This window comes from Takifugu rubripes, chromosome 7 (genome assembly GCF_901000725.2).
Source record: "Takifugu rubripes chromosome 7, fTakRub1.2, whole genome shotgun sequence".
Taxonomy (NCBI): domain Eukaryota; kingdom Metazoa; phylum Chordata; class Actinopteri; order Tetraodontiformes; family Tetraodontidae; genus Takifugu; species Takifugu rubripes.
Genome location: NC_042291.1, coordinates 7,669,714 through 7,954,536, shown reverse-complemented (window position 1 = coordinate 7,954,536; position 284,823 = coordinate 7,669,714). Strand labels below are relative to the sequence as shown.

Below are 284,823 nucleotides of genomic sequence, written 5' to 3'. Positions count from 1 at the left end.
CTTCAGTGCTAGCATGCATCTCATTAAGTTAACAGCTTGCCGTCAGCACGGAGACAGGAAGCCAGACTGTTGTGTCATGATGAATGCTCTCATAAGCACCGCGTGTCATGCACAGGGGTTAAACTGAGGTATTTACACAGGGGGAAAGGGGGTTACGCCGTGCTTTCGGAATACCCAAATTAGAGCCTCGTCATTCTCAAACACACCTTCAATTGAACCTGTTGCCTGCAAGTAAGTGAAAAATATTGGTTGTTTGATGCTACAAGTGCATTTTAAAATGTATTTGTCTATTTTCATGTGCCACAGAGTTTTGTCGCTGAACAACACATATTTTCTCATTAATTGGAAAATAATTCCCCAACAGTTTAATGTAAAATCCACTTTCTTGGATAATTTGACCACATGGTTTGCCAAGGTTAAAATATTTCTGCCCCAGTCTGGATTTTAATAAAGAAAATAAACTTCATAGAAACTGGGGTCTGTGCCAACGAGTACCCGGATGGTTAATTTAAAACATTGTGTGTTTCTTTTTGTACATGTTTCATAAAACTGCTAAGGTTACCTGCTAATACTCTCCATACGTGAGCACAGACGTGCAAACTGAACCGTGAATTCACCCTCTCGCTGCCACGTGAGTGATTACACTCATCCAACTCATGTTTGTCCGCATTAAAATTCATACATTTGCCTTCCATATGGTCAGTGTGTTGAAGGAAAATCCCACATATGTCTTCTGTGTGTGATCTGTGTGTGTTTCTGACTGGATGTCTACACAATCTGCACTGACTGGCGGTGCATTCGCCTGGCAAGCACAAAGGAAATGTAACCACCTGTGCATCGAACGTGGCGCGGTCGTGAAATTGCACCCTCATTAATGATTCACACTGTTTATCAACAGACTTTTCACTGAAAAACACATCAATTTTTAAATATCAATACATCTTCGTCATTATATGACTTCACACTTGACTATTTTTGGACATTTGGGGCGTCATGGTAATTCAATAGATTCTGGGCACTCCTGGATAGATGGTCCATCCCTCTCCAACAGCCTGAAGCAACCCCCAGTTTTTGTCCTCTGGCATGTGTCTCCACCCCTGCCAGTCCCTGGGAAACTCCCATCGTGCACTCCGTTCCACTAGGATCCGCAGGAAATGAGTCTCGGAGAGCGCTGAAGTTTAATAAAAAATAAATGAATGGGGTGTCCCAGGGACAGGGTGAATGAGGAGTGGGAACTAGAGGCAGAACTGGAGCTGGTGCCCCAGAGTGGAAGACAGGGAAGAGAGGAGCCAGGGAATGGGAAAACAAAGTTTTAAATTCGACCATTACTGTGTGTTTCTGTACAGCGATGAATCAGGGAAACCAGAACCATGTGCGACGAGGGGTTCTCTTGAAACCAGAATAGCGACAAAGATCAACTGGCGGATCATTTAAAAGCGAAGCCTCTTTCTCCTTTTTTTTTTTTTACAATGACCTGTGGCCACAGCGCCCACAAACACAGTCAAAACACACACTCAAATACAATTTGCTTATGCGCGTGTGTGTGTCTGTGTGCGTGCGCACACGTGTGTGCACAGATAGCCACATAGATCCCTTTCTTCTCCCTCCTGACACAATAACTCTCATGCCCTGAATGGAGGGACAAACATTCCAGACATGCCACATGTCGGGGCTGCTGGCGAATCATTAAACTGGGGAAGACAAACTGCAGGATGCCCTCTTTTTCTCCCATGTCTTTTCTAATTACCCTTATACTTTTACCTCTTTTCTAATTACCCTTATACCTTTGATGTTCAACATGAAACTTAAAATGAGGGGGGGGGGGGGGGGGGGGCACAGGAATCTGCACGCCGTTTGGAGAAGCAATGCTCGTTGAGCTCTTGCACCAATATGTGATCGTTCTGTGAATTACACAGGTTGTTTCTGACTGCTCGAAGGTTTATAACAGATCCACCTCTGAGCTGCTCGCAAAGAGTTTGAAACGCTAGCAGTTCCGAGCCGCATGCCCTCGGGGCCCTGGCCCCCCTTTGAAAGCGCGGCCATCATTGTGCCTGAAGTGTAACACCAAGCAGTCCATTGAGAGGCAGGTGATGTGCAGAACAAAGAGAGGATTCAGAGCCTCGGTGACACAGTGGGAAAGAGATGAGTGATCATTAGGCCCCACCGAGGGCCTTGACGGTCCATTTAAAAGCAGCTTCCTTTGATTGTGACAGTGTAATTGTTTCACAGATATAATCACGTTGAGCACTTACCTGAGGCAGGGGAAACTGGACTTTCATTAAAGTGCGGGATTGTTTCCCAGCTGCTTTGTAATTGCCCGTTGTCTTTTTGTTGTGGCTGCTCTGAGGAAACGCTGACCCTCAGATTCCACAAAGAGCCTCACAGGTGAGGTGAAAGTGTTAGGAATGCAATGGGATTGATACATATAAATGAATCAATCACATTGCTTCAGGGGTAGACCTTATTGTGGGACCCCAACAAGACGTGCGACTGCAGCGAGCGGGTGTAAACAAAGCTAAATAAACTGTGTAGGATGGCGGAAAGTCTTCCCACTTGATCCCGGTCCCCTCAAGAAAAGCGAACCAGCCCATGTGTTTGTTTTTTATTCAGCAGGCTGAGATGACACAGTCTGTTGGGTACTCTATTGGCCATGTGGTCTGGGTCCATTGAGCGTGGCTGCGTCCACGGGTCAGGCTGATTAGATAATAAACCACAGGATCGACAGAGAAAGGACAGGAGAGGCGGGATTTTTTTTTTTTTTTGTGAAATGCCGGAGAATCTGTCTGACACAAAACAGCACAAACATTTGAAAGGTGTTTACATTCACCACTCAGCAATATCTGAATATAATTCAACAATAACGCACTCGACTATTTTAAGGAATTCATCCGCTTTATAAACATGGGATGTTTAGCCGTTTGTTTAAGAAATTACACAATGTTAGAACCGATTTTGCAAGACAATAAGTAAAACATATAAATCACCGGTGCTTTAATATTTCTGTTTGCAATAACCAAGCTGTAACATCCTGCCAGTTTATGAATTGGCAGGAAGAGATATACAAACACACAGCTGAGAGCCCAGCAAAAGCCCTCTCTCTTGGCTGTTTATCCCCGTCTGTCACAATGCAGTGCGAAGTACTTTTCCATTAAAGAAAAATAGATTAGCAATATTATTGTTTGAATCACTCACACTTCCCCCCAGCGCATGTAACTTAATCCCGTTCCCCTGACTCTCGTTTTTTTGGTGGCTGCTCAATTTAAATGATGTATTTTTGTTGTCGAATGACAAATGGACACTAAATGGGAGCTTGTGTGTGCGTGCTGTGTGGCTATGGCTGACCCCGGTTCTCCACGTCCTGGCTCAAAGTACCCCCAGCTAATTTGAAACCTGTTGATAGGCATGGTGCAGATCAAGTGCAATCCGGGGGCAGTAAGAAAAGTCAACAGAGAGAATAGAGCAGAAATGGGCAGGGAGGGGGAGGGATTTCAAAAACATTTCGAGTTAGCTAAGATGGCTGGCACTACTTAGCTAGCATTAGCTACTGCGGTCAATTTTTAACTAGCCTAGCCTCGATTAACAAATATTAAAGCTGGTTCACACTAGTGTTATATCCAAAAAATCCTTACTGATTTACAGAGTATCCATAAAAAATTGCTCTGTAGTTGTTGTGCAAAAATTTGAACGATTATTTACAAGTTCGACAAAAGTTAAGTCAGGACAATCATCCACAGTAATAAAGCTGAAGGGACATGATCGCTATTTATTTATTTGCCTTGTCCTCATAATCAGAAGCTCCGTAGTAATGTTTTCCTGCCTTTTGAAACTTGACAAACAAACCTTAGTTTTACTGAACAAGCACATAGTACCGCAGATGGAATTTCAGGTATTTCTGACACTTGGAAAGTCTGCTGGCGAAGCACATTGAAGCCATATGTATTTATAATTTATAATATTTGAAACATCACATCTTTTTTCCTTGGCTCTCTTGAACTATGAAAGTAGAAATAACATTAATCTGATAGTTCTGGATCCCACTGCATGTTAATCTGACACTCAACAATATGTCATGGAAAAAAATAGCTTTCCCTGGTAAAATGAGATTTTTGATACCATTCTTGCTTTTTTCACCCTAAAATATAATCCAATATAATTAGAATAATCCATTTGATTTGAGCCGCTAACCGTGAAGGGACCTGCTGCTCAGATTGTGGCCACTACTCAGAGCCTTTGCTGCAGCTCTAGATGCAGATGCCATATATTACTAAAAATAAATAAAAGCACACTGTAGCTTCTTGGCTCGCATGTAAGTAAAGTGACAGCTGACATGAATATTGCATCCCTTGGTGGTTTGGCGTGTGTCCACCAGTCCCTGTGCTGCTCATTCTGCACAAGAGGCTCACTCATTGAGCCAAATCTCATTCCATGAGACTTGAGGGAGCGGAGTTAACAGGGCCCCGAGGAGCAGAAACTTAATGGGGATCCTGATGGGCCCCGATCTCTGTGGAAAGATCAGTTCCCCTGTTTAATGAGACTCTGGGCCCCTCTGCGCTGCCGTCCTGCCTCTCCTCGCTGGTTCTCACGTCGGCCGGATCAGATTCGCTTCCTTCTCACCGTAAATCTGGCGAGCAGTGGCCCTGATCGACGTTAATTACCTGCACTCCTCCTTGAGGAAGTCCGCTCACTCATCAGGATGACCGTTAATGCATGCCCAGCCTACGTTCATGTGTGTGCGCACGCATGTGTGTGTGAAAAGGGGAAATTGAGTTACGATAACAGGAGATGAGCAAATTGAATTCTCACACCATATAACCACGCTGTACAGGCTGTACCTTGACCACCCACCTCCCCCTCCCAACCTCGACTACTCTACTGCAGTAGAGTCCCTCACTCTCTGTTTATAATTGCCTGAGCCCCTAGAATTTAAAATAATAAGATCAGGTTTCCAGGCAGGTAAGTGCATCCAGACTTGTTATCTGTGATATCACTGGTGCTTTAGCTCTCTTCCTCTCGTTCCCGCTCTCTCCATCCTTCACTCTGTTTCTAGGGTATCTCCCGCTTTCCTAAAACTGTACAGTGAAACACAATACTTTGCATTATATACTTTGTGAAAAGCAGTTTCTGCAGCATCTTGTCGTCGTTCGAGAGCGCGGCCGCCGTTTGAAGTGCTCTCGGGTTCGGGGCCCGGCATATATAACAGCGACGGCTCAGCTGCACAACAGCGTATTATTTACCCAGATGGGGTTAATTGCCGAATAAAAGAATGGTTCTTTTCAGTTGACCATTGTAGAGCTTAGGCCACCCCTCCGCCGTGCTTTCCTTCACACGAGCACGCACGCACACGCGCAGAAAGCACAGTTAGAAAATATAATACATGGACAGGCAGAAATAATTAAATGGGAGCAGAAGTGTAATTCAAACAGCACGGTACATCTGGTTGGAATTGCATCTTGTTGTGGAAAAATCCAAGGTTTGGGGGCCGATGACTATGGGGGCAAATAAATCGGGATTCTCCATCAGATCTGAAGCTGAAAGAAGAAGGTTAGGACCAGATTGTATCCTTACTTACCTAAGATGATGTAAGTTCAGTTACTAGGAAGAAGTCATAGCGTGTGAGAGAGAAGAGAGTGAGAAAGAAAATGGGGAGGGGGTTATTTAAGAGAATGTGAGAAAGAAAGAGGAGGAGAGGGTAAACAGCTCCCACACTTCAGGGCAGGATGGCAGCTTGGACAGGGCTTGACAAGTCCCAGAACAGTAGCCTCTGCTGATCCCCATTAGCAGCAGCCTGACAGTGTTTCTCCTTTGAAGAACAGAAAGTCAACACTCCATTTGTGGAGATAAGGTGCAGGTGAAGTGAGTGAGCGTGCGATCCACAAAATGGAAAAAGATCAGAACTAAGACGTTGCTTGAATGAAACAGCCCGGATGTTTCTGCGCAGTCTTTCTCCTTAAACTACAGCTGCTGCTTTTCTGAGGTTTGGAACCAACACCACCTACCTCAGCTCAGTGTTCCAAAGTGGCAAAACTATTTCCAAAGAACCCATGTTGACCAGTTGGTTAGTCTCTAAGGAAGATCTTTATCCACCAAGATGCGGGCTGACTCTCGATGACATTGATACTTTTATATTTAGGATACAGTTCGTGGAAATTTTCCTAAATGATGCAAATAGGCCATATTTGTGGTGTTAATGCAGGCACTCATCCACATACAAACATGCTGGCCGCACTTCTTGTGGAACCATGTGTTGTGGGAACCGGTAGATTCATCAGACACCTCAACAAAGCGTTTGAGTGAAGGGCGACATTGTGACAGTGACCTCCGAAACCTCAGTGTCTCCATCTTGGCCCTGCACTTCATGCAGACCTACAGGGATCAATCCGGGTGGGGGCGGGACTTTCTCCACCATCCACCTATTAATTATACGGCCTTCATTAACACAGGCCCGATGAATGGCCCCTGCAAGAAAGGGGAGTTAAGAGGAGGTGTTAACACAGCACCTGCCTGCACTCATGTGGCCACTTATTAACCAACAATGACCTTCCACATCATAAACCCACCGACCGGCTATTTGCTGTCTAATAAACAGAGCCCCTCTACCTAGGCGCCCCCGCATCCTTGCTCAGTCCCCTTTTCTTGAGCCCCATGGAGTTTATTGTTTGGGAGGAAAAAAATAGACGCCTATAAACTTTGGACACCTGGAATCAACTAAAATACAGATCCATGAGACCAAAAAGGAGTTAAGCAGTGTAGGTGGTGAATGGACTGATAGAGCCTTTCCACAGACCCTCCGACGAGACTATAGCAGCAGTCTGTGTCAATGGTGCACCCTCTTGACATCGCAGCTAATGGTTGCAACACTCCAATGCTAATCTTTCACAAGAGGAGGTTAACATGCATTCAGCAACTTCTCAGATATATAATATGCCATTCAGGCTAGAGGTAACAGCTTTATTCATTGTAAAAGTTGACAAAAACATACTGATATATTTCCCTTTTAATAAAAGGTGAGAGTGGGAGATACATTCGGATTTAAACTGTAGATTTTAATTTTTATCCAAAAGCCACCTTGATTTTACAAGGTGAACAGAGTAAAAATTGTAAAGTAAAATTGTATTTTGCAATAAAAATGCTAAATGTCCATTGCAGAGGTTTGAGACTCAATATTAAAGCCCAAAAATCCAGATACGGCTCTACAGTGGCTGAGTGGAGATCTCTCAACGGAAGGTTACACTTTGGTAGATGTCAAATAGATATAATGGTCCGAGGCTGAGCCACGGTCTACCGCTCGCCACAGACCAAAGGGAGAAAGGGGAGAGAGAGTCCAGCTAATGGACCCTAATCTGAGGACGTATTTATTTCATCCACTGCCCCAAGTAATTGCCTGTCTTTCAGTGTGGCAGGGTTAAAACGCTAAGTGATGGATGGCAGTTTTGACAGAGGTTAGCCAGCTTCCGCTTTCACTGCTATTCTTCTATATGAGAGATGGATCCTGTCACTGGCTTCGGTGGAGCGTTGCTCTCGAAGCTCCTTCCTCCTGCATCGAAAACTCAGACCAATGTCAGCAAAGTTGCTCCCTGGACATTAAATCAACAAGAATTAAATGCAACCGTAGAGCTATTAACATAACTCACCCAGTTTGGGCGGCTGCACGCTGCACCGTATTCACAAGGGTAGGACAATAAAAAGATAAACAATGAATGAATGAAGAGGGAGGACAAACTGAAGCTTTTATGAAGGCCACTGCTGTGCAGACATGAGAGGATTTTCACGACTTTCAAAACGACTAAATCCCTGGTCAGTTAATCTGAGACAAAAGGGTGGTCTGCAGATGGTTGAGCTCAGAATTTGGTTGTTTAAAGTTGTCACTGTCGAGCCCTCCTGAGTTAAACTTGATCTCAAGCGTGTTGACTGTAGTATGGAAATTCTGGATTTGGCCTAGACACTCACTGAAAAACATCTGAAATAGGACATTTCATCTCTCGTGGGCTTTCGCCAAATATACAAAGTGCTCAATGTGTGGATGGGAAAAAAATCAAAAAGGCACAATTTAGGGTTGCTGACTGATTGCCCAATCATTCAGAGGACCCCGGCAAACATGTTAATGGAATTCCCAACCCAGAGACCGTCACGATGGCAGGTGAATCAACCCATTATGGTGAAAGAGTAAGTCCAGCGCATGAAACGGCAACAAGGGAGATGAGGATTTTACAGCTGCCAGACCCAACATAACCACCCAGTTTTAAATAAAAGTTTAATGCCTTGCATAAATCTGATAAAGCTAGCAACTCTGTCATTATTCCATCTGGATCAGGTGCTCCTCTCTTGTGTCACGCCATGCCATGGCATCTGGCCCAGGCACACCTCTGCACACAACGAAGAGGACCTCTTAAAAGCAGACGTAGACATTTACTGACTGTCTCATCCTTCAGTCGACCCCTTGTATCTTGTCACCGTTGTTGTGAAATTCTTGAGCGAGCTTGGGAAAGGGCTTCGAGCATGCAAAATCACACTGCTGTGTCGGACAGAATCAACCATGTGATGGCCTTTAAATTCCTTCGAGCCGCAAATGTTACTGAGGGAAACTCGTTGTTGAATCCAAGAGTAAATTAAATGCATATTTGTGTCCGTCTTCAGTCTTACACTAGGTTTTTTCTTGTCCTGGCTCCCCCTCTGTCCTTCTTTTAAGCAGGGCCTGTGCAGGACTTGGCTGCAGAGATATTAGTCCAGACAGGCAATAGTGTTGATTACTCATTGGCCATTAGATTGCTTTCACTGCAGTGGCTAAGCCTCCTGCATCATGAGATCGCTTGGCTGAGTGCAAGATTAGAGAGCATGCTTTGCTCAAATCCCCCGTTCACCCCCAACCACTGACCCAGCCACCCGTTTGCCCAGCCAAGCCAACCCTTCCCTTTCCTTACCCCCCCCTTCCCAAATAAAGAAAAGAAAAAAAATTCATCTGGCTCCCCTCAGGTCACTGAGGCAGAATTGCAGCAAGACAGGTTGAGTATCATGCAGCCCTTATTACCTCATTTCCTGTGACCACAGCTTTACCCCTTTTTCTTTTTCTAGCTCAGGAACATATTTTATGATTGTAATACATAGTTAATGGTCCCTATGACTTAATTGTTTTTAGGGTCAATTTGGAATGACAAATTCAACTGAACCCAATTGTTTTGTTGGCTCCGTGGAAACACATTTGGGGAGTTCTGTTGGTGATCCTGTGCACGCAGGGGAAACCCCCCGTGTGCATGAAACACATGGATAAACACACTGATACACATATTAGTACTTATGACACCCATGTGGACAGAATGAAGGATGGCAAAATAGCCAGCATTAAACAAAGGCCCTGTGACCACTTTCCAACCCAGTTTTATTCCTTTGCTTCTGATGTTGGCCCGATCCGAGGAGCCGATTGGAGATTTGAAGGGATACAAAAAGAATAACAAGAGATTTCCTTCATGAAACGGAACAGGGCCGAGGAAAATATCCACTCCTTCTCCCACAGAAGCTTGGCAAAGTGAACCCAGAACTTGTGCTGAGGGTTTTACGGCTTTGAGTCAACTCTTCAAAATAAGCTTGGACTTGAAAGGTGGTGAGGCTAAGGCAGGGAGTAGCATAGCGGGGCAGCTTAAAGCTCATTACTCTCTCTCCCCGGCACCTTGCTGAGTTGAAAAGGTGCCTCTCGTAGGCACATCCACCGGCTCCTAATCAGGTCAACAGCGGAATTAACCAATCTTTTAGATTTGGTCACTGATGCTTGTAGGTTGTAAAAATACTTGCTTTTGAGTGTCATGATGACTTACTGTGATACAGTTCTTGTCTGTCATTTTGAACAATACGTCCAGGGAGTTAAAAGACAAGGCTGAACTTTAGGGAGGACAAGGCCACATGAAAGTCCAAGTTATGAATCTCAAATTTTCACTCAAATACTGTTTGCATCCGGATTATTTTTGTCCACGTGCAAAAACCACCGGGAATTGGATTTTGGACCCAGAATGCTGATGCTGGAGGCAGACAATGTTCAGTTTATTTATTGGTGACAACACAAACTCACATGTAAGGCAGGCGCGGGTCATGAGCAGGAAACCAGTCCAAGTTAAACATACATTCCAGAGGAGGAAATAGTAAAATCCCAAATCCTAAAAACAGTCCAAGGTCCAAAAAACACACACACCGAAAAAACAATAATACAAGACACACTGGAGTGAAGGGGGCATATAAAACAAAAACATTTATCCAAAGCAATTTTAGGTACCTCTTTTGTCATACTATTGCTGCTTTTGTGTGTATTTTCCTGCTTCTTTGTATCCAAATAAGGGAAATTCAAGGCAATTCGAAAGGCAGACACAAAAAGTAAAATAAAGCATTAAACCTACTCTAGGTATCGGTACACCTGACAAGTCAGAGATCCAACTTGGAAAAACTGTTGCTTTTTATTGAAATTTGCTGAAAATTGATTACAGATATTATGTTATGCATGCCGTTTTGCATTTGTATGCTATATTTGTTGCACTGCGAGCCTCCCTGACACAGACAGTCCGACAGCACATTGTCCTAGCTGAGAGGTACATCAATCTCCACACAGTGCTTACAGTCAGGCCATAAAACTGCTACAACACTGTGAATGTGTGCGGAATTTATACTGAGCTTCCCTCCTAAAAGACCACATCCCTCACTTTATTCTTCTTTACTTGCCACCTCCTTAACGCAGACACACATCCTGCACCGCCGCACACACCTACAGTGATCTTTCACCCGTCAGAACAAGATGTGCCGGCTTCCACTTGAGGTTTTATCAAACCTTTTTACAGTGTGACAAAAATGGTGCTAAATACTATTGAGTTTGAAATATGAGGTCACAGAAATCCCAACAGATTCCACATAAAAGGTTATTGATCGCTCCTAAGGGACAGATGTAAATCTGAACATGGTGGACCTCTCTAGCCCCTCAGACGCTAACCATCAGCACAGTTTTGCAGCCATGTGGCCTCAGGGAGGAGAGATGGTACAAGGGGTTCAGAGGGTAAGAGGTGAGACAAGGGCTGACAGCTGCTGTGGGAAAAGTTCTCGTGCCATTTATTTGGCTCCATTCTGCATCACGGTCCAGAGCGAAACTGCATGGCCTGACCTGGTTCAAGACAGCCTGTTCAGGCCTGCAGGACCGGGAAGGAGGGGCACCGGAGATTAATGGGAAGTTTCTGGAAAATGGAGAACGTGGGACAAAATATGTAAGTACAGCCAAGAAAGATGAGGTGATAGAGATGGTACGGGAGCAGAGAGTGAAGGGGCTACAAAGGGCAACGAGAGGGGTCGCCTATGATAGAGGATAATATATTTAATTATAGAATCCTTTAAACAGATAAATTTGAACTATAGAACTATTGTAGATGCAGCATAGAATTGAACAGTGGGGAAAAAATCACCTACAAAATTACTTTTGAACGGTTTTTGCTTTTATTTTGAAAAACATCTAAAATAACAGAGGAGGGCAGTGATGGCCTGTTTTCATATGTTCCCATTATTTTGTTGGAAACAGTCATTTAACCTGATATCTGCTGGGACAGAGAATTATTAATGATCCAGGTCCATCCAACCACATTTGGTACCATGTGCCTGAATTTGCTCTTCTGATGCTGAATGTCGATGATTGTTGAAGGAGAAGACAGATGTATACATACCTCATCTGCAAGGAAACATTAGCCTAATGCTTTCAACTCAACAGAGGCATCAGTGTATGAGCACTGACTGGAAGAGGCAGTCCTAGGAGTACGATTTCTGCCAACAAAAATAACTTTAAAGCGTATCCTGGTCCAATTTTCAGCATACAAATATTATATTGAAACCTAATAGGTGCTCTAAAGGCCTGGAAGTTTGACCTGATGATGGAGATGGATGAAAAGAGAATGTAGCCAAAGTTATTGTGGTCGGAGAACATGAACGTCACAGCCCGAGAGCCATGATGCTAGCAGTGCTAATAACGTTGTGGAGATGAAAGACTGACATTTGAGGAGGAGTTGAGTTGAGGACGAGACACACACACACACACACACACACATCCTCTCAATGGACAAACAGGAAACCACAGGTGAAGGTAAAGCTCTTGTGTGTTTGGAGCACAGCGGTTACATGTTGTACGATTTACAATGCTCTAACTGCATTCCACCGGGCCTTAATAAGACAGTATGAGACCATGACTCACCCAGTCTTCGCCTGAGAGCATGAAAGTACAAGAGCGCAGAGATGGAGGCTAATCTCACAAGTAGCTTATGTGAAACTTTTATTTCTTACATCAACACAGATATCAAAGCTCAGAGATTAAAGGCTCTTGCGTTTGTCTCGGGGAATAGCCTTCACCCGATGAGATCATTCTTCAAATTCCAGTGAGAAGCCACAGCAAGTCTCACCAGTGGCTCATTTGGCATGATTGACATTATTTGCTACCATTAGCCACTAGTATGCGGTTGCCCTCTGACCCTCCAGCCACCATGTTGTTTGAAACAACTTTAAGCAGCGCGGTTTAATCTGCATGGGAAAAAAAAATCCTGTGGAACCTGCCCGTCTGGGCCTCTTAGATCAATCAACAATTAGACGTGAGATAATGGTGGTTATATCTCCAGGGTCAATGATCCTAGACTCTCCTCCCAACACTGCATGTCTCGGCCAAGTCCCTCCTGTTTCACTATCTGCAGCAATAACAACCTCTGCCAAGATTGCAGATGCAGGCGTAGTAAGTCGCGTGTTTCTTTAACCACAGCGGTTTGACATTAAGGAAAGCAGAAACGCGCTCTTTTCCTCTGAGCAAAACGCCGACGTTTCAGCCAAGGAGTCTCTGCCCTTGCCTCATCAGGCTGACGTAAGTGTGAATTAATCAGCGCAACGCAGAGGCAAGGCAGAGCGGGTTTGAAAATACGAGCTGTATGCAGGACCATTATGATTGACGGGTCACTCCCGAAGCTGAAAGTTTGTTTCTCACCCTCCATGCACAGACTGTGGCAGCTCTCTGCACAGAGGCATTTTTAAATGACTTTTTTCCCCCTATAGGGAATAAAATGCACAACAAATGTTGTGCAAAGGCTGAACTGTGACTCTGATGTGTAAAAAAAAAAGCTGTGAAACCAACCATTAGCCACCCAACAATGCTACAAATAAAACACAACATGTTGACAGCCGGTTGGATAAAAGCAAAGCATAGCGGCGTAAACTCTGAAAGGCTGATTTTATTTTTTCACAGTTTGACATCATGGAGAAACTATCCAGGTGGATGCTTCAAGGAAGACGTCCTCGCTGACATGTGATATCGATTTGCTCTCTCTCTCGTCTGTCAGTGAAGTGAGTCATTGTTTAACTTCCTCTCCAACACCCAAAAGCTGCCTCTCCACAGGACGAGGAATGTAAGGATGTTGAAGGATGAAAGTTCTACTGTTGGTTATTATCCTCCTCGCTGTGCTGGGCTGCACACACACCCCAGACGGGACGTTTATTGATGAGATGCCAGCTCAGGGCAACATCACAGCTAAAAACACGGTGCTATTCAGTGTATTTTTGTGCATGTTGAGTGTTATTTGGGATTTGTTCAGTTCTGAATTTATTGTAACTAAGAATCATGATGTATGCCTCTCTGGGAGAGAATACATTTTAGTCACAAACATTCATTTATTTTACTCATTCTTGAGCTGATATTTACTAAATGTAGAGTCAAATTTTAATATTTAGCATTTCTTAAGGAACCATCATAATTTAGGCTTTTGAGACCATTACTTCAGCTTCATTTATTGCTATAGCAACTACAAGTTGAATTTACAATGCTATCACTGTCATTCTACAGTGGCCAAACATTTTAAAAATTCTACAGCCATATCATCAGTGGCCTAACTTGGGCAAATCTGACTTGACAACATTGTAAATTTCAGTTGGGTTTTGGACAAAACTTCTCCAACATGTGGGTCGAACCATAGCGCTCATTCAGGATATCAGTGATCAAGACGACCAATGGATGAACGCGACGTTGAGGTAATTTCCTCTTCCCCTCCGCCATAATAAAAGCCACAGTTGGCTGTTTATGTCACGCTCGGCCGTGCTTCAGGAATTAAACATAGGCTTAGACTGTTTAGAATGTGTCTTAATGCACCACAGACTAACAGTAGCCTGATAATTGTTAAAATGTGTTTATCCTCCAGAGGGCCATTCACCTTCTGTGTCTGTGGTGAGTCAATAAAATAACATTTCCTTACTACAGGGAATGTTCCCCGTCTAAGGAAGTGATAATAGGCGCATTTAAAACCTGCAGAGCATTTTCCAAATATATTTAGCAGTCAGTCAGTGTGTGTTTGATGCTAAAATGTCTCCGACGCACCAAAAAATGATTTTGGGGAAGATGGATTGCGAAGTGCATAATGCATCTGAGCAAGTAAAGCATGACCTTGGCACCCAGTGGTTATAGATCTCAGAGCTGACACCAGGACTTCACTGCAGTAGTGGCTTGTTGCTGTGAACACACGTGTCCTGCTCTCAGACCTGTTTGTCTCATCTCTCCGCCGCTCCAGATGCTGTGCTGATGTGTTCTTCCATATGGAACCACTCGGCTAAGCAAACAGAAAGAAGGCTAGATCACCACAGTTGGAAGGGAACTGTCCCTCTGAGTAATAATAGTGGAAAGTAGGCGAACCGTACGTCAACTATCCCCCATTTAAAACAGCCCCCATCCCTCAAACTCCCATTCCCCTGTGACATCTTCCCTCCGCTCCTTACCTGCGGTAATCCATAACAGGTTCACAACAAGTGCACTCTCTAACATTGAGCAGGTGTGTCCTTCTGCTTTTCTTGTTTCAGGGACTTTCTTGTTCCTGTATTAAAGCCCATTTGGAGCAGTCGCTCGATTGCAATTCATGTTCGTGATCCGGGTTAAGGAGGCACCCTGACTTCAGATGGTGTTCGTCTAGAATTATGGAGAGAATTAAAATGTAGTATGAGTCACTTTGGAGACATTTCTTTCATGTCTCATGACTTATCTCTCTTTTTTGCCCATTTATGAACTTACATCAAAGTTCAATTCTTTTAAACACATACGTGAGTCTGAATGCTATTAAGTCTTAATCCTCCAACTGATGTTAAAACAGAAAAAGACCAAAATCTGTAATATTTCCCCGTTAGAGCAGGTTTTCACATGCTTCTGTGCACACCCACACCTACACTCAAGCTGTGTTATGAATCATCGCGTCCACTGTACAAACGATAAAGTGCTTTCAGAGTGACGGCACCTCTTTGATCAGAGGTTTGGCTGCTTTTTGGCTCCTGATGAGATATCCTGTACCTCTGTGGGTGCATGTCTGTGGCTTACAGCAATGAGGTGTTTTAGTACATCCCTAATCCTCTCCAGTCAACCTGCTAATGTAATGTATAAGGTACAAAAATACTCAAAAAAGAAGTTAGCAATGAACTGAATAAAGAGGAACTTGCCATATTTGCAGGAGTAGCATTTATCTCCAGGTCCAATAAAGCAGAGGAGAATAATTCACAGTGTCAGGGATTTCATCAAGAAACTCCTGTAAAAGCTCCTTGTGCAGCCCCTCCTTGCCAAACTAGGGTCCCTTTACTCTCAACCAATTACAAAGACGCCATGTGATACGATGCAGGCTACACTTGCAGTAATTGTGGCATTTGAGTGGAAGGGTGGGGTCCTTGGCATCCTTTGTGAGACTAAAAACACACATATGTGTTTGTGTTTATCCCGCTCTCGTGCTCGATACCTACAGGGAACAGGGCCAGGCTCTGGCTTCAGTCACAGTGCTGGACCAAGACCGAGGTGCTGATTTGAGCCAGTCACTCTCATGAACAGAAATAAGTTGAAAGAGAATGTACGGGATCTATTTAAGCTGCAGTGTGTTTGCAACAGCGTTGGCTGATTTGCTGAAAATTAGTCGGGTCGCTAGTTTCTTCTGTCAAAAAGTAATGTCGGGTCTGTTCAGTGCCAAACAGCAAACATGTAAATGCTTCAGCTAATGTCTGGGATTGTATAAACATTTTTTTTCCAACAGAGCAGAGGTCAGAGGTTAGCTGTCATGCATGACACATGGCATTTTTTTTGTAAAAGTATAATGTCGTTAAATTAGCCTCAAATTTTGCCGTTTTAACTACCAATCTTCATTGTAAAAGAACATCTCATATATGACGGCGAGGTGAAATGGTACATGCGGCTCAAAAAGCTGGCTTTTTAGAACATTTTGCTGCTTCACTGGGTTTTCTGCAAATGAGGTGGGACGATACAGAGACGGGACAGCAGATTAATAAAAATGCTTCCTGATTCAGCACTGAGTACACTATTAAAACCATGGTTGGCATTCCTTTTATCATGTATTTAAGGGTCCTTTGGAAACAACTCTTTCACTGCCTAATGAATGCAGCGGAGTTTATGCCACTGAAGCTTTTCATTCACTCCCAGTCACCCCAGCAGGTTAGTCTGTACCTTCTGCTGAGGACTTGAAAGAGCACCAATCATTAAAATTAGCTCGCACAGTCTTCTGCTGGGATAAAAACCTGCAGTCTGTTATCCCTACATGGTACCTGAGTTCCCATCACTCCTTTAAACCATGTGAACCTGCATGGCATCAACTTCAAAGGCCTTTTAAATATAAGTACACTTACTTGAGCTGTGACTGTGTGTATTAGTCATGTTGGGGGGGGGGGGGGGGGGGGATATAATCTGTTTATATCCATTCCCGAGATTTGCCTTCCTTACAAGGACAAAACATGCATTGCACATTTTCTGGGGTGACCTCAAGGTTGGGGTTGAGGTTAAGATGAGGCAGGTACTGGTTATAGTTAGGTTAACCCAGGGAGCAGAGGTCTGTCAGAGAGGTACAGAGCAGTATATTTTACCAATGTGTAGATTGCTGATACTCTTTTGAAATTCTCCTTTCCTTGTTTATTCCCAACTTTCTCCAAGTGCATTTTTTCCTGTTTTCAACAGCATTTGCCAAGTGGTTTCTACATTTGTAATTGGATGTACAACTTCAAAACTCGATCAAACCTGGAGAGTATAAAGAACGGCAACATACAACGAAGTGTGACGGGCCTGTGTTTAACACAGGCAGGGTCTCCGAACCACCTCTCCTGTTCTCAATCAGTCTCTCGTGTGATCTTACTGTCTTCTTCTCTCTTTTAAAAGTGTAGCCCATTTGGGAGAGACAGAAGAGAAGATGAGGTCCCGATTCAACAAATCCTGTCAGCGAGGCAGCACAATTCCCATCTGCTTCAGCCAAAGTTAGACAGAGGAGCAGAGCGAGATAGAGAAGCCGATGTCTGTGTCCTGCTTACATCCCCAGGTCCTGCATTGCCTCATCCTATATGAGCTCAAAATGGGCCGGGACCCATGTATTAGAGGTCGCACCAATGGGACTAGGCTTGGCCTGAAAGCCTGGGAATCATGTTGATTTTTGGCCATATATATTGTAGCTGCCAAAAGCAAATACTTCATGCATGTTAATAAGGAATCGACATTTAAAACATATGTCTACGTGTGAAAGAATGAAAAGGGGTGTGGGGACCTGCTGTAGGTGACCAGAACAGGTTTGAAGCATTGCGGCTAGACTAGAAAAGGGGGGATATGCCCCTGCAGGATCCCACCCCCCTGTTGTCTTTCTAGTGCACACACCTCACAAATCATTGCAGCTTCTCACCAAAAGTCCACATTCCTCAAGATTCAGCTTCATGAGAAACACATGGCTGATGCGAATCGCATTATTCCTGATTAAGAGAGTATCGGGGATAGAATTCAAAATAAACATTTTGGGTACTAGTAATAGATTTATGAATATGCGGCATTGTGGATTTAATGGCGCTTCAGAATGTGTGGATTAACCCAAAATGGATTCAAAAATAACCTAATGGGTGAATTGATTTGCTTTTATAAGCCACATCAGAATTACTGATTGGATGAAATTGCCAGAAAGAAAACTTTACAGTTGAAGCACTTGATCAACTCGCCTTATTATCAATTTATCCCAAATGGGACACGTAGTAACATCTATCATGCACCTGGCTTGAGCTCCAACAGACCAGTGAGTGATTTAACAACAGCAAGAGATAAATCATAACGTGTCCTCGTGCAAATCAAAGAGTTCATGCCAGTTATGTGCGCTTACTCCCAGTCCCAACTTTCACTCGACTCGTGGGTCCATGCTACATAAATACAAAATTTTCATACCACAATAGTGATGTAGCCAACATAGCCAACTGGCTGTGCTGATTGAGTTGCTTCACTTGGCTCTGACATATTATAGAACATGCGACATGAGTTATAGCTAGCAGCGTGGCAAAGGACAGCAGGAGCCAAGAAGCAGTAATGTGTTAGTGATACCGCAAATAGAGGTTCAGATTCAGATGAGTTTCAGCCCTTTAATTCGCAGTCCCTTTCAAATTAGGATGGCCTTTTCCATTTACTTATGCTGTGTAATATTTAGCCTCTATTTAGCCTTAAAGCAAGAAGGCTGTGGGTTCAATTTTGTGTGGAGCTGTCATGGTTTTCATTATTCCTCAAAGATACAGACTTACATGTGTGTGTGGTGAGTTTTACTATATCTTATTACCAGAAATATTCAAATATTCAATTGAGTTTGTCAAACCTGAAGAAAACCATGCAAAGAGCTTCATTGTCATCTTTACCTCAGACAAAAGATGAGCATGTGTGAATCAGAGTTTAAAAAAAGTTCTGATTGGTCGTTGAGCTGGGCTATTTCATCCGCAGGGACAGGGCTTGAATCCACGAAGAGTGATTACCATAATTTCCGGACTATAAGCCGCTACTTTTTTCCTACACTTTAAACACTGCGGCTTATTCTACGGTGCGGCTTATTTATGTTTTTTTTTCGTGGCGCACTATCACAACTATTGTGAATTGGTCATTTTTACTAAACCCTCATCAACATGGAAAATACTAGAAGAAAAGCATATGATGCGGCTTTTAAGTTAAAAGTGATCACTCTGGCGGTTGAAGAAGGAAATCGAGCTGCCGCGCGTAATCTTGGCATTACGGTAATCAATGGCGAGAAGGTGGAGACGCCCGCCTGAAGAACCGATCCAAAGCAAAAAGACGACAAAAGCTTTTAGACGTAAACATCGCAGGTGGCCCGAGCTTGAAAATGTTCTGGAAGACTGGGTGAACACACAGAGAGCAGGCAGCCGCGGTGTTTCCGCTGTACAAATCAGACTGAAGGCAAAAGCAATCGCCACCACGATGAAAATAGAAGATTTTAGAGGTGGGCCATCAGGGGTTTTAGCTTGTTCATTGTTTGAGTAAAAAAAGCATAAACAACGTAATTTGTGTGTAGCTGATACAAAGGTATATTTCACGGTAGCTGCGTTACAGACACCATTAGAAAAAAAAGCATTTACTGGTAGAATATATTTATGTTGCTAAGCGGATTCAATTAAAAGAAAAGTTAAAAAATCCTGATGTGATAATAACTGGATTTAAGGTCTCTGTATAAACATACAAGTGAAAAGAGTGGCTGTTGTTTCTTACCTGTCTGTTTGTCACTCGTCAGTGACTCGTCTCTTACGGTAATAAAAACATATACCGGTACTGAATGTTTTCGAATCTAATTTTTCATATTACTACGTGGGATACCTGCGGCTTAAAATCCGGTGCGGCTTGTATAAGTACAAAATTGATTTTCTTTCTAAAATTAGATTATGCGGCTTTTAATCAGGTGCGCTCTATAGTCCAGAAATTACGGTACATGAAGAAAAGAGTGGCGTGTCAATGATGGTATGACATTCTGTTCAATACTCTGCCCTCAAATTAACACCATCAGCTGACAACTCAGATGAAAGAGGGGGCAAGAGCCAGAACGGGAGAAAAAAAGCAACAAAAAGGTTGCATCGACAGTGGAAAATTGGACTCGGGATAATTAAAGGGCCAGAACTTCTCGTGGCACGCGATTTACTCAATTCTTGTGATATCCTTGAGGAGCTGCAGTCAATGTGCTCTGTAATCAAAAGGTCGGCCAAAAGACGCCGTACAGGAAGAAGAGCAAGGCACAGGAGACACAGACGCAACAAGAGAGGTCAACATGTCACTGCTAAATCATCACCGTAGGAGCTTTTCAACGGATGTTTTTCCTCTTTTGAACTTCCACTCCATATCTTCCAAATTTATGTTTACAGCTCAAATCACTGTGGAAAAATAATAGACTGAATAAAGTAAAGCCACGTACTTATTCAGAGACTGAAACCAAAATTATGTTCAGCGCATGAGTCATATTACCTAAGGGAGCTTTGAAGTATGAGAGCTCTTTTAAAGGCTCTATAACTCCGGAGAATCTAAATTACAACTCTGAATATTAATTACCGAGAAAGAATCTGTCTATTATTGTAAGCAGGCTATCCCGCTTTAGGTGGAACAGTCAGTCAGTGATTTAGAAAGGTACAAGTTCAGGAAATGGTAAAGTCTGGCAAGTAAACTAAATTTTAGATAAGCGTGAAGAATGTAAAGAGAAAACCTGCAGTGCAGGGCTGTAAAGCTGGCATAGATGTTAAAGAACCTTTCCAAAGTGCTAAAACTGGAACATATCCCACAATTTCCCAAAGCAGTCCAGCTTCCCTGATAGCAACCTTTCCAGAGAAAGCAGTAATGAATGTCAATCGATTCCATTTGCTCTTTTGTCACCGGGACAGACAACAGGTGGAAAGAAGAGGTCAGGTTTTCTGTACAGGAGACAGGCCCGGACACCAGGACAGCTGAAAGAAGGAGCAGCAGGTCAACAGCCCATCTTTTAGCCATCTTTTTATTCAGGCCCCTGGGCTTCTGTAATTTAATTTAAACCACACAGCACACCTGCCAGTTTACTAGTAGCAGCATTTGATTTAAAAAATAATAATAATAAAAATGATGGTTCCGTCCAAAAAACTTTCAATCTCAGTCACTTAATTGGCACTTTTCCTGAGTAGCTGCATCCGCTCTGTCTGCCTGCAGATTTATGTGTGCAGGAAGCAAAGACAGAGAGGGAAAGCAGCTCGCTCTCTCTCTCTTTCTCCCCAGTTTTTTTTCTTTCTGTCTTCCCTCTCTTGGCTTCCAGGCCCACTCCCATCTCATCTACCCTCAGACCCCTAACAGTGCTGATCTATGAAAACATACAAACATGACACTGAGCTGATGATAAACACCAGGTCTGTATTTGGGGAGGAGAGGAAATCAACTCCAGTTCAGGATGTGACCACTACCACTGCCCAGATCAATCATACTCCAACAGGCCAGCGTGTGGGGGGCAAGCATATCAGTGGGGAATGGGGACACACGCATACACAGGCGGGTGCACACAAACACACTAAAGCCTTGCTAGTCTCTGTGCCGTGCTCGAATTTTGGTCGCACCCTCCCATCAGGCAGGTGAAGAATGGACCCACTGCAACTGGAATCCAAGGCGGCTGTGCTTGGTTTACACTTTCAACTCCCCCTTTCTTATCTCCCAGATTAGCTTGATAAGAGAATTATGAAGTCAGACGAACATCTAAAGCTTCCTGGGGGGTCAATGGCGTGATGAGAGACAGCCGAGGAGGGGAGAACACTACCTCCGAAATGCTCCCGACACACGCACACAGACATGCATTCGTATCCACAGACCTCAACCCCTGGGCTCTCCTTATTGGTTCCTCCATCATCCCTTTCCCCTCCTTTATCAAAAAGAGAATGAGCAGGAAACAAAAGAGGAGGGAAGTCAAAGAAAAAGATCCCAGATAGTGCTACTACTCTGACTTCCTTCCTGGGAATTCCACAACTTTCAAGGACAGAGAACTGAAACACTTTTCCCTCATTCTCCTGAGAATTTAAAATATATACAACAAGCTCATTTTTATTGAATTATGTCTGATGGCCAGAATGAGAGCCCTGCGCATAACACCTCACAGAACTACCAAAGTCATGCTTTCATGCTTTGATGTCTAATTCCTGACACCTACTAAGCCTAAAGAACCTATCCTGTAGAGCATGCCACTGGCAGAAACTCACCTATCACACATCCTTCATTGAGAAAACACCTCCATGTTGCCAAAAACTGAGTTTTTAAGAGGTTTTAAAGGAAGTAAAGACTATCCCATCCCCAGCTCTACACATTTCCCCCCTCTCAACAGTCCTATTCATCCTTTCCATGGCATGTTTGACTGCGGATGCACCCTGCTGAGCGTAATTTTATGAACATTACTGAGGGTGTAGCTCCACATGCACCTCCACCATCAGATCCCCTGCTGAGCTGGAATCTCCACCTGTCCACCTGGCAAAAACCGCCTTCTGGTCTCCTAATGACAACCTTCATCCCCTCACCCTTGGCCCAGACCAGCCAACCTCTCATGCCATGCTAATTTAATCCAAAAACACTTCCTATGGCAGCCTGTTAATGTCAGAGTAGATTTCCTCTGCCTTCCTTGCAGCCCACAAAAGAGCACCACCCTGCCACTTTGCCAGGAACCTTCCTCGGTTTAGTGTTTCCCAACGAATGGCAAATATGCTTCAAAACCAATAAACCTAGCCCTGATATTTATTAGGCTGTTATTCAGGCATTCCTTCACTACTTGGCCAAATGTAGAAACACGTGCACGCACACACACACACACACACACAAACCTTTGTCAGTCGCAGACATATTAGTAATTCTAATGAGGACCACAAGATTAAAGAGCCGCGTTGTCTTGGGTGTTACTATACACGTCCTGCTTCACTTTGAGGACTAGAGGTCATGAAAAAAAATACAGAGGGAGGAAATTGAGAACATTTCTTGATTAAAGGTCTCTGGAAGATCTAACCTTTGACTGCACTCTGACTTGTCAGGTCTCAAGCATATGCTGCCTGGTCTGGGTTGTTTTGGCATGTTGGGGACCTCCAGAGACACCTGAAACTCAATGGGAGTATTAGAAGACTTTAACTCTGAATGAGACAAATGAATATTAGTGACCGGCTTAACTGTTCTTTAGGGAAATGTGTTGAAATAAACTGAACAAATGAAGGGAGTCTAGTAGAAGTTAAAGACCAGACACTGTTTATCGACACTGCACAACTGCTTCGTTGCTCTGTCCCTCAGAGATCTTCTTGATAGATGAACCATGGATCTCTTCCCACTGGCAATAATACAAATTTTAGGCTCGGCCAAAAGAAATGGCATACATATTGCATAATATATGGTTCAACATTACATCATGTAAAAGGGATATGTATATCACAGACCTAAAAAAATAAAAATAAAAAAAAACCCCACAGAAAATAATCTTAAGATTGTAAAGCAGTCAGACATTTGGCAGAGAAAATGTCTAATCTTATTACTCTCTGCTAGTACTTTTACTTGGACCTGTAATGTTACTGATATGTATGTGTTGGTGGGTACAACAAAATAAGTAGCAATGGCACATTCCCTAAAGTAAAACCAACTCAAAAACAAACTTTATGGGTCACATTTCCACCTTTTCCTTTCCCTAACAACCAGCCACCGTTTCCTCGTGTCCCTGACCTCACAACTCCTTCGCCCCTAATCAATCCTATCTGCATGCAGTCGTCAATCTCTCACTGAAATCGCCTCTTTTCTGCCAGTCGTTTCCTCGAATGCCAGAGTGTTTGCTGTGACCCTGGAAAAGTCCCCCCTCTTCCTGTCAGGTTTGTGAAAACCCTAATAAAATGCTCTTGGTCAGTCAAAAGACATTCTACAAAAGAGCGAGATTGTGTGTGTGTGTGTGTGTGTGTGTGCGTGTGTGTGTGTGTGTGTGTGTGTGTGTGTGTGTTGGGGGGGGGGGGGTGGGCATGCACAGCTCAGGCTCAATTGAACTTCAGTGTCTGAGCTGAGGGGAGGGTCAGACATCCAAACCTAGAGGATGATAAATTGCATTTAAAAGAGACAGTAAAACATGGCCATTGCATAAAGTCATCGGTTAAAGTTAATTACAAAATATATGAGAGTTTGATTGAATGAGTCTCTGGGGAGTGATCAGGGAGAGAAGCTGCAGGCGAGCTGCTGTCCGACGGGCGGCGGTGACTCACGCATTCCTCGAGCCAGGACCTGGTCTGTGTAACGGACGTCAGTGAACGGGCATGATTCATCTCGGGCCGCCATGAGCAAATGTTGGTGGCTACCATACCCAGCCCACAGAGGGACCTGGAAACATCCGGTAGAATCATTTAATCCTTGGCGTGTTTGTTGGTTGAAGTTGCGTGGCCAGAGTTTTATAGGAACCTGTTTAAGTAGGAAAAATCTACCCGTTTCATGAACGCCACCCAAATCAACAAAGAAATGGAGGTTTGATGACATTTAGCCACACTGATGATGGGAACATCTCTCTACGTGTGGGAAAGGTGTTATCTGCACAAATCCTTCATCAGGGTTTTATCAAGTCTAATGGCTTCACGCGTTTGTCTTCACTTTGCTGGCTATCAGATGGTTTTTATTGGAATATTCTTCAACAAGACCCTGACCTGTAAATGCATGGCAGCTTTGACAGATTACTTTAAAACTCAATTACAAATACAAAATACATCAAATAACAATTTGTCTTTCAAACTTTAAGAGATGGAAAGGCTTCATAGTTTATTTCTTTTTATTTAATGTGCTTATTTCAATACCAAAATGATGCACCTGTATGATTTTAAGATAAAATGCAAATTAAGTGAATTTGTTGCTGTTGTCTTTCACCAATATTCCTTCTCATTCCACTTCATGTCTACAAAACACAGCAAAATTGCAGATAACTAAAGGTTTGTGACTAACACTAGATTCGTGCATCTTTTTACACCCGCAGGTGTAAGATATTTACATTTTGGAGCATGTTATGGCTAAAAAGCATGTATCATTTTCTGAAAAGTAGCAGCATTAGGACATGTATGGACATGTTTACCAAATGAGCGTGGACCAAACCTCCTGCAGGATATTAGTCTGGGGAGGTGTGGACATAATTCACAGGAAAACCGGCCTTTTGGCTCATAAGGTGACAATTACCTAGAGAGGAAACTTCCCAATGTCACATCACTGAATAATATTTGTGTGAGTGCGTGTACCTGCTGCATCCCCGTCATTTGGGTTAATGACACACTGGACATGCTGTACAAGCAACTTCATGGGTGTAATAAAAAAACAAAAAATATTTTTTTATTACGCTTGATTCCACACAGGAAAATATTTTTTTAATATCCCACACAATAACATATATGTTAACATTAGCATGCAATGTTTTCTTGTGTGTGTCTCTGGCTGTGTGTCTGTGTGTGTGTTGTTACATTTCAGGCTCTATTAATGTGTTCAATCACTCAAAGTTTCCTGAGAATTTTTAGCAAGTCTTGTTACCAGCATATACTGTATATATGGCATTTTATATATGGCATTTTGTTCAGTTTAGAATGTATATCTATATACATTCTAAACTGAACAAAATTATTTAAACCAGCTCTTCGTATAAATGTTCACAGGTTTCAGAGGAACAAGATGCACATGTAGCAAGCATGCTAACGGGAAATTGGTCTTGTATGATTTTATTGAGATCTTGGGTACGGCCTTCACATTAATTAGGACAGGGAGCGCAGAGGTATTTTTTACAGGAAGCTAAGAATGGAACCCCCTGCTGTCAGCCTAAGGGCTTCAGCACCATGACTCAAAAAGTCTAGAGGAGTCGGTAACCACAGCCGGATAATGCAGGTCATATGCACACAGACACACAAGAAGGCCTTAGAGTGCACACGCATACACGCAAACACAACAAAACGCAGAATTTTTGTTTCAGCTTAACTTTAATACATTTTATTGTGCTGAGTTTGAGGTGAGTAACAATAATGGATTGATTATATGCAACATTTCAAAGATCATACTCTTCTATTGCAAGAAGTTGGGACAGAAAAATGACTTTTAAATCCTCACTTAATGCCTCACTTGATCCTTTGAGTAAAGTGTTACTCCTGCTTTTACTTTTCCTACTAGCACGTCCTTCTCGCTTTTCTGCAGATCTTAATAGTATGCTAAAATATCTGTGATTAAAAAGCTTTATCTTGAAAAATGCTGCACGTTTTATTTAAAATATCAGAAATTTGAACAACAGTGTTCCAAACACTAATTTGGGTTTTAAAAAAAATCTGATCCTGGTGAACTGAGCCTCGTAAAGCTAAAATATTTGTACCTTGGATGTGCACTCAAGTGTGTGTGTGTGTGTGTGTGTGTGTGCCCACCCAGGTTGGTTTGAAAGACACAGTGGTAATTTCATCCTATGTCTACTCATGGTAAACATGGTACTATTTAAATTTCTGTCTATCTATCTATCTATCTATCTATCTGTCTGTCTGTCTGTCTGTCTGTCTGTCTATCTATCTATCTATCATAACCCAGATTATTCATCTGAGTGCTCTTGTTTCCTCGAACAGAGAGGCAAAACCTTTGAAATTCAGACCAAAAAGAAATAATCGAGCAAATTTGCGTAAATGTGTACGTATGAGATCCATCAAGAGCCGATGTGAGCACTGTTGCTTGTCGTTGAAGTGGAAGCAGATGCTCTTCCACCAGAATGAAAAAGGGAAACAGAATGGTCAAACAGAGAAAAGGCTTTTCTTATGCAAATTAGATTTTTGCGAATTAGGATTTTTTCCCATTCTATCAAACATTTTTCAAACAGTTCTGTAAAATAGCCCAAAAAATGGGTCATTGGAATGCCAGATTTTTTTTTCTCAATGAGCATTTATATATGTTGTGAATTTGTCTGCAAATGCAGCGCAAATGGTTTCAATTGGACCAAAGCACCAAATGTTCACTTTTTGCTTCAAGGTTTTTAATAATCGCTTTCAATCCAGACAACTCCCGCACAGACAATTTGAGGAAGATCAGCTGTCCTGCGAGAAGCATTGGAGGGTTTAGCGCAGCGTCCGGACAAGCTGTCTCAGCGTGTGTTTACACAATCTAATGCACAAGTTCAAAGGTGAAGGGGAAAAGGCCTTTTAATGTTTCCGGGTTTATTTATTCTGCCTAGTGTCTGGCTAAGAACTCCCACCCACCCCTCACTCAGGACCTCCTTCAGCGGTTCCCACCTCGAGTGACACGGCAAAGCCAGTGATATGATTGGTAAGGAGCACAATGTGGTCTGTGTGAGAGGCCGAGACGGGGGGGAAAAGAAACTGTAACTTCAATCAACATGATTTCCAGGGCATGTTAAGTGCACACAGTAGTATATAAGGGTAATAAATCAGCAAAGAGCCCCGCTCATCTCTGCGCGGGGGTGGACGAGGGGGCTGTTTTATCGATTTCAAATAGCTCATGTAATTTTCTTTACAAGCACAGACTGAAGTTTAATGATGAGGAAAGTGAAGTGAAAACTGTGGAAAGTTGTGAATCCGTGTTGCGTATTTATGACAAAAAATGTCTCTTTCATTCCGAGCTCAATTTCTATACGCTCACACAAACACACGCTCTCTCTCTCTCACACACACACACACACACACACAATAAAATAGCTTTAGGTAGGCAGATGCAGTTATGCCAAACTTTAACTGTTGTTCCTGTGAGCAGTCAATCATAAACTGTTGAGCCATTTTATTTGGCCAACTCGCAGTTAGTGGAAAGTGTTGGCACTCTTACCAGAGGCTCGTAAAATTGACATGTCCGTAAATTCATGCATTTATTGACACGCATTAATAGATGCAATGCGCTGGTCTCTGGTCCCGACATTCTTAACCTGTTGGACAGCTTTTGGATGAGGTTCCCGGTCTGGGGGAAGTGCTTTTTTTCCATACTAAAAAAAAAACCTTTAGCAGAATGCTGTGGCCAGACTAAACAGAAAACAGAAAAGTTTACTGTGCACAGATGCACTGCAGTTCAGGACGGGTCCAAGAACTCCAGCCAAAGAGTCATGGCTGACTGTGGATTATGGCTATCAGGGGGGATCTCGTCTTCAGACAAGGACAAACCATTACATTATGCAGAGAAGAGCATATTTTTTGATGATACAGTTTGAAACTGTTGTTGCTGCAGCTGTTCTTGCTACTGGTGTGTCTGTCTCTCAGTCTGTCCGTCTGTCCATCTGTCTGTGCTAAGGTGGTTCAACCCTTCGGTCTGGAGCCGTATTCAGCAAATGCAGGTCTCAGACATGACTCCGTTGCTGCTCTTCCAGCTATTTCTTGGTAAAAAAAATTTCAGACTATGCAGGAAGTATGATAAAGGTGCCATTGTTTGAGTTAAGCTTGAGAAATAATGAAAACAAAGTACTCCAGCACAGGAATCATTGGTGAATGTTCCCAGAATCTTAATCAGGAAATGGATGGATGGATGGATGGATGGATGGATGGATGGATGGATGGATGGATGGATGGATGGATGGATGGATGGATGGATGGATGGATGGATGGATGGATGGATGGATGGATGGATGGATGGATGGATGGATGGATGGATGGATGGATGGTGTATTTTCTTAGCTTCTGTTTCTGATTTAGGGCAAAACATGCCATTAAACGCAGTCATTAGCAGAGAGGACAGTACATTTATGCTCCAAATTCTGCCAGACAAATGTGTTGCTTGCCTTGATTTTGGGTCAGTTTATTATAGATCTTTGCTTATTGTGCTGCATGAGATACATACAATTACACATTCCCGACCGGCTGGATGAAAAGCTACAGAAAGTCTGCTTTGCTAACCTCATTTGCTCGATTTCACCCCGGCTCGTCCCCCACTCTCCACGCTAACGAGATGTGCCATTCACAGGACACCCTGCTGGCTGCAGAGAGCACTGCCTCTGCAAAGCAGGTGAGAAGCAGGCCTTGCCGGAAATCAGGAATGCCCTCCTCCTCCCTCCCCTAATAGCTCATACCAAACTCACCAGGAGATCTGCGGCCATGAGAAGACCGCCACCAACTTCCCCAGGGGCAAGAGATTATGTGCAAATTCCTTGCGTCTGTCTTTTCTCTCCTAGTTTTACAAATTTCTACCAATGGTAGGCGACCAGTGTTTTTTACACGACCCTGATTTGGGTTTTCAGGCAAAAAAAAGATCCTCTCGTGGTTTGTGTTTCACCTCTTTTCATTCATGAGCTGCTGATTATAGGAAGGGCCCTGTCATAGACCAGTGAGCAGTGATCTGTCATGAAATTTCATCCATCGCGACAGATGCTTGTTAATACGTTTTATTTTTAAAATATGTTGAAAAGATGTTTCACTACTGTGCTGGCATTTTTATTATTTTATTTTTACGAGGGCTTAATTTTTCCCCCCACCTTTTTCCGCTTTCCTTGCGTTCGTTTACATTCTCTTTACTGCGTGTTCCTCTCGGAGTTCAGCTGGAAGCGCTCTGTTTTCTCCACGGGAATTTTATGACCTTCCAACAGGGCGCTGGGACAGAACACTCTGGATGGTGGGACGGGACTGACATGAAAACCTTGAGCTGTTGACAGTTCTGTTTGTTTCTTAAGTGCATTTCCGAATGTCCTAGCTTTACAGGGGAGACATGACATTCTGTGGTCCTGCTCTGTTCAGCTGTTTAGACGGACAAATTATATCTCTATGTGTCTTTTTAGGCAGCAATGGAAGCAAGTGGGAGGATTAGATAGAATAGTTCCTCTCAGATTAATCAGTTTCAGCACATCAACCCTGCAATCCACAAACTGAGCAGAAAGCCCAGGGTGAAGGAGACAAAGCGGTAATTTACAAAAGCACGTGGGTTCCAGCGGCAAAGTGGCGGAATGCGTTCCCAGCCACGCCCCCGTCCGACCACCTCCCTCATCTGTTAATCATATGCAACCAAACATTAAAGGATGAGTTCTCACATGAGCCTTTCTTCAGATGAAGAAAAAGTGACCTCGCTGGAACCGTTTATTTCACAGACAGACAAAGATTAATGTCACTTCAGCAGCAAACCTTCCTCCCATCTGTCCTCCTCACCTACTAAACCAAACACACCGTCTCGCTTTGTGTAGCATATAAGTGTTCAATGCTGCTTCACCTCATCCTCATTTTCTCTTTAAAACAACATGTCAGAATGAATCCAGCAGTCCTGTTTAAGGTTCTATAAAACCCCATTATCACCATATTGCTGTGTTGTATTTATCCTGCAGTGCATGGACAAACACAGCAGTTAGCACTGATGTGACGGGATGTTTTATAGGGGAGAGGAAGAGGCAGAAGCTTATTTGGTGGCCTCTGACTCAAATTTCACTGTGTCCAATCTGAATTGATCATTCGCCTGAGCAGATAATCAATCAATTCAAATCAAAAGGCAGCCTAGCAGTTTTCGGTTTAATTTTGATTTTTCCAATAAAAAAATGACTGCATGGAGATGTTTTTGCCAGTGGACATTAAAAAAGCACTCTGTATAGATCTGAGGCTGGTGTGGACTTTAAATTGTGATTTGTAGATTTGACCCGAAAGTAGATTCTGGCAAGGACTGGATGTAGATAGAAGAATGTATGATTTTATGTTAAAGGCTAATGGACGGCACAGAGGGTGATAGGATACGGTAGACGAGTGGGATGAAATAGCCCAATGCCCGTGAGTTTCTGTTGGATGATGGTTGGCGGCAGGTGGACAGACTAGACGGTTCAGTCATTAAACTAAAAGTTGGGTCGGATGATATCAGGAATAAATCATAAAATTATGCAAACACACATCGGAAAGGGCATAAAATTCTGCTGCAAGAAGATGATCTGGTGGTGAGTGAATGATAAGAAGTCAGCATAGCAATGGCACCGCCATATTCTCAGGGGCGCTGCTGCGGTCAAAGACATGGGCAACCGTTCTCGGGAAGAACCAGGTAATGGGATTTCGGACAACGGTTGGGTAATTTAATTCATGCAGCATCTGCTCTCGATAGAAAAGTTTGGTACTCATTTCAATGTTCGGGGCAGTGCTGATGGCCAAGCTAAGCTGAATTTATGGATTCATCTGCAGTGTTTGGAACGTGATCCCAAGACAAAATAAACTATTCTTCTGACTGTCTGAAGTTAAAAATGGGATTGAAAAAACAAGAAAGATTGTAATTATCCTTCAGCTATGGCTTTTTTTTGCTGAAGGAAGATATTTATGTGACTTATTCAGTGTGGAGAACTCTGTAAATGAAACAGGACTTGGGCTGGATGAAAGAGATGTTTTGGTTTTTTTTAACTCTCTCGACAGTAAAATATGCCAAGTGGAGTGAGATTTATTTAGTAACGCTAAAAAGAAATGAAGTTGTATTTCCAGGAAGGTGGATGTTCAGGCTGAGGAGAGTTCTTGGAGAAACATATAAACTGGATATAAACTGGAAGGTAAGTGTTTTTTTGCTAATGTAGACACACTTAAAGAACGTTGAGAAAGAGAGACAAAAATAGGTGGTAGACAGGGTGAGACAAAGAGAGCGGAATGCTGTTTACTTATTGCACTCAACCATGAGAGGGCTCCATCTCAACAGTCACTCCACCGGACGCTGCCTTGAGTTTAGCCCCGCATCCAGCCGACACTGCCCCCCCATCCCCCAAACCACCATGACCCTAAACCGCCGGCACTTTACCAACACAAAAAGATGCAGCACGGCACTTTCCTTTTCACCCTTGCATGCAGCACCCCCATCCCACCCCACCCAAAGTGCACACACACACACACACACACACACACATAAACTTGCCTCCCCCTTTCCTACCTTTGTATCAGTTGAAAGGCATATGGTTACCGCCATCCGATTCCCTCGGTTGAAAGTAGCCTTTCACTTTACCGCAGTTCACAAAGAGGTCAGACTACGGCAAACAGAAATATTGTCTGAGAGCTCACTTTTTTGTGCCTAAGCTGGGAGATGTGGGAGACACAAGAATAGCAGGAAAGAGAGACAGTCCCTGATAAAGTTACATCTGGTCAAACAAACCTCGCTCCATTCCTCGTGCCAGAGTGGGAGAATTTATGTCGTAGTGAATAAAGAGTGGTATTTGAGGGAATTGACAGAAACTAACCTCGAACACGGTCGGCCATATATCATTCATTCAGCTCCATGTCCGTGCACCCAGCTCGGATTTCCTGATGCAGCACAAACGGTTGCAGTTTTCAAAGCCACAACTTTGGGGACTTTTCAGTAAAAGTCAGCAGATGAAGAGTATAAGATCATTGGCATTCCTTTTCTATCACAATAGAGAAGGTCAGACATGGAGAGGCAGGTAGGAGGTATCAGGAGCGTCTCTGTGGCTGTAACATGATGAGCCAGTGTCCTGGTAGCAAATCAAGCTCCCTGGACTATCTTTGTCTTCCTTTGGTAAATGAGTAATAATGGCTGATCCTGAGGTGGCCATGTTTGCTTAGAGACTTGCACCTGACAACTTGGTGCATGAAAGGAAAACTATTTGTGACACATTTGGAGGCCGTGTTCTGTCACAGAACATCTCCCTGGACAGATTAAATGCATCAGTGTGAATTCAGTACTTTGAAGCTTTGCCATTTCTGCCTCAGTTTCCACAATGTTAGCCTTAATAATTGTAGTCGTGAGCTGTAGGGTGTGTTTTCCCTTTGAATTCCTGAAATTAGAACATCAATTTACGACCAATATTTTACTTGGCATTCAAGTCCCTGACCCAATGATTTATTATCCAAACGGGGAAGAACTCAACAAAAGAAACCGCATGACCAAAAGGGGCCTTTAGACACTTTGCCGCAAGCTAACATAGATTAGTTCTGAAAAGCTAGCTAGTGTTTGATCTGCAGTTCCTTGTAGGATAATATTTGGCGAGAAAGCGAGAGGAAAGCCTTCCTGAGAGCAGGAGAGGAGACCCTCCCCAAAGACCACCCTTTATCGGAGCAGGACTGTCCTGGAAGTCTTGTTCCATTAAAGATTTATTCATCCCTGCCGTGGGCTCGCTGTTATGACAGTCACAGGAAAGATAAAACAGTGAAATAACCTTTGTGTGTGTGAGAGTGTGTATGTGTGAACAAAAGCAACTGTGCAAACTGCTTCATTTGTGCGTTGGAGAATGTGGTAGCTAAGGTTTTCCTTTAGCCCTGAATGCAGGACTGCCCTGTGCCATAAATCTGTCCCTCATTGGGAAGACAAAATGAAAATGGCCCCGTCATAAAACATCTGTATAATGGTTCCTTCAACCACCGGCACATAATGGGGCAATTACCGAGAAGGGGGTTGGGACAGCATGAAGCCTTGAGCTTTCTGTTGCCCCTTTTCCGCTGCACTTCCTGCTTACCTTTTCACTTAATAGGTGATGTAAAGAGCTGCAGATTACCGATTGGGGGGAAAAAATCTCATTCTCACAAAGAACTCTGGCTACAGAAAACAGGGCTCTCTGCCATTGTTGTTCAAGATAATGGATGTTACATTTTCCACAGTGTTGATTGGACATGCTGCTACGGAGAAGTAACCTGATACCAAAATGAGGGTAAATGAGACTGAAGGTAATTTAAGGTAGAACACATGCAGTGGAGAGGCATTCGTGCACAGTTTTTGTTTTAAACTGGATTCGATGGCATATTAAAAGCCATGCATGTGTATCATAAAGGACTGTTACCACACAACCTCCCTTTTACCTGCTGGCCAACCCTGCTCCCCAAGGAATTTCTCTGCCTTTCTAGCATGGTGTCAGACAGGCACATCTGATCTAAAAAAAAACAAACAAACCCTGCATTATTGATGCCTAATCTTTTGCACGAGCCTTACATCTTTCACACCTCATAATCAAGCATAATTGAGGTTAACTGTACGGCGCAGCTGAAATGCTAGACAGGTAAGCCGCAGCCTCTCATGATTAATGTAGTGTGTTAGCGTTCTGGGCGCTGACCTTTTGAGATAGGCCAGGCACCATTTTTAAGTGAAAGCTCTGCCTCTGCTGCGCTGTGAAGTTGTCCATCAAGTCCTCCTTCACCCCTCCACCCCACCACTTCCAAAGTCGGATCCTCGTCTTGCTGCCTCATTGCCCCTGACCCATGTTTGTTTGTCGACATGTCTCGTTTTACAATGCAGAACCAAAACCTCCCTTTACGCTATATGTCCTTTTCAAAACGTATTGGTGAAAACCTGGGGAAATTGATTGTGCCTGGAGTTCAGCGGCCGTTTCTTAAGCTTGATCATTTAAGAGTGTCCTGCAGTTTTCTGCTGCTTTAATGTCCAATTCTTACTTTTATGTCAACACCTAAAACAAAAGCTTCTCATGTTCACACCATTGTCCGACTCCGGTTGGTCACCTACCCTCCCTGTCCTCTCCTCAAGCTTAGAGGGATGTGAATTGGTATAGAGAGGTCATGTCCTGGCCTTGCTCCCAAACATGAGCATTGTCAGAGTTAAGTGAGTAAATTTGCTTTTGGCTCGAGCTCATTCAGCCCTTCACACTAACACACACAGACACTTGACCAAAGAAAAAATAAAAAAGATAAACGGCAAGCATACCAAAAGGCAATCCTCCTTTCTGCAGAGATTTGTGGGAGAATCAGAAGGTGTACTTGTTGATCAGGGATAGTGAGGACCCGGGTCACCATCTGTAACATAGACCAGGGGCAGTAAATGGATGAGGAGGGGTGAAAGGGCACCCTCAGACATTCCTTTAGAAAATAAACAGAACAAAAGCAGGATTCTCTGGACAGGTATTCCAAGCAGATTCATCAAGTTTGCCAATTTTTTTCCTCTTTCCTGTGTGAAATTTATTGTTGAATTTCCCAGAGACAAAAAAAAACAACATTCACACCAAACCTTCTCGGCCAGTGAATTAGCTTTGTCCTCAGGTTTCAAAAGCCCAGTCGGGAGTGCCTTTAATGCAATTAGCAGGTTATCTGTGGTGAAGTGGAGGTGTCTGCTCTCTTCCTGTCACCGTATGGTCTGACAGGAGGGAGGGATGGCTTTCTGCGGGGCTGGAGAGGATGAGACGAGCAGATGCGCCATCAGAAGAAACACCCCAGGCTTTTGTTACACCGTGCCGGCTCTGTCCAGATTTATGATCTATCTCAGCTAAAACAGCAGCTGCCGAGTAGAACCAATCACCATTCTATCAAATAATGTCTTTTTATTACTCCATTCATCAGGGAAACAACTCAAATCTGAACTCGCAGAGTGGATCTACCCAGCCCTCCTCTGTCAGGAACACACCCCAGACAGCTTGTCGGACCATCGTAGCAAAAAACTGAAAAATTGGATTGAGGGGGGGGGGATCTACTGACCTCTGGCATTAAGGCACAAGAAAGTGTATTTAATGTTCGAGGCTGCCCCTGCCTTTGTGTTGATGCCAGAGGTTCAATGAATGGCAGCAGTAGGGGTCACTTCAGGCATCTGCTGCCCCCTCGCTCCACTCATCTGTCCATCTGCAGACACGGCTGCCCTTCTGTCCACGCACACACCGGCAGACACTCTTCTCAGATTTAGGTGGAAAAGGTTTCCCGGTCTGCCTTCCATTGCCCTTCACTCAGAGCTTTATTAAACAAGGAACTACAGTGTCAGCAAAACATAATAACTGGAAGAAACCAGAGAAAGGGGGGGGGGGGGGCTTCTCTAGAGGAAACAGAAATACGGTCGGTGTGGAGAAAAACAGACATTGAAAAATAAATAATTTTTTATTGGCTTCAAACTTGAAAGCCCGGCCTGATGGCTTCCATGCTCCATTCCTCAGTTCGTCTTTCTCTAGCTTTAATTTCGAGTAATCACACTGAATGTTCTAATGCCTGTTAAACAAATTCTGGCCTGTGCAGAGGTGTTTCAACATCTGTATGATTTATACCTTTCCCACCACTGATGAGGACATCAGTGATAACAGAGAGGTTAAGGATGAGGAACATTCATGTCTCCACATGAGGTAAGAGGACATTTTTTCCCTTGGTTTTCCACTCAGACTAACACCTAGCAGACCTTCACTCATGCACCCTTATGGCTCTCTGAAGGATCCTCCGCACGCAGATGTGAGGTGTCAAGAATATTTGTGTTTCTGATGAAAAGAACCCATCTCTTTGCCAACTGCGGTTTGCTTAGACTAATATATTAGGAGCGCCTTTCAAATAAACACAGCTTTCCCTTTTTTCCCCGCTCCCTCTGTCTTGGCGTGGAGCAGAGGGACAATAAGGAGGTTGTGATGAACTTTATAGGAACATTTAACTTGAGAGTGAGGGATTGAAGCGAGTAAACAAAGCATTCCTTTCCCTTTCATCACCATTTAACCGTTCCCTGAACATTCAGTCTCACCTCCAGGCCAGTGCCTACCAGGCTGGGGATCTTGTCAAATAAACGTAAATCAAAAAAGTCCAGGTTTATCCCATGAAGATGATTAGAAAATCAAGCTTGATTGCACAACAGTGAAGCAGAATTGTCTGCGGTAAGAGGGTGCCGTGTGATGTGTCTCCCACGGTGCAGCACGGCGTTGATGGGGTTCCAGACTTACAGCCCGGGGGGGCATTTGGTTATACTCTGGGGAATGACTGTTGTGTCATTCATTTGTGGTGACTGCTAAAGAGTGCACTTAGCATCCTCTGTTTCCCCCCAGCAAACATGTGGGGAGTGACATGATACTGTACATGAGCCTGGACAACATATAACATTTCAAAGCAATTTCCTAATTGTTTCCAGGCCAAGGTCGAGAGCTTGTATGCAAGCAATCCTTTCTTGTTCATGTTCTTTTTTTTGTTCATGCACAGATTGGGAAACATTAAAGTGTTAAGTAAACTTGACCCAAGCAGTCTAATTCAATGGGAAATGGCGGAGGATTGAATGCATTGAATGCAGGTATCTGTGACAGTAGGCAGCGTTCCACCACGCGTTTACATGCATCTCCGAGGACGTGCCCAAGTTAGCCGATGACCTCTGACATTAACTATTCGTGATGACAAAAAAAAATTATAGTAAGTTATGGGGAATATATGAGCAACACGTTCTGTACTGATCGTCTTAGAGGAGCATTTTGTGTTGTGTTTGATCTCCAATCATAAAAATTAGGTTAAATACACCTTTAAACTGTTCAAATGTTCACTTTTATTGAGTCTTAGAATGGTTAAAGCATAATTAGTCATCCAGAAAGTCTAAAATACTTTAATTTTCCTGCACACATATGGATTGGTGATTGAAACATTATTATTCGTTCATGTCAGTAATGTCTTCTTTCTTTACCATATGAATTTTAACACTCTATTAAATGGCAATTTATTAACCTCTTTTTGTCCCTATTAAAAAGCCCAAAGGTTGTATCGTCTTGGTAAAGGTAAGACACTTAAAACACAGTAAAGAAATGCAATTAATCATGGGATGTACCAGAATTACTTTTGAATTTTATTTGTACAGTAATGGTGTGGAATATTATCCAGTAATATATGCATATAAATGTTCTTAGATATCATTGTAAAAGCTCTTTACACTCTAACTGAATGCACCTCAAACTCAGACTCTATATGCACTTATTATGAGGTAGACATTAATAATGGTATTTTCCACCCTCTTCAAACAATATCGAATACACATTAAATTACTCTTAACAATGTACGAAACATATGATTATCATGGAACTCTGTACACCACAAATAATAAAATAATTATATAATAGAAATTATACCGATTTGAGTGCATTTTGTATATTTACAAAGAAATGCTGTTTTCTCATTTCTTCATTTGTTGCACTTTGTAAAGTATTCAAATGTACAAATATTTACAGCTCATCAAAAAAATAAATGAACAGCAGTGCATTCAAAGCTAATGTGCATTTAAATATCATCTCGTTTCCGAGTCTTTCTTCTTGTATTTTTGTCGTCGGAGGGGACAAAAATAAACAAACAAACTCGGTGACCGAGCGACAGCGGCGCAGTCAGTCGCAGAAGTGCATTTCATAAAGATGCAGACTTTTGAACAAAAAGTTCTCTTTATTTATGTGTGCTTATTATTTCTTTCTCTTTACAACGGCCCCAGTCAGGAACAAGGTCTGGTTCTGTGTCTCTTCTGTCCTCGGAGGCGTGTGACGCCTCTTCCAGCGCCGCTCAGCTGGACTCCAAATAGGAATGAAAAAATCTCTTCAAGGCATTACAGCGACCCTCTTATCTCTTCTCCTCTGGCCAGCATGTGTGTGTGTGTGTGTGTGTGTGTGTGAGACCATGCACTCGACTGTGCATGTTTCATAGATCAGACATTCACCCTCACCCCCTTTTTTGGAGAACCGGGCACTTGCTTGGGCCTGTAATGACTCCAGCTGGACAGCAACAATTACGGCCTGGATGCACATACCCAAAAGAGTCCGGTCCGGCTGCCAGGATCACACGGCAGATCTGCAACAAAACCCTGACAAGCAGAGCTCACTGTCCTCTGGCCTCGGCACGAACAGGTGCACAGTCGGACCCAATAGGCTCCCATCTCGCCTTGTGCCCATTCCCTTGTGCCATGTGGGCACACACTGTCTGGGAAACAAAAGGCTGTTTGATGAGTGATGACCTGTTGCACGGATGAGACTGAAGACGTAACACTTACAGGCAGAAGAGTGTGAATGATCGTGAATGTGCTGAGTCTGAATAAATAACAGAAACCGCCGTTGAGTGCATCCCTTTTGAATAAGGCGCGCGCGTCAAAGCTTTTGAGAGGACATTCTTCAACCGGGGGCCTATCAAGACTTTGATTTTTCTGTCCTTTGAAGCATTTAGTACAGGCTCAAGGGCCGCTACCTGCACCCACACTGCTCCACCACCATGTCCTCATACTGCTTATACACCACGTTATTGCCCGAGTCTATGTACAGGATGCTGATGGGGCTGAGTTTGGTGGGGACGCAGCAGCTGGGTGGGGTGCTGTTGGGGTCCATGGAGTTCATAAGCGTTTGTATGATGGCGTGGTTGGTCGGCTCGAGGTGCGACCTCAGGGGGAAATCGCACACCCCTTCGCAGTGGTACGCCTCGTAATCCAGGGGTGCGATGATCCAGTCGTCCCAGCCCAGCTCTTTGAAATTCACGTGCAGAGCCTTCTTGCTGCACCTGGATTTGGATTTTTTGCCATGCCGCTTGCCATGCCGGTTGCTCAGAGCAGTCCTCCGCCGCCGACGCGGCCCCTCTCCTTTAACGCCTCTCTTTGCTACCTTCTCCATCATCACACTTGCCTCCTCCTTCCTGGAACTGATGTTCTCCTTCATCTCGTTGAACAGGTTCTCCCTCTTCTTGGAGCGGGTATATGCCACCAAGATGGCCTTGTCTCGCTGAGGTCGACCCTTCCTGTCCAGCCCCAGATGCCTCAGGTCCACCTCGGTGTCTGACTTCCCGAGAGTGACGCGAAGCTGCAGGCAAAGTTGAGTCTCCTTACTGTGGGGCTGGTGGCGATGTTGCCGGTGTGCTTTAAACATTTCCCACACGTCTAAAACCTCCCAGCCGCCCTTCGTGGAGTCCAGTGGGTCCAGAGACCTTGAGTCCAGCAGCCTGTCCGAGCGGCACGGATAGACCTGAATGTCATACAGGCCCGCTGTCTGCAAAGAAGTCTGTGAATCCCCCGGCGCTCTCCTAAATATCCTTAATTCCGCACCGACCAGCTCCTCTTTGTCTGAAAGGGTTGAGACATCAAACAGATACTTTTGTCTTCGCAGAGGAGAGTGCAGAAGATCGTCTGCAAGGATAAAAGAAGGAAATAATTGCAGTCAGATTCACTTAAGCTTTACAGTGTTCAGAGGGATAAAAGGAGAGGGGGACACACATTCTTCCACAGGGGCCTTCTCTCTCTCTCTCTCTCTCTCTCTATCTCTCTCTCTCTCTCTCTCTCTCTCTCTCTCTCTTACTCTCTCTCTCTCTCTCTTTCTTGTTTTCCAAATGTCCACTATGAACCAGCCTGAAACAAAGTGTAGCTGACAAGTCTTCAGTTTGATGAAGAATCCTAAATAATAACTCGCTTCCCACTGGCAAACATGTATTGTTTATTTTACGATTCAGAAAGATTTGCGAGTAAAAGCTTTGCGGAGATGCGTTCATGAACTTCTCGTTCATTTCAGTTCGTGCATTATCGACGTAAACATTTCAAATCTAACTGTTGATCCATCTACTTTTAATTCATTTTGTTTGGTTTTTTATTTTAGAATCTATCCCAACACTTGCAGAAATTTCACTCAAAACGGCAAATTCTGGCAAAATATCACCTTGTCAAAGAGAGTGAAATTTAAGAAAAATATATTGTCAATTATTATTATTTGCATCCAGTTTCATGGAAAATGAGAAGTTTAGGTTTTAGATTTTTACCGTCCCCCTTGAATTTTGAGGTTAAAAAAAGGGGCAAAGACAAATGTAAAAACACGGGGCCTGTAGTGAGGTGAAGGCCCCTGCATGGTTGCTGCCAGACACAACGGACCAAAGGCGACACACACTCTTGAACAATACACAATTAACGCATTATTCTCCGCGGGGTGGGGGGCATGAAGGCTTGTGATATAACGCCAAGGCCACCGTTATGAAGGAAAAGACGAAAGGGCGTTTAAAAACGTTACAGTGATGTTAAAAGAGTGCGGTACAAGCCTTCCCGTAGCGTTTTTGTCAGGATGATTTATGCTGAACACGTGTCATCGTTCATATTTAGCTGCAGCTCTGCTTTTAAAAAAGCAAACTCTCTTTTTTTCCCAGAGTTCTATGAAATTTATTCTTCTTTCTTCGGACTGTCGATTTTTATCCCTTTTCTTTTTTGCAATAATGTCGTAATTTATCTAAAATGTAATTGAAATAAAGGCTGATACGAGGGATTGTATGAGGGTGAGTAACGGCAGACATGTTAATAATATATGTATTTTTGTATTGAGCTCTATTGCTTGTTTTGTGACTTAAAAATTGCACCGACTGTTTCCATTAATTTCGGAATGTGCTTTTATAAAACAAATCTGACGTGCCTGCACATAAACACTCCTGTGATATAAAGAACTTGTTGCGAGCAGATACATGAATCTGGTTGTCAGGTTCCCTCCGCGATCCCCGCCGAGTCGAACAGTAAAAGCAGATTAAAACCTTGTGCGCGTTTTTGGTGACGCGTATGGTCTGCATTAAGATTCTTCTGATTTTTTTACCTTTTTATAAGACCTCAAACAAATCGAATGCAAGTTCACCAAATAATTAACAGTTCTGATTCCCCAGCTTCCTCATTAAAGCACTTCCCCTCTTATATTTCATCCTATCCTGCCAACGACAACATTCCATTTAAAACACACCCGCACGGGCCGAAAAGACTGTTGGAATCATTCAAAAATATTAATGCTGACAGTTTTCAAAATGCACAATGATTTCTTCATTTCATCGCTGCGTTCTAAAAAGCCCTTTTCCCCGTGATGTCTGAGACGCTCGGTGGATAATTAGGAGTTTTTCCTGCTGGGATAAATCGACATCCTGCCCTTGTTTGTGTTTGAATAAATGCAAAACATGCTTGTTTTTTTTCCATCATCTACCTCTCTGCTTAGGAGGAGAGAGAGAGAGAAAGAGAGGGGGGAAGAGAGAGAGAGGGAGAGAGGGCTGCACCATCTGCGCTTTAATGAGTAAGCCCAAGTGCCAAAAGTAATTTTCAGATTCGGGTTACTCTTTTCTGATCTTGCCTTTTCTGACCTCTGGGAAACACCCGGTCTGCTTTTATAAGTACTCCGCATTTACCTACACAAAGTGTGAAGCCAAAACAAGCCACAATGCAGCCGTTCCAAAGGCACGTTTGCGTAATACTGCGTAAAAACGCAAAACCGAAAAGGTTAGATCTGAACTAACGCGTCACTTAAAGAAGGCCGAGGGGGAATCGCGAAAGAAACCAACGCCGTTTGAGCTGGGAGACTCGGAAGAAACTGTTGAAGCGGTGGTGGAAGGGGGAGTTTCTGCATTTGAGGAAAAAAAAATAACATCGCCAACTCCGCAGCGGAGGAAATGTTCTTTCATAATTTTTTTTTTTCCGCCGTGTCGTTTTTTGGTGATGTGCCCATCACGGCCGGGTTGGGTCATTATGGGAGAATAGACAGTGTTTGATATGTTATGACATGAACACTCAATTAGATCACCGAGTTCAAATACTCCAATCAGCCGTTCGATGCCAAGCAGCCCTCAGAGGGTCCAGCTCGGGGTCAGAGCCAGTGACACATCACATCAAAATCACAGGAGAAAGTGAGGCGTTTTTCCTATCAGATCACCTCCCGCTGCAGGAACACGTCGGAGTTACATTTATCCTCGAATTCAAGCTTTCAAACGAGGGGCTGTTGCGTGTGAGGGGTAATTATTTCCAGTTCATTCGGGTGAGTGTATTAAGAAGGCCTTGGTGAATCTTTAGAGAATAACCTAAAATAAAAATGTGTGCAACATAATCCCAGATGCACCGATCAACCTGGAACATAACGCAACAGAAGCACCCGGGTGGTGACCAAATATCTCTCAATGATGGTTTTTTTTTTCTTTTTCGGGGGGGGGGGCATTTTATGTCCGAGTGATTCGTGGAAGAGGGGGACGCAAACAAAGATACCTTGTATTTCTCTTGCAAAAGATTAACCCGGCCTGTGTCCCCTTGTGTGTGCTGGACGTGTTTGTGTTTATCAGATCGTGTTTGTCCTCGCAGGCTGGTCGAAATCACTTGGTTACACACGTTTAACTGACCCAAACACCTGCCTCTCACACCAACACACACCCGTGAGTGTGGGACCTTTGTCAGCACCTGTGGCCCGAACAGACACCACTGCAGGGGGAAGCAGGGGGATTCATCAAATGTATTTTATGGGATAGTTAAATAGTAGGTGAGATAAGATGGGATGAGATGAATACATGAGGGTTGTTTAAAAGTGGATTCATTAAGCGAATTGTGTGCAGGTTGGCAGCCGTTTGCCGCCTGCACTGACTTTGATTTACAGCCCTCATTTAGAGCACAACTTAATTAGTGTTTTATTGTCGTGTACTCCTGAGGTTAATTCAAGGGTAATAGAACTTAATATTAAAAAAGTCACACACTCGTGCATCTTATTTGCCAGCCCAGAAAAGCCCCTACGTGCTCATTAACAGGAATAAATGCATTTATTTGTTAATTGTACATTAAATAAAGTTATTTTAGTAAAACGCTATATTTCGGAAGCGTAAAAATCCGTTTACTCATTTACTCAAACTCATTTTGATACGCGCGTAAAAGTCACTTCGTGTCCTGTTGCGTCTAAATGGTCCTAAATATTTCATTCGAGACAAGCATGATGGACCAGTTGACTAAAAGAATAATAATAATAATAATAATAATAATAATAATAAAGAGTGCCACGGAATTACGCAAGGCTACTGATTGAGCTGAGTACAAGCGGACTGAAACCAACCTGTTCCTCTGTCCACAAAACTTGTTATGGTGTTGGCTGATTTGGAGGAGCGGAAAAAGCTCGCGTTTAGTCCCAGTTTCTCTGCAGCCGAGTATGTCCTGTATATAGAGAGCATGTAATCGTGCGGAACAATAGCCTCCTTTAGGTCTTCTTTATGATGGACCCCCGAAGGATGCGAAGACGCGAAAATGTCTTTTAGGAACACGGATGACCTCTGCCCGTCCTGATGAGAGCTCCTCGCTCCCTTGTGTCTCCTCGGCGCAGAGGGAGAGATAATAGCAGCAGACTGGAAACACGGTATATTCCAAAAGAAAGCAAGGAGCAGGCCCAGAGATAACGTTACGAATCGAGGTGCGTCCATGGCTAGAGGAGTCACTGTGAGACCGCAAGAGACTCTCTTCCACTGTTTTGAATCAGGTACTCGGTGCCGCCGTGGCCGGAGATGGTGTGCCTGTCAGTGTCGGGGAGCTGCTACTTTTGCGCCCTCGCGTCGCACCAGAAGTGCGTTTTTGCGCTCCGGACTCCACCAGAGCGGAGAGTGCTGGGCCGAGAGAAACACGCCCACATGGTCGCTGAGTGCAGGGCTTCCCAAATAATTTCGTGTCACCGACCCCCAAACAGAGGGCCAACGGACCGCCACAGGGTCCAGACGGCAGAGTGCATGTGAGAAAGTTTTTTGTTGGGGGTGAGAGCAGCCAAGTGATGCACAACAAGAAGATTTATGTCTGTTTTTGTCCGCATTTGATATTAATTTAGAAATCAAACAACTAATTCGCATTCATTTGAGTAAAACAACAAGAACGCACAATGTGTGCCACTTTTATATAGCAATCAGTGTTTTTAACCGCCTATCCAGAAAATAACAAAAACACAAGTTCTTATCCTCCATATCAAAGTCTCTGAGTTCTTCCAAGGACATGTCAAAATAGATAAGAATAGATTTTACAGAGAGATCATAATCGCACTGTGTGACGGCACTTCTTTTTCAAATTTTGTTTAAATATATATATATAATCTTAACCTAGTTTAACGTTGTATTAAATGGAAGACTTGTTATATAACTTGAAATGTTTTGAATTTAATTTGATCTGATGCATGAAGTCTCTCAACAACAATGAAGAATGTCAAACTGTACATTTTAATGTGGATCCCGTGTTTTTAAATGGCCCGAAGTTTATACATGTTGTGGGATGAACGTGTCAAAACAAAACGGTCAAACTTTGAGACGCATTACAATCACAACACTGACCTCTAGCGGTAATATTAATTTACTACAACTGTAAGTATCACCAGATGGTGAAGAGGCAAGATCGAGTTATTACATCCTCCTCCCTTAATCAGAGATTTATTTAAGTCAGTCTTGCCTTTGCAAAACACGATTTCAGCATTCTTTTGTACATTTATGAAAGACAAGTTCCAATAAAACAAAAGGCCTGTGTGCCAAAGTGTGTAAGAAGATAACAGTTTTGAAAAATGCATTAATGTAGCAATAAATGAGTAAATTGAGTTCTACGAGTGGCCCAGTGACCAGATTGAGTCCATTTCAGTGGCGTGGATGTTCCAGCAGAGGGCCTCGGTGATGAGAAAACAAAACAATGACTTAGTACCCTGAAGCTTGTTTCTGGACCAAACTGCGGCGCCCGAAGCCTTTTCACTGTCCACCCCGCAGCTTCAAAACAATGCAAGACTTCCGTAAATGTGTTCAAATGTGTTGAAATCAGCCGCTCGGCTCGAATAATGTGATTACCGAATCTGTACGTAAACGCGTCTTAATCAGAACCGAAGCGGCGAATGTCCCTAAATTTCAGCACCATGGAGAGCAAACGCGCCATTAGGGGGAGAAAGAGCCAATGTTCGGCCTCACGCTCACCACCGCGTCCCCTTACGTGCACGGAACATGTCACAGACCCGACGGTGTTCTTATCCTCGCTCAGTCAACGGTGGCACACACACAACAGCTGTTACGCACGAACTATTGCGTAAAATTAGCTAGATCCGATATAAAAAATGTTCCAAAACCCAGCTATATGATAGACTGCTCCGTTTGAATTATTCACAATCAATCTCAGCCATGTGGTAAAACGCCACATGAAATTTAAATGACTGTTCTTTATGGCGCAGAAGAGGCTGCGGTTAAGTAATCCCGTGTTATGTAACACACTTGGGCTGGCAGTCAGATTGCGCGTGCACGGTCACTGGTCTCGGTTCTTGTCCTCTTCTCAGCAGTCTGCGCACCCAGTTCCTGTCAGCACAGCACCCAGGCAGCATCCTCAGCAGCATCCTCAGCAGCAGCAGCGGAACGACCCTTTGTGCTTCACCGACCGACGCACATCATTCCGGGAGGGACCAGCACCCCACGACCAGGCTAGTCTTTTTATTTTTTATTTATTTAGAATTCTTAACAAGTCCGCCATCCACATTTGGTGAGGGGGAAGTGGGCACAGGTGGTGCTTGTTTACAAGTTCAAGATCGCGGGTTTGGGGAGATCAGAAGGAACACTCGCTTCAAAGTAACGTGTTTGCATTTTTGTACCTTTAAGGTGTGAAGTTCGAGTGAAGGTCCCGGGTGGCACCAGGTCATTCTTTATTACAGAGGCTGTGATTTAAACATACCCAACTAGCAAAACAGATCTAGTTCTGGAAAAAGATACACAAAGGCATGACGTTACCATGGCAATAAGAAGACTAAAATCTAGGATGGTGCGTTTGTTGTGTTGAATAACAAAAGATTGTGGTTGGATCAACGCCCGGGCTGCATTTGGCAGAATCTTAAAGCAGCCGCTGCTGTGAAAATGAAAAGAGGAACGATTTTAATCTCTGATGAGTGAAAGTAATTAGTCAGTGGTGACATCATGTAGTGATGAGGCAGTCTGGCGCGGGTCAGTGAGCATCACGTCCCTCACAGAAGGCATCTGAAAATGTTCTGGAGGAAGATGTTCCTGACGCGTCAATTTAGAAGAAAGTGGAGCGACTGTCAGCATCACTGAACCGCCTCACCATCGTCCCGCTATAGGGCTTCTCTGCGAGGGAACACGTAAACAGGGGCAGATTAAAGCGAAAGCATCTTTCACGCCCACGCCGTGCTGGTTCCCACCATCTGGGTGAGGGGAACAGCATCAGAGGAGGCTTAAAGACTTGTTCATCATGGGATCTGTAAATGATTGCGCGTTATCCAACCCGGGCTGTCTGGATTCAAGCAGCGAGAAGTTCAGGAGAGGAATTCAAGCCTATGTCACATAGTTGTTTAACATGTCTGTGTAGATTCTCAATCATCCAGGTCATTGTATCCAAGGTAGTTTTCTATGTCAACTGGACATGGGGGGGGGGGGTCTCGACCCTTTGTTAACCACTTTACTACCATACCTAACCTCTCACAGCTACCCCATTGTTTCCGCCATTGTGAGGGCACATCTTCGCCCTGACTGCTGTGTGACAGGTAGACTCGGATTGTTCTGGAATCTTCAGAACCAGAGGGAATGTGTTCCCCAGGGTGCTTGAGTCTATTTTTGTAAGTGGGTTTTGATTCCCGTGGCTCTCTGCCCTATATTTGCAATCCTACTGAGGGCCGCTGATCGAATCGTGGCTGCTTGCATGTGATCGGGGCTGGCATGAGGTCACGGCGTGATGACATCACCGCGTTGCCTACAGTCCATTGTCTTGTGCAGCCCGGGCTGGACATATGGACAGAGTGAGGGAAGACAGAGCAGTACAACACCCTCACAGATACAAGGGGGAAATACCCATAATGCACTTATGCAACTGCCCCCTTTGGGCACCGGCTATGAGAGGAAACAGCCGAGGAAGTGATGTAACTGCGTGGAGGTTATTCTGGCATGAACAAAATTCTGCATTATTTAGTGTATGACTGACCTCGTTTATATGTGAGAAACAAACAGTTCTCATCTCCTCAAATATATTATTAATAGTCTTGAAAGCATTATGTTTTAATAGCTGGTACGTTTATAAAATCGGTTTAAGCACTAAAGACGTGCCTTCAAATTAAAGTGACAGGCTCTGGACTTGCTGTGTTGTATCAACCAGGGTGTGTGGGGTGTGTGTGTGTGTGTGTGGGGTGTGTGTGTGTGTGTGTGGGTGTGTGTGGGTGGGATTTAGTGGCTTCTCACAGACGGTCCTTGTTTGCCAGGCGTATTTGGTGCCACGTCCAAATGCCGCCACATTTGCAGTTGACTGATTCTGCTCTTGTGTTTGATTATCAGTCAAAACCACCACGTGAAGCACAATGGGTCCATTCCAAGAATACGAGGTGAGTTCTTCTGTTTCCACATTGAATGTTTGGATGGGGAAAAAGAAACAGAGAAAGTGAAAGATGGGTTGTTTTTCTTTCGGGCAGGAAAAGAAGTCGCCTGAGAGCGGAAGTCCCCGCAGCCGCATCCCGCGCCTGGTGCTGCATCCCTTCAGAGCCAAAGACAAATCCTCTCCCCTGTCGGACTCACAGTTCTCCGAGGAGGAGGGGAAGGAGTGTGACCTCAGCTCAGACCACTCCAAACGGACCATCAGCACCAACAGCTTCTGCTCTGGTAAGATGTCCAGCAGCAGGATTCACCCTTGTTTTGGGACAGATGTGACACATCAGTTCCCCCCCGTAAACAGGTTTTATGCATGTGGAACAAAATCATTTTCATCGTCTAAGCACAGAGAAAATAAAGGGCTAGCTTAGGAAGTAAAAGTTTCTAACACAATTTTACCACAATAAAATGAAAAATTTGATTATTTAACAGCTTTTTTCTGGAGCATCAGGTTGGATTTTAAAAGGCAGTTTTAACTATATAATTGTCTCCAATAAATTTAAAATAACATTCAAATATTGTCCAAAACAATCAAATTAACTGACAAACAAGTATCTGAAACGTAAAATTAAATCTTTTCCATATTTATCAAGTGTAAACAAATGAAAAGCTTCTATTCAGTAATCAGCATTGCATGTACGTGTGCATGTGTGAACCCCCCCCCCCCCCGATGAGAGTCAAAGCCAAAGGTGACCCCCTCTGATCGCCTGCCTGCCCCACGCTGCCTGTCCTTGGCTATTGCTGTCTGTGTGCCCGTTCACAATAGATGACACCGGCTGCCCCACTAGTCAGTCTGTGTCCCCCTCCAAAACCCCGTCAGGCTCAGAGAGGAGCAGCCACGGCTCGCCGGTCCTCCCCGAGCGCAAGGCCAAAGTGAAGAGGGTGAGGGTGATGGCCGAGTGGAGCGGCGAACCACGCAGCACCCAGAGGCACAAGAGGGAGCTGAGGTCAGCAATGAAGGCCAGAGGTAAAGATACACACAGATCAGCTCGTGATGCATGTCAGCACTCGCTAGCCCCAACAGAGATTACAGCTCCACAGCAGATTGAAGCTAAGAGGTCTTCCTTCCTTTTAATCTGAAGGGCATTTAAAAATGCCTAATCACCAATCAAAATGAGTAAAGAAGCTGATTGGTTTGGGGAAAAGGGTTTGGGAGCTTAGCCAATTAGGGTGATTAGCAGCAGGAAGTTACTACCCAGGGGGAATGTGCGCACACCCTTAGTTCACTCACCAAGTGGTGAAAGATCACCAATTTCTGGGCAAATTAGTTTGACACAGTTGTCACTGGACACAGTACTATGGTGTTGTTTGATGGAACACGACTCTTCTCAGGTAGGGCTTTATTTTGAATTCCCGATTTCATTTGGTGACAGTTAAATTGACAAATGATTCATGGAGTGTTTGTACCATTTAGGCTTTGGTTTTTATTGAAAGGAATTAGACTCGTGCAACAGAAGTAGGTTATTTTAATGCCACACTCCTTCAAACTAAAGGATGGACATGGGTTTTGGACATTGGCATTTATTGGGTTTAACTCAGAAAACAGACTTTAAATTGTGTGTCATACTAATGCTTGTTAGCATAAATATCTGTCACCACAGTCAAAATGGCAGCATTTATCAATGAGCTGACAGGAACAGTGAGTTAATCATAAGTGGACTGTATCAATTTAGTAAGAAGGCCAAGGTTTTGAAGCAAAGTTTCAAAGAATTGGTTTTTGTTTGGTGGCATGCTAATACAATGAAGCTACTTCCCCTGCAGGCAGTGAGGCAGACTTCAGCTCCTCCAGCAGCAGTGTGAGCCTGAAGGCCAAAGGGAACCCCGCGTTCACTTTGGCCCCAAAGAAAGCTCCCTCGCGCAGGTGTGTTCATTTAGTGCCAAGACGGTTCTGTCTTGTTGACAGTCTGCATGTTCACCAAACAACTTAACAGTGATTGCTATTGTCTTTTAAGCCGTGGCAACCACATCAGATCCCTCCCAGTGTTCAAACCAGCCGGGAGCCCGATGGCCAACCGTGACGCGGAGCTCTACGCCCCATACAAGACTCCTAAAGCTGCATCTTCGTCAAACAGCAGTAGCTGCAACTCCAGCCCCACTTCAAGGTGTGAAACGTTTCATTCTTGATCATTTGTGTGACCTTATGTTCAGACTTTCTATATTTCTCGACATGGATTCATTACAAACCCATTCTTCCCCGATTAAACGCGAAGATCGGGGAGATTTGAGAGATTTGGTCTGGAGCGCAGATAATATCCGTAAGTGAGTGGGTGGCTGGTTTAAGCCCTGATGTTTGTTTCCTCCTCGTACGCCCCGTTAAACCGTCTGGGATTATATCGGTCATGGTTTGGCTGGAGGGCGGATTAATAAAAACTCGATAGCAACGGTGCTGGGATGGCGGCCTTACGTGGCCTGCAGCAAACCTGCAAACGGGCTGAAAAGATTCCAGCTTTGGCTGAGAGAAAAGAGCCATAAATATTTCAGAATGAAGGGAGCAAAGACGCTTTGATATTTTGCTCTGCGCCTCTGACGGCTGCCGCATCAGCCCCGGCATTATGTCGCAGCGTTTTTGGGTCCCTTTGCAGGAGGCCGATCCGTCGCCTTTATCTCGCATTCCCAGCCTCCATAAACGCCCCGTAGCCATCCGCCCTCGTCACTTTAAAGCCTTTTTCTCCGCTTGGTTGAATGTCACGTGACATCTTTTCCTCCCATTGCCACCTCCTGCAAGGCCGTTTCTATTTCTGGCTGGATGCGGCGCACTTGCATCAAAGCCTCAAGTATCCCAGGTTGCTAGGATATTGTGCTGGTGGCAGAGAGGGGCTTTCATGCTGCTTTGCATACGGTCCAAATCTGCTTGCCCCTCCTCTACAGAACACACAAATCCTTTTATCTGCCCTCTCTGAGCATAAAGCTGCGCCACTCGGAAAGCATATAAAGGGCATCTGAATGTTAATGCAATTAGTTTTTTGGTTAAGGGTCATTTTTCTCTGCTCTGCTCTATCGCTTGTTTATACCCACTAAAGCAGCATTTTGGCCACAGGCCAGTAATGCCGAGGCAGACGCTAGTTCCAGGAAAGCCAAACAAAACGCCGTCCACAGTGAGGAGTTTCCACTTCTACGTTCCAAAATGTTTCTGCGTGGAATGTGAAAAGAGAAACTCGGTCTTTACCAGATTCCATCCTGTGTTCAGCAGGAGAGCCGGCTTGGGATCTTACCACCTGTGTGGGGACAACCATGGCATCAGACCCCCAAACCCTGAGCAGTACCTCACCCCCCTTCAGCAGAAGGAGGTGGCCATCAGACATCTGAGGACCAAACTGCTGGAGTCTGAGAACAGAGTCCACGACAGGTGAGAATGAGGGTGGAGGAATCAGTCTGAATCCTGGATGAGTGGGTAATGGAAATTCCAAAGATCATTTACATCATTTGTGACTTTCTTGGCTGGTTTAGGGAGTCTGAGATTCAGGATCTGAAGGGCCAGCTCAGCCGGATGAGGGAAGACTGGATCGAAGAAGAGTGTCACCGTGTGGAGGCTCAGCTGTCCCTCAAAGAGGCTCGCAAGGAGATCAAGCAGCTGCGCCAGGTGGTGGAAACCATGAAGAGCAGCCTGATGGAGAAGGATAAGGGAATCCAGAAGTACTTCATCGACATCAACATACAGAACAGGAAACTGGAGTCTCTGCTGCGCAGCATGGAGCTCGCCCAGAGTGGCACCAACCTCCAAGGTGAAAACACTCTGGATTTCCTCTCCGAAGGCCCCAGTGGTGGCGGAAACAAGCTGGTGGGGGAGGAAGAGCACGGGATGGAGATGGGAGAACAAGGGGTGGAGGCCATGGCTGACAGTGGGCTTTTGATCAATGATGAAATTGCCAGCAGAGTGGACATTTTGGAGGAGGTTTTCATGTCCACTGCAGTAGATGTTGGTCAGGACCGTGGGCTGAGGGCTGAGCCTGGGGTATCTGTGCTGTTGGAGGATCCACTGATTGGAGAACCTATTAAACCCACACCAAACACAGTTTCTGGTACCATCTCTGTGAGCATGCTTTCACAGCAGAGCACAGAAGATAAAGGAATCCAGACGGATGCGATGTCCTGCTCTCCGGACCTGCCTGCCCTCGTGCTCCAGCTGCTGCAGTACCACAAGGCAACAGCAGGGGACACAGCTCCAGTCTCCACCAATCCTCTGGGCATGTGTACCCAGGCCTCTCACACTCTCGCCGGTCAGGCTCCGGGGCCACCTCCACCCAGCATTCCCTGTCCCGTTCCTCCAGAGAGCCCCGACACCTCCACCGACTCAGGCACGTGCTGCTCCGAACCAGCTGAGCATCGAGGGTTCATGAAGGAGCTGGACTTCAGCGTCGGCGAGGAGGAGCCTGGTCTGTCACAGGGACTGGATGCGGTCGGCAAGCGCTACTGGAGCAACAGCTTCCTGGTGGATCTGGTGGCCGTGGCGGCACCTCTACTGCCCTCTGTGGCCTGGCTGTGCTCCCGCCACGGCGTGGACGGAAGCCCTCCAGTGTACATCGCCGGTCTGATCAGAGGCTGCTGCATCATGGGATTGCACTCTCTTCGCAATGTCACTCAAGGACGGGAAGTGTAAATGCTTTCACCGCACATGCACAAAACTAACAAAAGCACTTGAGCATCTTTGCAGACTATTCTTCTTCTTTTTGTGAGACTTGTGTTTTTGTCAAACACTTAATGATATTCTAGCAGTTACTTCCCAACACTGTTACTTTGCACTGTGCCGTTACCATGAGCTGAAGGGAGAATGGTGACAAATGGGAAAGGAATTATTTTTTTAAAGGGTAATTTATATATTTAACATTTACATGTGGAAGCTGATCATCTGGGCAGATGGTTGTGTGTAATTGTCTGATGTCCCGAGTTTTCCTTTTTTTTCGGGGAGAGGTCGTATTTTTGGGAGACGCGTAAAATGGAATGTGGGTTTTTGTTCGAGGAGTTCTGGGAATTCGAGTGTTTTGAGTTCTTGTTCACAATTAAATGTTCAGCCAAAGCTTTAATGTAATTTCACCCCTTTGTTTCCTGACCTTTTTCCCTCCTCCCCGGGTGTAGAGCTTTAATCGGTGCAGCCCGTGTATTGTTCCTAGGAATAAGTTAGCGCTTCGAAGCAACTGACACTTGTTTTGTGCCTGAGCTATGTGCAATACTGGTGGTTTACATCAAATGTCCTTGTATCTTTATTATTAAAGCATGATATATTCTCGTCACATGTGAGACGTGTAATTCATTTCAAAACGGCCACGCAACCGTGGCGAAGTGTAGCTTGCATTAGAGACCAGGGTGACCCGAGTTCCTAAATAAATCAATGAAAAAGTAAAAACAACCAAGTGCAGCCGAGCGTTGTGTAAAAACTCCCCCTGCCTGTATTTTTAGTCATCCCTGAGGATGTGTGTCTTGACAGTATGAAGCCCATTAAACCCATTTTGCTGAGGTCCCTGAGCAGCTGGGGAACATTGTCCTCGCACCAGTAAAAACTGGGCCAGTACCAGAGTGCGCACGCACACACACACACAGAACTATTACACAACTGAATTTAGTGAAAGCTGATTAAATGAATCAAGACTTGGCATCTTCATGTCTATGTGGAGGCTTTGATGGGTTTTCTTCAGCAAAATGTCATCTGTGACAAGATCTTCCAGCTGCTGCACATCCAGCACAAGTCACCAGAGAGGAGTCAGATTTTTAGTGTGAGCTTTTGAAGCAGCTTCATTTGGTTATCAATTGTTTCGCTACCCTAAAAATAGAACGTTCCACTTTTCAAAGCTTTCTTTTAGGAAAATGGGTCACGATTGGTCTCGGAGGCCTGGCAGGTAGAATCCCCAGATAGATGAAGGTGACAGTAATAATGGAGCCCAGAGGAGTGATGGCAGTCATCAATCCAGGATGTAGAGAAGCTAATGGTGGATATTAAGGTTTTTGAGGCCGAAATAAGGTTTTCAGTCAACATTGTTTAGTTGTGTAGTGAAAGCTTAAGGGGTGGGCGGGCACTGCTTCCAAGTTTCATAGCATCTACACACAGCTACATATTGGCATGTAAACAGCAGCCATCTCAAATGGCACCTCCATCAGTGTTAGAATGTATCCACAATGCACATCCAGCAGCCCGATCAAACACATTACACTTTAAAGAAATGAAATATTTATTAGAAAAACTCCATGAGACCGAGGCAGCAGACTTACAAGCCACTAAAACCACCTCAGCTGAGCTTTTGGCCTTAAATGTCAAGATCAACCAAAGGGGGAACGGTACAAAGGCGTCGCTTCTGGACACAAATGTGCAACATGACAAAAGAGAAACATATTTTTCATTGATGGATGATGTATCTGATAAAGAAAACAAACCCAGACGCTACAGTTCTTTAAATGAAACACCTGCTTTGGTTCAAGCTCTTAAAACTATTCATGCAGCGACTCATTCTTTTGGGATGGATGAAGATGCCAAATGTCAACGTTTTGATGAACAATTTCTCGCAAGTGTGATAATACCTAATATTAGCTCAATTTAGGCATTCAGGATAGAAATTAACCCAACAACCTCTAGCCATTTCTGTTAAAACCCTACGTAATTGTAATCGTACTTCATCTGCCAGCCTTTCCACGACAACTACTGACAATCTCTTGCTGCCAAAGTTTTAAATCAGAATACATCTTTGGCCATTCATTTTCACGCGAGAAGCAAGATTTCACGTTGTCTCAGTTGCCGCCATCACCAGCAGCATGATCCATATGTTATGAAGTTCATGCACATGTGTGTTACTATTAAAGAGCAAAGCAACATTCCCTCCATTAAAAAACAAAACTCTACTATTAATGTCAAATTACCATCGATTCCTGTGCATGGTCAGTTTATTTTAAAGAGTTTTGATTCTGTTTTAACTTTTCCACTAAAGTTAAGGGTACATAACACATTGATATCATGTGAAATTTAAGTAAAATTAATTTAATTTGAATGAAAAATAATCACAATGGCATAATTAGAATAAAATTAAACCACTGGCATTTGGTGATCCCAATTATTACACACTTACACATGACAAAAGAAAAGGAATTTTTGTCCCTATTAGAGTTTCAAAAAGGTGTCTGTTTATTTACAAAGGTCTCTGGGAAAAGTGGCAGAGTAGAAAGATTTTCTTCTATACTGCCCACCAAATTAACCACAACCTAACCAAATGGTGCATTTACCCTTTGACCCAAGATAAACTGATGATAGTCCAGCTCAGCCTTAAAGCCCAACCTGATCTTATCCAACGAACGGTGTATCTCGCACGGCAGCAGCAGGAAAAGTGACAATAATGGCTGTTGGTGAAAACAGGGTGGGAATGGGGGGGACAGACGAGTACTGTGGGGTGATGATCCTCTTTATAAGGATGACAATGAGACCAAATATTGGATGATTAAGTGTCTTTGCCCCTGCCCCGTTCCACCAGCTCAAAACTGAGCAGGTCTCAATGTTATGAGAGCTTGACGGCAATTTTCTGCTCCTTCTTCATCATCCTCTGAGCCTCCTTCTCCATTTTCTTCCTCTGCTGCTCCATGGAGCGTTTTTCTCTCTCTACCATCTTCTGTTGTCTGCAGAGAGAAGGTAGAGTGGTGTGAGGTGTCACTAGAGCACATGTCAGTGGAAGCAGTGACATCTAAGACTCAAACAACCTATTACCAACACTGCCATCTACTGGTCAACAAGTGAATCTAAAGGGCTGTACACACATGAGGTGTTTAAACGCAAACAACCCAACTAACCAAATTATCCTGTTTTATTGAAATTATACAAGCCTTGTACAAAAACAGCACTTTATTTATATTACCTGAGCACCTCCTCTGCCTCCCAAGTGGCATCAGACTCATCTTCCCAAGCATTTGCGTCTCCCTGCCAGTTGTCCATTTCTCCCAGCTCAGCCTCAACAAAAAGCAGACATAATTACATTTTAAATGGAATCTTTCCCAAGAGACTATGAAGCACAGTTAAAATGTATGTTTTACTGTCAAACAGCAGTGACTCTAGACTGAGAAATAAAACCAGTTTGGAACATTTGGAAATGGCTTTCTCCTTATGTTAGGAAAAGAAAACCTGTCTAACACAATGGATGGTGTGAAGCAGCATCTTACCGAGGGTGGATTAAAGTTCATCATATCTTGAGAGGCTGCCAGTCGGCTGGAAAAGCCTGCTGAGCCATCTGGAACCAGGTAGTTCAAAGGCTCTCGCTTCTTCAGCACAATCTAAACCAGGGAAAAACAGCACCCAATAGATAAGATTGAATTTTAATAAAAGTGAAAGGCAAGAAAAAATAAACACAGAAACAATCCAGTATATGGTCGTGCTTTTTCCTGAGGATAGCATACAATGAATGCTTTTAGTATGTAAAGTCAGACTGCCATGTGTAGTGACTAAGTAAATTTTTAAAAAGTTAATTTGATTAAAATGATGCTTCGTGACACCGTGCAGCAAAGGTACCATGTCCACGTATCCCCTTTCATAAAATAACTTAGTCCCCTTTCTGGAATATTGTAGTACTGTTACAGTTTTATTACCATCATCTAAAACAAAATGGTTATTTCAGCCTTCAATTAAAAATTTTTAAAAAATCTATACATGAATGTGGACACCAATAGCAGAAGCACACTACAAATATGCGAAATAATAATGAACTCTAAGCTTACTGTTCAAATGTAGCTTAACATAGCAATTGGCTAGTAGGAACAGAGGCAGTGCTCATTTGGACATGGTCTAAGTCTTTCTCAGGAGAGCTAACTCTGGTTGCTATTGAATTTCCAGACAGAAACCCTGCACTGCTTGAAACTAATACACAACCACAACTCTAACAGAGAGAAACACATTAATTTAAGGTATTCTTTATTTGTAATACAACAACAGACATACCTTTTGGGTTTTTCTGATGGTAGGTGCCATGTCCTTAAAGTAGTCTGGCTCATCGTTTTCCTCACTGGGTGAAGGGGGGACATTTCCGTTGCCACCTTCTATCTTGATACTTGTGGGTGCGTCTTCATCCCAAGAGCTCCATTCTTCAATCTCTGGCTGCAAAGACAAGGATATAAAATTTAATTCCAAAAGAGATTATGAAAATACTGTGCTATTATTCTCGTGGTTATAGCAACGCTTTGTATTCTAAATCGGGATACACTTAGCTATAAACTCAACAATGGCTATTTGGACACCTCTGATTCAAGCCTGACCTGTTTTGGGACAGATGAGGAAAAATCCACTGTTGTCGGGAGAGTTATTTGATCGCCACTAAGCTTGCGGCCCCTTCCAGTCCTTCAGAGTAAGATAAAGAGGTACATAAAAATTAGAGAAATTCATGCATTATTTGATCATTATTATTATTTGAAGGCATTTGCAGAAAAGCCTTTTTGCAGGACGTTAAATAGTATTAAAATTACTGCAGTTGAATTATATTCACAATAACTTCAGAGGCAAAAGCAGAAGTCCTGGAATTTAAGAATTCTGGTCTGCTTACCTGCATATCAACCTTTTAAAGAAGGAAAGTAAACTGGCTAGACAGGTGCAGATCTTGAAGAGACGGAATTGAGTGATGGCCATGCTGGAAGTGACCTGAAATACAAAGGAAAACAGTAGAATTTGGCTTTTTGAGTGAGGCCCAAGGGAAGCTAAAAATTATTTGAGATGATAGAGGGAAATACAAGTCTTTAATTAGGTGATATGAAGATCATTCCCGTTGCATGTCATTTATCTGTCATATATAATTTGAATCATTCGTGATCAGAAGAACGTAGTGTTCCGATTAGATTTCACATTATCATGCATAATATGCAAAGTTTAGATAGATCTGCTAGCAGCTTCAACGTTATACCGTTTAACACCAGGCCTGTCACATAGAACTACTGAGCAAAGGATGGTGACAAATATAACACAATTCTGCAGTATGTATTCGTATCATACATAGCATATTTAAACATTACATTATTGCGAATGTTGACACCACGTAACTTACCTAAGGAGATGTCAATGTAGCGTATGAAAGAAGAAGGGCTTTTTTTGCCTTCTGGTGTGGACAAAAAAGACAAGTGCATTTATTTGCTAACGGTTGTTTGCTAGCCTAGCCCACAGAAAATAACATGACATTTCTAGACCCGTCAACTGTCTTCGTGAAGCAGAACCTCTGCAGTTACAAAACGCGTCAACATCATGTCAGAATTCTCCGTACAACAACTGTTTCCTCTGCAGCGATGTCATGACAAAACTCCTTAATTCGTGTCGTCTCTCATCTCTGTGTCAGGGCTGCCATCTTTGAACTGAGAACAGCGGAAACGAGGAAGTAAAGCGTGGTCCCGCTGCATTTAAAGACTGTCGGAAATTCTGACACTCAATACTGTAAGCGAAATGTTTTGTTTCGTCCTGTCTAATCCCCATTTATTCATTCAGACATATATTTTATCGAATCTAATCTTTGTCAACAAATTCCATATTTCAGAGCGGTTGATTGGAAATTGAAGCATTGGAATACAAATGAATAGTCTGAATAGCAGATTTAATAAGAACTGTTATTTATTTCCTGTCCAGTAGAAGGAAGCAAACTGCCTTAAAGACCAACAAAGAAGAGAGAACGCCTTGCCGTCAATAACTCATGTCGTCACTATCAACTATCCAATCAGCAACTACTTTGGACGGAAGTGGCATATTTGAAAACTAGCTGTTGAGTTTTCCTGCTCCCGCTGGCACGGTGCGAGGAGATTACTGACAACATAAACACAGTGAGTTTCTTCTTAGCATGACATTTTGTTTTTAAAGCTTATTAAATGTGCCTTTAAACAGGGATAGGGTATTTGCCTCTGCTCATTCCAGCGGGTCAAAACTGTCCATCATCGCTAGCATTGCTTTTAACTTGTCAGCTCATGTTAGCATATATGTTAGCGTATGTTAGCACTGACGCTACTATTGTAAACACGAAAGATTCCATTGTGTGTAATGCTTAATCCGTTACATCAACTTTCCCTGATCATGTTGCATTAAGTATCGCTTTGCACTAGATGTACATCTACACGCATATTTCAACTATTTATAGAAAAGTGTAATAGAAGGCAATCATTATCGAATAAAATATTAAAAACTCAACACAAATCCACCAGAAATATGCAAAGTACATACGCCCGATTAATTTTTGTCATGATACAACTTTTACGTTTCAGATGGAGGAAGAGGAGCATACTGATAGAAAACAGCAGCTTGCCATGCTTTATCAAAAGCTGAACAAAATTAAAAAGTCTTTGCATGAAGGTAATATAAGTACTTTTGAAGATGGGTATATCTCATCTGTCATATATCCACACCTCCAATGCACTCTAACTTGTGTTGCAGATGACACGGACAATATTAACCAGGTTATCAGCTCCAACTCACCCGAATCATGCCGCTCATATTTGATGGACCTGGAGAAGAAGGGGGACCCCTACACAGACGGTAGTCATCTCACCAGGCTGGTTGACTCTTACACCAGAGTATTCTCCAATATGCCACTGTGCAAACATTGTGAGAATGAGAGCTATGCCAGGATGTTGGTTCGATTTGCAGAGCTTAAAGTGTGAGTAGACACTTGTGTTATACTTCAGTTATTGCCTGCATATCAAAATACTCCTGTCTTCATTTGATTTGTACAAATTACTTTGGGAGAGTTTTGGGCCATTTTACTTTTATTCTTATTGGATTAGAATTCAAGACGTCAATGAAGCTGAAGCCAACTTCAAAGTTGCGAGATCCCATTGTCAGAACTTTGCATTTGTCCACATTGCACATGCACAGTTTGAACATTCACAAGGTAAAGATAAGCTTTTTTATTAATTTTTTTTTAATGCAAAAATACTGGCATGACACAGTATCTGTTGATCTTATTGTCTGCTGTTATATCTTGTGACCAGGCAACACAAAGAGAGCCATTTACATCTTGCAAAACGCTCTTGAACTGGGTGCAAAACCAAAGGAAATCCTTGAAACGGCTTTGCAGAGTATGCAAGGTGGAAAATCGCACATCTGTTCAGAGGATAAGGAAAATATACAAAGTGAGTGTTCTTTTATAATATTATTTTGCTTAAAGGATGGTAAGTTGGTCCATGTTCTGTTGTTAATTTCCCAATAGAGTTCAATAAAAAGTTAATGACATACGGTAGTAACTCTTGTCTTTGCTGTCCAGTGACTTCGAACAGTAACGTGCATGACTCCGTCAAGAAAGGCTCTGTATTCCAGAAAGTTAGCAGAACTTCTGATGGGACTGGTGACTTGCAGCTCTACAGTATTTTTAATTCTGGGTAAGCATGAAAACGCTTATTTTAAATTAATGAAGCCTGTAATGATTAAAATGTTTCATACTGATCTCTTTCCTGCAGGTCAGAGACCTACACCGGGTCATCAGATGACCAGCTTCCAGGCTGGAAATCTGGATCTCAACGAAAGAGAGTTGTTGGCATTGTGAGTGAGCTCTATCCTACCTGAGTTTTGCCCCATGTTGTTACCTCACTGCCTTTTCTTCATTAGTAATTTTACTCTACTCCTTTGTATTACAGCCAGGGAGAGTCCCAATCGTTCCATTTTCTATACCTGAAAATAATGATGATCAAGATGATGGCTATATCAGCGTGAAAAACTCTAAAAGAAGTGATGCATCAATCCACAACAGTTTATCAAGGTCAACTTCAAATCAATAGATCACTTTTGTCTTGAAGAAAGTTGAATGGAACAGATTATGGACAAATATAAAAATCAGAAAAGTAAAACAGAAAATCACTTCCTATGTATTCCAATACATTAAAACAATAGTTGCATAATGCTGCTACATTTAAGGTCCCTCATTCAACTGTCCCGACATCATTAAAATGTATTGTCTTTTGTTCTAGGCAAACGTCTGCTTCAAGCATCACTCAAGGGCTCGGGCTGTCATCCTCAAAGAGGGATCCTCCTGATACTGATCTCCACGTGAGTATGGACCAGTGCTAGAAAGAATCTAGTGGCATAGGATTCAGCAGTTAGTGTTTGTGGAGGAAGAAATACATTAAGATTTAATAATCCCTGTGCATTTTCAGCCGCAAGTCATCAACCCAGATTATTGCCCATGGGAGGACCAGGCACCTGCTGACTCAACCACTACACTCCTGCACACAAGAGACCCTTCCAAACTGGATGGTACTGCACACTACAGTAAAACAAACTGTCTGTATGAACCCAGATACAGCTTTGATAACACTGCATCTCGCCTGTGTCGCACAGATGTCACTGGCAACTTCGACCTGGTGGTCAAAACAAACTCCCCTGAGTCATGTTGGGCTTACCTGACGAATCTGGAGAGAAGAGGCAACCCACACACGGACATCAACCTCCTCAATAAACTCAAGGACTGTTATTCTAAAGTCTTTTCCAAGTTACAGATACAGCAATTCAGCAAAAATGTCAGTTATGCCAAGATATTGGTGCGTTATGCAGAGCTCAGAGGGTGAGTATGGATCCAAATACTGAAGCGTTAACATGAGTGTTATGTTGTTAAAGTCTTATTTTAGTAATTAACAGTTATACATTTTAATAAAATTTCGTGATTTATAGGAAAGTGATCTATATTTTATAGATGTGTATTTGTTTTTTTCAAGGATTGAAGATCCAGATGAAGCGCAGGACCACTTTATTGTTGCTCGATCCAACTGCAAAGGGTTTGCCTTTGTCCACATCGCTCACGCTCAGTTTGAGGTTTCTCAAGGTACCGTGGCCTCCAGCCTAGCCTGGCTATAGTGTAAACTGGTAATGTGGAATCCACAGATACCAACATTTCTTCCTTCATTTCTTTTTAAAGGTAATGTGATCAAAGCCACTTCAATCCTTCACAAAGCCCAGGCAATGAATGCCAAACCAGCACAGCTCCTAGAGATGGCCATATGTAATTTAAAGACTGGGGCAAAACAATTGGTACCTTCCAGGGATGAGGAAAAGGAACCATCCTCGGGTACAGATCTTCTGAGTCCTCCAAGGGAAACATTGTCTGTCAGTGATGTGATGTTTCATTTTCAATGTTTGCCTTCGGAATTTGAAAACAGGTTTACCGGTCACTTTTCCCACTGCTGGGGGAAACCAGGAAGTGCATGTTCCTGCTCGGATCCCTGTGAACTGGCCAGTGGAACAGCCTAAAGGCCCCAACCGGGAACCTCTTTCTGAGTGGAAGATTCCAACCTTTGTCAGTCGGCACGTTTCTCCAGAGGTTGGATATTCTTTCACATCCAGATAATATTGATGCCATTTCAACTGGTTTTGATCGGAGAGTTTTTATTCTTGGTCAAACTAAGAATGATTCCATTAGAAGTAAAAAAAAATGTGTTGTGCCATTCATTTAGCTTTACTGTCAAACATGACCCCTTTTTTCATATTATTTTTTTTCCTCCAGGAAAAGCGCATTACACCCCCTGAGCCCGGACCCATTTCTCGTGTCCCAGAGTTAATACCCATTCCATCCAGACAACTCTTACAAAGTGTTTGCCAGACCCCAAACACCTCTTCCATCCACAATGCAAACAGGTATCTTTACGGATTAAAGTTACACACCACACGATTACAGTTACAATGGCTCTGCTGTGCGTTAAAGTTCAATCAAAATGTAAAATTTCTCTCCCTCAGCTTTGTGACGCCTGTTGTTAAAAGAGCCCCTGAAGTACCATTTTCTGCAGTGGCACCACACAGAACTGGACCAGCTCAGCATCCCTTCACACCAATAAGTCAAACACCGTCTTTCCAAACACCACAGGTAGAGCTATTCTTCAGACAAAAGAAGCTTCACCATGTCAATAGACATAATGTACCATAAAAGAAATATGTGAATTCTATCCAAGTATAAACACATTGAGTCACATGCAGGTAGCTTTAATCCTTGAGAGAGGAAGCACAGAAATTTCCCCCTTACAAAGTTTTCTTCTTTCTGAACTGTCGTTCTGCTTGCCTCTTTTTTTTTAGTCTTCATTAACTTCAATTTCAAATGAATCCATCACCATTAAGGGCAAACAGTTCTTTGTTCTTAAGATGATTGGACGTGGTGGTTCCAGCAAGGTACATAACAATATTCCGTTCACATCCTGTGTTTGTGAAGTTTTCACCTTTACTTCATGATTGCTTTAATTGTGTTTTGGTTGTTAGGTCTACCAGGTTCTTGGCCACAAGAACCAGCTTTTTGCTGTGAAATATGTTGACCTGGAGGAAGCGGATGCTCAGACTATAGAGAGCTACAAGAATGAGATCGAGCATCTGAATCACCTGCAGCAATACAGCGATCAAATTATTAAGCTATACGACTAGTATGGAATCCTTTTGACAATACAATCAATTAAAGTTTTTCTATCCTTTTATAATATTATATAGTGTAGTTTTTCTACTAATGTGCCTGTTAATGTGTTTGCAGTGAGATAACCAACAGCTACATCTATATGCTGATGGAATGTGGGAACTTGGATCTGAACACTTGGCTGAGAAACCGCAAAACTGTGAATCCCCTGGAGAGAAAGTTTTACTGGAATAACATGCTGGAGGCTGTGCAAACTATCCACAATCATGGTCTGCCTTCTGTCTAATCTCCATAATTCTTTATTATATTTTGAAGGCTAAAATCTTTCATATGTTCTGTGTACAGGTATTGTCCACAGTGACTTGAAGCCAGCGAACTTTGTCATTGTGAATGCTTCACTGAAGTTGATTGACTTTGGCATTGCCAACAGAATCCAGCCTGATGTTACAAGTATTATGAAGGATTCACAGGTAAGATTGAGGTCATGTCCACTCTCTTCATTCTTGAGAATTTGCAATAATTGTTGAATGAGGTCTATAAAATTTAATGTAAACAGGATTATGTAGCATCAGTTGTACTGCCCAAAGAGAAAATCTATGCTTATTTAACAAAAACAGGTTGGAACCCTGAACTACATGCCTCCAGAAGCCATCAAAGACACTTCGTCCAAGCCAGGAAAAGCCCGTTCAAAGGTTTCCCTCTCAATCCACTTTCACATTTAAAGGAATTATACAATTTTACAACAGTATAACACTGAAATATTTGTTTCCTGTCCTCTAAAGATAAGTCCCAAAGGAGATGTGTGGTCCCTTGGATGCATCCTCTACTGCATGACGTATGGAAAAACACCATTCCAAAGCATCACAAATCAGATTGCCAAGCTGCAGGCCATAATTGATCCTTCCCACAAGATTGACTTTCCAGATATACCAGAGAAGGACCTGCTGGATGTTCTGAAGGTGAGACGATCGCCTCACTGAAGGCGTTATAAAAATGGTGTCTAACTGTTGTGTATGAGGAAAACTGTTGTATACAATGTATAAAATACATGAAAAAACATGGGTGGATAGAAATGTTTTGAGAACATCTGTGTTGATCAGCATCTGGGCAATTTATAAATGACTCTTGACTCCTGTATATAATTGGTTTGATAATATTGCACAGTGACTAACATATCTATAGGTTAAGTTGATGAGGTCCTGCTTTTAATAATGTATTGCAGCGGTGTCTGATACGAAACCCCAGAGAGAGAATTTGTATTGCTGAACTGCTGGAGCATCCATACCTTCAGCTAAAACCACAAATGTCACCGCAACGAGGTATACTAGTGAAAATACTTGCAATATTCCTTCTATAAGTGGAGCATTAACAATTCTTCTGCTTCAGTGCCTCCATGTAATGGTGATTTAAAGAAGATCCTGACAGACCTCGCAGTTCTCCATTCTCCAAACAGCATTGTCCGAGCCGCTAATGTATGTAACGTTTTTTTTATTACAAAACTTTCTCCAGTAATATGTTTATTTAAATAGTTTTTTTTTTCTTCTTCTTCTTCCTGTAGAGTCTGGCAAAAATGTGCAGCAGCGGCCATAGGTTGGATGTGGCAGAGTGTGCAAAACCGTCCTCTTAACTATCCTGGAAAATATGGATAGTCTATTTTTTATATATATTTTTGACACCTCTTAAACACTTTGGTACAGTTCCACTGTTTTCAGTAGGTGTGACAGATCTATACACTTTTCTTCAAACTATCTTTTCCTGTCCCTAAATGTAAGCGTACAGTAACGCAAACCTGTCAAATAAACAGTCTGTATCTTCAGGAGTCGATTTTTTTTTTACCTCTGCCAAGGAGGTTATGTGACTGCTCTCGTTTATCTGTCCGCGAACAAAACAACTTGAAGTGTTATGAATGGGTTTTAATGAAAATTTTCAGGAAATTATAATGGGCTAAGGAACCATGATTATCAGCATTCTGTCAATGTTCTGGATTCCAGCGGGATTTTGATCTTTCAGAGGTCATAGGCCGAGGGGCTTTGATCAGAATACAACCTACTATGTTATGTAACTTCAGATGATTACTGCCTTTTATATGTCAAAATATGTTGGTAAATGACCACCTTGATAGCTTCTGTTGAATTTCTGATCAATTGGGATAGAGGTGAAATTGCAGATTATTTAGACAACTATCCTATATTACTCTATACTTTACATTTTACCTATAGTATGTAACTGACTGAACACTTCCAATAGCTCAGGCATACGTTTTGTCCTTTAATATGTGAAAAATGATGTTAGACACAATATTATATATTGTCCGTGTGTTTACTGCAGGTAAATGAATTAGACATTTCATTTGTCCTGTTTTAAGGATTTTATTTAGCTGATAGATTTCAACGAAGTAATTGAAGGGTTATTATCTAGAAATATTAAAAGCAGATGGTTAAACTATCTGTAATATATCGTTAATATATCTGTTATGGGCTCAGGCACGCCGCCCTCTTCTTTGGCCAATCGGAACGTTTCATCTGCTCCATTGAGTTTCATGACGAGTAAAATCAGGAGCTCTCACTCCGACAAAATTTTTTACACGCTTTTAAATTATTTCGTTCTTTCAGCTGTCTCATGACGCCTTTCCCCTGAATTGAATAATCTTATTTGTGGCCATCATATCATATTTGGGGGAACAAACCTACAAGCTTGAAATATTCAAATTTACCTTTTGACAGTTCGTCACATGCTTATCTCAAACTCGACTTCGGTTTTTTCCATAGACGATCTTTGCGTTTCTTATTCTCTTGCCCTTCCTGTTCAGCCATAACAACAGTGATGGCGGCTGTTGCACGGTTTCTCATTCGTGGCGCTAACTCCAAACTTTCTGTCCCCGGCATTGGCGCCGGGGCTCAGAGTTCGTATGGAGCCACTTTGCTAAAATTGTCGGCGACCTGCAACGCTTGTACGAAACCACAACGACGACATGTCGCCCACTTTACCTTTCAACCTGACCCCGTCCCGTCACAGTACGGTGAGTGGCTGGCTAACCGGCTAACGTTACCGTGTTACCAGGAGAAATCTGGGATGAAATTATTATTAAAATTGATCATTTTTTCCTTGAACAAGCCTCGCACCAGTCGTACAACTGTATGGTTATTTCTAAAACTGCTCCACAGATCAGCTAATCAAGTACTTGTTTTTTATTTTTTTTATTTTAGTGCGACCAAAAGTTACATTGGCGTTATATATTTTAATTTGAGAAGATTCCAATTAAATACGCCCACACATAACAGAAACAAAGTTGATCAAAGCTACCATTTTCCATTATTTGCTATGCTGCATCCTCTGCCCTTGTCTGAATTTGGAAGCCATTGATTTTTGTGCATGATAAATAAGTATTTCCTACAATATTTAGGTCCCACCCAGAAGATGAACTTATTCCAGTCGGTTACCAGTGCCTTGGACAACACTCTGGCCAGTGATCCAACAGCAGGTAGAAACCAAAATGGATCATCCTCAATGTCAAATGTTTAGTATGTGAGGTCTTTTTCAGTGCTCATCACATGCATGAAAAACTGAAATATTTTTTATCAAGTTTGCCTATGACATTTATCTATTTGTCTCACGTTTTGCTCCTCATTTTACTCCAGCACATAATACCAGGTTGTTGTGCATTTAACCGCCGCCACTGCCTTTTAAATTCTGAGTGTGTGCAGAAAATCAGCCACAACACACCCTGAGCCTAAAAATATGTCCGCATACAATCAATCAGTCTTTGATTATATAGTGTATGTTACAATCAGAATTGTTTCTAGGCGCTTCCAACACAAACGCTCCAACGCGTTGAACGTTTAAGAGTTTGTCACGTCTCCCCCGATTCTCTGCAGTCATCTTTGGTGAAGACGTCGCCTTTGGTGGAGTTTTCCGGTGCACGGTTGGACTGAGAGACAAATATGGTAAGATTATTATTATTTTTTGTGTCTATTATGACATTCAGAAACTGGTCATCAACTAGCCTTTTCTTCTGGGTTACGCGGTTTTGTCGCTAGGTGGCAGCAGAGGGCCTTTAATAATAACGATAACTTAAACCCTCTTTTAGAGTCGTGTTCAGAGGACCAGAGGCAGCTTATTTTTCTCCATTAAAGCTACTTTAATGGCATCATAGTGCATAATAGATGGCATAGAGGCTGTATTCACGCTGTCTGGCGTCATGTTGCTCGTCTTATGTCATCAGTAATGTCATTATCAACACTTATACCCACCACTGTACGCACAAATGTCCTTTGTGTTGAAGGCTATCATCGTGTTCTTCCAAGAATTCATCTGGAATAATTAGAATGCAATTTCAGGAAATTAAAGTAGTTTTTCTTGTATTTTATGTGGCTGAAACATCTGTAATTGTGGGCTTAATGGACCAAGGAGAATATGTCTTTTGTGTAAAACGTGTGCTTTCAAGATGCCTTTTTTACATTAATGCTACTGTAGTACTGCTATTGAAGCTTCTAGTAGACAAACACAGGTGTTAATAGTAATATTAATGGCCACTGTTCTGTTCCAACGTTCTGCTATGGCCACAATGGTCTAACGGTCCAGTATTCACAGTCTGAGGAACTTTAAAAGTGACGCAGCTGAAATGAAATTCAGCCGTATCCATTTCATTTCTTGCATCTTCTCGTTTCTGATTGTCAAAATCTCCTTTTTTGTTTCACTGGAGCCCACTTTGAAGTTTCACCCACAGAGTGGCACATCTGCCGTTTTATTGCAGGAACTTAAAGCCATTTATTTTCCGACTCCACATTTGTCAGTGAGGATTTCTTCAAAGGCAGAGGAGCACTTAATTTTCATTGTGTAGTTCATGCTGTATGCATAAATCTGTTTTTGGAAGGGACATAATAGACATTTTTAACATGATTGCTGTGGTACCTAAGATCATTGCTAACAGAATCCAGGAACTAGATTGCCCTGTGACTCGGTACAATTCAGTTTTTTTCTCAATGTTAATTTGTATGTTGTCTGTTAATCTGTATTATTAGGTTCTTTTATGATGTCCACTCCATATGGCTTTGCCTTTTCGCTTTCATTGACGTCAGAGGTGTTGACCTTTTGACGATGGGATCATATTTTCCATCTCATCCTTGTGTACAGTGGCGAGCACAAAGCTTTTTTTATCCCTCCGTCTGCTGAATGAGATGATGCACACCTCCACCACGCACCATTATTACACAGAACAGAGTTCAATCCGACACTATACAAATGGCTTTTTACCAGATGCACATGTTTACCTTTAGTGCTCCAGCTCTCCCACTAATTACTGAGACTCCCGCACATATGGGTAACTTCTCAAGAAGCCTTTCCAAGAAGGTATTGAGAGCCATTCTTGTGTTTTTATAGTGAGAATCTTGCTCCATCTGCACCATCCCAATTTTTGACATCTGTTTATCAGGATATGGACCCAGCATTAGCAATAAATATCATGGATTAGCACATAAAATGATTGTACACAAACTACAAAGTTGCACACAAAGTGCAAGTGAAACTGCTCCAAAGAGGCCACATGTTAACACATGTGTGGGAGTAGCTGAGCCATAAACCCTCGCAGCATGACGTATCCGAGAATCAGAGCATTTCAGACGCAATTTGTTCACGTGAAGCTGCGAGTTCAGTCTAAACGTCCAGGCGGTATATTTTCATCACTGTTAAGCTATTCCCATTTGTGTCTATGAACACCGCAGGCAACCAAAAGTGCAGTGTTCCACTGTTGAAAAGAACACTTCACAGCAAAACGCCCGAGAAAAAAAAAGCAAAAATAACACCCTGAACCCAAATTTAGCAGGTTTCATTCCTGCAACCTTTTCCAGATTATAGGGTGGGAAGGTACAACAGTTGTCTTCTGTTTGCACTCCGTAGGGGTTGTGTGTAAATCAGGAGGCGTGCACGGGCGTGCATCTGCACACGTGTAAACAGTAAGTCGTTTTTTGAGTTTTTGGGAAGAGTTTGTCATTATTCGGCTGCAGGGCAGAGTTGTTTGACAGCGTTAGCGTCAGGCTATATTATTACGGTCACTCTTCAGCCTATTTTTGTACTAACACTGGTTAAAGCTTGCTCCCTCACCACGCAACCTCATTTCTATCCTCCCCAGGTAAAGACCGAGTCTTCAACACCCCCCTCTGTGAGCAGGGCATCGTGGGATTTGGTATCGGTGTAGCTGTCACAGGCGCCACAGCGATTGCTGAGATACAGTTTGCCGACTACATTTTCCCGGCTTTCGACCAAGTACGTCTTCAGGATATATGACCCGATTTGTTCCAGCACTTGTTTTCTTTTTACAACAAACTGTTGCTGAAACGCGGTTTAAGTCGAGGAGAAATTATTCTCACTTGACTTTTACTGCATTTTTCATAGTTATGTTAAAGCAGGATCCTTTCTTGCTTCTATACAGCAATGCTAACTAATGCTAACTAGCATTAGCCCTCTTCTTTTGTCCCATAATCGCCCTTTTATAATTTACAACTAAATACCCAGATGTTTTTATTTTCCTCTTGTTTACTCCCTGGCACCATTGCACATCCTCTTCTGCAGTTAATAATGCACGATGAGGACGACATTGTTCTCTTTATTCTCGACACATCATGGTCCAAGCCAGCGAGTTGACAGAATTAGCCTCAATGTCTTTTTTTTTTTTTTCTTGCCCCTCCATCAGACATTCCTGAAAGCAAAAACACTAAGCTCTATTTATTATAAATGCATTATCTGAAGAGCCTTTTGAGTCGAGTCTAATGAGATTCAGCTTTGACAAACACAAAGCAAAGGCTGGAAAACGGTTTCATTTACATGAGATATAACGCTGCCTGCAGGCGTGATAAACAAACATCCAGCTGTCTCTTTTTTATTATTTGAACATATAATCTAATTTAGAAATTGTGTTAAACAAAAACAGACCGTCTGCGTGTGTGAAGATTAATGCAACGCTGCCGTTGTCACCCTTCATACATATTAACACGAGTGTCTTTCTGCACATTCTCGCCCTAAATGATTCATGGGTGTCCCCGCGGGTCTAGTGTACATTAAACTGAATACAGAGCTGTGGTGGATTAAAGGTAGTGTTGGGCCTTGAATGGGGTCCATCCGTCTGTCTGCACCCTCGCTTAAAATGATGCCGAAAGTTGGAGTAACATCTCCCATGAGTATGAAGGGAGGGGAATTCTGGGACATCTTTATGGAGGGGTCCAGCAGCAACCACTGTAAGAAACCAGACATTGCTCATTAAACATTTAATATGGTTGTTAAAATGTTTGAGGAGAAGAGCAGAAGAAACTGGCGGACGAGGGGGAGAGTCCTCAGCTTCATTTATGATCCTAAAATATTATTTTCTGATCAAATAAAGTTCTGAACTGCATGTGTGCATGTTTTGATCTCTTCTCAGATCGTGAATGAAGCGGCAAAGTACCGCTACCGCTCAGGGAACCTGTTTGACTGTGGGAAACTCACCATCCGGGCTCCGTGGGGGTGCGTGGGCCACGGATCACTGTACCACTCTCAGAGCCCCGAGGCCTTCTTCGCTCATTGCCCTGGCATCAAGGTTGGTTCTGTTCCAGTTTGAAACGATACAGAACAACTGCAGCTGTTTCGGATGACAGTGGAGAGACATAATCCTGCTTGTTTTGACTCGTTCATAGGCTGTTTATTTGCTCCTCATGAGTGAGTAAACATACTTCAGCGTATCGTTTGTCACATGCAGCTGCTTCCTAATTCCAGTGGGATTAAAACGCAGCCAGCTCAGGGGCACTTCAAAAAGAAAAACAGATCACTTGGAGATTTAATTGATTTGGCAAATGTTTCAACCCTGAAAACCAGTACATTACAACTAATAATAGGTGACAGAACAGCTTCAGACCACTGCCGAGGTACCCTTGAGCAAAGTACCAAACCCACACATGTTTGCTGTCATCATAAATGGAACCGTGAAGGCCTTTGGCATTTACCAGTACCAATAGAGAGACGGTAATGTCTTAGTTAAACAACAGATTAAGTTGAGTTTATTTCTACCAGCCTCAGGAACAATTTTTACAGTTCATCTATAGCAAACACAGTTTATTAGCAGTTGTTGGAATATGTAAATATCTCATTCTGTACTGTAATTTGAGCACAACAATATCCCCAACATCACGATCTTCATTGTCCACGTTGCTGATGTGAGCTGTAATTTCACAGCTGCGACCGGCTGAAAGCAATTACACATGTTGTCTCCCAGGAAAGGTCGTGCTGCTGAAGGTTAATCTTTGTTTTAGCACTCGTCCTGGGTCCCTCCCAATCTTTGAGAGATGCGATTCAGCTCCGGCCCACTGTTGTCATGAGATCCCCGTTGTAACCTCCAGTGACCTCTATCCTGTGCTCTTCAGGTTGTAATCCCTCGTGGTCCGGTTCAAGCCAAAGGGCTGCTCCTCTCCTGCATCGCTGACATGAACCCCTGCATATTCTTTGAGCCTAAGATCCTGTACCGAGCAGCAGGTGAGCTGGAATAGGCTTTCCTCTAAAGGCAGAATTATAACGTGCTGAGTCGGAACAATAAAAACGCTTAAAATAACAGCACTTTCTTCGTTTAACGGTAAAAATGTGCTAAGTAAAAGAAAAACATGCTTGGCATCCCCAAAGTAAAACATTATAGTAATGTAAAACAGACATGGCTAACAATAATTCTCCAGCCTCCCGCTGGCCCAATATTTGGTTCTTTATTTGATAAACTCAGTAAAATAACTCCACATAGATGGCTTCATAAAATACTCTCGGGTTTGTCAATAATCAAGTCAAAACTATATCTTACACAGATGTCTTATATTCAGACCTCTCAAGTAACATTTATAAGGCCTTCCTCATTGTTGGTTCAGTTACTACGTCTGCACTACGTCTACTCAAATTAGCCCTGGAACTCCCTCTGTACCTGTGCCCATCGCTTTATACTTTGGGATGGATGGGAATTAACACAAAAGTAAGTTCCCTGTTCAGTTTCAGACTTTACAACTGAATGTCTGGAAAATGAATTTGTTGACGGCGAGGGAAAGAAAAGGGGATTCAGAACACCAAAATCTGAAAGACAATATTTTTTAGTGGGTACAGAGCAGTGTTGACATTGTGCGGGATGCCACAAATAAATGGCTACGGGGAAACCCTGGAGTAATTCTGATGGCACCATCCACATCTTTTGGTAATGGAAACACAAAAATAACCATTTGAATGCGTGATGTAATGAACAGAATGTAACCAGACTACTTGGTGGAAGCAAGGTTTAATGAGCTCTGCCTGGATCATGAAGTCATGGTTTATAGTTTATATTTAAATATAGAGATAAAAGCCACACTTTCCTGAATTCACACTTTTACACTGACTTAAAAATAGCCTGCTTTGTGTAATTCAATTTCAGCCTTTTGCTCATTCTATTCTATTCAAACGGCGTATTTTCTGTCTCATCTGAAGGCTGAAACAAGGAGCCGTGTGGATCGTCCACTTACTTTGCTTTAGAAATTGAACGTCAAGAAGGTCTCCATTAGTTAGCGTTACTCTCTCTAACTGTAGATTTTACTCCATTTATTTCCAATTCTCTCTATTCCAAAAGCTTAAGTCCACAGTGAGAATGAACTTCATAGATGGCATTAACAATACAGATTGCATGTTACTTCTTAGCTGATGAATTTTGCTACTAAGCAGGATGGTTAAGCGATGCAAGGTTAATAAATTGCTAATAATACTCTCCAAACCTTGCTCTAGCTTTCCAAGGCATTATTTGCTATTATTCAAACCATAGGCTTGCACATGCTCATGTTTAAAGAGGTCCTGGCTGCACCGGCTGCAGAATGGGAGGCCCCCTTTTGGACCAAATTTTAGTTTATGTTTTTGGTTGATATCCCAACAATGGTTTGTTGTCAAGGATAACAAGTTCAGGACTGAAAGCGTGCACAAAAAAACATTAGGTCATGGATTAGATCGTCTCTGGGGTTCTGGATAAAGCTTGAATAAGAATTTGAAGAGTCGGGATGTTTTGGAATAGTTTTCTGTCCTCTGGGAGTTAGAGATCCAGCAAGTTTATCAGTTTTTAATCCGATCGTGTTTAGATGCATTGTTTGTGTTTGTACTCCATCGATGCATGTGCATCAGTACTGTGGTGAGAGAAAGGTGTGGTTTCTCAGTGGAGCAGGTTCCTGTGGAGGCCTACACCATCCCTCTCTCCCAAGCAGATGTTCTCCAGGAAGGAAGTGATGTCACCCTGGTTGCCTGGGGGACACAGGTAGGTGATCTCGTGCATCATTGACAGATACTCAGTGGGTGAGCGCAGCCATTATCATCAGTGTTCCGGTCATTTTGTTGACCTTAGGAAGAAAAGGCACAGCGTGTTCTCTATATTAATGACTTTTAAAAACCAAAGCTGCACCCAGTGGATTAACTTTAAGGCTAATACAAGCCCCCGTCTTTCCCAGCAGGGTCTCTTGGTCTGTGTCCACATCTTTTTAAACTACATTCATGCTGCGCACTTCCCATTGTTGTTCCTCTTTTTAACTGGAAGATTTTATTTTCTTGAGCTTGTCATTGAAGTGCCAACAGCTAACTGCTGAACCACTCAGACAGGCTTATCCGGGTCAAAATGTACCTGGGAACATTGGAGGGTGGTCCGACAGTGCTGGGCTCCATCAAAGCCAGTATTAATGTTGAAGTGTGTGCAGAATAGAAAGATGATTCAATAAAGCAGTGGGAAGCAGCGCTTGTTTCCAAAATGCTATTCATCTTTCTTATTTGTCTTTCCAGCACATGTGCAGACAAAAGGGGAGAAATCACCTGGTCAACTTCCATTTTTAGCATTCCTAGTGGAAGTCCTGAAAAATTCTGCCATATACGTAGCCAACAATCCCCTCGTAAATTCATGCTTGCTTAAATTCCGGTCTACTGGGGTATTAAATCTACACAGGCAAATTCCAAATAGGCCCTGGCCCAGGAAATGAACCCAGGACCATTTGCAATGAATTTCTGTACCTCCAGTCAATTATTCTAGAACCTTAAACATGTTGAAGTATTGCCAAGAAACTACAGACCTGGTTGTGCAAATATCGGATGATTTACAGCCAAATGACATTGATCCTAAAATTCAAAGGTGTCCTTTTTACTTTTCAGGTCCACGTGATGAGAGAAGTGGCGAGCATGGCTCAGGAGAAGCTGGGAGTGTCGTGCGAGGTCATCGATCTTCAGACCATCCTGCCCTGGGATATTGACACAGTCTGTAAGGTAAAAGAGACCCAGATACACGGCGAGAGATGCATAAGTCAACCTACATGTGAAAAATTCTGTTTTACATTCACGGTTGTGTACAGACCATCGCTCTGCAGACTGAGTTTCAGACCTTACGGGCTAAATGATGTCGACCTCTAATGGATGTGGCTCTTTGGGATCATCCTCCCTCCATAGTTGTGTTGATTGTGGTGCCAAGAAAATGTTTCCTCAGACTGTGTGGTTGTCTTCAGTGCTTGATAAACAGAATTCCTTCCACAGCTGGTAAATCTTGACTAGTTTAGGATGTCTTTTTATGGGATAGAGCAAATAAAACAAAAAAAAACAATTCAAGGGCAAGGTCTTAAGGAAAGAGCAGCTTTACTCTATGTAGAGACAATATGGGACTTAAAGAATGATTCTTCCTAGATCAGTGCAGGTACTATCAACAGGACTGAGGCTTGGAGTTTGAGAAGGTCCTTGAAAGTAAAAACCGAGGATGTGTGCATGTGTAAGCAGACTTCAAGGATATTGCACATACTTTATGTCCTCGACACACTCGCATTGCTGCTGTTCATTTGTCCTTGGACACGTCAGATATTGTAATATCCCGTCAAACCTTTAACGATGAATTATTTAAAAGTCAATTTTTTTAGGCCTAAATGTTCACGTTTCTCTTGCATAACAGAGCTCATAACTACCAGTAACTACAAGACAAAAATATGAGTGTGTGTCTGTGTCTGTGTCTGTGTGTGTGTGTGTGTGTGTGTGTGTGTGTGTGTGTGTGTGTGTGTGTGTGTGTGTGTGTGTGTGCATTTGCTGCTGGGGAAAGTTTAAAAATAGTTATTTGATTTGGTGGTTATCAAACCACAGAAGCCATTCCTGATCATGTTCTTTATCTTTTAATGGGGGAAACATTATATGGATTTTGTCCTTTTAATAAATGTGAAGTCAGTGTTTTAATGTGAAGCCAACAAAGTTATGTTAAATGTGTGAGAAATGGTCATAATCTTGGATAAAGTGGAGACATGTTATTGATTCGTGTAAATCTACACAAAGCTTTTGGCAGGTTGGCCTTCATTTCTCTTGTAATTTAATCATCATTGTTTAAAGGTGTTGGCCAAAATCTGTATGTTAAACATGCTGAAGACATTGTGATGGATTATTGCTTTTTTATTTTTTTTAGGTTGGAAAATATGTAGCATTACATTGGTTTTACACCCTAGTCATACCTTATATATAGATGTGTGCGTCAAGAACCCTCATCTATTTTTACACCATTGCCTGTAGTGACATCGTGGTGTCTTCGTGGAATGGTAAAAATCTCGCACCACGCTTGCAGACAGTAGATAAGAGTTTATGGAGACGTTTTGTTTTTTTAAAGGCTGTTATCTTGTGATGAATAGATTCCTGCCGCCAGTGCTATTCTTAGCGTAACCACGGCGTTGTTAACAGTTCCTAATTTAAAAAGATTGCACACCTGGTGTCCGGCATGCATCTGGGTAAAGTTGGCCTTTCGCACCACTTATTAACTGGCCGTCTAATGCTGTGAGTCTGCAGACGTTGAGATAGGTCGCAGACACGCATCCGGCCGCTGGCAGCCAATTAAAATTTCCTGTGAGTCACATTTACCTCGCATATCTTTGAGCTGAGGATGTGTGGGGGAGCTGATGCTTTAGTTATCTTTGCGTTGTTCCTTTTTTAACATTTGCGTGTTCTTTGGAAATGAATGAAGGAAATTATTAATGACAACCATTAGCCATCTTACATTCACTTAACTATATTAAACTTGGCTTTACACTGACCCCAGTCAGCATTATTCGTCCGTTCTTCAGATTTCACTACTGGCACCAAACCATTTGAGACAAACTTGAAAGTTGCTGGTTGGCTTTAAAACGGTTCTGTTCAGCAGTTAATCGAATGGCTGGAGTATGCAATTGTCCCAGCGTCACCTCTGGTTTGGTGCAATGCCAGATTTGCTCATCAGAATGAGCTGGTGGTTTGTCTGTTTCACTTCTCAAACATGTCCTTGTGCACAGAGTGTACTCTGCACACTTTTCCCACACATAAGACTCAGACATGTGTCTAAAATAATTCAAAATATAATCTCAATTTTTCAGTAAATGTCAGTATTCCACAGCTTCCTGGTTTTGGATCAGATTAGGTTCCCACCTTCACTCAATGGGTCAAAGATCCTTTTTTGACCCACAAGATTAACATTTTTAGCATTGTTTCCCTCATCTTCCAAGATAAATTTGAAAGCTAGAATCAATTTGCTGCACTAACTTCATATGAAGGGCTAAAAAGGTGAGGGAATTCTGTATTATTGTCATAATACAGAATACTTCTTTCCTCCTTTTTTAAACACGCAACTGCAGAAGATTAATGCTTAAACTAAAAGCTTATTTCCAAACATGCTGCAGTCCAAGATACTGTCATTGTAAAAAGGGGAAATAAATTCTGGAAGAGAGAGGCTGTTGCAGAACCTATGTTTGTTGGTATCTCCTGGTAACTCAGCGACCACAAAATGGACAGCGACACTTTTAACAATCAAATCTCCTAATATCTGCTTCGTCGTGCATAACCTTATTTCCCCACAATACCCTTTTTGTTGGGATATTCCCAGGCATCCTTCATCGAGTTAGCATATACTGTACAGTCGTCATAAATCTGCTCATCAGATTTCAGGAAAATAGTTCTAATTGTAATGAATATTCCCTAAGACCACTAAATGATTTAGGCGTGCCCTTAGCCCCCTTTCTTCCCTTCTACTGTTTTCTTGTAAGTCACGCAGCTTAAGGTAGCATGGCTGAGAATATCCCAAAGAGGCAGTCCCTGCTGTGTCTTCTAACATTATACCGAGCTTATCGTCTCGGATGTAAACTTCCTTCGTGCTTAATGGATGTGTCTGTGGCCCACGCTGGCTGAATTCTCTCTGACCCAGGGCTGCCTGGATGACAGCCGCTGCAGTGATGCAACCGGTTGGGTTGAACCTGTTCAACTCTCTAAAGCAAACGCAGGAGGAGTTCCTTAAGGACTCGTAATGGCAGTATCTCAAGTATTACAACATAATATTCATATCACTCCAAGTCACTTACAACCCATTGTAATTGTGAAATGCGGTGATTTATAGACTCGTTTTGGCCTGGGTCCAGTCCGTTGTTGTGCAAAGGTAAAAGGTACACATTGAATTTATCTTTTTTTACAAATCTTTAAAAATGATTTATAGCAGTACATTATTTTAAAAGGTAATGATCTCGACATGGTGTCATTGTTATGCAATTATATACTAATAATAGAAAGAGTGTGATTCCCTTCTGCTTGTGCTTGGCCAAACACTATGTAATATAATCATAACCTTGTTTCTTGTCACCAACTCATGGTCATGGGAATCTAGTTATTCTGGTTTAGAATTGTCAAATCATTGTCCTGCTTAGAAAAACCTGAAAAATAGGTTTAGTGGCCATGAGGTCACTAAAATAATTCAAATGGGAAAAAAAAATATTGTGAAAATAAAAGTATTTCCACATGTTCCACAATTGTTTGCTGACATTAGGACTTAAAAGAGCCTCAGTTTGCCTGGGTGCATTATGAATGCATCCTGGAACAATGGATGGTCATGGGGTCAGATGAGTTCAGATTTATGGGATCCAGCTTCAGCAATGGTTTGTACTGGACAGGGGTCAGCCCAGTACTCGAATTCATTAAACATGTTTTCCCATCAGTCTGAATTTCAATTCTTTTTCTCCCAAATGGCGCAGGAAGATTCCACCATAACAGTGCAGGGATTCAGCAGGCTTATATGGTCGGTTGCTTCCCGTGTGGATGGCCACCACATAGTCTAGACTTTAACCCCACTGAGACTCTTTGGGAAAGAACTCTTTCCCGTCATCTATTCAGGATGTTGGCAATAATGCAGTGGAACTCTAGACAGAAGTGCATGTTTTGACATTGCATAAGATTGCTCAAACGCTGCCATTGCTCAACAAAAAATGTGTTTAAAGTCAATGGGAGAGGAGGCTGAGGTTAATGACTGCGAGAAAAGGAACGTGCAGCAGCTCCTCCGATTCTTGGAAGTGATGCAGGTGGTAAGGTCTGCCTGTTTGAGTGCCCTGGCGTCTGTTGACTCACTGTGCAGATAAGATGGCCTTATCAAGCCACTGGCTACCTCTCTCACTCTCACTTAATGGCTTCAAGCTGTAATATGTGCCCTGAACCAAAGATGGCAGGTAAACATCGTATATGGAAGCAGGCAGGTGTGGGGAGAGAACAGTATCCCCGGATTTGTTTGTTTGTCGGGCACCAAAGTGGAAAAAGTCATGAATGCTAATTAGTCATCATTTGCTGTTGAAGGCCATGCGAACTGGTTGTGGTCTGACATTCATGAAACTGACAGGGCTGTTTAGAAAAGTCCCCCATGCATTAAAGCAGAAAAAAGGAGAACCTGAAGCTGGGGATTTTCTGACCTCCTCTGTCATATAGCACCGTGTTGATTCTGAGTCTCTGGTGGGGAGCCAGGCGAGTGAATGGGGTAAACACCTGCTAACCATTAGCTCACAGACGAATTGGGCTCCTGCCTTTTGTTTCCTTTTATTTGAGGTGTCTCAGCCAGTATCTCTCGCCCGCTGCCTCTCCGTAACACACTTGATATCTTTGGCCAAACGTCTGACACACTCAAATGCTCAAAAAAGACGTTTACTTCTGAGGTCTAAATTGACAAAGGTTATTTGTGATACTTTGCTTTCTGCGCCCATCTTAGAACACCTAATTGACAGTCGGCTACTGCCTTTTCTTTTCCATTGCCTCTGCTGGCAGGAACCACGGCTCACATTCCACAGCTAGGCACTTGAGATTTCTCAAATTCTTCCCCGTGTCGCTCACCCAGAGAAATGTGACCAAATACAAGATTAGACTGCAAATTCATATAGGATTATAGTCTGTGAAATGAAACGGGAGGCTTTGGGAACTTAAACCACAGTTGCTCATATTTCAGGGAGGGACAGGGACCACGCACAGATTCTTTTTAAAATCTGATTTGGCCGCATGGTTATTCCACCCATCAAAGGCCCAGACTTCACCTACCTCTCATTGAAAGCTGAAAATAGCCCCAGTGGGTGTCTTTTAAACAATGTCATAGCAAGTGACACAGTGGTGCAGGGCAGAACGTGAGTGTGTCAGGGAGTAATTGAGATGAATTGGTTTTAATTGGTCTTATGAGATGTTTGGAGTTATTTGTGTTTGAGCTCTCTTCTGGCGAGCTGGCCCCGCTCTCTAATGGCCTGGCCCCCAGCCCAGCACAGCAGCGCCAATATACTTTCTTCTCTTTTTATTCTTGCGCCTCTGAACCTCTCCATCCCCATACGATTCTAACTTTCCCTGCCTCGGCCATAAGAGGATGGATATTTCTGTTTCCTCCCTCTCAGAGCTGTGAATTACGCGGTCCTTTGGGTCGCATGGTGCTCACACCCCTGCTAATAATGTCGTGCCACAGAGGCGCCACCAGTCAGTAGTCAAGACTCATCTCCACGAGCGCATGGTGACATGTGAATAAGTCCCCAGTCAAATGATGAGTAAATGCTGCAATTTTCACAATGCCATCTGCATTCTCAGTCCATGCAGGACATACGTCCTTTTTTTATATGAACTGGGATCAATTTTAATGGCATTAAGAAAAAGTGAGCCAACAAATTGGTGTTGGCAAGAAAGGCTGGAAAGACTTGCCCGCGTTATGAAAACTTTAAAAGTACATTATGTGATCCTGCACCAGTCCCACCGCAACCCAGTTTAGCTCCAAGCATAGACTGTTTTTATCCTCCACTCATCCTCTCAGTACACGCTGGTTCAATGCTGTGACAATGATTCCAAACCAGCATCGCACCAGCTTTTGTGTCAGTACGATTTGTTAAATTGATTAGCCTTTTATGCTTATCTGCCCACTGAAGCCACTGAATCCTCAAAGGTTCTGGGTTAATGTGCTGGATTCATGGGTGTTGAGCCATTCAAGTTTGGCTCCGCCTCCTGCCCAACAATACCGCTTGCTTTTTGCATACACTTCACACTACTCAGAATGTAGCATTTGCTATAGAAATGTTGATACATTAGCCAACATTTGAGCTAATCAGCAGCAGCTACCCGACCATCAGAAGTTCATACAAAAAAGGTAGACCCATAGAATGCTCCATGTTTGTGTTATCAACAACTATAAGTCTACATTCAATGCCCATGCATGTGGAGTGAATGCACAAGCCTTTTTGAGAGGCCTGTCGTGTCCTTGTGAGTACATATGCCCTGAGAATACTGACAGTTGTGACCATCCCTTATAGGGTCGTGAAAGGACATTGTTAGCCAGCTACTGTGTGGTGAGGCCACATAGAACCATGGGAGGGAGAACATACGCTCCTGGTTTAAGGGATGGCTTGATGAAGAAGGAGCAAAGAGAGTAATGGGTGATAATGATGAGAGAAACCACAGCACAGAAAAGCATGAGCAGTGAGGGCAGGAAGGTGAAATCCTTTCTGCTCATTAAGTTTGGGCGTGTATGGGAATCACAGTAAAAATGTCTTCTTTTCCTGTGGTAAGAAAAACTTGTATCTAATGACAGCCCTTCAGCACAAAGAGTAGTAAAAGTCCGCTTGAACGGTTGCCTACCACCAAACAGAAGCTCTCATTTTGACAGGGAGCTCAGGCCAGCTCAGGGAGGAGGGCGATTCGCACTAAGATCCTGGATTCAGTACAAAATACTAATTGACCTCAAATATTAGGAAGAGGTGCTGATGTAACGCTCAACAGGACTTGGCAGACTTAACATGGAGATGATCTCAGCTTGTCAGAGCTGTCAGTCGGCATAACTCCAAGTGTGTCCCTGTTTGCATCAAAGTTACAGTTTGTGCAGATATTAGCAGTTGCTTGGTGGATGATAACTGCCTCAAGATCATGAGCAGATATCAAAACAGATGATATATTCTTTTTTTTAACACCTGTTTGACATTGGTACTGTATGATTCAATGATAATTCTCTTTCATTTCCAGGTTTAGTGTGATTCTCAGTCCATAATTCAGTTTTTTGTCTGGTTAATTGAGTTTTTAGATCCAGCCTGTCCATCCTTTCAGCGGTCAGCATTGGGGTTGGAGCATACTCTACAATTTCCTGCGAACCGCCACATTTTACTTGTATGAAAAAGCAAGGAGCAGCCATTAGCTAAATTCTATAGGCTGGAGTTCAATATGAAAAATCTCAACAACCTCCCAACATGTTTCCCTGAGGTGATTGAAAGTTTCATGACATTTTTTAAGTGTTTTGTCCCCGTTTCGGACGTATAATTTCTTCCCTTGGATGCATCTAACCGATCATCTTCTTACAGTTACTGATGTTCACCCTGTGGCTTCCTTACTGTTTTAAAAGCATTGGCTTAACTTCAGCTCTCAATTTTCCCCATTTAAACAACATCAAAGGTGCCTGTGATGAGCAAATAAGACCACTGGATGACTCTGGAGAACAGGGTCAAACCGCACAATGAGCTTGGGGCTGTCCTCTGAAAACTCTTCCAACAACCGGAAGCAGCTGGTTTAAAGCCAGAGCCACAATTACTATGTAGACGTTAGCATGCTCTTACATCCTCCTGTCAGATATATGTTTGTTTTATTGCGCTTTGTTTTGTGCGTGTTTTTGTCTGATTGAATTTCAAGTAGCAAGGCGAGTTCAGCAGGTCACTTATGAGACCGGCCATGAAATAAAATGATTGTACTGACTTTACAAGGGAACTATGTCCACTCAAAAGGGGAAGAAACAATTCAAATGCAACAGCTGCTGCCATTACAGAACACCAACTCAGTACCTCATTCGTGTAAACACATTTGTTTAGCAGCTGTATGGGTCCACGCTGATTTGGTATTATTTCTGTCAGGACCAAAGAATGTCATGCCTAATTTACTCCATCACGTGGACACAAGACGCCCATTTGCTGCACAGCACTCGGAGATATAGTGCTGTTTAAATTCAAATTTTGTATGTTAGCATCGTGCTGCATTTCACTACCTGCGACATTATTATGTTTTGTTAAGATAAATGCGCAAACCTGAAAACATTTGCCATTTTTTCAAACCAAAACACACTTTTGTAACTGGACCAAGGTGCAGAAAGGCCTGCTGCAGTTGCAGACATAGCTTTGGTCTGAACCGTTGGCAAAGATTAGATTATAGTATAGTAATGGTTTTATGCTGTGGTAGATAACGGGTGGAGCAGAGGGATCCTCTTGCACTAATTTCAGGTTACAGAAAAGCCAAATGCAAATGCCTGAGAGTTTGAGACTTCTAATGTCCATGATTGTCCACTTGGCCCTGTGTGCCTCCTAAGTCAGCCGTCCGGACTCACACTGCTGTCATATCCATTTTTCTCTCTGGTGCGCACACACATCCTAGGACTTGTGTGGACTTTCATGGACATAATGCACTCTCCAGCCCCCTACCCTAACCTTAATCACCCCAACTAAACCTCTGACCCTTACTTTTAATGTCAACCTTAAAACTAAGTCGTAACTCTCAAACAGCCCTTATGTGTTCAATGTGTCCTCACTTCCCAAAAATTTCTCCAGGTTACCAGTTGAGATCGTATTTTAGTACAGTACTTGAAACGGAGCATGTACAAACACACACACTAATGCAGCCCCGGGGCAGCACCCAGATATAGGATACCACAGCAGGCGGTGTGTGCAGCATGCCTCCATTCTCAAACATACACACACAAATCTCTTTGGACTGTTTTGGTAAAAACAAATCTAAAACGGTCTCAAAGAGGTTATTTGGCTACATATTTTCCAAGGCTCCATCCTGAGCAGTGATTGACATGAGTTTAACTTGGGGTTTTGTTGTTTTTTTGTTGTCAGTCAGTGGCGAAAACTGGACGTCTGCTCATCAGCCATGAGGCACCAGTAACGGGAGGCTTTGCTTCTGAAATCAGCTCTACGGTACAGGTGAGTGTGTGATGAATCTGAACTGGGATCTGTTTACTCCAGACTCGGCTTGGCTCTTGCCAGGTAAAAAAGTAGTTATAGATTTTATTACTATAAAATATGTATGTAATCACAAACCAGTGACAGTTGTTTCCTTCTCAGCCCCCTATTAGTGTTAACATCAACATGTGAACCACTGGGCTGTAACCATCCACCTCTTTAGATCTACTTCCTTGGATGTCAGGGAGTTAATTGTATGCATGATTTATTGCGTTTCCTTTTCACTGTGCATGACTGCAGAGCCGAAGCCATAAACTCGCTCGATCGCTCCCCGTCTGCTGCCAGTCATATGCAGCTCTCCCTCTCCCCGTTCAGTCAGGGGTTTAATGGTCAGTGAGTCATCCCCCTTATTTCCATGTTTTCACATTGTGTACAGATGATGTAAGCTGTTGGTGCGTTCACTGATCAGATTGAGCTGCAGGTTTCTTGTGGCCTCAGGCACTTTTGGATGCAGTCACTGGAAACAAAATGTAGGGACTTGTTTACAGTCTCCTATTTATTGCATTCTGACCTCCAGGCCCTCCTACGTTATCATATTACACTGTGGATACTCCATCGCCCTTCGGTAAATTTCACTGTCCACAGTAGCCTTAAGCCATTTGTCTTTAGTGATATCTTTACGTTACCAATTATCTTGCTGGCCTCATACTGACGTCTTCTTGGCGCTCAGCCCACATGCAGTTGTTTGGAATATAACTCACTTCTGAGTAGAGACGTGAATTAGCCTGCATGAGAGGTTTAGTGGAATTTTGTGGCTTCTCTGATTGTTTTTCCATCACTGTGAATCCCTCGCAACCACCAGGATTCGTGGCCCACTGCAGCTGAATGTGAAGAACTTTGCTAAACCGAGTATTTTGTATCAGCAGGGGGTGACTGGTGGACCCTTAAACTTTTTCCATATTGTAGGAGGGGAGTGACAACCTCAGGGATTTTTGACTACAACAACAGACTCATCTGTTTCTCATCCAGGAGAACAAAGGGGGGAAGGTCTAAATGTGTCTCAACGGTTCAGGAGGCCAGATCAATTTGAACTTAATGAATTATCTTTTGTCATGCAGACCACAGCACCATCTGAGTACATAACAGGCTCCAAACAATCAATAACACTGTTAAACTATTTATTTCTTTTTTTTTTTATGACTTCGATCTTCTGATGTTTTTGATTGATGAGGCACAAAAAAGTCTTTCATGTTTGTTATTTTGTTGAATTATTTGTATTTGTTAGTGGTGAAATCTTGAAATCAAGAATATGAAACATTATGGAGGCACTCCCATGTTATTTATGACATTTTTGCTCAAAATGCAAAAACAATTATAAAGCCAAAGCATTTCTTAAACAGTACATTTCTTCTTTATTCATATGTGCTAATCCACTCTAGGTCTTTCAGTAAAGATACATTCATGGACTTGATCTTCTCTTTAGTTTAAAGAGCAGAGAGCACAGCGGTGGTTGGCAGTTTTCCTCTGTAAAGCTTTGGCTTCAGCACGCGTGATTTAATATGTGTCATTGTCTGGCCCCTTTCTGTGTGCTTCACTGATGACTGAGAGGACCGAGTCAGGAAGAATAGATGTGGCCATAGACGATGCTTCCATGGGCCTCAGGGATGCACAGAGTGAAATGGTGATCCACCCTTCCTCCCTTAAGTCCACAAACAAGAAAAGACTTGTCCACATATGAGTTCATTTTCCACAAAGTCGGCAGTTGGTTAGTGGATAGTCATTTTCACTGTTTGAAATATGGAGCAGTCGGCTTTAAATATGCTGGAGATATACATACACACTTGATAAGCTGTTAAAGTCTGTTTTGGGGTTTCACTTTTATACAGATGATTAAACTGGCAACAGGTAACACAGCGACTGTTTATTCCATCAGTTGCACAGTAGCTGCAGGAATGATCGTCTCACTCATCACATTACAACTGCATTCCTTTTTTCCCCAAACTATTACAGATATGAAGTCGCAGGGCTTTGTCAGCTGAATTCCATATCAGGGTAGTCCTTCTCTTTGACTGGTCTAGGAAGAGATTCACCTGCAGCCGCACCATTCGGCCATCACTCAGCATTTAAGCTAAACAATAACTCGAGAAAGTTTGTGTGTTTTGCATCATCGCCTGCAGCGCTGTGGAAATTTGTTAGCGCACCACATTTGCGAGCAAAAAGACTACAGGAAGGAAAAAGTCTAAAAATCCCTCCTTACTCTTTCCTATCACCGGCGCTTCAGGGTCGCTTGTCTGCCAGATTCGGTTAGTTTTGCTTTCATACTTTTCTTGCAGATTGATGATCACAGCTGTTAAAAAAACAACAGCAGTTGTCTCTTACTGTCAGCACAGTTTTACTCCAAGGGATCGCCGTTCTCCACAGCCTCTGCATTAAGTCTGAATTATGATTGGAAGATTTCACCTTATTTTAAAGGACTTGGTGTAATATTTCCTTCCCTGCATGACAGACCACTGAGAAGAAAAATGAAAGTCACGGCATGCCTCTGTTGCACCTCCAGCTCCCTCTGAGCCTGTCAGCCTAAACTACTCCGTTCAAATCACGCTATTTCCCGACCCATCCTGGAAGAAAGGCTACAGACCCCCCCCCCCCCCCCCCTCACTCCAGCATTAAGTAGGGAACTACTTGTACATCAACCCATCTGTTGAGTGAGTGAGCCCAGGGGACGTTTTCACTGAATGGTAAATGTGAGCTTATGTTGATGATGTGGGTAGTTTAAGTAGCAATATGCTGCATCTCCAAAATTTGTGTGGGAAATTCAACACAATTGATCCGAGAATTAGTAATGGTTATGATTTTACATTTGGATTCATATCATCTTAAATAATATTATCAAATTATTCAGTTTGGAATTGGATATTTTTGGCAACAGATTCTTTGCTCAGCTAATCTCAGACAATGTCTATTGCTGCAGACGATCAACATTTTCAGCGCCGCACACAAGCAAGATCTTTTTTTTTGTCTGTTTTGTTGCATCTTTAGAAGTTGTAAAAATACCAAAGGCTCCACATCAATCTTGACATTTCCCCGGCCTGAGCTTTTATGAGAACGGAAGAAAACAGCATCTGAAATATTCTGCTGCTGCTTTGCCAAACTTTCCTATAGCAGCCAACGTGAAGTGTGTGATTAAATGAATGAGACAGTGTCGGTGTCACAGGAAAATCCTCTTAGAGTCTGTTAGAAACACACTCTCCATGTAGGAGGGTGCGGTTCTGACCTTTCTGCTTTTAGTTTTGCGTGATGAACGTGTTTTTAACGTCTGGCGATCTAAAAGAGGGCACTTTAGGTCCGTTTGCACACTTCCAGGGGTTGTTACTTAAGACCACAGGTGGGGGGTTGACCCATTTGGAGTGTTTTGACCACCCTCCACTTGCCTTCCTTCCAGGAGAAGACCTCAAACTTAAATATACGGAGTCACAAGCTCAAATATTCTGAACGCAGACTCGGACTGAGAATTGGTGATACAGAAAGGTGAATGCAGCCAGGTGGTGTGTGTGCAGCAAACTGATAAGATGACTTTCAGTCAGGATTGTTTCTCATCTTGATCGTGTCAGAACCTGGGGACGTATCTAGAACTCAAGGTGTAGCTGGTTGCACGTCTGACTTCCAGACGTGTTGAACTGTTAAAGCCTGTTCAGAGTGTCAGAAGGTCAAACACTCATCGAAGGACAGGCAGGTGACTTTCAGCTCTTTGTTGCAGGAGGAGTGCTTCCTCAACCTGGAGGCTCCCATCAGGAGGGTCTGTGGTTACGACACCCCCTTCCCACATATCTTTGAACCCTTCTACATCCCAGACAAGTGGAAGTGCTTCGAAGCCATCAAGAGGATGATCAACTACTGAAGCAACGGCAGGTAGGGAAAATAAACTGTTTCCTTTGACTTTTCAAATTTAATCGTAAACCTTCTTTAAAGTATCTCAGCAACATGCATGAGTCCAACCCCTGATAGATGTTTCACACTCATTTTCACTCAGACAAGGTGGAGATCTGCTTTAGTTGCATATTTATCTGAATGCTTTTGGTCGTGTAACCGGGAGAATATCAGCAGCCAACACATTAAATCATTTGTTAGTTGAAACAAATGGGTCTCTGCGGCACCGAGGCAGTGCACACGTGCACATCGGCGTGCATTATTTAAATCATTCCTAAATAAGATGGATTACCAGTGACTAATGAGACACTAGCAGGTTGGCTTCAGTTATGTCCGCTGGGTGTGTAGCCGGAATTATCCATATTACAGCCCAGAATATTAAATTCCCAGGGATTAAATGAAGAAAAGATGATCTGTGAGTACTTGCCAGGCACGTCTCCTCTGCAGCTCCGAAGAGTTTATTCCTATTCTCTGCTGTGTTCCTGTGAGCGACAGGTGATAAGATCATTACAATCATGTAGTACACTTGTCATACAGGAACAGGTGGATGAGGTTCATCCCTTGATCCACGTACAACCCCCTGCTCTGCAAAAGCACTTTTAAATTGTGAAGGTCTTGTCTTCTGACATGATTGATTCTGCTCTCAGATCTCCGTCCATGATTGTACACAGATTTCTGGCTTTATTTCTGCTCTCTAAAGACAGATAGATGAGACGGACTGAAATCTTCTTTCTCATTCCTCCAGAAAACGATGGGAATTGTGTCATCGGGAGTTAAAGCCATTAAACGCTGGCCCTGATTATTGAGATGGTTTGAGTCATTAATAAAATCCCTAATTGAACCCAACGCACCCACGGTGCTCCGTCCAATGTGTTTCCATCTTATCTATCATCAACTTCTGGATCAGCATAATATTGCCATCAACTTATTGAACCTTTGTCCTTTTCCAGAGCCGAATTCACGAGTCCTTGAACTCTGCGCTCACTCCTTTTCCTCGTCAATTCTCCAATCGGTGGACAGCAGCCAGGAAAAGAAATATGTCGGCCATCCAATCGGGACGCATCATCCACAACCTGCAACCTGTTACATTACTTGTGGATCAGTGAACTCTTGCATCCACATTCAGTACTTTAATCAAGTGCATTATGTTGAGAATATTCATCATCCGTTACGTCATTCTTTAATCCAGCCTGGACCGTACTAACATCTTCACATGGTGGATTCTGGGTAGAGATTCTGTTTGGATTCAGAAGTAGAGGTCATCCAGATGCAGTAGAACTTCTCCTGGTAACACGAAGGGGATTCTCATCGTTAGAAATAAATACATATACTTTTTTGCATCAGCAGGTTGTGAAATGAGCTCTTCATATTCTTCATAATCTGCATCTTCCACAGACTTTTACAAAACAGATAAACTTCTATTTGTGGATGAAGGGTAGAGCGGCTGCGATCAATCATTAAAAAAATGAACAATTCAAGGGATTTTCTTTTTTAATAAAACATCTAATAAGCAGCGATCGGGATTTGAATCTGAGGGTCGATTAAAGCCGGGGTTGAACTCCATGGACAGAGTGGATCAGTGCACTAACAACTGGTAACCATTTTTGTGCTGTTATTTTGAATCTTTTAGTGTGTGGTATGAATTAGCTCACATTGTACAAATGTTTGTCCTTTTGGTTTTTAAAAGAAAAAAAAAAAATGTTGTTCAACATTGTTTGTTATTGCTTTGCTTTTGGAATGATTCTGGATGAGTTGGACATTGTAACTCGTGGACTTTAGGGCACATTAATGTGATGTGACACAACCACCTCAGCTGCTCTGCAACTTCAACTCTGCCATTAGTTTTGATGTTGTTGTTGTTGTTGTTGGGGAGGGGGGACATTCATCTCTGGTGGGATTTACTATTCCAAAACAACGCGATGTTTGGTCTTAAGACCAAATTAAAAGGATTTTTTTCTGGAATTGTGTTTTCCTCTGGAGACCATGAATTTCTTGAACCAATTTTTCAAACTGTAAGAAGTGTCTGCAAATCCCTGAGTTATGCTAGCTTGCAAGTTTAAAAGGATCATAAAAACTTGGCTTTGACAATTAGGGAAGTTCTGTTAATCACCAAAGTGAAGAGTGTTGGTCAACACTTAAGCAGCAGGAGGTGAGGTCACACGGACCCGTGGATGGATAAGAAATTGTAATTTAAAACAAACCAGAATTAGAAATGTGTGTCTTTGCTTGTGGTTCAGTCTACTCTGTTTACGTAAACCAATGGGAACCAGAGGTTTTACTAGCAGCCCAGTCCAGCTGTCAACCGCAGGACCCAGTTCTCAGCTATCGCTCTTTAGCTTTAAACAACCTAAACCACCAAACCAGTTAGGAAAAAATCCGATCTGTTTTATCTCAAAAACCTAGGCCAGTCCACACCTTGGACAGAAATGGTTTTCACTGGCAGCAACGATGCTGGAGATGTCACAAACACAACATTTAAGAGAATCCAGCCTCGACCTCATTATTTTATTCCCAGACACCCGTTTTTTATCCATTATAAATGCTGTGTAGCGGTGAGATGTCTGGATTAAATGCAGCATCCCACCCATAAGGAATAAGAGGTGGAAATGCTCTGTGGGAAATGCTGATATAACGTTTACCTGCAGGATTTTATTATTAGTCTTTCATGTTGACTCAACCCTGCAGCTACCTTTTAATGAGGCCTGACAGGTTTTCCACCAGAAAGCATAAAAAGACGGAAAGCTCCTACTTTTAACCCTCGACCTATAACGCCGTTGTTCCTTTTCCTATAAATTCAGACTCGCAATGTGCAGCCTGGTAGTCGTCGTTGCCACGGCGCTGACAGCTCCCGTGGCTCAGCTTCGCCGCGTGCAGCGTCCTTGCCCTGTGGACTTTTCACTCCTCGTGCACTTATAAGCCTGTAGGGAAACAATAATCACGCTGCTAATGAAACATTTACAGCGGAGACATAAGACACCCTAGCTAGACCAGATGGCCTCCCGCCTGAAGGGCTTTGCTTTGAATCTGCTGCTAAACTTCACCCATAAGAAGTGTTGCGGAGGACGATGAACTTCAAAGAGTGAGTAATAAAGTAACAGAAATCTGTGGCACGAACCGGGAAATGGGCTCTCGGACGACTTGATATGGTGCCCGTGGCTACATTCATATTTGGACACCAGAGAGCCTGATGATTTCCATGTCACTCAGCCATCTGGAACCTCTTCAGATTAAATGGAGAACATTGCCCAGTACAATTTGGCTGTTTCTTAGTATTATCTGGAAACATGTTTTGTTAAGCAATGAGATCATGATGTGTGAACCCGACAAAGAGAAAAAAAATCCTCTTTTGTACTCAAGTCAAGAATAAAAACTAATGGAACTGTACAAAGGCAACAATGAGCAGGTCACCTGATCAATCAGGGAATATTTAAAGGGGGACATTTTCTTGGAGTGGCTCAAATCAGACCTAACGATCTCTCCCTGGTTCTGATAATCCCTTATTAGCAGCATTCTGGGCTCCATCACCCGCCAGTGTGACACGTCTCGCTGCTTTTGTGCAGTTTTGAGCCACCCATGTTCAGCCGAGGTGAGACCGCAGAGGTGCGGGCGCTTCACCCCTCGTGAAAAAAAATGCTAATGACGGTTTGAAACAGGCCACTGATCTGCGTGGATCCGCTCAAAACCCTCGGAGAGGATTCTCCAGGCCCTCGCCACCGCTAACCCTCTGTAAAAATGTAGGGATGAAATCACGCCTGTCATTTTGGTCTGGGTGAAAGCGGCGTCTCCCCTCTTCTGGGCGCGGTGGTACGGATGACCTCTGCGCGGTGGGAAGGCCATAATAGCATCCGCGCTCTCCGAGGGTGTCATTACGCCCTATATTTACACGAAACGCAGGGGTGGCAGGTCAGGGCGTACAGCCGCGGGGGGCAACAGGATGCTCCGAGACAGGCAGAGAAGAGTGGGGCTTACAGGACCGCCGGGCTCTGATGCGGCCTGTCGGGCGTTCTGGTAGTTGTTAGGACATGTTCTCCAGTATTCCGACACATATTTCTCCGATTTTTCCCAACTGTCATCTCTCGGATTTTGACAGTTAATAGAACCAGCCGGGGTGATTTTCTTCCCCGGGGATAAATTGGAAAATAATGATGTGTGGCAGACAGACACCACACAGGGAGAAGTTCTCTCTTTTCTTACCTTGTTCTCATAATTGAATTAGAAAGCCAAACCTGAGAAGCGCGTTCCTTTCCGCTGATAAGAGCACCGCGAGGGCTGCCAGTGAGTCATGCCTTGAACGACAGCCAGAGTTTTTGGCATTTCAGATACATATGAATATTTTTACCTGAGCATCCCAGCTGCTCTAATTATTTGCCCTGCAGGGGACAAATCCCCCCCCCCCCCCCCCCCCCCCATCAAAAAAAAATCCCAGCATAGCCAGCTAATAAATCATTTGGGGAAGAGTGAATCAGATCAGCTACAGCACAGGAATGAATTCCCAGATAAATATTTAACTAAAACTTGAAGACTTTCACTGTTCCGTTGCCTTTAATGATGACGGATTTCCTTGTGAAAAAGAGAAATAATAGAATAAGCTTTATGTCGACAGAACACACGAGGTCGAGGCCGATCGCCGGTGATTACATCAATTACGGTAGGACAGACTGACTGGATGTGCGTATCTCATCTTGAATCGATTTGATGGAAAATCCTTTTCCCCATGACCTCGACTGTTGTTTTTGGAGGTAATGTTGCAGTCAATGATGTCAGCCTGTCTTTATGTTCCTACTGGATGCTCCGCGCAGTCTGTCGACCATGACTAAAGCCTGCGTTTGCCAGTTTGAAAGCGTGATGCGTTGCAGTGATGCAGACTAGAGCTGGAACCGCACCATCGTTAGCTGGCTCACTAGCTTTACCATAGCCAGCAGCAGGGGGCAATCTGCCTGCTTTGAAATGCTGGTAATAATTGGCTCCTCGTATGATGGAGCCCAAACTTTGCAGAATGAGGGGTGACCCTAGGTGGAGAAGAGAGACCAGCACCATCAAACTGTTTCATCAGAGCTACTCTCTGCATAAACCAACCGTGTCAGACAAATTCCAAGTATTAAAATTCCAAATTATCTAAAAGAGCGTCGCACCATCCTTAGAATACAGCAAACCACAAAAACAATCGAGTTATGGTGAAACCGTACCCTTCGTCTCTCGTGCCAACGGAAATCTTGATTTACTAATTCCAACGTCGAGGTTTATTATGCGTTCTAGCTGCACGCTGACCACTGATGCAAGCGGCACCAGGGAAAAATCACCAACGTTGGAGAAACATAAGCCAGTAATCACACCGCTAACATCATTAGCATATGGGAAATGATCTAATGATGTCTAATTTCTAAACCCGGCAGCTCCAATCTCAGTTTGAAGAGTTTCACCTTTTGATTACTTGTCTTTTTTGCCAAGCAGGTGAAGGAGTGGAACTTCTCACAGAAATTCCTGAGGTTGTTGCCAATACTCCTTCCGCTCTTTTTCTATTCGTGGCGCTAAATTACACATTTTAATGTGCTCCCGATTCAAATTCGACAAGGTCTACATCCTGTCAGCCGACTGCAACCGCAGCCGTAAATGCATCCGCCTTTAAAAACACAAAGTTCCCTGTTTGCCCGCTAGAATCACAAGGGACGGATGGAGAACAGTGGCTGTTTTTGTTCCGTTTATCCGAGGCTTCATTACCCCATCAAACATTTACTCTCGAGCGGCGCTTTCGCTAGTGTACACAGACGCGCACGCACACAAAGCGCGCACTGTACATTAGCGCGCTGATGCCGCAAGACTGGAAGAGTTCACTGCGCCGCACATTCTGTTTGGGTTTCCAGGCTGCGGTCCGCTGCCTCCTTGAGCTCACCCAGAGCTCTCGAAAAGGGCGCGATAACGCCAAACACGTGCACATCTGCCCGTCCGACCGTGACGACGTTTCCTCCGCGTGCCAAACAAGCAGGATATTTTGCTTGCGCGTAAAGAGGAATCTGTTCCTGCATAAGATGAAAAAGGGAGGCCGGGTTTGGTTCTGACGCCTGTAGCCGACCAGCGGCTGCTGAGGCGGGAAGTGAAAACACTCGTGGTTGACCCGAAGGTCTGTTTTTTTTTGTCGCCTGGCTGTCCGATCGACGAGGCGTTTGTGCAACAGTGACATCCTGTCAGGCGCACAGGGACAGCTCAGTCTCATCTGACGTAAGTGGGTCTAGTTTGTGTGGCAGCGGAATAATTTCCAAACCCTAATTGAAGGAATGTTGCATGTCAAGCTTACAGCGTTTCAGTCAGGGATGAAGCTTTGTTTCCGATTAAACATGAGCAGTGTTTCTGTCCTCCAGCTTGGCACGAGCGACGCATCATTGACTGAAAGTTAATATAACGTAAATGCGTTCCATCTGTCCAAGCAGAACTATTGCAGGAGCGGTCGATTTGTGATGTTCCAGCTCACATTTGGGTTTTGTAGAACCCGAAAATATTGAAGAGGGAACAGCGGGGCTTTTTTGTGGCATCGTTATTAATAGCAAGGGATTTAGTTGTCACAGAACCACCACATACAAGCATCCAAAGACAGCAACAGCGACGGAAGCAAGACGGAGTCACCGTATTTCAGGTCGTAACTCTAGCGGTCCAAAGCTAGGTCGTCGCTTAGCGCTCATCTTATTGTCAGTTAGCAATGTGGATTCCTCTAATGTCATTTCGGAGCTTCAGTTTTGGAGCGTGCGGGGTCGTTACTACACACAGATGATACTGAGCAAATATAGAATTCACTTTATGGTCCTAATATCCAATTCCGTACCTTTTTAAGTGGATCGCCTGACTTCCCCGGGTTGTTTTCTCGGCACTGGCTGGTGCCGACTCTGTTCTGCTGCTGGCCTCAGGAGAGGCTGGTAGGTAAGGGAAAGATTTCGGATGTGTTTGATCAGCCGGAGCCTTCACCTTCATCTCCATCCAAGCCTGTCCATCTGTAGATCTCCTCCAGATCCAGTGTGTAAACCATTGCTGAGACTCTTCGAAACAGCTTTTTGATTTCAGCAGAATGAAGATTTATTTTTGCAGATTAATCTGGATCTCTTTTTTTTAGTCTTATTATTCCTGGAACTGATAAACTAAAAGAAAAGGCTCCTCAGGCAAAGATTTTGGAATATGCTGTTAATCACCTCTGACTTTATCTAAGAGGGAAACAACAGAACCAGCCAGCTCATTCTGAAAAACTCACCCTTCTGCTTTTTCTGTTATCCTCCGTTAATGATGTTGGCAAATTCTGCCAATGACATCTTCACAACCCTTTTTTTTCCTTCTCTTTTCTTTCGGGGCAGATGTTTCCAGCATGCCAGCGAGGGTTTGTGGCATGGTTTCAGCCCTCCACGCTCATTTTTCAGATACACTTATAGACACGGGGGGATTTAATCCGCTCCTGCTTTCCAGATGTGTCAGATGTGCCGTCAAGCAGCGGTGCTGAAGGATCTCAAGGAACGCGATTCTGCAGGGAGGGAAGAGCGGAGCAACTGGAGGTCAGCGAGAGGGAAGCACGCAAACAGTAAAAACATTTTACCTTCACGGACGCTGAGTCGGAGCACTGAGCTGAAGCCGAAGAGCCGCAAGCAGGACCCGAGAAGGGACGGGGAATAAGCGACCAGGGGAAGAGAGAGCTCGCCCCGGGGGGAATAAAAGAGATTATGGCCCTGCGGCTGCAGCCCATCAGGACAGAGCAGGATTGTGTCGGAGACGAGCCCCTACGTCTTTCATATCTGGTGTCAGGAGCGTTGCCTCGGCCGTCTGAAGCTGTTGTTGCATGTTCCATTCCTGCTCTGCACGTAGGTGTCACTTAAAGCGTGTTTGTAGGACCTCACATCTGCATGACCGCCGTACGTGTTAGAGCTGTCAGGGAAAGAGATTTATAGACACCGGTCCACTGTAAAAACTATTGCAATACTTCGTTCGGCTACATTTTTAACTTTAGAGATGGGATCAGTTAGCAAGGAGCAGATAAAGTGCAAAACTCTAGTTTTGATGGGAGTACTGGTTTAGGACAGCGGAATGTCTATTTTGTCAAATGCTTAGGGGTTAAAATAAATCAATTACAATAAAAAGAGATTCGAGTCAAATTGAGCCCGCTTTAAGACTTCAGGTGGCAACAATATGATCACCAATCAAGTCTAATGTGATAACATTAAACCTCCCTCCCAACAAAAGTCATCTTTTCAGTAACATTCGTGAATTCTCCTAACTTTCGAACTAAATGTTTATAATCTTCCATTTAGAAGTTCTACTTTTTGTGTGTGTGTGTTTGGGTATATTTAGCCGTTCCTTGTTCCGGGCTCAGTGCCGGCCTGACAGACAGTCTCTAATTAGCACGGCACAAATACATATTTAGAGCCGTGCGGGTTTGGGGACTCTCTTAATTTAAGTCACCAGGGAGAACAATGGAGGAAACAATGCCCCCCCGCAGCAGGCGGGGTCTTCACGGTTCTGTCTCAGCGAGGAGCCTCTTATTTGGATTGTCCAGTCCAAACACAGCTACCGTAAAAGAGGTCGAAATACTGGTTTATTTTCCCCCGTGGAAGAGCCGATTTTACACGTCCTGAATAGTTGCGACGCGCTCGGTGAGGATTTAGTGTAAACAAATGTTTCTGGCACGTTGGCTGCATAAATAATGAGAAATGGTGAATAATGAAGCTTCTTGTAATGAAGACAAGTGTTTGTCCCCGCCTGTCACTGCTTCCAAGAGTGATTTAAGACATAATAATGGACATTTTGGCAACAGACTGTTTTAGTCTCCCTGTAGGACTGTTGATAAGACGAAGGCAGGTTTTAGTACTGATGGGGGGTTTGGGTTTGTGGGAGCTGCTGCCGATGTATTACAGTTCTCCGCTGAGATAACTCCAACAGGTCCGTTCATATTGGCTACACATTTATCAGCTTCTGCTGAGATACACTAAAAGTATTTATTTTTTACCGTGAAATAAAAGTTTCAACATCTCTGGCAGCTGTTCCAGGCTCCAGTCCTCTGAGGTGTGATGCCACAGGCGTTGCACCGCTGGATATGGGGATATTCTGTCATTCCTCTCTGCAGATACTGCCCAAGACAAATAAAGTGGCTAATAAAGTTTGGAATACACAGATTCCACCTCGGTTGCTGCAGCTTAGAGTTCCTCTGAGTCTCTGGGGTTTGTATTCCAGAGTAAATCTTAAAATTCATGCCTGTGTCAATGATTACTGGGGTAAATGGGATTACTACTGGGATTGTGGTGACATTGTGTGCACCAACACATCTGTGCGGAAGTTCTCCAGATGACCCCCAAGCCCACATTTCTTCTTGCTCAGAGGGATTCGGCAAAGGTTTTTGGGTGCAGACACTATCTCGAGTCCAGTTGGACAAGTTCATATAGTCAAACAGACTCTGGTTCTGATGACATGATCCCTCCAGCTTCCCCTGCACATGGGCGGGATCGTCCAGATGTGTAGGTGTAAACATGCTGGTAATCAGGGCAGAACCACTCTGATCTCCGTTCAAAGAAAACCACTCTCAACACACACACCCTCACTCTTCGCGACCCCTGCTGCTGAGCTGACCTTCACCCAAGACAAATATTTAGAAAAATGGCAACGGACCCAGAAACACGGCAGAGAGCTGCAGTCGTGGGAGCCTTCTGCCTTTAACGCTAATTAAACGCGTGGCGGGACAGATTCCATTAAAGGCAGAGCGCTGCTACCTCCAATCTGAGGATCTGCAACCAAAGTGACCTGACAGTGAGGACAGAGATGTGCTGTAACCGTCCAAGCGCTCATCCCAGCAGCCCAAATATGGTCACCTCTGGCTCCAAAAAGACATTTATGCCAAAATGCCAAACTCACAGACATAAAACAGGATTGTCTTCAAACCCAACGGGTGACATTCCCTTTTACCATCTATGGCCGTTTCCATTATTTGAAGCTCATGGCGTGTGACGTTCTAATGAAGGTAAATGTGCACTTTGTGCTAGTGCTTGTTGACTCGAGAGCGAGCAGACTGAAATATAAATACAAACACGGCCAATATCCATACACTGCGCACATTTCCAGGACCATATTGAAGAGTTGTTGCTTTGTAACTACAGTGAACAAGCGTGGCTCCACAACATTTTCCAATAAATTATTCCTTTGGTTGCCAAAAATAAGGCTTTACAAGCTTTGACTCCTCTTCTCTCCTTTGGCGTTTATGGCGGCTCATGTTGTTCCCGTAAGAGAAACAAAACCTGAGGATACATTATGGTTAAAAACATTTCAGAAACAATTCGCAGACCATCCAAACAGAATCAGGAGTAAATTATTAGTTCTGTCCAAGTGTTGGCCTAACTAAGTCCAGACATATTTAAAAGCACTGATAAAAGAATTGGTCTGATGTTCAGTTACTTTTAGAGTTGGGCTTTTTAATGTTATTTAGACAATAACAGTGAAAGAAACCCCAAATTGGATTTACACATAAATTTGTCAGTAACATTTCCTGAATCCCTGCATAGAGCTGTTAAAAAAATGAGAATGAATATTTTGATCCTCTTCCAGGTAACTGATTATAAATGCTTAAGAAAAAAACCACAAACTGGGTGTGTATTTGTTAGCTAGGGTAGATAAGGATGTAGTACCTCTCCTGACGATGATGTGTAGGCCACACCATAGGGATTATTTCTTTTTAACACAAATCCTGTTTATTTGCCATTTTTCAACACAGGGAGGGACGGTTTAAACAGACCTTTCCAATCCATTAACAACTTGCTAGCCAACATTCTGATTCATTGGTCGTAGAAGGAATACTTCAGAGAACGAACGATTACAGGATGTGTAAAAGTAATCAGACCAGATAGAAAAAACGTTGGTTTCTTCTTTTAATGGCACACGTTTAGTTCAGATACGCTCACCTACCTTCCTCTGGAGAGTTTTTGGATGCATAATGGTAGGCCACATTAGCGCCGTGTTACCAGCAGATTGGCAGGTGTGTAAAAATACCCAAGGATTGTGGGTAACGTAGTGAGGGAAAAAATGCAGCGCTTCAGACATCCTTTCCCAGATTTGTCATGATTGCAAATTAACACAGATACTTCCGGCCACAGAGCGTGCAGATATCTGAAAAACAACTAACAAAGCCACAGACAGACACACTACTGAAAAGCAGCAAAATATCCCAATCTGTTGGCCTAGCCCTGTTACTCACCAGATGGCTTGCAACACATCGCATTGTCTCGCTGCTCCCACAGGATACGCATCATCCGGAGAAAGTTGATATTTCATTTTACCGTTCGCTCCCTGCAGTGCAACTACACAGATTTGCTAATTCGTTGATGTTTTCGGCTTCACGGCATCCCGTACCAGTTGAAATAGTGTTTCCATATGCGTGGCCTGGAAGAACGTAGGGTTGAATGAGACGTGTCCTTACGCGACCTCGTCGATCCCATGCGATCCGGCTTCAAGGGGCACGGTTCTGATGTAATTATACATCCGTTGGGCTTCTTACGCCATGAAAAATATTTACCCAGGTCAGTCATAATCACAGTGGCACTACTGTGGACACCGAGCTACACACGGCTGGCCACACCCCAGCAGTCCACTGTATTATTTCCCTCCAAAGATGCAGCGGCGATACATCTGTGTGTGTCATCATTGGCTCATCATCTTATGAAGGTTGGATAAATGAAAACCGCAGAGCTCTGCATCATGAAAGGTTTCTGCATCAACTTTATCAAAGAAGGGCACCCTGTCATTCAACCTTTGTAACATCCCGAGGACGATATCACGTGAACTCGAGCTTGCGCCGCTCTTGCTATCCTGCATATTCTGTTGCATCTTCTGTATATTTTACATGTGTTACGAGCCATGCGAGTCTTTTCATGCCCTATAAAGCGGTGGGCCGGCAGCCCTTCCCACACACGGCGTTCAAAAATGGAGCTTCATCTTCCGGGTATGATCAAGTGTGTAGGCAGCAGTCCAACACAATGCTATAATGAAGCCGCAGGAGCCTACCTTCCTGTGTGTTCCTGTCCCATCCGTCTGAACCAGACCGACAGCTGTGCCCTCTCCCTGTGATTTCGACCTCAGGAGTCGACCATAAATTGGGCTCCCATGTGAGGGAAAACTTCCACCCTGCACTGATGTAAACCCTAATTACAATTGATGTTTTTCCATGAACTCTGGGCAAATTGTTGCATCTCAGACTTAACAAATGGAAAGCAATAGGATTTCAAGGCAATTGATGTCAGAAAGCTTCCAGTCCAGTTGTTTATGTTACAGTGTGATGTGCTCGTTTCCTGTTTAACGCTCAGTGCTGCATACATGTGCTGCATGTTAGCACCAACTGGCCAGATCCTCTCGGCTCTACAGACCATTTAACATCTCTCACTTGCTGTTACACAGCCAGGAACCCTGTTTGGATCCTTTTACAGTCCTCATCGAGCTTGTTTTCCCTCGCAGCCGACAGCTGCAGGGTCAGAATCTGAATCAAACTACTTTATTGATCCCTAAAGGGAAATTTGTTAAAAGCTTCTGACCCTGAAAAGCTCAGGGGTTCTGCTGCTGGCAAAGCATGCAAATAGTGCACTTCCCAACACTTCAAACACCTCACGCAGATTTGGAATCACAAGGGGCACCATGCGGGGGGAATCGCCCTTGGCGGCCCAGGCCTGGAGTCAGGGCGGAGCAGCGTAGATTTAGGGCCACACCTGGCAAGAGGATGAGTTGGGAATCGCACCGGCCAAGCAGTGGAAAATCACAGACTGCCCCGTCTCTATCTCTGAAAATGTCAGGCAAATGTCTGTCTCCACCACAACATCCCAGATCGTGCTGTGGAACTGGCAGAGCCCTGTTCCAGACCAACACCAGCGATGCCCGAAGGGGGCCAGAAGTCATGACAATGTTTCCCAGAAATCAAATGTGATAGAAGACTCTAAAGGCACAAATGAATTGCAATGACTTTATTATCATCATTTAGTGGAGGCGTCGCTCAGAGTGCTGACGGTGGATGATTCACATCCCTAAACAGATGCTGCATGTGCTAATCTTCGGCCAACTCTGTGGAGCCGAGGGTTTCAGGTCACCCTTCATATTAATCCGGATTTTTTTCACCCTTGGTTTTTCCCCGTAACACCTTTATTGGCCCCGGCGCTGCCACTGACGTGTGAGCGACGTCACAGATCCATGATGGATGAGGATATGAGTCACAGGGGCATTAAGCCACTGGCGACAGGGTTTTTCAGGGATAATTAGATGTTGTTGTTCTGATGGTAGCAAAGGGGAATGATGGACCATTCATGTGGATCCACATGGTGATTAGGATGAAAAGATTTTGATCTGAAAATATGTCACCTAGTTGAGCTTCCTCCTTTTTCTTCATTTTTTAACCACAGATTTCTTTCCCCTGGTCTCACCTGCCCGGATCTGTTTCCTTCTTGGTCAGAAACTGACCAAACTAAAATTAGCCATTACTTTGCTACCATTAAACATTTTGGACTTTTAGCTTTAGCTGAGAAGATAGAGCGAGCACGCTGTTTTGATTTAAGGGCAGAAGAATCACAGGATCCATATGCTCTCACATAGGCTAAGTTCTGCCCACATGGTTCTCATAGTCACTCTGCACTTCATGGGTCTGTTATTGGAAGCTCTTCCCCCAGTTCTGTTACAAAGAGCTCTTTTTTATGTCAACTAACAATCTGTCCTTCCTCCTTTTTTTATAGCTGACCCCCTGCCTTTTCTGTATTAGTTTAATGTTACACCACAGGATGACACCATGGAGACAAGAAAACTCCATCTCGACACATGTAACCTGCGGTTCGAGCCCGCGTGACGGCAGGTTCACGTGGATCATACAAACTCGCACCTTTCGATCAAATCACCCTACTCAGGCCAAAGCGCAGGCTGGGCAGGAGTAGCTTCCTGGCAGTGGAGAGTTACTGGAGTAGGATCCAGACCTCATGTGTGTGTCCCTCAGCTGGAGTCAGGGCTCTGATGAATCAGCAGCCGCTACTTCGCTCAGCACACGAGGATTAAAAGGGCTGATTCCGTCCAGTTTTCTGCTTTTGATAACCAAGCTCTGTGGAGCCCAGTAAGAGGAACAACCCTCAGGATCTGGTGGTGTAATTTTAAGAAAAGGCAGAGGACAGTCCTTTTTAAATTCCACTGAGGCCCATATGTCAAAATATGACATGCATCCGTCTGAAACTAAGGCCATAAAATGTCGTCCTGATGGTCAATCATCCACCTATGTAAGGAATGTTGGAGGCCCTGCAGGTGCTAAACAGGTCTGCTTGACAAGGAAAAGGAGTTTAAAATTAGCCATTACCTTGTATGGTAAAGGTCAGTTAACCCACGTCAGATCTTTAACACAACGTTTATTCATAAAGTCAATTAAATGTTAATGTTGATCTTATTTTGACTAAACATGGTGGTGTGGAAAATACTGGCGTCCCACACTCGCAGGGAGGGAGTGGGTATGGAGATCATCAGAACCTGCAGGGAGATCATCAGAACCTGCAGGGAGATCATCAGAACCTGCAGCCAGGTGCAAATACCCGATGGTCTCTAAAGGAAGAATTGGATGGCTATTTCTTCTGTAGCAACTAAACTATAGGGAGAAGCATTTTCCCATCGTTTTATGTGTCTCTCACTCTCTTTTTCTCCCTGTCACACCTGGGGACCGAGCTCTGACCCAGATCCAGTGTTGATTCTTCACTGGTCCCTTTTTGATAACATTTTTGATGGCCTTACCTCAACCGTACAGTCTATTCTCATATACTGTGTAGTTTCACAATCCATTTCCTGATTTCTAGCGATTTTTATAGATTTTGTCTGCTCTTAACGTTTTATTTTGTCTTTTGTCTTCAACACTTCACACTTTCTGTAACACTGCATAAAAGAGGAAAATGTGCAACAACAGGAGGTACACAAGTGCTACAGTTTACCCATTACACAGATTTTACACAGGCTCAAGGAGTAGAACTACAAACCACACACAGATTTATTTAATTGTTTATTCCAAGATGGTCATACATTAATGGAAGATTTGTTTAGGCAGATTTTAGGCATCACAAACCACCGATTATCAACTACAAATACCAGGCAGCCTTCCTCTATTTGAAAACACTCTACACAATGAAGACAGAGACAAACATGAAGGCATCTGCCTGCGGTTTTGAGGGGGAAAAAAGAATAATTTGGCTGTAGTTTTAAAGAGAACAAACACATGCATGAGGAAGCTCACAGTCAATAATTCCCAGTGCCTGTCCTCAAAGGAAACCATCACAACTAAATGCTGAACCCTGACCCTTACCTCAGCCTCAAGCCGATTCAAATCTGGAGTCAAAACAAAGTCTGAACAGGCTGTTGAAGTTGCGTGGAACGGCAGAAATGTCTTCATTTTCTAAAAATGTCCTCACTTTGCAGGGGGAAGGCGTAATCTGCTTCTTAATACAGTTTGAGTGCTGGGCTTTGCAATGCATTTTTAGTTATGAAAGTCTGTTTATTATCTCACATTGATCCATCTCTCATGAAAATATCAGTGAAGGTGAGCTAAGAAACATCGGTGCGTATGAGTAAATATTTAGTTTGTGGCCAATGGTGAATGAGGATTTAGGGATAATTATGTGAGGTTTGGTCGTTTGTTGGTTATTAGATTTGCTGTCGACTGCATACTGCAGCATAATAACCGTCCTTTTTTAACAAACATTTTCCCTGGAGACGGAGGTTCTCACCAGTTTGCACATGCAGCATCTGTATTTATTTGAGCAGCAACAGTGTGAGTATCAATAGAAGAATTCCGTCCATCCAAACTCTAACCTGACCTAAATGTTTTTCCAAACCACAACGCCAAGTCTACTGGCAAAATTCTGGCTTGGTCAGTCATATGTGAGCCAATCACATGGCTCGCAAATTTCACAAACTTTTCCATTGTGTATGAGAAGATTTATGTGACAAAAGATGAAACGCTTGCAGCTCGTGGTTGTAGAAACCTATCTGAAATGAAAGTAAGGCTGCACAGGATAATGGAATCCAATAAGGGGGAATTCTGGTTTGTCGAATCTGGTTTGGTTTTTAAATGACTCACACTTACCAAAAATCTTTATTTTCGGTCCTTTCGAGATGAACAAGCAGCAGAACCTGTTCCTCTCTGGTTTTAATCCTGATCTTTTATTCTGTTGCACAATTTCTTGTTAGCGCCACACACTGATTAATCTCTGATAGGTCGATTGTTCCGTCATGAGACCCAGGTGCAAACAACCAGAGCAAAAGCTTTGGCTCCTGAGAGGTTTTAATGCAGCTTGCAGAAATGAGTCTCCTGAATCACAGAAACCAATTGGTCTAGTAGGACTCAGTAGGACGCAGCTGTTCCGAACTTCTGAATCTGGCCACGAGTGTGAGCAGAGAAAAAAAAAACATGTTCGAATTCAGGTGTTTGTGCGTACACGAAAGAGAAAAGGTATTCATCTGAAATGTTGTCAAAGCTAGAGCGCACTTAACCTTGACTGGGACGGCCTGAAGGACAAGTGTGCTAACGTTGCTAATGTTAGCATGCATTTTCTGGGCGTTTCATCTTCGCTTCACTTGTCTGTCACCGTCCGGTTGCCATTGTTGTGGTGTTACTGGGTGAAGTCACAGCTGGTGTGTGTTCTACTCTTCACATTCCTGTTCTTTCAAATTTCCCCAGAAACACTTGTCCCTACAACTGGCATAAAATACTTTTTCCCTCCTCAAACGGAGCTTATCCAAAGATATGTGTGTTGTGTGTGTTGCAGGGAAGAGAGATAATTACGACCCTCCTATTCCAGTGCTCCTGCAGGGTCGAATCCCTCTGTTTTGTGTTTGGTATTTAGGCATCATCAACTTTCCAGGAACCGTGCAACATGGTCGTTATGTCATCGCAAATGTGGCTGTTAATTCACTCAGGATGTGTAGGAACAGCCACAAATGAGGCAAATATGTTAATGTAAATGTTCTCTTAAAGGTTTTATGCAACAGAATCTGCACATGCATCCACGTCCCTGATGGCCATGCAGCTGTGGGTTCCAGAGGAGCTCTGAGGTTTGACTCACCTGGATCAAAAATATCATATATATATAGATTATAGATTATATTCAGCAAACTGAAGATGTAAGATCACAAACTGACTCGTGAACACATGGGAAGAAATTACTGAACTCCAGGGCCTGAAGGCGCACGCTATTGTTCTCAACCCGTGTTTACACACAATTAGTCACGGCCGCAGCCCAGGCTTGGCTTTTGACACTGTGGTGGAGATCAAACATGTACACTGTTGCCCAGCGGATGATTGTGCAGGTTTCTTTGACATCATACTAATATGGAGGAGAGTGACTCATCCCTCATTTTGGAGTCAGAGGAACAGTTTAGCATAACAACGCCGATTCGGACTCGCGCTTCCTGCGTCTCTGAGTCCAGGTCATACCTGCAGACAGAAACAGAGCTGTAATCAACGTCTGACAGGAATATTTGTTTGTAATTGCAAGATTAAGATTATAAATGATGGGTAAATATTTGCTTTAAATTAGCGGGACATGCTTAAAGTGTTCAGGCTTCACAGATGTGCAGAGCCGTCACAGGGCTGATAAACCACAGCGTGATTACTGTGAAAGACACTTGCAAACATGCCAGCATGTAGAAACACACTCTCACAGATGCTTGGTCAACAACTTCCTCTTTTGTATGTTTTTTTTTTTTTGGTTTCCACTCATCATTCCGACCTGCCAGTCCTCACTTCACTGGGAACCTCCAGCGTTGCTGGACTGTGTAATTATGTCAAAGATGCTTAGAGCCTGCTTCACAAGATGCCTCTAAAACCTTTACACTCAGCAAAGGTGCATATTAGTGTCCTGCACTCACACACACACACACACACACACACACACACACACACACACACTTACATAAACAGTACAGTAAACCCCAGCCTCCAGCCAGCCCTGCTGACCTGCATCCTGTCCTCCCAACCCAGGCAGGCTCTGACAGACATGGAAACGTGCCGTCAATGTTCCATGGAGCATTCCCCAGATTCTGCCTTTAAGGATATGTTTGATGTGCTGCATTATAAAGAATAGCTCCTGTAAGGAATAAGGAAGTTTCTGGATTCTGGGATCTTTTTGTGAACACACACCTGCTCGTGTCAGAGTTTCCATTATTCCCCTAGACAATTAGCATGTTTAAGTGTCTATAAAATAAACATACTGTGGACATTTCCTGCACTGTAAATGTGGAGATTGACTTCTTGGCTCAAGGCGAGCCTCCCTCCTCTGTGTTTTGTAAAACCCAAGTCGCAGCTGTGCTTCAAAGGACGTCTTACAGCCCGCTGTCTAAACTGAGACCATGCTTCCACTTACGGCCACACTTGGAAGGCTGAGCCACGCTAATCAATTTGTAACATGAAAGATTTCCCCCTTGGTTTCCTTTTGATCACCGTTGGTAGTTTGTAGCCAGATGGAGTTGTATGACTAATTCAAGATTTAGAATAACAGGATATCAGATCAGGTCCAGTTAGCAAACAAACTGCGGCACATCAGGGTTGATTTGGTCGCGTGATTAGACTTTTCTAGCCAGATGAAACACCAGAAACATGCCACACTCTGAGTGTAAAGCAGATGACGCAGTGGGTGGAGACGGAGGCAGGACGGTTCACATCAGCACGCAATTAAAGCACTTTTGTGACGTTAGCCGGCTCAGTGGAAGGCATTAAAAGATGTTCTCTCTGTCGCAGTAAAATGTGAGCGCTTGTGATTAGACTCTGTTCGACCTATTATATTTTCTGTTTGTTAGCTAGCGGCGTCGGAGCCATCCCCGTAGAAGGCTCTTTACTCCAAATACTGCACCCTGAATCATGATTTCCGCCTTCGAGGTTGGTCCTGTCATCAGTTAATGAATGGATACAGACTCAGTGGTTGAAATGATGAGAAACCCCCAAACACAGACAAAAGTGTGTGGGAGACCCGTCCATTTGCTTCGACACCTAATCTGTTTAGTTTCGCCTTTTCGGTTTGATCCAAACCAAAATTCTGTGAATTCACATGTGAAATTTCCTCTGGTCCACACCAAAGGAGAGGTGTCCTTGGTCTGGATCGACCCAAGCTGCGGTTTGCTTTGTGTCTGGAGCGTTAAAAAGGTAGAAACTTTCAGAACAAATACAAGAGGTTGCTGCAGGCGAGGAAAAGGGAAAACTGAGACATGGGAGGAGACGGGAGGCCAGAATTCTTCAGTTAAACACGGTCCAACAACATTATGAAGTGGCAGGACTATCCAAGTTCTTTTTTTTGTCATTGGAAAGATATAACAAGAGCAGGACAGCAACGTGAAGTTGAACATTTTGATCCATTTTCCCCGCATTTGTCTTAAATGAAGAGACGCACTAATGCCACATTCTTAAAATCAAGTATTGGCAGATATAACCCTGACAGGCAACCCGCCTGCCTAGCAGTTTTTCTCACATCCGTGAGATCCGCTGAAGTCAAGGTTCCAGATTGCGGCCTCCCTGTGAAGACCCAGTTGGTCAGGAGCAAATGGCCATGAGAGAATGACGGCCTGAACGTTCTCTACCAGCAGCTGTGTGACACCGTGTTCAGCACTTCCTGGCACGACCCTCAGAGCACCCATCAAGTTCCTGGACACATTACCAAAGGACAGACATCCATCTGTCACCGTAGCAGCTCCTGAAAACATCGCATGCATATCATCCGCGTGTTTCCTTTGAGACGGGGGTTCGTCGGAAGCCGCCCCTTGTTCGGCGTGAGCAGACTCATTCCTTTCAAGACATCTGGGTTGGGTTTCAGTCGCTGAACCATCTTGTTTTGCTTCGGGGAGCTGGAATAGTAGGAGAGTCGGGATCTTGTTCATAGCTGTTTTGTTTTGTAAAGCCCAATCAAAGGAATGTTTGTGCCTCTGTGGTCTGGAAGGCAGCAGATGTCATCAGTGCTCCGGAGTGTGACAGCCAGGGCCATTATGGCTTCACTCGACAGGGGGCCTGTGATCCATTAGCACGGCGTGAACGCAGAGGCCGCGCCCTCTCATCAGGAAGGTCATGGATCAGTGTCACTCTCACAGGGCGATTCTTCCTGCAATTGACATCTTTTGGTCTAAAATAAAGCGGACGCGCCCGGTGAACTTTCCCTGATCACCGGCATGGGCGCACCTCTTCATCTGGTTTTTGTGTCTCGTGTCTCTTGAGCGACTTTGGTTTAATTATTTATGTGGATGCGACTGATGTTCGTGGATCTTTTAAATGTCCTCATCGCCACACTCATTTTCCCACATCCCATCAGGCAAATAAACCGAGCAACAAACAATCTGGGATCACTTCTTACCTAACATCTGACACCAGCTGACAATGATTAAGATGTTCCACAAGCCAAGAAATTCTTTATTTACTGATGCACAGCGGATCTAAATAGAAAGCGCAGTAACTCGGTGAAGAACCTTTAAACTTTATCACTCAAAGATTTTGGAAGCCCATTTAGCACAAGCAATATTTCTTATTTTTTCCCAGAAGCGTTCCCGTACAGTTGTTAAACCTGCACAGCCGTCTTTGAGTCCCCGGGCAGATGTTCCGTTGGATATCTGGACTCGAACAGAACCAAAGCCTTCATCTAGTTTAGACGAAGCCAGCCCTTTCTTGATTTGACGATGTGCTTCTGGATACTGTCATTGTCAACAGTCATCATCAAAAGATTTGAGCAAAGTTTTTGATGCCAAATGTGACCGGATTCCGGAGTTTTTAATGATTCCCACCCAGCCTTCTTATAAGGTAATAAGAGATGTGGCCAAACAGACCTGTTAGAACCATTCTGATTGCATCGTCCTAACACTTCTTCTTCATCTTGCTCATCAGTCTGGCCTTCCAGACTTCTATTTTTCACAGGAATACGTGTGGACGGCTCAGATGACACGAGGGTAAAGGCGGCACAGAGTCACAGAATTCCCAAAGGGGGAATTTTGTCAATATCCACTCATTATTATTGTTATAATTGGACATATGGAAAGAGTATTGCATTTTACATCTTTTTCTGGTTCTGTTGTCAATTACTGCCTAATCCCTGGTTGGTGGAAACAGTCTGAACAACTGAACGGCCAGTCAGGAATGCAGGGTGAAATGGAAATGCTGGAACTCACATGGCTCTCCTCTCTTCCTTTGGCTCTGGGTTTAACCTAAGAATTTTCGTCACTTCTCTCGTAGGTCTTGTAGACTACTGCCCCACAGAAGCATTCATACATTAGTAAGGATTAATAATCCCAGATGAGAACACACCCAGCACATCTGTCAGGCGACTGTGCCGACCGCTGCACCACAACACCAAACTGTACATTTATAGAATGAAATGCACAAAAGCTTCCTGAGGACTACTCTTCTTTAACATGAGCGAGGCCCATTTCTTTACAACAGAATCACTTCCTGTTTACAGGACTAACTGCAGTTGCACAGAAAGATCCGGCTTGTTTCGGAATAAAAGCCACCTGTTGATATCTATGGCAACCTGCTCATCGTGGTCTCACTCTGACAATGCAGTTCATCATGTGTATACAGTCAGATATTCTGTTTATATGGGAGAAGGAAAAACAGAAGGGATTTAAGAGCATCTTTATATTATCTAGTGTGCTCTTTATATGCATGGGATTAGAGTGTACAAGTGTGTGTGTGTGTGTGTGTGTGTGTGTGTGCGTGTGTGTGTGTGTGTGTGTGTGTGTGTGTGTGTGTGTGTCTGCATGTTTCCAGGCAGCAGAGAAGCCAAGCAGAGGCTGACGTCAAGCAGACGACCTTGGGTCTGCATGTGTTTACCGCTGTGTGAAGTGTCTTCTGGTGACGAATCCCATGAGGCTGGAGGACGCCGCGGCTCGTGTGCGAGGCCGCGCGACGCGTCAGCCGGGAAAGCCACACAAGGCTGGCGGCCTTGTAGGGCGCTACAGCGCCCGACTAGACGACAGGAATAGAAACACACGAAGCAGCCTCGGGCGATGTTTTAGCATTTGCAGGTTTAAGCAGAACCTTCCTGTTGTTGTGTTATTGATGGTTACACTTGCGCACCGTTGCTACAAACCCGTGGATCAGATCCGCCGTTCGGGTCCTTCAGGTGACATCACTGAAGAGATTGCGAAATGCATCATCTGTGATGTTACATAAGGTGGCAGCGCTTTGTTTGGTTAATCTGCAGGGGCTGAGGAAAGCAACAAAAAGAAATCCGGCGCAACATAATATCCCAGCAGCAAACAGCGAGCTGTCAAGTCGGGGAGACTCGCAAGATGAATGTGGCGGCCACTTGTGAGGCCGCGTCCTGGGGCGAATCCACCTGTGGAGATTGTTTCTCCCTGTCTATACTGGTTTCCTTTGTTTCCCTGTTGGTGTGTCAACAGCTTGAGAACTAAACTGGTTCAAACCATTATTAGCGTTTTACCCAAAAGCCATATTTAATAATAAGGTTTGATTTTTTAATTGCACTTCATTCATTATCAGTAATTACGGTCTGTAAACACTTTGTCAAGTGGTATTTTCCATATTTCTACTTTTTCGCTCTTTGGAGCAGACTAGATGTATAAGTAGTAAACTTGGATGCAATAACACTTTTTACTAACATTCAACAGAAGAAAAAATTGCCTTTTTCTTTTGCCCAAGTGAAGTATATGATAGTAAAATGTCCACCCTTCCATCACAATGATACAAATGCCACTTGGTTTGGAACAGCCAATTATCTTTTGATATTTTGGGAGAGTCTGGCCTCCTTTAAAAAGAGGTTTGGCATATGTATGCCAGTTTCTGGTCATATGAAAGTGGTTTTACTGGATCCATATAGAGCTGAGGAGACTGAACTCTCTGCCACTTCTACTTTTAAACATGTTTCCATCTTCAGGCAGTGAATGCATCATCTTCAATTGCTTTGTTGTGTGTCTTATGACATATTTTATATTGCTGTTTGCTGGTTTTAGGGTGTCTGCAGGATAAAAAAAAACATGATTTTGACCCTTGAGTTGGACAAACGGGTGCCCTACACTGACAGATTGGTGTGAGAAGTCCTGGGAAACATGGTTTCTGAGGCCCAGAGCAGGAAATACTTGCAATAAAATGTTGATGTTCGTGATATTCTGCCTTGATTTTGCCAGATTTTTAACATGCAAAATTTAGCCCAAAGTGAATTAAAAAAATGGATCTCTGATTTGTTTTGGATATTACAGTGTAATATATTAGGAGATGGGGCTACTGATATTTTGACAGTTTTCAGCAAAATTATCTCTCCTGCAGGACCGGTTTTGTCATTTCGAATTGTCAACGGGGCTGAACGGAACTCTTAACAGTCCACAGAGACTAGAGAGTCACGTCTGCTGAGACGCTAATGGGTTCACGCTCTTACCATCACCTCATCACGCCGCTTCTGGGAAAGTGTGGTCAGAAAATGGCTTTTGAAGTCCCCGCTAAGTCTTTACCATCGAATCGACAGGAATGCGCACAGTCGTGCCTGTTCTGCAGCCGATGACCGCGGCGGCCACTGCAGCTATGTGATACTGATACTCCCCTTCCTTTCCCTCCTTTGTGTTTTGTTTCATCCCACCATTTTCCAGCAATCACAGTTTTAGTGCCATTACATACCGATCATTTGCACTGCAGGTTTTTCCTGGCTGTGTACCGAGCTGGCATAAGTTGCATCCTAATGGTCTAAAATCATGCATCTATTGTTAAAATGCACCTTTTCGTTGTCTATGCCACCGCCCACGTGGCCTCAGGTTAGGATGAAGACCTCTGCTTACATCTTAATCTCAAAAAAAAAAAAAAAAAATGGCTGCAACTGCTGTTGGTGCCTTCGAGAACATGTTTATTAACCCCATGTTGTGTTTGTAGTATACACCCTGCTGTTACTCATGTTCAGGGAATTATTTTGTTTGCTGCGCAGGCTGGTTGTCATAGGAACAGTTCATGTAGTCACCTTCCCACGGTGTCTGAGAGGTTTTATCTCCCCCCTCCTTGTTCTGGTGATGCACTGTGATAGTTAAAGGATAAAACCTTTCCCTCTGGACAACGGAAGAAGTGGACACCACCGTGTCCATTCAAAGGTCGTCTTTATCCTCTGAAGGTGGATTTTCTCCCGATCGATCATCGTCCTGGCTGAAACCAAGGATTGGGCCACGGAATGTTTTAAGCTGCCCGGTACATCCTGAATCGGTCCCAGCTGGCTCAGGCCCGAACAGCCTCCAGAACCGCTTGTAGAGCAGAAGGTTCAAAGCACGCGTTGGCTCTCCATAGCGTCTGTCTGGAGAGAAGCGTCGCTGGCGATGCCGGAGACCATTTACTGAACTTTTACTGAATAGGCCCCTTTGTGGTGCAGCAGGTTTGGATAAAGTATCAACCGTGTAATCTCTGTTGGCAGGGGTCAACCTATGCTGCTGGCGAGGAAGGAGGAGCAAGTGTCCCATCTTGTATTGATTGAGCTAGTAGCTTCTAATGTTTGCAGATGATGTTGTCTTTTCATCGGTTGTTGTGGGACGGCCTGGCTGTCTCTGTCCACCACCGTTCATGTGGAGGCAGTCACTGTTTCCTCCTGTCAGAGGAGGATTGGTGATGATGCGTGTGTTTGTTTCGTTTTTCCTTTATTCCAGGGGATCCAGGGGAGGGGACAGTTCGGGGTAAACACCTGGACAACGTCCACAAAGATCTGAGTCAGGAAAGATGGGGAATTTATGATGGAGATGCCGATCCAGATTACATTTCTGACTTACTGGTCCCAGATGACTGGCTTGGCCACTTTCACTGGAACTATACGCTATAACATCTTTCAAGTTTATTGTGTTGCAGAGCCTAATTGTGAGCTCTGTCATATGCATCAACGCCATAAAAAGAATTCAAGAAACTTCCACAGGTAGTAGTACGAATGCTCTGGACCAGCCAGAGTGGAGGCATATCCGTGTAGCTGGCCATGAAGCTCCAGTATTTAACAGCGAATTGGACAATAAATATTGAGAATCTTAAAATAGAGGAGTGGATTTAAAACAGATGCAGAAAGACAATGACTGTGCTGTTAAAAGTTAGTGCCAACATTTCTCTGATATTTACCAATATTGTATGCTTCAGTCGATCAGACTAATAAAGCAGATTTCAGCCTCTTGGCTTCGTTTTCTACGCCAGATAAATCAGCACGGGGGAAAGTTCGTGTGACCTTTCGTGACAACGGCACAAATTGCACACCGCAAGAGATAAATAAGAAGAGAATGGGAATAATGGACAAAAATCATTTTGGGGCGACTGGTGCTGTTTGGAAGGGTATTGGCTCTTTTTCCATGCATGCATGCTCCTCACCTTGTCTCTACATGTCATATAGCCTCGTGTATACATTTACTGGTAAAGGCCTCCTTCTTTTCCCCCTGTCTAACTCCACTTTCCTCAGGTTTTACACTGGAGTGGAAATATGGCCCATTTAACCCCCTGATGGCTCCCTTCCTTTAAAGGTCCTTCCATGACTTTAACTCATGCTGTTAACTGTATCTCCCACACATTCTTGGTTCGCTTAAGCTAAGCATCCGCTCCGAATGTGTTTACCTTGATTAATGCAGTCAGGAAACAGGTTACAGGACACACAAGCCTGACTTGGGCCAGTAATTTCAAACCTGGACAGCTGGTTGCATTGGCAGCTTTTGCAGAACAGTTTCCACCAGTTTTCCTTCCCCAGTTTCCCTCTCTGTGCAGCTAAATTCAAAGAAATTGCTTGATTTATTGTTGAATCCACTCCGGGACTTCCACGGGCTTTCAAAACAGGTTGATGTAAGTTGTGGCTGACTAACAAAACCCAGTGCTGCTTCCACAAAGGTTCCAGCACGCAGATACTTATTTAGTGGGAAACAAGTCTGGGTTTGGTGCTTCAGGATGCACCAAAGACACTGAAGCTGTTTCTTCACCGTCCCAGTAGAGGTCTTCGATGCAATCACCGTTGGCTGGAGTAAGATTTCTCATCTATTTTGCTTTTTTGGCAGCGGCGGTTCAAGAGTGTGAAGCTGTGTGTGCTCCAGCAGCTCTCTCAGAGCTGAGGGCGGGACTGTGGCACGTTAGCATTATTTTTGCTGTCTGCAGGCACTGGGTTCATTCGTGCACGTTTCCTTCTGAGAAAACAGTTGTGTTTTAGCTGCTCGACTGTGAGAAGACGTTCACGCGGCGTTTATGAAGCCATGCGTGCGGTGACACGCCCCAATAATAACTGTAATACCACATTAATAACGTGATATTTGGCCCAAGGCATAAAAAATTCAACTTGAGCTCTAATATTAACCTGGTTGTTGAATGATGAATCGAGTAGTTGTCACACAGCCGGGCAAGTGTGCAGCATTAAACTCAGCAGTATATAAAGTATGAACCGCAGCGTATATGCAGGAGCGTGTGCTGCTGTCCAGATTCAAACATCAGCGCTCATTTATGTGGATGGGTCTCGTTGCTCTGTAGCCAGATCTCATGGAGGACATGCTCTGGACTCAAAGTGTTCTGCGAATATAAATCTGTTTCTGTGTCATACGAACGAGCGCGTACACTGCACTTGTCACATATTTGAACTTTTTTTACAATCTTGTTTTCCCAAACTTTAAGTGGTCCAACCTTTGAAACCCCGTGACCGAAGTCCACCTGCCTTTATTTAGACCAATGATTTACTGGAGCTGATCTTTTAATGGATCTGTAAATGATTTGAGTTATAAACCATTAATGAGCCAAAATCCCCTTTGTCTGTGTTTCTGTTCAGATAAGCAGATCGTGACAGCACTGGCCACCAGATGGGTTCAAATCTCGTGCTCGTTATCAATTTGGCTTCGGTTTGGTCTGTGCTTTAACTCTTGTTTCATCTGTCACCATTTTAACTGTGCTCTTTATTTTTTCCTTTGGTTGTTGGCACAGCATTAACTGTCTTTTATCTAAATATTTTGCTTGATGGAGGTTGTCTGTTTCTACATTGCAGCTGAGATTAAACCAAATATAAATCACCCATATCGTCCATAAAACCAAACAATCGGAGGACAGGCGCTCTACAGCTCCAAATGGAGGCGGAGGTGCAGAACTTTGGACCAAATCACTGACTGTATGGTAGAATTCTCCAAAAATCAAATCCATACAAAAACTAATTTAAAAAGAGGACACGGAACAAATGGCTTCAGCTGAATGTTTACTGAAAACTTGTCTGTATGAATTTGTCACACTGTAAAGGTGGCTGAGGTTGACTTTCCCAGGAAAACCTGATTACGTGCAGCGCTGCAGGGCTCTCACGCCGCGTTTAAATTCACTTTTAAAGCTTTTGTTTTCAATCAAAAGTACCTGACAGAGGACCAAGAATCTGTCTTTGGTGGCCGATCAGAAGTCGCTGGCATGTTGGACAAGATTTGATCTGCGGGGCTAAAAGTCTGTAACCGGAGTCGGAGGTCCTGTGTGAGCTGGGAAACTAGATGTCGTCCTTTCCTGTTGTGGAAAGTGACATGCTGACTGCACCGGGTCACCGCGGTCGTACCTAATAAGAAGCAGAATTAGATTCCTTGCAAGACAGTAAACCCAGCACTCCGAGCAGCAAACAGCAGAGGGAGGGGGAGGACATGCAGGGTGGGGATGGTGCAGAGGACAAATATTAGCATAAAGGGGAGAAGAAGTGAAGCAAGGAGCCCTTTATTGTTTCAGCTGAGGAGTGTCGACAGTCAGGTCAGGTTTTAGTGCCGCGCCGTTAAACAAAGGTCCAACCTGCACGTTGTCACGTGCGTCAGGAGAATCCGGCGTTCCTCCGTCCCCTCATGTCCAGCAACACTGAAAACACAAACGAGGCGAGCTGGGGACATCTATCCAAAGAGAAGAGCTCCGGCCCCGTTAAAAAAGTCCAACCTCAGATCTGAAAAGGCCAAAGGGTGACTCGAATCTATCCTCTATAAAAGCGTGATGCTTCTAAACTTCATTTGGTGTCACCCTTCCCCTAAAATCAATTAGACTAAATGTTGGGAATGGTTGTCAATAATACCTTTAAAAAGCATAAAAACTGTTTGTACTTTCAATTCAAGCTCCTTCGCCACTTCATCTTACACTGATCTTTAAATTCAGCTCTTTCTCATGATAGCTGATGGTTTTTTTGGTTTAGAACTCTCCACGCTAATGCTACGACCCCTGGACGTTCTCCCAGTATAAATTTCGGCAAAGCTCATTCCCGACTGTTGGGGCTCTTTTTCCAAACTCACGGCGTGAAGGCGTCTGTCATTTAAATTGAAAAACTTGCCCCGCTGCAGCAGGGTTGTATTTACCTGCACTGGGGCAGGTGTTCAGTGTGGCAGGGACTCCACGGGCGCACGACTGAAAACCTGATAATTACTGTCATTTTTATCCCAGGTAAGTATAGCTTCGGCTCACCGGTTTTATATCTGAGCACTGCTCCATCACCAGGCCATAAAGACGCGTTGGAGGAAACTGATTTGGCTTTCGGGCGCTATGCTTTCACCATCAAGCTACTGCGATACAGCGGTTCATAAGCCTTTAAACGGTGTAATTTTAGCTTTAATGAGCACTTCAGGAGAGAGGTATGTTGAAAATTGGTACTGTGTGCCAATAAAACATTAACACGGAGCTCCTGGCAGCTCTTATCTTTTAAAGTCTTCGTCTGTCCCATTTTAAACGATTTCTTTTTTCCATTTCTTGGCCACGGTGGCCACAGAGTCGTCCCCTAACTGAGGATTTACATTCCCAAATTTGTCTCAGGTTTAGCACCTACGGATATATTAAATTATGTCAAGAAACTGAAACATGGTGATTTCATTTGTGGAGCATAAAGGCTAACGAGGCGAATTGACCCCAAATTCATAAATCTTCAGGAAGGGTGGAGAAGAATCGTAGGTACAACTTTGGCTGTAAAATCTAAACAGCTGTTGTCAAATTTGAAGGAAAACGCTGCTGAAATGATTGCCTTGTGTTGGGCTGCATGGACATAAACCCGAAGAAAGCATTTGCTAGGCGTGTTGCTACGTCAAGATCAATTTCACTGAGAACTATGCTGCATTCAGGTCTGATCCAGAACCTTGACACTGTTCCAGAAACACTTTTTTAACATGGAATTGATCGTTTTATCACGTTTGTGTAGGTTTACCAATCAAATCTCTGATTTATTGCTTAACACATAACGTCAAGGTCAGATTGAAATGACGTGAGAGCTCTAAAATCTGGTCTAAGACTTGATTTAGAGGGGAAATTTGTCTAAGATAAAGTAACATTCCATCATGTTGTTCTGAAGATAAGATGCGAGCTTCACCAGCTCAGCAGTGGTCAGAATATTGGTTCCTCCAATGGAATTTACGGCCAACGTTGAAAGCAAATTCCAAGTCATGATGGATCGAAAGGACAGGTCGCTTAGAGCAAAATCGAGCGGAGGGTTTCCGTTCTGGAGGTGGTGTGTTGGGGTTTCGCTGAGGTCTGAGAAGATCGCCAGATTTTGAGTGTTTTAGTCCCCGAGGGAAACAGCAGTAATGCTCCAGGTCATCAGTCATGCAACCATCACGTCCTCCCGGCGCTACAGCAGAACCATGAAGTGATGGTTCCACTCAAATTTGGTGATAAAACATTATAAATAACGTCGGGCTCCTGAGGTCACATCAGCGCACAGATTAATGCGTTATGGCTGCGCCGGCCTTTAAGGGCCTCAACACGAGGGCCAGTTACACATCGTTCCGACAAATGAGGTTTCAGACATTCGGACAGGAAATTAAGGGGAAAGGGTTGTAAAACAGGCTCTTGACTCACCCACTGGAGCACTGCAACCTGGAGCCCCTGCTGAGAAAGGCAAGAAACCCCTTATTCTCTTGACACAAAACACTAAATTGAACCTAAATCAGTCATTTAATTCAACCTGCACGCGGTCTCAAACATGAGTATGATATCACATCACATAACTTAACTTTGTAGTTTTGCCACCCAACAGTCCATCGTAATCTGACGTCTATAAACACAACAAACACACACACACACACTTTGCTGACGCAGCACCACTGATCTTGCCTCCAGAAGTGAGGCGAACACGTATTTCATTTCTGTTTGTTTCTATTTGCACTTGCATGGTGCAATGGTGATGAGCTTTGCGAATTTGTGAGGGTGTGTGTGTGTCTTTGTTTGGACTGTTTTCTGGCGAAAGGCTAAACAGAGCCGCTTTGTGTATATGGTGTTTATATTTGATAACCGGTGATACGGACAGGCTGTAAAACTGTCTAAACAAGCGGAGTTTATCGGCAGTTTAGATGCGAGGGTTGATGGTTGATGTTTTTTGTGGGATCACCACTGAATTCATTATATAAGAGTTGTCTTATGAGTATAAAATGTGTGTGTGTGTGTGCGCGCGAGTGCTTTTCAATGCACTTAAAACCTCTGCATGTGTCTCTGTTTTTATCCTGATGACAATCGTAAACAGGAAAGTCCAGTACAGCCGTCAATCTCCCCATGTCATCCAACCTCACACACCTGCTTCCACTGGCATTCAAACCCAACCTTACACACACTCCTGCATCTCTTGCCTGGCTCTCCAGCTTTGATTCTTTTATGTCATTTATTTTTTTTAGAAATCTTGGTAGGTGTCCTATCTGCTATGAATGTAGAGGGGAGGTTTCTGACATATGGCATCCTTCAACAAGTTATCCAAGGGGCAATTGAGACGTTATGGCTACAGTTAAAAAAAAGAAAATCCAGATGACACATAATTGAGTTTAAATCCTAATCCAGTTATCAGATGGCCTCAGTTTGCTTCTATATATTAATGACATGACTCGGATACAGTCCTGTTGGTCCTATTTCCTGGTGAATGCGTCACCGCCGGGCTTCTGGACCCTTTGTTGTTTTTTTGTTTTTTTTATTTCTTGGTCAGGAATACGGCCAGCTGGCCCCGTGTGTGGAATTACAGCGCAGGATCCAAGCAGAGCGGGCTCACAGAAAAGAAAACAGCTGTCAGACAATGAATTACTGTTCTGTGACCAGACGAGTGTCTTTCTGAGGAGTGGATCAGGAAGTTGGGAGCGTGTCAAGAATCACACACAGATGCACACATGCATATATATATATACATTCATTTTGGATGAACATGCGTATGAGCTCACATGTACATATGGAATTACTAAATCCCGTGTTGCTCCTCTTTTAGCATCTGGATTGAGCCTTGCGATATTTTACACTTAGCAGTGTCAAATAATTCAGCGCACGCTGAGCCAAAATGAGGAAAAGCCAACAGACTGCCCCCGCTATAGAGAGACATTCACGTTCTTGGCCACAATAAGATCCAGAGGGGGGCAGGGCGAAAAAATTCAGACCTTCCAGAAATGCCATTCTTTCTCTGGCCGGGGCTCTGAGAGGTCTGCGCGGTGCCCTTTGGCAGCAGCGCGGCTCTGCAGTGCAAACACCTCACATCCTCGGGCTGACCCCTGTGAACCGAGCAGGCGGCTTCACACGAGCACGCCGGAGCCTGCACGGCTCAAAGCTTCCTCAGTCCCACTGCGAAGGGCTCAGCCCTGGAGGACTTTTGGCCCCGTGGCAGAAAGACGGACAAACCTCCCCACCTTCTTTAGTTGTTCTCTGCTTCTTGGCACATGGAGAGATTGTGGAAGATCCTGTTGCGCTTGAACACAACCTCATCACACATGTCCTCTGGAGGCTACACTTTTTTTTGTCTTTTTATTGCATTTTTTAAATTTTTCTGTCAGCTGCAGAGCTCCACTTCTTGCTTGTTGTTTCACTGGGATTGTAGAAGGCAGCCTGTTTTCTATATGTTTACATAAAAGAACCTGACAGGAAGCACCGTTCTCCCTGTTTTTACAGCGATAGCGCGCTTCCATTAAGTCATCATTGCACAACAACCCGACCCCCTCTGTCCGGTGTGTTGGGACGCGCGTGTGGCTGCGTCAGGATAACATTTAACAGTTGTAATCGATTCGCCGCTCTATTTCAGCAAACCTCATCTGGGCGGCTTGTGTGTCCTTTAAAAGAAAATCGATCTCCCGCCTTCACCACATTCACCTGGATAAATCTTCAATCAGATCCGGAGAGTAATAAAATCGGTTTGTTTGGGGGGTTTTTTATTAAGCAAATGGCAAAAAAGTTTATGAGGAGCATCTCCGCGGGGAGACCGGACAGCCTTATCTGGCTGTGTTTTTTTTACACGAAGGAAGCGTCTGTACCGATCCCAACCAGAAGCCGCCTGTTGTATGAAATTACATGGATTTTATATCAGCTCTGCCATCTGGGTCCTATTACCTGAGCAACTGATGAACAAGACACACACACACAGTTACAGCCAGTGGAGGAAGAGGAGTACACTTTACACAGCAGTTGTGTTTATTCTTTACACAGGCTGGGCTGAATGTGCTTGGAATCTAATTTTAAATATGATCATTTTGCAACAAAGAACACCAACTGGGGAGCTATTACAGCTGCTCAACAATGCACAGTTGTGTCCCTGGTTCCTGGCTCCTGGGAGCCATTCCGAGGAGCAGCGTCCTAAAGGCCAAGCATGTCGTCTGAAAAGTGGAATCACAGGGAGTACGGTGATGTATGACACATTGCTCTGTCTGGAGACAGTTTAATATCAGTGAAAAATAAACTCAACCCTAAAAAACTTCCATTTTCGGTCAATTTGTGTTACAATATTTACAATAAGCGGCTGGACCGATGGGAGAAATTTGTGAATTATAGGAACGTAAAACTGATTTACTTGTCTTTTTAACCGATCTCACTGGAGCGTAACTCAGATTTCTTTTTTATGTTCTAGATTCTGACAGGATTCTCAGCTGTAGACATATTTTGTGTTACTATTTAAGTCACAGCCGCGTTTTAGTTGTTAGAGACCAACTTTGTCACAGGCTGCTGCCTAAAATGTAGTTACAACTTAATCATTTAACATCACAGTTAAGGCTAAATTTCAGTTTAAGGGAAAATAGGGTGGCGTTACTTCAATTATCATCATCAGTCAGATTTCTATGCAGCCAAAGGACAATGCTCCATGACTATGTAGGGGTGTTTTGGGTTTTTTCAACCCAACCATCGTCATGGCGACCTGCCCTCCTTGAATGTTATCACCTTTGTTTTCACGTGGATGATTTATTTGGTTATGTGGTGAGATAAAGACTGGATTTAAGTGTGTTTCTGCTTTGGATTGAATGCAGATTTCTGTTTAAATACATTTTTAAGTTCCAATGCAGAAATTTTAATTCACAGAGCTGAATTTTAGTTTAAGATTTATCATGTGTTTGCGGTTAAACTAAAGGGACCGGACCCTCTGCAGATAAAAACCTTTTCTCTTCTCTCTCTCTGTCTCTCTCTCTCGTGTCCCAGATACTGAGCGAGACAGAACACCCATCTGTCCTCATTGAGACTTACATAAGCTAAACCTGCTAACTTACCTCGCTGACACTAATCTCCAGGTATAAAGGATCATCTTACCTGTCTGAAGCTCTCCCTCTCTCCCTCCGTCCCTTTCATAAGCACAGCTCTTTTTAATCCAATACATCTTTTGTTTATGGAGGAATTTACTGCCTTTCCTACCTTGTTGCACCAAATCTGATCCAACATCGGTCTCCTATGCCTACGCTCAGCCAGGTTAACTCAGCCATTGATAGATTTTACACCAGTAACCGAAAATATCTTCTTCCTCTGGCTCCCCCGACACCCGCCATTGACCTGTGTGCTTGTGCCTCCCCAGTGTCTGGTTTCCTTCCCCTCCTCCCATAAGTGGGAGATTAACGAGGCAACACCTTGTTGCTGTAACACTTAGAAATGTCTACTGTTACCCTTTGTTTGGGGCACCTTTTTTTCCCCCAAAACCTGCCCCATTTCTGCTGGGAAGCATGTTTGAAGCCAAAAAACCTGGAGAACAGTAGCGATATTATCATGACACTATCCCAGAACCTGTGCCCTCATATATCTCCTCATCTAATCTGTGTGTGCCCCCAGAGGGTTCTCATCGTTTTCACGCCAGTTTATGGAAAGCGTGCGGGCAGCTTCTCTGTCGCCTCTCCGTCACCCTGCCAGCATCTGCAACACAAGCACACCCGTCCTTGGACACACTGACGGACAGTTTGGGTGCAATGGGCCGACACACGGACGTTTGGATAAGTGCAGCTGAAGCTGCATCTGAGCCGGGGGGGCAGGAGGGGAGCGGCCTTTAAAATCACGCCAACTGAGGAGGTGTGCGCAGTCAAAGTTTAGTGCACACGTCTGCTTTAATCCTATCAGTATGCTATTGTGTCTGACATCATTCCATAAATTATCAACGTGATCCTTGACCGTGCATATATATTTTTTTTCCCATAATCCTCTTGATCTGAGGGTTCTTTGAACAACCATATGTTGGCTTCAATTGAGTACTGTGCTTGTATGTCATTTTTACTATTTCTGCTCCAATAGTGCGTTAACATTTGTACAGTTTCATGAAGGAAACCATCTACAAAAACCTGGTTTCGGTCATCTGAAGTCCGCTGTCACTTGGAGTGGCTGTTAAATAAAACTCACACTGTAATAAACCTTCTTCTGAAAGAGCAGATGGGGGAGAAGCAGGATATCAGCCCCACTCAGCCTGAGGAAGCTGACAGGAATGCGATGTGATCTGCTGATCTCAGCAAGTTAGCAATGCGAGGCAGGTTCTGATGTGCAGGAGAGGCAGCAGGGAACTCACAATGATGTCAGTTCAACTGAAAAAAACAAAACAGTGGTGTGCTGTAGGTCCAGACCTGCAGCTGAACCTTCCTTTTCCTCAGAACTGTGGATACGCGCGATAAACACTCGTGTACGTACAAACCCTCTGGAATCTGTCGGATGTTCTGCAGCATAAAAATGTTGAAATGAGCATAAATGAAACGTGTAAATCTCACCATTTGTCAGCTTGGCTGAGATAACGGGCACTTTCCAGAGGACCGGGCTCCAAAAAAGGGAGACCCAGCAGCCGCCGGGTTTTGGGTTACCGCTCATTGCGTAACCTCTTTCATTTGGAAAAAATTCTTCAGACTAATAGATAGAATCCCAACTCCTGTGGTGGAAAAGCCATTAAAGAGTAGCTGAGACGAGCTCCTGGGAGGACGAGCTGATTGATGAATCACGCGCGGTCAAAGAGGAAAGAGACGTTCATGCTAACAAATGGCGGGGATTCACCCCATCTTTCACAACTCCACTCCTTCAAACGCAGAATTAAAGCTCCCTTAAATTAGGTGTGATTCCTACATCTCAAATTAGAGGCCTGAGCATGAGGCGCTTTGGCGCCATTGTTCCATCAATCTCTCTGCTTTGGAGGAAAGAAAAGGCTCTTCTGAAGTGATTAGCTAAATCATGCGGCGCTGACAGAAATACGCGCCGTCGCTCGGTGGTGGTAGGCGTCAGAGACACGGTCACTTTAGGGAAGTTTTAACCTTTCGGCATCAGATCCCCCAGATGTTTTTCCATGCCGGGGAGATGTTAATTCCATTCTGGATGGAAATTGAGATTACGTTAAGCGTGTAGTAGGAGGAATTTCGACAAATGCGACTAAATCCAATGCAGCAGATCACCTAATTTTTTTTCTCTGCTTTGCTCACTGCTGCCCCCACTGGCTGTTCCCTGCAGAACCATGTTCAGGCGACACCTAAGTCTTTTAGAAACCCAGAATCTGCTCTCGTTCCCTCTCTGCTCAGTTCTGCATTGACTGTTCCGGATCCAGGTTCAGGATCTAAGCGTGCCTGTCCAGCCTCATCCTGTCAATCATTCCTCACTGGCTCAGATGATGAGCTGCAAATGCGCTTATGTGGCAGAGATGATGACCTGATCATGTCTAAATAGAGAATCTCTTACTCATTCTTTTTTGTCCTTCTCCATATCCCCTCCGTATCCGGGGCGTGCTGTCATGTGGCCCGGGTGACTGTCGGACTTTTATTTCACCGTCCAATGAAAACTGTGGGACATTTGGACCGCGGTGCTTGCGAGCCCGCCCCTCACTGGCATCACCTCGTGGGGGTCTGTCTGTTTACAGAGAGAATTTGATGAGCGGGCAAAGATATTCATTCAGTCAAAGCGTTGAAGTCTCTTTCTGGGTGGGTGCAAATCCCTCTCGTATTCAACAAGAGCTCTTTCTGGCAGTTCTGGATGGGTTTTTTGGGCCCGGGCCGGTTTGGCCCAGCAGGACGTGACAGAGATTTGCTTTTCTGAGTGATTGAGCGGCGGACCCTTTTGAAGCCCCCTGAATGGCGATCGCTGGGAAAAGAGATGTCTAACTCAAGAGGACTGGAGCTCATTGACAGGAATCGGAAATTTCTCTCCATTGGCACCAGATTCATACAGATAAAAATGAGAGGCTGCAAATCCCATTTTCACATATTTTATTGATGAAAACATCTTTAGCCTTGTGACCCCGTGGACACATAACAAAATATAGCAAAAAAAGCTATTAAGAACATATTCTTTGAAGCCCAATCACAGATTCCAAAGCACCACGACACCTGCTGTGTCTCATACATTTATAAAAAATAACAGTTATTAAAAAATATACATACATGATGATTTTTTTTTCTTAACATGTGATTTGTAACAAGAACGGAACGAAGGGAAACTCGAAACGAGACAACGCAGTAACCCACAAACCTCGAGGTGACAGGCACGATCACTAACTGACGAGCAGACTGGGGCTACTTAGCTGGTCAACCGCGTTAAAGAAGGACAAAATATAGTTTTTACAATCAAAACGAAGCCATCAAGGAGGAAAGCAGAAAAAGAGGCAGAGAAGAGGACAGGAAGGTAGTGAGTGGATGCTGGTCTACCTTCTAGTTTCCCTCAGCTGTCTCTATTCGGGGGGGGGGGGGGGGCAGCGCTGCAGTTATAAGCTTGGCAAAGCTGAAGGGTGTTATTGTACACATGGTTATATACAGTTTATTTACGCTGCGGACTGAATGATTAAAATGCATCGATAGATCAACCTGACGCACAAAGCAAACGTCTGGGAAGGAAAGCATGCCGAGGCTGGTGTGGAGGCTTCCTGCAGCTTCTGTGGGTCTGATCAATGAAACCAGAGAGCCAGAACCGATAACAGATGCTTCTGGACACCCCTGACAAGAGGGAGGCTGCAGCGCTCTCCAAAAACAGCTGTGATCTGACCTTAGCCGAGTTTGTATGATAGAACGATAGCCCTGCACCACCAGCTGCACCTATCTCTCCAGACTGACTTATCTCTCTTTTTCTCTTTCGCTTTTCAGAACTTCCCTCCTCCCCCCTCCCATCCCCCACCACTGTCAATCACTCCTATCTGCTGCGCCGACACGGGGCCCAATTACACCACACAACTGTCGACGGAGCCTTGTAAGGTTTTGGCACAGATTTGGAGCCCTGAACGGAGCGAGAGCCACCACGGCTCAGTTCAGGCTCTTTGGCAGCAGCTGAGGAATTCCCTGCCAGGGTGCTGCAGCAAATAATATCTCATCATCTGAGGAGCCTCAGCAAATATCCTTCCACTGTGACAAGGACGACCCCCCCCCCATCTTTCAACGCACTCCCTCCTTCCTTTCATTTCCCCCTGCTTCAAAGACTGGAAAAAGCACCACAGTAAGAAGAAAAAAATACAAACCAGAGCTAGCGACAGCGTTGTCTGCTGCTGATGATTCCAAAAGGTTCTTTTTTTTTTATAAATATCCTACACTGCTGATCATTTGGAACAGATTTTTTTTTTCACCAAGAAAAATAGGAATCTGACCACAACCCACCGACCACATGCGTGTGACAAACACAACTCTCTTTCCCCCAGACACAAACACGTCACATGTACTGTACATTCACAAGCATATAGGTTGCTACTGTCGTGAGCACAAGCAGTCGAGCTAATTCTTGAAAAAAGATTATAATGATATTCTCTCCTCTGCCTCCAGAGAGGCAAATAGGCACTTAAACGTGTACGTTCATGTATACAAACACAGAGATTCACTGCTTTTGTTGATTTCTCCCTGTCAAAACTGGGTTTGAGTGGGGAAGAAAAAAAAAATCAACATAATCTTTGGTTCTGAAGTCTGTAAACGAGCAGAATTGTCCTCCGTGGAAACCGATCGGATGAGCCTCGCGCACTCATTGGGGGCCGTGGCTCACTTGCGTTTGTTTCCCAGCTTTCCCTACAAGTGAGCCTTTTTTTCTTTCTTTTTTTTTCCTGAACCTGGCTGACCTGGACAGAATTATGAGACGTTGGCTTTTCAGGAAATGTGAGATGTACCCGGTGAGCTGGAGATTGCGGCCGACCGTTGGCGCTCAAGCGTGTGAACAAACACCGGGCAGGGTTGAGGTGGCGGTGGCGTCGCTCGCTCCTGTGTAAACACGTTGGCCCCTCTCTCTCTCCCTCTCTCTCTCCCCCCCCCCTCTCTCTCTCTATCTCTCTCCAGGTGTGACTCAGTTACAGGGCAGCCAGGTAGAGTACGCAGGCTGCTGGCAGGCAAACACCGGCTGGACCTGCGCTATGTAGTAGTTACTGAAGTTGCCGTCTGCAACGTAGGGAGCAGGCTGGTAGTAACAGGTGACGTTAGCCACGTTTGGGATGATGTTCTGCTCGGCCAGGACTCGCACCGCTAGCATGGCTATCAGCCCCAAAGTCTGCCGCCTCTCGTGTCCCATCAGGCACACCGTGCTCTCATTGACCACCTCGTGGAGGGTCATCAGGTAGTCGTACTTGCGGTCCTCCAGGCCCACAAAGTGGTTCTGAAGGTAGGACTCCAGCTTGCGTTGCTGCTCGCCGATGTCGGAGAAGTCGATGAAGAAGCGCGAGCACATGTAGCGCTGCAGGGACTTCATTTCGGACTCGGAGGCAGCCTGGAAGCCCCTCACCAGAAGGTGACAGTACTTCAGCAGGCCGCCGCCTCTGATCTCCTCCGGGTTGCGGGTGCAGATGATTTTGTTGCGCAGGTGGTCCAGGGCCTCGCCGAAGTCCCCGTACACGCTCTCGCCCATGATGGTGGGGTGAAAGGTCTCGGCCATGGGGTTCTCGGAGCACTCGTAGAACAGCAGCAGCGAGTCCAGCTTGATCTGGAAGGAGTCCACGCTGAACTCGAACTGCCGCCGAAGAGAGTCCACAAACTTCAGCTCCACGTTCTTCCCCCGGTTGTTGGAGAGGGAGATGAGACTCCAGCGGTCCGAGTCGTTGCAAACTTTCACCATCTTCTGCACATAAGCCTCCTGTGGGCGGACATGACAGAAAGAGAAACGCCTTAATTTACAGCCATTTTATCTAAGCTCTGCAACAGTCTGCAAGGGTGTGCATGAGTTTCGCAAATCTGTGTTAATAATCCTATTGACCCCATTGTTATTAATCATAGAATGTACTTGGGGAGAGGTGGCGGAGCTCAGGATTCTCTCCTAATTGGTTTATCTAGATCCTCTTTAACACAGAAAAGCAATCATTACCCTGACCAAACTGATTCAACTGCGCATTAAGCTCCACCATTAAGTTCCGAAACTGCCCGAATTCAGTTTAATTCCATTACGCATCTACGTGTAAACAGGAGAGAAAAACGCACCTTTAACGTCAGTGGAGTTATCCTGTCCTTGTTCACACAGTCTGGTAAGAAGTCCAGGAGACAGTCCAACACAATGTCCTTCACAATCTGGAAGTCACTCTCGCCTTTCATATCTGCGCAGAATATCAGGTCCAGGTCCTTAAAGCCTAACCCGCTGTCCTCGTGCAGAATGTGGCTCGCAGCTGAGCCGTTTAACCGAACGTCCCGGACGTGGATCTGCTTCTCCTCCATCCGAGTCCGCACCGCCTTGACGATCTGCCGCGGCTGCATCTCCAGCGTGGGGAAGTTCCCCCGGCCGTGGATCGGGATGGTCTCGGTCAGGATGGCGTCCAGCCGCTGCACTTGCTCCCAGCTGAGCACGCTAATGTTGCTGCCCTCCGCGTCGGACGCGCAGCTGACGGAGGAGCTACTGTCGTCTTCAGACATGATGGAAAGTCTTTGAGCAACACGTCAGAAAATAGTTTTCTCAGAAATGGGAAGTGCTCGCCACTTTACGCACGGGTCGAATGGAGGAAGTAAATTAATATTGCGTCCTCATCGAGTTTGGATTCCTCTTGATTAACTGTCAAAGCACAGAATTAAATACAATAATAAAAAACAGTGCAACAGTTTGCGCAACGAGCCTCTTTGGAGATGAAGAGACGAGCAGACGAGCTCGTGTCTGTCTGGAAGATGTGCACTCGCTCAGCGTGCGCGGGTGTAGCAGACCGGGGGGGGAGGAAAACTTTTTTCCCCTTTTCCTTTCTGCTATGAAAACGTTCCCCCGCCGCCGCCGTCAATGCGTCCGAGCGCTGCGCATCACCGTCTTTGAAGGTTGCTGATGATCCAAGAGGGGGGTTGCTTTTCCGCCTGTGACTCCATCGCCGAAAGGCACGCCTATAACTTTATGAATTTGCATGAATAAGCTGACCCTCGCGTTGCGCTCTGGCCACGGATCAGCCCCTCGAGAACTGTCCTCGCACCTCTCTCTCCCACCCCCTCCTTTTCTTAAATAATATCTTCGCTCGTTGCCAACAAATAATCCCGTTAATTCGGTCTTAATGTGCTCAGGAAATCCAGCCCGCCTGGCCCAACTTTGTCAGAATCAACAGCTTTTTCGCCCTTGTGCCGCCGTTAACTGTTACCTGCCCGCTCGGCGCGCCTCGTCCTCCTGCTGGAGCCGCCACCGGCTTTATGGCGTGAAGACGTGAGCTGCACCCCCTCCCGTTCTGTCGGTTTGCTGCTCCACATGACCGCACCGGAAGATCTTATCAACCTGCTGCCCAGAATACACCATCCAACCTGGAGTCCATCAGCTGCCCGAGACAGGAGACATTATCATCTAATCTTTCTTGTTCGTTGGTGCGCCAGGATTTTAGTCATAAACTGCAAGATGATTAAATTCAACCGTGGTGGCCCTGTTTATTGGGTAGTTATGAACAAAGAAAAATAATCGAATAAAATCATCAAGAATTCATCGTCAGATTGAGCTGCGCTTGACGCACACGCCGCTATGTCGCCCCCTGTTGGCAGTCTGTGGGAACTCTTCGCGCACTACTCTATACAATAGTGCAATATAAATTCATTGTTAGGCTGAATATATTACCCTTGGAATTAAGACCACTAAAGACTGTGTTTCTGATGACAGAAGATGACCTTGAATTTGATTATTAATATGTTCTTGTTGGTCCAGATTTGATTTGATTTTTAAATCAAATGAACACTTCTTTAAGAACGGGGCAGCCAGATCACGTATTGGGCGGGGGTAAAATGGTCGTAAGGGGTGGTGTGTATAACAGCTTTTCAAGAATATTCCATTAGCTTGTCTAAGGTCCTGTGTCTCCGCAGACACGCTGATCTGTAAACCCTCATAAACCCTTTTACTCCTCTCTTAACAGAGATAAGCTCCTCACCTACAGCAGTGCTCCCTCTGTAGTAGGAGGCACTTCGACAGTCAGGAATAAAACTCAAAAGCAAATAATAAGAGATACTGTACACTGTCGGGTGTTTTAACCTTTGCTCTCAGTTTTTGGTTGTGAGTGTATTTCAGCTTGAGTGAAACTGAACTCCACATCTGCAAATCTTAATGGAAATGTTAGATGTGTATAGCAGGTGCAGGGTGGAAGCGGTACCTGTGACTCCAGCACATACCCAAATATACAAAAATGACCCTGGATGAGGCGGTTCAGATGATATCGTGTGCTCACCACTAATCACAGCAGCACGTGCCTTTTCCCTCTGCCGATGCTGATGGCTTTTCCTGTCATCTAAAGGGTTGGTTTTTAATGTAGCCAAAACATGGGGGAAGAATGCCAGAGTGGGACCCTAAATTACAATACCACTCATTTACGCTAATGTATGTGGAAGGAGCCTCTCTGTTGGCCGCAACAGAAATATTTTGCAGCCATTTTCCACGCGGTTGTTTTCCACTTGAATTTATAGGGAGGATGATTATAGGTAATGGTGGAAAAGTAAAGAAAAATAAAAGTCCTGAGAGTTTTATGGTCTTTTCTGATAAACGGCACCTTTATGTAATGTAGTATTGCCTGGAGAAAAATATAAAAACACATCTTGTAACATAAGTCTTTGGACAGATGATGTGTTGATTGGTCCCCTGCCGGTGTTTGTATGTTGATTTAAGCTAAAGTTGTTTTTATATAAAGCTATTAAACAGGTTTGGACCTGGACAGGAATGACTGTTTCTTCCCAGTTTCTCTGCATGATTTCAAGGTTAATCCCATTTTTCTCCCTGCAGCCCACTTTTCTTCTGCCGTGCAACAAAGTCAAGCTCAGGTTTCTTTTTTTCATCATAAATCTCTGGATCTCAGCCTTTCATTTATTAGATTTACTGTCTGAATCACGGCTGCAAGAATGAAAAAAAAACAACTAAATCAATTACTGCTTTAGATTCAAGTTTCTACATTTCGGGAAGTTCAGTTTCTGCCACAGACACACCGAGTTTCAGGTTCCTCTTGGCATGTCATCAGGAGCTACACTGACCTTCCGTGACCTTCCCAGCCGCTCGCTGCTTCAGACCAATGCAGGAAAACTGGCCAACAATGAGTGACTGATGATAAAACAGCACACGCAGGGGTGCTGGAATACTGTCCTGGCACAGAGAGGGATCCAAAGTACAGCGTCTCATTTTGACTGGTTAAGAAGAGGAAGTCAGTCCGTCCTGCCGCTGCTGAAAGAGAGAAGTGCCAGAGGTGGAACAACCGTCTGACAAACACGACCTTAACTGTGTTGTGATGGCCTCATGTACTGTTTGCATGCAGTGGGAAAGACGCCCGAAACATGGAGAAGTGAAAGCGTGACGATGAGAGAGGAGGGCAGCAGTATAAATTTGTTTTGCTATCCAATCTACAAGCAAGTGTCTGGATTATCAGAGTTTTCCCCAATAATTCCTTTTCAAAATTGCGCAGGTCAGTTGGCAGACGGCCCTGAAACATACCGTATTTTCACAACCACAGGGCGCACCGTATTATAGGGCGCACCTTCAATTAACGGCCTATTTTAGAAATATTTTCATACACAGGGCGCACCGCGTTATAAGGCGCATAGCATAGAAACTGCGTAGTGCCTGTGGTTTCATGGCGCGTTCACTAGATCGAGCTGCGCTAAAAGGAATGTCAATAAAACAGCCAGATAAGTCAGTCAAACTTTATTAATAGAATACAAACCGTCGTTCTCACAACTCCATTCACTCCCAAAATGAATAAACAGCTGTTTATTCCAGATATACTTCCTGCATTGAAGTAGCACTTGAGTAACGCAGGAGAGGTGACGCAACACAAAAAAGGTGCGTTTCCTGCCACCCTTCACCTTCCTTTCAGATGTTTAACTGGATTTCCAGCAGGGTCACACTGTCAAAGAGATATTTCCTCACAGCTGAAAGCTCAGTTAGTTTTGGAAGAGGATCAGTGCCACAGGGGCAGAAATGGGATTTCCAGCCCACGTGGGTCAAGCTGCTCCACAGCGCAGAGACCAAAACGCCAGCAATGACTCCCTTCAGCAGAGGCCGCGGTGATCCTGCCGCCTTAGCGCTGAGGGCAACGGAGTGGTCGCCTTGCCACACATGACCGTACTGTAAAGGTGCCGCTGCTAATGCAATAGAGGGTTCATTGGTTCTTGCAAAGACGGAACCACAACTGTGGCTCCTTTATTGGCAGGATGGGGGAATGTGTGGTGGTGGTGGGTATTGTAACCGTGTTAGCAAAAGAGAACTTTAGGTCATATTTATCTTAAATTCTTTCATTGAGGTAGAGAAAATAGTTTCTGGCTGGTTGTATATTAAAGCTCAGGATACGATGGACTGTTACTCCTGCCCCACGAACACAAAACTGCACATTAACACATGTAAAGGTCATTAAAGAGAATAAACATTTGCTTGGTTAAGTGGTATTCACAGCTGGGAAGCAAGAAAAGGGGAATCCAATGTTTGATAGATGGGAGCCTTTAATTCCTCGACGCTGAATTATACACCTCCTCAGGAGGAATTCCGTCTGTGCGAGCCAGATGTTGATGCACACACATTCAGCAGTGGTTGCAACGTGTACATGACAAAAGGGCTGCAGTGTAATCCATAAACTAGTCCCTTTGACAATTACAGCCTCAGGTTCCACAGGGGCCGACAGGTTTGGCTGGAGCGAGTAAACAAAATGGCACGAAACCAAATAAAGGCCAAACGATAATGTCTGGTGGAAATATTTGTGAGGGAGTGGAGTGCTGATGAGACGGAGCTGCCAGGGCAGAAATGAGGAGGGAACCCCTCACGGTTTTGCAACCATCATCCCGTCGCATTGAACAAGCCGCAAGGCCGCGGCCCCCGCCAGGAGACACGTGGCCCTCGGGGCCATTCTGAGGCCATGAGCTGAATGACGCCACAGTGGCCGGCGCACGCGTAGCCTTTAAGAAAAACGCTTCCTGATGGCGCAATAATCTCCGTAACGCAGAACGACAGGCAGGTAATCCAGAGTTAACTGGCTCTGTGTCCAGGAAATAGGATTGTAAATCTGGGTGATTCTTTGAACTCCCCCCTCCGTAACTGAGATGAAGGCCTGCATTCAAACCAGAGAAGAGTATGAAGACCTCTTCTGTCTACTCCTGCATTAGAATTGTGGGCACTCGGCTCCTAATGGCTTCTAATCAGCAGCCTGATTGAAGGTTTAATAAGCAGCACCAGACATCTGAGCCCCGTGCATACGATGTGGCGTCTGCTTAGCATACAGTACGGACTGTGACCGTTAAATGCACGGCAGCATTAATCCGGCCTCCCTCCTGCGTCAGATCCCACCTAAAACTCCTGCAATTTCCATCTAATGCTGCAGAAAAGAAAGAAACGCGAGGCCCAGCGATGGCCTTTGTTACTTGCAGGGGGAAAGCTTCACATCAACAGGCCGCTCTGACAAGTCCTTAAAGAGTTTCCAGCTCACCCAGAATGTGGCTGCACATGTGCTGACAAGAACTACCACAGCGATCATATTTCTCTCATACTGGCTGCTCCAGATTGGCTGCAGGTCAAACCCGGAGCAGGCTCCATAAAGCTTCTCCTGCCTTTGCGATCAGGCCCCCTAACCCCCCCCCCCCCCCCCCCCCCCCCCCCCCCCCCCCCCCTCCCCCCCTCCCCCCCTCCCCCACCAAGACTCCCCGCTCAAGCACTTAATGCTTGAAGACCCGGTGACATCTTTGACTTATTAAAGCTCATCTCTTCACAAACCTGACAAGCGTTGCCGTGGCGATTCATTTGATGGGTTTTATTCCTATGTCAGCAGATCAGGCTGGTCTGTTTTTTTTCCTTGCAAACTGTCAACAATTGCATGCGATCAATCATTTTTAAGAAATGACTGACAGTCTGATGAGAGGCGAGTCGGTGTTTGACTTGCAAGCTGTCGAGAAAATATGATTGATGCTTTTGAAGGAGATGCTGGCGATGCACGCCTCTCACACACGCAGCAAACACTCTTGGGGCGGGGTGCTCCTTCGAAACATTCCAGGTTGTCCACGTTTGCGTTTTCGGGCCCGTGGACGGATGCCAGGCGTCAGACCTTTTCCTCCGTGGCTTCAGTCCGCACGTCATCTCTGCGCCAGCTAATAGAGCCTAATCCGTTATTAATATTTTCCCAGCGAGCAGCCTCCCCCCCCGACTCCTGATGCGATGCTCAATCTGCAATCACAGCCAATTAGCCCACAACAGCCACTCTCGCTGTTCAGTTCGGGGTCAACAGTTAATCACGGGCTGAGACTTGATAATGGACCTCTGCTCATGCGGGGCAGCTCAAGTGTCGAGATGGGCAGATTAAATGTTACCTCGATTAGACGCGGTCTGACTAGCGCTTCTACGAAAAGGACAAAAAAGATTGGCCGTGATTTCGGTAATTAAAACCAGCTCCAGTCCCTCTGCCATGGAAGTCAAGGGACTGGAGACAGAACAGAAGAACAGCTGATATATTGTCTTCTTTTTTTTTTGTCCCCTCCAACATGCTTTAAACTGAAACAAAAACGGCATCTGATGATTAAAACGGTCCAGATCAGGAGTTCTAAATGCATTTGTTGACAAAAGGAGATAAAGAAAAGAGGTGAAGACGACACTGGAGAAAGAGGAAATGCTGAAAACGGAATTTCAGACTCGTGTTGCTGCTCTACAACTACTTTATAGTTTGTATTTCTGATATCACATTCAAAATGCACATTTCCACCCAGTCAAAGCACTGCAAACATCCTCGATAAGAGACACTTCCAAATGATGCCTTCAGAGCCTCTACTGATGTTTTCTTTGGCAACAGTGACCTCACATAATTAACAATTATCCTCTAAAGTCCCACTAAACTATATAGTGGGACAGATAAAGACATGCACGAGTGATCACAGTCCCAGAGTCTCTTTGGGATCACATCCATAAAGGAAATAAAAAACAGCTTATGCAAGTTTGCGCGAGGCTTGTCCAACGCCGGGGACGAGTGCATCTGAAGCAGGCTAACGGAGGGACCTCCTCCCAGTGACGCCTGGGCTTCGTAACATCAGTGTTTCTTCCAGGTGGGGGCCGCGACGGGACCTCTGGAAGACCTCTCCACGATTATCAGCTCGTCTGGGTTGTCACGCGCCCGATAATGCAGCAGAAGGTCCTGGATTGCCCGCTCTTCAATCTATGAGAACCATGTTAAAAAACACGTCAGTAGTGGGGGAAAAAGTGATGTGGAGGGGGGGGGGGGGGCATCTTGTGCAAGGACTGCAGTCACAAGAAGACTCCAACCACCCCCCCTTTAGCAAACAGTGAAGGCAGCTGCTGGGATTAATGGGAGGAAACGTGCTGCGTGGTTTCCATACATCTGTGAAAGAATGCCAGCGTGCACGGGCATGGCGGGTTACCTGGATGAGAGCCAGCGGCTTTTCTCGGCTGCGGATCAGCGCGGCTTGCTGCTGCTTCTCCTCCTCCACGATGGAGGCGAAGGTGACTGTGGAGGGCAGGGTCGGGCTGCCCACCCAGGGCCTGAGGGGGACAGACGTCACAGAGGGACAAGGGAACATGCACGGTCACGATGGATGTTACAATAGACAGATTCCACCCCCGAATCGCTGGATTATGAGCAAAAAACACCAGATTTTTCCAATCACGCTCCAGACGTATTTACAAAGAAACAATTTCCTATCATAACTTTGCTAACTGATAATAAACACGTGTGCACACTCACCAATAAAAAAAAAAGGATTTATTGGCCAGGCATTACCTTCTAATGCACTTATGTCTTCTGTTTGTTTCTGTTTGCATCTGAATTTGTATATATTTGTATACTTGTCCGCATTTGTTTAATTCAATAACTGTTTGTGCAGCACTTTCAAGCCGCCCTGTGTTGTACTTGTGCAATCTAAATAATTTCACCCACATGGATGAAATACGAGCTCTGTAAGAAGACACATTTCCATGATGAATATTTATAGTGCTAGGAATAGATCCCCGTATTTTCCTAATCCACATTAATTCACAACAGATGTGTCCGCATGCGAGAGATCACATTATCTACCTATAGTCCCTCTCTTGGGTACGCGTGGGTGAACGCCCGCTCCGTCCCCGTGCGCCATCTCGGATGGCATTTTTCTTGTGTAATTAACAATTTGCGTCGGTTTACATTTACCGCGTTAAGTCGTTTTTGACCTTTGGCGACACAGTTATTGCCATCGACGTTGCCGGGGACGACGGCTGCACAAGGGAGATGAGGGATTGGCTATGCCACTCAGTGGAAAAACAGTTGTGTATTAACACCATTTAAAGCTGGTCTCGACGCCGATGAGGACGCGTGTTGAGGTCATATGGAAAATGGAAGCTGCGTTTGTGGGTGCAAATGGTAAAACCTGTGGAAATGTTCACTCAAGACACACAAGGGGGAAAAATATCTGAGGCTGCTGACAGTGAACTCTCTCCACACGTCGAGGAACCTTAAAGCTTTCCCTTCTGCGCAATCCATTGTGCCGTCAGGGCTGCCCTTATCAATACCGATTACCATCGCTAGCTTTGCTCCGGTGACTCACACCGCTGTTTGACACCTCTGACACCTTTTCCGTTTGCCAGGAAACTGCCCAGATAACTGCAAAAATACCCCAGGTCATTTCACCTCATCAAATGAGAGTTTTTGCATCTGGTTTTTATATTCCTCCCCCAGTTTAGCTAAAAAAAAAAAAAAAAAAAGCTACTCTACATTCATGAAAACCTGTTGCGTGGTGGCTTAAGTATAAAGACATTTGTGGAGCAGAGCTCACGCTGTTTGTGATCGCTGTGTTTGTCCAGCTGTCTGCGGGCAGGTCACCTCAGCTGTACTGGGTCACTTTGACAGTGTTGTGGAGGTTTAGGTCAATAGTCTTCCATTTATTTTTTTTTAACTTTCCTGGGAAATCAAACCTTCATGAATGTCACTTACAATCTTTGTTTATTCCACAGTTTTCTATTCAGAAATTTTCTTAACCTTTTCAAACCAGAAAATAAACTTAAAGCTATTAATGTGATATTTTACTTCTTTGAAAGGCAAATGCAGTTTGTTTTTTTTACTGGTGCAACAGTGCCACCTAGTGGAAAGCAACAAAATAGTGTAGGAGCGGACACGCACCCAGCTGGTCTCTCTGGTTCGCTGCCCTCCTCACATTTGAAGGTGACCACCTTCCTGGTTGATGGAGCAGGAGCGGCAGAGGTCCCCTGGGAATTTCGACCCCTCTGGAGTCCCACTTGTCCCGCTCTGATCGAATGATTCTCCTCCTCCTCCTCTAGCAATGCTCGAAGTGAGCATGACACCGGAGGAGATTGGATTGGTGTTGCCCTGCAGAACAATGGGAGAGTTAATATACACAGCATATTAAAATCAATCCAGTATAGAAGTGGAAAAATTACTGCAAATACCACAAAATTAAAACCAAATACCGAATGTTAATGCCTAAAAACATCACACTTAACAATTAAAGCAACAGTGGAAACTAACAAAGTTAATATTATAGCTAAAATTATAATAAAAAACAATATGTTTATAAAATCTTAATGATATAAGCAGGGCTGACATGTCGGTCACTCACCAGGCCTTCCCGCTGCTTTTGGAAGGGGCGACTGTCTGGGTTGGTTTGGATATATTGGATTCCACACTGGCCTCTTTGTTGGCCATGGCCAAGATCTTCCTCTGTTTTTGGGACAGTTTAGCAGGACCAGGGGAGTGCTTCATGCTGGCAACGACACAGGTAAAGGTTTCTCACCGACACCGGTAAAAGGAGGCAATGATCTATGTCACACCTTAAAGACATCTCACACCTTCCAGGGCTTTTAGGAGTCAGGCTCTGAAGAGAGTTGGCCTCCATATCCATGATTGTTCTGAGATCCAAGATTGGGGGTGGACAAGCAGGGCTGCTGATTAGAAAACCACAGACACACAGATGGATTTTCAGGATAAATACCAAAACCCTGCCATTAAAAAGAACTTTTCAATGCAAATGATCTTATAAATTGTGGTCAAGTCTCACCGGGGAAGGACTTTGGGGACTGGCTTTGGAGCCGAATAATGGGAAATAAACAGCTCATCCTTCAGGGCAGGGGGGGTGTTGGGGGGTGTCTCTAACCTATGAGCAAACGTCTTGAAAAAAAAGACAAATATTTTTTCATCATTTCCAGCAGCGTATTCTTATTCCTTTAAGCAGCCCCCCCATCATTCATCATAAACATTGACCTTTTCAGTAGCCAGCATATAAAACTGTCAGCAATTAACCTCAGTTTTGTCTTGGGAGATGGGTGACTGAACATCTCTGGGACTCCCAACCCCCATGCAGCTCCCCTCCGAGTCGGACATGAGCAGCTCCTGCAGCGACTCATTAGAGTTCACCTTCTCTGACTTCACCATGGAAGGAGAGATCACTGACAAGAGGGGAAATAGTTTTATTAACACAATGGGATTCTTTAAAATACTGAGGAATAATGAGAGGATAGCTAGCCTTCAAACATCAGACTGTCTACGTGTCGTGTACCTGCAGCAGGGGGACTCTGAATGATATCAGAAAGCGTGTAGCCACCAGAGCTGTCAGAGCGCCGCCTCGGCTTCTTTTTGGCCTTTATCTTGGCCTTCTTGAACTGGATTTCCCTGATAAAGTCATAGCATTTCTTACTTGGTAGAATGTAAACACACGTGTATCACATTACACCTTTTATCAGACCTTCTGAGGTCAGACATTAAAGTGGATGTATACCTGTAGGACTGATCCAACTCTACTTTGGTTTTGGAGCTGAACACAGAGTCCATGTCTTCATCTTCATACGCCTTCAGGTCCGGAGCACCAATGTATGGAGTGATGATTCTCCTTTGCATGGCAGGAATCTAAATAATAGAAAGGACCGGCTTCATTCAAATTGAAACACATGAACAGCATCACAAATACTTTATGTGTGACAATGCACACAAGTCAAATTTTTAATTTCCTACAGATTTCAAGCCGAGGCGTGCGCTGCATTATGTGGGAAATGAATCCAGCAGAGATTAAAAAATAAAATAAATCAAGAGTAAGGGAACAATAGCGATTGTGATTCGGGGGAATGGTGACTCACCGTCCTCCTATAGGCTGCAGAGAGCTCCACAAGCACTTCATCCCTCAGAACATCCAGTGCTCTGACAGCAACACATAAAAATAGGCAATAAGGTTCAGGAAATTAGAAGTTATCATTTTCGTTACACCCTGCTTGTGAAAGGTCTAGCCTGAAAAACATTTCCACACCCAGGATTGCATCACATTAACACCGCAATTTATTTAGCAAGCTACATGTTGTGTTTTTAATTATAGGAACTATTGTGCAAGTAATCAAAGAAATAAAAGGATATTAAAATATTCAGAGACATTGGGTTAATTGTTTTATTCTCACTTTAACTCCAGCAGGGCAGTTATGTTGAGCACAATGAACTGGAAACAGGAGAGTTTGAGCTGTTGGGCATTGTACATGGTGGCAAACTCCAGCAGCTCTGCTGCGTTCTTCAGAGTCACTGTGAAAGAGCCCAGAACGTAGCTTAAATGAGGACGTGGACAAAACGCTTGGGAGATGCAACTGTGTCTATAGTTGTTCTAAAATACCATTTACAAACCAAATGTGCTTCTAACCTCAAAGCCATAACTTCAACTTATACGGGTATATCAGCTAAGACTGGCTGGAAGGACATTGTGAAAGATAAACCTACGGTTCTCAGTAATGACGACCTCACACATCTCCTTCAGCCTGGTGATAAGCAGCTGGTCAGCCACAACCAACACATTGCAGACAAACTCTACGTTCAGGGACTCTGAAGCAAAAACATCAAGCAAATATAACAGCACATAACACAGAGCACTTCAAGATTTGTTACATTTTCCTGGGGGATTACCTCTAATGGTAGGAGACTCATCCGTGTAAATATATTCCAGGATGGCCTGAAGAACCTCTGAGCTCGTTGGCATCTCAAGTGCAGTACATGCTGTGGCCTGAAGGGGGAGCAACCCACCCTCTCAACAATTACAGTTCTATACTTAAAAATTGAATTAATAAAATTAAATAAAGACCTTGCTCACCTCAATCCAGGGACTTCCAAGCATACTATTAAAGTATTCTGAAAGGTGGAGAGGGGAAATAAAAATTCTTTCTCCCTTTACTAATGCGTATAAATAGATTTGTGCCAACATGTCAACTACTTACCCAACCTTGCACAAAGGACACTTTTGTGGCAAGGGAATTCTTTCCCATCTTCCGATTTCAGAGTCACATCATGCAGATAGGAGCTGCACAAACGCAGAACCAGACTCATCAGAAATGTTCTTTTTGTACGAGCTCCCGCAGTTCACATCTGCTTCTCTACGTACCATTTCTTCTGGTAGAATTTTGGCTTGTTGCCACTTTTCCTGTTTACAACATTGATCTTTCCATTTTCATATTTGACTCCATCCAGTCTGCCAAACAATAAAGTAGGATTAATATGAAATGACATTAGCCTTAAACCTGCGCTGATAATTGGTGGACGCTCTCACCGTGCAGACAGGCTCCCAAGGCCCAGCTTTTTTGCAACAGCCTGTAAGGCTTTGACTGGGTTTGCCCCACCCTCGTTGGCCTCGGCCTTGTCACCTTTGCCCCCTTTTGCCTTCTTGCCAGGTTTAGCATTCCTGCTCTTGACCTTGACATCTTCTTTGGCTGCAGTGGGAAGAGACCGATACACCTCCAGAGCTGATCGGCCTCTCACATTCAAGTCCTGCAGGCTACTAATAAGTCTTTCTTCGTTCGATTCCTGGTCAAAGCAGATAGTGAACATAGTTTCGATTAAATAAACACAGTCCTTCAATGCATAGCTGCATAGCAAATAAGTATACAGGTTTGTTTTTGTTTCCCCACCTTGGTTTGCCCCATCTGGGCCACTGGGACTCTGGGCTTGGCCCCGTGAACTAGCAGCTCACACGAGTCAGTGTAGATGAAGTCCAGGGCATATTCCAACATATCTGCAGGAATATTCTCCAAAGCAATCAAATCACAGCCCACAGCATCTTCGCTCTTCCTTGCTTCTTCCCCAAGCTCCTCCCCGATCTCGCTGTGGTCCGACACAAAGAGTTTCCGGAAGAACTCGGACCTCATGGACAAGATGTACTTGTGGGCTGCAAAGGTGCGATCGCCGGCTTGGAGGGTCACATCATGGATGCTGTCCATTTCATCTGCTTCCTCAAGGAGTTGCCCAAAATGTTTGGAGAAGGAGGATGGAGAAATGATGGGAATCTCACACAAGCTGGATTGAAGCCAAAAAAGAGTTTTCATTAATTTAATACAGAGAAAAACACAGCCATGACTACAACAAGGCCTAACTGGATGAATAACAATTATTTCAGTAAAGAGAAGAAACATAAATAACTCAACCACACAAGATAAACTTGCATTATGCAACTTCCAGATTAGTGTGCCCACATTAACGTCTCCAAAAAAATATAGATTTAGTAAGTAAAACCTTCTTTAAGCCTTAATATAATGCAGTCTTAAGAATACTAAACACAGTTATGACCTTTTTTTGAGTATGAAATGAATGTTTCATTCATCTTATACAACATAGCGTTTAGCTGACTTGGACTACCAGATCTATCAAGTGTCTTAAAATATTTATTCCACTTTATTATTTTAATACTTTCATTTTGTAAGTGTAGTGTCAGGATGCTTTAACACTGCAAAGCAGCTCCCACTTGAAATACCATTAAAATCATGAAAGAAGAGCTCCTACTTTGCTTTGGGGTCTGACTGAAGTGCTCCAAAATTTCTTCCTTTAGAGTCCATGGTGACGCTGACAGCTCGGTGGACATGTGGCAGCTTCTCCAGCCGGATTCTTTCAAACACCGTTCCTGCTTCTGAATGACCACAAACCTCCACACTGACTTCTGAAGAATTTCAGAAAGCAAAACAGAAGAATTTAATCATAGAACAAACAGCATTTTAAATACCCTTGAAATTAAAGGTTTTTTCACCATCAAATATTTTATTACCAGTTTAATAAACATCTACTCATTTTAAGACTTAAAATAGTTGCAAATCGTGGATTTCATGACATGTTATTGCCCACCTTTCTTCTCCACATGTTTCTTGTATTCTCCTGCCCACACACCGCTGAAGCCCTCCCCCTCCTGGGTCACAAACATCATGCCATTTTTGCTGAGCGCAACGTCTGCCATGAAAACCTGACGCCCATACGCCCACCGGCACTGTCTCACCGAGCTGTTGCAGGACCGCCAGCAAAACACCTGACGGACATGGCGAAATGGAGGAGGAAAGGCAGCAAAGGTCTTAGTCACTTTCTTTATCTGCAGGGCTGCACACAGGATGATCTGATTTGGGGTTGTGCACATGTATGCTCGCACCACAGGCTAGATATCTACTGAAGATGAGGCATGTTCTCTTACCCTTCCAGCTTCATCTAGAGCCAGAATGTCCACCTTTTCTCCTCCACCATCATTGAGGATCTGTGGAGCAACACGATGGTTGAGGCAACCCCCGCTAACCAGAATCTTCTTGATGTTGAGCTGCCTGAAGAAACATCAGACACAGTTGTGTCAGCAGATCAACATCTGGACCTGTTCATTCTATAATAGAAAAAACAATCCAAATCCTAAAAACGATTAAAAAAAACAAAACAGATTTAACTGCCACAAATGGGTGAATATGCAGTGGAATCAAACTGAAATTACAGTCAATTTTCCTTGCCGCCTGGAAAAACAAAAAGCTTTAATTGCATGCCATTTATAGTTTCTTTACATTCCCATTCACCTTGAGACTATTTTTTTGCACTGGTATTCAGTCAGCAGGTATATGTCGCCCTTCTCCGTTACAACTACGGTAGCGCCGTCGCTCGCCGCTGCCATAGCTATGGTGACATCCTTGTGGTGCAGGGCTGAGACCTGCCGGGGTGCCGTCACACACTTCTCCCCATTAGGATCCAGCAAGTAACCTGGTGATTAAAGCACAACAACATCGAAAGGTATTCAGAAAATTAAAACTTTGTTGAAAAGTCAAACGCAGACTTTCTCATCACTGATATTTTGATAATTTGATAATTTGGCATTTTAAACATAAAGGCCGCCATTGAACAAAAAAAACAAACACTGGAAAGATATTATATTCTTCATACAGAATATGTAAGCATGCATCTACATAATTCCATACAGTAAGTTATGTAACATTACCCAGCTGTCCTCCATTGAGGCCCATTGTGTAGACAGCCTCTTTGGTCCAGAGGACAGTATGAAACCTTCCAGCTGCAACTCCAACAACACTCCTGCCTTTCAAGGTCTTAGAAAACACCTGGATATACACCCATTCGATTATTTGCTCTGCGTTTTAATGAAAATACACATCCTACTTGACAAGTACAAATGTTGCTCTCAAATTCTACCTGTTTGGGGACATATGCTGAGGCTGGAGGGGGAGCAAGGCCCAGCTGGTGAAAGGTGTTGAGGCCAAAGGTGTAAACGTAGCCGCCTTCTGTCAGCACCACTGTGTGGTCTTTAGCAGCTGCTATCTGGGAGCAGTGATGAGAAGTCAAGCCCTCCACCATCCGAGGAACCTGAGGAGGGAAGCGAAGAGAAATGAAATTGAGACGAAAAGCAGACTCCACCTAGAATGTCAGGATCCTGTAAAAGTCCACATGTTTTCCATCAGTTTACCGGGGCCAAAAAAAACTTAAACTGTTATATTCTCACCAAATAAGTCTGTTCATCTCCATGACCAAGTCGTCCTCCCTGTCCATGACCACAGGTAAACACTTGGCCTTTCTGAGACAGAAACACAGAGTGGAACTTGCACAGCACCACCTGTGAGGAAAAAGTGGACACCACAGTAGAATTTGCTCTGCGTTTTAGTTAAAAATACACATCCTATTTGACAAGTACAAATGTTTCTCACATTAGTGTTGATGAAAGCTCCAGCCCTTGAGACATTACCCTCATATCAGAGGGCACCAAGCATCACTTTCCATGCCCCTTGGCCAAGCACTCATGTAGTGACAATAAAACACTATGCCAATAAAGGCCGGGGCACAAGTGGAAATGTAAATACCTCTATTAATAATAGATCACCGCTCTCAAGCTGGCAAAAGAGAGCAGGGATGTTTTACCCAAGTGCCACAATGATTCAGACACTGGCACACATGCACACACACCAGTGTTGCTCACTTAATTAAATACCTGTCATTGCAGAATTAATATTTAACCTTTGGCACCCACTGAATTGGAGGAGGAAGACAAAGACGATACGGTGTGCAACTGGGTCACTGTGTGGTCATGAAAACGGATCCATCACTTTCACCTAATCGACTTTATAAAATTACTGTGCATCAGAACAAGAGGCAAAAAGCACTTTTGAATTTCTCGGCGGCTGTAAATCTACCACCCCACAATTTGAGGCTCATTATGCTGGTGTCAAAGGCAATATTACTGTCACTCAGCACGATATTTTGAGTTGGACATGAAAATACAGTCAGATCTGTAGCATAAAACATGCCAGACATCTGTAAATGTTGAAATCAATCCAAACAAGCTCATTTACTTAATGAATTGGTTGAACACAAGCTAAACAATGCATATCTTCCTTTGCTTTTATCTTTTAGAAGAGGCCAGGTAACCGTGCACAGAGTGGCTCAACGATGCCACAAATGAAGATGATACAGGAAATTACAAAGCTAATCAGCCCTGACCACATCAGCAGCTTCTGTTTGTCTCAAATAAGTGGTGTTTATTTCCCCCCGTGATACACCCACACAGGTCAACAGTTAACTAAGAGTAGCATGCCCAGCAGTATAATGTTCCAGGATTGTATGAAACAAGTGATTAAATTCTTTAAGTATCATTATTCCATTCCAAAGGTTTTCTGTGAATATATGCAAGTAAACCATGTGTGTAGTTCATAAAAAAAACACCTTATATGATTGGTGTTTTATCCAAAATTGTATAAATATATATTATAATATATATATTAATACAGGACTCGGGGGGAAAAGAGTGTTTTGCTGGGTTTACCCAGGTGGTAAGGGCACTCTGCCTTAAACTATAGAAATACAAGCTATTACTCCCTGGAGAGCTGATATAATAGCAGCGTGTTATTAACCAACCTGCTTGATGTAAACTCCCGTCCTGGCAAAAACATCCACCAGCTCAGGGTGTTGTCGGCTCTCCTGATTACCGTGCCCGAGACTGAAATTAGTATTGTTTCCCCATGTGTACACCTCTGTTGGGTCTGTAATGAAAAAGCAAATACAGTTGGAAGCATTGCCTCATAAGAGCTGCTTTTGAAGCTTGGCGTGAGGCCACTTTTGGAACATTTGGGATTACTCTGAATCATGTTTTGCCCGTGTAAAACTCAAGCCTTCTCAAGTAAATAACCACATCAGACACATGTAGGGAGAACTAAGAATGACCCTTTTACATTCAGAAATTCGAATAATAAATCAAAATATATAAACTACAACATTTGACAATCATCTATGAATCTTGCTCCAAGTGTGGATGCAGGATGTTTAGTATCCTACCCAGTTGACTCGGAGTACAATTGCATGCTTGGCGTTCTTACCGGCAGTTTTGAACACAACATGAGATGGTCGGTCCTTCATTGTAATGTCTAAGACGGAGAGGCCCTCCTTGTCGATGGTGGACAGGAGGCCGCCATGCTGTGGGGAAAAAGTACTATTATGCACTGGTCCATTAAGCGATGCTTTTAACCGCCCAACCCAAAAACACACCTTGATCAGTGATATGAGACAGTGAATCTGTCCGTAGAAAGCACTACGATGTAGAGCAGTCCAGCCGGATTCCTTATCTTTCACCGTCAGGTCAGAATTCTTCATCTCCAACAGCCACTCTAAAAGGGCTTTTTTCCCCATAGAAGCTGCCATATGAAGAGCAGTGCGACCGAAGTGATCGCGCAAGGTGGCTGCATTGTGGCAGTGCGATGACAGGAACAGACGCAGCTGACCTTCAGAACCACGCGTTACAGCTGCCACAACATCTTCCGCGTGCTCACGTGAGCGGCATTTGGCGGTGCATTCTGGTGCGGCCAGATTCATCCTGGCCGCCACTAAATCCTTACAGTGAACCTTTTTCCCTTCTTGTTGCAATGTTCGTCTGGAAGGCCACCACCCACAGACGAAAGACATAAACCATAAGAAAGCTGCCCTTGAAGAAGCCTACATGCATTGACAAAAGTACAAAACAGTTCAGAGTGCTAGAATTGTGCTTGTGTTGAGATTCCACCGCACCCTAGCAACTCCAAGAACTTACTGCGGCCCGTTACACTACAGCATTTCAATCAACTCTTGAACACAAAAATAAGGTGCTGATTACAGACAAAATCATGATGATACAAAATGTATACAAAATAGTACAGATAGTTTGAAAAAAAAAATAGCTTCTCCTCTGTATTTTCTTCAATAATTTATACAAGGTAAGAAAACCACTATCATCTAACCTTCCAACAGTCCAACCATCAGATATGAGGGGAAACACCCCTTTCCCCCCAAAATCCTTTTTTATTTTCAAAACTCCATAATTGTAGAGTGAACCTGTGGGAGATAGAAGTGGTAAATGTTAGAATGTTACAGATTTGTGTGGGAGACACAGTGGTGACAGATCAAAATGGCACAAAGTATGCTGAGCTAAAATACAGACGGATCAGAGGTCAGCTGAGTTGGCAGGATTTTACTGACATCTGTCTCGCAGGACTATGTAAACACAATGTTTTTATGTAAAGCCCACATGTATGTAAAGTTACTCTGAATATATTTACACATGCTGAACATGTAATGGGAAGGGTCAAGTTGATTAAATATCAGGGTTATGCAAGAGGGAAAACCAAGCCCAGATGTTTAGACCATGAGAACTGATCTATTTAGAACAAGACTATGTCATATGTCAAAGTCTCAAGTCTGTCTGCCGACAAATAAACGCAGAAAAGGCAAATCTAAATAATCTATGCAACTTTTTAAAAAATACGCCTGTTTAATCGACGGTGTTGGTGGCTAGCTCAAATGACATGTCTCCAGCTTACGTTTGCTAACTCTTTTGCTGCAAATGAAATTACGAAATGCAAAATTTCTCACCTTCCGTTAGATAAAAAAACAAAAGGCCACAGAGCGAGTTGCACTAACGACGAATATCCACTGATTCATAGCTACGAAATGTGAAAAGGGATTTCCAGAAGAGCAATTTTGACAGGACCGGACGTCTGAAACCCTGCAGGTTGAGTAAAAGCCGCTGACCAACGTCGAGACTTCTGATTGGTCGGAGCTTGTACATCGCCGCATTTCATTGGTTAAATCCTCAGCGCAGTCGAAGCTCTGTTGCTGCGCGAATATTATCATGGCGGCTTTTAAAATATTTATTTATTTTATGGGTCATTTTATGTAGAAATTATTCATTGGAACGTTTGAAACAGCAACATTGTAACAATCAAATTATCATTACAATAAAAAACGTGTTTCCATTATACAAAATAAAGTGTAAAAATGGAAAGTAATTTAATGCCTCATATAGACATCATCAAAATGCAATCATTGAATATAATTTATTTGATAACAGACATTATCTCACTAAATTAACTAGAACTAGAGGAGAAAGTCGTTCAGATTAGGAATAAGGATTAAAATTAAGCACTGCAGTAGAAAATTTCACTTCAGCCAAGGCCCCCCACTAATAAAACCACTCAAGTAATTGTCCAAAAATCAAGATGTGAAATATACAGACCATGTAAGGAACATTCTAGAATTTGCTAAAATGATGTTTGTGTTTTTTAACTGAAAAGTTAGAAAGAAAAATAGGAATGGGAACATTTCATCAAACAAGCATATAAATAACATCTGCAAACATTTGTGCCATAAATGCAGAATGCATTACTGATTTGCAATACTAACATGGATGTTTGTTCTTGTTTTTGGGGAAACCAATACAGTTAAAAGGTTTTGGGTTTTTTTTCTTCTAAATCTTAATGAGGCAACTTTTATACCAATTCCAACAATGAAGTATCTTGATTATTGGTCCAACACGAAAAAATATACCCAAACGCCTAAATTCAATAATAGATCATGACCTGAGATTCCACGTGCATGGCTCAAACATATTGTGAGGATTCAGCCGAATCATGATTTTCTCCTTGTCTTAGATGTTGCACAGCCACTGGCTGTTGAACAGCAGCAGGCAGACTAAACGCCCCCGAGGAAGCACTGAGAAAGATTTTACCACACTTTATTTGCATTATTTTAAACGGGGGAATAACCAGTGAAGCCTGCCACGGTTGGCTGACAAGATGAGATGTTCCTGAAATTACTTGGGACGTCACCAGACCTCCCTCAGGGATGCCTATGAGTTCTAACCACCGGGCCAAGCAATTATATCACTCAAACACAGACTCCTTTTCAACATTACATTCATTTTATTAACGTTGTGATAAATACAATTACGGTATTAATGGGAATAACGGTTTTTTATTTTCCTAAAAGGAAAAGTGAATTTAAGCCTAGACTAAAGTTGCTGTCGTTTTCAACTCACCCTCTCCGTCCACAGGATGGTACGGTCCCTTCTTCTGCTGGAAAACGCCGTCCTGCTCCTACGTTTAGTCTCCTCCTTACACTCTGGAAGTGCGTTTGCATTTCATGGCCTCTTTGGGGGAATCACCACGAGGGCTTTTTTGCGCTTTCCCCCGTTTTACTTCGGACATAAATGTTTTGCCGGAGTCATAAAACATTGCGTGTGTTTGCATAGAACCGTGGGCCTTGGGGGAAAAGGAAAAAAAGAACGGATAAAACGCACAAGTTTGCAGGCTTTGTTCATAATATCTTCTCATGGAGCTGTGCGCTCGTCCTAAGCGAAGATGGTATAAAGAGGAGCTCTGTGGAGTTTGAGTTGTAGGTGAGGAGATATAAACGTGTTTTTAGAAAACGAAACAGTTGGAAAAACTTTGGCGTGTGCCTCGCGGAAGAACAAGGCGGCACGGGTAGGGTTGAATTTTCATCCAGGCTGTCTTTACGCACGGTCACCGAGATGCGCCTGTTGAGCTCGACGTGCGGAGAAATCCGACGGAGGGGACTCGGATCTGCGATATTCCATCTACTGGTCGTACTGGCCGTCTCGCTGCCCTGCCTCAGCTGCCCGGACCGGTGCGTGTGCTCTTCACAAACTGTGAAATGCCAAAAGCAGGACTTGGACTCGATCCCGCACTCTATACCGAGCAACACCAAAATTCTGTTCGTGACGGGAAACAACATCTCCAGTATCAGCGCGGACTCTTTCCCAAGCCCCCTGGAACAGTTAACTGATTTGTATCTCAGTGGGAATGAGATCCAGTCCGTGGATTCGGAGGTATTTGATAACTTGCCAAACCTTGTGCGGCTGGACCTGAGCAACAACAACATCCAGGAGTTCAGTGAAAGAGCTTTCCCTCATAGTAACTCGCTGCAGGTCCTAAACCTCAGCAGATCTTTTCATAATTATTCCCAAACAAACGACGTCTTGAACAACCTTCTGAGCGGAAACCTGGCTCACCTGACGGTTTTGGATCTCTCCGACAATGACCTTTTGGTCCCTCCAGACAACATGCCTGCCAGCCTGCCCAGCCTGCTCACCCTCAACCTGCAGAATGCCTCCATCGTTTCTCTCCGGAACGGAACGCTGACACTGCCCCTGTTGCGTGACCTCCAGCTGCAGGACAACCGACTGAAGAATCTTCCCAGCGCCATCCTGTCAGACTTCAGCCTTGCACCTGAGCTCCACATCCACTTGTCGGGGAACCCCTGGCGCTGCGACTGCTTCATTGAGGACATGGTGGCTTGGCTGAAGAACTCCACTCAGGTCGTGGATGCGCAGAACCTAACCTGTGCGTACCCCGGGGTCCTGCGGCGCCAGGCGCTCCTGCATCTTCAGCAGACCCGCCTGAAATGTGCGGGGAACATGGAAGGCGTTCTGGAGACTTCTTATGTTTTCCTGGGGTTGGTGCTGGCCCTGATTGGTGTCATATTCCTGCTGGTACTCTACCTGAACAGAAAGGGTATCAAGCGGTGGATGTACAACATCAGGGATGCATGCAGGGACCACATGGAGGGGTACCATTACAGGTACGAGATAAACTCTGACCCACGTCTGGCCAACCTCAGCATCAATTCAGATGTGTGAGAGCGAGAGAGACACTGTCCGTCACTCGCAGTGCAATATTAGATGACTCGTACTGTTAAGATTTTGCATGAAAGTCTTCCTCCCTTCCCCAAGATGCTAGTCAAACTTGACATCTCTCGGGGCTCCCAATTAACTTCTCTCAGCCGCCGCAGCATGTCCTTTACGCGCCTGGCAGCCGTGATGTCAACTGCGTTTCTTCTGTGTAACCTTGCATGGACGATGAGTGAAAGGTTTCCTTTGATTAGCAACGGGAATCACAAGGAGCGACGTGTTGTATTTTTAAATTTTTTGTTCAAGGATAAACGTACTCTGACTTTTAATTGCAGGGTGTTGTGAAGCACTCTGGCTCGTCACTGCATCTTTCTTATCGTGCCTCTGCAGAAGTGATATGCCGCCTGTTTATGAGTGTTCATTTTAAAATGTGAATTTATGATGTGATGCTTAGATTCTAGTTCACACTGCAGTTTTTGGACAATGTGGACATGATGGCTCATTTTCTGTGAAGCTAAATAAAAAAAAAAGAAAAAAAAAAGCAAAGCCTGTGGACTGCTCTGATGTCTTGACCTTGAATTTCATGAAAGAGTCGTGTGAAAGCTTTGAAATCATAGAAAGTCCTTCCTGAGGCATTCCTGTGCTTGAAAATGAAGCAGCCAAAAGGTGCCACTTTAAATCTGGTTCCCGCTGATTTGAACAGCCATGAAAATCCTAAAAAAAAAAAAGTATTATGTCATGTGACTGAATAAGTGTTAGAAGCTGGCGCTGAGAATTGTTCTCTCTGCAGGTCCAACTGTTGCCAGCAATTATTACCTGTCCAATTCACTTCCTGTTGTGAATATGATCAAAATCTGTTTGGCTCTGCAGAGAGTTCCTCAAAATATGTCTGTGAACTGCAGCCAATAACGGCATATACTCCGTCTTTTAATAAATGCCAGTGGTAAAAACAATGAATAAATAGTATATATGTGTAGCACCTGCCATTGAAAGCAAATGTAACATAGTTCCGGGGTGCACAGAGGTGTTACTGACACTCGAACGACACTCATTAGGCTTTAGAGAATCTTGGAAAATTGTTTCCCCCTCAGCCTCTCCAATTAATTCACATCCTGTTTTTCATGCGTGCAGTTAAAATGGAATTTAATATTTAATATGTGATGTCCTTTTGAAGAGAACAGCAGCCATGTCTGGCAGTCTAAATTAATGAAGAGTTTGTTGTGTCGGCGCGCAGGAATGTCTCTGAACTCCTCTGGCCTTTTGAAGAACGACTCGACGGATGATCATTTCCCCTCCAGCTTCCCGCGCTTTTGCAGCGAAAGCACAACAATCTCTTCACTAGTCCACCTCGCAGTGGCCCCCAGCCGCGTTCTGCTCGTTGCCTTTGTTTTTTATTCTATTTTTTTGCACCTCTCAGCAGCACTAAGAAGCAAATCGGGAACAGTTGTACAAGCTACACCAGGACCTAATATGTAATCAAATATTTCCCACCATAAAAGACACCGTCATCCTGAATTCTTGTCAAAACACTTTATTTATCCCGAGGGCCGATTAAAAGACATGATGCATAACAAGAACGTGTGACACTGTGAATATGGTCCACAGTGACCCACCACAAGTGCGTCAGAGTGAGGAGTGGCATTTCTACTGTAGTTGGCTGTGCCCACCATTTTTACTGTGAAGTGAAGAGGCTGTTTCACATGTTATCTAGTGTGGCGCTTTGGCTGGTGCTAAAACTCTGCGTGGCTCCTGGCGAACACGGCAGCTACTCCATGGGCTGAAGGTGTGTTGTTACACCTTCTTTTTTTCACACTCTTCTTCCTGAAGATCACTCCAGGAGGCAGCGTTGCCAATTTCGGAGACGGGAAGGGTGGATCTGATTTCTGTTTTTTCTGCATGTTTGTGCCACAGTGATCCGTCTCCTAGGCCGGGTTTCAGCCCGTTAGCGGGCTGTTGTCAGCTGTCAATTCCTCACTGTGTTTTTGGGATCAATCAGTGTATCTGTAGCTGTTCATTGTAAAGTTCACACACAACGATGAGCCGTTTAAATGAACCCTGAAGGTTATAGCGCACATTAGACAGAAAAATGTATAAAGTCATTAATACGTATAAAGTAACATCAGAGCCAGGGATCCAAACAGATGATCAGAACCATGGTGCAGATAGAACAAATGTTGTGACTCAGCATTTTTTATACAACTGGATAAAATGGCTTCCACATTAGCCGTGTTGCGATGTTACATTCACTCCGAAAAGGCGCAGATGACCTGCTTATGATCGTGCAGAGAGGGAGGAGAAATGCATTGGTTATACTGGGACACAGAAGAGAGGTTTATACTGGGACGTGGACTGGAGGAAACAGGTTTGTGTAAATCAACATCTATATGCTTGAGATATCAAATGCTGATCATTTATTGATCAGTATCAGTAACTACTGTAGTGCTCATTGAGAGATGAGGTCATCCTTCAGTTCTGTTGGTTATCTAAGTCTTTGATGTCAGAATATAATCTGATTGTAGCGAATCTTCAGTACAACAGAGTTTAAGATGAAATAATCGAAGAGAACAGACCGCAAGCATCGAGGCGACTTTAAGGTGAAAGTTCATCACTTCAGAGGAACTGAAAGAAGAGGCTATTAAATATGAACATGTGAGATGGGAAATCTAGAGTTGGACAATCAGATGAAAGAACAGTCTGTGAAATTTGGAGACTTTGAAAGAAGTTATGAGGGAGAAATCCAACACCTGGAGGGGGAATGGAACACAGCAGCCACCACAAGGGAAGACGCTGAGAGAGAAAGTCCAGGTACTGAAGGAAGATGATTAAAATCAGGCTATGATGGCTGGAAGTGATGGGAAAATTGTTCAGGAGCTGGAGGAGGCCAATACGAGGCTGAGCCAGAGAGAGCCAATCTAGGAGGAAAAAATCCATCACATGGAGACTGTAGATGGATCTCATTCATTTCTACATTATGCATGTATTTTTATGACATTTTTTACTGTATATATTTAAACCTGAATCTACTGTTGCAGGCTCATTTTGAAAACGGATGATCTCGCTTCACACACCAGTCCCCCGGGTGAGCCTTCCTTTCCTCTACATCCCAGGAGAGGCATTCAAGTGCAAGGCTGCTCACCGCCTAACGTTTCCACGGAGACTGTCATAGAGTAGTGCTCCTCTTAGCCCGCTTGTGCAGATTTTGTAGTAAGGAGCAACGTTTGCCCGGCCATGCCTTGGGCCCCAGTTGACAAAGCAGGTGTGATTAAAGTGGGGGGAGAAAACAGAAAGGAGAAGGAAAGATGGATGCTGTAAAGAAAGAAGAGCTGCATGGTGGAGAGCACTCCTCGTCCGGTTAGCTTGGCAACACCGCTGCTCTGCAGTCCCTTTGTGCTTGTTAAAAGTCTCTGAGCACCTCTGACATCTAAATGGCTGGCGGTTGACTTACGGTCTCGGCTGAGGTTCAGGGACGGCTTCCTGGACCTTCTCATTTGGCTGTTTTGGCTGCCGTCTGAAGATCTTTTCCAGACAGGAACCGGACGGCTCAGCTTTTATAAGTTCCTGCTGACGGGAACGTTCATTTTATTGCATTTGCTCTCATCTGAATGTTCCAGAGTGGTATCTCTCTACACAGATGTGGAACCTGACCTCATTTCTTTTATTACATAACAATCTGACACCAGTTATGGACCCCAATAATCAGATGATTGGGATTTACACTCATGTGGCGCTGTTGCTTTCCCTCAGGCACTCTTTGACCTTCACACGTGAAACTGAATATCTGAAACGTTCTGTGTGCTCCTGCTGAGGCCACGACAGAGTGCACGCTGACGCCACTCCCTCCCCTGTCATGGCCACATTTATTGAGCCACGTTTAATATGCCAGAGCACTTTCCTCCTGTTGAGAGACAGACGGACTGGCACGTTATCAGATTGCCCGAGCGCCGTAATTACATTCAGCACGACGTGCTGCTCTGCTGCTCCACAAACACCTGGCAAGCTGCCCCGGCCGCTGACCTTTCCACTGGAAAAAATACACAAGGAGATGGCAGCTACAGGCTGACATTCTACTTTTTATATTTGGGAGGAAGAAAGCAGCAAAACTTCCTTGCGCCACTCCCTCCTCCCCTGTAGAGGTCTTGGCTTCTGTAATGTGGATTGACGATGCTACACGTGAGCACATTTGTGGTGTTCTGCCTCGTGCTGAGCCACTCTGGGCTTAATGAACAAGCGGTCTTCTGAACGAAGACGGAGCTGCACTAAGTCACATGACTGAGGGGCAGATGCAAGACTGAGGAGATTCACGATGTATTTTTCTCCAGGTTTAAATGTCGGATAGCGTAAGGTTGCTAATGTGGAAGGTTCAGTCGAGGTTGCAGGTTTGTTTTAACTGAACGTTGAGTAAGTGCGCGATGCACCAGGAGCTAAAATGTTAATAATGTGCCGACCTTTCCCGAGTGACCTTTTCTATCGTCATACTTGAGAGAAGGGGTTTAGTAACCTGAATGTTGCTGTTTATGCTGCTTGAGATTCCCCCAACGAAAAAAATACACGCCAGTGTTGCAGCTGTTCACGAGTACGTAGATCTGCAGTTGGGCTTCTTGTGCTGAAGACATTCCATTCATCACTGTCTTCTGCAAGCTTTAATGTCCTAAAAGCCACTCTTTGTTCGCCATAAATGTTGAAACGTTGCCTCTGAGCCCTGCAGCTCATGGCCTGTCACATGTGATTTCTATGTTGATTTCTCATCACTGGCGGAGTTGATCAGTGAAGCAGCCTCAGAGAGAGTTGCTGTCTCCCTTTAATAGGTTTTCTGTGAGTTCAATCTTCACCAGTAAACTGTGGTCTTCAGCCATCCCACTGGGGACCAACTAACATGCGGAAATGTACATCTGACGCTGTGGCCAAACTCTCCCCTGGTGGCTCATAAAAGTTTTATTTTTTAGGAACAACTGTTGTCGTTTGCTGAACTGAAGCTACTGTGGGCAACCACGAAGGTTACAACCGCCAGTGTTTACACCATTGTCCATAATTACTGCAGCAGCTTGATTTTGAACTAACAGTTGTTGCCAGGGAAACATGCCAGCCAGAGATCCAGGTCTTAACTGACTTTCTTAGGCTGGGAAGCTGAAACACTTTGTTCTAAAAAGAAACAAACCCAAAAAAAGCTCACATTAGCAATCGTGGGCTGTGTGTATTAGCAATCACGGATGTTTCTAAGGCTACCAAAGCTCTTTCTGTTGGTGTTGCTATTTGCAATTGATCAGGGATCCGTTTTCGGTCCAGATGTGGCTTTAGAGACTCATTCCTCTCCAAATTCTTGCTCATAATGCTTCACTTTATTCATTTATTTTCCCTTTTTCTTTGAAGGTAATACAGGTCATCCCAGTACCTGGCTTTGATCAGTTTAACATGACCTAGAGCTGATTGCAGCTTGAAGTCTAACAGGCGTCATCTAACATGCTTACAAAATGGGATTTCCTATTGCTTTAGCATAAAGACACGTTCCTCCCTCAACAGCACACGAGGAAACATCTGGTTTTTGCTGGCTGCAGAAGCGGGAGTGTTGTCATACAATTCCGTGCTGCAAACCAATAATTTAAAGTGAAGAGGAAGTCAAGCAATTGTCGCGATGCACTGGTGGACATATTGCCAGGCTGTCCGGTCAGTGGGGGACGATTTAAAACGCTTGGTTGTACCACATAGATCGAGGGTGTCGCGGTGCGTAATGACCCTGGTGGCGCTGCGGAAGCAGAGGCGGACGCAAGGAGCTCAGTCGTGTCGCGCTGCAAGGTCAGGCGGTGGCAAAAATGCTTTGTGCTGGGACAGTTTTCCTCATCTTCACCCTCTTCATCAGCCAGACTGACGTGTCCATCAGGAGATGCAGAAGGAATTGAAACAATTGCTCCATGCAAGCTCTCATAAAATGTGTCTGCTCTGTAATTGATGTTTTGTTACTTCCTGTCACATTTGCACAAGCAGACATTAATAACCAATACTTTGAAATTCTTCCCCCGGAGGCCTCGGTGAAATGGAAAATGCTCCCTGCGCGTTGACATTTCTCCAGTTACAGTTTTCACCACACTTGTCTGGTGCGTCGTTCCGCCCCTTTGCACTCCATCTTGTCATTTTCTATTCTCTCTACGAAACCAGACGAGTCCTCGTGCTAGCAAAGCGGGCTGGCAGCAGCATTGGAGGGCAATTAAATAGGTTTCAGTTCAGGCTCAAACAGGCTCAGACAGCCGCCCGACAGATGAAACGCAATATTCCTAAAGTGCTGTGTAACCGGAGATTCATATACAGTAGAGATCTGATCAGACTTGATGATACCGCCATTACCGCCCATAAGACAACGCTTTCTGCAATTAAGATCGATCCGGTTACCCCGGTGTGCACGGGCCAACCTGAGATGAGTGGGGATTAAAAACTCAATTACCTAATGCCAGTTGCCACTCAGAGCTCATGACGGTTTGCATAGATTATTTCATTTTTCCTTTGTTCAGTCATTTTCTCTACTTCAGGCATTAAAGTTGTCCACCACCAAATTCTTGGAATTCACTGGAGTGGGAAAAGAGCGGCTCAAGAGGGATTATTCCTGGCCACCCTTTTCTAAATCCCCTTAACAATGTGCGGGTGAGCGGCTGAGAGCTTCTTTTAATGACTGTCTGAGGGACCCAGCTACAGTTGGATAAATGTACTAATGTGCACTTTTATATTATCTGTTATTATCTGCTATCTCCCAAAAATTCCTCAATTTAATTTAACCAGACACTTGCGGTAGCTGCTTTACCGGGAATAAATGGTAGACAAGCTGAATATACATTTAAGACATTCTGCTCATCTGCGGTCATGCATTTGCAGCTAAATTGAAAAAAAGGACCACTGGGAGCGTGCATACTAGCATTTACATGCATCCATACTTTATTTTCATATAATGTGTGATATATCGCAGCAACGCAAGACCTCCCAGGCGTTCGGAAAATAGGGAGGACGTCAGCAGGAAAAACTCAAGTCAGCACTGCCCGGGGAGTTTATTTCAGGCCGCAACATTAGTGGAACAAACAAAGGCGTTGTGGTGCAAAAAAACTCAGAGTTTCAGCAATTTTCTTCACGCCGGTGAAGGAAAACATTCAGTGTCCCGACAAACCTTTGTAAAATGGAGCAGGGAGTCGATTAAGTGCTGCAAGTAATGAAACACTGCAAGAAAAATCCAGATTTTATTATAAAAATAAAGTTTATCTGACAAGATGGTGCAAGGATTTTGCAAGTTACATGCAAATTGATGATTCTTTTTTAATTGTGCAAGCGCATCTTCACTTCCTCAACTTGAAAGCTAATTTGCTGTCACACACAGGAGGTAAACTTCATCTTTAATTAGCATGTGCGGGTATGCGTGCATGTGTGTGTGTGTGTACATAAACCAGACAGCTGCTGTGGAAAAATGAAACACTTCCTCTTCGCTGTGCCCATTAGCTGAGTTTTCAAACATCCTCCTCTCATCAGTGCTGATCCAGAACGAGGCTGGCAGGGTTGCAGGAAGGTTGAGGCCAAAGGCAACAATGCTGCAGAACACTGATGCCACGAAGATGAGGATGCAGCTCATTTGGGTTATTATCGTCGCTTTGTGGAAGCTGCAGTTGAACCTTTGTACGACTATAGAGGCATAAAAACACGACCGCAACTGTGGAGAACCACGACTGCCGCTGAAGCAAAGACAGATGTAATAACTTATCTTTTATTTTCATTATCTATTCAAGCCTTTTTCACTGTCAATGTGAAAAAACTGGGACAATGCTAAACAGCCCCTTGAATCTTGGTCAGACAGCAACACTCGCGTCAGAAGGTGGCAATAGCGATTCGTATTATTTAGGGGTTTCTTTGTGGCTGGGATTTAAATCCAAATTGGCATGAAAAGTGGATCATCGGGGATTCATGTCTGCCTGCACGCACAAACACACGGAATGACATCATTATCCTCACGCGGCCTTGTTGTGAGCCCTGACACAGTGTACGTACGGCACCCCGCGACTGCCTCGCCATGCGCACCGTAACGCACAACGGCTTTATATAAAAGCCACGGTCTGCGGGGCCTCGCCTTCTCGTTGGCGGAGGCTCCCAACTGTAGTAATGGAGCTGTTTGAGTGATAAAGAGAGCAGAGACGGTGGAAGATGAGAGGGAAAAAAAGATGGCTGTGATAAGATCCTGGGCCTGAGGCGCTGTCAGGCCTGAGAGGCATCATTTAACTGTATGGAAACAACAGAGATGCGAAGCTGCGCCTTGTGCTCAAGGTCAGCCCGCTCATCTCCAGTGTTCTGTGGAAGTAGCTGATTATGCTCTGAGGATAAAAATTACATAAACCCTGTGTGCAGAAGCATTAGAATGAGCATCATGATGGCTCCTAAAGTCAGCATCTATGCTGTACTGGGACACACACCAAGTGAGTAACACAGGAAATTGGAAAACAGACAACCTTGGTTTTCGAGTGGAGCACTTTGAAGGTAAAAATCTGCTGAACTGACCCTGGTGTTCCCGTCTCTGTAATTGACTGTATTTTCAAAGGATGCAAAGGAATGCAGAAAAGAAGCACTGCGCTCGTTCCACAGTGCCAACAAACGTGTGTTTTACATCAATTCTGACTGGCATTATGCCACAAATGGGACTGCACATGCACTCCAAAAACCAACTCAAATCATAAACGTGTACCTGTATATGTGCAATTAAGCCCATTCGTCTTCATCTATGCAGAGGATAACTTAATTCACACTTTCCATATATATAATTTCTTTTCTGCAGCACCTCCCCCTTCTGTCATTCTGGTAAAAGGCCTATTATAGAGAATATACCTGAGCCACTTTTCTGAGAGTGACAGTTAAAATAAGTCTCTGGTAATTACAAAGACATCGCTATTCAGTCGCCCAGGCGCGCTCTGTAAAGATAATAACACTCACAACAATTGGAGCGGGGACAAAGAGACACTCCTGCCTCTCTGCTGTGCTCAAATTGCATTAAAAGCCGTGCTCATGATCACAATTCTTCTGACACATGCGGCCTTCAGCCAGCTGAGCTGAATCATTTCTTAACTTTGTTACCGAAGCTATTAAAGTCGACACAAAAGCGCCACCAGCTCCGCAGCTGTTTCTATAGCCGAGAGGGCGGCGGAGAGCAGCCAAGACCACATTCGGGTTAAAACACCTGAACACAGCAGCTTGGATTCCACAAAAAAGTATGTTATAATGTATTATACTGGGAAGTTTTCTGTGGCTCAAAGTTGAATTTGAAAAGAAACTTGGAAAACCTGGAACAATTAGGATGAGGAAATGCATGAAAAGGGGGTATTTTTCTCTCTGAGCTGCAGGGAGACATTAAAAGAGACAAAAAGCTCGCTGACAAAAAGATGAAATGAAGCTTTCAAGTCGTCAAGTCGTCCCGCACCTGTCCCCTCGGTGGGATACCGGGGGTCTTTGTTCCACCTCTCCAATAAACCCTACTTTGATTAAAGCCTTCTGTCTAATGAAATGAGCTGCCTGAGAGACTTTGTGGAAGAGGAGCTATCATTTGGAAGCAGCTACGGGAAAGGAGGGGGGGGGGGGCTCTCACACCTTGAATTCCTCAGAGTCACAACGTGAAGTCCTGGAACCATTCAGAAAACAACGAATCCCATCTAAAGATAGATCCTGTGGAATATGATTTAACGGACAAAAAGCCTTTCTTTGGCAAGACGCGGTGGGCAACGTACAAACTGGCACAGATGCACACGGGAACAGTGGAAACCGTCCCGGTTGGCCACTGGGAATATGTCTCAGCCCATTATTCACTTCCCTTCCAGATTTCTACTCTCCTCGGCTTCATCGTGTGAGGGTCACCCTGCAGGGGTCAGGTCAGCCACACAAACAGAAGGCATCTTCATCCTGAAGCAACAATCAGTTGAAGCCCTCCCCCCTGCAGAAACAGGGAAGGTCGAGACAGGAGAGAAATGGGAGCAGTAGTTTTGTGCCCCAGTCGCACTTCTGTCCTTTTGTACAATTTTCTTTGGATTCCAGAAATGGCGGAAATAAGGATGCTCCAGCTTTAGCCGTAACTGGTTTTGTAGAGAATGAAATGTTTCATCTATTCCACATTCCAAGTAATATTTTCCAGCATCACTTCAGGACAATTCAAAAATGTCCAGGTATTTCCCATCAGCCTCAGCTGCGTAGCAAGAAATGAGGACATTAGCCCCTTCAGCACCTCTGCTACAAGTAAAGTGATGCTAATATGTTCATATCACCAATGTTAATATACAGAAAGCTAGAAATGTTCTGTGATACTACAAAGAAAGGAGCATTTGCAGTTGATGCTATATATTTATCTGTGTTGGACAGCTCACACACAGGAGACTTTGAAGATTGGTCCATTTGTCTTATCTGTAAGTGCCGTATCGTTAGCATCCTCACCGTCTCTTCCGGTTCCCACATCTATCTGGCTCTCCTTTAGATCCTCCCTGAAGAAGCACTCAATGGCAGCGCGTTTGTTAAAGGGACGAGGCTGAAACATGAATCTCTGCTGAATAGTTGTCAAATGTTCCCGACGCCACAAAAAAACAAAAACAAAAAAAAGCCAGTCATTGTTTTTATGACCAACCAAAAGTTGCAGTTGAAGCCCACACGCTCTACACCACCTCCAGAGTCCGGATTAACCACCAAAGGAAATGTATGTTCTCATTTTCCCATAATACACGTTGAACATATCCTCCGATAAGCGTTTTGCCCCTGAGAGCGAGCTAAGAACTCATCTGTCTCTGCGCTCTGACGTGGCGGCCGATTCATCTTCCCAGAGACGGGAGGAGATAGCGGGCTGCAGTTATCCGCCTGTCAGCCTGTTTCCAACAGGGTGTCGCGCTTCTCTGTCAGCTGTCAGCCCCAAAAGTCTGCTGCCAGTCAGACCACGTCTGACACCATCCGAAGTCTCAGTGACTGACTGCCAGCAGAAGTAGAATCTGGGTTTGAGATAATAGAAAACAAGAGGGGGAAAAACTAGATTATGTCCTCTAAACAGGAATATTGCTGACCAGTTCTCACACTGGAACTCATAAATAGATTTTCCATGTCATTGTGCGATCACAAGCGTTTTAATTTTCAGCTTAATGTCTGTTTTGGCCTGGCGCCGCTGAGGCAGCTGGATCATTCTGCCCCGGGAACGGCTCGATCCCGCGGTCTGCGTCTGATTAAAACTGCGGTAAAGATTTGGCTCCCTGTTGCAACAGTGGTTTGCTGAAACCAGTGGATGTGCTAATGAGCCCCTGAAGGCCTCACTGATATGCCCCATGGCCTTGTTAGAAAGCCAAGATGGGGAGAAGAGCAGAGGGAGCGAGGGGGTATTTGTCGAAGTTACGGGGCAGCTGAGGCTGAAGATCACTTTCTGTATGTGTGAAAGTCGCAGAATAGCCACAATTTTTGTTAACGCACGCTGAAATGCCGCATTAGCAGCGGCGCCTCTGCCTGTTGAACCACTTGAAGGGAAGCTTAAAATGAAAGAGTGAACTTTTCCCGCTTCCTGTGAACGTCGACTGCTGAATTTGGCCTCAGGGCGATGATGCGACAGTGGATTCAAGGCCAAACATGAAATCCTTTTAGAACAAGTTTTCACAGCGATCATTCTGCTCATCATCAAAATAAAATGTCTCACCACATGTCAGAAGTGCACATCCCCTTAGAATTGGTTATTAAAATTACAGAGAAGTCAGTGATCGAGGCCTAAAGACTGCCTACTGCACCTTGAAACTGCAGTGGAAACGCTAAAATATGCTGTGCATCTGTATGGAAATGATATTTTATATATATATGTATATATATATATATATATATACTGTATAAAGTTACTATTTTTTTCCCACATTCATAGTTGAATTGCTGAGCTAAAAAAAGGAAGCCCGAATCGTGCAGCTTTATGGGATAGACGAGCCATTAGGCGTGGGTGACTTAAACAGCGACTCAATCTAATGCCTCATTTCCTCCCAGAGATGAGACGAGCTTTGTGACTTGACCTCGCCAAAATGGATCTCTTTCTTCCCACGACGGGCCACCTCGTAATCTCACACATCACCGTCCAGCTTAATCGGAAAATAATATCAAAAGGCGTCAGGAAAAACGAGGACCTGGAAAAATCCAATCTAGCTGGGAAACTGTGGAGCTCCCGGGCTTGATCGCTCCATATGTAGGACGTAAATAAGTAAGGTCACATGTCTGGAAAACCGTGCAAAAACAATGCAAACGAAGTGAAAGACTTAAGAGTAACAGGGGGAAGCAAGACAAAGTTGTGAAGAATCAGGACTGTTGAATATGTAGCAGACCTGTGTGGATATTTTCCTCATCTGAAAAGGCTAATGAGCTCCACACGGCCTAAAGAATCGATCTGACAACTCCGTTGTCGATCATTAAGAGGAGGACGACTCCTGCAGGCTGCTGGGGGGCTTTGCTGTTTTTGAACCTGCAGCAGCGACGAGGAGTCGCCCCTTCTGCTCAGCCGACTTGAAACAAATGGGTTATTTAGAGCCGACTTCATTTGCACTTGTGGAGAAAGGGCAGCGGGGAAATGAGGGCACCCCCCACCACCAGCGGTTCAGCATTGGGTAGCTTTAATTAGCCAATTCACACTATGCTTTGCTGCTTCACTTGGTACAATGCGATATGAAGTAATTGTCGCTGCCGCCTCAGCGTTCAGCACATACAGGCGACCAGTCAAGAGCGGGGGACAAAAGAAACTGTGGTACCCAATCAAGACATGGCGCGGTCGAAAGGCAGGATGCTGCTGATCATCTGGATTTTAGGTAGGAAAAAAAAGCCTTTCAATGTTATAGATGCTTATCTTTTCAAAAGCTGAATTTTACTTTTTAACGTTATTTTTAATTTGAATAGTTTTAGATTCATAATAATAAAAAACCCAACAGGATTTAAGAGATTTTCTAAAAACTGATGATGAGTCAAGTAGCCAGCTTGGTTGACAGTGATGATGCAATTCTGTGAGAACTCTTCAAAGCTGTCGGACCAAAGTAATAGTTTTACCTGATATTTCTCCTCGTTGTGAAATACTGATGCTAAAATAATCATTCTGGAGAAAACAAAAGTATCATCAGTCATGGACACATAAACTGGACTGAGACAAAAAACACAACAGGAGTTCAGACTGTAATTACAGCACCCTGAGCTAGCACAGAAATAAAACAGATCAGATGTGTCTGACTTTAAAACTGTTTATTCTAGTTCTGTATGAGCAAATACATAAACTATCAATCAATAAACGTTCAAAAAGGCCTCATTTTTTCCAGAATCCTATTCATAAAAAAGAGGAAGTCATTCTGGAGATGAACAAGTGGAGGTAACGTGGTTCTTGTGTTGAAACACGTTGAATAACCAGTCACGCTTCAGCTTCATCTCCTCTGGCTCAGAGTCTCAGGTACGCCACCTAAGAAAGGCAGAAAAGGCCAAAACCGGATCAGCGTCAGGTCTGAACAGACTGGAGAGAAAAGAAATATATATTTACGTAAGACTGCTTCCCCCAATCAGCTCAGAAAACCAATTAGTGTCACGGAACACCAAAGCTAAAACAGCTCATGTGGTTGAGATTAAATCACGTTGAAAAAAACATATTCGTATAAGCAGATCAGAGAGAATAATCGAGCCCGGCGCTGTCCGCGCTCCTCCATCTGCTCTTCCTGGGTGTCTGCCTGCTGCAAACAATGGCTCCGCTCCACTGAGGGCTCCAAACTGGGATGATGGATGAGGGCATTTGCCACACTCAAGGCCCGGTCCGCTCACTCTCCCTGCCTGCTTGGCGCTCAAGCGCGTCCACGCTAATTCAAACAAATGATAACAAACAACAATGAGACACCAGCTCCTTCGAGCCCGACTGGAGAGAAGGACTCACAAAGGACCCGAGCTTAAAAAAAATAAATAAAAAGGAACCCCAGGTTGAAAACGGGAATATAAGTTTAGGAACAGCATGCCTGGAGTTCCTGAGTCGATGAAGACTTATCTGTGTGGCTGCTACAGATTTCCTTTGTGTCGTGGCACCAGCGCAAACGACCACACAAACCATTGCTTTAATTAAGGATGTAATATGTGGGAGTTAACTGCATCAGCCTTTGTGGTTGCACCTACTCGACATCTGCTCGCTACGACCTTCCCCTAAATTTACTGCTACAAATATGAAAGGTCCCGGTTTATAGATGTGGTTTGTTTGCTCGGAGCTTCTGTGCAAACACTGAGGGGCTCCATAAAGGGCTCATTCCTAACAATGGTTACTTAAATACATTTGCCATTTACTTAATAATCTAATCATTCTTAATACTTTAAAACCTCCAAAAAGCAGAAATAGGATAAATGTTATAAATTGTGACTTTATAAAGCGTAACTCCAGTAATCACCTAAAAGGCCATGCTAATTGCTAACTCTGATAGCTGCAAATATGCACTGCAAGAACAGCTGCACCAACTCATAACTGCAACTGTGCTTACAAAAATAAAAATCTAAATATTAACATAGCTCACATGTTATCCCAAAATAGGCGTACACAGTGCAAAAACATGTATGGCTAGTTCCAATACGTGCTAAATCAGGCCACTGTGCTCAGACTGCAAGCAAACAGTCTGAGTATTGAGGTACTGCCGCAACATTAAACACCATATATATCACATGTATAAGAAGGTGGTATTAGTGCACCAGATTGCCATTTGATTCCATCTACTTGAGGCTACTGCATCGGTGTGGTTCCTCACACTGAACATCTGCTCATAAACTGCTCATAAATGACAGCAAAGTAAGAACAAAAAAGCTGTTGTTCTCCTGTGCGTTAGAGAATAGGCAGCATTGTTCATATCTGCGGTAACAGCACGACAGTGATGGACAGGGGGAGAAATTAGGGCTGCCGAAACAGAGGCAGCTCTAAAACCAGACATTATCCATCCGATGGTGAAAGCGGTAGCGGCACTCTAACGACGTGTCACAAATTGACACACATTAACACTTTCTGATGGCAGCAGCCCGGGCTACGGGCGACAGAGCGTAATACGATCGTACAGGCAGTCTCCGCTTGCTGGAGTCGGGCTGGCAGGATCACAGGGTGAAAGAAATACTTTGGCCGTTCAGAGCGCAGAAGAGCAGCATGCGGGGAGATGACAGGCTGCGTCTCTGAAGATCTCGGCAGGTTCTGAAGGCTCCACTGAAGCGTTCATGGACAGCGTCTCAACCTTGCTCATATTTTCACCAAAACAAGCTCGATAAATTCCACTCACCAGCTCTTAATCATTGTTTTTTTTTACAGAAATTGAAGGGTCCTCACTCAGCCATTGTGGCTGATTAGAAGGAGCTGCACTAATACTTAACTCTAATAAATGTAACTAAGTCTTCTGAACCCACAACTGCGCATGGTTGCCTTTCTGCTGTGTTTCCCATCATCACTGATCCTGACAGCATGACAGCCCCACCAGAGAAGACAAGAAAGCGATCACTTCAGTAGAGAAGCGAGACATATCGATCAGACATCGCCATGGTTGTCCTCTGGTCCGCACCGCCATCCACTGTGACCTGTTGTGCTTTGCCAAAATAAATTACTTCCCCCGCGATGCATCCGTCTGGATCCATCAAACGTGGACCAATGGGTGAGATGAGCCATTTGTTAACAGAGCAGTAAGTCCGTGGTGCTGTTCCCCAGCTTCCCTCCCCTTACCTATACAAATGAGTTGTTTCCAGCATGCTTATTAAAGAATAATAATAAAGAATCCTTCCTTATAGAGCACACATTTGCCCTTTCACGGCCAGTATGTTTCACTTTGCAGCTGTTTCATACTCTGTTAAATCATGATTATGTGAGCACTTGCAACAAAATGTGCACTCTCAATGATGAAGTCTTTTTTCATTTTCTGCTTCATTATCTTTGGAAACAGCTACACGGTACCGAGCGACAATAAGCCTGGAGATACACAACGCGTCATCATCGGGAGTTCTGTGCAATCCTGCTGTCCACATTACAACCGCTTCAAACACTTCCTGTTATCTTAAGACTTTTAAACACCAACTGTCTCAAAGCCCGATCATGCTGCCCAACATGATCGAGCGGAAGCATTAGAAGCAAGAAAAGTTGCTAATCTACATGCATTTTCTTTACTATTGTTATTAAGGAGCAGCTAAAACAAGCTCCGCACACCAAGAATGTCGTTATGAAATGAAGCTGAAATCAAAATCGAAAACTTCTAGTACAGTTAAAGTAGACAATTAATTGTTCCACCTCGTAAGTTTAAGCTGCGGATGAAGGAGTCGCTAAACCGAGCCAGGAGGCTTGTTAATTGCACTTTAAAAAAGACCCGGAGCACCGTGCTGTCAGCGACAGTAATTGTGCTGATTTTCTAGTCAGGACTTTCTTTTAGCGCTCTGTGCTACATATCACACATAATTTGCACATTCCTAGCTGCACAGAAGTTGGACTAAGGCTGAAAAAAGTAAAAAGCCTTTTTGTGACCCACATAATCACTAAAGCGAGCTGTTAACAAAAAGCTCGGAATCACAAAAGCAATTAATGTATGATTAAAAACGTTGTCACGCCTGGCTGAAAGAAGGTGCTGAAGGTGAAGGCTGCAAACATAAGTTGCTGCTATGTTGCTATACAATAGTTTTACAAGAACAATAAAAATGTGGATTCCAACATCTTATTTGTAAGTCTCTCACCTCATAGGACCTCATGCAGCGCATGGACGCAGGAAGTGTCGAGTTGCTTTCCTCCATCACTTCCAGCAGCTCCTTGCACACCCGCAGTGGCAGAACCACAGGATGTCCGATGGCGCTGACCTCCCAACTAGCTACAATGCTGAAAACACACGACGTGGGAGTGATTTGTAGTGACACGGTATGCGAGAGCGTTATACAACCAAAATTAAGCCCAGAATAGCTGCTGTAAATCCCAGAGTGAGACATTCATCTTGACAGTTTTAATCAGGTATTCTCTCCTGGAGTCGCAGAACTTGATGAACAGACAAATAAAAGTGGATTCATGGGGGAAGGGTGTTTAGAAAATAAACAAACAGGGAGGAGAGAGTGAGAGGAAGAAGACTGATGCTCTGTCAGGGTGTGGTGCTGATGCAGTCTACGGTATTTGGGCAGCGTTCAGCCATCTGGGCAGCTCCTGAGAGCGAACCAAAGTTCTGGCAGTCCTTCTAAAGACTTCACTCTGAAGGAGCTGCTGCTGGAGCTCTGGTTGATGCAGGGAAACTCACTTTCACAGTAAATCTATTCACGTTGGAATGTATACGCAGATGCTTCTACCAAGGTTTTGAGTAAAGAAAAGTATACACATCAAAACACAAAGTAGACTATTTTACCACTGTTGTGTGAGCTTTAAACAGTCACACAGCAGGTGATGTTGAAGGTTTACCTACTCGTGTGGCCAAATTAATTCTATGGCCTGTACATTTTCCCATTAGATTCAATTTCCATATCTATGAGCCCTTAATTCCATTCTAGTGGACGCAACTCATAATCAAGTCACTGCCATTAGTGACAAGAGTAATCCACTTATGTAGTGGCCCACTGATTCTCCAGCCAATTATTGGCACTTTTAAAAGCACATCCTGCAAAATCCCTGGCTGCTGCCGACTCTGGCCAGAAAAAGAGGGCAATCAACCAGGGAGTCGGGCTCCCCGGGCGCAACACTTCATTTAAAATGTCAGAGAAGAGTGACGAAGGATGAATGGCAAATGACGTAAGCGAAGGGGCTGGTGGGAGTAAAACTGGTGTTTAACTTTGCAACTCTGCGGGGAAATGTCAGGAAACGCCACTGGAATCCCAGCTGCTGGAAGGTGAAGCATTTTAAGGGCGAGGTCACATATAGAAGGGACGTTAACGCTGGTAAATGCCAACGTACACATGCCGACTTCCTGGAAGGAAATCAAAAGGAGGGCCCCTCCCCCCACCATACTTACTACTTAAAGACAAACGCTGCCTTGTCTGAAGCACTCGGCGGCTGGTCGAGCCCGTTCGAGCGGGACGTTTTACCTCGTACCGGCGTCCACCTACAGTGAAACTCGGGTGTTGTTGTTGTTTCTCGTGCCATTTAAGTGCGTGCGGGCCGCTTCGCCTGAGTAGACAAGCCTCTCTTTTCATTTGGCTTTTCCCTCTAATGACCCTTTCTCCATCAGCTGGTGGGGGCTTGTCAAAACAGCAGAAACATCAGAACTTCTATGTTCTCTTCGGCTGCGGGGGAGAAAACGGAGGAGGGGGAGGCGGGGGGGGGTGTGTGAGTGCAGTTGAAAATAATGAGGGTGGAAGGGTGCTCCGGTGGGGCTGCCGTGCTGCACGTGGAGAGGCCCGGACGGCGTGTCCACCTACACCTCTCGGAGGCATCGCAGCCAGGTTTGCTCTCAGTCAACATCCTCCCGCGCGTGCAGCACAGCCAGCGCTCGGAAGATTAACGTTCCTGATGGCAATCTCATTTGCAAAATAATTGAAAGACTCCCGCTGAACAGACACCTCGGCGGAAAGCGTTCCATTAAAATCTAAAACCTGCGCGCCGATAACGCAATCTTTCATCCCTCGCAGTCAGCTGAGGCAGGCGGTGATGGAGAGGCTGGGATGGAGAGATGATTAAAGGGAAAGCAGGGATCGAGAGGAGGGGGGATGAGACTTACTCTCTCTGCTGGGGGCCGGGGTGGGAGCAGGCGGTGTACAGGAGTTTCAGGGCCCTGACAGCTCTGAGCGATGGGCCGCCAGGCGCCACAGCAGCGGGCGACCTCTCAGCCTCAACGCACGTCTCTGGGACCGACGCTACCACGGAGTCGCTGTTGAGCATCCAGAGCTGCAGGAGGAGCAGAGGGGTCACGCGAAACCGGAGACTTGCCCGAGCCGAGGCAATAGCTCGGTGAACTCACTCCAGCGCAGCACGCAGAGCATGTGATGAGACGGTAATGTGGTTTTAATGAGGCCCCTGCTATTTTACTCCAGGCCCCTCAATATACGTAGTTAACATTGTTTTTTTATTGCTTTTATACCTAATGGCTTTCCCAGACTTCATTAAAATCGGAGTCATCACAGACAATGAAACATTCCATTTGTAAATGGTTTTGTTTTGAAGCTGTTATAAAATTTAACTGGATCGGATGAGAGGTAATAACATGACAAGTGTAAAAAGGGTAATGCAGAGCGCCATTTAGCAGTAAAGGTGTTTTAACAGCATATTAATGGAGTCTAAAATCATTGAGTGTCTAGTCTATTTTTGGAAAATGGTCTTAAATTTGTCTGATTACAGAGCTTGACTTACCAATAAGAAGGGTTTTCCATCAGGAGTCTGGACAGAGAAGTGGAAGGTGCTCAGAGAGCTGGACAGCTCCACCAGTCTGGCTGCTATTGTCCTCTCTAGGAACAGAGATCTGTCAAATCAAACGCAAATTAACCCATTAACAAAGCCTGGGTGACGGCCGCTTTAGAGGTACACGAAGAAAACAGCAACAACTGCAACATGCAAGAATATGGTGCAGGCAGCTTTGAGCCTGCCGGAATTGCTTTAAAACTTGACTTTAAAAGCAGCATGGCAGCACCAATACACAGCACCTTTTCCACAGGTGGGAGTTCAGCAGCTCCTGGGTGATGTCAGAGCCAGGTTACAGTTTGGAACTGATGGATTTTCGGACTTTTTTCAAGTGAGCTCGAGGTTCAACCATCACAACCCTGCAGCAAGTAATCACTCATGACCGGTGGAACCAGGCACGAACGCTCCGGAAATAGCAGCGATCAACACTTGTTCCTATTTGCAGAATAGGAGCAATCTCCTAAGATTGATAGCCAGTTATTAAAAGGTTTATTTCAGCCCTGCATTTGCAATATTTGAAATTACACGTCGCTGATATGTATTACTCCTCAGTGTTGTAGCAGACGTTGGGCAAAAGTGAGGCAAATTATGCTTTTCTTACATTTCATTGGCCTCCCAGGAGACGCGTGTATTGCAGTCTACACAGGAGAGATTCAGACAGCCTGTATGATAATCAGCCTCTACATTTCCATAACAGTGTTGACAGAAACCTGCCTGCTGAGTGAAGCCTCTGGATTCCTGTCCCCCTCAGCGGGCTCCACAACCACCTGTGTGATGTACAGCTTCAACGTCTCTGACGCATAGAAACAAGGAAAAACAATACAAAAATCAAACGTTCATTTCAAAACTCCGAGCATCTATCAAGGAAAGGCATACCTGGTGAAACGGCCTCTCCTACCCCCGACGAGCAGCTCTTGCAGGAGACGAGTGCCAGCCGGCGGCAGGTTTTCTGTTGGTAGCGGAGTTGTAGACAAAAACACTTCTTCACATCTTTAAATTGGCTTTTGTAAAAATCAGCCATCAGGAGAGGAGAACGATGTTTGACAGGTGTCTGTTGTCATTCGCTCTGCATTTCTCTATCGCAGTCAGGCAAAAAATGTCATAGAATGAGTATTTGTTGCGAGTTATGGGTCTACAGCTCCAACTTTTTAAAGTGCTACATTATCTTACATTACTTGTTTAATGCATTTGGTTTTTTACTGTGTGACAGGAGTGTTTAAAGGATAATAAGCCCAGGAGGACTGTCTCCACCGGGAAAGTCATGTCTCTCAAATTATCACTAGAAAGTCATTATCAGGCTCTGTGACAAGGTGATGGCTTAAATTAGGCGGAATGGGAACGAGGCAGCCACAGTGTGAAGCAGAGCTGGGTGTCCAGCACGATGCCTGATGAGCTATAAGATGTTCATGTGGCATCGCCAGAGGCTGCAACTTGTTAGCTCGGCTACTGAGAGCTCCATCTCACTCAGCCCCCCGCAGAGAGACAAATCAGCTGGATTCATGCTATTAGAACTTCTATAAAAGGTGAATTGCTAAAAAAGTTCAGCTGAAATTGTCTCAAAAAGGGCTTTCACGACCAACCTTTGGATCTTGAACATCTTCTGAGCCAGCGGGCTTCACTTCCTCAGTCAGAGTTTGGTCACAGCTGCCGTCCCGGTTCAGGAGGAAGAAGGTGTCACCCAGTAAACAGTCGTCTACGCGGGGCAGCAGCTTCCTGTTGGCGAACGGATCTGCGTGGCAACACCAGTCATCTACCAGGGCGCTCCAGTTGCCGTTGGGAAGGGGAAGAACCCGCTTAAACTCTCTGTAGGAAGCAAAAGCAATTATGGGTGATCACGTTATCACTGTCCAAGGACATTGGGGATTTGAAATATGTGAACAGTTTTTTGAGGGCTAGAGAAGCTCAGAAATCTTCATTCAAACATTTTCATAATAAGGTTTTTGAGCCTCAAAATTTAAACAAAAGTATTGTTTTGGCCTCCTCAAAAAATACTCCAGTGTTCTAAAATGGATGAAGCCAATGTTTGAGAAGGAAAACCAACTTTTCAGGAGCTTTTAGTGAGAAAGGTCCATGAGCCTGGGTAATGGAGGTACGGCAATTTTCAGGACTTCACAACACTGACCAGCTACAGGCTTAGAGCAATAAGAGCAATATTGTCCAGGTGAACCACCTCCAGGGTAGAAACACAATTGTTTTCTAATGGGCAGCACAGACTCAGACGTCACACCAGCTCCAAATCTCTAACCCAGTCAGGTTTTCAGATGAGGACCTCTCCTCCATCCATCAATTTCTCCTTTTACTGCTGCACCGGGTTAATAAACAGAAGCTCCTCTTCCTGCAGAGGAGGGAGCAAATAAAACCCCATTTGCTCTGAAGCTGCTCTTTGTCTTGACTGCTCCTCACCTGTCTTCCAGCAGTCTGGTCATGCAGCTCTGGCAGTAGAAGCAATAAGTCCGTTTAGCCCGAAGTGTCTCCTTTGCACTGTCAGAGGCCTCTATTACCAAAGACAAAGACACAAATGACCCAAGAATATCAGTATACTTGTATCAAAAGCAGCAAATGTTGGGTAGCAAAGCTGATGGGGATGGAGTTCACATCCATCAAGAAAACTTCACCACAGCAGCTGTAGGTTAGCGCGTGACAAAAATGAAGCGTCCTCATGACTGATCGGTTATTTGTAGGCCGTTGGAGCTCCCATGAGCAAAGTTTACACATTCGCTGTCTCAGATGACCAAGTGACTCAGTCCAATTAATTCAGAATAGACAGCAGGCTTTAAATAGAGACAAGATCAAAAGACATCCTCGGCTCAGGGGGGGCGCACATAAAGCTGAGGGAGACTGCAGAAGTCTGGGCATACTTTTCCATCCGTACCCTGGATTTATCTTACCTGGATCCATGCTTTTAGAAACAGTGATGCGCAGTCTGAAATGCAGCTCTTCACATGATTCCCCTGCAGGAGTTGGAATACAGGATCCCTGCTCAAAGGCGACCCCTTTCGGGAGGGCGAGACTCGTCTCCCCTGAAGATGTCCGGATGTTGAGGCAAGAATCTTCACCAGTCACGGCTACATCTCCAGGATGTGTGGTTACTTCTTTCCTATAACCACAAAACAATGCATTGTGGGTTTGTTGTGTTAGATTTTTTTTTTTTTTAACTATAAATCTCCATCGTTTAGCCGGTTTTTTCAACCGATGCTAGCTTAACACCCAAATCTTTATTGTTTTGTTTGAAAAACAAGTTAATAATTTTTGTGGTGCTGTTGAAAGACCAAACTACACGAAAATCGTCCCTGCACTAGTTCCACAAACGTAGTTATATAGAAGATACGTATAAAATAGTGGCCCATTTTGCACGCTCTCGCATCTCTTACGTATGATTACCCCATCTAGTGGTGGTCAAGATGTATTACACATTTCCTGAAAACAACAGAAAGCGTTATTACACGCAATTATTATAAAAATACTTTTCGAATATAAGGTTTTTAAACACGGAAATTTGGAAATACTACTAAATATCTTGTATATCACGATATGAACTAAAAAGCGTCTGAACTGGGGTTAGATGATGCTCATAGTTGGTGAGCATCAAGCTAGCAATATTAGTTAATGTTTTTGATTAAACTAAATAGCCAACCGATTAACACCATTTATCTAAATCTATTAAAATATTCACAGAAAATAGTTACCCAACAATAATTAGTCCAGTCTGAAGCCTTTTTCTTAACTCAACGAACACTCCGAGTCTTTGGCTTTTAGCTGGCATCTTTAAATCTGACATCCAAACGGCACGATAAACAGAAGATAAACCCACAAAAAGAACTAGTGGATGTTAGAAAAACGCTCACTCCGTTCAGTTTATAAGATAGTATAATTTCTCCAGCAAACAGCAAAAAAACAAGACTCCATATTTCTCTTTCAGCACAATTGCTCTTCTGCAACGTGACTGCTTCAGAAAACACAAAAGGTTTTAAGAAAAGAGCATCCGGTGAGACATTTCAAAATAATACATAGTTCTCTGACACGCTTCACCGTTAAAGGTGCATGACGTCACCCATTGTAAAGGATTTGTAAAATTTTATCCAATTTAGCTATGAAGACTGTGCATTTTACATCACCCTCATTATTTGAAGAAATCAGTTATAATTATTTGAGTTACAATCATTATGACTGCAAGTTTAGTCTTACTGTTAAAGTATAATTTTGCATTCAAAACGAAGAGACATTGGGCATTTTATGTTAACGACACAAAGAATGTTATACCTACAAACATATATCAGTGAAACATTTCAGTTATATAGAATAAAACATGCTGATTTTGATTGGGGAATCAAGTTTCAGGGACAACAAGCGTTTTACTTTGAAGGTGAAGAAATGGGAAATATCACTCTTCCATGCGGAAGTGCTGGCGGAAGCTGTGGCCGGACGTAGACGGATCTGCAGTGCAGTGTGGGAGCTGTCAATCGTCTCTTTTTGTATCGGTGACTGTGGAAGCTACCGATGCGCCTATCACTGTTTATTTACATACAGCAGTTTAGCACTACGGAAAAAAACCCGAAACCCATAGACCACCATTATCTGCTTTCAAGTGCGTTTTGTCGTAAGACGTGACTGAAATTAATGATTGACATCAAAGCCGGGGCCCTGCATCATCTCATTTAAACAAACTGACATTAGCTATAGCTCGCTAGACATCCTGTATACGCCAAGCCGCTTTTCCCGTCTAGCCGACTACAAAATCGATTGACAGTAACCGACATGAATGGTGTGAAGGTAAGCTTTTGGAACCTATTATACTTGCATCATTAGCAGCTACCCGCTACGTTAGCTGAGGTAATCTATTGACAAGTGATAGCTCCAGCCTCTAAATAACGCGATAATAAACTGTCATCTCCGTGCTGCGTTTACAGTTATTATCACCGTACGTGTGTATTGTGGCTGAGCGCAACAAAGGAAGGCAACAAGCAGGTCATAGGGACGACATATAACCCCAACCAGCTCCGTTCTGTGTTGTTGTTCCGGGTGTTTTGCTTGTGATTTTTTTTACTTTATTGACAGTGAACGCTGACGACAGACTAGCTAATACATTCTAGAATGAAACATTCTAGCTTTCCTACATTTCTGTGACTGTGAGTAGGTTTCCAACTGCTAGGCTCTGTTCATTTTTCTATCTACCTGCGCACAGGTGTGTATGAGAAAATCTAAAAAGGCACGGTCATGGTTTTCCTGTAATCTGACTTTAATCGTTAGCTTAATCTTTAGTGTACTCGGGTGTTTTGGAATCCTGATAACAACAGGCCATTTGTTGATAAAGGTTGTAGGACTGTCTTGTGGTGCTGATAACCATAATCAGACCAACATTTCTCCCATTCAGCTTCGGACACTGAAAGTCTTTCTCAAATATTCCTGGAGCTACTCTGTTGTTTGCAAAACCCCAAATGGGAATTATGTTCCTTTGGAATTTTCTGAATTTGTTCTGGGTGATGAATCAGCTCCACAAACCTGATATGGGGAAGGACGCGCCTCATTGATAAGATGGACTAGGACTTTTCACTCTGCTAAATAAGGAGATAATGATTTTATTTGTCTCCTCTTTCCTTACAGGTGTCATGCACATACACGTGCCTGGTGTTCGATATTAGTGTGTAATAACCACTCAAGAGAATGAATACTGAAGAGGTGGAGCTGTTGAGTGATTCCAAATACAGGAACTATGTTGCAGCTGTGGACAAAGCCCTTAAGAATTTTGAATACTCCAGTGAGTGGGCAGATCTCATCTCTGCACTGGGCAAACTCAACAAGGTAATTGTTGGCAGATACGCAGCTTTCCAAGACTAACTACACCATGTTGTTACAGGCTGTGTAGTTCTGACACATTTTTGCCCAATTTCCTGCTGAGGCCAAATTTAGGAAAGCTGCAAAACTTGTATTTCTTTCTGTATGAGCACAACCATGGCTTCTGCTACTAATTTTGTAATCGTAACAGTGTAATTGCGACATCCTTCATCTCTTACCCCAGGTTTTGCAGAACAATGCAAAATATCAAGTGGTTCCCAAAAAGCTGACAATAGGCAAAAGACTGGCTCAGTGCCTCCATCCTGCACTGCCCAGTGGAGTCCACCGCAAGGCCTTGGAAACATATGAGATCATCTTTAAGATCATCGGACCAAAGAGGCTGGCCAAAGACCTCTTCCTTTACAGGTAATATGCTCACTCTTCTTACAGTCATCTGGACACATTTTTATAAGTATTAACAGACCTCGTTGTGACTTATTGTTTCCTGCAGCTCTGGACTCTTCCCTTTACTCTCCAATGCTGCTATGTCAGTGAAGCCTGTGCTACTTGGGCTCTATGAGACCTACTACTTACCACTGGGAAAGACCTTGAAACCAGGCCTGCAGGGGCTGCTGACTGGTGTATTACCAGGGTTGGAGGAGGGCTCTGAGTATTACGACAGGTAACATGAGCCCAGATGAAAGGAGCAGCACTTTCGAGTGATGCACTTGTTGGCTCAGCATTAAGACAATGCTTCTACCAGATAATGTGGAATGAGATTGATTTCAGATCTTGTGAAATATATATGAGATGATAAATTTTAAAATGGAAATGGGAAAAAGGAATGGTCTGGCAACTTAGTTTAAGTCATACTTGACAAAAGGAATAATCTAGACTTTTATACTGCACAGTTTTACAAATGTATTTATTTTAAAGTGGAAAAATAATGAGCAGAGGACTTATGTCATCAGTGCTGCCATGTACATTATTGAACAACAGAGGGCGCTCTAGCTACATTATAATGCCAGGGTGACGTTGAAGAGTGTGTGTGTGACTAAAATGGGATTCATTTCATGACCCACTGTTAAATTGATTAGTAGGTGAGGCCCAGGTGTGACTAATACGCTCTGTATGAATAAATAAATGAAAGCTCTACTGGAAATGTCAAATTTAATAAATGTCATACGGGACAGCTGTTATCTTCACAATATGACATCAGATATGTTCAGATGTGAAAACAGCCTGTTACAGGTCAATATGTACTGAGGCTGGAGACAGTGGTGTCAAAAGAGAACGTCACCTTATCTGTGCTGTAGTCTGGAGTTTTAGTTTGTAACACTTCTATTTGACATCTTCAAAAGCCCTCTACTTGTAGGGACGAGCATATCCTGTCATGTCAGGAGCATTAAATGCAGAGCAGTTGACTTGATGTCTGCTGTGTCTTGTGTGCCGAAGGACAAACACCCTGTTAGAGAAGGTGGCTGCAGCAGTGGAACAGTCGGCCTTCTACAGTGCCTTGTGGGGCAGCATCCTGACCAGCCCCGCCGTGCGTCTCCCCGGGGTGTCCTTTGTTCTGCTGCACCTCAATCGCAAGCTCTCCATGGAGGACCAGCTCTACGTCATGGGCAACGACATTGAGCTGATGGTAATTGACAGCATGCTACCAAACAACGTCAACAATACTTTGCTGTTTAATTTGAAATATTGCAGAATAAAAAGATGCAGTTTTACTGCCATCGGGTGTTTTGTCACACTTTGACCGTACTAAAGCTGAATGATGATGTCTCTGGGTTCTGAACAGGTGGAGGCCGTCAGTACCTCGGTCCAGGACTCGAGCGTGCTGGTACAGAGGAGCACGCTGGATCTGATCCTCTTCTGCTTCCCCTTCCACATGAGCCAGGTACACAGAAAATTCAATCTACAATCACCCTTGAATAATAATAATAATAATAATCTTTACATTAGTTGGCGTAAACACTGGTGGGCTCGCTCTGTATGAATGTGCATGAGTACTGTTTGGCGGTAATTGTTTTTATTATCAGCTTTATATATGATACCTGTGAAAACACACACACACACACACACACACACACACACGTGCTTGTAATACTGTGAAGTGTGAACAGTGACAAACGTTCTGCTCTGTGCTGTGTCTTCAGGCTACTCGTCCTGACATGATTCGGATCCTGTCAGCGGCTTTGCATGTGGTTTTAAGAAGAGACATGTCCCTCAACCGCAGGCTATACGCATGGCTGCTGGGTACAAACACACTCTGACAGTGACTTTATGACCTACCAGCATTCCCAGTTGCCACATGATCTTTAGAATATTGTCAAAATGAAAGATTTTGCTATTGGAAAGCAGGTTGATCATTACGTTAATTTGCTCAAATATCGATTCATAGGTGTTGCGTACACCTGAGCTCATAAATCCTATTCCAATTCAATCTCATAAACACTTTATTCATTCCTGGGGGACATTTTAAAAGGAGTATCAAAGTAGCTTTAAAGGCAGCACATGTCATAGACTTAAGGGACACTGCAGTCCAACACAGGTAATACACAATCACACACGCTAGTTGCCTTTAAGTTGTATTGTTTACAGTACTCTTGTAGTTGCTCTTGCCAATTTCTTATTTCTTCCTTGTTTTCAATTCACACGGATGACCACGCTGGTAAGTGTCTGCACAGCTCAAGATTTCAAATGACAAATTTGTAGATGAAGTTCAAATCTGGAATAACATAATTCTAGCTCAGTTCTCTCACTCTAATCTCTGTGTGTTTATGTCTTTGTGTTATTTCAGGATTTGACAATAACGGGGGGGCAATAGGACCTCGCAGTACTCGGCAGAGCAATCCAGAGGAGCACGCAAGCCAGTATTTCAACATGTTCTCTAAAGATATGTTGGTCCAGGTGAGTCTTTGCGTAGTTTAAAATAACCTCAGCTTTTATTTAGACACTCGGGACTGAGGGAGAAATGGTAAAAACACCAAATCAAGTAAAAAAAATGCATCAATCATGAGACACTAGTGCTGCTATCTCTGGTGAATATTTGAAGTGAAGCAACTGAATCAGGTGTAACATAAGGTGGAAGACAGTATTTGTGGGGGGGTGTTTGTGACTTTTGGACTTAAGTCTGACAAACCCCAGCCTCAGTTGTCTTTCGCTTAATAGTCCCTTTTCTCAGCGTTCTTTCCTGTACCTCCCACGTCCTCTCTGGGGTGTCATACTCCAGCTTGTCCTTTGAAGACAGCATCCAGTACTTCCAAAGACTTTCATGCACACCCACATAGAAAACTGCCTTTGTCCTCCAAGCGTCTGATGAGCGGTGGTACCCTAGGGGTTGAGGGAAACAGGCCCACAGAGCATTTTGGAAGGGAAGTTTTGGGTTTTGAAATGTTTTTGTTTTATTTTTGTGTTTGCTCTCCTGCCATCTGCTCTGTTGTAGCTATTTGAGCTCCATCCACTGGGAGTGTAATGGGACAACAGAGACCGTCTGTTCCTGTTTTAGCCAATTATGTGGCAGACGAAGCGTAAAACAGATGAGAAAACAAAACAGACTTGATGCCGATATGAAGTCGGGCGCAAAATGGTTATGCCAAATATCACTCGGTGGTGATAAAATGGTTTTCTGCTAAAATTAGCTTTGGAACGTGAATATCGGTTAATTTATTCTAATATGTTTATGCGTTTTAGGCAATGGTGGGGATCTTGCAGGGCAAGGCCCGAGGTGGGGAAGAAGAAAGCATCCTGATGCATGACCTGAAGCCATTCCGCATCCTCATCAGTCTTCTGGACAAACCGGAGCTCGGTAACCTTCCTCGATACGTAGTCAAAACTGTGTCGTGCGCAGTGAATGACGTGTGTTCGTCACACAGGTGTCGCACATTCAGTCCAATCTACTATAACTATACTGTATATGTGTGTTAAAGGTCCAGCAATCCTAGAAGATGTGCTTATTGAGGTGTTTCGAACCCTTCACACACAGTGCCGAACAGAACTTAACCTCCAGAACCAGAGTCCGTTCAGTAAAGACCACACACACCTCAGCAGGTCGGTGCATTCCTCTGCTTTTGTCTCTCCTCTATTGACTGCAGTACAAGTATGACACGAAAATGAATGTCTTGATGCTATTTTGGTTTTTTGGATGATGCAGCTCACCCTTCCTTTACCTGCACAGTAGCCAGAGGCTGAAAGAGGAGGAATGATATAAATGATTTATTGTCATCTATTTATAATATCTCATTGAGGAGATGATTTTACATTCTGTTTTAGTAAACTCAGAGAGAATAAGAAGACAGCCGAACTGATTAAAACAGCCAACCTCCTGTTCAACTCCTTTGAACCGTATTACATGTGGGACTACATTGCTCGCTGGTTCGAAGAGTGCTGCAGGTGTGTGTAAATGTCTGCAATTTAAAGGTGCCATAGTTTCATGTGAGGGCGCACATACATTTGAAAATAAACACAAATATGGCTTTGTTTCAGGAGGACAATGAACGGCAGCACTCGTGGACCACGGCATGCTGGGAGTTTAGATCCTCTCGAGTTCTCACTGGTGGAGTTCTGTCAGCTTGTTGATTTTCTGTTAGATATTGTTTCCTTGGTGAGTTTCTTTCCTCATCTGTCTGACTGTTCCATTTCTTTTTTATCTCTTCATTTTCCTTTTGACTGTTGCTTTGTCTTCACTTTTTATTCTGATCAGTTTTTCATTATTTTCCTCACTTCTTTCAATGGTTTAATTGCCATCTCATTATTGTTTTCATCTTTTAGCCACTTCCCTTACTTTTATAGCCCCCTTTTCTTTATTCCATTATTTGTTTCTCACTTTTGGGTCAGACACACATCTTGAATCCCTCCCTCTATTTCCATTCCACCATTGGATCCATTTTGAGATGTGTTACCCACCACTAGGGGAGTGTGTCAGTGCATCACGTCTCTGCATCTTGCATCTCTCTGTCTATTTGCAGTGCCTACACAGGCTCAGACAAAGCTTGTGTTTAGTTGTTGTTTTTTTGCTGAAATTAGCATTTGGATCATCTCAGAAATGTGTTTGTTTTTACAATATTTTCAAACTGATGAGTTTGGAAATCCCCAACTCCTCTATTACCCTGTTTAAATGCTTGTGTGTGAGAGAGAGATAGAGTGTGATAGCGTGTTTGTGAGTGCTGAGAAGGACGTGTGAGGTCACCGTGTGTTTCTGGAAGGTATGGCCTGTGCTCCGCTTGCTCCTGTCTGTTCAAACTATCTGCTCTTTTTCCTTGAAGCCTACTAGAAGCATGAGGGTAATCTGCCAGGTAAAGTACTGCTCTTTCCTGCTTTTTCACCTCACTCTGCTTCACTGAGGCTATGATAACATTTCTGCAACATCCTGCCAGCATCCCTCAGGTCATCCTGGCCTGCTTTGAGGGATCATTTCTGACTAAGAACCTGTTACAAATGATCCAAAGGATGAAGAGGGATTATAACTGTAATTTCACATGGTATAAACTCATTTGGCTGGTGTTTTGGTGTGGATCTTGTGAAAATGGAATCTCTGCCCAGTGTGTGTCCCTTCATTTAAGCTTACATGCATTTATATGCTAATGCTGACATATTTTAAAGAAATATGTTTTTTTTTTTTTTAAAATCACTTCATGTTTTAATGCTAATTTTATAATAATGTATTCCTTTTTGCTCATTTTACTTTCATAACAATTTTTGACTGTTAGGTCATAATAATTGTATAGAATAGCACAACTATACAGAGCTAAAGAGCTTTTCACAGTAAGGCCAATAAGTCTGTTCTGTTCATTTGTCATAAATTCAAGTCATAAATGTAGCAAGCTGTGTAAGAAATTACCAAAAAACATGTGGTTAGATGAATAACTGAGTCATAAAGTATAAAATGTATCATTCTCACCTTCACCCAAATGCAAGATAATCACATCTGAAATGTAAATGTTTACATACCCATCCAGGAGACCTACATAGAAATCCAGACAGAGCATCTTCCTCAGCTGCTGCTGCGCATGGTGTCGGCTCTGACCTGTCATCTGCAGGTCCTGGGCCTTGCAGAACTCACCCACTGCCTCCGTCTTTGCTCCAAGATCCTCAGCAAGGTGCAGCCACCGCTGGTGTCCCCTCTGACCCTGTCTGGCCCCCTGGCCAGCTCCACCAGCAACACCTTGAATTCAGCAAGGGAGAAGACCAAAGAGAAGGTGAATAAATAATTATTTTTTAAAAACTCTTTTGTATAATAGATTAAATAGAAATTGCTCACAGTCACAGGAACACAAGTGATGGCACTGCCTGGTCAGTCTCTTTGTAAAATACTGCCAGCTGATGAGTCTGTTCTTGCTCTGATCCTGTACAAGCTTTTGATGGGACATGACACATGTTTTTGCCATTATCAAACAAATCCCAGTTTGACCAACTTCCTATAAAGTAACACTCTCATCAGTCCCTGGTCGAGGGGTCCTATCACAACCTCAGCCAGCCGCCAGCCTCCTGCCCTGTGATGCTGTTCGCTGGTTGAGCCCATGACTGTCCCTGCCATTCCATGCCTTTTACATGTGTTCAAAGAGTGATATCAAATATTTATTTAATATCACTGTCCTGGTTCTCCCAGTCCCAGTCCCCCAACTTAAATGTGAAGTGTTCAGCAGTTCACTGAGGTGGAAAAAAACTGGTCAGTCAAATATCCCCAAGCCTGAAGATGTAGAGCAGCTCAGTTCTTTGAGATGAGGCTCGTGGGGTAGGAAAGAGAAGTAAAAAGACAAGGTACTCTACTAACAGCTGAGCCCAGTGTACAGTTTCTTTTTTAGGAGGAGTAGGCATGCCTGAAAGGTCTCCTGGGTCAACCAACTATTGTAGTGGAAAATATTCCTCATGTATCAACTGAATATTATTCCACCCCCATACAGAGGGGCATATAGAGCGTGTCTTGTCTAGGCCATCTGAGTCCGCAATCAAAATTGTCAGGCTCCCAAAGGACTGCCACAAAAATGAGTAAAATGGATCAGTCTACAGTCTTTTCTCATTCAAAAGCTAAAGGAATGGAATACCAATAGATACATCCTGATGACCAGCTAATTCAGCACATAGCCTTCTTGAACCTCTTTGGAAATACTAATCTACATTTATTTCTCATAATCTTTTATGTCTTCCTTTTCTGTCTCCCTCTACCCTCCTGTAGGCTTTGTCTCCACCTCTGGAGGTACCTGGCAGCGAGGAGGTATTTGAAGATGTGGAAAACCAAGCCAGCAGTCGCTCCTCTGAAGGTGGCTTCACAGATTTTATACAGTACCAGGGAGAGGGAACAGAGGAGACAAGTGAGCAGGCTTCTAATCCTCACCCAACAGTCAAAACAGGCCGCAGACCCTCTTCAGGGCCCATTCATAAAAAGGACAAACTGGTGATGCAGTGTTGCCTTGAGAACTTCCAGCAGTTTCTCTCTCGACTCATCACCCTGTATATTACCCCTTGTCACGTGGATAAAGTTGGAGGTGCTAGAGATGAACTCATGCTGTCAGGGCCTCTGGTGGTAGACGGCTGCCGGCCTAGTGGTCACACAGAGCCGAGGCCTGTCCAGTGGGAGTGTGTTGCTGCTTTTACTGCTGCCTGTCAGCTTTTCTTAGAATGCTCCAGTTTCCCTGTCTACATTGCAGAGGGCAACCTCAAATCATCACCGACACAGGAAGAGCCGTTTGGTGAGTACTTAATGCCGCTTTATGGGAGGTTCAACAACTTTTGAATGTTAAATATTTACCTACTCCCCTTATTCATTACAGACAGTGAGCAGGTCTGTTTACCAGCATGGCTTCAGACCTTGATGGATGCCTGCTGCTTTGCCTCTGACTTCAGCCTTCAGGGTGTGGCCATTTCCTTACTCATGGATCTCGTAGGGCTGACCCAGTCAGTTGCCATGGTGACAGCTGAAAGTGCAGCATCTGGCAACAGCTCTGAGCCCGTCCAGCCCATGAGTCCCAGTCAGGGTCGGGTAGCTGTCATCATCAGGCCACCACTCACTCAGGGAATCCTAAAGCACATCGCTGAAAAAACTAAAGTCTTCAAGGTAGAAGCTTTTGTTTGAGCTTGTAATACTTGTGGTATTTTTGACATCAAGATATTCCTAAAACTTGTTCCCAGAGTGTAGCACTGATTCTGTGGAACCAGCTGAGTGAAGGAACACCTCAGCACCATCAGCGCAGTGTGGAGCTCTTCTACCAGCTCCACAACCTGGTGCCTTCCTCAAGCATCTGCGAGGACGTCATCAGCCAGCAACTCATGCACAGAGACAAGGTTACAACAATGCCATAGCAACACATATGCCATGTTTTTAGTTTTTTTTAACAGTCATACAGTCTGGATGAAATTCTGAAGCCTTTTTTCCTTTCAGAGAATACGGTTGGAGGCCCATGTTAAGTTCTCAGTGTTATGGCATTTGACAAGAGATTTGAACATGAACAAGTCCTCTCCCTTCATTCGCACATTTGACAGGTGGGTTAATACAATAAAACTCCCTAATTTAGTTAAAACCAACCAGCCTTTCACTACTTTGACGACAAAAACCTGATGTTAGAGTATTATAAGACAATGTCATTCAGTCAACAGATTGAAGTCCATTAAGGCTAATTATTATTATATTCTACGTAATACTTACATTTTCAGGACTTTAGGACTTTTGGGTTTCTTTTCACTTTGTCTTTCAGATCTCTTTACATCATGCTGGACAGTCTGAGTTATTGGGACCCATGTACCAGCGCTGTTGGTCGGGCATGGCTGAATCAGGTTCTTCAGAGGCATGACATTGCTCGGGTTTTAGAACCACTTCTCCTTCTGCTTCTCCACCCCAAGACCCATAGAGTATCCATTCAGAGAGTACAGTCACAACACCACCTAACCCATGGCTTCCCTGAAGCACCTGAGCAGGGACCATTGCAACCCATTTACAACAGGGACTCGGGCCTCTCAGACAGTGAGTTACAAGCAACAGTTGTGTATTTTGACCCATTCTAAGAAATACTCAATTTTATTTATTTCCTTCCTTTGTCTTTTCTTTAGATTTTAGTCGAATCCATGGGGTGTGCAAAGCCAACCAGGATCTCCCAGGCCTAGGGGTGGGTGACATGGAGCCAGTCTGTCTCACTGTCAACCCACTGAGTGACAGCCTTTCTGTACTCAGCCTGAGCAGTGAGAATTTACAATTAGTGGGTGAATATCAGCCTGCCGAGCAGCAGGGGGAGCTCCAGAGCTGTGATTCCAGTGGTTCACGTTCATCAACATTAGAAAATGGCAGCTTTGAAGAGGCAGAGGGTTTGAGCAACACAGTCAATAGCTCAGACCCTCAACCTGGTTGCACAAATGATGTTTCTGAGGACTCAATAGAGGAGGTTGTGTCAGCTGTAATGAAAGAGGTTATAGATAGAGTTTTGAGTTTAATAGATGAGGCGCCTCTTGACATTTCCCCTCCATTTGAAGTCTGGCCCCAGACAGATACGGACAGCACTTCCTCAGATACCTCCACTGGTCTCCGTCTTGATTCTGATCTGCCTCTTATCCCCCACCATCAAACTTTACCAGAGCTGTTAGCTGAAGGCACATTGGAGTTACTCTCTGTTACACCAGTGGACACGTCTAATGGGCAGCAGCACAAGGAGGGTATCACTCGACACAGCTCATCACCTTCCATCGTCACTCTGCCAAATGGCACCGAATCGGCCAACTCGGATCACTTGCTTGTGGATGATCCTCAGGCACGCAAACGTAGCCATAGCAGCACCCAGCTCAGCCTTAAAGGGAAGATAATGGAGAGGCTGGCAGACAAATCTCCAGGCGCCAAGCCCAAAATCAAAAAAGCCAAAAGGAAAGAGGAGGAGAGGCAGAAAAAGATGGCAAATCAAGCCGAGAAACTTCGGCCACCCAGCATTTTCTTTGGGGACAGTCTGGATCTGGAAAATTGGTATAGTTGTGGGGAGGGTGAGGTGTCAGAGATTGAAAGTGACACTGGCTCACCCATTGGGGGAACCAGTGGGGGAGGTGTTCGGGTGGCGGCACGCAGATCATCCTCTGCCCCGCCCCGTTTCAACATCCATCCGCTCTACCAGCATGTGCTTCTCTACCTCCAACTGTATGACTCCTCCCGAGCCCTCCACGCCCTCTCAGCCATTGTAGCAATATTGAGAGCTGCACCCTCAGGCTTTGTCAGTGCAATCTCCACTACCAGCATCAACAACACATACACTCCACAGCTCTCTTTGCTCCAAAACCTCCTCGCCCGTCACAGGGTCTCTGTCATGGGCAAAGACTTTTACTCCCCCATCCCGCAGGACTCACACTCCCATACATTCCGCAGTGCGATGTACCTTGAGATCATCATCTCACTCTGCCTGTACTTCCTAAGAAGCTATTACTGTGCTCATGTGTCAGCAGGCCCTCAGGACCTGGCAGGGAACCGGGCTATGCAGCTAACAAGTGTCGAGGTTTTAACTCTCCTGTTCAGCGAACTAGTCAAAGTCACGGGTGGCTCAGCTAAGGGCTTTGCTAGTTTCATCAGCGATGTCCTCTCTAAGTGCAAAGTTCAGAAGGTGGTTCTTCATTGTCTGCTCTCTTCCATATTCAGCGCCCAGAAATGGCATGACCAACGGGTGGCGGGCGTCAATATGGCTTCAGTGGAGGAAGGTCTGTCAGAGGACAGCATTATCAACCTTTCAGAGGACCAAATAGACAGTTGTAGCTCTGTCCAGTCGCAGCTTCTCAGGCTGCTGCAAAGTCTTGTTGTGTTGGAACACCGGGTTTTAGGACCAGCTGATGAAGGAGTAGACGGAGGGCCAGCCACAGGAGTAGCTGGTGGTGGGGGGACAGGAAGTGGTGCTGGGGCTGGTTTCGAGTTTCTGGGTGGAGAAGTGGAGCATGTCAACCCTCAGCAGCCAATGACATCCCTGCAGTACCTGCACGGACAGCCAATCACAGCACAGGGTATGTTCCTGTGTGCGGTGATCAGGGCTTTACATCAACACCATGCATGTAAGATGCACCCCCAGTGGATTGGACTCATCACAGCCACCCTTCCATACATGGGCAGGGTGCTCAGGAGGGTGGTGGCCTCGGTCACGTTGCAACTCTGCCGAAATCTGGATAATCTTCTCCAGCAGTACCGCTATGAGACTGGAATAACTGACAAAAGGTATCAGCATGAGTTTTCCCAACACGATGACTTGTTTTAAGTAGAGCGTAAGCATTTAATTTCTTAGTCAAATAAAATTGTTGAGCCAGGGTTACATCACTAGAATGTGATCTCAGATTTGTATGGCCTCATCAACTTCCTACCTACCAATTGTGATTTCCTAGACCCAGCGATGCATTTAAGAAATTGTATACTTCAATAACTGTTATCTTATCTTGTAGGCCCCAGTGGATGGCCCTCTGCATCCCTCCTGACCTGATTCTGACGGTGCTGGAAGGGGTGACGGCCATCATCCATTACTGTCTGCTTGATCCCACTTCCCAGTATCACCAGGTGAGGGCACCATAACACCGGTTTTAGAAAATCTGACCAATTCGTTTAGCATATAACTTTTTTCCATTGGTGTGTGATTTGTATTGATTTTTTTTATTGCTCTTGTATATTCAATCTTTCAGTTACAAGTGAGTGTTGACCAGAAGCATTTGGCTGAAGCTCGACTAGGGATTCTGTCCATTCTCCACACCATTATGTCATCTGTGACCCTGCTGTGGAGCGTTCTCCATCAGGCTGACAACTCAGACAAGCCAGCTGCTGCCTCTGCTGCTTCCACTTCCAATATCAACTTGGGATCCACTAAGGTACCACACACAACAAATGTACACTATGTTGCCAAAAGTAGTCTCTCACCCATCCAAATCATTTAATTCAGGTATTCCAATCACTTCCATGTCCACACCTCTGTAGAATCAAGCACCTGGGCTTCCAGGCTGCCTCAACAGATGTTAGTTAAAGAATGGATCGCGCCCATGAGCTCAGTGACTGTGCAATTAGTCCATTTGTGAAATTTTCTTGCTGCTTATATTATTATATTATAATATATTCCACAGTCAGCTTTAACAAAGTGGAAGTGATTGGGAACAACAGCAACTCATAAAAACTAAATCTCAGAGCAGACTGGTACTTGTCTGGCTGCACTGTCCCAAGTGTAAAGTTTGGTGGAGGGGTGGATTATGGTGTGGGGCTGTTTTTCAGGAGTTGGGCTTGACCCCATAGTTCCAGTGAGAGGAATTCTCAATGCTTCAGCCTGCCAAGGCATTGTGGTCATTTTCATTATCCAAACTTTGTGGGAACTGATTGTGGATGGCTCTTTCCTGTTCCAACATGACTGCACACCAGTACACAAAGCAAAGCCTTCCCAGAAGAGTTGGAGCTAGCAAAAACACTATTCCATTCTCACACAAGCCCTTGTCAAAGCGATCACAATAGCAGTTAATATAAATCAACCTAAAACTTCCTTTCTTACATCTGTTTTAAAGAACCTCAGGCAGCAAATCCTGGAGCTCCTGGGTCCAATTTCCATGAACCACGGCGCTCACTTCATGGCAGCAATTGCGTACGTTTGGAATGAGAGGAAACAGGTCATGACGGCTGTCAGAAATAAGGTTGGCATTTCAGCAACTTATTTTCAATATCATGAATATCCCTTTAGAGCTATTTGCCATTTATCACATTATTCCCACATATTCCAGGTAATTCCTTTAGCCAGTGAAGAGCAGCTTCTGCTGGTGGAACTGGTTCGTTCGGTGAGCGCCATGCGCACTGAAACGGTCATCCAGACAGTGAGAGAGGTCCTGAAGCAGCCCCCGGCAATCGCAAAGGATAAGGTAGGTATTTGCTTCTGAACTCTGTTCCCATCTCCTTGGCCTTTAGCAGCTACTGTATACTAACTTAGGACTGTTTGAACATTTTACATTTAAAATGTCTTTTTCAAACGTCCCAGAAACACCTGTCCTTGGAGGTCTGTATGCTGCAGTTCTTCTACGCTTATGTCCAGCGGTGAGTCCACTTCTTCCTAACTACAGTACATGTCAGTATCTGGTGTGATGATAGTATTTTAATATACCGGTTTTGTTCTTGGTTTTGTTCCCTAGAATCCCTGTGTCCAGTTTGGTTGATAGCTGGCCATCTCTGCTGGCCCTACTTAAAGACTCAGTGCCTTTAGGTCTGCCTGCCCCTGGACAGTTTCTGATACTGGGGTCAGTTTCTCTTCATTCTCTCATAAATTGTCTTTTTAACTTAATGCTAACTGGGGAATAACTTAAAACAGTTCTGGTTAATGGAAGTCAAAGTCTTAGTGAGACTCTTAAATGATCTTATTGATCTGTGGAGGATACTCCTTCTTTTTTGAACCTTTTGTTCCTTCATTTATTTAACACAGTCCATTTGTCTTTGCTTCCTTCAGGGTTTTGAATGAGTTCATTTTAAAGAATCCGAATCTGGAGAGCAAGAAAGATCAACGGGAGCTGCAGGTCTTCTTCTCATTGAGTTTATTCCTGGATAATGGAATTTTGAGCCGCTTGGGGGTTTTCGATCTACTGTCATATGTAATTCCAAATTCCTTTTTTCTTTAGGATGTAACCCATAAAGTGGTGGAGGCCATCGTCACCATTGCAGGCTCCTCTCTGGAGCAAACCACATGGCTGAGAAGAAACCTGGAAGTCAAAGCTTCTCCACAGATTATTGTGGATGGAACCAACCTAGAAGCTGATGTAGAAAGTAAATTTATTTTGATTTTAAGTTGTATGTTGAAAGTGCTTTTCCTTTGTTTTGGTATCATTTCAGGCAACTTAAGCTGCCAGTGAGGAAATGTTCCATGTTTTTTATTGTGTTTTTGTTGGATATGTGTTATAATGTAAGGGATTATTATAATCCAGCTAAACTGTTTGTGACAATAATCTGCAACTTTGTGATTTGTGATGCTAAAACTGAATACACACTCCTTGCAGGCATAAAACTGAAGGCAGTTTACAAACATCTACCCCGGGTGTTTCAGTATTAGAGTATTAGTGTTTCCTGTATTGAACATGCTGTTAATCTCTGCTAATCTCTTTTTGTAGATTTAATGTTCACAGTGATGGAAGCCTCCAACTTCACTCCGTCGGTCTACAGTGTTCACGCTCTCACACTTTTGGCTGAGGTAAAACATTAACCCATCTGTTGTTTATCGGGCAGCTGTCAGCAGGTGGTCCTGATGTTGTTTTTTTCCTCTTCATTATGTCCCAAGTTGCTCTCACTCATATTTAACAGCAGTGTTAAGGTCGGTTGTGCCCAGACATCCCTCTGCAGGGTAATAACACGCCCTTAGCGAGCAGTTTAGAGCCGATTTATGACCTGATTGCCTCCCACTTCAGTCATTATCAGTGAAACGATGAATCAAAATCTTAGAATCATTGACCATTTTGTTCTTTTCTTTGCTACTAGTGGGATTGCGTTTTTAAAAATTATTCTAGATCACGTTATGAATTTTAACAGTTCATGCTTTGGTTATCAACCCTCTGATCCCAATTTAATGATGTGAAATATCTATATTGATTTCACATCATTGAATCATATGGGACTGCTGTATCTTAACTGTCACATGTTGATTTGCATATTCTGCACCATTATTACGTCTCTATAATAAATGCATCAGAATTGTCTGTCCTGTTGAAAATTGGCTGATTTTTTTTTTCCATCAGGTGCTGGCTCATCTGCTGGACATGGTGTTCTATAGTGATGAGAAGGAGAGAGTGATTCCCCTCCTGGTTAATATTATGCACTATGTTGTCCCCTATTTGCGTAACCACAGGTGAGAATAATCACAAATTCTCACAGAGTATTCACATTATAACAGCTTTGATCTATATATTATAGCTTACAGCAGGTGAAATGTTAAGTGCAAAGATGAGCAGCATGCACTGAAATCACAAGTCTGTTTCCCTGCTCCTCCTGACAGCACTCACAATGCTCCCAGTTACCGGGCTTGCATCCAGCTGTTGAGCAGCCTCAGCGGGTACCAGTACACCCGCCGTGCCTGGAAGAAGGAGGCCTTTGACCTCTTCATGGACCACACCTTCTTCCAGATGGATTCCTCCTGCGTCAGCCAGTGAGTGGACAGAAATGATGATGATGATGATGATGATGATGATGATGATGATGATGATGATGATGATGGATTGCTTTTGTCAGTTCTGGATTGGTCGTAGCGTTTTGCGTGCTGTTGGCTTTCTTACTCCTAGCAGTGCTGACCAGAGTTTGACCGTTGATTGTTGTTTTTTTTCAGCTGGAGAGCCATTATTGACCACTTGATGACCCATGACAAGACCACATTTAGAGACCTCATGAGTAAGCTTTGTTATTTATAAACTGTGGGTGGTTCAAAACCAGTTGCAATACTCTGCATTTCTTTAAATGTACCTCTGTAAGGTATGTTGAGACATAATAATGTTTTATTTTTAGTCCCTCTCTGTTCAGATTTGCCTCGGGGGCTTCAGTCAGTGAAGCTTTATATCCTTAGACCTAATTATACCTTTGCTTCCCTACAGCCCGGGTTGCAGTCGCCCAGAGCAGCTCTCTGAGCCTGTTTACCAACAGAGACGCTGAACTGGAGCAGAGAGCCATGCTGCTCAAACGTTTGGCTTTCACCATCTACAGTAGCGAAGTGGACCAGTACCAGAAATACCTGCCAGACATACAGGGTAATTTGCCTACACACACACACACACACACACACACGTTCATCTGAGACTAATTTCCCAAAAATATAATCGTCCTTTGAGAAGCTAAAACGCGTGACTCTGTGTTCAGAGCGCCTGGTGGAGAGCCTGCGTCTCCCTCAGGTGCCCATCCTCCACGCTCAGGTGTTCCTGTTCTTTAGAGTGCTGCTCCTGCGTATGTCACCTCAACACCTGACCTCACTGTGGCCCACCATGATAACCGAACTGGTGAGAATCAGACCTCGCTGCTCTCAGCCTCACATACTCGCTGTGGACTGACAAACACTCTCGCATTTACATGTTACAGGTTCAAGTCTTTCTTCTGATGGAGCAGGAGCTGACAGCAGATGAAGACATGTCAAGGTAAATCCGTTGACACTCCAAACCAGATTATTAGAGCAGATGAACAGCATAAAAAATATATTGAGTTGTCCTTTTACTTTCTGTTGGCAGGACTTCAGGGCCTTCTGTGGCTGGGTTGGAGACGACCTATTCTGGTGGAAATGGCTTCTCCACCTCCTACAACAGTCAGCGATGGCTCAACCTCTACCTGTCTGCCTGCAAGCTCCTGGACCTGGCCCTGGCTCTGCCTCCTGAGAGCCTGCCTCAGTTCCAAATGTCAGTAATAGACTCGGACAGTAGGCTGATCAAGAATCAGTTCCTCGGGAGCTTTGAGGCATTTTTTGTGATTTATTTTTTTATTTTGGGGGTATTCTAAATGGCAGAACTGAATGATCACATCTAACCTAATCACAGGTACCGCTGGGCCTTCATCCCAGAAGCTTCTGATGATTCAGGGATGGAGGTAAGACGTCAGGGGACTCACCAGAGAGAGTTTAAACCCTATGTTGTCCGACTGGCCAAGCTTCTGAGGAAAAGAGCCAAGGTAGCTTTCCTTTGTTCCCACTGATATCCCATCTGTATCCTTGTTATCCGTTTTTGATATACTTATGATTTCTTTAGAAAAACCCAGAGGAGGACTTCTCCACCCGAACCCTGACGTGGGAGCCAGGTCACCTGATGCTGACGCTCTACGTGATCCGCAGCATGGAGCAGCTGCTACCCTTCTTCAACATGCTCTGTCAGGTTTTCAACAGCAAGAGTCGCTCAGGCCTGGCCTGCGCCCACAACCACACAGATGTCGCCATTCCTGGTCGCAAAGATGGCCACAAACTCGAGAGCCAGAAAGTCTTCTGGAGTCAAGCGAGACAGACTATTGAGGAGATGGTGGAAAAAGACTTTCTAGAGGGGCTCATCAAGACATGAGAGCACTGCAACAGGACAGGGGCATTACCACATTAACACTAGTGACAAACCTCAACTTGTACATTTCAGAACAAGGGAACCCCAATGAGATAAATAGTTTGTACACTTTTTGTATTTATATTGATAATTTTACTTTTCAAAGCCTATTGTATTTAATTTCAACAGTTTGTATATATTGTATCTAGCAGCTTTGATGCCTGACTTTTAACATTACACGTGGCTCCATTTGGACAAAGTGAAGATGCTGTGCCATTCCATATCTATGTGAATTAATAAAGATTTCTAACGAGGTTATAGGTGCCCTGTTACTCCTGTCTTGACATTCAGAATATCAACAAGAAAAAAATCTGCTGTGGAGATCTGTTGATTTGCAAGAACAGATATAAATGCTGAAGAAGATCAAGGGATAAATCAAACCCTACTTGTTCTGCTTCTATTTAAGGCAGATTTTGACTCAGTAATTTAAAGAAATCTTGTTTCAAGCATGTCATGAATATTACTGTGCTCTCCTAGCAGGACAGTGAGATCTAAGGCAGCACACTTTATATGACCTTCACAGCAGCAGAGAAACGTGAGAGGCGTCAAGCTTGATTTAACCCTTCGTGTGTTTGTAACGACACCGTCCTTGCCTGTTCTCGTCTCCGGCTGAAGTCTCGCGAGAACAAAGAAAGCAGCGAGGTTGGTAACCCTGCGTCACCTGACTCGGAAGGAGGGGGGCGGGGCGTGGTGTCGACCGAGATCGATAATTTAATAATTTAATAAACACGGCGACGTAAATCCGCCGAGGACCGTGCCACCCTACGAACCGGGTCAGAGCGCGCATCTCCGGGGCTGCGGGGCTGACGGTGGCCACGGCAGAGAGGACTCGTCCTGCAGGGGAGGTGGAGGAGGGGACACCGCTGTGCTGGATGCTGGGGGATGATGATGCTGATGGTGCTGACGATGCCAGCCAGGTCCTGACTTTTCTATGAATGCCGGGCTGATACTCGGGAACTGCCGGAGTGCTGCTGCCGTGATAGAGTGAGGATTATCCCGGGGGCTGGGGCACACGAGGCGGCGACGAGCGCAGCGATTCGTCCGAGGAGCTGGACCAGTTAGTAATAACGCTTTAAAATTCTGTCCTGATTGTAGTGAATGCAAACCATTTTCTGTGGACACTGCGTCCAATTCGATTTTTTTCTAAAATCCTAAATCAATTTCATCCAGATCATCTACAAAAAAAAAAATCTGCAGAAAGTGCCCCCTTTTCCTTTCCCTCGGCGCATTGAAGGACAGCTGGGATTACTGGAGGCGTCGGGTTGTTATTTGAGGGGGCGATAGAACCATATTGGACGCCTGGGAGTCGAGGCTCATCCCCTCAGAAAGAAGATGTCGGGTCAAACGTTGACAGATCGGATCGCCGCGGCCCAGTACAGCCTGACGGGATCCGAGGTGTCCCGAGCGGTGTGCAAGGCCACCACGCACGAGCAGACCGCTCCTAAGAAAAAGCACATGGAATGTAAGTTTATCTATCTATCTATCTATCTATCTATCTATCTATCTATCTATCTATCTATCTATCTATCTATCTATCTATCTATCTATCTATCTATCCATCCATCCATCCATCCATCCATCCATCCATCCATCCATCCATCCATCCATCCTTTTGACCCTCATCTTCTCATGCACAGTTAGGCCATCACAGTGCCTCCCCCCATGCTTGTAGCTTCCTTGGTGCTCATGGACTATTACAGCAGGGCATCTTCCTCCCTTTGGAGCTGAAGCTGAGCACCAGTGGTTCAGTGTGCAGAGGATAACAGATATACCCCAGCTCTTCATCTTTGAAATGAGGTCTTGTCAAAAAGCACACATGGACCTCACCAGTCGCCTGCCTGTCAAGCGGTCCCACGTGGTCGGACACACCAGCAGAGCGCTGCTGGGTTTGCAGGTTGCAGCTGCTGACAAACCAGGCCAAAGAAGGGCAGGGATGCTTTAAAAGGAGCATAATGCAAGCTAACTGCAATTATAACACACACACTGCTGCATTTAGGTTATACTGGTATCACATTTCATACCATCTAGATAAGAAGTTGGTTGAATTTATAGATCTGCCCCACTGAGCACCGGCATACTGACTGATGGTGACCACCTATATCCACCTCCATTGGAATATCTTAAGTAGCGTAATGCCGTAACATCAGTCTTGTCGCTTTCATCTTTGAGAGCCATTTGCTCTCTTCTATTTATATACGTATATATATAGAATATAAGCCCAACAAGCTCATTCAAGCCTGATGAAGATGAAAAGTAAAGGATAACAAGATCATTATGACTCATTTAATATCATGGGAAAGCATTTGATGACATTAGTAATAGTCAAGTTTTCTCGTGTTGCTTCGGTGGTTGTGTTTTAATTAACAGGGTCTGATTGATGTCCTACTGATACCCATCAGAATTCCACAGAGGGATGTGTCAGTCATGCTTCTCTGAGAACCTGGGTTACAAAAATGTATCCTGTGCCCATTAAGCTCACCATTGCTAATGGAAGCGACCTGTAATACCAGTTAGCGCACTTGTTGCTAATGTAAAAGGTCATCACATGTAAAGAGGACTCCTGTTGGCTCAGAATGGTAGCAGATGCTTTTATAGACCAAATTCCTTTAAAATAAACATTATGAAATAATTTACCACGTTTCATTCTGAATATGATGACATTTCTTAGTTTGTCTTCATTTAATTTATGGTTTTATGATGATGAAACTGTTTAGCCCACGATCAAAACACACACAATTTTTTTGTCATTTTTACTCTGACTTTTCTCAAATACCCAGCGTTGTACAAGCATCTTAGATCCTGGCAATCCTCTAAAAATAGTCCATCATGGATTTTTTTTAATATACTTGCATCCAAATGCGTCTCGGTCCACTGCTCAGCTGATCTACTTTGAGGGACATCCACACTGGAGCTGGGTAGTAAACGCGTCGCAGTGACCCAAAAGCTCTTGAGCAAGCAAATGCAAACGTGTTGGAATATCAGAGCTAAACCGACTCAACAGTCTCAACAAAATATTAGTAGTTACTGAAAATAGTCGATGTTTGTCCTGCAGAATGGTCTCATTTTAGGTAAAGCAGCTTGTTTTAGGCAGCAGCTTTGAGAGGCAGAGAAACCCAGACCACAGGACCAGTATTTGTTCTAAAGTGCCAGCAATGGTCCAGATAACAGATGGAAAACATCCACCAAGAGGGTCTCTGCTCAGGCCTGACAGTCATCTGCATGCACGTGCACACACACCATTGTCTTTGTTTAGCTTGTATGCACAATTACTAAAAAATGATTTTGGATTCATGACCCTCAAGTATGTCCCCGTGATTCTATCCCACAATCTCGACACATACTTTTTTGATGCAGGAAGGCAGATATTTGTCTGTATTTTTATTTTTAGCAAAAATATTAGACGCTGTTCTGTCATTTCACCTTCTGTCTGTGGTGCTGGTGTGAAAGTCCTCTCAGCAAGATTAGAGCTCAGGCAGAAGTGCAGATGTCTGACACTCCACACAGCTCCAGTGTTACAGAAGGCTCTTTGTGTCTCAGAGTACCAGCTGTACCAGTACCAGTGTGTGTGTGTGTGTGTGTGTGTGTGTGTGTGTGTGTGTGCGTACACACTTCCTTGACGTCACTTGCAGCGATGCACACAAGCGACATGTGACTGATGGCACTCCACAAGTGAGGAGAAGCATATTGTGGAGGAGAAGGTGCAGCTGCGAGTCAAGTTTCCCAATGCCTGGGGAAACTGACGTTTTGGGATAATCAATGTGAGCAAAGAAGACTGTGATAAATGAAAGACAAAAAAAAAGGATTCTTCCACATTTCGCAACGCAGCTGCTGGGAGCTTGATTGCTGTGTCGCCCATCAGGCCACCTGAGGTCGCTGAGGTCAGCTTTTACAGTTAGTTATGTTGTGGTTTGTTGTGGTTATTTTAAAAAAAGATGCCGTTTCAACCACAGGCAATGAGGAATTCCAAAGGACATTTTAAGGAGTATGTGCAGCCCAGAGGGAAACAGCTTAAGGACGAACATAAGAGAGTTTAAGTGTCTAACAGAAGCCGCTCCTCTTTCTCGGCTGCTGCTCACGTTGCCCTAACCTCTTAATCCTGCTGTTTTCTTTTTTCTGATACTGCGGAGCTCATGACATTGATCTTTCATTCCTCAGTGTCGCAGTTTGGAACGACAGACTGACAAAATATCACGACTGAAATTCTCAGTGCATTTTTTAACAGTGATTATCACCAACAGCCATGATGTCATCACACCAATCAACATGTTTCCCTTTTTTCCTGCTCAGGGGATTTAGAGGATGTATGACCAGGAGTGCGTGCACTCCGTGAGGGTGGGTTGAGACACAGGAGGAGAAGCAGTGTGAAGTGTAAACAGCGTGCTGGGTTCCGTTTTGGCTGCCGAGGTGTTGTTTCCACAATGTGAGTCAGCGTCAGCGGCGTTACCACATCTGAGAGGCCGACTGGCACCCCTGATATGGGTGGTGGGGATCCTAGGGGTGCAGGAGCTCGGCCTGATGGTGAGGTTTTGAGCTGATGTTTTTTTTGTTTTGTTTTTTCAAAATTTGCTTCAACACTTTGGCCTACAGTGACAACACAAGCGCGCAATGAAATTCCATGCAAATTCCTGGATTCATCATTGTGCAGAGCTAATTCCACAATTGAATATTCAGATTACAGATTTTTAAACGTTGGAAAAGCACTGTTATCACACAAGAGGAAGCAGGAGGTAAATTAGAAATCACTGCCAGACATCTACCATCTTAACTGCTTAAGGACGTCGTGCATCAGCTGCTCTGTAGAGGAAATTTCAAAGGTTTGATGCCTTGAGAGGATCGTAGTCTGCTCTCCAGCAGCAGCATGGTTGTTTTTAGTCAGAAGCTGGTGAGAGAAGGCTGGTAATGGAGCACTGATCGCTCCACAGGGGTCCCTTTATGCTTTTCTTACATCAAAGACTGTGGGAGGTGAAGTATAAAAACAGTATTTGTGTATCCAGGTTACTCTTCTGGGGGCACGATCACCCATACTGTTGCCATCAGACCATTTTCCACTCCATAACTGCTTCAAGTCACTTTAAGACTATTTTATAAAAAATCCTCCCACCTCTTTGTGCACCTTGCCGTTCTTTTTCTGATGTTCTTAGCAGGTCGTCAAGTCGTCAGATCTATAAATGTCCCTGATGTCATAGACTGTACAGTTCTAGCCTGCACGTAGGGGAGCCTATTCAGGATCATCGGACAAGCTAACTGCCATTAGCAGCAGGATAAAAAGCCTGTCATTAAAACTGCGCTCATCCCTGGTCACCAGCACAGACATTTTGTAGACCAGCTTCACCCTCAGATGTCATTTCCAGCCTCCACCGTGTGTGGATCTCAAGGGCTTCCTCTTTATTTGACTGCCACACCGCGGTGGTATGGGACAGAGTGCATTATGGGTTTTTCCCCCTTCCTCCTGTACATTGCTAAAGGGTGAAGCAGCTATAAATAAACCCAGTGCATTCATGTTCTCTTCATGTGTAGCTCAACAAGGCATCACTCATGCCTCTTTTGCTCTGCCCTGTTACATAAATACCCTTTTTAGAGAACGCAGCTAGCTGTGCTATTAATGGAAGCATAGGTAAACATATATACGGTAAGTAAATATTGGTCTGTACAGTAGACGAACAATTGTCAGGGACGTTACAGCTGAATCACTTAATACATGCGTTTCCTGACTCTTTACTGTTGTTTAAGTATGTTGGATGGAACTGTAAAATAATAGGTTTAGCGTGTATGTGGGAGGTACTTTTATACTAATGTGGTTTTCACAGCGCTATGAGTCACATACGTGTGACCCCGATCAGCGTTGCTCCTGTGAAGATGATTCGGAGGGAATTTTGCTCCCTCATGTCACTGCAAATGCAAAAGCTTGTTTCCAAGGAAACCACCTTGACGTCCCCCGTTTGGTTTTTATCTGTACATTTGAGAAAATCCTCTGAGCAGAACACGTCAGGAAGCCTTGCGCAGATGCTTACGTGCATGCCTCCTCTGCACCGCACTAGCACACATTTACAGAAGCTGCTTACAGCTGTTGATACACTGACGGGGACTTTCGAGGAGCGGAGTCCCCGTGATCGAGGGCTGGGTCTGGCAGACATTGCAGCTCATCCTGTCCCGGTGTTAGATGACAGTTAAGGTGCTACTGTGCGACTCAGTGTTGTCAAGTTTCAGTGACCTTGTCTTCAGATGCCTTGAGTTACAATGACAACTGTATTTTCTTTGGATTTGAGGGTGCAGTTCTTGTCTTGGGGAGATAAATGGTCACCGATGTAGTAAATATTATACATACTGACTGAAATAGATACACAACAGATTGTGTACATTTTTTCCTGTAACACATGTGCATGCTAGCATCATCACTGTGACCATGTCAGCATGCAGATGTGTTTAGCCTTCAGCTGAAAGTGCCCCTGTGTCGTGCTAATAACAGCTCTTAGCTCGTGAGCAACAGAGCTCTGTGCTGCATAGAAATGAGTTATTTTTGGCTTCCAACCTCTTGACTGTAACTATTATCCCTCTGTTTAGTTTCTTTCTGCAATAATCCATCACTGGCATGCTCAGGTGGAACAACGTCCCAGAAAAGGTCACTGAAAATGGTTGTCGCAATAATAATTTACAGAAATGCGGATTAATCACCTGCTGCGTCTTTCTAAGCTGATGTGAAATCCCTGTGCTGATACCATTATGCCACATCCTCCTTGCAAGACAGAGGAGGATGTGTATTATGCATGCACTTTGCCTCCCTCACACAGATTTTCTGATTCATGATGTTTGGTGGTTTTGATCGCGAGAATGCGTCAAAGTGGGTTATTTTTGTGTATCAGTTGAGAGAGGCTCTGACTCTGCATGACGTCGTTGCACTGTGATCACATGATATCGCATCCTTCTGTACACAGGTTACCTCTGGGTGAGCATGCGCGCAGCTGCAGGAGGTGCCATTGACTGGGGGTCTGTCACTGGGCTGTTTTCCATTTTAGGTGCTCCACTACATTGAAAGACTCGCTATAAAGTTAAATGCCAAACCCAAAGTGAAGCTAAAGACGAATACCGGCAGGAGATATGCAGTGATGACCACATACAAAGAACCTGATTTGGTTGATTTCCCACGAGCAATTAAGAGTTTCAGCATCACAGGATATTAAGATTAAATGTTATTGTGAAAGTGTGTGAAAATTCAGAGAAAGTCTGTCGGTTTGGTACCGCTGGAAGGTTTAACTGCATAGATTAAAGGTTTTCATGGCGGTTCTGCACCAGCTCCACATGGAAACTTCCACCTGCTCGAAAAACGTTTCCCAAAACTTGAACGAACCTGTAAGAGAGGAGGATGAGACGTGCAGTCCTTGGTTTGGAAAATGAAGTAGTTAATCTCGTGCTAGTGCCGGTGTGATAAACCAGGAGAGCGACTGTGGGTATTAATCGAGCGGACAGGAGGTGACCTGCCTGGATGCAAAGCAAGTCACTGTCAGCCTGACTGTATCTGCACAGCGGGATGCCTCGCACGTTCCCTCTGCCTTACTCATGCTCATCCACATGAATAATTGAGGAGGAAGGTGGGGGAGACTGTGTGTCAGGGGCGCCTGCTGAATTGCTCAGCATCTGAATCGGACCAGAGACTCCCTGCCTGGTACGGTGTCTCGCCTGTCTGCAGCAGTTTGGCAAATTTGAATGACGACAGAGACAATTATGGCGCAAAATGTTCTGAGTCGATGGATTTGGAAAAGGCACGATGAGATGTGCAGATTTAAGGTAGAAACTGGAATTATATTTACAAAATGTCAATTTCATGAAATTGTGGCTCTTGTGAAAGGCAGAGTGAGACAGACTGAGATGCGGACAGAGACGGAGAGCGTAGGATGATGCTGGCTGCTGACTCATCAGGCCTGCAGGGCTTATCCCATCCCCCCCCCCGCATGTGCGTGCGTGTGTGCTGCCTTACTACAGAGCAGTACGTGCACAGGAATCATGCCTGCACCAGGAAAGCATTATGGGAAGGCAACAACCCTGACAGACTTGTAATGTGACCTTGAAGGCATTTTTTTTAATATGGCAGAAACAATTGGATTCCTCCTTTTTGTGACTGACAGATTTAAGTCGTGACTGTATTCATGTAGCACTTTTTTCCTGATGGCGGAAAATCCAATTCTGCCCTGTTAGTCTGCTGGGGTTGATGTGACCGTGCTGATGAGCTGGACCCAATAATGGTGTCTGCTCTGCTCTACTGCATCAGAGCGGTTAAATGATGTTCTCTCTCTGTCCACGTCCATCACAGACGTATGGGCATAAATCAATGCTGACTCTTTGAACTGAAGATTTTCAATTTCCTTCCCTTCTAATGGAAGCCATTATTGCACTTTCTAACCATCAGGCTAGTTTCTCACCATCTGTCCTTCCTCTACAAGGTTTACGTTCTGGTTGTCTCTTGCTTTCTGCCTCCCCCTCTGCTCATAAATGACTGGCTGCAGGACGTAGCTGAAGTCAATGTGAGTCACAACAGGCAGCCGTGACATAATGTGAAGACTTTGTCTGCATACATTTAGAGATGGAAAATGGCAGCTCTGAATAAACGAAGTGGCTCCCTCTGAGCTTGCATCACTTGGCAAAGTGGAAAACGTATAATCAGAGGCAGAATCAGAAGCAGCCACAATCTCCCAGGTACTTGAGGCGTGCTCAGAGGGAGAGATAGAGCTGCGCAGCAAAGGCCTGACCTGGCAGCACCACATTCGCACCATCACACTTCTGTTTTGCCATCCCATCTGTCTTCTTGTTTAATCAGCTTGTGCTCTGTTCCCTCGCTGATATTCTTCCCTGCTAATTTCTTCCCAGACCTGATCCAGGCCTCCCAGGACCAGACCAACGTGAACGTCCCCCAGATGGTCGACACGCTGATGGAGAGGGTCGGCAATGCCAGTTGGGTGGTGGTCTTCAAAGCCCTGATTACCACACACCACCTCATGGTGCACGGCCATGAGGTGAGCACGAAGCACATCCATTCGGTCCCACAGTGGACGTAGATCCCTGTGTTGTCGGAGCCGGGGGAAGTGGGAAAGCATTTATTTTGCTCTGAGAATCTAAGCCAGATCAGGATGTATGGCAGCGCCCTGCAATGGTGCCTCTGCTCATTCCAATTTCAGGCTTGCAGTGACACATTCACTGAAATAGCAAGTGAAGAACTCCCAGTTGCACAGATTGCCTTTCACATGCATGCACATCTAAAGTGGAGGCTACTTTTTTATGTTCATTCAGCCATGGTAGAACCATCAAAGAGGAGCACAGGTATGCAAACTGTACGTGGCGATGCACGAGAAAGCATGCTTTTATGTGCCCATGCCAAAATCGTGTCTACGGTAATTGTTTGCAAGTTATGATTGGAACCTTTACTCCTCAGGTCAAGATGGTGACAATCAAACAAAAGAAATGAATGAAATTGATGTACTTAATTAGACGAGATTATAATAAGCTAGCTAATTTACCTCGCCTTGTCTCTGCACCTGCACAGTCTCATTCCCTGATCTTTCCCACATGACTGTCATGATCTTTTGAGGCCAGAACGATGACTTGTTGTTATAGGTTTGTGGAGGAGCTCAGAAGAAGACAGAGCTCGAGCAGTTGGACAGAGCAGTGTGGTACCATTGTCAATGGCTGTGTTCTTCTTCTGGGTCTCGACCTCCTGACCCCATTTATGTCCTGTCCGCTGAAGAAAGGCGATAACTATAAACAGGCATCAAGAGCTCACTCGCAGAGATAAGCACGTGCTCCTTCAGGGTCACCGTTGCCCAGCTGTAAGAAAAGGGGACATTTATAACTTATAGATACAGTTCCAGTGAAATAAATATCTCAACAATTTCAGATTTCTATAATTCCATTTCCTACGCATGTGTGTTTTCTTACTTGATTTTCACACATGCCTTTAAAATCGATATATTCATAACTCTCAGCGCCTGACCGCATTAAAGTGAACGAGACGAAAGGGAGTGGAGAGGTGGCGTATAGTTCACCATTTCTCCTGGGAGTTATTCAACCTTAATTTTCCCTGAAGCTAAAATGCTCTATGGGTTGGTGTCTGTCTGTATGTGTGTGTGTGCAGATTCTGCATAGGGGGCCTATTTGTCTTTCTTACGCTCTGTTTCCTGGTCCTGTCAATGTGTGGAGCTGAATGTGTTGCACACTCCCACTCACTGCTGCAGTCGTGCTGTTTAAATGCAGCATTTTTGTCTCTAGTTATGCAAAACAATCACAATCAGGCCCTGTGGGAGTTCCACTTCCTGCTGCAGACAATTGTTTGAGATGCTTAAAGTGCTGAGCACCCTCCTCATTCTTTAAGACGTGTCCACAATCCAGTTATCATCAAACTGTAATACTGGGATGTAGTCTTTGCTGTTAAAGCAAAAGGGGCAGTTTAAGTCTTTGAAGTCCTTTTGATGGATGCAGTTTTTATTGTGTCCACCTTAAACCCACCCAGTGAAGGGCAAGAAACCAAGAAAAAGAAGGCACCAATATCAATTTAGTGTCAGCTATAGAAATAAACTATGTCTGTTCTTTTCATTTTTAGAAATTCCTGCAGTTGCTGTCATCGAGGAACACTCTGTTCAACCTGAGCAACTTCCTGGATAAAACTGGTTCCCATGGTGAGCACTGCTTCCTTTCCTTATAAACCAAACTACCAGTGTCTGTGTGGTCTACCCTGCCTCCTCTAATTAAAGCGTTTCCATGGTAATCAATTGCGGTGTACCCTGGTGATAAACACCGGGTTTGTGGCCTGGTGTCATGGGCATGTTGTCTAAAACAGGGTGTGGATAGAAGGCCAGATAACACCTATTTGCCTTGTCGCCCCTATGCTAAGCTATTTGATTAGCATTTTTTAAAGGTAGTGGTGTCTGTTTAAAAAAAAGAAGAAGCAACATTCTTAGTTCATATTTGCTTGCATCTTCCTCAGGCTTCGACATGTCGACCTTCATCAGACGCTACGGCCGCTACCTGAACGAGAAGTCCTTCGCCTACAGACAGATGTCTTTCGATTTTGTCCGAGTCAAGAAAGGGTACGTTTTCCCATTTGACGCAGCACAGTTCCTTATGGCGCGTCCTTCCTTACCGTACACATCTGAGTAACTCTGGAGTCCCAGTTGTGTGTGGGATGGTGCATGGTATGGCTGGAGCGAGCAGCAGCAGAATGCTGTTTCACCTGCAGACGATGTGTCACGCCAAGCCAAATCTTGATTAGACCGACTGGTGCAGCTGCAGACAGATGTTCCAGCGAAGAGACGACACGTAGGTGTGAATCGGTCTGAAACTCTCACCCTTCCTACTTTTATCAGAGCTGAGGGCGCCATGCGAACCATGACGGTAGAGAAGCTGCTGAAGGGAATGCCCATTCTGCAGAGCCAGATCGACGCGCTACTGGATTTCGAAGTGAGCCACACCCAGATTTTGGAATCCTTTTTGTCCCCCTTTTATCCATTTTATACTTATTTTCCTTATAATCCTGTGCTTTCTTTATGTGTGCAGGTGCAACCCAAGGATCTAAACAACGGAGTGATAAATGCCTGTTTCCTGCTGCTCTTTAAAGATCTGATCAAGTTGTACGCCTGCTACAATGACGGCATCATCAACCTGCTCGGTGAGAGCATTTCACTTGAATTGGTTAACAGAAGCCCACACATTAAGTCACATTTTGCCCGCTCTGCCCTCCAGAAAAATTCTTCCAGATGAAGAGAAGCCAGTGTAAAGATGGGCTGGAGATCTACAAGAGATTCCTGACGCGAATGACGCGGGTTTCAGATTTCTTTAAGATCGCAGAGGTAGACTCCAGACCTCGTTTCTTTGCACAGCAGCTGTTAAAGGTTGTGCCGGTGGATTCTAACGGCTCTCTTTCCTTTCACAGCAAATGGGGATAGACAAAAATGACATTCCTGAACTTACTCAGGTAAGAATCATTCACAGGTGCCGATCGGTCCTGAGCTTTGGAATGATTCTGTTTTGGATTCGCCACTTGCCGATGAAGCGAGGGAGCGAGCGAGTGCACAAGCCAGTGGGGCAAACGCTGACGTGCTGAGTCATACAGCTGCCTGCACATCTGCAAAACCATTGTGGCTCAAATATTCTTTTACAAAGTGACAACTGATTGTTATCAGCTCAACCTCCCAAAACCCCCTTTCCGACATCCTCATGACAGGAATAACATGTGTGCAGAGGGTAGAAGAGTTTTTCCGATGCAAAACTGCAAATAAGGGTGGAAAAAGCAAATTCCTACTCATTTCATTATGTATGTTCTGTATATCATAGGGATCTTAAAAATAATATTTGATACGGCCCATAAAATCTGATTAATGCATCCAGGGCAGCAAAGTGCATCAATTGCTCAGAGCCCTCAAACAACAGTGGCTTAATGTCATTCTGCACCATCAGGTTGAGCCGATGATGGGTTTGATACGCGTGTCATGAAAGGGATGTGTGTGTGTGTGTGTGGGGGGGGGGGGGGGGGTAACAAACACTATTACCGAGTTTATACTGATGCAACTGGAAGCATGACAACATCTGTGGTTAACACCTGTGGAATGACTGGTCTGACAGGGGATGGCAACAGGGAATTATTCTCTTAATAAATCCTTTAAGCTTGGTATCAGAAGGTGATCCCATTAAGTCTGGTTGAACTCGTTGAATATCACCTCATTAGCATCAAGAAGAAGCATTTCTGTAATTAATTGCTGTAGCTCTGTTTTTATTCAACGTATATGCAACATTCACTGATAGTGTTAATGCGTCTTAATGAGCTGAGACATTTAATGTTGCAGGCAAAAGACAATGACTCAGCAGTTTTACTGCAAGACATCCCTGGAGGTTGTGGGCCAATTTTATATGGGTGAATCTGTTTTCTTCTGCAGGCCCCAGAAAGTCTTTTGGAGTCTTTGGAGACGCATCTTAACACACTGGAGGGGAAGAAACCGTAAGTTGTCCACTACATCTGCAACAGCTGTAATGCAGAGTGGAAGCTGCGTCAGAATAGCAGAAGGAAGATGCAGACCTGTTTAAAAGTATCTACTTCTTCAGCCTTGAAAATGCCTAAATATGTTTGACTTCTTTTAATTAAAGCCAAATAACTGTTTTTAAAACAAAATAGAGTAGTGCCACATCGAGTACACGCTTCACCAATGATAACGCACACTTTTCTCTTCTTTTATTGACCTCAGTGAGGATAAGTAAGTATCCTTTTACAGTGGAAATCTCCCAATACCATTAAACCTTTGATTCTATAGAAAAGACATCTGAACAAACACTTGGTGTAATGTTCAAGATGCACTTCTATGGACACACATCATTGCATCGCTGTCGTACAGTTAGAGGTCCTGTTCATCATTGAAGCCTTCCTCTTCCTGGAACAATCAACATCCATCTAGATGTATTTAGATTATTTATTCTGTCTGACATTTAAAGGTTTTGTTGAGGAGGAGTTGCTCATCAGTGCAGTGTGGCTCCATTAACTGCAGATGCAGCCTGAATAGAATTAACTGCCCACTCACGGTGTCACCTGACTCCCATTTCATACGACTCAGTATTTATGTCACGGAACTCATTAACTTGGGTTGTTTTGGATTTTCCAGGTCTCCCACTAAGGTAAGCACATTATATTTTCATACACAACCTCTCAGTGTTTAGCTTGTGTGTGGGGAAAACCTGCTGAATCACTTGTGACGCTTGTGTCGTCACCTCTGGTCACTTCTGTCGCAGGACGCAACAGCCAACAACACCTCACCGGCTGCCGCAGCTGCTTCGGCTCCTGCTGCACCGCCAGCCAAGCCTCCCCCGCCCGCTGCCCCCGGCGGTCCACCAGCCCGCCCCGGGCCACCTGCCAAACCTCCCCCGCCCTCTGTTACACCCACGGCGCCTATCCCACCCGCCAGAGCCACCAACAAGTGAGACTCACTCGCTCTGCAGTATAAGAACGTGTATAATGAGCTACAGTGACTAGCCAGAATGTGTCCTCTATGTCAATGTTCCCTCTTTGTCTCTTAGTGCTCTCGATGGCTTCTTGTTGGACCTGGACCCCATGTCCTCCTCATCGACAAAGGGGGCAGCAGGAACTTCCTCCACAACTGGCTGGGGAGGTAACCTGTCTTCAAAACAGTCCCTCCTTCCCCAAAAAACACCCATAGGACAGTTTCTCCATGTAATAGGTCTCTATTACAGATCGATTTCCTGCAATAAATTATTATTAATATTAACCTTTTCATCTGATAATGAGATGAGTTACAGAATAGCATGTAACACCAAGCTACAACTGATGGTTGCGAGCGAGTCCAGTCCTCAAGGGCTGAAATCAAGCTAAGTTCTGTGTCTTACCGGGTAGAAACTACGTTCACCAAGTAGAACCCCAGGTGAAAATGTTGTCTAATTGTTGGACAGAAAACTCAGCTTTAATCCAGCCCTCGAGGACTGGAATTGCCCATCCCTGCTCTATAAGCTATCACGGAACTTTGTCATCCCAAGATAAACAAGTTAACTTGTGATCGCCACCTAATGGAAGATTTCAAAAGTCATGTGGAGCAGCAACATTCAAATGGAGCATGCTGTTGCTTGTCATATTTCATCCCCTTAACTGCTGAGCCTTTTGCTCCTCACTACCGAGGGCCATTTTCCAGAGCAGTGAAGTGCAGTCCCACCACAGCCATTTTATTGCTGCAGTAAAACAAATGGCATCGAGGAAGGCAAAAGAAAATCCACGGTCCGTGCTAAGAGAGGTTGGCGGGCACGGAAGGTATGAGAGGCAGGGGTTGAATAATCAATTCCTGAGCAGAGGAAATCTACACCAATTGATCCAGTATGAATAACAAAGTGTGCCATGCACAAGTCTCTCGTCCTTTCTGAGCACGGCAGGGAAGTTTAGCTGTGGCTTTTTTAGTGGCTTAAATATTTTTTAGGTCTCATCAGACCATTTTATTGCTGCTTTTGGGCTCATTCTCTCGCATCTGTGTCTCTTTCCATTTCTTGCAGATCTCTTGGCTGAGAGTGAGTGTCCCTTTCATGGCACCACACACTAAATGGGATTTTTTTTGGGAGGGGGGGTTGCTTTCAGCAGCCATGTTATTTTCATGCCATTGCTCCAGTTAATCGGTTTGTTCACACAGCAACCCCCGCTGCCTCTGGTGGAGCCTCCGAAGCTTCGCTGACTAATGGAAAGTCCGCTGATGCTGCAGCTCCAGCAGCTTCCGCAGCCGCTCCTGCTGCTCCCGTCACCGCTGTATCCGCCCCAGCCGCTCCTCCCGCCTCACTTCCTGTTTCAGCTCCTTCCGCCGTCTCCACGGACATTGATCTTTTTGGAGGTCAGTCAGCCTTGGGGAAACGATAGACCAGGGTGATAGAGCAAAGGTCAAAAGCAGTCACACTGTTAGAATATACATACGTTTTCAGTGTCTTTCAGTGGTAAAACATCAAGATTTGGCCCCTTTGTGAGAACATTCTCATAGATTTGGCATATTCAGTTGTTATAAATAAAGGATAACATGCAAGGATGCTGAAAGATATTTGGATTAATAATAATTATGTCAGTGTTATTATTCAGGTATGTCTGTTTAATGCTGAGTCTCACCAGTTATAATGAGCTTAGAAGGAGAATAAGAGCATATAGGTTCTGGATTCTGGGAGATTATTGAGAGATCAGTTTCTACAACTTTTATGTGTTTTTGTTTTATTTTCATCGCAGTGATTCAAATGTAACCATTTTGAATCCGCACACTTGTCCGATGATGTTTTTCATCCTGTTTTGCAGCAGACAGCAAAACGTTTGTCTTTTGCGACAGATTCCCAAAAGAGCCGAGGGAATAAAGTTGCTTTTGGAACTACATTCGGAACATGATCTCATGCACGTCTGTAGGACAATGTAGTTCCTCTGCTTTGATGACATTTCCAGTGCTGCCCTTGTTTGTTCATGGCCCTGTTTGGTTTACACAGTTACTGCCTCGCAAACATATTCTGATGGATTTTATTGAATATTTAAGTTCATGTTGAGACAAAGAGAGAATCTACCCCATCTTTCCCTGAAATTTGCCGCTCTTGTCACAGAGTAAAAGTGACTTGTGACAACTTGCCTCATCCCTCACTCTTGCACAGGGTCTGTGCTCACTGAATGCAGCATTATGCAGCCCTTTCACACAGTTTTTTTGATAACTTCGGGTACTATTAAATCCTCTGCAGTCACTGGGTTGCATATTTCTTGTATTCTCTGAATTTTCCTGACGCTGACCTCTCATTTTTTCTGTTCCCTTCCATTCCATCTACTGGCCCACCTTTTCTTTGTTACATCCATGTGTCCGTCGGTGTGTTGGCTTTCGGTGTTCTGTGTGGTGTTCGTGTTGCGGCTGTTTTGTCTATGATGCCCTAGATGCCTTTGCGCCCTCCCCAGGAGACGGTCCTTCCACGGTAGCTGCGGCCCCCGCTGCTGATGCATTTGCTGGATCTGGTGGGTGACAAAACAGCTCAGTAGGTTTGTGTGCGAGAGAGAAATAGAGAGAGTGTGTTTCAGAGCTGTTGTTGCATTTGTTAAAAAATATGGCTTCTGCTTCTGCTTCTTGAAGACAGTAGAATAAACATGCTCGCAGGGGCTACTGTCTCACTCCAAATCCTGCTCCAACACCCCAGTCATGGACCCTTGCCCCTTCATCTAAACAACATTTCTGCTGCTAATATTCACCAAGTGAATACTGCCATAAAAACAGCTGATACCTACACTGATCCTCCCCCACCATGATGATTATTATACTAATCATTTATGAGCTTTTCAAATACCTCCATTAGTCTCTCTCTTTGGCCAAGGTAAGTGTAAAAGGTGCCTTTAGCAGTTCATAGCACAAGACTGCTCCAGAGGAGCATAAAGAGCGCTTTGAGTGATTACTGGCTTCACTTTTCCTCCAGGTGGACCCTACATTGTTCATTGAGAATCAATATCAAGGTCATTTAGTACTCATGGTTTCTCTGTGGAGAAAAATAGAAAAATGTGAAACCCTCAGAACTTTGCTAGCTAAGAAAAGAATTGTCCCCACAGGTGAACAACCCCCCCGTACTTGTTGTTTTATTCTCTTCATCCCTAAATTTCTTTCCGCTGCTCGTGATGCAAATATATTTCTACTACTTGTCGGTTTAACTAATGCCTTTTCCTTCCTTGTCTACCTTCTACCAACCCTTCGACACCACCCGCCACCCAAAGACCCCTTTGCTACAACAGAGGGGAGCGGCAACATCGCTCCAGAGCTGGACCTCTTCGCCATGAGGCCGAGCGATACCGGCGGCGCCACCCCTTCCGCGTCCACTGAGGAGCCACCTGTCGTCACCCCCATCGCTGCCCCCATCCCTGCCCCCACCGCCTCCTCCACCACCATCACTACCACCACCGCTGACACCGCAGACACCACTGACACCACCACCACAGAGTCTGCAGCCGCCCCGCCTCTGGATATCTTTGGTGGTAAAAGTCCTCTCGCTCTCGTTATGCATCTCACTGCATTATGACAAAGAAAAAGTAGCTCTGGATGATGACGATGATGAAGAAATTAACCTGCGTGACTTTCTTCGCATTTCCCATGATACTTTCCCCTCAGTTATAGTCTTTAACAGTCAAAGCATCTTGACCTCCTCTGCTGGATCAAAATAAGATCACAAAATCTGTTGTTGTGGTGTTAAATCCTCAAAATTTTTGTCTATGGAACTTTATCTCGTTCATAACAGAGGTGGCTCAACATGTTTTGACAATGGAGTACTAACAGATGAAACTTGGAAGAAAAGCACTTTTCTTCCGCTTGTATCAATTGTTCGAGACCCTTTCGGCTTTGAATGCTGTTGTTGCAGATGCAGCAGAGTTAAATGGGAATATTCCGCAAGGCCACACAGCTTTGTGAACTTGGATACTCGCACACTTGGCCCCAACTGGCACCCTGTGCTGTTCCAGCTCATGTCACAAGCATTTCTATTTACGGAACTGAAGATCATGGAATCATGGATGGAATTTTCATGCTGGGAGTTGAATATATTGGAAATATTCCCTTTTAACCTTTGCACTGTTTCATTTTGCATCGCACTGATCAGACACACGGCAGCGTACCGGTTCAATGATGAAAATGTTGCTCTCTCTGCTTTGCCGCATCTCTCTTCTTGACTCATCTTTGTGAATGCACAAGACTTGGAATCTGAATGTACATATAATTGTGTGTCCTTATTCTTAGATATGTTTGATTCTATGCCTGCGCAAAGTCCTACCACTGAATCCAAAGCTGCTACCACTCCTAGCGTAGACCTTTTTGGTGCAGGTACCAGAGTTGAAATCCATTTCTCTGTGTGGAACCTCTTCATCTCTCCTGGTTTCTGTGCCTCCACTCCTCTGCCCCCCCCCCCTCACATGTCTTGGTTTGTCTCTCATTGTGGTTTGAGAATTGTGCATGTGACCCACTCGTCAAGTCGTGGATTCTCCTCGTAGCTGCTTTCTTCCGGCTGCAGCTTTTCTCTGTGCCGTGCTAATAACTTTCTTTGCTCCCCCACCTCCACGCTTTTCTTCTTTCCTGTATCCTGCCTCACGCTTGCGTCGGTAAATTAGATCTTCCTGCTGTTTCACGAGGGCCTTCTCCGTTGCCCGAACTGGCTGCGGCTGGAGACATCGTGACAGGTGAGTGAAGCTGCTTTATCTTTCCCGCATCACTGTTTTCCCTTCCTCCCCTTCTGAAGAGTGCAACCAGCCTCGCCCTTCAGCGTAGAGCTCTTCTGCTCTTCAACTGGTGCACACTTTAAGGATGCGGATGCAGGGATGCTTGCCTTCACCTTCTGCTGCATGTCTGTGGGCCTTTTAGAAAATCAAATCAAATGAAAGTAAAGCGTTTGGTCTCAAAGAGATTTATTTAAAGTTGTAGGTAATAATACCATTTTGCCTTTTCGCCCCTGGTTCAGAATCCTATGCATCTCCAGATCCTGCTGCTCCAGCTCCTGCACCTGCTCCTGCCTCTGCTCTGTCTCCAACAGAGGCTTCAACTCCACCCAAAGCAGCAGAGCCATCACCTGTCATTGACCTGCTGGGTAGAATATTACAGACTACACACACAAGCACACACACAGACTACATGCTACACAAGCTGACAAAAAATAAGAGAGGGTCCTGTTAATGTACTTATTAATCACCCTTTTTTAAAAGTCTTTCCTCATGAAGATGATCTTGCCTCCCTTCATGCTGCGTTGTACATAACTGGACAATCCTACAGACTCCTTCGGAGGTTCTGTGGAGGAGACACTGACCCCAGCACCTGCGGCACCTGAAGATGATCTGCTAGGAGGTCAGACCCCTCTCCTATACTGCAGTGTAGTGTTTGTAAGGTTATAGTCATTTAAATGAGTCAGCAGGAGAGTTTTGTACTTGTTAAAACAGTGTGAATAATGATTATTTCCCTCTGTCAGGCCTCATGTCCCCCACCCTGGCTCCCACTGCTGCTGCCCCAGCTTTGGCTCCAGCCATGGCTCTGGCTCCGGCTCCAGTGCAAAATGACCTGCTGGAATCAGGCTTTGACAATCTGGGTTCCCTCCCTTTCCCGGCAGCACCCGTCCCTGCTGCAGTAGCGGCTGCGCCTCTAGTACCTGCAGCGACAGACCCCCTCCCCTCCGCACAGGCGCCCCCTGGTGGCTTCAATGCCTCAAGTATGAAGATTTCAATACCTTGCCCTACAAACGATAGGTTCTTGTGGAATGTCTTGTTTATGTTTGCACAGATCTCCTGATTGATGCACAGTGGGCTGCTAAGAATTCTCAAAGTTGACCAACTAACTAACTAACCTTTTCTTCCTGTGGAGAGCTTAATGAGTGCATGCTGGACACATGGATTTGTGCTGCTGTGACAGTCCTCCTTATTTCTGCTATCTGCACACCTCAGCACCACTCGCTCTCTCTTATTCTGATCTCTTTCCTTGTTCGTTTCACACTTTGAAAATGTGTTACTTTCTCCACTTTCTGCCCAACCATCCCCTCTGCAATCGTTCTGTCCCTCTCTCTGATCCCATCCACACCCCTTCCACTCTGCCGGGTCACTGCTTGCTTCTTCTAATCTGTAATTGGTGAGTTGGACTTCGCAGAATGTTGCAGCATGTGCGGTTTTGGCCAGTCACCCTTTTTCCTCCTTGCATGAAGGGACAACCTGATGACCTCCTGCATGAGACGGGACCAACTTTATTGCTTGCAACTTCATCTACCTTCACCCCCTTTTAGCAAAGAGGGCTTTATCTGGTCAAGTCACTGAATCTTGAAGGGGAGTTCCCAGGTTTTCACCTCTATCCTAAAAATGCAACACATACAAGTCTCTTTTTTTGCTCATTTTTTTGTGAAAACCTGAAAACTCGTTGCCCTCAAGGACGAAAATGGTGCTATCCTCACAAAAATGCACCCGATAAAACTGACACAGCAGGTCCCAGTTGCGTTCCTTTGAATGCTCCCGCGTGTTTTACAGCGCAGTCCTGCATTGTGCATGTGATGCACAGCTGACTGGATTGCCCTCCCCCCTTCCTCTGCGCTGTCTGGACATGGCAAGGCTGGATAAGACATTTGAGAGACTGTAATCTGTGTTGTTTGTCTGATGTTGTGCCATTTCCCCCCCATCAAAAGTGTTTGATGGATTAGGCGACTTGCTGATGCCTGCTGTAACACCTCAGAGCACTGGGGGCAGCACTGCTGGAAGCATGGGCACTCCCATGACGCCAGGCATTGCAGCTGTGCCTCCTGCCACCCCACCTCCCGGCAAAACCATTGGGGGAGTCCTGGATTCTGCTCTGGACAACCTGATTGGAGGTAAATGGCAAAATGTCCTCAGTGGAGTGAGGTCATTGTGATTTATAATACTAGATAAAGTGAATTTTCACTCTTAATTGTAATTTCTTTCCTTTTTTCAGACCTTGGAGTAAAGAAAAAGTAAGTATGCAGCAAAAAGTGTAAAGTTTACTCACAGTAGCAGGATAACATGTAGACTGTGTGAAACTCTAAGCACAATATTTAATACAATAGAATAGAAATACTCAGATTTAATGTCCTTTTTAAATGTTATTTTTTTTAAATTAGAAGGGTTTCAAGGATTTTTTTGGTAAAATCTAGTTTTAGTTACACTCCAAATCTTTTAGGGATGCACAGAGTGAGAAAAAGCTCACTGGAGGTGCCAACTGGACCCCCCAAGTCGCTCCTACAAGTTGGGGTACACCGGGGGCCTCCATGGTGAGTACAGCAAGCCTTCGGACATGCACACATATTTGGCTAAACAAGGCTATTTAACTATCTCAGTTCTAAAAGCTAAGATGTCCACATGCTGCAGTTTTGGTCCCAGGATTTAGTTGTTGTTCTGTGTCTCTAGGCCGGTTCTGCTCCTGTAGCTCCCGGAGCACCGGGCTTTGGCCTGGTCAGTTTAATTTCCTTTCTTCGCCTTCATTCCTCAATGTTTTTGTTTGTAATCATTATTGTCTGTTTACCCTGCATTACCAGCCTCCCACAGTCGGGCCTGGCGCTCCCATGATGCAACCCATGATGGGGCAGCCTATGATGGGACAGCCCATTATGAGACCTCCCTTCACTGGGATGGCTGGAGCTGCACCTGGAGCTGCTGCACCAGGAGCACCGGTACCGATGTCCACTGGGGCTACAATTGAGCCATTTTTACCTTGATATAAAATCTAGATGATATCTGTTTATGCTTCACTGATCACTTTTTGTTTTGGAATTTAAGCTTTCATCTGGACCTGCCACTCAGAGCCCCAAGAAGCCCAAGGACCCACTGGCAGATCTCGACCTCAAGGACTTCTTATAACGCCCCGGGTAGGAGCTCAGAATTGCTCTTCTATTGCTTTCACTTCACCACAGGGCAGATAATTAGAAGATATGCAAACTGCTTGAGAGCTCTTAGCAGAAGCACTGGGTGGATGGTAATTAGTTAAAAAACAAACGCTTTGAACGTAATCTTTGCCTAATAAAGTGCAACAGTTGAAACAGCTTGTATCAAGAGGCGCATGACTCTTATTTTGAAATGCTCTCCATCCTTTCTTCCAGATGCTGTCTTCAGCAGAGCAAACACCCCCTTCACCTTATACCTGGTGTCCATCAACATCTGCAGACACCAGCAGTGTTTATATACTCGACTTTTACAAGAGCGCCTCCTCCCCGCCCTCCTCCTGCTTCTCCCGCGTGACGTTGTAGCACAAACTGTGAAAGTGAAACATAGCAGATCAAAATATACGTATACATAGGGGGAAAAAAAACACACGCCTGTGCTTCTGTAGATGTACTAAACCTTTGTCTTAACAAAATGGGTGTAAAAAAACAGAAAAAATCCACAAGGTTCAGAAAGAAGTGACGTGTCTTAGACTTATTTCTAGTGTTGAGATGAATGATGGACGTGCTGTCCTTAAACCCCACCCACTGTCCCGTCTGTGTCCCGCCTCTTTTTGTGGGAGGAGGAGCTCTTCTTCTTCATCTCTCCCTGATTGGCCGGGAGCGATGCGGAAGGCCCGGTCGCTTTTTGAAGAAACGTTGTGTGTTGTTTACAGGAAGGTCCTCTGTGATGTACATATATTTCTCTGGTGAGGATTGCGTCGCTGTTCTGTATGTCCGTCGAAGAGCTACATAAATGTGAATCTGACATGAAATCGTAAGATGTCGTGTGAGTATCCCTCTCTTTCCCGTCACCTTTTGAACATATTTGGAAGTAAATATTACAGTAAGATTGATATACATTAAGACACAACTTGAACTCCATCTGATCAGGAAAGCTTCGTTTCCGTTGTGTTTTATCACTTGTGATTTATTTGTTTCTTTTGCCGTCTTTTCGTAGAATATTATTTATATGTTCTGTTTATCCAATAATCCTCCATAACACGGGAAAAAATGCCCATAATTTGCGCTAACAAAGAGATTAATTAGCCAGACTGCTGTCGGTGTTAGTAAACAACAGGAGCGACCCGTCTGGATTTGTCTGAACTGGACCAACATGTCTGAGTGTATTTGGGCAGCTGCTTGTTCCAGAACTCCCAGTCCCGTTCTGTAAATTAATGTAAAGCCATGTGTTGTCAATGCAGTGGATCCAGTAAGCATTTGTTTGTGTGGAAAAGGGACCAAAAAAAGCGAGATTGTTGACATTTTTTTCATGACTGGATTATTAAAAATTGTATTTTTGTTTAGTTGTAAATTTATTTTATTTTTTGATGACCCTGCCCAGTGCATGCAAGCCCCCTGAGGTGCAATAAATTTAAAGATGGTTTGAGCCAATTGTGGATTCATTTTCTTGTTTTCCATCTTTTAAAAAGAGCTTTTTTATCCCCCCAAAAATACCTCAGAGTTTGTTATGATGATGGAGAAAATGACCATCTCAAAGTAGGCGTCTAAACCCCCATCAAATAAACAATTAGGATTCATTCACATTCATTAAAAACACACAAACACATAACAAGTTTGTTTTAATTGATGTTTTTTTCAACCTGCATCAGTATTTCTGTGTATTTGGCTTTCAAAATGACACTCCTTTGCAATTTGGGGACCACAATGTGAAGTAAAAAACATCACCCAGATGTAAAACTGGTAAATCACAAGTTGTTGTTTTTTTTCAATCCAGCCTTTACCATTACAGACACATCGACAACTCAAGTAAATGTTTAAATGGTTACAACCCATCTTAACGCACCCCAAATATGTAACTCCAGTTTAAATAGATTCAGCACTACACTACCAAAAGACCCCCCCCCCCCCCCCCCCCCCCCCCACACAAAAAAAAGAAGAAATGTTTACAAATCCATAAATTAGCACCACATCTCCTGGAAAAGCACCGTTCAAAGTATGTGCACAACAATGAAACCACATTTCACTGCGTGGCAAGAACAGAGGAAAGATGGTGATCCTGGGATCCTGGAGGAGCCACGACTCTGTTTGGACCGTCTCTTTTAAAACAAAAGAGCCAAAAATAAACCTCACTATACATTATACAAAACACTATGTGTTTTTAAAAACAGTTTTAGCTCAGTATCTCTACATACATTTTTATTTTAAAAACGAAGCTGATGCGTGCATTCGTTTTTATGGTCGTGGAGAAAACTTCAAATTAAAAGTCTCCATATGAAGAATTAAGGGACTATAAAGAATATCTGAAGAATATGAATATGCACGATTTCCTGTTATGTCTTTTGGAAATACATTCGTGCTTTTGACCAAAAGGAAGATTTAATTGATCAGAAAACCCACAGAGTTGTTTATCTTCTCCAATCTTTAGCAAAATAAATTAGGAAATATGAAGCGTCCCACAGGTCTCCTTTACTGCAGACAAGTTCCTGGTGAAGCTGGGTCTGTACGGCCGTGCAGAGGTTACGCATGTGTGTCAGTGTTGCAGGAGTCAGTGGGGGCACCTGGGAGGAAGGAGGGCAGTCGTTGGGCCCCTGCTGGATGACGACAGGTAAAGGGAAAGTGTGGGCGGGATGCTTCTAACACAAAAATCCAGGAAAAGGAGGAGTGCTGGTTTAGGCCACCTTGCACTGGCTTGTGTCCCCGTTCACCCAGTAGCAGATCTGGGCGTATTTGAGAGGCGTTATCCTCACGGCCACATTGTAATCCTGCTGCGTCCCGTCCCCGTTCACGTCCACCCACTGATGACCCGTGAAGACCCCGATGATCTTTCTCTTCCACTTCTTCTTGCCGGGCTCTTTGAGGCGGATGTAGACCCCGGAGCCGCTGGAACCGGGCTTGGCGTCGCAGTACTGGTACACCAGGTCGTTGGATTCCTCTGAGACGGAGCAGAACCGATACACCAGGTTGCCGGGGCGGTCGTCATCGAAGCCGGAGAAGTGGATTCTCCCTGCCGGGATCTTCTTCAGTGAAGGGATGACTCCCAGATCCATATGCTTGACCTTGGGGGCCTTCTTTAACTCCAGAACAGCATAGTCATAATCAGCGTTCAGTCCTCCAGACACACCTTTGAACCAGCCCTTGGGCACCTGGGTCTTCTTGACCCTGGTCCACCTAAATGATGGTTTCTCTGACTCCACACTCCGACGGCTCCGGTTCCTCCTACCCTTTCCTCTCCCCCTTCGTTCCCCTTTTTCACCATTCTCTTCCTTATCTGCCACTTCCTCTTGTTCCTTGTCTTCCTTCCTCCTTCTGCCTTTCCCCCGCCCTCCCCTCCTTTCTCCTTTCCCTCGCCTGGACTTCTCTTTCAGAATACCAACCCGCAGCTTCTGCGCTCCATCCAAGTAATCCTTCCCATCGTGGATGCAGTGTGCAGCGGTAAGAACGTGTTTGGGCGACACCAGAACCCCGGAGCATCCTGTGGATATCTTCACAGAAGTTGAAAAGGGGTATTTAGTGGAGAAGTGTTTATCGGAGATGGTGAAGCGCGTATCTGTGCCGTACACCTCCCGTTTTTGACGGGATCTGGATGAGACGTTCCTGGGCCACGCGGTGACCTCATTCAGACCTTCGACGGCCACTGAGGTGTATGTGCGGGAGCCGTTCTCATACACTGTCTCATAGGACAGGAAGTGCTCCAGGTCGTCCAGAGATGCGGCGGGCAGGCGGCGCTGGCACTCGATCCCGCACATGCCGCTCAGCTGAGGTTGGGGACGAGCGGAGAAGTGCGGGCTGCTGAGGGGCACCGTGCGCCTTTTTCTTACCAGAGGCACCTTCCACTGAGGCCAGGTGTACTCATCGTCTTGTGCGGCGGCGGCGGCCACCACTAGAACCAGCACCGTCATAGGCAGCAGGACACGGAGGGGTAGACGGCCCATCGTTAAGTTGGGCCTGGCTCTGAAATGTGAAGTCATAACAAGCAATTAGTGAAGTAATTTAAAAAAAAAACTCACCATATATAAGGTGTATTAGCTTGACTCTGAGACAAGATGGCTGCCAGCCTCGCTGCCTTCCCACTGGCTCGCCCTGACTTCCTTGGCTCCTGATATAACCCCTGAACCCTTGTTCCTCCCTCCAGGAACAAAAAGAGCAGAACCAGATGCGCATACAGTCGTGCAGAGGCGGGTTAGGCCTGATGGAGCAGACCAGGGGGAGAGGCCAGAGCACAAAGCTCTTCTGCAGGAAAAACCGCCTTGGCGTGATGGAAGAATGAGCAAAGTAAAGGATATTTAGTCTCTAGAAACATGCTGAGAGCAGATATACGTCATTCAAACTGAGAGGATGCACACCAGTCCCCTACATGAGCTGAGACAGTGGCTTGGAGGTTTGCCACGCTGGTTAACCTTCTCCCCCAGTAATGACCATATCTGGTTTCCTCAGCGCCGAGCTCGTTCGAGTCGGTCGTGGAGCCTTTGTGGGCTGCTTTGATAATAGCACAGAAAATTACATTGGGGTACATTTTTATGTATTCAGCAGACCATCAATAATGACAGAACGGCAAGTTCATTTCGTCAGCAAGGTCGCTGTGATGAAGTCACAGATGGAGAGAGAGCAAAGAGAGAGCAAAACCTTGGTGACTGTTGAGTGGGGAGCCATGTAACAGGAGTGCTAATCCAACAATTCATTTCCAAAAGAGGGCCGGAATGAAAACACCTCAGTGATTCATTTGTTCCAGCTGTCTGAAGGGTTTGAAAAGGGACTGACAAGATCTGGGCTCTCCAAAAGAGGCCGTTTACATTGGCCAAGAGGGCTCGAAAGCATTTTATGGTAGATGTACGTGCAGCATCACCGGAGCAGCAGTGTGTCGTCATTCCGTTTGCTTTGGCCATAGTATTCCTTATTTTAGCTAAAGATTCCAAACTGTATTGTCCTCCAACTGCAAATAAGTAGACAGTTTGGCTTGAGTTTGCCACACAATGTCCAATAAAAAATATACCATGTGGCTAACATCTAACCGGTGGTCATAAAAGACGAGCCCACGAGACCTGTAAAACAGTTTCAATAAATAGGAATGTAAGAAAAATGACCCTTAGTCTGCTCAGCGTCACGCTCCCGCCACCAGACTCAGACATAACACCAATCCAGAGTGGAAACTGATATGCTGCCATGTCAAAGAGCTATTTTCCACTGCAGTCAGCTGAATAAAAAGCTGTGCCCTCGCTGTCCTGAGGGAGTCGCGGGAGCTGCATGAATCCTTTAAATGACCGCAGGGTGTCGCTGTTGTCCACCTGCTCCTGGCAGATCACAGTCCGTTATTGAGATCTGCACTTTACATATTTTTCAATTTCAGATGTGATTTCACTCATTTTAATCTCTCCCCCAACCCTAAATTTAGACATTTGAAGATCACGGTTACCTGGAAATTAATACTTTCAATGTTTTATTATTTCGAAATGCTTGATTTTGTTTTTATTCACTAAAATGTTTTATCACCTCTTTTCTTCCAAAATGACAAATTTGCGTCTCTGTGACAGAAGTTTGAGAAGCTGCCTGTCTGTTTTATACCGTGATGCGGGTTAATCAGAATATGCTTGTAATTATTAATCCAATAACGCCTTTAATTAAAAACAATCTTAATTTTTTTTTTTTTAAATCGTTTTGCATAAACTTGTCCAAAATACACGAATAAATTTGAAAAATCAAAAAGTAAAGAAAAAAGAAACATTTACTATAAAAACAAACTCTTCACGGAAAAATAGTCCTCTGGTGTCAATCAAAAGATCGTCAGAAGTGCGCAGAACTTCCTACCTGCTTGCATCCGATTACTGAATCCCCCAGATCTGCTATGTGCTGTTTATTTTTCAACAGAAAAATACAAATATGATCCCGGCAGAAAACAAACGGAGGTTAGTGCATCCAGACTTCTCAACAGGGCTCCCTTCTCCTCATTGCGGAGAGAAAGTCGCAGCCGGGACGCTCCGCTCACGCCGCACTTGATGCTGAGGAGGGAGGGAAGGAAAGAAGGAGGCAGGGAGGGGGAAAATGAAAAAGACTTTTTCTCCCCCCCCCCCGCCTCTGACAGAAGCTGTTCACAGATGGGTGGGACCGGACCGGCCCAGGGCAGGCTGCATCAGTGGTGGATTGAGCAGGCTGCAGCCGGAGGAGAGGCTCGCTTTGTGGGGATTTTGATGGAGTCAGCTGCTCTCTGCGAAAAGTTCTGAGGTGTTTACATTTCTGATCCATGTGAGCCTCAACATCTGCACAGGCCTGCTGAACTGAACTGAGACCAGAATTCAGCTGGTGCTCGGAAAAACAATGCAATCAATACCCGATTAGGGAATTATTTTGTTTTAGCTTTAAGGTCATTTTCACAGCAGGATTAAAATATATATTAAATGTTTGGAGGTTACGGGCATTTATTTGTTGATTACTTCTGGGATTCTGATATACATCCTGTCATGCTGAGCTGAGGTGTCATGTTGGATTCTGCTCCATACTATTGAAGGTAGTTGGAAATTTTAAAAAATCACGTCACGGCCCCTCAGGTGGGGACTGAAACACAGCTGAGGTTCCTGTTTTCACTTAAGTTTGAGGTCAAAAGTCACATGTGAGGAGTCAAAGAGTGGAGAGAGAACTGCTTATGTATTTTTGGCCCTGCAGCTACCAAATAGAAGAGCAGTGAGTGATATTTGTGGTCGGGGGGCTTGGAGCTGTGAAAGCTGGATAGAGGGGCTTTTGTATGTGGCGTCACACCCTCATGGGAAGTGCTCCCTCTGCACTCTGAAGGGGTGGACAGATGCCTATTGGCAGGAGCGAGGAATTTCATTACTTGTGTTTGGGTGCGCTGGATGAGACCTTTGTGACCTTCGCGGCAGGAAGCCAGCAGATGGGTGCAGGTTCGACAGGAATACGGTGAATTTGATCCATTATCTCACCTCCTGTTAATCACGAGGGAGCATCTCTGAGGACCCCGCTGCTCCCTTTGCTGTACAGTATGCATTAAAGGCTACCTACTGTGCACAGACCATACTAATAAATAAACTCAGAGGGTCGCAGTGGCCCACAGTTCACTCCCGCTGACTTTATTTTGACAGCGCAATGGTCTCTTAGCTCTGTTGCGTGCTAAACAGACCACCATTGACTTGATAGGACTCTCTACCTCACTGCCTCTCTCCTTCGTACATAGACAAACATTAATAAAGTATATATAGTAAAAAGATACATAAACAGTAATGGGATAGTGAAGGTTTAGCTTAGATCCACGTACAGTTTATACCATCTTTTAATAATAAATATTTGGGTAAATGGTCAGAGAGGAGGCTGTGTGCGATGAAAGGTTGACTGAAGCCGCACCTGAATTACATCCGCAAATGAACAGCGCTTTAAAGTGCAGGTGAAAGAGGCCGAGAGGTACAGAAGATTGTATTCAGCTGCCTCGGTGTTAAAAGCCAGTCCGTGTCGCAGCTGAATATATGCGCAGAAGGCGTCAGGATACCAGTTTTGGTCTGTGAAACCATCAGACTAACACCATATGCACTGGTGCTGGTTTCCATTGTGTTTTCTGCGTCGTGGTGAGGTTTCCTGTTTCAGGTCTTCCTCTCCTGCCTGATTACACTGACATCTTCCATTTGTCCTTCCTCACCTGCTCCTTGTCGTCTCCTCCTCCTGTGGGCTCTCGTTCCTTTCCTCCACCTTTGTCAGAAATCCAGCCTTTCTGCTTGTGTAAGCTTGATATTTTGCCTGATTTGGGGGCTGATTGTGAGCTGTTTTAGACACCGTTGATTCACGTGGACCAAAATGTTAACCAGAATTCCTAGAATGTTCTCCATGTTGGGTTCTCTGTGTCGTGAACCCCGACAGGTGGAATGTTCTCATCTCTCGAAAATCATCTCTGTTGCCTCCTGTCTTTGGGCTGCAGACACTGAAGGAGGTTAGTGCATCTGGATATTTTGGCACTACTAGATATGACAAAATTTCTATCAATCTGTATTTAAAATGAAGGGTTCCAACATTGGCTAATGTTTTTAATGTATGTATGTGGGAGTAATAACATGAGTTACATGACATGACACCCACTGCCAGCAGATGATCTGCAGCACTGCTGTGTTAGGATCCATACCTCAGTGATCGCAGACTAATTTGGGTGTAAGTGGATCATATGGGGAGAATATTTTCTGCTTGTCTCCTCGACATCCTCCAGATGCTCTGTCAGATTTATGGATGTTCTCCATGAACAGATGGCTTCACTTGTTGGTGAGCGTTCACAACTGTATCGGACTCGGGTGGCCAGATGGTGACCTTAACACGGTTGCAAACCGGAGGTGACTTCTCTGGCAGGCAGGTTGTTTGATGGTGCAATATTCTGCCTGCACATTCTGGGTTCTGGGGTTAAGAGAAGCATCTCTGCGCTAAATTCCTGTCAAGCCTCCACGTCTGGTGGAGGGATGGTGGTATGTTGTTTCGGAAAGACCACGATAACTCACTTTTTCGCAATATTTCATGATATGTTTTGGTATATTTCATGATATATTTGCTTTAAAATACTTGTCTGACATATTTTTTCTCCCTATCATTATTTATTAATTGCTAGAAGTATTATAAAACACAACATTTTCATTCATGGGAATGGTTCACATGCACTGTTTTATAGAAAAACATGACTTTCAGTCTGTAAAGGGGCCTCAATATGAGACCTCCATTGTCTTTGAGCTCTAATAAAGTAGATTTGAACTTCCATGTGTACTTTCAATCCCTAAAAATCCCCAAATAAACTTCAATAGACAATTGGATTGAGCGCAAGATTGTTGACTTTGTGCTGTGGCCCAGACGTTTTTAGTCCAGATGTTTAGCTCAGACGCCCTGACGTGTTGAGAAGGAAATGGCATCCTGAAAGCCCCCCTGTAAAATCTTGGAATTCATCTTTTCAAGTGTCAAAACACCGGGCACAGCCAGTACCATGGCGAAAAAGGCTGTTGCTGCAGGAAGTTTTGCACTCATCCTCAAACCTTTGCAGGGTTTACAGAAGAAGCCGTCTGGGCACGCCGAGACAAACACGGGGGAATCTGACATTTATCCCTGACTCTCTTGTTTACAGCCAAGGCTTGGATAGAAGAGGTGTTTTCATTTCACGGTGTGCTGCCAGGACGCGAAACATGCGAAGGGAAGGAGGATATGGGGAAGAGTGGGAGGTTTTTAGCTTGGATGTTGAGGATGTTTATCTGAGAAAAGCAGCTGATGGTGCTTGGTCCATCAAGAGCAATGTAGGTCTTAATTGGAGAGATGAAACGGTCAGATACACACTTATTGGACAGTTAATGCAATTATGTGGGGTTTTTTGGTACATTTCATATTTGGACTGTTTCAGGTTTTAAAAAAACACATCTGGGAAGGGAACAGAAACACAAACATGCAAAACAAATAGGTTTGCAGTGATTTCATACAATAAGAATGAAGTGAGGACAAATGCGTCTGTGTGGTTGCACGCTGGAAAACAGAGACCCCATATTCTGAGGGGTCAAAAAGGTTACATAAACCAACCGTGTGACTAGGTTAACAAACTAATCTCTGTCCTATTTCCTGGAGAAGAAAGGAGGTTTTGTTGAAGTGCAACCATGATGCCTCTGTGGCTCATTCTGCCAAATGCCAACGACTGGTTGGACTGGAGAACATCCATCGTCCTCCTGGACAGTTCTCTCGTTACTGGGTTTGGGTCTGGCAAATGTGGAGTCCGCTCGCCACTTTTGTTCTCTGGCACACCTTGCTTTGTGGGCGAGCCGGCACAAAACAAAATGGGCCAAACACGCACCCACATGCTCATGCAAGCAAGTCAAAACACACCGATTCTGTTAGAATTCTGTCTCCTGTGATGGTGGAAAAGTTTATTTCAAAGTAATTCGCTGTGCCCCACAAGGACGAGCTGAATTTCAAATTGCATTTGTGCAAAGAGCTTCAGCATTTGCAGCAAGATTAAGATTATTTTCACATGCAATGATCTGAGCACCCATTGATGCCCATCAACGCGTATTATTGCAGTGGCTCAGTAGCACCTTCCTCAGGATGTGTTGTGGGGCTCCTCGACTCGATCTGGTCCTTTATGATCAAACTGCCACTCATGTCAGAGCAGCCTTCTCTAATAATGCAAGACAGACAAGCTGCTGCTTAAACTTCTCTGTTTTTCCACCTCCACAAATATCCGTGGGCTCAAACAGTGGGTCATTATAAAGAGTGATCAGTGAAAGGGCCCTTTGATTTGGGGGGCTGGGGGAAGGTCATGGAGAGAGAGAGAGCGAGAGAGAGAAAGAGAGAGAGAGAGGCCAGTCGTGTATGTATGTACGCATATATATGGTGGAAAAGCAGCGTCTTTCCTTGTCTACCCATTTCCTCTGTTGGTGCTCCTGGTTCTCAGCAGGCCCGACACCTTTCAGCTCTCTAGTGTGTGTGTGTGTGTGTGTGTGTGTGTGCGCGCGCGCTCTGGATCCAACCAAGTTACGACTTCATAAAATTACCTAAAGAGCGGAAATGTGGTTTGCTTTCAGATTTTCCTTTTGCCAGTCGTCAAACAATGTGCTGCCGATCAGTGCGCTCGTGCCCACAGCCGCATTACGTACGTTAGCATTTTAGCATCCAAAATAGTTATACTTAAAAGGTCAGAATTCCTTTGGCTGTGGTAAAGCGCACACACGTTTGAACACTTGGGAAAGACTCTCTCACCCCCAGAACTCCTGGTACCAAATACTTTGACCTCTGTACCAGTTCACCATCTGCTCCATACATTCAAAGCCTTCATAGTCAAGTTTATACCTTTCAACATCTGTAACATTTCCTTTAACCACTGAAACATACCTCAAATTTATATTATAATAAAACTGAAAATGAACCCAAATAAATGAAATTGTTAAAGTAAATGTCATTAAAGGTGGTACTTAAATTTAATTTTCTGCAGGTTAATGTACTTGAACATGAGTTTAACACATCACATAATATAATCTCTGTTGGTACAAAGACAAATTTCAACACAATCACACACTGTGGTTACTCAACACTGTAATCATATATAATAACCACATTTTGGACTTCTGTCAAGTAGAGGAAGACCTGCAAGGTGTTGCTCCCAGGTATGCAGCAGAATAAGCAGAAATAGGAGAGAAAGCAGGGTGATTCAGCTCTCAGGCACTTGGTTTTGTCTGTTTATCTTTCCTTTTCTGACCACAAAAATCCCCGCAGGGCAAAGGAAGAATTTATCCGAAAGGGCACGTGTGTCAACAGAGATTAACAGTCTAAAAACTGAAGGCAACAATCCAAGAAAAACTTTCCTTTTGTTTGAGCCTCCAATGCATAATTAGTAAAAATTCTTTGTACATCACATTTGTTTGTTTTCAAAGCAGCTGTTGAAAACACCAAGATCTGGTGTGAAGTACTGTATATAACTGAGTGCACCTTGGCACGTGAATAACAGTGTGTTAATAATGAGACGGGTGCTGTGCAGGCACGTTTTGCAGGTTCATCAGGAAGAGCTTCGGCCCGCGTTCTGTCATCAGGTGGGAGACTTCCCTGAGCACGTGCAGCCTTTCCGGCAACTCCCGGGATCACCTCCAGCAGGTGGGCAGACAGCACTTCCCAAACTCTGGCTGCATTCCTCACACCCTCCCAGTGCCAGTCTCCAAATAACCTGCAGTCCTCTAATGCAGAAACAGATGGTAAATGTTTGCCACACAGATTACTCATTCAAACACACCGATGGATGACAGGTGGGCTCGCTTTCACCCAGAGACACGCATCAAAACACTGATGACAGCCCCTCCAACCCTGCAGGAAGACTCCTTTTGTTCGAATGAAATGGTAGCTATATGTTCTCTATAACATTACCTGAAGCATTATAGGAATTTATCAATTTGTGATAAATCCAGAGACATTAGACTTTAAAAAAAATAATAAAAATGCAGCCAGACCAAAGTGAACTGGACAGTCTGACAGGATATAAAAACACACACTCCTCTGTCTTTAGTCTGCTCTGCACACACACTTGCCTTGATGCTTTTATCGGTCTGACCATCATTTTACACCCGGCTCAAGCTCAAGTGCAATTTAAGTTTGCAGAAGGGTTCACAAAGGGTTCAGGGCCAGCGTCTGTGGCTCTGAGACACAGAATTATCCTTGTGCAAACACCCTGACAGATGTGAAACCCTCAGGTGCACCCAAAGCCCTGTGTGGGTGCAGTTGAAGAAGTGAGTAACCAGAAGGATTTGAGGTAACCAGTGCCAGTGAGCCGTCTTGAATAACCTTTCCTGGCTCCTTGAATTTCAGTGTATTTCTGTCAGAGGTTGCTGACTAATGTTATGTAACTTTGGAACAGACAGTTGACCTTGGCTTCAAATATCCTTACCCCTGCCACAGCTTTCACGCCCTGGTGTAAAATGACTTCACACACATGCAACTAATAGATATATGGGGAATAATGTACATAAATATCTTGTATATCTAAATAAATCAATATGTAATGTGTAGGGTTTATGTCCATCACGCCTACGTTAATGACTGATACTGATTATTCACACTTGATGGAGATGGAGGTCTAACAAGAGAATGAGGGCCCATTTGCATGATTCAGCCACTCACCTACATAAAGCTCATGTCAACTTTTTTACAGTGTAAATTATTTCTTCAGTTACATATAATTTAAACAAAAAAAAAAAAACACCTCATTCCATTGTATGATTAAAACAGTGTGATTTATTAACTTTAGTAAGAGCAACATGGCTAATTATATGTAGCCACAGAACAAGAGTATATTGGAAAGTATTCAAATTGTAGTTTAAAAGGAAAGACACCTATAAAGTGTTTTATTCTGTTTTTAATATGTCACCTTATATACAGTTGACTTGGTTTTTACTAATAGGTTTACACGCAGCGCCAGTTTGTTGCAATACAGACAAATGAAATGGAATTTATTTGACAAAAAAATGAATAAATAAAACCAGAGAGAACTATTTAATTTTACTTGATTTGTACGATTCGAACCACGCAGCATTTGGAAAGACTTGTGTGTGTAAAAGAAGCGTCTGAGAGGAAGTGCAAGCTTGATAAGGACTGACGGCCACACTTGCGTATCCACTTGTTGCATTCATGACAGTTCACGCTCGCTCTATTTAAAGAGGCAACATCATGGAACACGGCTTGGCCAGACGGGAGTCTGTGGACACGGAAATGCACAAGTCCGAGGAGAAGAGAAAAACCTTCGTCTACACCATGAAAAGGGGCTACGATGTCACCAGAAACCCCCACCTCAACAAGGTAACTGGTGGTGCGATTTGAGGAGTTTAGCTTCAATTGTAAACAAGCTAGCTGATGCCTTCGAAGACTGTAGGAATTTTTACCGCCGTCATGGGACCGTGTGTGTTTAATTAAATGAGTTTTGTGTTGATGCTGACAAACAGCGTCAGTTTGGTTAGTACTAACGGTCTCATAGTTTACTATTTTGTTTACTCCATCGCATATGTTAAACACCAGGGATGCAAATAAAGACGACAGGTTTTCATCTTAAAATTATTTTAAGGCTCTATTTATGTTTTCTTTTGGCATGGTAAAGCCCTAGCAGGAGCTCTGAACGCAGCATTGGCCCGGAGGTATCAGCTTTGGACGCGGTTATATTTAGATTTGAAGATCTGGCCCGGTGTTGTCACGCAGTCGCCTGGATTTACAAAAGCTGCAGCTATGGCAGTGGCCTAAATGAATGGCTGAATTGAAGACTGTTCTGCAAATTGTGACAGCAAAGGACCTTGCCCTAAAAAAAATCTCTCCAGTGCACTCGATTTCAAAGAAAATGGGGAACAGTGATAGAAGTTGCTTCATTGTGGGGAAGAAAATGCTGGTCAGTTTCCCACTACTGTAGGGATGAGTTGATGACTGTGCATCTTCTCTTGCATAACAACCAGCCATTGTTGCGTTGTGAGAACTCCCTCAGCCAGTATTTCCTGTCCCCCCCACCCCATGTAAAGGCATCCTTTACAAAAGTGCCCCTGGCAGCCTCTGCACCTTTCCAGTGTTTTCTCATGGTCTGTGCGATTGGACGGTGGGGGGACAGAGGTCAAGCTTGATCTCTGTCCATGGTGCTGACTGACCATCCAAACAACTGGCTGAGCTCTGGGCTGCTCTCATGCCAAGTGTTTCCTAACAAGCGTCAAGTCTGATTTTGAATTTGGGTTGATCTGTTTCCACCCTCTGTGCTGTTTCCACTGATATTCCCCTTCTGCATAACTGTGATCTCAGGGGCCTCGAAAGCTGAACCCCCACCTGATGCGTTCTGATAAAGGCTGCAGTCAGTTGAGCGTCTGCCAGGCCCGGTGGTGTGGAGAGGGAGCTGATAAGTCTGACGGCGAGGTTCAAACAGGCCAGTGTCTGTGGAGAGGGGCTGCTTGGCTGCACAGAGGCCTGTTTGTGGGCCAAAGTTAATGACTCCACTCCTGAGACCACCGTGTGCTGCACAGTCGCAGTGTTTGTTTTCATGTGTGTGCAAGTGTGCATGGTGTCATAGGGTGAGGCGAGATGTGCGCGTTACAAAAGCTCGCGCATGGAGCTTTTGTAATGTGCGCATTTTGACGCAGAACAGCATATTTTGTTATCATTTCAAGATTGTATTATTGGGCTGGTATTGATGCACTTATCACCCTTTATTTTAATGAAATTAAAAAAGGCAAAGTTTCATTATCTTGATATTGTCGTCAAACCGGTTTTGCTTTAAATAACCTGAAGTTTTTGTGTTTATGGTTCTTATAGAACACAGAACACATAAAAGACTGATGATGATGCTGAGTTCAAATGATTCGTAAAAATGAGTTGAAACATCTTCAACATAGCTTAAACTCATTAACCTTTGCTACCAATCCAGAGCAGACTGTAAATGACTTATTTATTACTTAAGATGAACTTTATCCCTGGGCTGATCATAGTTGATAAAGTCAGAAAAAAAAGTAAGCGAGGCAGGGGAGCGGTAATAAAATGATACGTTTTCTGCCGTGTCAGTTTAACAAGAACTCTTACTTCGCAAAAGCTGAGCCTGATAGTTGCATGATAAGATATAAACCTCCATCTGTGTTTGATTATATAGAGTGACATATAAACCAATTAAATTTATTGTCTGAGTGGCAACACTGATATATAGCAATAAAGAAATACGCAGATATCATATCTGGGTTTAAATAGGTTAGCACTTTAGCCTTTTTTAACAGAAGTCTTCTAAATCAATGTATGCAGCAGCCCTCAGGGACCCATGGCTTTGGCACTTAAACCTGGCCCTGTAAACTATTTGTTTACCTCTCAATTTACACTCTGGAGCCCTGAATGGACCCATTGTACCAAAGGGCCCTTAAAGCGGTCTCGATCCCCACGAGCCAAATTTAAGTGAAAACATCAGCGGATGTTACACTTGAGTAAAAACCTGATGCATCACAGCTTGAAGACCAACACTTTCTTCTTCCCTTATTATGTGTAAGCATCATGAAGGGCCAGCCTCGTGTGATTCGTGGCACCTTTGTTCCCCAGTTTACAAGTTTGCCCTCTGCTCTTTCCAGTGATCTTAAATGAACTTGTAGTTTGTGCCATTTCATTGTTTTGGGGAAAAAGAGTGGTTTAAACCCTCAGAACCCTGAGATATGTTCTTGGCTTGCTAGATTTAGAGTTGAAGATATCCTGACCATTGTGAGGATTACCTGAAACGGAGTCCCATTAGAAGATAATACTGAGTGAACCATAAAAAACTAATTTTTTACTTACCTTTTTGGTGGAATAACACAGTGGTAAGAGAATCAAATAAATAAACAGCTGCTATTTTTGATCCAAGAGCTCATTGTCAACAATGATGCTGCACAAGGGGGGAATCTTTTTGCAATAAACAACTTATTCTGACAGTTTATTCTTCCTAACAAAAACAATCCTCCCAATGTTTTGAGAACTTATCCCACCATTTTAAGAGCTAAAAGTACCTTGTTTTGATGTTTCTTTGGCAGTTAGGCTTGAATATCCTGACCCCCACTCATCAGCTGGCTGAAGTGACCCAAAAAAACAGTTTCCCTTAAAGCAGGTCAGAGCCACAGAAACGTTACCTATATGGCCAGGTGAACCGTCCACTGTACGTGAACCAAACTCAGGAAATTGAATGCGAAGGTAGGAAATGGCAGCTAAAGCGCGTCAGAGACCAGGCACAGGCGAGCTTCTGTAGCTCAGGCGAAGGCACAACGTTGCCCTCCATCTGATTTCATAAAGCCCCGGGGATGAGGTGTGTTTACTTCCCCCAGCTGGCCCACTTCAGCCCCAGTCGGAGCTCCAGTAGGAGCCAGTGGCAGCACAGCCTGCTAATTGATGCTGAGGGATGCGGTGCTGAAAGCAGCCTGTCCTCACGCTGACTGGCTTTGATTTCCTTTTAATCTCACCACTGTCACTCTTCTGCGCGCAGTCAGTACTCACACACATGAAAAGCTCTCTCTGTAGCCCCCCCTTCACACACTCCGCAGAGTCGGAACCCGGATATTATGGGTTGTTTGGTGTGCTTGAGGTGCGATAAAGCGATGAAGTGGCGTACGAGTCACAAAAAAAGGGTTCTCTGTGAAGAGGAAGAAAACTCTGGACGCACTCCACAGACCTCCTCTGTCTCTCTGCTTGATCACACATTAATGAGGCATCTGTGTGAATCCTGAGCTACAGCGAGTCTCTCTGACGTTGGTTCCTCCTGTCACGGCCTCGCATAACAACAACAACCTCTTTAAATCAAGAAGTCAAGGCACTGTTTTTCACTTTAAACATGGCTCTGAGCTGCCGGTGTGTGACCAACAGATGCCTATTCAGCAGCATTCTGCTGCAGGTGGAGGTAACCGTAAAAAACTGCATGGTAAATGACCAGGAGCGGTCACTGGCCTGTTGGAACCGCTGAGATGACTATAAGTGGAAGACACAACTGCTAACATTTTGTATAGATCTGCCATTATTAGCTGGTGATGTCATTTGTGCAGAACATTAGCCTGCCACCAGGGGGCGATGGATAAAACTGACTATAATGAAAATATTTTAATTATGACTGTCTAATTCTAATTTTTACAGTGATATTTGCCAATGCACCTTGCACTTACAGAAGTTCTCTATTGCACTAAAGTACTACTGATGTATGGTTTAGGAAAGGGAATCCTCCTCTTATGTTTAGCTCAGTGAGGTTTATTATGAACCATTAAGGGCTACAGATGTGGAATAAAATGGAGACGTGAAATCAAACGCTTCATTTGCAGCCACAGGCTCCACATATGATACAAGGTTGGAATCAAGGTTCTGTGATCTTGGCAGTCCAGCTGATTGGGCATCGAAGGCGTGCTGGAATGCCAAATGGCCTGCGTCCTGATAGGCCCCTGCAGCAACTGGAAGTGATTAGCTGTTAGATTTTTGTCTGGTTTGGTTGCTACACTCAACTCAACTCCAGTTCCCAGAAAAATATTTATATTTTTCCAAACTAGCCTTGGATTTTCCTTTAACTAAGACTGACATTATTGCATCCATCAACAAACAAAATGGCATTCTAGAGGCTGAACGGTAAAATGTAAATGTTTGCATGTGGTGGACCAGATCCTTTTCATTTCAAAGCACGGACATCACGCTTTGTTGGTTGCTGCTCAGTGACTAAGATTTACCGTAGAAACCAAACTGGTTTGCTTCTTTTTCTGTGCCCAATAAGAGTTTTTTCTCACTCTAATCAGATTATGTAATGCTTGGAACAAGCGCCAATCAGAAAATGTGGACATTGCACTCTGGAACACTGATTCCTACTGAGTCACTGAGTCTGTTTTTTGCATAGTCATGACTTGGGGGAAAAAGAATACGCTTGCAGTTTTCTGTGTGAAGCAAGATTCCCATGCATCTGTGAGTCTCACTGCTGCATTCCCATGATCAAGGTTAATCAATATAAATGAATTTGCAAGTAAGAAAGAGCAAAAATGAATCCTTTGGTCAAAATATAAGAATAGAATAATCAAATAACAACAAATACCTTTTAAATATCATCAACATTTTCTTCCAGTAGTTCAGGCAGGGGAAAAAATGCAAAAAAAGTTGTAGACATTCAAAATCATTCTCAACTGATCAGATTTATATGGGTGTATGTACACATTAGCAGTCCAAATTTCAGTATTCAATCGTTCAGTGTCTTTGCTAAGCTAATTGGCTACACACTTTCTTGCTGCATTGCTTTGCACAATTATTCCTTAAGTTTCTTTAAAGGTCGAACCACAGCATTTACTGAAATAAAATGTTATCAACTGCATTCCTCTGATCTAATCTCTGATTTCCATCTGAGCTGTGATCATGGAGAAAGTTCTTTTCAAAGCCGGCCCGATCTGACCGCATTCTTGGTACCGCTGATATTAGTAGAGCTCAGAGGTGGGTGACAGCAGTTATGCGAGGTTGAACCCAGTAATGTTGCCCGTCAGATTACAAGCCCTCGTTTAACTGAGCGGTGAAAACGGGACAAAACCTTCTCTGTTTAGACACTAGGCCGAGCAGCTGCACTTGTCAATCCTCCTGGTACCGGGGGGACCACAGAACTCGGCCTGTGTGTGCAGTCTCAGGTGTGGCCAGGTGTTTCGGGGTAACTGCATGCACTGATGGAGACCAGACATTCCTCTAATGGACTCGAGCAGATCGGCCAGATGGGCAGAAGGCTGCACCCTTGCTCTGCTTTCGCAGCCGACCCCTACACGAGGCCTACGGCCCTCACGTATGCACACACACACACACACACACACACACACACACTCATGATGCCATATATCTTCAGCAGCAGGTCCTCCTTAATCGCTTCAATAACTGCACTGTTGTGTTCCGTTGCTAAGGTGGTCCTCATTCATCAGGACAATCCAGAAGGCATTAACTCTCACCGCAGACAGATTCTGAGTCTCATCACCTCCCTATGAATCTTCACCTCGGGGAGCTCCCCCCCCCCCCACACACACACCATATTTTCAATGCCGCCTTTGTCTATCAAAGGTGGTGGATGTTCTTGCGTGGTTACACAATCACAGAGCGGCGAGAGTTCAGTGGAAGGATTGTGTTGTAGCATTCTGCTACAGCGGGGATACGTGACCATTGTGAGCTGGTCCTGAGGTCAGACGGAGGGTTATCATCAAAACTGATCTGTGCTGATGGCAGCCTCCATCAGCAGTTTTATGGCTTTGGGGGTTAGAACCCCCAAACTTCAAACTCTTATTATAGTTACTAAAACGAAGAGCTGTGCCCTTTAGCATTAAAGTGTGACAGCATCGCAGCCTCCCCTCTATGTTTTAACGGCACCTTTGTTTGCTTTTTCTGAGGTCACAAATTCTTTTCTTCCACGTGTTTACAGTCTTGGTGTTTTTAAAGAATCCGCTGCCGTGTAGGTGGTCGCCAGGGCAGAGGAGATTTTCCCACGTGTAGGATCAGAGAGCAGTGAAAACAAGAAAACGCTTCAGTGCAATCCTCACCCGAGCTTGGTGTTGACACTCTCTGTACCTGCCGGCAGAGCAGTTACGAAGATAAACGAGGGGAAGTCGCCCGTTATCCCCACCGATTACGCAATAAGCTATTTAGAGACGCCGTCTTAATTGGATCGACTCCCTATCATTGCGGATACATTAAATCAGACCACATTTACTGACATCAGTCACATTTAAGAGCCAATTTTATGAAAACCAAAGGTATCTGTCAATCCGTGGCCGCTTTAGTTTACTCCAGTAACACTTGACTGCGCCGGTAAAAAAAAAAGGAAGAAAGATATCTGTCAGTGCATGTCACAGGTGAATATTTGGACCCAAATCTTGACACATTTGCAACCGCCATCAGAGTCTTGGATGCTTTCCCAGCAACACTCAGGCTCCTGAGGGACCGGGACTCTCATGCATGAAAAGAGCACCTCAGGGGGATTGGCTGTGTTTGAGGAGCCCTGCGTGTCCAGCACCACCCCTCCCAACACACACACACACACACACACACATGCACACACTCAAGCCTGGCCTCCTTAAGTCAACAGCAGCTCGTTTTTCAAGGCTGTTTGACCAACAAGCATGTCTGTACATTCACAAGTTGACACCTCTTGATTTAAGAAACCCTCGCGCTCGCATATTTTCTCAGGTTGAGAAATTTCATACGGTCTTTTTCGTGAGTGTCAGGGCTCAGTGTTGCTTCGTGGGGATCAAGAAAATGAGAAGTAAATTAGATGCTGTCTGTAGTTCGTCAGTCTGTCGTGGAATGGCAGATTATAGAGATTGACACAACTTATTTTCTGGAGCCGTATCTCTTTTAAAAGCATGTGCGTCATCATCAAATAGGGTGTGTTGGCTACAGTTGTGTGACCAACTGAATTCTTTGGAGGGTTTTTAACCAACAACTGGCTGCAGTTTGGTTACATTTGATTACTGTATCTACTTAAGACACCAAAATGACTAGTTTTATTCTGGGAAAGCAACACAATTCGGTCACATTAGAAGTACTGTTATCACCAAAAAACTGAACTTTGCCAGCAGAAAAAGAGCACTGCTGGCTTGTTTCAGTGTGTGTTTCATACGAATATTTAGCATTAGCATTGTGCTTGCACTGCAGAATAAAGAGGAAATGCCCTGGATAATATGCAGAACCCTTTCCTGGGGATGGAAACAAACTAGTTCTGTCAGTACAAAGAACTTTGGTTCAGCACTCACGTTACTTTTTACACATACTGTATCCGCCACCATTGTTTTGTGCCGCTGCAGTGTTGAAAGAGAAAACAGTTTTGATTAATGAGCGCGCCCATGTGAACAAAGATTGAATACTGTAGTCTTCAGCTCGCTAATGACTGTGTAGGCTGAGGAATGAGAGCGCACATGAAGGCCTTACACGGCACATTTGTTGGGAGGCATTCATTGGGAAAAGCTTAAGAAGGCAGTTTGGAGCTGATGTGCGCTCTTTCTCATCCTCCTGAGAGGAAAGGATGGATTTGAAGGGCTGTTTTCTCGGGACAAATGCTCATGAACTCTGTGGCTGCCATTCTAGTAGGAAACAGATGGGGGATATCAGGGCTGTGGCTATGGGATTTGAACACAATAGAGCAACCTGTTGTTCTGTGGCTTATAGCTCACGTAGTCAGAAAATATTGTGCTGAGCAGTCAGTTATGGCACTTATCGCGCCAGAAAATGTCTCACCTTTTTGTGTTTAGCGTGAAATTAATGGCTATATTCATCACAGCTCATTTGCTTTCCAAACGCTAGTGTCATGTGGCCTTTTGCTGAACTCTGTGTAAATTATGTATGTAAAATACATAGCTATGTGAACATGGAGGCAAATATTTGTACAGGTTGCTACCACATTATTAGAGTCTGGGGGGTTTCTGTTCTGCTCTACAAATTATTAACAGTTGCTTTGTGGATTTTACGTGACATTTTGCCAAATACGTTCCTGTAATATGTAGGTAAATGCCTATAAACCACAGTCAATGATATACTTATATGGGTTGGCAGGTTTTATGCTTAGACATCGGCTAGCATATATGTGATGTATAACTTAACTTTGTTCCAAGGATATTTCCAATGATTTTATGACATGTTGAGTGAGGAATGTTCCTGAATATCACGTAGGCCTTTTAGTTGATGGCTCTATAAGTATTAACCAAGACTTAAAAGAGAAATTGAGCTTTTAAAATCACAGAAAATGACATTTTTTTGATGCAGTGAGAGCACATAGACCAAATTGTAGATGATATTTCAAGGAAATTGCTATGACATTGTTATTCCTGTATGGCAAGCATTAAGAACTAATCGGCTGCTATTAGGGTATTATGGTTAGTCCCGCTGTTAATTGAAAATTCCTTTTGTCATGAAGCTTGTGCAAAGTTCACCGCAGCTTCAGCGTGCGGTACCCTGATCTATCCGACAGGAAAAACTGAAGTAAAGTCTCGAGTTTGATTAGAGATGAGGTCATTTTCAACTTCTGTGCTACTTGAGATCATCACTGGTATCTGTCCTATGCAGAGTTTGAACTGGTGACCCCTCATAGCCAATTCAGAAAGCAAAGTAATTCTTTCTTCGTCTTCAACAGGTCAGCCTGTTGAAGAGCACTAATTAAATGTTAATCAGCAACTACACGGATCCTCGTCTCCTTGGGGTCCATCATACATGTTGACTTAATTATAATTTTCCAGTTTCTGACAGAATCTGCTGGCGAATAGGTGAGATTTATATTGGATCAAGATTCCATTATTTCCAATCAGGTGCTGTGCTCACTTGGGATCCGAACCTATGACCTCTCACAGAACCTGTACCACCGGCTTTGGAGTGAAACCCCACATGCAACTATTGTTAGATGACAGTAATGCATAAAATAGAACTTGGCTCTTCTTGTAGCCCACCTGGAAATGAATAAAGCACCTCTCGCATAATGTAACTATTTTCACATTTAGTGTCCATTTCTTGGATTATAAATTCAGCAAATGAATGCTGCAGATATCTCATTCATGCAAGTTTTTGGAGGGGAAAAAACACTTCGCAGGTTACAGAATATTTAAAATCATCAGTTTTTAAGGCTTCAAAGTTGAAAATCTTTGCCAGCGTCTCCGTCCTTGGACTGGATGATTTCATTCTTTTATATGTGACTCTGATGCCACATTGTTGAAAGAATGTGGCCACATGTGACCCGGGGCCACCGCTGGCTGTGGTCTGAGCTGTCAGTACTCGTATACATCTTGAATATATTCACATCTGGCCTTCGAGCCACCAGACTGTAAATCAGGGCCTGAGCAGAGACAGCGTGTCGGAGCTCGTTTTATATTCCACTCAGTCTTCTGAATGAGGGTATCGGGCTCATTCATGATTTCAATCCCAAAGTGAGAATATCATCTGCACTCTAGAAACTGGCAAATGATCCCTCATGACCTTTGGGGTGAGCCACAGGTCATGTCTTAGATGACAGGGTGAAAGAAGTTAGTCTGAGTTGAATCGAGCGTTAGTTTTTTATATTTAGGGTCGGCTGACGGTCACAGGCTGTTTGCTATTTAGTGATTCTTACATTACATCGTCAGAATTTTATTTGTCAATGGTTGAATTGGGTGTCAGTTTGAAAATAAGTTAAACATTCCGAACCACTTTCTCATCATTCCGTTCCCATATGACTATTTGACTAAACGACCACGTCTGTAAGGTCCCTTCAGAGATATTTATGCAGGCCAGAGAAGTTAAATAGGTGATATGAAAACCACAGACCAATATGTCACCTCTCCCTTTCATCCAAGTCCTTTACGATGTGTGTCTCTGTTGTATAGTAGCGTAAAGTCATGACCAGAGATTCAATCGTAATGGAATTTCCACAAGAGATGGTGCTGAGACTGACTTCAAGCTCCACTCAGTACCTTGTAGGCAACCAGTCGCGCATACAAGCGTGCATGTAAAAAGCTAATTAAAAAGATTTCTGACCACATTTACTTCTATTAGTAAGAGTACATTAGTAGTACTACCATTCTTACCATCAGAGTGAGGATTGCCAGCAAGAATTCATTCCTTTTTGATTGACGCAAAAAGCTGCATGTGCTCTTAAGCTGTTTCATTAAATGCACAAAGCTGCCTGTTCACCTGGGCTGCACATCTTGTTTGTTTTTGCTTTACTCTCAAGCCTCCTGATGACACGCGGAGAAAGAGCCAAGTGTCAGAGAATTAAGAGAAGCACTGTTGCAGCTGTCCTGTGTTAAAGGGAAAACGAGTCGCGTCTGACTGCAAAGTTTAACAGGCGTTCGCATTCTGGCATGTGTGGAAATTTCACGGTGTGTCCAGAAGGACCGGGTCACGTCAAGGTTTTCGTTTCTTTGCCATTTAGGTTCATGTCAGCGGTCCTTGGAAAGTTCAAACATCTCACACGTCCAAACTCCAAATGCTTGAAGTCACCTCCTGCCCATGCACTTACAATAAGCAATTATATTATGACTTATACCTAATGGACCTGTCAGTCAAATGTTTCTAAAAATTCAAAGGACTTTGGCAGCCAAGAGCTCACGTTTACTTTTGGCTTTTTCCAACAGGCAGCTAATTTGTTTGAATCGTTTGGCAGCCTCACTGACGTGCCTGGTCCTTCGCTGGGACATGCCTTTCTGGCTTTAGTCTCAGACTTAATTGAACCGTTTAAGTAACAGAAACACGCAGAAGAGCGCGTCAGTCATCATCCTTTGTGTAACGTATATTCTCCAATCTTCCAGCTGTAATAATGACATCAGTAAGGGACCGTAGCTACCGATGCTATGTCATGGCCGCAATGGGTATTTGGCTCTCCGTGAGGCCACACGCGAGCTTCAGCACGACTCTATTTCAGCGTAGATGGCTGTCTCATATTGCCCAGGTTTCCACTTGATTGCTGATCCCTGTATGATTTATAGCGTAAGATAACTGCCGTGGCCTCTGGAAACAATGAGCGCAGTGATGCCGCATGACAAGTTCCTCCAGAATCAGTACATGCATTCCTGCAACGCGAGCATCCACTGAGCAGATCTTGAGGAAAAATGTGGTTTAGGTTTCCAGTGAAACCGGCAGACTTTTCTTTGTTAGAGGCCCATCTGTGTTTCCATGTGTGTGTGTGTAATTTAAATGACTGACACGCTGATCCTCAGACCTCCACCGTATATCCATGTTATATCCCATCATTCAGGGCGAAGGACACAGGGCGCAGGATCAACTATGAGCTTACACGCACGTGCACTCCTATCTTTATTCAGATACATCTTCCCAAATGGTTCCTGGAAATAGAGAGGAGAAGATGGATGGAGGCGAAAGCATCTTTTTAATGAAAATAAAGAAAGAATGGATGGATGGACTGTTTTCCCTTCACTCCTTTTCGTCACTTTTCCAACACCTACTTTGCTGCTTCCATTTATGCACAATGCAAAAGAACATGGAAAAACCGTGAATGAAAGGATTGTTAGCCCTTCACCCCTTCTGTCACTCTTCCAACACCTCCATGAGCACTTACACGCATACATAATGCAAAAGAACATGTAGAAACACGTCAAGTGTTGTAGAACTGGGTTCCTCTGTTGTACAGTGGAAACCATGAATGGCCGCTCTCTCGAGGGTGAGCACCTGTTTTCTTCCACCAGCTCTTGAAACACTTTTTCTTAAATTTATTAAGGTTGGAAGTAGCTGGGGAGAGGGAAGTCTGGGCTTCCCTCCTTAGGCTGCTGCCCCCGCGACCCGACCCCGGATAAGCGGTAGAGAATGGATGGATGGATGGATTATTAAGGTTGAATTTCAGTATTCCCGTTGCTGAATACTCATTATTCACAACTGATTGATTGTTTCATTGCCTTTTGCAGCCGTTTCTATACTTTTGCCATTTTGAGGCCGTGACTTCATTTGCAGCCGCACTGTTGACATTCCTGGTTCAGTATGAACAGCCTGCCAATCATATGTTTGTAGTTAACCTGAAAACCAGAATCTTTAGCATCAAGACAATCATTTAGCGTCGTTTTTAGAGCTTAGTTTCTCAGTGCAATCAGCCACCAGAGGGAGATCGACTAGATTTGACTCCACCTTTGAGTTGATACGTCGGCCATATTAATTGACTGTCTGAATCGACAGTAATGACTAAACGCTGCTGTACTAATACAGGAACAGTGAAATGAAAGGTTGAATTGATGAATACTACATTGTTGAAATTGTTGATCAAATTTGATTAAAAAGAAAACCACAGTCGGGTTTTATTGTGTTCTGAGGGAGACTGGGCAGTTCCAGACTTCTCTGCTTTGTCTGCTTGAACAAACTGCAGCCTGCTTTTAGCTGTTCTAGTGCAAATGTGAGGAACTGGTGGGAAACCGTTCAGGCTGAGTCACTCCCACACAGAGACATTAAGCAGATGAGAAAAAGGCTCCTGGGCCTTTTTTTTTTTTTTTTTTTCTCACCAAATTCATCAAAAGCCTGACAACCTTAGAGTTCTCTTTTCTTTACACGTTGAAGGTTTTGAAAATGTGTTCGATCTTTCTATTTCCAGCTTTTCTTCCTGTTTTTCATCTGAGGTGAGGTGCTGGTGAGGGGTTTTTCGGTGGTTTGAGCTGTTATGTAAGACCTGCCACCTAAATGAGGTGACTGCTGGTCCCACCCAATCCAGCGGTCGGACCCTGGCCTCCTGATCAGTCCGTCCCTCACCTTCGTCTGTCTCGTTTTCCCGCTCTACACCCCATGCTTTCACCCATCCCACCCTCTAATCCCAGTTATGACAACCATGGGATGAATCTGTCATTCCGCCGGCCTGTGCCCTCTCTTACCACCACCAGATGTTTTTACAGAGTCTAGACAAACACGCCACCCTTGATCAAACAAAAATACGCCCTGGTGTGCAGCTGGACAATGAGAAAGTCGTGGTGTGTGGAGGCTTCTTCTGCAGCGTGATCAAACGGGCTCAGCTTTTCTTCTTATAAACCCACATTAGGGAGATGTTACGTGTGTGGCTCTGTGATGCGTTTGTGGACCTCTGTGATGCGTTTGTGGACCTCTGTGATGCGTTTGTGGACCTCTGCCTTGGACTAGTTTTATGCCCCATGGGCATCATGTGTTTTGCTAGAAATCAGCTGGTTTCTTTTCTGCTTCAGAGTTGTGTATGGTGTTTGGATTCAAAGTGAGCATGATAAAGGTTCATTGAATCACATTCTGGCGAAAACATGAAGCCAAGAATTTGAGAGGGAATTGCTGTTTATCCGAGGAATGAAGCTTGATTAACTCGAGTCATGTGACCCAGGCGGGATCAACCCAGGCCTCAGTAACAGATCTCAGGTGGAGGTGGAGGCATGTCCCGAACCATATGATGACTGTAGGTTGAATGTGCATGCGTGCACGGATGGCGGCATCGCTGTATGTTTATAAACGGTGGATGGAGACCTGTGAGTCATCCTTTCCTCCAGCTGTTGGCCAGAATATCCGTCAGTGTGGGTCGCCGCCAGCTGAACGACTAAACTCATGTGAGTCTTCCTCTGATAGCGAGTTTCGAGTGCAGCTTCCGCTGACCTAAAATATTTCTGGACATGTGCTCTAGTTTTCAAGGGTCTAATTGTTCTTATTGTTGACTCATTGTTTCTGAAGCCGTTATTACCCTCGGGTTCACTGATTTGGTCGTTTGTGTGGACATGTCTGGCCCTGTGAGGGAATAAAAGACTGAATCAGCTGATCTGGTTGCAGCCTTATGATGCATAAATGCCTCTTCCCTGATGAACACACTGATGTAATTAAATCATATTCTGCTGCATGCTGCACATCTCTCTGCAGCAGTCCTGAGCAGGAGCTCTGGTGGACTGTGAGAGCGAAGAACACGTGGCGGTCATAGCGGGAACCACCGCAGCGATCCTGCGTTCCCTGTTTGGTCAGCTGCATAAAGAAGCTCTGACCTCACCAGCAGAAGTGGATCCAGAGCCGTTGGTGTGCGGCACAGCCAGACTTTGACTTTCTCACAGTTAAATTAAGTCAATGTTGAGTTCGGAGCTCATATTCTACTTCTTATCTTTGAAATACTCACAATAAAACAAGATGGTTTGATCACAATGGAACAGCTTTTAAAATCCTGTGGTTTTTTGAGGGGTTTTGATGGATCCAGTGAAAGACACCAGTATGAATTTCCCGTAGTGAAAGAGTGACTGTGAAGTCGGCAACAAAGCGAGGACTTGTCTCAGACCTGAAATATAGTTGAAAAACTTTGACTTCCCTCATAAGCCAGAAGCGTCAGCCCAAAATAACTACATTTAAAGTGTTGATTAAAGCCTTCATTACCACATTTTAAACCTCTTTATTGGTTTCCTGTGTAAGTGATGCGGTTTTACCTGGGTTTACTGTAACTCTACTGTTCCCTCTGTGGAGGAGGATGTAACTGAAATATTCACCTGTGCTGTAAATTAGCGTGCGGCGGTCCTTGTGATGTATAGACTGTTTGTTGCACATGGGCACTGAGGCAAAGCACAAGTACATGTCGGTTTCCTCTCTGTGATTTGATCAGTTTTCTGTTAGCCATTACATGTGAAGCATCAAATGCAGCATGTACAGAAAATAAAAACAAGCCTGATAAAGCAGCGGTGACACTCCCGCGAGCACGATCGCCACGTCAGATAACCCAGGAACAGGAGGAGGCCTGATGGCTATCGCCTAGATCGCTTTCAGCACGTTGTTCTACTGAAAAAAAGCCACCTCTTAGTGTTCGACTCGGCCTCCTGTGAAAAGAAAGCGTTCTCTCCCACAGAGCGCTGAATAGGAAAGTGCTCTGTGGCCACACACACTCAGCTGGGCCGTATCTCAGCACCAAACATTTGAGCCCTCGGCCCTCTGAAGAACTGTGGGGTTTTGTCTCCGCGTCTGATCTGCAGCCGCGGTTGAAAGAGGTCTAATGGGGGGGAACCTCTTCATCGTGCTGGGCTCTGGTCTTTCTCAAAAGAGGTTTTTTTTTTTTTTTTTATCCAGGGCAGAGGGCACCACTATTGAGGGCTCAGGGAGAGAAAAGGAGCGCAACATTTAGGAGATTTTCTATTCGGAATTGGGATTAGCGTGTTTGACGTTGGAGGACTGGGGGAGGTCCGCTCCTCGGGTTCTATCTGGGAATCTCGGCATCAATCACCGCTTGTTTCTTTTGGCACCGGGTCATTTAAAAATTCTTCCACAAAGCTGAAAAGGCTTTTGAGGGTTTTCATTTGTGGTTCGGGTTCCTTTTGAGAAACTGTCTATCCAAACCAGTTATTTAGTCTCATCATGAGTCACCAACCCATATTCTTGTCACCAACAGCAAACACAGATGATTTCATTTTCCTCCGCTGTTGCTGTTTGATATTTCACTGGGGTTGCATCAGGGTATTTTAATGCAGTGATGTAAAAGACTTAACAGTTGTGTTTCGTGACAGTTGATTGGTTTTACAGATGTGAAATGAAATGTGTTTACTCTGGCATTCAGAACATTACTGCTACCATTATTACTGCAAAGATAAGTGCAGAAATTAGAAGATTCTCCATTCAACACCAGCACAAGGCTGTCTTACCTGGAAAAAAGTGCAGTTTTTTGAAAATCCCACTTTTCGGGTCATTCAGAAGAAAATGCATTACTTTTAAACGTGTTTTTTTTAGGGGGGCTTCCAGTTTCTTACTTGTTTACTCTTTATTGTCAGCTATGAATGAGAACTAGCAGCTGATTTTGGGTTTCTTCATCCAGTCACACGGTAGTTAAACAGAAGCTGCTCTTGCGTATCGACCTGTCCTGAGAGGTAAACCAATGAACAATGGTCAAAGCTAGTGGGATCTGTCATCTGTGCTTCATAATGTGGAAGAGAGTTTAGTATAGCCAATTCAACCATTGGAATATAAGCTTATCAAATCTCCAAGGATCACTGTTCTTGCACAAATCTTCAGGGAAAACCTGGAAAAAGGGAGCTTCCCAGCCGCAGGTTTGGTCAATTGCAGCATTCTGATGTTGTCCCATTGAGGTCACCTCGCAAATTTTATTAGTGTGATTGTTCCTGCCTATGAATCGGATTCCCTTGATGAATTTCACCCAAGTCACAGAGGGTCTTAAAGGAGGTGATGTGTAATTCATTGTAGGAGGAATTCAAGATCACTGGCATTAAGGGATTTAATTTGAGGAAGTGTCACACTGTAATGAAAGGAGTGCCTCCCCTGTGAGATTTGTGTGGTTACAGTAGATGAAAATTAAAAGCCTTAGGTAGCAGAATGTTTGGAATTCTTATCTTTAACCTGAAAATGTAACAACAAACACACCCTTTGAACCTCCTATGCAGTGGAGAGGAAAGGAGGCAGCGATTGCATTTCAGAACTTCTCCTTTCATCCTCCTTGTTTGGCCTTCTGGTGAACTAATGAGCTGTTTCCTGTCTAAAAGCAGCGGGTCGGGCTCGGCAGCACATCGAGGTTAAGGGTGGCACTAGTCGGTACGCAGATTACAGGTTTGGGCCGTTACCACGGCTTCTGGAACACAAGGCCGTGGGCATCATGTGTTGGCACAGGGTGTGGGCGCTTTAGATGTGGTCAAAGACATGTGGAAGCGCTCTTGGGTTTATCCTGCCCAGCCCGGTTCAGTGCCTGCGGGGGGAGAGAGTAGGCATCAGGATGCTGAAACATGTGTTCAGAGGGACAAACATGGAAAACCTGCATGTGTTGTGTGTGTCTGCACGTTTAAAAAGGCAGGGTCATACTGTAGGTCGCTGTATAGCGCAGCTAAAAATGTACAGAAAGCCTCTTCCCTCCCCCTAGTTGCAAAGACCGGCAGCGCCGTTGACAAGTTGGGAACGAGGGCGTCGAAAAGCCAACGTTCGAGTCAAAAGTCAAAGGGATGTCAAAACTGGCATCAAAGGTTCCCACGCTTTTTTTTTTTTTTTTTTGGCTAAAGCATGCGAACCGTGCACGGCTAATCTGACCACGGAAACCCCCACCCCCGCTCTTTTCTCCTCTCCATCATCAGTACCCAGCCCCGGCGCAACCAACCGTTTCCTCAGTCGCAAAGTTGATGGCCAAGTCGCCTCCTCCTCTGTGGAGTTTGTTAATTGGTTATTTTGGGCGCAGTTCCATGGACGGTATCTGTTTCGCATGTGACAATGGCGGCATTTGAGTGTCCATAGGTCTGTGTGGGTAATTATTGTTAATGAGGCATAGAAGACTTTCGGGCTCCTTTTAATTCATGCTGTGATATCATATACGTGTGATATAAAGGCCACTTTTGTCCGCTATTTTCATTAAAAAGCTAAAGAAAAATACAGCATGATCCTTCTTTCAAAAAGGAATAATTTGATTATTTTAAGAATTGTGCTAATTGTTGGGTCTTTTAGCAGTGTTTGTGTATATGTTAGCAGTAGCATTAGCAAAAAATCAAACATGAAGGAAATGATTTGAGGGGAAAAAACCCCATTGATTTACAAAACTACAAATCCTCTCACCTTGTATGAATAAATATTCTGACTGGCCAACAAAATCATTGCTAGAATCAATCTTTATTTTGCATTTTGTTGGATGTCACTCTGCTATTGTGCAGGTGGAGGTCAAGGAATCAAGGCTTGACCTTTGTTTTTGCCATTGCAAGGAGAAGTCGGTGACCTTCGGCTCAATGTATATTTACGAATATATACGTTTAATGGTAATGAACTTGTGAAAATGACAACCCCCCCCTCCTTTTTTTTTCTCGCCACAAAACAGTAGTAGAAGATACAGAAATAATGTTGTGTATTACAGCTGTTCTTACAGTTCATGTGGAAGTGAGTGTGATGGAAATAGCTGGAGGTATATTTCAGCTAATGAAAGAGCGTCGGAGTCTAATTTTACAGCCTCATATTGAGCCCAGACTGTATTTTAGGAATATTTTCCCATATTTCCCCCATGGTCAGTTCTGGAAGCAGCTGCCTTTTCCACACACACACATGAACTGCTTGCTCCCAAAAAAATAAAAAAAACTTTCCTGATAATTGGAGAAGGTTATAATTCAGGGCCAGTTCTGTCCGTTTGAGGTCCGTTTAAGTACAGACTGCAAGAGCAACGGATGGATCGGGAGCTCAGGCTCTGAAAAAACTGCTGCCTTTTTCCTCCAACATGTGCTCAGAAGATTTGGCGCGCCGACTGAAAAACACGTGTGAAGTTTACACCTCGCTCTGTGTGAACCTCTACATTTCCATTCAGAAATTCCAGAAGGCTTCCATAGGTTTCTTCAGATGTTGGTGCCAACAAGGAAGCTGGTTTCGCTGGTTTGTCCGCCATAACTCCCTCTGATTTATTGTTATTTTCCCTCAGCAATCTCAAATCTGCAGTTTAAAAGCAGTCTGCTGTATTATTTCACAAAACACACAGCGAATAACAGATGTTTTTTGCAACGTCAGTTGTTTTGTTTTATGCACAGTGGAGCATTCAGGGTAATTTGAGGGCAAATCTCCAATATCAGACCACGCTCTAGCTTAAATAGCTCATTCCGTCGATGCTTTTTGACAGCAAACACATTTCCTGAGTGAGCTCATTCTTTCCCCCTGTGGAACAGGCTCACAGGTCAGAGGTCAAGTTTTTTGAGGGCCACAGCCTTGACAGTAAACGTATACTTGCTTTCCACTGTTTCCATTCAGAGTTCAGGGCAGAGAAGATGAAAGCCATAGTGAATGTCAGAGTGACGTCTGGACCTTGTTGCAGGTCCAACAACGTTGGCTCCGCCCACAAAGGTCGACTCTTGGGCTGCTGTATCATGCTGTCTGCACAGTAAAGGAAATATCACTTACTATAAGATAATGATAATTAATTAAGTACTTATATTGGTTGGAACACATCTTTAAATAGCTCTGATTGTTACAAAAAGACAGCCAGTGACACAAATTTTACTGCTTTCCTTTGAAATCTTCGAAGAATACATGTCTGTCTTGTGTTTTAGGAACCTGTTCTAACTGTCAATTATTCTTCTTTCCATTCATATCGTGCAGCCAAAACATTATTGAATTTATTTTTAGATTTCTGGCTCTGAGCTGGTCAAATACAGCCTGAGATCTTTACTTCCTGGACCGTGTACAGTGGTGACGTGACACTGACAGCCTGCTGTGTTTGTGTTTGCAGGGGATGGCGTTCTCCCTGGAGGAGCGTCTGCAGCTGGGCACCCACGGCCTGCTGCCCCCCTGCTTCATCAGCCAAGACGTCCAGCTGATGCGGGTGCTCAAGAACTACGACATGAGGCGGGACGACTTGGACAGGTGAAGCTTCCACAAATACAGCAACAGAGTTTAATTGGTTCCCTGGATCGATAATGTGGGCGCCTTCTAAGTCAAAAAGCCTATTTAATGAGCGTCGCAAAAGATTTATTTCCTTCTCCTTTTTCCCTCATCCCGCTCCATTTCATGGGTGTTTTTGTAAAGTCCACTGTGACCAAAAGACAACTAAAGGTTCTGCACTTTATTAGACTCTGAAGACTCATAGCTTTGAGTATTACGTAATGAATCTTCTTTATACTAATATTTGAGTCCTGGCTCTTTAAAAGACCTGGCCTTAAAAATCAAGCCACAACCTACTTTACTGCTTTGAATGATACGTTTTAAGACCGACTTTTGGCTATCCGAGTTATCATCTATTGTTCCAGTCTCGGTTCCATTAGCCGTCACTGATGTCAGGGGTGAGTGGGTTGACTTGTGAGACAGGATTTGGGGTCAACAGGAACTTGACGGGCTGCATCATTTTCCACCATAGCAACAGGGAGGGCTAAACAGTCATTTTGCATATTTCCCATGCTCAGTTAATGTCACCAACAATCTGTCTGAGGGCCTCCAGCGCTCTCCAACTTTGGGCTTTGCTCCTCCGTATTAATAACAGTTATTTGGCTGCTTCGCACGGTCCGGCTGTGTTTACTTACAGTCTGCTCCCTTCCCTTCTCTCTGAATTTCTGCGCTGGTATGTGTTGGACGGTCTCATGTCATTGTTTACAGCCATAACTAAACTTTTGCTGCCTCCTGTTCTATTTTAATCATCCGTCTGGGCTGCACGTGAGCGCCTGCTTTTAGGCTGATGCAGCGACTGTGTCAGCAGAGGAAATGGGTGTTCAGAAGCAATATCAAGATGAAAATGAGCCATTTGGTCAGCCAATAGAAATGAAAATGGACAGAGATTATGGCCTGGCCTCATCTGGAGGCTGCCTCTAGAAAAGCCACGGCTCTCGGGGTGAATCCAGCCTTTCAAATACTGTGTGTACTCCAAATAGGCCTGTTTCCTGAATGTGGGTAGTCAGCATGCCTTCATAAGTTAAGAATAGAGGAAAAACCCTCCATAATAGCGCAGTACAATACAACGATGTGGAGATTATAGTTTTGCTTTGTCGACCCTTTGGACTACTCACAGTCTGTATTCACCTATTCCAGGGTGTAACTCCATGACATTTATACCTCTCTACAGTCATTTCTTTGTAATAGCATGTCTGACTTGTCTATAGCGATAATTTTGAAAGCTGCTGGTGACCCACCCAGGGTGTTTCCTTGAACCTCCAGCATGTAGAATTTAGTCACGCATAACAGAAAATTAATTACTGTTTATTACAGTATTTCTTTGGTGCAAGAAGTGATCAAACAGATAAAAACTAGGAATGCTTAAAGACAATGATTTTTCTTTTTTTTTTAAGATAAAAGATTTAAATGACTTGTCAAAAGGTTCTATCGGAATCATCCGTACAGGGAAACACAGAACCGGCCCATATGGTGACAGTAAAAAGAGAACTTCTCCTCCCCTATAACGCTTCAGGTCATTAATCATCAATATGAGCTAATAAATCCAGAAACTGTGACATTTCTATCGCTTTGCAGGCTGGTTCGCTGTTCACTGTCAGACAGCAAACTTTGACCTGGAGTGTTTCTCAGGCTGAAGAGTGGTTATTTTTTTTTTAAAATAATTTTAAGACAAATGTGTAAGAAACAGAAGATACAACATATAGCTGTGGTGGACGCTCAACTCAAATCAAAGGGAAATCAACAATGGCACCAAATTCCGAATATTTCAATCCGGATGTTTTGGATAAAGTGCCGCCCGTCCTCGGGGCGTGTACCGAGCCTACCTATGAGATGTGGGCAAAACAAAGCATCCACTAAATGTTTACGTCCAGATAAATCCATTTCTAAACACATTTAACTCAGTGGTGAGGAACACAGGAAGCCATTATTTCGCAAATTGTTTTCTCCAGTAGCCAAACGGTTTACTAATTGAGACTCCCCAAGAGCAATCATCTCCACATGTATTGTGTAGCGTACCTGCAGCAGAGTGGGGGGGCACGCTCCGCATCCCTACAACAGCTGCCTTGTGCTCGTGGCTTTATGGAAACTTCCTTGATTGGGAATGAAGTGTTCTCAGGTTTGTTGTGTTTAATTTGCTTCATGTGCAACGTGTGGACTTCATTCTGTGTATTTTTCCTACCATTTGGCGCACAAGCCCTTTTTTTTCTGCAATTATTGTCCACAAGAAGAAGGTTTCCTTTCCTTTTCCTTACCTTTTGTTGGAACCGCGCTCTTATTCAGTTGGGTAATGTTCTCATGACTAAAAACCTTTTTCCTTTCTCTTTTCTCTTTCCAATAATTCCCAGCAGTTTCTTCACTTTTGCCTGGCACATTTCCCCTCCAAACACTGGATTTCACATCTGACTTTAATTCCAAAAACCGTCCCTACTTCAGCAGGTACCGCGCGAGCCGTCTATCTGTTAAAGATTGACACGCGATGTTTTTACTCCCGTCAGGTATGTGTTTTTGATGGGGCTCCAAGACCACAACGAGAAGCTGTTCTACCGGGTCATCGCATCAGACATCGAAAGGTTCATGCCGATCATTTACACCCCCACCGTGGGCCTCGCCTGCCAACAGTATGGCCTGATATTTTCAAAACCAAGGTAAGATAACATTGATTGGTGTCTTATTATTATTTCTGTCCAAGTTACAGTTTAAGAAATAAATCAGAACCTGCACTCATCTGTGTGCTGGACCAGCGTCTCTTGCTTCATTCTGGTCTTTGTCATATAGAATATAAAAAAAACCTGCTGTATTAAAGCGCAGATGACTCGTGTGGCGTTCAAGAACAGTCTGAATTGGGCAGTTTTCAATCTGAGATAAGAGCCCCTGATAGTTGGCTTGGTAAATATGCGGGTAGCTTTGTTTTTTGCATCTGCTGCTAAGTGCGTGAGCTCATCAGGCCTGAACCAAAGTTTGAGGGTCTGGTAGAATTTACACGTGTCCGTAGGGAAGTGACAGCAGTGGTTAGAGTTGAGGGTGGATAATTCACAGACACTCAGGTGACGGTTGATTCTTTTTCTAAATTGGGCCAATCAAGACCAAATTCTTTTTTATCTTGGCCCCCCTCTCCCTGTGTTTGAGCTTTAAGGCCAGAAGCTTTGGCTCAGTTTCCTGTGGACTGATATGAAAAAGACCACCCTGGCCTTCAAAGGCTCTTAGGCTCATTGGTAAGCACCTTTAGCGGTAGCGTTATCACTGACAGACCCAAAAGGATTCATGAAAGCCAATTAATCTTAGAGCAGCCTTCCCTGGCAGCAGGCGGGCATTTTAAAGTTTTAATAACCGTCCTAGAAGAAGAACAAATAAATAATAATTAAGCACAAACAGCAGTTAAGAGCATTTTTTAAGGTTTTGTGTCTTGAGCATATTTAAAAGACCTCAAAAGGTGTTCTTGTTACTCAACATGCTTCCCTACAGAACTATTTGGAAAATATTCCTTACACACTCCCTCACACGCGTCTTTTTTATGCACTCCTTTGATTTCACAGCACACTGGGGCCAAACTTACCGTCAGAGGCCTCAGAGTTGGGAGTCGGGGCCTCTAAAATATCTGTGTCAAGACGGCTCCGTTATCAGAATCCGTGGGGATAACACATTCTGGGTTTTAGCCAAGATCTTTCTCTCTATATGACGAGAGAAGAAACAGATTGTTTTCTTTTATATCGTATGTTACAAAAGAAAAACACTCAGGGTATTTTTCAACCCTCGGTGGCCCCCAGAGGATGGAGGATCACATGTACCAGTTTTTCTGATGAGCTTGAACACATTTGGTGCTTTTCAGCAGGTTAAAAGATTAAGTTAGAACAGATGGGCTTTCTTGTAATAGCCCTAATGATTTAATCTCAATTAGACAAAATTTCCAGCACTCTGGAATATCAACAACAACTTCAATGCTCCGTTTTATTGCGTGTTTCGCGCTTGTAAATAAGCTTTAGCGCAGCATGGCTCTCCCCGTGTCTTTTTAATCTTGAGTTTGTGTTTATGAAAGCATTGTTCTCTTTCTTACTTTCATACCAGGAGGTTTTCTCGACACCACCCTCTAAACACGCCATTTACTGATGCAACATTGGGTGTGCTTTTCGCCGCAGAATGCGCGTTTTCCAGCCAGACCACCCCATGAGCAGATTAGCTCTCTAATCACTAGCTTTCAGGTATAAAGACACTCTGTGTGGAAGCTGCAGCCTCTCCTCATCTTCTCTGACTTTACCCTTCTAATCTGCTTCATGGAGACTAAACACTCCGACACCGGGCTCTGTACCCCAAAGGTCAAGCGTCGTTAAGTGTCAAAACACGGCGGACTCACTGATCTTTGGAAGGGGCTGAAGCAGGAAGGAATAGTGGAAAAAAGGAACACATTCACCTCATGGGAAGATTAGTACACACACTTACTTTTATTGGTTTGCAAGCTCTTGGGCAAACAGCGCATTTTGGCAGAGAACGTTGTTCTGTCCCCGTGACACACAGTTTGTTTCTGTTTTTGCCGTAAATGCAGCGTGTGTATTTTGTTTGACAGCTGAAGTTGGTCACTTGTGATAAATGATAACGTTTTGTTGCAGAAAAATGACCCCCAACTCTACCACTGAGCTTCTTAGTTTTGCTTCATTTGGTGCTAATGTCGCCATGTCCTGTGCGGTGCTGTAGAGTATCCAAATAAACTGGGAAAAGGCCCATTTAAAGGAAAAGCCTTACTCTACAATGATCTCTTGAGGCTAGCGACACCGGCTAATTTATCTTCCTGAGGGAGATTAATGATCTTTTGTGGTGCATTGGTGGATGCCTGGTAATGGGCCAAAGACTCCGTTGCTCCCGCTGTCAGGAAGTGCAAATTAAAGCTCTTGAATTCTTAAAGTCCCTGGAGATGGATAAGTTTAGGAATTAGATGCTCACCTTTGCTGCTATTTCTTTAGTGCATATATAGGTGCTTTTTTCGCCTTTAAAATAGAAAGTTCTGGGCCCATGAAAACCATGTGTTAGCTTTAGCATTAGCCCAGTAGGTTTCTGTTTCAACAATGGAGGTACAAAAACTTGGCTTTGACTACAAGGTATGCCACTTCTGAATAAAATAAAAGACAAATTGAGCTCAGTATTATTTTTGGGGAAACAGGTTTTGCTATTATCACGTTTCTGGTCAGGTGGAGTTTGGATTTGAGCTGTTCATCAGATGTGAACACTTTGAAAGTAATACTAAAATGAATACTTTGTCTGAGGACAGAAAAACCACACAGAAATACAGTAAACTGCTGTTTCAATCATCATGGCCTGCATAGAAGAAATATAATTTGAAGACCGTGATGGTTTGGACTGCTGGAGAGCATACTGCAGGACTGAATAAAGGCCATTGTGGAAGGCACCAGCTGTCCCTGGGGTGGCACAGGCTGAGCAATGAAGTGCTCCATGTCTGTAGATTAGGGGCTGTAGAGCCATGATCTCACTTCACCTCGGCCCACACGCAGCATGCCAGGCTGTGAGAGAATCTATTTCATTTGGATTGATGAGCTTTCAGGGTACACAGAAACCGTTGCTGCCACGACACGTGATCATTCAACAGTGATGATTTAGAAAAGTCCACTTCTTCCAGATAGCTCAAGTATGCACAGTATGTGGTGCAATATGGCCGTTTGCCAGATTTTTACTGTTTGGTAGACCACAAAAGAAGCTGTGACGCCTATTTCGAACAAGAGAAGCATTAGAGACGTAGGATGGGGAGAAAAGAGTTGTAATTATGCTGAGCTCATGAGGAACGTGGCATTTGATATTAAGTCCACACCAGGATTTGAAGGACTTTCATATCACTATTTCTATTGTCCATGTTACACCAGCAGCTTTACTGTGTGGAAATAATGTGGTATTGTGCTGGAATAAAACCCTCTGAAGTCATGCAGCCACCTTTTTCCATTGCATCTTAAAGGATGAAGTACTTGCAAGACATATTGATTTAGGCTGTTGGTCTAACAGCTATTAGACATTACCGCACATAAACCCACAGCGGGTGAACGCCAACTGTACTAAAGTATATGAGATAAATAATCCCAAATGTTGTCAGCAGGATTAGAATAGTTTCACTGGGCAGAAGCTCTGCTCAGGAAGCATTTATTTGCCATTTTTAATCCCTGTCTGCACCCTGGAGCCAGCATTTCGGAACATTTCTGTCCACCACACCCTTTCCGCCAGTAGGCTCGGTCTATTTGTGACGACCAGTTTGTGTTTAATATGGGACAGAATATTGTAACCAGTCAGCTGTTGTTCGTTAAGCCGCTCGTAAACACCCTGACAGTGTCATTTCGGATGCTATAGTTGTTGCCCTTTACCACCCAAACACATTTTCTCTTGGCTCATAACACACGCAGTTTTGGAGCCTCTCAGCTGCTGAGACAGAGTATTCTAACAGGTTAGCTTCACTGGTGCTATCTTATGAAGAAATTGTGTGTTTTTAATATAATTTCATGAGGTCCACATCGCCTACCAGCAAGTGGAAAACCAAACACAGACATGATAATTTTTTTTTTTCATTCTTTTGCATTTTTTTTTATTATTTTATCTTCATTGGATCTGTTGGCAAACTTGCTACAGACGGAAGCTGCTATCAGCCAAACCCCTGTCCACTCAAACAATATCAGCCCACACTGGAAAATATGTCTGTCCCAACGTCCCACGAAGCTTATCAGCCATTCTGCGTGAGTCACGTTCCCCGTGTTCGGTTCAAAATAAACCCAAAGGTGTCTTTATGAACACGCAGCAGGTAAATCGCTCAGCGACTGTTGGCAGCATCTGCCTGCGCTGCTCTAATGTCAAACTCGCGTGGTATACGCACAGAATCACAACTGAGTAGAGTACCTGTCCTGAAAGGACAAAATGCAGCACAACTTCCTCCCTGCCTCGAACAACTGCGACGTACACCTCAAAAGTGGGGAAGGTTTACAAGTTAAATGAGGCCTTATGGATTTACATCATTGCTTCTAAACTTTTTTTGCATCCCGCTCGCGGTCTGTTTTAACAGTGTTTTGGTTTCCCAGCGAGTCCTGCTGCACAGGCCCCGTAAATCCACTTGTAGCCTGCAAATTACAACTGTATAATTTCTTTTTTTGTTCCTGTCAGTGCTGGAAAGGGCTCGGGAGCCAAGCTACACTGTGACTTTGCTGACGTGTAATAGGGCATCTAAGCTTTCATGCATCTGGCCTCATCCCCGCCTGACTTGTAGCATTCAGGTGGGTGTACAGATGTAGGCTAATTTAAGGCCTTTTTGGGGTTCTCCAGAGGAAAATATCCACTGCCAAAAAGCCCTGCCCACACCTCCCCACGTACCAGAGGTTTAAAGAATCGTAAATATGAAGGAGTTTAACTCAAGAGGCTGTGAGCTAAAAGAGATTTGACCCACCAACAACAGCCATGTTCGGGGTAAAGGTGTTTGACTTATCTAATTATCGATGCAGGGCGTTCTTCTGGGTCAGAGATTAGAGGTCAGGTGCACCGTCATGTGGGAGTCTGACTTTAAGAAACTGTTCCTACCTCAAGCTGCACTCACAGGATGTTCTCACAGGATGACGAAAAAACTGGCACACGCCGTCTCTGTCGGCTGCCATCACTCCTGGTACGAGGTGCTCGGAGGTTACGATGATGGGCTTCGGCCCAACTGTGCATCTGGTTTTCTGCTCTGTTCATTTTCCAGGTGTGGCTTTGTACTTGAGTCAAAGTGATTTTGATTTTATTGACAAGTATTACCATGGGAGCTGGGGGTGGTACTAGTAGATACAGATGATCTCAGTTTAAGGGGGGTACCGTGTACGACCACAGACAACAATCAGTGTCATCTAATAAGCTCATGTGCCTTTTAGTTGCTGCCTCACAGATACTCTGTCTCTCTTTCTCTCTCTGCCTCTTTATAATTACTCTCAGGCTAATTGTGCATAACGCTAAAGAAGAAAATAAATATAATCTGCACTAGTTTACATCTGTGTCAAATAAAATCTCTCACATCTCAGCTCAGCTACATTTTGTACATTCTGCACAAACCTCTGAAATAAAGAGGAAAAACCATATGCTTCAATGATGCGTGAAGTCAAAACCCTCACAGTCAGCCATTTTTATATGATACTATTGTCGAATATTCCGATTTCTTTATTTTAAAAAGGTCAATAAATAAGTAAAATTCCATTTACCAACTCCTCTCATCACGTCTGGCTACTGAATCATGCCCCAGTGAAACGGTTTGGACTGTCTGGATCACTGAGCGTGAGTGAGCTCCACAGCTTGCCGTCCTGAAGCCCAGCTGATCGTCTGATTTACTGTTGTGCTTGTTTTTCCAAGTGTGGCTCATTATATTTCAGTTCCAGATGCATTTTGTTTGTTTTTTTTAGCTCCAGACTTTGCTGTGGGAGTAAGGGAGCAGGGCGGTGCCCTATATCAAATTCATCTGATGCAAACCAAAAAAAACCAACAGATTTTCTTTTATCTATGATCGGAAATGTTCAAACTTTACAGGCCAACAATAATTTGTCCCTCTTTGTGGTTGTTTAATGTTCAAGTTCACATCATTATGTCCTTTAAAGAAAAGGTCAGTACCCCTCTGATGAAAATCCCATATCATGAAAAGAAACTTCAGGGCTAAAGAGTTCTGCCTTATTTCTGCAGCCCGTAAACAACATTCTTCAAAATATGAGATCGGAACCTTTATTCTCACTGAGGACGTGCATTCAAAGCTTCATGTATTGATTCCTCTTTTCGTTTTAAAGATGTTTTTGCCAGACCTGCTCTTTATTTCCCATAAATCAAATCCTTTGGACTGTGCAGACTGCTCCAAACAATGAGGCTTGCAGCCCTTTCTTTACAGGGTGCTGGTTTACAGTGTCTGTTTAGCAAACAGGCCTAAATCGTAAATGGAACTGAATCAGCGTTTTATTGCAATAGGTCACTTCGCCCCGCAAGGTCACACCTTAATCATCAATCTCAGATAAGGACCCTGTAAACAGATACCTGGCTTAATGTATCCTTAGGGCTGCTCTTTTTGTCGGGTGCAAGTCAGAATTTTATCCATGTAGTAAACGAACGTGACGAGAAAGGGCACTAAATGCTCCTTTGTCTTTGTTTTGACATCTGCCTGGCCGGTTTTTGCAACTAAAGCTCGTAGCTCTTGTGTGCCGTTGGCCCATGGTCAGACACTGAAACCCTGAAGCTATCCATCCGCAGGGTTGTGTGAACTGTGGAATTACTCAAAAGGCTTTCCAAATATTGTCTAAATATATCATGGTGCTGCAGTCGGTTTCAACGCAGCACTGGAACTGGTAGGAAAGCAGACCGGTTCATACTATATCCAAGGAACTGACCTGCTAAAGATCAAACTCAAGCGCTGTATGAACAGATTGTAGATGTACGAATATATTTAAGCCAGTCATATTGCTGCAAATTGGTGTGTTTAAGCACGTACAGAAGGTCAGTTCAAACTGTAAACCAGACTGGAGAGACTAAAGGAAACTGAGCTAAATGCTTAATTGCCAATCTAATGGGATTCTCTTGTGAATCGCTCTCCAGAGGTCTACAACTGCATTTACATCTAAACATTAACATTTTTGTAAGAACATTCAACATTTTACACCCCACATTTCCATGTTACACTTTGCTTATGTTGGAGAATAGAAAGGGGACTGTGCCATTGATGATTGAGGAGTTACGTTTCTTTTCACCTCACAATGAAAGTCTCATGTCAGGAGTTTGGAACCAGGATTCTGTCTCATGGGCTCGAGTTCAATAGTTTATTAAACACATGTGAAGCTCACAGCTCATACTTTAGGACTAATAAAAGAAGCAAGTTCATCAAGGACAAGGGCATTTCTAAACAGTTAAAAGTCCAGAAAAGGCAAAGAAAACAATACTTAAATGCTGTGAACATAACTGGGGGAAACAGGAAGGGGAAAGGTGGAACACCGTGACCCGACAGAGGGGAAGGCGGTGACGATTGACAGCACACATGCAGCACATTAGAGGAGACAGCATCAGGTCAGGTGAGACGAATGAGTGTTGCCAAACTGGGGCCAGAGCAACACTCCTTCAAAACAAAACAGGAAACAGGAGAGGAATACGGCATAACTGGAGTGAACATGTGAACCCACTCAATGTCTTCTGATTGGAAGAGTAGAAAATGTAACAGGAGGCTCAAACGCCGTCGGTGTTGGGGGGCAAACGGGCCTGTTGTTCATCACCGATGAGCTCACTGTCTGGTCTCTGCCCAGTCACTTGACCCTAGACTTTTGTATTTCCCTTCTTTTCACTTGGGGAGATTTGTGATGTTCTCCTGAAACCATCTACCTCCATGTCGCTTTAAGCCGAAGAGAGAAATTCCCACATTCACAGAATTCAGAAGCAAGAAAAAGAGCTGAGATTTACCCTTTTGAACCATACAAAATTAGGCAAGAATGTCTATGAAGTCTGTGGAGCAGAGAACAACGAGTTCCCGGCTGCATCTTTTGGATGGACGGACAGACACCAGTCACTCATTTAGGAGGAACCAGACAGATTATCTAGATTGTGGAACATATTTGGTCTAGAATGAGGAACCCTCTTGGTCCATCTACTCCACAAAGTCCCATTTTATCATTTCTGGTTACACTTTGGGCTGAATATTTGTCTCTCTACTCACTGTGTGATACAATTCCAGTTTTTTCCTCGTCTCTATTACTTTTTTAATCTGAAGGCTCATCATTAAAGCTCTCATCAACATGTCGGCACGCATAGGCAGACAAATGTCTTCATGGTTGGGAGATCAGAAAGTGACCATCAATCATGGCTTGACTGGACGTTACGAGGATGCTAATATTCCTTAAATGTGGCTGTAATCTTCATAATAGATTCGAAGAGAGACACTCTTGTCCAATTCCAGCCCAACTGGTCTGTGCACATGCAGGAGTGGATCCGCTTCCAATCACATTTTCTGGCAGCATTAGCTCGACCTTCAAAGCTTTGGAGCGAAGGTGTTCACGCACACGTTTAAAGTCAGACATATTTCATAACATCTTTTCAATTGAATTGGGACTTTTGGAGAATTGGAATTTTGTGATTCATTTCAGCCCTGACAACTGTTGCTAATAAGAAGCAGCATTCAGCATTTTCTGGCCAAGGTGAAGCGTCAGTGTTTGCCCCAAACGTCAGCAAGAAAACCTGGTGCAGAGGACCCAAACTCCTGTCTGCCAGCTGGGTTCATCAGGTCCGGTGTGACTCATTCAGCGGGGGCCTTTGTGATGGCATCAGAATTTTCCAAACGTTTGTTGCACCAAGTTATGTAAGACTGTCTGAGAAAGACTTTGGACTCCCGGCTCTCTGGACCGGGCCTCCAATTCTCAGGAGCAGCCTCCGAAACCCCAGAATCTGTCGCTCTCCGGTGGCAGCTTAGAGCCGGAACGGACCCAGCTGAAGATTCCATGGATTTCCACAGAATTTCCTTTAGAATTCCTGAAAATATGCTCTATTTTGATCAGGGAAGGTTAATTATGGCCGGGCTTGAATTCAGTGGGTTGCAGAAGAATGACACAGGGGGCGGATTCTGGGCTGTCGGAGACCAGAAACTGGACGCCGGTTCTCGCTTGTGTAAAAAGAGAGGGTGATTTATGTGTTGAATGGCTGTAATGTGATGGAAGCTCGCGCCTCTGAGGGTGAGAGGCAGAAGAAAAGTGCTTTGTTTTCAGAGATCCGCGCATGCGGGGCAGAGGAGCAGGAAGGCGAGTGGACGGGGAGGAGAATTCCTGCACATCTCACTTCATTTCTAAGTGATGAAAGCTGCGTTGAAAGAAAAAAAATGGAACAGCACAGTTGCTTCGTGCTCGGGACGAATCCCCGGAAGGGATATGCAAATCAGCACTCATCCACTCTCTTGGAAGTTTAATTCTTCCGATTGATTGATTAATGGGTGCAGGGCAAACAGCCCTGATAACAGTTTTTGCATCTGTGGTTTAAACTACATCCCTTTTAGATGGATCCCTTTCTCATTCTTTCCTGCAATGTCTTATTTTATGCATATAGAGAAGCCTCTCACGCATTGCTTATTTTGAGGCTGCAGCCAGCTGGAATGCGAGTGTTCATATTGTTCTTTCCTTTACCGTTCCAGTCAGCCTCTGCGCTGTCGCGTGGCATCAGGATTCTGTTATTCCTGATTCCAAGAGCACACCCTCCCTAACTTCATTTCCTTGGAAAATGATCGGCTATGAGAGAGAAAAAAGACTTGCTGAAACGGCGCGTAGATGCTTCGAGGCGTTGGTTTTTTATGATTCAGCACAAATCAAAACATGGACCCAAACCCAGAATGGTGGCTTTGTTGGGATCCAAAGTTTAGCTTGATGCCAGATAAAATAACTCTGATGCTCGTCAAATTAATTCCAATAATTGGAGTCACTCTTTTAATATGTGAAGCTCGTATTTGACTTATTTCATATTGGATGTTTTAAAATCACTTCTTTCCTTTATGAGCGCGCAGGCATTCCTTCAGCTTCATTTTAAGATGACATTTATGGTTTTGCTTCATTTTCTCTAGATTAATTGATTTTTGTTCTTACCTTTCTTTGGTTTAAGTTTATTTTGTCTTAAAAAGGCTCCACTTTAACCTTGAGTTAAAGGTACTTTAGTCAGTTTCAATCAAAATGCTGATCTTTTCTTTGTATGTTTCTGTGTTTTGTTTGCAGAAAAAGGCTGTAAAACTTTCCACCTTTGATAAGAATGATCATTCAAACAGGTCAGGTCATGATTTAAAGGGGGAAAAAAGATTTCTAAACCTTTCCTCTTCCTTCAGCTTTACGTTGGCGTGTTCCACATCTGAAAGACACTTCAATTTCACTTGTTTTGCAGGAACTTTCTTGTTAAAAAGGAAAACTTCTTTCAATGATCTTTGTATTATTTATTTATTTTTAACATTATTAGGGTTAAATCACCCCCTCAACCCCGTGATCATGGGAACTTGGTGTAGAGACTTCTGCCATGTTGTCACACTGCTGATTCAAAGTTTATTGGATTCAGCAGATTGGCTGTAGAATTGCCTGAATGTATCAAATATTTAACCTTAATAATGGGTCCAAGCTGCCAGGCCAAAAAGATCGCATTCTCGTGGTCTCTGAGTGGTTTCTATTCTGGGACTGAGCTGATATCTCTCTCAGAGCTGCGGGAAACCTCTGGAGTTCAGGTCAATGTCTAGACTCAGTGGTCATGAAAGATCTGGTTTAACACTTCCAGTTAATGCCGAAGGAGATGGAAGACACTGTTGCGTCTGCATCACCTGCAAAGCGACTGGGGGACCATCCTGAATGAGGTTAAAGAGAAAATCCCAACCCAATTTGCTATAGTGGGACTATTTTCACAGGCCAGATCACAGATGAAACAAGAAGCATTTTCTCTCCGCTTTACATCAATCTGTTCCCTCTGTGGAGCGTCTCATTTCAAGGTTCTGGTTCCAATTACAGAGTTCCAAAGAAAACCAGTGAAAAGAAAAAAAAAACCCCTCCCTGTCATATCGAGCTCAGAGGACACAGACGGATCAGTAAAAACTGTCTGCTGGGACAGCGTTTTTACTGCTTTAGAGCTCTTCTTGTGCATGACATTTACGCTGGTTTCTTTTCCCTGCGGTTTGCGACTGCATGGAGTCTAAAAGCCAAGCACATGGCTGCTGGGGGAATTGTGTGGACGGCGGGCAACAATCGGCGACCTCATGGGCTTTCCACTATTTTAAAGATACGGTGTGGAAATCGATTCTTGCACGTGGCAGCCGTCGCGGCCTTCCGCAGACCCGCAGGTTGGATTTTTGTGTCAGCGGTTAGGCAGTTTCAGGTTGTTTTCTTTACCACGTGTGCTCACCACACGTCTTTAGGGTTTCATGGCCTGTTTTCTGCTGGACAAACTCATTTCACCATCCAGTGGCAGCAGCCTTTGGTCAAGCTGAGATTCTAACCCTATTGGTAGATAAGAAATGTACATCTCATGGGTTTATATCCCATTATTTGGATTTATTATTGAGAAATCAACCTTGTATACCCTTAAAATATTGTTAATATTTAAGATGATTGATTTCAAAAGCACTTATTTATTGCTTGCGACGGCGCCGGGGGGGGGGGGGACTTAAGAAATATTGATCTGTTCCTTTTCATTATGCTGGCAGCGTGTGTCGTGACATCATGACACTGTGGACGAGCTCTGTTGCTGCTGCAGATGCCTGATGAGATTTAGGTCAAAGTCCGTATGTGTGTGTTTTTAGGTATAATAACTCACTGCTGTAGCAGTCCGCCGTACCTCTTAAGGCCAAAGGTCACGAGGGCAGCGCTCATCTGGAACTGCAGAGTGGCAGAAAATGGGGAGTGGACGGTTGAAGAAATAAAGTGGAAGGGAGAAATAAACATCTCTGCAGCGCTGCCTGTCTGCACTGATCATCAGGACAGGCTTTTTCTGCAGCATTCAAAATGTGGGGTCTTTAACCTTATTGACCCTCTTTCCCATAAATACGTCCTTCCACGTGCCGGCAACGGCAAATGATGCTGCAGCGTCAGGTGAACATTTGGAAGGGGCTATTTTTTCTTTGTTCTGGACGTCTAACAAGGAGAAATCGACAGCTGCGCAGATGATTGCTCACGTGCCTTTCAAGTCCACCGCTGGCACACTTCTAGCTGCACATTTTTGTCACAGATGTATTCAGATGTGTGTTTTTGTGTGGCCAAAAAAGTTGAGTTCTTTGAATAAACGCATGCCAGATGTCTGTGGCCAAGCAAACTTTACGCGACCCGCTGAGCCCTTTGTGAAGGGAGAAACACAAGTCTTCATAAAAGGAAATCCTAATTAGTTGCCCTTTTTTGAAACCCCCGTTTGTTTGTTTTTAACCATGAATCAGGGTTGCAACTACAGGGGACCTTCAGTGCTAATGAATCTGCTGGCTATTAAGACAATTATTCTCAGTCAGGAAAAATCGACCATCTGTGTTCAGATGTGGTCTCCTGGCCACACCTAAAGACTTTGCTTCCCACTAATATTTACATAGTATCACATGCAGATGGATCCAACAATCAATAGGCACAAAATAAAGTCCAGATTTTATTTCTCTCTTCTTTGTTTTGCCACTGAAAACCAAAACACTCACTTTTAAAATCTGCACATAGAAAAGGAGCCTAGAAACATCACTTGCCTTAGTACATTTGTCTAAATCTAAACATTTTCAATTCAGTGCTCCCATATGTATATGGAGACAAACTCGGTGATGGCCAACACCTATAACCTACTTGGTGAAGCTATTTAATGCAGATCTTGTATTTATCACAAACCTTAGCATGCCAACACTAGCATTTGTTATCTTACATTAAAATTTACTGTAACTAATGTAATGTCGGTGCACATGTTTCAATTACAACAAAAAAGTCATTTGAGGTATAGAAATTTACATTTATATGATAAATTAATTCAATTATTGCTATAGAGCTTATCACAGGGACATAAGATTTATGTGCAGTGGGCCAGCTAGCTTAGCTATCTCCTTGTTTTTGTTCGAGGATGTTCGCACTCCCCTTTTCCTACCACATTCCCAACTTATCAAAACATGTTTAGGTGAAACCTTTATGTCTCTTTCTTCATCTCACTGTCTATTTTTTAACAAGGTGTCAGACTGGATTACTTTTGACATTTTTTCATTGTCTTCAGCCCTTCACCTGCCATGCCTTCTATTTTAAGAGCAGATTCCAGGCAGAGGGCAATGTTTTTACTATCACCAGCACATGTAGGAGGTGTTGCCAGTGACGGTAACCAGATGCTTTTGTTGAGTATTATGATGCGGGTGGTGAAAAAAGGGATCTTTTTCATCCGGAGATTATCCACCAGAGAAGGATGTCCATGGTTTGGAGATAAAAAGGGAATGCTTTGTAGAAAGGAGGTGATAACTATGATTAATGATTATTTGGTGACGCTCAAGGCTCCGAAACGAAGCAGAGTTTCCTCAGGATCTGGGGTCAACATTAAAATCCCTGAGACCATCATTCTTTAATCAAGTCCTTGTCGAGGCCAGAAAGAGAGAAAACCCAACTGTACATACTCCAAATAAAGAACAAAAGTTTACTTCTTGATCCTTGATATAATGATTTATGGTGTTTGTTTTTCTTGTGTTGCAGAGGGCTGTTCATCTCCATTCACGACCGTGGTCATATTTCCACATTGCTCCAGAACTGGCCAGAAAAGGACATCAGGGTAAATCGCTGCTACTCTTGTTGTCACAGTGACTAAAATATTGACTAATTGGTATTGAATAATTGAATATTGGTTCTACACAATATACAGTATATTACAATATATTTGTACAGAAAGGAAGTAGTCAATTATCTTTATTGAGGTGCAACTAAAGATGATGTCTAAACTATTTTCACACCTTTGTGATAAACTATCTGGAGTAAAAGCGTTCCATCTTATCACAAGGCTGAGGACATAAAGACTCAATGTACACAACCATAAATTGCATATACTGACTCTATTGTGCTGGGATGTTGATATGTGTCACTCTAAAATACTCGCGGAAGAGTTGAGACCCAGTACAGACGGTCCAGGTGATCCAGGACACGCTGGAAGAGGTGGGTACTGTTCGGTAAGGCTTCGCCAGCCATGGCTGGAATGACGGAACCAGTTGGCATTCCTGGCATGTCAGATATACCTGCAGCCTGGGCCACCTGCTCATAGCTGTCAGCAACAGGGGCAATTAGCTCAGCGCTGGCCCGCTGCCCCTCTTTGTCAGGGCCATCTTATCGTAAAGTCTCCTAATGCTGACTTTTTACGTTCAGAAGGGCAAATGGGAGCCAAAGTCATCCGCAGATAAGCCCCCGGCTGCATGGCTGTCATATTAATGAGCGATCATTGGAAAAATGGGAGGGTGGTATTAACAGTAATAAATAGTCATTATAAATTTTATATACTGAATTGGGAGCCTAGTGACAGCCTGCAGGAGGGACAAGGCTGGAAAGCCGTGGCACCATCTGTAAAACACTGGAACATTTTAAATCAAACACTTCTGCTGGTTATATCAAGTCTTACATAATTGATTTGTTTTACGGTGTGGAAATAACCTGGAGTGTATTTGCAGCCTAATAAGTAAAGTGACTTTTGAGTGGAAAGCCAGGAGGGTGTGGGAGGTTCTGGCTGGCCCTGAGGAAACAAAAAGGGTTGTTTTTGTTGAACTATACCACTCAGTCCAGCTTTTCATCAGATAAAGCATTTCAGAATATGGATTGTTTATGTTGTGTTGGTTTCTGCAGGCTGTCTGCGTGACAGATGGGGAGAGGATCCTGGGGCTAGGAGACCTGGGCTGCAACGGAATGGGCATCCCAGTAGGCAAACTGGCCCTCTACACAGCCTGTGGAGGGGTGCCACCACAGCAGTGTCTGCCTGTCATGCTGGACGTGGGCACAGACAATGAGGTATGAACCAGGAGAGGAACTTTAATGACACAGTAGAACAAGTGTTCTTTTATATTCAATCTCCAACACGTCAAATACATTTTCACACGTTTAACAGCACATGGCAGCTTGAACAACTACCTCCACAACTTTCCAGTGTTCTCTGGAACAGATGTGAAACAGCGTCATGTTTTCAGCCCGGGCCGTTTCTGGCGCACGTGTCCTGACCCTGTTCAGTTGGCCTTTTCACCAAATGAACGGAACGAATAAGGCAGATGTGAGAGGACCTTCTTCACCTGGAGTCTTATTATACCTCTACATATCATCCCTGGAGGGAACTTATGGAGCTGCTCACGTAGTGCTTTTTCATAGTTTTCCTCACCTCGCTCGTCTCGGCTGCCTCAAAGAAATTAAAAATGTTAAAAATAAACGAACCTGACATTTATAAGTAAGGTGCTCCTCCACAGCAAGGGCCTTAGCAGTCAGGAAACACCCTTTACTTAAGCAAAGTAAGCAACTCCGCTGAAGGCTGCCAACAGGGAAAGCACCTTTTCTCCCCTGCCAGACTGTGAGAGCAGCAGCCAAAATATCTGCCCACCTACACCTCCTGTGTGGCCTCTGCTCTCAGTGACGACTTCTCTGACGGATGATTTAAACTCTGGCATTAAAACACTGTTCCCGGATCCTTAAACACACTAAAATTAGTCTGCGCACACTTCTATATATACTCTCTAAGTCTTGCTGATGGGTGTGGCGGCTTTATTCTGCCAGCACAGCTGAGCTCAGCTTGTATGCAACTGTCCACGTTTTGGTCGTTTAAGTTTTTGTCTCAGTGGGATTAAAGTCTTGTGAGGATGATTGTGGCTTCCAGGTCCTCCATCTCTGTATCTTTTACAGGCCTGGCCTCCACACTGTCCTATCGTACAGCCTATTCCTGCACTGTCATCAGAAAACTGGCTCCGTGTCGATCACGTCACTGGGCTTGGGTCATTCCGGTTGGAGGTGATAGGCTCGTCTGCAGACGCTACGGCGCCCATTTTAGTCATTTAATTCGAGATCAGATGCACTTTTCTTGCATTTTTGAAGACAACCAGGACACGATATCTCCATCAGCTGTTGTGAATCAGTGCACGAGAGGAAGTGATGAAGCCAAGTAAACAACAGGCTCGCACCATATACCACAGAAATATGTTGTTTGGCAGATGTAAACAGCTGTCCTTTGTCTGCACGGAGCTCTACAGCATTTCAAAACTGGTTGCAAATCTGTCAGTGATGAGAGGAAATACAGAAGAAATGGGTTGTTTACAGCCTAGATTCTGTCGGCAGCATTCCCGCACATGCATGTCAGCGGGTCTGCTGTTGTTTTCCCATCTGTTTAGAGGTGAAACGTACCTGTTTGCCCCTCTTGCCCCTTGGAATCCCATCTCCTTCTGCGCCCGTGCCTTGATGACATGATTAATGCGAGAAGGTGATGGAGGTTGTGATAGCTCGCAGTGGTACCTCTCTATTATTAAAATAACTGTTATTATGGGATTATGTTTGGGTAAGAAATAGATATGAAACATGAGGAAACTTCCCGTGAAGGAAGCAGATGGACCGTCTGACCCCTTTTCTCTAAACTACAGTTGCTAGATTACAGCTGGTCTGGGTCTGGTTAACAGGAACCAACACATCTCTCTACACAAATGAGTGTTTCTTTTTTTCATGCAGATTAATATGAGAGCTGTGCAGGATTCTTTAAGAAGTAGTGATAAACCGTCACTATCTTATAGTTCTAATCTCTCTGGTGCCTGCGGGTGTTTATCCTTTATCCTCCTGTTAACTCTCTGGAGTGAGAGAATCACCTGGAATAACCTCCCCCCCGCCTCTCTCTCCCTCTCTCTCTCTTTCGCTCTCTCTTTCTTTCTCTCTCATACACACGCACCGAAGTGAGAATCCATGATGTCATCCTAGACAATGTGTCGTTTATACGCCTGACTTTATCTAGAACAAATGCTGGCTTCTCATCATTATTCATGGAAGGGTCCTGCTGAAATAAATGGCTGAACATTGTCACTGTGATTAAAAAAATATCCAAATAACAATTATTCTACATGCTAAATACAGCAGAAAGAGTTCACACTGAATCTGCAGTGCAGCAGAAGCTTCCCCCCTCAGCTCATATGAAAATGTTTAGCTTGTTTTGGTTACGGTTACACTCGGCTATTAGTGGCCATTAAAAGACTGCCAGGAAACGAGTCATCAATGTCAAATAAATACGTCCTTAAATAAGCCTGTAGACATGGCAGCTCTTGACCCCGCCATGGAATGGTGACTGCTCCATTCTGAGGCATCCCAGTGGCAGCCTGTAATCACACACTGGAGTCAAAGTCCCAGTCCTGAAGCGTGACATCATTAGGGATACACTTTCCCATCCTCTATAGGCTTAATTTCCCTGGGAGCTAAACTGTACAGAGTCAAATACATTAAGATTTGTCCTCTGCTGCACCATACATGCAATACTGTTCAAGCAGGCACACACCAACCGAGCTCGGAGCCCTTTCCTGTGCCATCTCTATATATTTTATATGCTGAGAAGGAAAAGGAGAAATGTCTTTATTGGACAAGAATTCAAATAAAATGTTTATTGTCTCAGAGTTTAAAAAAAATATGTGATCCATCCATCTACTGCTTTTTCCTGGTTTGAGGTCAAATGGGTTTATGGAGCAGGACGTGACAGGAATCCACCCGGACAGGTCATCAGTCCACATGGCAAAAATGTTTATTTCTTTTTCAAATTTGACATTTAATTATGACATTGACTTAAATACTTCCTAGAGTCAGGCCTCAAGAAGCTATTCAAGGAACTGAAGGTTTGGCACTTTTTCTCCGGGTGTGTGTGTGTGTGTGTGTGTGTGTGTGTGTGTGTGTGTGTGTGTGTGTGTGTGTGTGTGTGTGTGTGTTATTGTACATGCTATGTGTTAAAAGATACACATTCTACTAGCAAATTGAGGACATTTTGACTGGTCCTCACATCTTCAAAGGGCTGTTTGAGGGTTCAGACTCTGCCTTAAGGTCAAGGTTTGCATTGGGTTTAGGTCTAGGTCAGGCTTAGGTCAGGTGTAGGCACTTAGCTCTGGTGGCTAGGGTTTTGGTTAGGGACTGGAGAATGGATTTTATGTATAATGGTCCTCACAATGATAGAAGTACAAAGATGTGTGTGGGGGCTTTTCTTACATTCTTCTTTGAGAGAAAAACATTTCCTTACATTTCTTGTTTAACCTGCATGGAAAATTGTTTTATTGAATTACAATTTAAAACAACAAAAGTACATAGGCAAAAATGTATTGTTATTTTATCATCCTCATGAAACATATAGGGATCAAACCTGTTGTACCTGCTCCCGCTTAAAGGATAGAATTCCTGACTGAAATCAGCAATTCCCCTCCATTTTGGATCAATGACCTCCACAGAGTAATCGGACGTTCTCCAGTAGAGATAAAACCTTCAAAGCAAAGCTGTCTCCTTCATCAGGCCTTGTCAGATTGTCTTTCCATGTGTCCCTGCAGGCCCTGCTCAGAGATCCGCTCTACATTGGACTGAAACATAAAAGGGTGCGAGGCCAGGCCTATGACGACCTGTTGGATGAATTTATGAAGGCTGTTTCAGAGAGGTAAGACAATTCTGGCCCTTAGATCTCCCACTGCCCACCGTCTGTGGGCTGGCTGCTGCTGGCATGTTAATGTAGACAGCACATGGTGCTATTGAGAGAAAAATGTTAAGCAGTTTAGCACAGTTCCTGCGTGCAAGGAGAGCCAAAACCTGTGCAACTGGACGCTCTGGAACTCAAGTCCAGATAATGGTTTGGTTTCTTTGGACTTTGGTTGCTAATCGACGCCAATTAAAACTCAAGCTGATAGGAAAGATGGAGTCAGATGTTTTGAACTGAAGACCTGTTTCCTGATATTTGTCATATCTCTCATATATTGCATGATTCTTCCTACCTGTGTCATGCTTCCATCCCAACCACGCACACACATGGGCCTGGTTAACAAAAGTCCTAACCCGGAGAAACCAGACCCAGAGGGAGAGTCCTGGGCCTGGGCCCCCTCCAGCTGGCACCAGGAAGCCACGTCTCTAATAACCGGGTAGCTTCTCAACTGCAGGGAGCAGTGAAGCTTTCTCCTCCAAGGAGCCAGAAATTGGTGGAAAATGAGTAATTATGGTTCTCCAGGATCAAGCGACTGATTACAGTTCTGCTTTCTCTTTAGTAATATTCATGTTTAGCTTTCGGAGGAACCAACCAAAAATATAACTGAACGGCTCAATCGTCATTAAATACCAAAAGTCTGGAAGGAGCCGTGACTGGAAATCCCTCTGAATGGTTACTGATGTAACCTGGACTTGATTCCAGGCCAGGCAGCCATTCTCCTGCTCTACTGTTGAGCTCGAACAACCAGCAGGTGTTGTTTGATGCTCTCAGGCAGAACGGAATTATCCCTAATCCCACGATTCCCGCACACACCCTGCGAGGCACTTTAAAAGTTTCTTCAAAGTTTACCGTCATATTTATCTTCCTTCTTGTTCTTTTGTGAGCTTTTTTCCTTTTTAATCCCTTTTCCAAGTCTGTAGAGTGGAAATATGGATGAATACAACTATTAAAGTCCTCTACCACCGTAGTTCATGCAACAGGAACTCTTTTCAGGCCAAGCATACACATAATTACACCCTAATGATTGAATAATAGCCCTAATTTTCAGGGATATAATTAATGCTCTTATAGGAGAGGTGTCAGAAGTAATTTGTGTTATTTGGCACAATAGATTCCAGGTTGTGTGGTATTTAACCCCGGCAGCCTGCAATCGTATGGCCTTTTTTAGCAACAGCACAGAGGTCCATAGATGGATGGATAGATGGATTGAGGAGGAGAGGAATGAAAGTAGAATGCATCTATTTTCCTTAATGACAGGTCTGGAGTTTGAGAAATAACGTGTGTTGAGACCTGCTGGTTCTCCTGAGAATGGGTGCAGTTGTGGGGGTATATTAATGCTCCTGCCACAGATTCCTGTGGGGACGGAGCTATAACAGAGACCCCGTGTGTGTGTGTGTGTGTGTGTGTGTGTGTGTGTGCGTGTGTGTGTGTGTGTGTGTGTGTGTGTGTGTACACACCACTACACGTATATTCACACAGGTTGAACAGCTGTGTTTGGACAGAGCCAACCTTGCTGGTGACCTTCCAGCCTTGTTCTTTATGAATTTATATCCTCCCCTCTGGCTTCAGTCTTCAAGCTGCAGGTTTGTTTGATGGAGACCTTCATCAGACCTTCATCATGCCTTCATCGGGATCATTCATTCATAGGAAGACGCTTGTCATCTCCTGGTCCACCTTATTCAAGTCATTAACACCAAGTGGTCTTATCAGAAGAAAAGCCGCAGCATATCTGGGGTCTTTGTTGTCTTGGAGGTGTTTGCCAGAAGGTTAAACAAAGTTAAGGCGGCAAATGTCAGCGCCTGCTCTTGTCTTACTGCCTTGGTCGCTTCCCAAATCCCTCTGTGTGGTTTGGAATAAATCAGTCTAATGAAAACACAGGACTTATTGGATGTTTTGGAATGCGTTATGAGAATGTATGGAATTTTTTAACTTCTTACACAAAATGAGGAGATCTTATCAGGTCAAAATGAGAGGATAATAATGTTCACATGACAGAGCTCACCATGTTGCCTCTATAACACACACACACACACACACACATGCACGCGTGTGGTTTTTCTGTGCGCCAGTTCTGGCAGGTCATGTTCTTGAGCTAGACAGCTGTTGTATTTGTTATATTTTGATGTGGTTGTGGTTTAAAATGTCTTCATGGCATCGTTCAGCACCTATGAACATGTACAGGCGGGGCCGTTCTTACCTGTTTGGACACGGTTGGGGCCGATATGAGTCTTCTCGCTGCGCGATCACACCCTCATCCTGTTTCAATGATTTAAACTAAAAGGAGATGTAAAAGAGTCTGAGTCTCAAGTGTTTTGAGGTAATTAAAAGCTACTCTCTCATCCATTTCAAAATATCAACGTGTTTGATTTTAGTCTGTATTCCACAAGAGGAGGTGAAGGAGGAAACAGAAAGAGGTTAGATTTAATACCCGTGTTAAAGTTGTAAATGGTGTAATGATAAAAGCACTGCTGTCTTTGGGTCTGTGCATCCTTCCCTGTTTCATTTTCCCATCTTTTATTGGATTTTTCTCTGCACAGTGGGAAATAAAGCCTGGGTTTTGAATCTCAGGGTGTGCCCGCTTCACTGCCCTTGATACTTAAGCATAGATACAAAAGCAAATCTCACTTTCTTTGTCCAGGAGACTCTTTTTCGCTCCTCTGCAAAAGAGAGTGCATTCTTACATTTCCGTCTGCCATTCAGGAGGTTGTCAAGACGAGGCAGCCGATTTTTTACGGCAGAATAGTAACTAAGGAACACATATGACCTTTGATGATGCTTTAGGCAAACACACACATTCACACAGCCATGAATCAAAGAGCTTTCTGTCTTGTTCTGTCTTTCCACATTTCTAAAACCAAAGCTAATAACTGTGTAGCTTCAGGAGCAGGTTGGTATGGAACAAAAGACACCAATTTAAAGAAATCCCGTTGACATTTCAGTTAGAGACAGGACCGGTGCTGTAATGGACTGGATGAGAGAGGGGGTTCTGTTTGGGATAAGCATGTGCAGATCTGTGTGAGGACTTGGATCAACCAATCAAGGGAATAGCTGACATCCTTGAACTGAGAACACACGCAGGATTCGGGCATGAATTGTAAGGCGGGGGCTCCACCGGCAGCTGGGCCCGGCCACCTCTGTGCCCGCCTGTCTCCGTCTCCTAAAGCCCCAACACAATGAAAAGTTTACGGTTCTCTTCTTGGGCTCATTACTCATCCGCTCTGTGCAGCCTCTCAGTGCTTTAACGCTGCGCTCTGCTTGATAGAAAACACATTTCTCTCTGCAGCGTACTGCCGTGCTGGCAGGAAGTCATGGGAGCTGTGGCTCTCTGTACGAGAAATCCCTGTTTTCCACAGAGGAAAAGAATAAGATGACCCAGTGCTGACAGTACCTCACCTGGACATCCTGTTTTATTGCCATTACTCGGGCCGGCTGTCTTTTCTTTGCCTTTCTTTGTCTCGCCTCCACTCAAGCGTCATCTTCACCCTGTTGAATATTGGCGCCGCTGCTACTGCAGCATATAAAACAACAGCGTCTGCGAACAATGACATTTCCAGGGCTGGGTGTGATTGGTGGTTTGACTGAAATGCAGAAGAAAGTAAAGGTTTGTGCAGGCTGCAGGCCCGGTGTTGCCACACAACACGCAGATCTGCAGCGCGATGTAACTCAGTATTTCATTTTTCTGCCACTTCGTTCAACTAGCAAACACACTGATGGCACAGATTCGCCCGGTGTTGATTTGTGTTGTGTCTGATGCGACGTGGTCCGCCTTCACCACGCAGAGGGCAAGGGTTACGTCCTTTTCCTACAGCTGAAACACAGCCATCGCAGCAAACATCCAGTAAATTCCTGAGCAAAAGTCCATCTGTTGAAAGGCACTGGAACTCCACTTTGTTGCAGCTCAGTCCCAGTTACAGCCTCATAATTCTGACCTTAACTCTTATTTCTTTAGCATGATGTTTGCCTGGACTCCCTGGCATGAGCGTCGCCTCCTCTGCTAGGTGGTCTGAGCAGCATCTTGTTAATTGGAGTGCTACTTTTTTACTGAGAGACTGGGTGGGCTCTGTATTCTTTTCCATCATATGTGGTGTTTGGGGGGGGGGGGTTCTGCTCTCCGTGACCTCCCTGACGGAGCCTCTTGTCAGGTGCCCCCGTAAAGCCACAGAAACAGGTGTCAGCTTGTCAAATGTCTGTTAAACAGCAGACAGTAAAGGCTTTTTAATTTCCACTTTTGACGAGACTTGTAACAAATGCAACATTTTAATGAGGCTGTGAAGGTTCAGGGAACCTGATGCACCCTGAGGTCACCATGACCGCCCCCGGGTTCTCACCTCTGAACTTTGTGCTGCAGTGAGAGAGCGCCCCCTAGAGGACGGACATGTCTTACTCGCCCTCTGTGCGTGTGTGTGCAAAGGCCCGGTGAATGAATTCTTCCTGGTGTTTCAGGTATGGAATGGACTGTTTGATCCAGTTTGAGGATTTTGCAAACATTAACGCCTTTCGTCTGCTGAGCAAGTACCGCAACAAGTACTGCACCTTCAACGATGACATCCAAGGTAACACAAAACTCTTCATTCCTTAACCACCCAGGTATAAGACCAACTCCAGCATGTCCATCTGGAGGCCAAATTACTCTGAATTCTTCGCAGGCACGGCTGCAGTCGCGGTTGCTGGACTGCTGGCTGCTCTCCGACTCACTAAGAGCAGGATGTCTGACCACACCATCGTGTTCCAAGGTGCAGGAGAGGTACGTGTCACATTTCTGGTAGCAGAGAACTTTAGGGAAAAGCACAATGTCTTTATCAATGGACGATTTCCCATTTAGGCAGCCATGGGCATCGCTGAGCTCATCGCCATGGCCATGGAGAAGGAGGGCCTGACTGAGGAGGAGAGTCTGAGGAAGATCTGGATGGTTGATTCCAAAGGTCTCATCGTCAAGGTGCCTCAGTTCAGCACTGCAAATACATACCTGAGTATAAAGAATCTTACAGCATATTTGTTTTTGGCCATCGTAAAGAAACACACGTCGAAAGTAATAAAAAAAATAAAGGGAAGAAGATGAAAACATCAGGTTCTGCAATTAGGAAGAGTTAGATTTGTTTTTCTCTTAAACGGTTGTTCCGAGGTTTGGCTTGGGATCTTTGTTTAAAAAAAAAAAAAAAAGCAAGATGACCACTGACATCTGTTCCACATCTGCTTTGTCCACAAGATCTATGTTATTAATCCCACCTCCTCCTCCTCCTCCGCTTTACCTCCTGGCGTTTTTACTCTTCCTTCTTCTCTGCCAGCGGTGCTCCTCTCACTCTTCCATCCCACCTGTCTTCTGCACATTCTCGCCTGTGTTTTTCCAAACTGGATGGAGATGCTTCAACATTCCTTCAACATGGAGGGAAAAAAACACATGTGGACCATCAACACGTTTGCTGTTTCCATCGCTGGTTTAATGTCTTTTTTTGGTCTCCTGCGTGATCATCCTGTCTCCAACTCATCAGGGCCGAGAACATCTGACTCACGAGAAGGAGAGGTTTGCTCACGAGCACCCGCAAATGAAGAAACTGGAGGATGTGGTTCGGGAACTGAAGCCCACAGCCATCATTGGTAGGATGGTGCAGTTGGTGGTTGGAGAGAGGCGGCAGACAGAGTGACGTCTCTTTGTCTCAGGTGTGGCAGCGGTTGCTGGAGCCTTCACCGAGCAGATCATCAGGGATATGGCTTCCTTCAATGAGCAGCCAATCATCTTTGCCCTCAGCAACCCGACCAGCAAGGCCGAGTGCACGGCCGAGCAGTGCTACACGCTGACAGAGGTACGTGTTCCAAACACCCCCGAATCTGTTCCTGGAATGTGAATAACCACCGATATGTCCTGCAGGGTCGGGGCATTTTCGCCAGCGGGAGCCCGTTTGACCCCGTCACGCTGCCTGATGGGAGGACCCTCCATCCTGGTCAGGGGAACAATGCCTACATCTTCCCCGGGGTGGGCCTGGGTGTCATCGCCTGCTCCATCAGACACATAACAGAGGAAATCTTCCTCACCGCAGCAGAGGTCAGTCATTGACCTTAAAATTACGATACCGTCAAATGACTGACTTTCTATTTCATTTTCTACTCTTTGCTCAGCCGAATTACAGTTGTAAATTGTTGAAATATCCACCTTGTCTCCCTTTCTAAAGGCTCTGGCTAACCTGGTGACAGAGAAGGATCTAAATGAAGGACGGCTGTATCCTACTCTCAACTCCATCGGGGACGTTTCTCTCAAACTGGCCGTTAAGGTGAGAGAGAGTGCCCACACAGAGCAGCTGGAGGCTCTGGAACCGGTAAAATGATATTTCTGTAAACTTTACAGATCATGGAATATGCCTACGGACACAACCTGGCCACCCTTCGCCCAGAACCATCCGACAAGGAAGCGTATGTGCGCTCGCTCATCTACAGCACTGAATACGATGACTTTACTGTGGACTCGTACCGCTGGCCAGAGGACAGCATGACTGTCCAGTCATGCAAACTTTAATGTAGCTCAAGTAAGATATAATTTTACAATGAGAGATTATATAAAAATGTTCCAGGGATAGGTTTCTCACAATATTACTTTTTAAAAGAAAGTGCTCCCTTTAGTTCTACTTGATTGTACTGACTATAATCCAAAATTTTATGTGCAATAAAATGTTTTGAGTAATACTTTCTAACTCCATTATTACATTACTTGTGTAATATTATTATATAGGTCCACATAAATTGTGTATGTACACTGAAAAGAAATACATGAAACAAAAATATCCTTGTCTTTTAACTCCCCCTATCGGCAGTATTCTATAACTACTATATTGATATATTTTTAATTGTACACACAATTGGACTGTGAATGTATGTGTGTTTTTGTGCATAAAACCAAGGATGATTTTACATTAATTAATCGATCGCTGGCGAGACAGGACAGGACCAGAGGCTTTGTTTGGACTGCTGCCCATTCCAGTCTGAAATCAATAGAGGAGCAGGCAGACCAGTCAGCATCCAGTGTTGGGCGTCTCACCCCGGGCAACATTATTGTGAGAAGAGCTTTTGTTTTCCTTCTCGCTCCAAAGTCCCGTTGAATTCCACCCCGGGCAACCACCCCTCTGACATAATGATCAATATGTCTCAATGTCAACACATGCAGTCAGACCATTAAATGACGCATCTCAGTTCCATCACTGCGGTCGTCTGCACTTAAAGTTCTCGAATTAAAGGCCAAGTTTTCCAGAGAAAGTCATCTCGAACCAATCACAAGCCCCAAACAAACTTCTAAATTTGACTTTGTTGCAATTAGTGACGTCATCAGGAGCAGATGAGGTATAAATCAGCTGTTTTTGACTCTTTAGAGTGTTTGTTGCTTCTCTTGTATCTGAACATGCTTGTAAATATTAATTTTAGAAATTGGAAATCAGCGTGTTCCCGTTCTGAAGGGCTCCTGCATGCTCAGGCCTCTGAAGGGGAGCCCTGTCAGCTCTGAGAGGTCTCACCTCCCGTCAGAGAGTGATGGGAGGTGAGACATGATTGGTAGATGTGACCCCTCATCATTTTGACCTTGTTTACACGTTCATTAAATGGCACATCGTTGAGACCTTGTGATCATTACCAATCAGTGAAGCCCCCTTGGGGTGTGTCAGCCTGCCTGAATCGGTCTACCCATCCTCCCTGATGCCTGTCTGACATTGAGCCCCAAACCCTCCCAAACTGCACACCCTCACATCCCCACCCGCCAACAGTAGTTCAGACTTTTAATATTGTGTCACAGTTAAAAAATGTAACTTATTCTGTGCAAAATTTGTACAATTCCACAACATTTTAAATTTGTATTTCTTGAAACTATAAGAAAGAAATTGCACATTGACCAACAGAGGGCGCCCAAACATTGTGGGAGCAGAGAAAAACCACTGCAGTGCAAAGTTAGAAAGTAGTTTAGTAAATGCACATATTTATTTATGCTCAAGTTGAGCATAAGGAAATGTGAGGAGCTGCTCAATGAGCAGCTCAACACTCCTCACCATTAACGACGTCTCCTTATGTTGCTAATGGGTGAGTCTGTAATGACACATGCAACAAAAGCCGTAATCACACCAGCTACACCTTCATACCCATGTAATAGCTCCTGCATTGTCTTCTGCCTTTGCAGTGGAATAAGATGGGTGAATGGTAGACTTTGCATCAGAACCTGAGAGGATAATTGGTCTAACTTATATGTATGCATAATTGCTTTTTTGAGCTAAATGGAATAAATTGCATAGTGATAACACACTATATACTGTAGATGCAGTCATTTCTGGTGAATGGCATGGCCTATTACTGTTTTCGAGAAGAGAATCAGATTCATACATGCATATAATTAACACCAATATATATTCCCGAGTTTTTAGAATTGGGGGGGGGGGGGTTGTTTTTTTACAAAGTCCATTATTTGTTACCTGTGGCAAGATAAATGCAAAGAGGCACATAGCATCAGCACCATTCGCTACACATATGTCTGAGAAAGAGAGAGAATTCAGCGAGGGTCACGTTTCTAAGTGAAAAAGTCTCATTAGAGGTTAGAGAAGAATGGAGGAACTTGTTGGAGCTTCCAGAAAGCAACGATAAAGAGGTAACAGAGACAGTGTGCAGAAGCATTTTGAAAGTCAGTCAAACAAATTCATATAATATGACGTGGAAGCTAAAACTTTTCCGGAGACCTTGATGTTTCGGAGGCTTTACCTGAGGGAAGAGAAAAATTTGAAAACCAAAGCAGTGGACTAATCAAATTTTGAAGGCAACGCCGTCCTTCACTGAAAAGGTTCAGTGGTCACTTTCTGCAAAATATGATTAATTATGCAGTTTTATGAAGTGGCGCATATCAAAGCTCAGTTTAATCTTAAACAAGACAAAATATTAAATTTGGGCACCTTTTCCCATTACTGTTGCACTGTTATGTCTTCAACGGCAGCCCAAAAAGTGCAACCTGAACCAGCCACTGAGCCCCACACAAGCCAGACAAAATCCACTACTTTATCCCAGTAAATGTGCAATGTAGAGGCAAAAAAATAGGGAAAAATAACCAAAAGTACACACCTCCACCTTTCATGGAGTGCGACAGGCTATGAGTTCCAAACAAATTCAGTGACCCTCGTACGGGGTCGCTCCTTTCAGATTAAGCCCGAGAAAGAAGGCAAAATCTTCACATCCTCCTTTGGACCTTATTTTCTGAACCCACCATGCATACTTGAGTGTGAGTCAGACAAAAAGTAGTTGGTGTAAAGTGGAGATGAGCTTTCGTTGTGGCGTATCGTGCATCACGTCCCTTCTTGGCAGACGCGTTGCAATGAGTGACCTTTAATTCTCGTCAACTGCGTCCCCTGCCTGGCTGGTGCTGGACTGAATGAGGACAATTAAGAAAACCACCTCTGTTCAGCAGCTTTGCGCCGCTGCTGGAGGCCCGTGAGTGAGCCCGGCTGTAATCCGAAGAGATGGCTCTTTTTTGGTGAGGCCTGCACGTTGCGCAGGTTTTGGCCCGAGAGGCAGTGGTGGGCGCAGGTTTCCGACAGCCTGTTGTTGATCAGGCGGGTACCACACGCAGATACCAAGCGGCAGCGCCAACGCCTTGACAACTTTTCCATAATTAGATGAAGCCCCGCACCCAACGTGGGGAATCTTGTGCTAAAATCCAACCTGACATGTGTGATCGCGACCCAAAGTCGCGTTTAATTAATTTTTCTTGCAACGCGTGGCGTGCAGACGTCATTCCCCGGAGCTTTCATCGGGGAATAAAAACATCAAAAATGGGCCACACGTTGATGAGCTGAGTCTTTTCTGCGTGCATAACTCTCCCTTTCTTTCCCACTGAGACACGATGTGGTTAGTTTCCCGTAAAGGGCGGCAGAATTTTTTTTTTTTTTTTAGCTCCGTTTGTTCGAGCTCAGCAGCACGTTGCCCGTAGCCTTTGAGCATGTCTTTGCCGCCTTTTCTATGACGGCACATGCTAGTCGGTCTTGTGCTTATTATTCCGCTGCGCGCTCCAGATGGATCAACACATGGTGAAAATATTACAACAAGACATTTGCATGTGACCTAAATCGGTCACTTCTGCTCCACCGTGCAGAGCGAATCATTCCCAAAGACATTATTTCATGAGTCTGGTTTTCCTTTACTTCAAATAAAAAAGCAAACCAAAACGGTACCAACAGTACAGAATTAAAGCTTCTAATCATATAAAAAGATTAGAACCAGGTCTTAAACAAATGTTTTTGACTGACTAACAAAGAACCGCGAGCCCTTAATATTCCACTTGAACTGCAGGTAGGAGAGCATCTACAGCAGGCTGATGATGCTCTGGCTTTAGTCTGCATGTGTTTTCAGATATGAACATGCATGGGTCTGCCACAATGGCCACGGCCATTGTTTGCTGCATCTTCATTAATTCTGTAATTGTTCGCTGGCAGTGATTTACTGCCAAGTTTTGTAAGCATCAAAGCCTTCTGTCATGCTTTTTTGTTTGTTTTTTTCCTGAAACATCATCCATTAAGTTAACATGCATATTAGATCTTGAGCTTAATAAGTTGCCTAATTAATTGTGATATGAGGCAACAAGCTTGTGGTTGTTATGGCTCTCAGTATGTGTGTGTGCTTGTGATTGTAAAGGGGGACAGCGGAGTGTATGTGATGGTAATGCCGGCTCCAGTGCTCTCCCTGCCCATTAATAAGCGGGCCCTCTTTCATGTGGCCGTGATGAGCGAGGTGGCCTTTTTCTTGCATCAGTTGCGGCATGTAAATGCGCCTGCTGTGTTATCTCTTCAGGCGCTTGAGAGCCCACCTGAGTTCATCCACCTGACAGATTAAAGAGCATGCAGGCCCGTGTATATGTCACATGTCCCCCTGCACCAGGATATCACTCACTGGACCAGTTAGTCATGGATTCATTTGAAAATATGACAAAAGTACTAAGAAGACGCTCTTAGAAATAACAGCCAGGTTAGAGCTGTGATCGGTCGTCAACGGGGCCTTTTTAGTTGCCCATCGAATCCTTTTTGTAAAACGGAGTTCGTTAGCATCAGCAAATGAACACTTGGGTTTGAGGTTCAAACACAATCTGGCAGAAAATCCAGGATGTATTTGACCATGCAGATGCTTCTGTGCTCAGGCTGGAATGGCTGGAGGCCACGGAGACAGAGAATTCGTCATATTTTCATATCCATGGGCAGCATTAAAAAGCCATTTCGGAGTTAAATTATGAGCCCAAAAGGAGCTTACCTGAACATGAACTTACCTGAAAAACACCTTGTAGAACATTTTTAAGCAGAACAATTCCAATGAAAGCAGTAGAGGCTGAGAGATGCTGACCAAAAAGTCGTTTCTGCGCGTAGCGCTGGTGCATCGCCGCACCAGGCTGCTCGATCCTGTTTGTAACCATCTGCTCAAGTTGTGTGCTTCAATGTCATCTCAAGTTATTGAGGTTTTTCAGAGACTCCGCGTCCCTGGACTAAACAATGCATCGGCAGCAACCTTGTGATTATGATGTGATCATCAACCACGCTTTTTCCAAAACCTCGGCCAGTATCTGAAAGTGTAAAACCAACTGTGTGTCAGTAAACAGTCATTATGCTAATCAGGGTACTTGTGAGTCGCATTTGATAATATACAAAAATGAACAGCAGAGAGCTCCATGAACACCAATAAGGGAAGAACGCGTGACTGGTTCTGTTTTAAATAACCACCACTTGCTAATACTGGATTTGAGGATAAGTGGTGGGAATGTCTCCTAATTTGCGGGTTCTTTTTTGTATTTTTCCATCTAAGCAGTTGTGTGTTGTACACTGAGCTCTCTTGACCATTTTTGTGCGTGCGTGTGTGTGCGTTTGTGTATGCGTATGTTCTGGTCACCGAGTGTCTCACAGGCACCTCTGAAAGCTGTTGACCTTGAACCTTATTTTCCACTCAAACTCCAACAGAACGTCGGTTTGTGTTGCTTCATTAAAAGGAAACAGGAAAAAAAGTGTCAATCAATAACATGTGAGGACAACACTGCCGGCTGAATAATCCAGAATTTGTGTACCTGTTTCTGTAATATCACCACAAACACACACATGTGGACACAGACAGCCTATTATTTATTGTCTGTGAGCACAATGGTCTGAAGGCCAGGCTATAGCAGCCAAACATCCCCAGGTACAATACCTGTAAACAGCCAACAAAGCTAATTGAAAGCACAGCCCAGCGTCGGGATGCGGCCCTACAATGAGGGTAAAGCTCATGAATAAGGAGGTGGGCTTTGCAGCAGAGGAGCTTTGTGTGTTCCAAATAAAAGGTGGCAGCAGGGGATATATCTGGTATGACCTCAAACACTGTCTTTACCTTTCAAAATGGACAGGCATGCTTTGAAAGCAGAGCCGATATAGGCCGACTGGATAAGACGTCATTGATTTGGCGGCTTTTACGCCGTTGTGCAGCGCTTCAGTGAAGCTAATGTTGATTGGTACCCATGTGTCCCTCACATTAGCCTCTAGGCGTACCTACCACGGAGATAATCGTCCTGTATGCTCCAGATGGTGCCTCTGCATTCTCTAAATGACATAAACGAGTGTAAAAATATCCTCCATGTAGGTCAGGAAAGATCAGACCTCGGGTTTACTCACACTTGGATTGCGTGTGGTCTCAGTAACATTAATCCGATTTGATAAAAGACTAGTCAGCACACAAGTTTTGCTCGACGTCTTCGCCGCTGTGTTTCACTAGTTCCCTGTCAACATGCTTCATGATGCCAGAACACACCGTTCTGATGCCGTTCTTTAAGAGGGTTATCTGTCTGTCTGTCTGTCTGTCTGTCTGCCTGCCTGCCTGTCTGTCTGTCTGTCTGTCTGTCTGTCTGTCTGTCTGTCTGTCTGTCTGTCTGTCTGTCTGTCTGTCTGTCTGTCTGTCTGTCTGTCTGTCTGTCCGTCCGTCCGTCCGTCCAATAGCAACGGTAACTCAGCCAATCCATTGGTATTGAATTGCATGACCTTTGACCTGTTCCCATAACCGTGCACTCTCATCACCAACGCTTTCCAAAAACATTAACCTTCTGTTCCCTCGGCATTTTCTCGATAGTACAAATGTAAGGTCTCTTCCACAATTACAGGATCCCACGTTCAGGACCTCTACTGCTCGCGCTGTCAATCAAGACCGAAATGAATGCTTGAACTTGAAAATTCTCTGATTAAATCTGGCCTTCCCGTGACTGTTGTTCTTTTTTAATAACAGGTATTACTAATAATTTCTGGTTATTAAAAGGCCAACAAGGATAAAAATGAAGTGGCAGTTAACCATGAAACATGTTCTTTTTAGTCCTCATTACATCGTGAGGAGGTCTCAGTGTGTCTGAACATGCTGGGATTTTTTAGGTCGACCATTCTCCCACCGCTGCCAATGTTTCTGTTCCCCGGGGGCGCAGGGTCTGGTCAGTCAGGCCACATGACTTGAGGGTGTGGGTAAACTCCGGCAGGTCTCTGGCCCAGAGGTGCCACCTCAGATTTGCACTTAGTTGGTGTGAGGGGTCTCTGAGATGGGCCTGGATGTGATCAGATCCGAGTTGCACTAATCCACTGGGCTGGTTGGTGCGGGTTGGAACTCTGGTGTCCCATTAAGTTTGGCCTGGAGGATCATAAGTCTGGGCAAGCTTTGGGTGATATGATTGGACGGGTTACAGCGCAAAGAGACTCCGAAGAACACCAGATAAAGAGGAAACACTCAGTGGTGAGTCTCAGTGGAATGATTCTTCAGGTCTGGAGCTACAGGAAAGACACAGACTTGTTTGCTAACTGATGTATTAGAGAAAGTCATAATGGAGGATGCAAATAGCACAGCATAAAAACCAAAAGAAAATACGGTTTCCTGTCTTATATCATTTTCAGACTAAAGAAGATGCCCATATTCTCAAGTTTAAGCAGCTTTAGCTCTATAATTTATTGTTGGAATCAATCATTCTTATTAACTTTGAAAGATTCTTGTATTTCAAATAATTAATTGGAACAAAAATACAGGACAGAAATACTGTGAATGATGTTTTATCGCCTCTGCAGATTCAGCGAGGTTTACAGGTGTGTGTTAAATTAAGGAACAGCTGAGTGATTTTGGTAAAGGAAGTCCAGCCCTGCAGGCAACGTGACTCAAACTAATCCAATCAAATCATATTTAATTACATCCACTGGAAAATGTGTCTGTTAGGTTCCAGCGTTTCCCCTTGCTGCTTATAATACCAATTTATTTATGGGACGTGACATTTGAATTGGGCCTTGGATGTGATCTAATATGCAGGGAAAACTGGACCGAGAGAAACAACTGATTAAGATTGAAGTTTATTGGTAAATGAACTAATTTATTTCACCTAATTTGGGCATTTGGACAACACGTGGTGGTAAAGTGTTAATGTGACAACACGAGAGGAGTGTTTTATCCAACAAATACATAAGAAAGACCGAAGTGATCTCCCACTTCCTCCAGTTATTTATATTTAATTTCCGATGAGATGTCTGTCACTCAAACGTGTGACATCACTGTAAAAATGTCACACTTTTTATAATAAAATGGACGAGTTGTTTACGTCTGTATGAATGAACCTCCTCCGCTTTAATTCGCTTGTGTATCTGTGTGTTCCTGTCGCTTTGCTGTGCGCCGCCTGTTGTGGATCTACGTGTGTGTTTTCAGTGTTTGTCATTATCTTTTACAATACCATGTAATTTTTTCCTTTAAATGGGAAAGTTACCCAAGGGCTGATGAGGTGGAACAGGGAGCGAATGTAAAGAGAAGCGCGACAAAACAAAAATGTGATTCTAGCCGAGCCTTCGACTGTGTTTGTTGAGGAGGGAGCTCAGTGTTTTTCCCGCGAACCGCACAGAAAACAAGTCTCGCTACACAGAAGTAACGCGGTCGTCGTGTTTTCAGGTCGTGCTGGGAGACAAAAGGCCCGGAACCTGCCGTGACAGAGGCGGCGCGGTGCGCTCCGTTCCAAACGTAGCAGCTTTCTTCTGGCTCAGAGGTTATCGGAAGGATGAACGTTAAACGCTCCACTTCCCCGCAGTAACAAGCAGCGTTAGCTTGTCCCAGACGGCGCCAAGGATCCGGACTAACGCCTGAGTACGCACAGGCGGCCTATTAATTCCTGCTGGTGATTTTGAACGTTGAACGCAAGTTTATCTCGCCGGCGTGCTCATTTCTGATTCCCCACACGACAAACAAACTGGGCTCGTTCCATCACCTCAACGCAGTTGTAGGGAGGTGGGGGTCAAATGGGCAAGGAGACTTTCCAAACATCATCGAGAGATACGTGTTCCATCGTCCACTTCAGACATCCCAACTTCTGCCAAAATAGTGGAATCCACCATTATTGTACTTCTCTGCTGTGAAAACCTTGATGAATACTTGTGTCCCCAGACCACAGCGTGGCCTCCTCTGGGGCTTTTGTTCACAAGTTGAGTATTGGCAAGGCCAGCGCCGTTCGCTGTGAGTGCTTTGACGGAGCAACGACAGCAATTATTTGCCCTGTGTTTGTTTTTTTTAAACAGCTCAAGGCATGCTTCAAAAGGGGGTGATTCTTTTTTTTCTTTGTGGAGGTCATGTCCATAAGTCATTTAAATGATTTTTGTAAATCCTTTAATGTTTCAGTTAAGGTCATTTTGATATTTCCTGTCTCCTGTCAGCTGACATGAAGGGAGCTTCATTAGATCTTGTTGAACTGAAAAGTTCTCTGTTCTGATCCTCTGACAGATGTCCATGTGAAGTTAAACCTTGCGCCGGTTCAAAAATATAGAAACCAGTCAGGGAAAGGAATCTCAAATGGCAATAACAACGAAATAGCAGGAGGTTCCACCACCTGCATAAATGCTGCAACACAGAAGAAAGGACACGATGAAAAAACGATCGGACGCAAGATTTGCCCTTCACACACCTGAATAAGCCAAGACACACTTTCTGCTGCTCAGTTTGTCCAGGGTGGTTTTAAAGTAGTTTAAAGGAGGGGGGAAAATGATCTAAATGTAACACCACAGACCAAACAGAGTAAAGTGTAGCTCAGGGTTTGTTATCAGCTGTAAGGTTGAGAAGTTTGCAGTTTTTAGTTTTAATGGAACTCTGTGAAAACGGAGGGACTGACGGCCCGCCGTGCGAGGATGGCCAATGTCGCCCAGTCGGATCATCTGAAGAGCCAATTAGAATGATGAGACGCAGGTTGTAAAGCTGGTCAGAGTTACTACGAATCACGAAGGTTTGAAATTCCTGCGAGGTAAAAAGGAAAACTGGAGAACCAATTATCATAACAAGAGCACTTCTTCAAGAAAGCCATGAAAATAATGACAAAGAGGCATTCCGTGGCTTTATTCCACATGATTTGCTTGGTTGGCTGAGGTCAAGATGTTCAAAAACAGCACTTATAACCTCAGGCGTTATTGTTAATTCATAATAAAAGAGAGAGGGAGAGAGAGAGGGAGAGAGAAAGATGCAAAGCAAAGCAGTGGTTTTAAGATGTTTCCTTGAACATGCATTTGAATCCAGTCCAATGCGCTTTTGCACAGTACGGTGTGCATGTCTGAATTCGCAAACCAATCCTCCCTCCAGGTTAGAGAGCTGCATTGGCCTCTCAAAGAGCCCAAGGCCAAGCATTCAGAGAGCGGGCGAGCGGCGTATTAGACACATATGGTGCCGAAACAGATTTATGAAATAAGCTGTCATCAAATAATCAAATCATTCATGTTTCAGGGAGCAATAACGGAGGTATGTGAGCAGGGACATCCAGGACCTTTCCTACTGAGCCTTCTGAGTGAGTGTGTCTGTGTGTGCGTGTGTGTGTGTGCGCCCGCGCCTGCGTGTGGACACAAAGCTCAGTACGACACTGAAAAACAGGAGAAAATTACCAGACAAATTACTCTGTTAATGATGCAGATTGGCTGGTTTGCATCAGAATTAGATCAGTTTCCAATAACGCTGATGAGACAGTCTGTCTCTGTCCTATTTCTTTGGAATACATGTAATTTTAGTGGCACATAGACTCCATATTCCTGCTGTTCGGCCATATGAAATCAGTTGGTTATGTTCCACCAGAGTTTCTTGTCGACTTACTTCTTTCTCCCAATATGCATATTCTTCCCATCTTCTTCATGGAATAGAATTTTGCATCATGCTCTATAGATAAACTCTGCATCAATGCTAACTTGCATTAGCCTACTGCTAGTTTAGCAGCCATGCCTTTATGCAGCCTGAATGCTTCGAAATACCGACTGTGTCTGTTTTCTGGGGCAAAAGACATTTTACAAGCCTTCAGATGCAGTCAGATGCAGTTCAACACTTTTCCTTGTGATAAGACAGGCGCTGATCAATTCCCACTGATCCAGATAGGCACTTAAATTAATTACATAGAGCTTTAGCCAAGCAGTGGCCGGATATGATGCACACTATGCAAGCACTAGAAAAGACAAGCCGACGCTTCCTGTGCCCTGTCTGCACTCATCGCATCAACGTCGGCAGATCGCAGAGCCGACCGGGAAAAACAAGCCGGCGCGGAGGGAAAGGGGGGAAACAGCACGCACCACTCCGCCCACCAAACCCCAGGCTCTGCTTTTTTAAACCCGCGCCTTGCGCTCGCCTGCTGCCCCCCCACCCCCCCCTCCGACTCATCCACCCTCCGCCTGCAACCCTAGGCCATGAGTCCAGGCTGTGCGTGACAGCTCACAACATCCCCTGCCACAAATGTCTTCCCAAAGCATCCACTCTCGTGACCCTATCAGCAGCTGAAGAACCTCCCCACTATCCCCTGATGGAGTGTGCGCCTCACTTTTTGCAAACGTGTCAACAATTTCTGGCTGGCTGGCCAGGCACGGCGGCCTGGCAACGTCTGCGCTGCGCGTCTCCACGTGCGCCCGCACTTGCTTACATTTATGTTTGAATATATTTATGTCTTTTCTTCCCTCCTGTCATTTTCATATAAGACAGGGGGGGAAAAAAGGTTCATGTCATTCTTCCACAACTTAATCAGGAGCTACACACAGGAGGGCTGCTGCAGCATGGACCTCCCTGATCATGTTAATGAGGTCCCCTGGCTGTGCAGTCATTGAAGTATAATTGACTTGTTCGTCTCTTATCTGCCTAATAGACACTCTGACCCAGAGCACGTTTATTTCGCTATGAGATATGTCAAGAAGGATTGGAAGTTTCCTCAGTGTGCCCATTAAAACTGAAGGCATGCCACCCTGTCTTCAGCCAGTAAGGGCCGCCATTGGTTCCCTGCCTCATTATGCAGATGCCAAATGTAAATAAATGATGTGCAGCTCACTGCTGCCTGCGCCGCTCTTGGGCCCTACTCTTCCCAAACTGTGGTCTCCTGTAAGGAGGACATGAAGGAGGGACAAAGGGAGGGACTAGACAACATCCAGGGAACACCATGATGATACACTTCTCTGGAGTATGTAAATAATGTATAGGTAGCAATTATCCAGAGACGTGTCTTGAAAACCTGGTGAAGCGCGTTGATGTTGTTACAGCCACGTATGTC

The 284,823-nt window shown here is 44.2% G+C and overlaps 13 protein-coding genes across 35 annotated transcripts; 7 read left to right on the top strand and 6 right to left on the bottom strand.

Moving 5' to 3' along the window:
* Nucleotides 1-37,174: 37,174 nt before the first annotated feature.
* On the bottom strand, nt 37,175-43,730 carry gdf6a (growth differentiation factor 6a). 2 transcript variants are annotated; one of them, XR_003889101.1, is made up of 3 exons: nt 43,179-43,730; nt 38,378-39,493; nt 37,175-38,307 (listed from the first exon to the last, which is right to left on the bottom strand). XR_003889101.1 is itself a non-coding variant. In XM_003965895.3 (2 exons), the coding sequence occupies exons 1-2, from the start codon at nt 43,537-43,539 to the stop codon at nt 38,565-38,567; spliced, it is 1,290 nt and encodes a 429-aa protein (XP_003965944.1). In that variant the 5' UTR covers nt 43,540-43,730; the 3' UTR covers nt 37,175-38,564. The 2 variants fall into 2 exon arrangements, 1 of the variants encoding a protein (XP_003965944.1); XM_003965895.3 differs by having other exon boundaries at nt 37,175-39,493.
* Nucleotides 43,731-45,381: 1,651 nt separating this feature from the next.
* Nucleotides 45,382-52,712, top strand: sybu (syntabulin (syntaxin-interacting)). Of its 5 annotated transcripts, none has more exons than XM_029838850.1 (8): nt 45,382-45,542; nt 47,395-47,441; nt 47,529-47,715; nt 48,251-48,451; nt 49,246-49,345; nt 49,437-49,586; nt 50,675-50,830; nt 50,932-52,712. In XM_029838850.1, the coding sequence occupies exons 2-8, from the start codon at nt 47,418-47,420 to the stop codon at nt 52,079-52,081; spliced, it is 1,968 nt and encodes a 655-aa protein (XP_029694710.1). In that variant the 5' UTR covers nt 45,382-45,542; nt 47,395-47,417; the 3' UTR covers nt 52,082-52,712. The 5 variants fall into 5 exon arrangements, with proteins under 5 accessions (XP_029694710.1, XP_029694712.1, XP_029694709.1 ...); XM_029838852.1 differs by having other exon boundaries at nt 45,384-45,542; nt 48,305-48,451; XM_029838849.1 differs by having other exon boundaries at nt 45,388-45,542; nt 50,672-50,830.
* Nucleotides 52,713-53,632: 920 nt separating this feature from the next.
* On the bottom strand, nt 53,633-57,806 carry ebag9 (estrogen receptor binding site associated antigen 9). Of its 2 annotated transcripts, XM_011605340.2 has the most exons (8): nt 57,690-57,806; nt 57,477-57,527; nt 56,982-57,076; nt 56,698-56,779; nt 56,384-56,539; nt 55,612-55,722; nt 55,311-55,402; nt 53,633-55,074 (listed from the first exon to the last, which is right to left on the bottom strand). In XM_011605340.2, the coding sequence occupies exons 3-8, from the start codon at nt 57,062-57,064 to the stop codon at nt 54,957-54,959; spliced, it is 642 nt and encodes a 213-aa protein (XP_011603642.1). In that variant the 5' UTR covers nt 57,065-57,076; nt 57,477-57,527; nt 57,690-57,806; the 3' UTR covers nt 53,633-54,956. The 2 variants fall into 2 exon arrangements, with proteins under 2 accessions (XP_011603642.1, XP_003965943.1); XM_003965894.3 differs by having other exon boundaries at nt 57,477-57,804.
* Nucleotides 57,807-58,130: 324 nt separating this feature from the next.
* Nucleotides 58,131-64,605, top strand: ttk (ttk protein kinase). Its single transcript, XM_011605339.2, has 25 exons — nt 58,131-58,236; nt 58,672-58,759; nt 58,841-59,063; nt 59,191-59,297; nt 59,398-59,538; nt 59,670-59,784; nt 59,863-59,944; nt 60,040-60,161; nt 60,370-60,448; nt 60,556-60,655; nt 60,740-60,962; nt 61,114-61,220; nt 61,314-61,463; nt 61,555-61,715; nt 61,899-62,029; nt 62,129-62,255; nt 62,462-62,554; nt 62,642-62,799; nt 62,904-63,055; nt 63,132-63,256; nt 63,404-63,478; nt 63,569-63,745; nt 64,009-64,105; nt 64,173-64,258; nt 64,345-64,605. The coding sequence occupies exons 2-25, from the start codon at nt 58,672-58,674 to the stop codon at nt 64,411-64,413; spliced, it is 2,988 nt and encodes a 995-aa protein (XP_011603641.1). The 5' UTR covers nt 58,131-58,236; the 3' UTR covers nt 64,414-64,605.
* Nucleotides 64,606-65,571: 966 nt separating this feature from the next.
* bckdhb (branched chain keto acid dehydrogenase E1 subunit beta) lies at nt 65,572-88,614 on the top strand. The gene is made up of 11 exons (XM_003965893.3): nt 65,572-65,805; nt 66,190-66,267; nt 66,662-66,730; nt 68,914-69,047; nt 70,198-70,353; nt 71,174-71,282; nt 72,956-73,053; nt 73,932-74,042; nt 82,907-82,993; nt 86,730-86,881; nt 87,850-88,614. The coding sequence occupies exons 1-10, from the start codon at nt 65,610-65,612 to the stop codon at nt 86,868-86,870; spliced, it is 1,179 nt and encodes a 392-aa protein (XP_003965942.1). The 5' UTR covers nt 65,572-65,609; the 3' UTR covers nt 86,871-86,881; nt 87,850-88,614.
* Nucleotides 88,615-123,206: 34,592 nt separating this feature from the next.
* On the bottom strand, nt 123,207-129,599 carry tent5aa (terminal nucleotidyltransferase 5Aa). 2 transcript variants are annotated; one of them, XM_029839095.1, is made up of 3 exons: nt 127,513-129,599; nt 126,389-126,950; nt 123,207-126,047 (listed from the first exon to the last, which is right to left on the bottom strand). In XM_029839095.1, the coding sequence occupies exons 2-3, from the start codon at nt 126,812-126,814 to the stop codon at nt 125,268-125,270; spliced, it is 1,206 nt and encodes a 401-aa protein (XP_029694955.1). In that variant the 5' UTR covers nt 126,815-126,950; nt 127,513-129,599; the 3' UTR covers nt 123,207-125,267. The 2 variants fall into 2 exon arrangements, with proteins under 2 accessions (XP_029694955.1, XP_003965961.1); XM_003965912.3 differs by having other exon boundaries at nt 126,389-127,683; nt 129,368-129,599.
* A 3,401-nt stretch (nt 129,600-133,000) lies between these two features.
* On the bottom strand, nt 133,001-145,625 carry ibtk (inhibitor of Bruton agammaglobulinemia tyrosine kinase). 5 transcript variants are annotated; one of them, XM_029839033.1, is made up of 29 exons: nt 145,459-145,625; nt 144,103-144,921; nt 143,934-144,030; nt 143,476-143,600; nt 142,070-142,180; nt 141,763-141,933; nt 141,554-141,671; nt 141,138-141,318; nt 140,774-140,897; nt 140,437-140,614; nt 140,101-140,254; nt 139,233-139,617; nt 138,875-139,128; nt 138,710-138,796; nt 138,546-138,628; nt 138,422-138,459; nt 138,238-138,334; nt 138,055-138,156; nt 137,745-137,862; nt 137,433-137,493; nt 137,078-137,205; nt 136,859-136,971; nt 136,603-136,748; nt 136,361-136,470; nt 136,134-136,247; nt 135,923-136,066; nt 135,466-135,672; nt 133,736-133,856; nt 133,001-133,512 (listed from the first exon to the last, which is right to left on the bottom strand). In XM_029839033.1, exons 2-29 carry the CDS (start codon nt 144,514-144,516, stop codon nt 133,387-133,389), a joined length of 4,107 nt encoding a protein of 1,368 aa, XP_029694893.1. In that variant the 5' UTR covers nt 144,517-144,921; nt 145,459-145,625; the 3' UTR covers nt 133,001-133,386. The 5 variants fall into 5 exon arrangements, with proteins under 5 accessions (XP_029694893.1, XP_011603638.2, XP_029694895.1 ...); XM_011605336.2 differs by having other exon boundaries at nt 136,152-136,247; XM_029839035.1 differs by having other exon boundaries at nt 136,134-136,244.
* Nucleotides 145,626-146,974: 1,349 nt separating this feature from the next.
* Nucleotides 146,975-149,054, top strand: tpbg (trophoblast glycoprotein). Its single transcript, XM_003965910.3, has one exon. The coding sequence runs from the start codon at nt 147,395-147,397 to the stop codon at nt 148,520-148,522; it is 1,128 nt and encodes a 375-aa protein (XP_003965959.1). The 5' UTR covers nt 146,975-147,394; the 3' UTR covers nt 148,523-149,054.
* Nucleotides 149,055-161,725: 12,671 nt separating this feature from the next.
* On the bottom strand, nt 161,726-171,820 carry ube3d (ubiquitin protein ligase E3D). The gene is made up of 10 exons (XM_011605335.2): nt 171,527-171,820; nt 170,729-170,937; nt 170,244-170,334; nt 169,421-169,643; nt 168,717-168,789; nt 168,555-168,633; nt 167,793-167,901; nt 167,164-167,330; nt 165,209-165,347; nt 161,726-161,951 (listed from the first exon to the last, which is right to left on the bottom strand). Exons 1-10 carry the CDS (start codon nt 171,616-171,618, stop codon nt 161,931-161,933), a joined length of 1,203 nt encoding a protein of 400 aa, XP_011603637.1. The 5' UTR covers nt 171,619-171,820; the 3' UTR covers nt 161,726-161,930.
* A 419-nt stretch (nt 171,821-172,239) lies between these two features.
* On the top strand, nt 172,240-190,874 carry dop1a (DOP1 leucine zipper like protein A). 4 transcript variants are annotated; one of them, XM_029838969.1, is made up of 38 exons: nt 172,240-172,610; nt 173,442-173,639; nt 173,857-174,038; nt 174,124-174,294; nt 175,068-175,257; nt 175,414-175,512; nt 175,772-175,871; nt 176,443-176,525; nt 177,309-177,423; nt 177,545-177,665; nt 177,888-178,007; nt 178,101-178,218; nt 178,880-178,909; nt 179,573-179,812; nt 180,790-181,303; nt 181,385-181,668; nt 181,743-181,895; nt 181,993-182,093; nt 182,306-182,571; nt 182,658-184,779; nt 185,001-185,112; nt 185,235-185,417; nt 186,096-186,221; nt 186,309-186,443; nt 186,560-186,615; nt 186,711-186,815; nt 187,022-187,088; nt 187,191-187,335; nt 187,677-187,756; nt 188,298-188,407; nt 188,555-188,704; nt 188,882-188,943; nt 189,144-189,296; nt 189,406-189,542; nt 189,622-189,677; nt 189,768-189,932; nt 190,071-190,200; nt 190,278-190,580. In XM_029838969.1, the coding sequence occupies exons 2-38, from the start codon at nt 173,502-173,504 to the stop codon at nt 190,578-190,580; spliced, it is 7,422 nt and encodes a 2,473-aa protein (XP_029694829.1). In that variant the 5' UTR covers nt 172,240-172,610; nt 173,442-173,501. The 4 variants fall into 4 exon arrangements, with proteins under 4 accessions (XP_029694829.1, XP_011603636.2, XP_029694828.1 ...); XM_029838968.1 differs by having other exon boundaries at nt 172,241-172,610; nt 176,416-176,525; nt 190,278-190,874; XM_011605334.2 differs by lacking the exon at nt 178,880-178,909 and having other exon boundaries at nt 176,416-176,525.
* Nucleotides 190,875-191,298: 424 nt separating this feature from the next.
* Nucleotides 191,299-212,799, top strand: snap91a (synaptosome associated protein 91a). Of its 9 annotated transcripts, none has more exons than XM_029839062.1 (30): nt 191,299-191,673; nt 191,787-192,078; nt 199,476-199,621; nt 201,202-201,277; nt 201,586-201,688; nt 201,965-202,058; nt 202,155-202,266; nt 202,341-202,447; nt 202,531-202,572; nt 203,531-203,592; nt 203,837-203,845; nt 204,248-204,260; nt 204,375-204,559; nt 204,660-204,751; nt 205,638-205,652; nt 205,772-205,966; nt 207,046-207,102; nt 207,847-208,104; nt 208,859-208,942; nt 209,227-209,295; nt 209,574-209,699; nt 209,882-209,953; nt 210,075-210,311; nt 211,269-211,451; nt 211,553-211,571; nt 211,778-211,868; nt 212,005-212,049; nt 212,133-212,267; nt 212,374-212,462; nt 212,694-212,799. In XM_029839062.1, the coding sequence occupies exons 2-29, from the start codon at nt 191,949-191,951 to the stop codon at nt 212,452-212,454; spliced, it is 2,838 nt and encodes a 945-aa protein (XP_029694922.1). In that variant the 5' UTR covers nt 191,299-191,673; nt 191,787-191,948; the 3' UTR covers nt 212,455-212,462; nt 212,694-212,799. The 9 variants fall into 9 exon arrangements, with proteins under 9 accessions (XP_029694922.1, XP_029694921.1, XP_029694918.1 ...); XM_029839061.1 differs by having other exon boundaries at nt 207,025-207,102; nt 211,284-211,451; XM_029839058.1 differs by having other exon boundaries at nt 207,025-207,102.
* A 1,280-nt stretch (nt 212,800-214,079) lies between these two features.
* On the bottom strand, nt 214,080-218,474 carry prss35 (serine protease 35). The gene is made up of 2 exons (XM_003965906.3): nt 218,280-218,474; nt 214,080-216,428 (listed from the first exon to the last, which is right to left on the bottom strand). The coding sequence occupies exon 2, from the start codon at nt 216,407-216,409 to the stop codon at nt 215,147-215,149; it is 1,263 nt and encodes a 420-aa protein (XP_003965955.2). The 5' UTR covers nt 216,410-216,428; nt 218,280-218,474; the 3' UTR covers nt 214,080-215,146.
* A 7,088-nt stretch (nt 218,475-225,562) lies between these two features.
* Nucleotides 225,563-272,984, top strand: me1 (malic enzyme 1, NADP(+)-dependent, cytosolic). Its single transcript, XM_003965892.3, has 14 exons — nt 225,563-225,761; nt 245,038-245,171; nt 247,685-247,834; nt 261,347-261,422; nt 262,478-262,639; nt 266,167-266,270; nt 270,753-270,862; nt 270,956-271,053; nt 271,132-271,245; nt 271,799-271,904; nt 271,968-272,110; nt 272,176-272,349; nt 272,477-272,575; nt 272,650-272,984. The coding sequence occupies exons 1-14, from the start codon at nt 225,633-225,635 to the stop codon at nt 272,815-272,817; spliced, it is 1,767 nt and encodes a 588-aa protein (XP_003965941.2). The 5' UTR covers nt 225,563-225,632; the 3' UTR covers nt 272,818-272,984.
* The last annotated feature ends 11,839 nt before the right edge of the window (nt 272,985-284,823 follow it).

What these genes read in the sequence shown, in the direction of transcription:
- snap91a (XM_029839058.1), top strand. Translation starts at nt 191,949, where the DNA reads ATGTCGGGTCAAACGTTGACAGATCGGATCGCCGCGGCCCAGTACAGC. An exon ending in GAGCACCGGGCTTTGGCCTG is followed by an intron (nt 212,050 to 212,132) that starts GTCAGTTTAATT and finishes CTGCATTACCAG; the next exon opens with CCTCCCACAGTCGGGCCTGG. An exon ending in CTGCTGCACCAGGAGCACCG is followed by an intron (nt 212,268 to 212,373) that starts GTACCGATGTCC and finishes TTGGAATTTAAG; the next exon opens with CTTTCATCTGGACCTGCCAC.
- prss35 (XM_003965906.3), bottom strand. Translation starts at nt 216,409, where the DNA reads ATGGGCCGTCTACCCCTCCGTGTCCTGCTGCCTATGACGGTGCTGGTT.
- bckdhb (XM_003965893.3), top strand. Translation starts at nt 65,610, where the DNA reads ATGGCGGCTGTTGCACGGTTTCTCATTCGTGGCGCTAACTCCAAACTT. An exon ending in CCCCGTCCCGTCACAGTACG is followed by an intron (nt 65,806 to 66,189) that starts GTGAGTGGCTGG and finishes TACAATATTTAG; the next exon opens with GTCCCACCCAGAAGATGAAC. An exon ending in TTTTCCCGGCTTTCGACCAA is followed by an intron (nt 69,048 to 70,197) that starts GTACGTCTTCAG and finishes ATCTCTTCTCAG; the next exon opens with ATCGTGAATGAAGCGGCAAA.
- ibtk (XM_029839033.1), bottom strand. Translation starts at nt 144,516, where the DNA reads ATGTCTTTCGTCTGTGGGTGGTGGCCTTCCAGACGAACATTGCAACAA. An exon ending in CAGCATATGTCCCCAAACAG is followed by an intron (nt 141,672 to 141,762) that starts GTAGAATTTGAG and finishes GTGTATATCCAG; the next exon opens with GTGTTTTCTAAGACCTTGAA. An exon ending in AGCCGCTGGCTCTCATCCAG is followed by an intron (nt 133,513 to 133,735) that starts GTAACCCGCCAT and finishes TGGTTCTCATAG; the next exon opens with ATTGAAGAGCGGGCAATCCA.
- sybu (XM_029838849.1), top strand. Translation starts at nt 47,418, where the DNA reads ATGGGTCCATTCCAAGAATACGAG. An exon ending in AAGAAAGCTCCCTCGCGCAG is followed by an intron (nt 49,346 to 49,436) that starts GTGTGTTCATTT and finishes TTGTCTTTTAAG; the next exon opens with CCGTGGCAACCACATCAGAT. An exon ending in AACTCCAGCCCCACTTCAAG is followed by an intron (nt 49,587 to 50,671) that starts GTGTGAAACGTT and finishes TCCTGTGTTCAG; the next exon opens with CAGGAGAGCCGGCTTGGGAT.
- ebag9 (XM_011605340.2), bottom strand. Translation starts at nt 57,064, where the DNA reads ATGGCCATCACTCAATTCCGTCTCTTCAAGATCTGCACCTGTCTAGCC. An exon ending in CCATCAGAAAAACCCAAAAG is followed by an intron (nt 55,723 to 56,383) that starts GTATGTCTGTTG and finishes TCCCTGGTTTAG; the next exon opens with ATTGTGCTGAAGAAGCGAGA. An exon ending in GAGGCAGAGGAGGTGCTCAG is followed by an intron (nt 55,075 to 55,310) that starts GTAATATAAATA and finishes TTCTCTCTGCAG; the next exon opens with ACAACAGAAGATGGTAGAGA.
- gdf6a (XM_003965895.3), bottom strand. Translation starts at nt 43,539, where the DNA reads ATGGACGCACCTCGATTCGTAACGTTATCTCTGGGCCTGCTCCTTGCT. An exon ending in TTTTGTGGACAGAGGAACAG is followed by an intron (nt 39,494 to 43,178) that starts GTTGGTTTCAGT and finishes TTATCCTTGCAG; the next exon opens with ACGATCTTCTGCACTCTCCT.
- tent5aa (XM_029839095.1), bottom strand. Translation starts at nt 126,814, where the DNA reads ATGTCTGAAGACGACAGTAGCTCCTCCGTCAGCTGCGCGTCCGACGCG. An exon ending in TAACTCCACTGACGTTAAAG is followed by an intron (nt 126,048 to 126,388) that starts GTGCGTTTTTCT and finishes GTCCGCCCACAG; the next exon opens with GAGGCTTATGTGCAGAAGAT.
- ube3d (XM_011605335.2), bottom strand. Translation starts at nt 171,618, where the DNA reads ATGTCAGATTTAAAGATGCCAGCTAAAAGCCAAAGACTCGGAGTGTTC. An exon ending in TTCTAAAAGCATGGATCCAG is followed by an intron (nt 170,335 to 170,728) that starts GTAAGATAAATC and finishes CTTTGGTAATAG; the next exon opens with AGGCCTCTGACAGTGCAAAG. An exon ending in ACCAGACTGCTGGAAGACAG is followed by an intron (nt 169,644 to 170,243) that starts GTGAGGAGCAGT and finishes TGCTTCCTACAG; the next exon opens with AGAGTTTAAGCGGGTTCTTC.
- dop1a (XM_029838968.1), top strand. Translation starts at nt 173,502, where the DNA reads ATGAATACTGAAGAGGTGGAGCTGTTGAGTGATTCCAAATACAGGAAC. An exon ending in CACTGGGCAAACTCAACAAG is followed by an intron (nt 173,640 to 173,856) that starts GTAATTGTTGGC and finishes CTCTTACCCCAG; the next exon opens with GTTTTGCAGAACAATGCAAA. An exon ending in CGGCAATCGCAAAGGATAAG is followed by an intron (nt 186,444 to 186,559) that starts GTAGGTATTTGC and finishes CAAACGTCCCAG; the next exon opens with AAACACCTGTCCTTGGAGGT.
- tpbg (XM_003965910.3), top strand. Translation starts at nt 147,395, where the DNA reads ATGCGCCTGTTGAGCTCGACGTGCGGAGAAATCCGACGGAGGGGACTC.
- ttk (XM_011605339.2), top strand. Translation starts at nt 58,672, where the DNA reads ATGGAGGAAGAGGAGCATACTGATAGAAAACAGCAGCTTGCCATGCTT. An exon ending in GGAAAAGGAACCATCCTCGG is followed by an intron (nt 61,464 to 61,554) that starts GTACAGATCTTC and finishes ATTTGAAAACAG; the next exon opens with GTTTACCGGTCACTTTTCCC. An exon ending in GACGTGGTGGTTCCAGCAAG is followed by an intron (nt 62,555 to 62,641) that starts GTACATAACAAT and finishes TTTGGTTGTTAG; the next exon opens with GTCTACCAGGTTCTTGGCCA.
- me1 (XM_003965892.3), top strand. Translation starts at nt 225,633, where the DNA reads ATGGAACACGGCTTGGCCAGACGGGAGTCTGTGGACACGGAAATGCAC. An exon ending in CTGATATTTTCAAAACCAAG is followed by an intron (nt 247,835 to 261,346) that starts GTAAGATAACAT and finishes CTTGTGTTGCAG; the next exon opens with AGGGCTGTTCATCTCCATTC. An exon ending in AGTGCTACACGCTGACAGAG is followed by an intron (nt 272,111 to 272,175) that starts GTACGTGTTCCA and finishes TATGTCCTGCAG; the next exon opens with GGTCGGGGCATTTTCGCCAG.